At 41.6% G+C, this 288,358-nt stretch overlaps 2 protein-coding genes across 7 annotated transcripts; one reads left to right on the top strand and one right to left on the bottom strand.

Moving 5' to 3' along the window:
- The first annotated feature begins 49,254 nt into the window (after positions 1-49,254).
- Positions 49,255-208,558, top strand: PHACTR3 (phosphatase and actin regulator 3). 6 transcript variants are annotated; one of them, XM_037877108.2, is made up of 14 exons: positions 49,753-49,833; positions 56,523-56,584; positions 135,014-135,175; positions 138,350-138,427; positions 143,074-143,253; positions 149,465-149,665; positions 155,190-155,457; positions 156,978-157,225; positions 165,925-166,078; positions 192,355-192,410; positions 196,965-197,026; positions 198,312-198,452; positions 201,454-201,530; positions 206,773-207,446. In XM_037877108.2, exons 3-14 carry the CDS (start codon positions 135,019-135,021, stop codon positions 206,786-206,788), a joined length of 1,638 nt encoding a protein of 545 aa, XP_037733036.1. In that variant the 5' UTR covers positions 49,753-49,833; positions 56,523-56,584; positions 135,014-135,018; the 3' UTR covers positions 206,789-207,446. The 6 variants fall into 6 exon arrangements, with proteins under 6 accessions (XP_037733035.1, XP_037733033.1, XP_043382663.1 ...); XM_037877107.2 differs by lacking the exon at positions 56,523-56,584 and having other exon boundaries at positions 49,255-49,833; positions 155,283-155,457; positions 206,773-208,558; XM_037877105.2 differs by lacking the exon at positions 56,523-56,584 and having other exon boundaries at positions 49,255-49,833; positions 206,773-207,447.
- Positions 208,559-217,591: 9,033 nt separating this feature from the next.
- On the bottom strand, positions 217,592-283,718 carry SYCP2 (synaptonemal complex protein 2). The gene is made up of 44 exons (XM_043527293.1): positions 283,582-283,718; positions 282,267-282,312; positions 280,153-280,293; positions 276,932-277,060; positions 275,783-275,887; positions 274,132-274,156; positions 271,544-271,629; positions 270,523-270,611; positions 269,279-269,313; positions 268,422-268,564; positions 268,291-268,343; positions 266,154-266,199; positions 265,811-265,906; positions 262,938-262,998; positions 261,753-261,901; positions 260,177-260,251; positions 258,747-258,902; positions 257,018-257,117; positions 255,503-255,678; positions 253,807-253,902; positions 253,619-253,697; positions 253,444-253,501; positions 253,041-253,177; positions 252,549-252,925; positions 251,725-251,849; positions 245,045-245,102; positions 244,154-244,209; positions 243,582-243,630; positions 243,045-243,219; positions 237,851-237,918; positions 236,258-236,440; positions 232,788-232,989; positions 231,529-231,782; positions 228,660-228,845; positions 227,902-227,992; positions 226,785-226,937; positions 225,427-225,507; positions 224,087-224,214; positions 221,636-221,730; positions 221,453-221,552; positions 220,355-220,413; positions 219,916-219,994; positions 218,483-218,539; positions 217,592-218,107 (listed from the first exon to the last, which is right to left on the bottom strand). Exons 2-44 carry the CDS (start codon positions 282,288-282,290, stop codon positions 218,036-218,038), a joined length of 4,707 nt encoding a protein of 1,568 aa, XP_043383228.1. The 5' UTR covers positions 282,291-282,312; positions 283,582-283,718; the 3' UTR covers positions 217,592-218,035.
- Between the last annotated feature and the right edge of the window lie 4,640 nt (positions 283,719-288,358).

Genomic DNA, 288,358 nt, shown 5'->3' with positions numbered 1-288,358 from the left:
TATTTCAAGAATCCTTGTCATCACACTGGAGACCATTTAGCCATTATGTCATCTGGCAGAGTTACTGCAGTCTCATTAAAGTGACACGTCTCTCTCCCCGACTTTATCTCCCTCCCACCCCCAGCTTTGTCAGTAGGTTGTAAAGCGACAGGGAGGTCAGCCTGTTAGCATGATTTAACAGGGTTTTTTGCATGATTTAACAGGGTTCATGTATATTTGACCGTGTGTATGTGTGTATTTAATACATAAATCTTAATCCTGGCAGGACAAAAACAACATCAGAAATCAAGTAAAACCTAGTGTTCAGTCTATGAACATTAATCATTCAAAAACAATTGCAGCCCTGAGATAACCCTCTCTCCTGCCCTCTCCCGCCAAGAATGACATGCACAAAAGTAAGTTGGAGTTCAGTCACTGTAGAGGATGCTTGAAAGTCTCTTGCAAGAATTCTCAAGTAAGGAAAGGCATGGCAACCCTGATTTTCCCTTTACACGTGGGAAGACAAATTGAAGTGAGAGCAAAAGATACACAATGGAATGACCAACAGCACAGACGTGCAGATAACAGAACAGCTGTCCTTAGTTAACATTTCTTCTGAATTGCCAATGTGCTAAATATCTGCAAAAATTTGGTATCAGATCTTTCCCATCTGTATTATCTTGTTTTCTGCCAAATAAAAGGCTTTTAAGCAGGGTCTTCATAAAAAGGAAATAATTGGGAAGATACCAGAAAAGCAGAAATTTTTGTATTTGATCTCCTCTCCAAAAGTTGAATGGAATGGAGAAAAAACGGTTACTAACCTTTCATAATTGTTGTTCTTCGAGATGCGTTGTTCATGTCCATGTGTCACATGCACGGGTGCCAGAAGTTTTTCCTTCAGTGGTATCCGTAGGGGAACGGCTCTGGCACCCTCTGGAGTGGTGCGCATATGCATCGGTATAAGGGGCGCTGCTAGCCCCCTCCCTCCCTCAGTTCTTTCTTGCCAGAACTCCAACAGTGGGGAAGGAGGGTGGATCATGGAATGGACATGAGCAACACATCTCGAAGAACAACAGTTACGAAAGGTTAGTAACCGTTTTTTCTTCTTTGAATGATTGCTCATGTCCATTACATGTTAGGTGACTCCCAAGCAGTATCTCCGGAGGTGGGTAGGAGTTCATGGATGTGTTGATTGCAACACAGCTCTGCCAAAGCCAGAGTCATCTCTAACCTGCTGGGTGATGCCATGGTGAGTCATAAAGGTATGCACCAACAACCATGTTGCGGCCTTGCAGATATCCTGGATAGGGACTTTCACCAGGAAGGCTGCCGACGATGCCTGAGCTCTGGTCAAATGGACCTTCACTATCTGAGGAGGTACAACCTGCGCCAGCTCATAACAAGTGTGAATTCAGGTGGTAATCTAAGACGAAAGCCTTTGAGAAGATACTGGGAGGCCTTTCATTCTGTCAGCCACCATGATGAACAATTGAGTTGATTGACAGAAGGGCTTAGTATGCTCTAAATAAAAGGCCAGAGCTTGTCTGACGTTCAGGGTGTACATACGCCTCTCCTCATTCGACACATGAGGCTTTGGGCAGAAAACCGGGAGAAGTGTGTCCTGGTTAACATGGAAAGTCGACGCCACCTTCGGCAGGAAAGCCGGATGGGGATGCAACTGAACTATGTCCTTGTAGAACATGGCATACGGGGGCGCCAACATAAGGGCTTTAATCTCGGAGACCCGTCTCGCTGAAGTGATAGCCACAAGGAAGGTGACTTTCCACTATAGCCTCCTTCTCTCTTTCACATCTAACAGCTCAAAGAGAGGGCCAGTGAGCCTAGAAAGGACTAGATTGAGGTCCCATTGGGGTACTGGGTTCTGGATCAGCGGGAAGTGCCTATCTAGGCCCTTAAGGAACCTGATCGTCATCTCATGTGAGAACACTGATCTGCCCTGGACATAGGGGTGGAGTGCTGAAATGGCTGCCAGGTGAAACTTGATTGAGGAGAAGGGTAGGCCCTGATGCTTTAAATGAAGCAGGTAGTCTAGAATGGACTGCAGAGACGACTGGGTAAGTAAAAAGAAAAGGAGTACTTGTGGCACCTTAGAGACTAACCAATTTATTTGAGCATAAGCTTTCGTGAGCTACAGCTCACTTCATCGGATGCATACTGTGGAAAATACAGAAGATGTTCTTATACATACAAACCATGAAAAAATGGGTGTTTACCACTACAAAAGGTTTTCTCTCCCCACACCCCACTCTCCTGCTGGTAATAGCTTATCTAAAGTGATCACTCTCCTTACAATGTGTATGATAATCAAGTTGGGCCATTTCCAGCACAAATCCAGGTTTTCTCCCCACCCCTCCACAAACCCACTCTCCTGTTGGTAATAGCTTATCTAAAGTGATCACTCTCCTTACAATGTGTATGATAATCAAGTTGGGCCATTTCCAGCACAAATCCAGGTTTTCTCCCCACCCCTCCACAAACCCACTCTCCTGTTGGTAATAGCTTATCTAAAGTGATCACTCTCCTTACAATGTGTATGATAATCAAGGTGGGCCATTTCCAGCACAAATCCAGGGTTTAACAAGAATGTCTGAGGAACGGGGGGGGGAGGGGTAGGAAAAAACAAGGGGAAATAGGTTACCTTGCATAATGACTTAGCCACTCCCAGTCTCTATTCAAGCCTAAAGTTAATTGTATCCAATTTGCAAATTAATTCCAATTCAGCAGTCTCTCGCTGGAGTCTGGTTTTGAAGTTTTTCTGTTGTAATATCGCAACTTTCATGTCTGTAATCGCGTGACCAGAGAGATTGAAGTGTTCTCTGACCGGTTTATGAATGTTATAATTCTTGACATCTGATTTGTATCCATTTATTCTTTTACGTAGAGACTGTCCAGTTTGACCAATGTACCTTGCAGAGGGGCATTGCTGGCACATGATGGCATATATCACATTGGTATGTGCAGGTGAACGAGCCTCTGATAGTGTGGCTGATGTGATTAGGCCCTGTGATGGTGTCCCCTGAATAGATATGTGGGCACAGTTGGCAACAGGCTTTGTTGCAAGGATAGGTTCCTGGGTTAGTGGTTCTGTTGTGTGGTATGTGGTTGCTGGTGAGTATTCGCTTCAGGTTGGGGGGCTGTCTGTAGGCAAGGACTGGCCTGTCTCCCAAGATTTGTGAGAGCGATGGGTCGTCCTTCAGGAGAGGTTGTAGATCCTTGATGATGCGTTGGAGGCTTTAGTTGGGGGCTGAAGGTGACGGCTAGTGGTGTTCTGTTATTTTCTTTGTTGGGCCTGTCCTGTAGTAGGTGACTTCTGGGAACTCTTCTGGCTCTATCAATCTGTTTCTTCACTTCCGCAGGTGGGTATTGTAGTTGTAAGAATGCTTGATAGAGATCTTGTAGGTGTTTGTCTCTGTCTGAGGGAGCAAATACGGTTGTACCGCAGAGCTTGGCTGTAGACAATGGATCGTGTGGTGTGGTCAGGGTGAAAGCTGGAGGCATGTAGGTAGGAATAGCGGTCAGTAGGTTTCCGGTATAGGGTGGGGTTTATGTGACCATCCTTTATTAGCACTGTAGTGTCCAGGAAGTGGATCTCTTGTGTGGATTGGACCAGGCTGAGGTTGATGGTGGGATGGAAATTGTTGAAATCATGGTGGAATTCCTCAAGGGCTTCTTTTCCATGGGTCCAGATGATGAAGCGCATCAATATAGTGCAAGTAGAGTAGGGGCGTTAGGGGACGAGAGCTGAGGAAGCGTTGTTCTAAGTCAGCCATAAAAATGTTGGCATACTGTGGGGCCATGCGGGTACCCATAGCAGTGCCGCTGATTTGAAGGTATACATTGTCCCCAAATGTAAAATAGTTATGGGTAAGGACAAAGTCACAAAGTTCAGCCACCAGGTTAGCCGTGACATTATCGGGGATAGTGTTCTTGACGGCTTGTAGTCCATCTTTGTGTGGAATGTTGGTGTAGAGGGCTTCTACATCCATAGTGGCCAGGATGGTGTTTTCAGGAAGATCACCGATGGATTGTAGTTTCCTCAGGATGTCAGTGGTGTCTCGAAGGTAGCCGGGAGTGCTGGTAGCGTAGGGCCTGAGGAGGGAGTCTATATAGCCAGACAATCCTGCTGTCAGGGTGCCAGTGCCTGAGATGATGGGGCGTCCAGGATTTCCAGGTTTATGGATCTTGGGTAGTAGATAGAATATCCCAGATCGAGGTTCCAGGAGTGTGTCTGTGCGGATTTGATCTTTTTTCTTTACACACAGAGTAAGTAGTCTGGATTTTTTTCTTCAACAGCAAACATAATATTTTAACAAAAAAGCATAGGTCCCTCACTTCTCACATGTATCTCCAGACTTCTTCTCCTTGGCCAGATCTATTCTGCCCCCAACAATCTTCTATTCATTGAACTTTCTGAAACTTTTCACTTTTAAAGAGAGGTAAGGGGTTGACCCTGTGTACACAAATTTGCAGAGGGACAATAGATTTGAGGTCTGTTATTTCTCACCTCTATACATTATTTATTTATTTAAAAACATTTTTGCTGTTAACAAGCATGTTACCTCTGGAGACACAAATCCACAGTTTGAGAACTGCAAAACTAAGCATCTCCAATGGTATCTTCTAGACTGAGCACTGAGTCCCATTGGGTAGATAGAAAAATTAACCTAAATAATCTATACAGAAGCCTGTGGAACCCCATCACATTGGGTCCCTAATCCATGAACTATTAGAACTCATTTACAAAACTTTTCTTAAACATTACATGAATATATTGTCTCACACTATAGAATTAGAATTTATAATCCCTATTCCATGATATAATGTATCTTAGGTTTTTTTCCCCTCAAAAATCCAATTTAAATTAAAAAAATCCATTTTTTTAAAAGTCATTGATTTTTATTCACCCTGATAGCTGGGCATGGTGGGGGGGAAGGATTGGTCCCCAGCTGGAGCGAGGCAGGGGGCCAGGGGCAAGATGAGCACAGTGGGTCATGGGGGGAGGATTAGTCCCTGCTGATTGGAGCAAGGCAGGGGCTGGGGGCAAAAGCACAGCAGGGCGGGAGCTAGGGTTGGTCCTTGGAGCAAGGGAGGGCCACGAGTAAACTGCAAGCGCAGCAGGGCTGCGGAGGGGATAAACAGGATCCCCCCCTCACCCCTGCCCACACAGAGCGGGTACCTACCTTCTCCCTGGTTCTAGCCCATTCTCTTCGTCTCTCTCTGCACCAAGGTGAGGGTGGGGGTGCAGGGTCTGGGAGTTAGGGTGCAAGAGCAGACTGGGGGTTGGGGTGCAGGGTCTGGCCAGGAGCTAGAGTGAGGGAGGGGGCTCAGGGTTGGGGCAGGAGGTTTGGGTGTGGAGTGCTTGCCTGGGGCAGCTCCCCTTCAGTGCGAGGGGTGCAGGTGGGTATGTGGGGGGGCTACAGGAGCTCCCATTTCGTGCTCAGGGTGGCGGTGGGGATGTGCAGGAGTCAGGGCATGAGGTGGGGGGGGCTGGGTATATGTGGGGGTGCAGGAGTCAGGACTGGGGGCTGGGTGTGTGTGAGGGGGGTTCAGGAGTCAGGGCATGGGGGGGCTGGGTATTTGTGGGGGGTGCAGGAGTCAGGGCTGGGGTCATGGGTGTGTGAGGGAGTGCAGGAGTCAGGTCTGGGAGGTGTGGGGGGTGCAGGAGTCAGGGCAGAGGCCTGGGGGGGGTGCAGGAGTCAGGGCAGAGGGCTGGGGAGGTGTGAGGGGGGTGCAGGAATCAGGGCAGAGGCCTGGGGGGTGGAGGAGTCAGGGCAGAGGGCTGGGGGTGTGGGCTAGGGTCGTGGGGATGCTCCCAGCCCCCTGCCCTGAGCGGCTCAGGGAGGGAGAGGGAGTGAGGGGGGAGGCGGGAACCCAGCCCGCTGGGGGAAGAGGCGGGGGAGGGGGGAGCTTGTCTGCCGGCATGGCCTGCCCTTAGAGCTGCAGCACTAAGCTTCTGCCCCCGCAGGGGAGAGCAGGGGATGGAGAAGAGCAGCCGCTGGGGCCCCTTCAGAGTGTGGGCCCGGCGCTATAGCTGGCGCCATGGTAAATCTGCCCGCCGCAGTGAAAGCTGAGCCCGAGCCGGGACCCGCCCCACCAGTCCGTCCCCCGGCTCCGTGCACTGCACGGCAGCCAGGCAGCACCCGTGCTCGTTGAAGAGAAGACAAGTTAAAATGTAAAAAAAATTTGGCACCGCTTTTTGGCACCCCCAAATCTTGGCGCCCTAGGCGATCGCCTAGTTCGCCTAATGGTTGCACCGGCCCTGCTTATTTCCCGAGAAAGCAGAAATCTTCTCAAATATCACAACTGTGGCATGCTAAGAGGCTGGCTTTGGAATGATTTCCTAAAATGCAGCAACAGTGTGGCATGCCATATGAATCAAACGTATATCTAGAAATCTCTCATACATAGAGAGTGCTGTGTTTGGCTACCATGCAAATATAAACTAGGGATCCCTCAACAAGATGTTTTACTTCTATTTATTGCTAGATTGTCTGGATATAATTTGCTTCTAGCTCTTGAAATTTACTGCTTATAGCTGAAGCTGTGTTTTTCATTTGAATTGTTAACCTGTCCTAACGCTTATTTCATTTCTGAATAAAGCCCTGCATTGGTAGTCATAAAAGAAAAGGCTGCCAGAGCAGTCACTTTTTTCACCTAGTAAAACATCTGTACACTCTGATCTGCCAGCAAAAGACCATGAAGAGCCAAAAAACTGGAATGTTGAGATTTTTAGTAACATGCTTCCACTGTCTCTTTCCAGGAGAGAATATTGCAGTCAGGGACAGATGCTCTCCATGAAACTAAGAATTCATTCTTTGGTTACAGCTGGGAGCTCCTAGTGGTGTGAATACAGCTCTGAGAGCCATGAAGTCTTGAGTTCTAATTCCAGCTATACCACTGACTTCTGTGTTCTTACCCATACCAATCAGCCTCTTTGCCTTTGTTTTCTTAACTAAACTACAGGATAACAACCTACTCCTATTATTATTATTTGTTATTGTTAATGCAGTTGCACCTAGGAGTCCCAGTCTTGGACTAGGGCCCCATGGCGCTAGGTGCTGTACACACAGAGACCAAAATGACAGCCCCGGCCCCAGAGAGAGGCTTTGTGAAAACTACTCAATGTCAGTACGACACTTCGAAAATGAAAAGTGCTAGATATTTTTACTGGGTGAGCAACGTTGTAACAACAGATACTGCAAAGATGATGACAAGTACAGTATAAAAACCTGAATAGAGTAGGTGAATTGTTAAAGTAATAAAAGGAAAATGATTCACACTGACTATTGTCGGATATAGTACGTGAGTTTGTTAGAACATGCTTGTAGTTGAGGTGTAACACCTCTTAAACCTGGAATATTTCAGTGATAGGAAGAAAATGGACCTTCTGATAAAAAAATTTCACTGAAAAACTGAAATTCAAAAAAGCTTTCTATAATTGGTTGCATTCCGCCCCCCCACACACAGTTTTTCCTGTTTTCATTAACGACATGGACAATGGGAGTGGGGAGTATGCTTATAAAATTTGCCAAAGATGGGTTGCAAGCACTTTAGAGGACAGGATTAGAATTCAAAATGACCTTGACAAATTGGAGAACTGGTCTGAATCCAACAAGATGACATTTAATACAGAGAAGTGCAAAGTACTTCACTTTGGACAGAAAAATCAAATACACAACCATGAAGTGCGGAATAACTGGCTAGGTAGCAGGACTGCTGAAAAGGATCTGGGGGTTATAGTGGATTGCAAATTGAATATGAGTCAACAATGTGATGCACCTGCAAAAAAGGCTAATATTCTGGGGTGTATTAACAGGCGTGTCATACATAAGACATGGGAGGTAATTGTCCTGGTCTACTTGGCTCTGGTGAGGCCTCAGTTGGAGTACTGTGTTCAATTCTGGGCGGACACACTCAAGAGAGTCCAGAGGAGAACAACAAAAATGATAAAAAGTTTAGAAAACCTGGACTGTGAGGAAAGGTTAAAAAAACGGGGCATCTTTAGTCTTGAGGAAAGGGGGACCTGGTAACAGTCTTCAAATATGTTAAGGGCTGTTAAAAAGAGGACAGTGGTCAATTATTCTCCATGTCCACTGCAGGAAGTAATGGGCTTAATCTGCAGCAGGGGGGAGATTTAGGTTAGATATTAGGAAAATCTTTTAACTATACATGGAGCTAAACTCTGGAACAAGGCTCCAAAGGAATGTGTGGAATCCCTGTCATTGGAGGTTTTTAAAAACAGGTTGGACAAAAAACTGTCAGCGATGGTCTAGTTCACTTGGTCCTGCCGCAGTGCAGGGGATGGACTTGATGACTTCTCAAAGTTCCTTAGAGCTCTACATTTCTATGATTTTAATGTCCCCCATTGTGGGACTATTCATGTGCTTAAAGTTAGAGATCTTTAAATGTCTTGCTGAATGCAGGATCTGAGAGATATTTGTTCTGCCATGTACTTGGCCAGAAGAGAGAACATGAGTGAAGAAATGAACTCAGCTCTCACAACTCCGCTACACTGTTAAGAAATTTATACAGAGAGTTCCTCTCAAACAATCTATGGCCATGTTGGTTTTTCCTTTGATAAGACAGGAGTCAGACTATCACCATCAAATAGATAAAATAACACAAGAAGAACAAAGCCAGTAGGGAAGAAAATATTGCCAAAATTGTAAGAATTAATACCTGGAAGTATTAAAGTTTTGCACTACACCTTTAAATATTCCATACCAAAACTGGCTAGAGGAATATCCAGTCTCCGCTTTGATTCTTTCCTGACAATATACTGGTAAGCCCTTCTCCAACCCTTCTCTTACAACTGAACACCCCTTCCTGAGCACTTTAGCTTAGCCTGCAGATTTTTAGACATCTTGAAGGTCATGACCAAAGAGTTCATGCATAGTGGCAAATGCTTTATCTAAAAACTTCATTTCTAGTTCTTTACAAGGTGTTCTATGACTACAGTAATTACAAGAGAAAAGATCAGATAATAAAAACAAGAACAAGAACTTAAACGTTTTATAAAGTAACTGTATTAAGCTTCATCTACTCAAACATCAGCAGAAGGTTTGGTGAGGTGAAGTACCTGCTGCCGATTTCAAATGTGGGATGCAGTAGCCATGGGTGCTTGTCTCATAAAAAGGTGTCTAGTCTACACTATTATCTACACCAGAGGTTCTCAAACTTCATTGCACTGCGACCCCCCTTCTGACAATAAAGTTACTACATGACCTCTGGGGGGGGGGGCAGAGTGTCAGAGCCTGAGCCCTGCCTCTCTGGGTGGGGGGAAAGGGGCCACAGGTCAAGCCCAGCTGCCCCAAAGAGGGGGGAAAGGAGGCTGTAGCCCGAGCCCCACTGCCTCAGGTGGAGGTGGAGCTCAGGCTTCAGCTTCAGCCCTGGGTCCCAGCAAGTCTAATGGTGGCCTGGCGACCCCATTAAAATGGCGTCCCAACCCACAGTTTGAGAACCACTGGTCTACACTACTGTGCTACATAAGTCCAGCTGTGGCACTGTAGCACATCTGGTGAAGACCTGCTACGCCGATGGGAGGGTGCTCTCTCATCGACATAATTACTTCATCCCAATGAGAGGCAGAAGCCATGTTGGCAGGATGATGTGGACACCACTTTAAGCCTGTGTAATGTACATCACTCAGGGGGTGGCTTTTTCACACCCGTCAGTGATGGTAACTTACATCGAATTAAGCGGTAGTGTAGACAAGCCCTATATAAATAAAATTTCTGAGGTTGAGAAAATATATTACTTCCTCATGTCTTGTCTCAACGGCTGCTTTTCTTCCAGTAAAGATGCTATTTTAAGATTATAATTGGACCAGGCTCCAAAGAAGTCAAGTAAAAAAACCTAGATGATCATCTGACCAAATAAACCACAGTTCTTATTAATGAAGGTAGCCAGAGTCTGAGTTGAATCATTTATGAGGATGTTAAGAAGGCTACACAGCATGACAAAGCGATGTCCTTTAATTTGTCACTTCTAACTGTGGCCATTTCCTTGACATAGTACATACTAATGTAACATTATAGCAAGAAGTGCCAAAGGTCTGCTTTTCCCTCTGATCTGCTGTGTCAGTTGTGGAAATTCAGGTTCTTCTTTGCAATGGCGATTGTTGACTGCTGTCATTAAATACTGACGGTGAACGGTGCAAGCTACATCAGACAGAAGAAGCTTCACACTTGTTGCCAACGGTGCTTAGTGGAAAGTGGGTGTACTCATTGCACAGTGCTTCAGTGACTGGTTCGCCTGCTGAAGAGAGCTTCTAGGGGTCAATGAGAAGAATGAGCTACACTTAGCTGGAAGCGAGGAAACTCGGCGCTGATAAAAAGATCCGACCAAAGAGATGCAAAGCCAGAAAGGCAAAAAGTTGGCCTTACCCTAAAATCATGACAGCATGAAGGTCTGTCTACTGAAATATAAAGACTGCTCCCACCAACAAACATTTTAAAGTGCAGTCCTCTGGAAACTGTGTAGGGAGAGAGTTAATGAAGAGAGTGGAACCCTGCAGCGCTTGTGTAACCCGGGTTACACTTGCCCTGAAATCCTACAGATCGGAGCTCCAACAGACCATCCTCTCCTGATGTGGGATAGCTCCCCACTGTATTTTTTCTAGTGCTTTGCCTAGGCCCTTTTTAATTGACCCTAATGAAAGAGCTTCTACCCCTTCCTTGCAAGACGATTCTTTAGCCTAATATGTCTCACTGTCGGGACTTTTCTTCCTGATATTCATTTTAACAGTAGGGCACGTGCACCCTGGAAAGATTTATTTGGATATGTTGAAAACAGCTAGTTGGTTTTAGAACATCTGTTTACTATATAGTCCCAATCCCTGTAAAACTTGTCTGTATGAATCTGTACCATGATGGTGCTAACAGCAGCAGTTATTGATATCCTACTCAGCAAGACGCCCTATGACCTACCCATGTTTCCTCTGAAGACTGAGAAGTGAAACAAGCTGATGGTTTAATACTAAACTGCTCTGTCTAGTGGAAGAAAAGGCAGCTTGTCTCAACGGACGATCTGCCCGTAGGTTGATAACTTCAGAGTCAGTAAGGACATCAAGCATATTTGTTAAGCATCATGCTAAAAACATAGGACCCAATCTTGCAAGGGAGCTAGGCACCATCAGGGCCCTATTATGTACATGTGACAGCCACAAACTTGGATAACTCTGGTGACTGACCTGGAGATCACCTACGCTAAAAACATGAGTGTCTACAGCTTGAATTAAATTGCCAGGCTCTGTGACCAAACTGTAACAGACTCATATCCCCTGTACATCACATAACACACACTGACCAGTCAGGGGCAGATTAAAGTCTCCTGGGGCCCTGGGCCAGAGCAAGTTGGAGGACCCCGGTGCCAAAACTGTGGCCCAACCCCACGGCTTCTGCCTGCAGCCCTGCCCCCATTCTGCCTCTTCCCACGCGGCTCTACCCCCATTCCACCGAAGGCCCCAACCTGTTCTGCCCCTTCTCCCACAGCCACACCCCCATTCTGCCCTCGGCCCTGCTCCATTCCACCTCTTCCCCTGCGGCCCCGCCCCTGCTGGCTCCTTTCTGCTCCTCCCCTCCGCCCCCATGGCCCTGAGACTGCAGAAGCTCTGTGCCCCTGCCTCGGCCCTGGGTTACACATCCGAGTGGCTCAAAAAAATTGAAACATTTTGCAAAAATGTTCATAACAATTTTCCATTTTTTTTTAAATCACAAGGCAGTTTAGATGATAAACATTCAACTAGCTCCGTACACAGCCCATTCACCAGGCAATCCCATGCCATCCTTATGCTCTGCGTGCTGCTCTTATGACAGGCCAGCCCATGCTGCCCTTGAACTTGCAATGCCCTCCCCAAACCTGATCATCAAGCACCTCTCCCTCCTCCAACAACTCACTCCTAAAAACCTCATTTTTGCGGGCTCACCTGGGAAAAGCAATGGTGGTGGGAGGAAATGTTACAATTGCAAGGAGCAGACATATCACAACCGTCACTGACCTGGATAAGAGCTCAGTTCCGCAAGGTGCTCAGAACACTGGCCAAACCCTTGCGCCTATGTATGTGCTTCAGTCCAAGCATGTGCTTATACGCTCTGATGGGCCACCGTGACGAGCACCTTCTGTACTGAGCCATAAACGTGATTCATTATCACTGTGCCTATGTCCCCCTTTCCCATACAATTAGGGCCTCACTTCTTGTGTCGAATCAATGGCTGGGAGGCAGGGAACTTGTCTGTACTTGTATCTGTGTGGTCCTAGCACCTCATAAAAATAAATAATGGATGATGATGATAATAATAATTAAAAGAAAACTTTCTATCTGAGGTTGCCCTTAAATTTTTCGGCTCTCTGGTAGCTGTGCGAACGCAGTGGGAATCAATTAGGATTTATTTTGTCTACTTTTTTAAAGTTTAGAAATCTGAATTAAATTTAGCCCCTAAAACTGGTTTGTTTTGCTCTTATATAGTCTTTCCAGGTGAGAATCTGCTGAGCTGTCCAGGATTTATCATCCCCTTCAGCTTTTACAGGCTCCTGGAGCATGTCTTGCCAAGGCACTTCATTTCAGGTCAAGACTTCCCTTGGAGATCTTACTTAACACTGCAGCGCAAACTCCTATTTCCTAATCTTGCTGGTCTTGGGCACACTGTTTTTCCTTCATGTCAAATCATTGCTACTTCTGCCACAGAATGGTCAGAGAGCCCACAGCAAAGCCTCAGCACAAACTCACAGGTCCTGTACCCTGGCTGTGAATCTTTCTCAATCAACAGACCCCAAGAACTAGTTAAGTATGAAGAAGAATAGGCTTGAGGGTCACACAAGCTTCAAGACAGCTTTAGTGGTCTAAAGGGAAATGTATAAACACTATTTATCAAGTCCAATTAAGATTCTGGCTCCATAGGATTGGCAGAGGGAAAACAGAAAATATTTTATGACTTGCCAGAGCATGCATTGTATTATATTCTGGAGTTTATAAACAGAATTACATTAACTCTTTAAGTTCATGGGAGTCAGTTCCTCTCAGCTGAGTTTGCATTCTTACTCTTTGCAAGCAATTTCCAACACTGACGCCAGTATTCTGAATTGCTGCACAAAAAAATCACAAAAATACTTCTCAGCGGTTAGGATTTAACATAGTATCAGCAGAGCTCTGCTGAGATCGCGCTTCCCTTCCCCCCAGTACCCAGCCCACTATCCTTAGGATCCAGTCACACACCAGAACTGGGCTCCCAGGCAATACACAGCAAGGTGATCATATACTTACTGTTAGAAAGGATCTCACTTTGAACAGCCTATTTGAAGGATGCCACCTCTACCCACTGCTCAAGTGAGAGTTAAAGCTCCCGTGGACTTTTCAAAAAGAGTAGGGAATAACTCTGCAATTGCCTAGCCAACATTCCCTCTTGCAATAATGCAGGTAGTATGCACGTACACAAGACCAGTTTTGGCCATACATCTAGACAATTCTTCAGTTTGCGCACAAAACACAGCAAGTGAGCACAGCTGCATTCCCCTTTATTCTAAAAGAAACTGAAACATTTAGCACACTGTATTTATGCATGTATGTGCACCCACACACACACGTAACAGACTTCAGAAAAACTCCTCTAAGTGGGGCACTGGAAACCATCTCTCACGATTTTGCTCCAAGTCTTGTGATAAACTAGGAAAATACAATAGAACCTCAGAGTTATGAACACCAGAATTATGAACTGACCAGTCAACCAAACACCTCATCTGGAACTAGAAATATGCAATCAGGCAGCAGCAGCAGAGAGAGAGAGAGAGAGAGAGAGAGAAAAGCAAATACAGTACAATACTGTGTTAAATGTAAACTACCAAAAAAAAAAATAAAGAGAAAGTTCAAAAAAGATTTGACAAGGTAAGGAAACTGTTTCTGTGCGTCTTTCATTTAAATTAAGATAGTTAAAAGCAGCATTTTTCTTCTGCACAGTAAAATTTCAAAGCTGTATTACAGGGGCAGGCAAACTTTTTGGCCTGAGGGCCGCATTGGATTTCAGAAATTGTACGGAGGGCTGGTTAGGGGAGACGCTGCCTCCCCAAACAGCCAAGCGTGGCCCGGCCCTCACCCCTATCCGACCCCCCCTGCTTCTCGCTCCCGGGACTCCAGCCCCATCCAAGCCCCCCTCCCCCCCATTGCCTGGGACCCCTGCCCCTTCAACCCCCCCCCCGCTCTCTGTCCTCTGCCCACCCCTAAACCCCCCGCATCCAACCCTCCCTCTCCTTCCTGCCCCCCTGCCCCATCCAACCACCCCTTCTCCCTGTCCGCCCCCGGACCCCCTGCTCCTAACTGCTCCACCCTGCCCCATCCAACTCCCCCTCTCCTTCCTGACTGCCCCCCTGGGACCCCTGCCCCATCCAACCACCCCTTCTCCCAGTCCCCTGACCTCCCCCAGAACCCCCACCCCTGCCTGCCCCCTGCCGCCCCAGCCAACCCCTCCTCTCATTCCTGACTGATCCTCCCGCCCCCGGGACCCCTGCCTCATCCAACCACCCCTTCTCCCATACCACCGCCGGAACCCCTGCCCCCATTCAACCGACCTGTTCCCCGCCCTCTGACCACCCCGAACCCTAACCACACCCCCAGCCCTCTATCCAACCCCCCTCCCCGCCCCCTTACAGCGCTGCCTGGAGCACCAGTGACTGGAGGCGCAGCTGCACCAGCAGAGGCAGCTGCACCGCCCGGCTAGAGCCAGCCTTGCACCGTGCAGCACAGAGCACTGGGTCAGGCCAGGCTCTGCAGCTGCGGTGCTCCAGGAGCCAGCGGCACAGTGAGCTGAGGCTGCGGGGGAGGGACGACAGCTGAGGAGGGGCCGGGGGCTAGGCTCCTGGGTTAGGAGCTCAGGGGCCGGGCAGAACGGTCCGTAGTTTGCCAACCTCTGCTGTATTAAGTTGTAACCTTTTGAAAGAACAAGCATAACATTTTGTTCAGAGTTATGAACAACCTCCATTCCTGAGGTGTTCGTAACTCTGAAGTTCTACTGTACAACCTAGATGGAGCTACTATAAAGTGGGTGCATAAGTGTTTCGAAAACAATTCACAGAGAGCATTTATCAGTGGTTCACAGTCAAGGTGGAAGAGCATATCAAGTGAAGTCCTGCAGGGACAAGGTCTGGGTCTGGTTCTGTTCAATATCTTCATCAATGATTTAGATAATGGCATAGAGAGAGTACACTTATAAAGTTTGTGGACAATACCATGCTAGGAGGGGTTGTAAGTGCTCCGGAGGATAGGATTATAATTCAAAATGATCTGGACAAACTGGAGAAACGGTCTGAAGTAAATAGGATGAAATTCTATAAGGACAAATGCAAAGTACTCCACTTAGGAAGAAACAATCAGTTGCGCACACATACAAAATGGGAACATGCTGCCTAGGAAGGAGTACTGCAGAAAGGGATCTGAGGGTCATAGTGGATCACAAGCTAAATATGAGTCAACAGTGTAATGCTGTTGCAAAAAAAGCAAACATCGTTCTGGGATGTATTAGCAGGACTATTGTAAGCAAGACACAAGAAGTAGTTCTTCTGCTCTACTCTGCACTGATTAGGCCTCAGCTGGGGCACCGTGTTCAGTTCTGGGCACCACATTTCAGGAAAGAGCTGGACAAATTGGAGACAGTCCAGAGAAGAGCAACAAAAATAATTAAAGGTCTAGAAAACATGACCTATGAAAAATTGGTTTTATGTAGCCTGGAAAAGAGAAGACTGAGAGGGGACATGATAACAGTTTTCAAGTATGTAAAAGGTTGTTACAAGGAGGAGGAAGAAAAATTGTTTTTCTTAATCTCTGAGGATAGGACAAGCAGCAATGGACTTAAATTGCAGCAAGGGAGGTTTAGGTTGGACATTAGGAAAAACTTGCTTACTGTGAGGGTGGTTAAGTACTGGAATAAATTGCCTACAGAGGTCGTGGAATCTCTGTCATTGGAGATTTTTAAGAGCAGGTTGGACAAACACCCATCAGGGATGGTCTAGGTAACACGTAGTTCTTCCTTGAGTGCAGGGGACTAAACTAGAGAGCTCTCGAGGTCTCTTCCAGTCCTACGATTTATGATATTTTTGGTGTTTTTCTTAAAGTCCCCAATCCTGGAGTCAGGGGATTATGTCAGAATCACAGCTTTCTTTTTTTTTTTTTAAAGGAAGTTTCTAGACCTCAGCGTTGTGGAGAAAAACTCCAATGCCCCCAAAACCAGAAGACAAATTTAAAAAAGAAGCCAAATTGTATTATTTTTAAAATATGATTTTGGGGGTCTGGCTCATTATTATTGAAGGTTTGGGGTTGGAAGTTCTGCTTCCCCATTTTGGATAGCAACAGTCTGAGGTAGATTCTTTTTCAGTAACAGGCTATGCATTCCTTACAATGTGAAAAAATAATATTCCCAGGCAACAGAAATTTTCTGAGCAAGTAACTTGCAAAAAGAAAAAAAAACTGGCTGCAGTTTCTGAAGATAATAAAGTTGTCAGGGGCAGGTGTTCTATTTTTGCTGTTTTAACTTTGTAGAGTTAATTGAGCTTCCCACCCACATTCCCCCCAGGTGTCTCCCTGTACTACACACTCCACACGTTTTTGCTGTTATACAACACAGCCATCTTCCCCTAAATGTGAGGTAGAGAGCTCGTAAAAAAACCAAACCAAAAAAAAAAAAAAAAAAAAAAAACCCCAACCAACAAACCCCGGAAGTTTATGTTCTCAGAAATAGCTCAAATAGTTTTTGAGAGAGTAACTGGGAACTGTGGCACAATAATGTTTGAAATGCTGTAGCAGCAAGTCTATACTCTGAAATCAAAGCCAACACTCTAACCCCCATTCCTACTAGGACCTTATTGTCCTCTCTACCTCAGGGGACGATTATTCTCATGACATGGATGAGGAGGGTAGAATTCCACAGCAGCATGCCCTCTTGCCCCAGGCCCTGTGGAGGTTCTCTGTGGGTGCTCTACTGAGTTTAGGTTGGCCAAGGACAGAGCATCATCTCCTGCCAAACCCATGGGACTCTAGTGGTGAAGTTAATGCTGATTGTCAGTGTTGCAAGGAAGCCCATTTACACATCTTCCTGTAAGAGAAAGATGAGAAAAAGAATGTACGGCTTTTCTATTTCAGAGTGGTAGCTGTTAGGATATAGATATTCAGGCCTGTCTATAAAGGCCTATACTTTAAGAATGTAGGTATATGTTTATCATTTAGCTGGTTATAGAGGTATAAAAGAAAGAATCAAAATCACTGTCTGCTTGCGTAAGGGCCTTCTCTCACTGTGACAGTTTGAGGCCCTGTTCTTAGGCTAAGGCCTTTGGCTAAGCAGCAGAGGCAGCCATAAGCTGGGAAGCGTATGGTCACATCCTCGCATTCCAAACTAATCACATTGAAATAAGGAGCTATTGGGCTGTTAGGAATACAGTCCTGTCCTGATAATGCCTATCACCTCCAGAGAAAGGGAAGAGCCTAGAAGATGTAAAAGGAAACTTAGTTTGATAGCATCCTGTCTGGCAAGAACTCACTTACCAATAGCTGGGATGTGAAAGCCTCATTTCTTTGTTGTTCTATCACTGTAGTCCCCAGTTCCCTATTGTTTGTCTGTATAATCTCTGTCTGGTTCCCTGATTGTTTCTGTCTGCTGTATAATTAATTTTGCTGGATGTAAACTAATTAAGGTGGTAGGATATAACTGGTTAAATAATCATATTACAATATGTTAGGATTGGTTAAGGTATAGCTAAGCAGAGCTCAAGTTTTACTATATAGTCTGCAAAAAGAAAAGGAGTACTTGTGGCACCTTAGAGACTAACAAATTTATTTGAGCATAAGCTTTCATGGGCTAAAACTCACTTCATCGGATGCATGCAGTGGAAAATACAGTAGGAAGTTTATATATATATTATATATATATGTACACACACAGAGAACATGAAAAAATGGGTGTTGCCATATCCACTATAACAAGAGCGATCAGTTAAGGTGGGCTATTATCAGCAGGAGAAAAAAAACCTTTTGTCGTGATAATCAGGATGGCCCCTTTCCAACAGCTGACAAGACGGTGTGAGTAACAGTAGGGGGAAAAATAAGCATGGGGAAATACTTTTACTTTGTGTAATGACCCATCCACTCCCAGTCTTTATTCAATCCTAATTTAATGATGTCCAGTTTGCAAATTAATTCCAATTCAACAGTTTCTCGTTGGAGTCTGTTTTTGAGGTTTTTTGGTTGAAGAATTGCGTCAAGTGCTGTCTCTGCATTGCACAGCTCACAGGAACCTCACCCCCTTTGGGAATATTTTGCATGTTCCATGCTCTCATGCTCAAAGTTAGGCCCATGGGCAGGTACCTTTCGAAATCGCTGCCCAAATGCAACTGTGACCAGTTTGCGCCCAGCGGCTGTGTGTGGCTACGTTTCTGGAAAATCAAGGTCAGATCATTTTACCTTCCTCGGTGAACATAGGAATAGAATGTATTTATATACATGGGGAAGGTCTGTGGTCTGGGTTAACACAGGAGGTCAGACTAGGTGGTCAGAATTGTCTCTTCTGGCCTTAGAATCTATTAATCTATATATGAACCTCATTTATAAAGGAAAGCAAGTATAGCTCATTGGATTTCAGTCTCGGGGCTCTAGTGTGTCTTAAGATTCATAAGACTCAGGAATCACAAATACTGATATAAACTCCACTTGTAGTACTTTTCGACATTTCTGTCCTTTGTTCTGTTTAAGATACTGACATTTCAATGCAAGGTCTTTAAAGGGGATCCTGTCGCACTAATGATAATGAGAGTTGCGCCTCTGGCTTCAGTGGAGGTAGGATCTGGCCTCAATTCATGCTTTGCTAGCCTGCATGCCAATTAATGCGCCCAGGCAACGCCTCACAGCCAGGGCTGCATGTGAGCCAGGCGTGTGCAAAAGTGCCTTTTGAAGACTTGGCCTCAATGCTTTTGCATTTCTTAGCTACTGTGGGAGGACATGGACTTTATTCAACTGCCCAGGCTTTGTCAATCATTAGCCGCTAACCTGAATGGTGTTTATTTTAAGGAGCTTAAATAAATTGTTCTGGGCCTTAATTTTTTTAACTTTTTGTCACTTGGTTTAAACACAAGTAACACTCTCCACATGGTAAATGCCTTTCTGACTTTGGCCTTTTGGCACTGGAAAAGCAAATTTAACTGTAAACTCCCGTCAGAACATGTGCTGTAATGCAGTTTCAGCTGTCACTTTACCCTATTATACTCTTGATGCTCTGAGTTTATTCAAAGGCCATAAATAAATAGCCAGTTTCTTTAAAGTGTGAGAGATAGGGTGCTTGGAGGGCTGGGCAGCCTAGTGGTTATTGCACCTTACCTTCTGCCCCTCCCGATCCCTTGCCTTTCTGTCAGGGAAGTAGAGGTGCCCGCTTCCTGACCCTAAGCCAGGGATCTTCTGACCTCTACTTGCATCTGGGCTTCGACCCTCAAGGAGATGTGATTGGGGGACCCAGGCCCTCCCTGTGGGAAGCCACACTGGCAGGGTCCTTCTTGCAAAGAATGTAAGTCCACTCCCCTGGGCTACTAGTTCCAACCTATATATCCCTTCGTTTAGGATGTGGCCCCTATAGTCCAAACAGTCAATCGCTCAACAAGAGTCCAAGCGAGCAGGGTCCTGCAGGACCTGCTGGTTCTCAAAGGTGGGGGTGGTGTTGGTTACAGGCCCTACCTGCACTGTGGGTCCCCTTCTCAGGCTCAACCTTCTGTCTGGGTTCCCTGAAAAGGATTCATCTCTCCTACTGCCCCCTCCACCACTCTTTGCCTGTGGTTCCAAACTCCTTCTAACCCACTGCTCCAGTCAGAGCATGCTCAGCAGGCACTGGGGGTGGGGTGGCGGGGCAGGCTACCTGGGCCCAGTATTGCTTTGTAATCCCTTCAGGCCCAGCACGGGGTTTGTAAAACGCACCACAGTGTGGGTCTATTCAGAGAGGCGACTACAAAAGCGGCATTGTGGGGTTCCATGCTTCCCTCTCAGCAATTTCAGGTCAAATTTGCTGAGTTCGCATGGTTTATCTAACTTCCAGACTTGCAACCTCAGTTTGGGACCTAGAAGTCAAGCTAGGTTCTTTTTATTCTGTTCTTTCTGGTTCTTATGCCATGCATGCCACCAGGGGTTCTGCTTCCAACAACACCAGCATTTTTTTTAAACAGCTAATAAAATCATCCCAAGCACAGAACTTGGTGGTGATGGGGGGACTTCAGCTACCCAGACATCTGTTGGGAAAATAACACAGGAGGGCACAGATTATCCAATAAGTTATTGGAACGTATTGGAGACCATTTTTTATTTCAGAAGGTGGAGACTATGGGAGAGGCTGTTCTAGATTTGATTTTGACAAATAGGGAGGAACTGGCTGAGAATTTGAAAGTGGAAGGCAGCTTGGGTGAAAGTGATCACGAAATGATAGAGGTCATGATTCTAAGGAATGGTAGGAGGGAGAACAGCAAAATAAAGACAATGGATTTCAAGAAGGCAGATGTTCGCAAACTCAGGGAGTTGGTAGGTAAGATCCCATGGGAAGCAAGTCTAAGGGGAAAAACAGTAGAAGACAGTTGGCAGTTTTTCCAGAGACATTATTAAGGGCACAAGAGCAAACTATCCCACTGCGTAGGAAAGATAGGCAGTATGGCAAGAGACCACCCTGGCTTAACCAGATCTTCAATGATCTAAAAATCAAAAAAGAGTCCTACAAAAAGTGGAAACTAGGTCAAATTACAAAGGATGAATATAAACAAATAACACAAGTATGTAGGGACAAAATTAGAAAGGCCAAGGCACAAAACGAGATGAGACTAGCTAGAGACATAAAGGGTAACAAGAAAACATTCTACAAATATTTTAGAAGTAAGAGGAAGATCAAGGTCAGGGTAGGCCCGTTACTCAATGAGGTGGAAAAAATAATAACAGAAAATTGGAAATGACAGAGGTGCTTAATGAGTCTTTGTTTTGGTTTTTACCAAGAAGGTTGGTGGTGATTGCACGTCTAACGTAGTGAATGCCAGTGAAAATGAGGTAGGATCAGAATAGTAGGTTGTGGAGTATCTGTCATTGGAGATTTTTAAGAGCAGGTTAGACAAACACCAGTCAGAGATGGTCTAGATCAGGGGTGAGCAAACTTTTTGGCCCGAGGGCCACATTGGGGCTGCAAAACTGTATGGAGGGCCAGGTAGGGAAGGCTGTGCCTTTGCAAACAGCCTGGCCCCTGCCCCCTATCCAACCCCTCACATTTCCCACCCCTGACTGCCCCCCTCAGAGTCCCCGAACCATCCAACCCCCCCATGCTCCTTGTCCCCTGACCACACCCTCCTGGGACCCCCCAGCCCCAAACCGACCCCCAGGCCTCCACCCCCTACCCAACCCCCCCTACTCCCCGTCCCCTGACCGCCCCCCCCGAGAACCTCTGCACCAACCACCCCCTGCTCCTTGCCTGCCCCGACCCCTATCCAAATCCCCGCCCCCTGACAGGCCCCTGGGACTCCCACGTTTATCCACCCCCCCCCATTCCCCGTCCCCTGACCACCCCCTCAAACCTCCATCCCATCCAACCGCCCCCGCTCCCTGTCCCATGACTGCTCCCCCCAGGACTCCCTGCCCCTTATCCAACCCCTCAGCCACAGCCCCCTTATCATGTCACTCAGAGCAGCACGCCTGGCCACCCGGCCGGAGCCAGACACGCTGCCGCGCTGCTCTGCAGAAGCATGCAGCCCCGCCGCCCAGAGCACTGCTCGCGCAGCGACATAGCTGTGGGAGGAGAGGGGGAGAGTGGGGGAGGGACCAGGAGCAAGCCTCCTCAGCCGGGAGCTCAGGGGCCGGGCAGGACAGTCCCGCGGGCCGGATATGGCCTGCGGGTTGTAGTTTGCCCACCTCTGGTCTAGATAATACTTAATCCTGCCACGAGTGCAGGGGACTGGACTAGATGACCTCCCGAGGTCCCTTCCAGTTCTATGATTCTATGAATAGTGACATTTCTACAACTGGACCTCGGTTAAGAATTCTAGGCTGGAAGAGAACCCAGTGTATCCTCCTATGGTTGCAGTACTGACAGAACTAGCAAAACCTTAGTTGAGTATAGTGCCTCTGACTACACACTGGGAGTGGAGTTACGTAAGCAGGTACCATTCTGCCATAGGCACTTTTCTGACAGTACCCACACTGAAGGTCTGCTGTGGCAGAGACATGTTTTAACTGCAGGTCTGATGCTGAAAAGTTTGAACTCTGTAGCTGCTCCTTATCCTTAGGAGACAGGCAACTTATGCTAACCATTGCAGGATAGCACACTGAATGCTACAGCCTGTCCTTGATGATTTGGCATATGGAACAGTGCTGGGAGACTCTACTACACATCGTCAGCAAGTCCTCCTGATCATTCCCACAGCAGGGAATGATTTTTGCCCCCTGACAAGCAGGGAACAATTTTAAAGGGATAGGACATAAAGGTATCAAGCTCTCACTGTCTGACAGCTCCATTTCAGAAATCTGCCAGGGAAAGACAAAATAAAAAGCCACAGATTCCTCTACCAGCAACGAGAGGAGGGGAAAAAGACTCTTTTGGGTGATGGTGGAAAAAAGAGATGGACCCAAACTAGGATTCTCCAAGAGCTCCCCAAACCCACAATGGAAACAAGTGGGAAGAGCCCCAAAGTGCTTAGACCATGGAGTGTAGGAAGGTCTGGATCTATTCAGATAGTATTTTCTTTTTTCCTTTACCACCTCAGAGCTATCTCATGTCTTTTAAACACATCCACAGTGAATCTGTCCCTGCTCTTGCTGAATCCTTCAGATGGTTTGCCATTGACTCCAATACCAGAAGGACTCGGCTTTCCATGAATTACGTTATGTAGGATGGGCAGCAAGTTGGAATCCATTGAATTTACACAAAATTTCACCTCCAAATGAGAAAACACTGTAGGTTTCATGACCCCTTCCTGTGAAGTGCAGCCCAAAGAATATTTCCCATCGCTCAGTCTTTTTGTGGAAAAGGCCTGTGTACACTTACAAAAGAGCAGCAAAGAAAACATTCGTCATTACAATGAGCTCTTTTTCTGGCTATGATACAGTTTCTTGTGAAACCCTTAGAATCAGCAAGGACAAAAATGTTGATATGCAAAGTCTTCTTCAAGGGTAACACATTTTGGTATTCATAATAAAATACCTTAATCACTTGGGCTAATTTACTACATCTTGGGCAAAATGATTCTTTCGAAATGATGTGAAGAGATCTTCCTTATTTAATTTCAAGCCTGTACCGTTAACACGCCCCTGTTTGGGAAAGATACAATCAAATAGTGCCCTCTAGTGGTTTACAGTAGTATTACCCTAAAGAGTTTCCCAAGCTGTAGAAGACTGGCTAAAAAAACCAACACAAGCGGATCAAAACATTGAACCATAAGTGACTGAAACACTTGTTGGCTCAAAAATGCAAAACCACTACCACAACTGGCAATTCCTGTTAAAAGCACCTGAATATCAACTCACTCTTCAAGACAGTCCCACCAGCTCAGAGCTGAGGCTCGTTGCCAAGGCACAGCAAGGAGTTCTGGCTTTTGAATATCTGCTCTGTGCACGTGAACCAAATAGAGGGCTCCAATCTCTAGGCTTGTTGACCCTACAGCTTTCATAACCATGAACAGGATGGTCATCAAAACAGAAAGGGTTTACACTCTCTCTGAATGGAAGGAAAACAAAGATCGCGACTGAACTCTCAACAGCTACGTTGAACTTTTCGGAAAGGAAAAGAAAAATGAAGAACCTTTAATAGACGCAGTCTTATGGCTTTGTACAGAGTTCTTTAGGTGAACGGCAACTGTGCCATCTTAATGAGAAATGCTCATTAGCTCAGGCCATTGCAGTTTAGGACCTGAGCTAAGGTGCTTTTATGCCCTTACGCCCGTGGTATCTGAGTGCCTCACAATTATTAATGTATTTAACCTCACAACACTTCTGTGAGGTAGGGAAGTGCTATCATCCCCATTTTGCGGATGGGGAATCGAGGCACAGAGAGACAAGGGCACGTCTACGCTACAATAAAAGCCCTGTGGCACAGCTTCAGCTGGCCTGGGTCAGCTGACTTGCACTTCAGGGGTTCGAGCTGCAAGGATATCAAATTGCAGTGTAGATATTTGGGCTTGGGCTGGAGCCTGGGCTGTGAGATCCATTGAGACAGGAGGGTCTCAAACCCCGGGCTCCAGTCCATGCCTGAACATCTACACTTCTATTTTTAGCCCTGCAGCCTGAGCCCGAGTCAGCTGACCTGGGTTCTGAGACTTGGCAAAGAGTGTTTTTTATTGCAGCGTAGCCGTAAAGTAAGTGACTTGCCCAATGGTCACATGGGATGTCATTGGAAGAGCAGGGAACTGAATGAATATAGGTTTCTAGAGTCCCAGTCTGAATCCTTAATCACATAACCCAAAGACCACTGGAGTCAAGGGCAGGGCTTAATTTGCACCAGGGCTTGCCAGGGCTCAGCTCCGGCACCTCTGGGCTTGGCAGTTCATAGCCCCGGCACCTCTGGGCTGGGCAGTTCATAGCCCCGGCACCTCTGGGCTTGCCACATCAGTTATGAAAGTAAAAAAAAAAAATTACTTAAGCCCCGGCACCTCTTTCATTACAAATTAAGCACCGGTCAAAGGCAGCCTTTCCACTGACTTCAGGACTTTGGATCAGGCCCACAGTACACAGTCTATACAGACAGAGTGTACAGACTGGAGAACTAGGAGTCTATGTATCCCCCTCACTTACACTGGCATAAACCTGGTGTGAGAGGGGAATCAGAGAATCCCTAAGAGAATCAGAGCTTTACTGTTCTACAAACCCAAACACTTCTTCGAAAAACAAACATGGATTGTCACTAAAGGCTCTCCAGACCCTCTAAAACATCACTCCACCTCACTCTCAAATCTGAGGTGCTCTGCTGAGAGACACCCCCAGCAGACAACTGGTTCTCTGATCAGATCCAGGCCCTTTTTTCCTCTCACCTGGTCTTCCTCCCAAATGAGGCAGCCCAGGCAGCTACCTTGTCTCTGACTCAGAGCTCTCCCCAGCAGCCGCCTCTGGAGCTGTGAGAGACACATCCCAGGGGTCCAGATCTAGTCCAAACTGCTGACAAGGCTATACTGCAGGCTAAATTTGCCTCTCCAGCTGCCAGCTTATGGAGGGTGAAGTGACTGCTCAAGAGAACCCTGCCCCTTTGAAGGCATTTGTCTAATGCCCATTTCAACCTTGTGCAGCCGTGGACACCAGGCTCATTCCTAGGGACCCAGTCAGGGGGCTAATGTGAACGAGGCTGGGAATTGCGCAGACCATGGTCAGTGTGTCCCTTATGCATTAATACAGCAGGCTCCTGGCTCATGGAAGGTCCTTAACAGTCTTCTAGTCAGGCCTGAAGATTAAGCGAGCAGAATGGCCCATGTGCCTGGAAATCCTGAGACCACTAAAGCTCCAGTTACATTCTAGTGCATTCAATGCATAGACAGTCGTATCATGTTAACATCCAAATGCTACTGATGAACCTCCTCACTTCTGCTACGTCTGGGACAACCTCTCTGTACCTTTATGTTGGGTATCCATGGGGGACTATTTGGGAATATGGGGGACTCTCAAGGAAAGTTCAGACAACACATGCAGCTGACAGGGACCTACACCCCCTCCCCCGCCCACCTCAAAGGTTGAATACATTGGGATCTAAAAATAGCAATGTTAAAAGTTCAGCTAAGTCCTTTTGTTTATTTAAAAGGGTGGTTTTGTAAAAACTTTTGTATGCAGTGATCTACTTGGCCGTATTTTGAACGCTAAACTAAATTCAACTCCCAAGATATTTGTCTCCCTGTCAGTATTTCACAGTACATCCCGCTCCACCAACACAGACAGCCAAGACGAGGAAAAGACAAATTCTGGGTAAATCCAAGACAACCTTGTTTCTAAGAGTGTTCCAGAGCGATTCTTCATTTTCACTGACTAGCCCACATTCTATTATGCTGCCAAGCCAGAATAAGAGTTTAGGGAAATGTACTCTCTGAAAAAAACTCCCTCCATTATTTTTAGAGTAATGCAACACTACAACACAAAGAAACAGGGCTTCTGCAGCCACCAACGTTACACTGCCCTTAAGCCTGTGACGATAAAAGTAAAGGAACAGTGAAGTGTACGCTTTTTTATATGGACTTTTTTACATTGTTTTATCTTTTTAAAAGCTTGAAAATAAACTCTCTTTTCCTACAGTTTGCCCTTCATTATTTTTCCTCCCTTTGTTTCTACTCCCCAGCCTAGTCTTCAGGCTTTGTAAAATAAACAAATGCTTTGGAACACCTAATATGAAGAGATTTCCTTCAAAATATTTTTAAAAGTTTCAGCGAAAACTGGTGTTTGTTTGCGCCCCAAACCTCTCCAGTAGTGGAAACCCAAACTCCAGAGCATCCTGCTTAGACCATGATTCCCACAATGTGAAACTGACTAGGAACCTCCCCCAGCCCCCAAAATCTGAAACCAATCAAACTAATTTCATTGTTCTAGGTGAGTGAAATAAAAAGGGAACAAACAGTATATATCGGGGGGGGGCACCATTTTAAAAAGACTCTTTTCATTTTAATAAAGAAGGTGCTTTTAGTAACAGAAATAAGTCTTTATGTTTGGAATATGATTTTTAACTCGACTGTGTTCCATTAGAAAAAGAATTCCACAACATGTGATGCTTTCCGCTTTGTAAGTTCTTAGGTGTTGGCCCGCATTTTGGGCCTTTGAAACGCATGCCGAGAGCATTTGAACATTTGGTTCCTATAGGACTGGGAGTTAAGTTTCTTCATGTGATTTATTTGGGCTGGAGAGGCTGAGGGGAGCCGAACAAAGTTCTCACAGCTAGAGGTTAACAAAGTCATCATAACATATTTAGCAAATGAAACTGAAAACTACAGTCATATAGAGCGTGGTGGGAAGAAATACAATCCTGAGCTGGAATGTCATGAAGGTGCCTTCCTGAAAAGACTTGTGCTTCATGTTACGCATTATGAGAAGTCCCACTCAACACAACAGGACAGCTCACAGACTCACACTGCATGAGGTTAAGTGTATGTGTGAGTCTTCACAGGATCAGGGCTTAAATACTTACAGCCAGATAATGGATAGCTTTGGGAGGTAGTGTGGTCCCGTGGGTAACACAAAGGGGTTAAAACCAAGAGACAGAGTTTATTCCATGCACTAACAGTGTGATCTAGGCTAAACCAGTTCATCTCTAGGCCCCTTTGTTTCCCTCTCTGTAAAATGGGGATAATACAGAGGTGGGCAAACTGTGGCCCACGGGCCACATCCGGCCCGTGGGACCCTCCTGCCTGGCCCCTGAGCTCCTGGCTGGTGAGGCTAGACCCCGGCCCCTCCCCTGCTGTTCCCCGTCCCCCGCAGCCTCACTTCGCCGTGACACCGGCGCAATGCTCTGTGTGGTGGGGCTGCGAGCTCCTGGGGCAACACAGTTGCAGAGCCTGGCCTGACCCGGTGCTCTGTGCTGCACGGTGCGTGGCTGGCTCCAGCCCGGCAGCATGGCTGTAGCATTGCCAGCCACCAGTGCTCCAGGCAGCGCAGTAAGGGGGCAGGGAGCGGGGGGGAGGGGGGGATGGTTGTTGGATAGAGGGCAGGGTAGTTTGGCAGAGTGGTCAGGGGTGGATAGGGGTCAGGGTGGTCAGAAGGGGGGGAACAGGGGGGTTGAATGGGGGCAGGGGTCCCGGGGGGGCAGTCAGGAACGAGAGGAGGGGTTGGATGGGGCGGCAGGGGGCAGTCAGGGGCGGAGGTTCTGGGGGTGGTCAGGGGATGGGGTGGGGTGGATGGGGCAGGGGTCCGGGGGGGGCACCAGGGAGCGAGAAGCAGTGGGGGATGAATGGGGGTGGGGGCTGGGCCACGTCCCCCTCCCCTAATCGGCCCTCCATACAATTTCCAAAACCCGACGCGGCCCTCCGGCCAAAAAGTTTGCCCGCCCCTAGGATAATACATACCGCTTGTGGTGAAACACTGACGTATGCATAAATAAACCTCATGTGTTACACATCTAAATCATAAATAAGTGCCAAGTATTGTTATTATGTAGTCTTGGGGACAGAAAAGTAGGAGATTTCATTAAGTCTCACTAAAAGGGAAAACGGACAAGGGGAGACCCAGAAGATGGTGATAATTTAGAGTGCGTGTGTGTAAAAGTGGTGGGCTGTGGTGAGGTGAAGTGAGGTTTCAGGAGGAATTGGAATGAAGAGAACATGGATGCCTAGGATAAGGGCGCAGGAAGGTTGTCCAAGATGCAGCAGGGGTGGGGTGGGGAGGTTCATCAGCATTTGGATGTCAGAACGTTAGGCGCGTCCATGTATCGAATGCATTAGGATACAAGCCGAGCAACAGCTTCTAGGGTTTATAGGCACCTGGGTCATTCTGCTCTCTTGATAAACAACCTGCATCCTTTAACCTGACTGCCCACTGATATCTATGTTAATCTGCTGGCGCCTCTCATTGCCACCCTCCAGAGAGAAAGAGTTTATGTTTAATTCCACCCATAACTATTTATTGTTATTGGCACTGTTCATTTCACTGTGTTCCAGAAGCCAGGCCCGTTGCACTTAAGGAAGTGTTTTCAGTGTTTCAGGCAAATTAATACAATCTAACATCAGAAAACTGGAAGAAAAGAAAATCAGGACAAATGGAAGTGACCAAAATCAATGAGGGCCCTCAACATATCACAGGATTGGGCCCCATAATTTAAACTGAAAAGGCATTAGTAATACCTGTCAGGATGTGGTTTGAATCAAATAATCCCTTGAATTGTTTCCATGCTACATTTTATTTTCAGGTATTAGGCAAGAAGATGGGAAAATATTGTTGTGGCATCAGACACCACCGGGAAAGGTGTGATGTAATAAACTAAGAGAGAGAATACTGTACATTTGCATAGTACATTCCTGCCAAGAACCTCAAAGAGATTCACATACATTCGTTATTTAAGCCTTACAATATTCTGGGAAGGTTTCAGAGTAACAGCCGTGTTAGTCTGTATTCGCAAAAAGAAAAGGAGTACTTGTGGCACCTTAGAGACTAACCAATTTATTTGAGCATAAGCTTTCGTGAGCTACAGCTCACTTCATCGGATGCAATATTCTGAGAAGAATTTTACAGATTGGTGATGGACGCACTGGGAGGCTAAGCCAGCCAAGAATTGATCCCAAGAGTCTTGAACCTCTGCATGACTTGCTGCCAGGGGTTAAAGAAAGAGAGAGTGGTGGGGAATTGCATTTCCCATCCTCAAAGGCTCTTCTGGTGCGAAGTAGCAGCATTCCCCCCTATATCTAGCCCTCCCTCCTCCTTGTCTGCTGCAGCAAAAATTTCCCCTCCTCTTTCAGCCTACTATAACCACAGCCTGTTTCTTTCCTTCCCCTCCCTCAAACACATGCTTACAACCAGAATATTTGACAACATGATTACACTGTCCAGCACAGTTACAAGCAATCTGGTGCCAGACTCTCAGCTGGTGTCAAAGGAACTTAAGCACATGCTTACTTGCTTTATGGAATAGGGCTCTCAAGGGAAATGCTGCATCTCTTTAGCCATATGCAACATGGGCTTGGAAGATGTGCATGCACTGGAGCAGAATGAGCCCAAAGCACATGTACAAATCCTTTGGACTTTAATAGAGAATGAGAAACTTGCTATAGACGTTTTAAAACAACCTATAGAATTTCTATTGCAAGGCTGTAATCTTTTAAATTTTACACAGTAGTTTAAAATGTATAGAAAGGATCTCATCTTCTATTAACTCCAGCAGGTTTTTAAGAGTAATATCCGTGGAACTCTATTATCTTCATCCCTCTTAAATCAGACATGAATTTTCCATTGGGAAATTTATTACAGGCATAATTCAGATGCACAATTGTGACGACGTAACCATAAAACAATAAATTTGGGCCCTGATTCTGCAAACACACATGCTTGGCATTTCTGGAAATCCCACCAGATATCTGCATCTTTAGGCACCTAAATACATTGCAAAATCTGGCCCGTCCTCTCTCTGGGCATCAGTTCTCCCTCTCTAATGTGGGAATAATTGCACCTCCCTGCCTCGCAGTGGTGTTGTGAGGATAGATACCTAAAAAATCATGAGATATTCAGCTACTACAGTAATGATAGACAGACAGGTTGGTGATCTTCTTAAGGCACAGTATGGGCGCTTGTGTGCCAGGTTAACATAATTAGTCTAAATGAAATTAATATCCCCTACTAGCAGAGCCTGACATGGTTCCACAACTACTGGTGCATTAATGTTTCTATTTTAAAATATCCAAGCTAAGGAAAATTAGGGTTGAATATTCACTACTTTAGATGTCTGAGATAGATAAAGGTTAGATGGCAAAATTACCTTTAGATCAATCAAACAGTTTCCCAGGGCTCCCTGATAGCCATTTCACTCATTTCCTGTGTACAAAAATGCTTCATAAATGTATGCTCATAGTTCCATCTGATACCCTGTACAAGGAAATAAAGCACAAATTGCTGTGAAGGAACCCATTACAGAGCACTTGCAGTATCATCCATTAGCCCCACAATTTTCTTGACAGCACAAAGGACCATATTGTGTCGCTGATATTTAAGCAGAGCTTCCCATTGATTTTAAGTGGAGAGTCCCATTGATTCAAATAGTGAGCTCTGCTTTAAAAAAAAAAAAAATCTATGCTACAATATGGCCCCAAGTAATTCCGTTGCACGGAATTTTGTGAAAAAATTGCCATACAAAACCTGAAAAGCTCTATGAGGTGTTTGTATTTTGAAGTACTTACAGGCTGTCAAATTCACAGAAACTGACAGCAGGCTCCTCTATTCAAAAAGTCCAGTAGGGGGTCGCTATCAAAATTTATGAAGTAAATTCTGTATCATTCAGATGTTCAGTACATAACCTCTTTTCAAATGTAGAGAGAGATTCATTTTAACAAGTTCAGTTCATAATGCATCAATAAACAGAATTTTTACAATAGCTACAAAGCCAACGGTGGGGAGTGGAGAGAAAGGATAAAATGTAAAAATAATTCATTTCTTCTGATTCTTGAACAAACAAGAATAACTCCATTCATCCATCTAGTGGTTTCCTCTGTGCATGACATGATTAGACTTGCAGTTTTCCAAACCTGATAACATATTTAAATTATTTTTTTCTTGTAAAAAATAAGTTTGGCAATTAATTGGGGGGGAGTATAGGGGCCTGATTTTAAAAAACAAGGGGCATGCAATCACATGTGCAGTGTGGGCATTCAGTCACAATAAATGTGCCCACAAATCACCGGTAAGATTTACAAGAGTCAATTTCTGTGCAGAATAGCATGCACAAGTTAGACATGCAAATTATCCCAGGTCCCTAAATCCCAGATCAAGTTATGTGAAAATGTTACATTTTAAACCAGATGATAAAGAATTAAGACCCTGATTCTGCAACAGGACCCATGCTGCCAATTTTCAACACTGGGGCCTAAAATATTTATATCACCAAACTTATTAATTTGATTTTGATAATACTTTCCCAGTGTGTGGCACTTAGGTACTGTGGCAATAGGCAGACAGACCGAATTCCAATCAGATCTGTCAAATAGCACAGAATTCATGCAGAGTCATGGCAATTGTTCTTACAAATTAGCTTAACAGTTTTTCCATGTGCAATACTAAATTGGGCCGAAAAGTGTAAACCTGTAGAACACCCCAAGGGCAAACATCAAAGGGCCTGATTCACAGCCCATTAAAATCAGTAGGACTCTTTCTATGGACTTCAAAGAGCTTTAGATCTGGGGTAAGTGGGATCTCTTTTTTTCCTTGTGTAGCCAGGTCCTTTGGTTTTAACCACATTTTTGTAATCTTCCGTGTGTGGTTGCTAATGTAAATTAGCATTTCTTCTTAACCTAATACAGCCTTAATTTTGTACAGTGTCGTTCACACAATAAATGAGTTGGGTACGACTGAAATACTAAGACTTTACAATGCATGTTTTACCTGACATACTCCACTGGGACAAGTTGGGAACTATACCCCTATGTCCCTTCTTGTTCAGGCTTTGCACGAGATTATGCAATGACCACAGAATGCTGGTCACAATTGGAGCTTTCTGCATGGTAGGCTGAGAGCTCCAAGTCACATGCAATGACCTGCAGACAGATGGTTATGGATCCTCTTATTTTTATGTCTACATTTATTTTCATAAATATGTTCCTCGCTAGTATATTTCTAGGGAATTATAGCACTTCTGAAATAGGTAAAGCTGTTTATTCTCATGTTGCAAACGTAGTGAGGAAAAGGCTTTTGCAGTTTTTACCCATGTTAGCTAGACAAGGTACACCTGAGCAGGGAGATTAAGGTTTACCTCAACCAGCTAACATGGGTAAAAACTAGAACTGCCTTGTCTTTAGGGTTGCCAAGGGTCTGGTTTTCGACCAGAATGCCCAGTCAAAAAGGGATCTTGGCGGCTCCGGTCAGCACCGCTGACCAGGCCATTAAAAGTCTGGTCTGCACAGCGGGGCTAAGGCAGGCTCCCTGCCAGCCATGGCTCCACATGGCTCCTGGGAGCAGTGGCTTGTTCCCCCTCTGGCTCCTATGCATAGGGGCAGCCAGGGGGCTCTGCATGCTGCCCCCACCCAAAGCGCTGGTTCCACAGCTCCCATTGGCTGGGAACCATGGGCAACTGGAGCTGCGTGGGCGGCGCCTGCGGATGGGGCAGTGCGCAGAGCCGCCTGGCCACACCTCCGTGTAGGAGCTGGAGTGGGGACATGTAATCACGATTGGGAATTGGATATTTGACAAGCAGATTGGAAATCAAACTCCCAGTATCATAACTTGCATCTTTATTCTGACATGGTTATCTTTAGTGCAGGAAGGGGCTTTGTATTGACCACATGAGTTTAGCTCTCAGTTCCCAAAACAATAGGGGTCTGTCAGGCAAGAAATGCTTCTTGTCCTTACATAATACATACAGGTCTCTTGACACCATCAGCAGCATTAGATCACAGCATCTAGAAACATCACTTCTCCAGCACCCTCCACCAAAGCACTTTACAGACATTAATGCACTAAGGACCACAACCTCACCCCATGAGCAATGTGTCTCTCTTTACCAACAGAAGTTGGTCCAATAAAAGATATTACCGCACCCACCTTGTCTCTCCAATACCCTGGGACCGACACAGTTACAACAGCAGCACTGTATATCATCCTCACTTAGCAGCAGTGGAATTGAGACACAAAAAGAGATAAAGTTACTTGCCAAAGGAAACATTGGCAAAGCTAAGAGCAGAACTTGAGTCTCTTGTGTTTTTAGGTATAAAACCAAATCCTGAAGAACACTGTGTTTCTGCTACTTTTCAGCACATGAGAATCAAAATTTTACCTCTTTTTCTGAAGCAATGGAAGTCTTTCCCTGAAAGGTTTTTGCACCATGGCATCTTGCAGACCTCACCAGAGGCAGCTCCTACCACTCTCACTGGGGACAAATAGCCCCTTGAATAGCCCCAATAGCTGCACTGACAAGGTCACTAGAGAGCTGCATCTAGTCATCCTGAGCTAAAGGGAGAGATATGTTAACACACAAGGGGAGAGATTTAGAAGTGGGGATTGCCAGAGTTTCAAAAGGCTTCACATGTACCAGAATGGAATTTCAGACAATCATCATCATGATTTATGCTTTGGGGGGCTGGAAATCACTTCACCCATAAAATGCTGCCAATTGGAATGCTTAGCATATTCTGTGCTGTGTGACCTCCCTGAATCTTCCTTGTCTGCAGCTTCTTCCATCGCTAAGGCTATTCTTTTTCTGAGTACATTACGTACCATGCAAGACAGCATGAAAGAATTACTGTATGCATTTCCCCTGCAGCCACTTAAAGGACACCCCGATATGTCAAAGTATTGAAATGGCTTTAAAAAAACATACCAACGGTTGGCTCAGTGACAGATATTGGCCAGTTGTGTGTCATATTTCATTTAATTTCTTCCTGTCCCTCTGCAGAAGTAAGTTACATAATATTATATTTTTATTAATTATTAATTATTATTATTATTATAGCATTCTAGACTTCCCTAAGAAGGAGAACAAAAGAGAGGAGTCAGCAAACAGAAGCTTTGGGGGTGTTTATCTCCCATAGCATAGGCACAAATAGACTGACGCAGTGTGTTACCTATATCAAATACAAATTATGATTACCATAGCTCTGTTAAAAAACAGAAGCCAGCACCTTTATTGGTTTACTAGCCACATTGGGCTTTGGGAAACTTATGCATTTGCTGACGGGATTAAGACATTTTGGCTGTGTGTGTGCGCGCGTGTGTGCATGCATGTGTGTGTGTGTCTCTCTCTCTCTCTCTCTCTCTCATGTAATCATGATTGGGAATTGGATATTTGACAAGCAGATTGGAAATCAAACTCCCAGTATAACAACTTGCATCTTTATTCTGACATAGTTATCTTCAGTGCGAGAAGGGGCTTTGTATTGACCACTTGAGTTTAGCTCACAGTTCCCAAAACAATAGGGGTCTGTCAGGCAAGAAATGCCTCTTGTCCTTGCTGCTGATGGTGTCAAGAGACCTGTATGTTTTATGCATGAAATTACAGCATCTAGAAATACAACAATGTAACCTGAAAGTGTTTGCCTAACTGATTAGAGTCAGGTCTGTTGTCACAAAGCCTTCTCTGACACAGGGGTGTGTCTAACAACAGAACTGCTGTATGGATGATTTCAAGATGATTGAACTATTATGACTCCCCTTTCAGTCATGCTACAGTCCCCAGCTTTGGAGCTGTTGACTGGGGGACTCCGCTGATTCCATTTTGAACCAACCCAAACCTTTGTAGGTTTGAAATTTACTCTTGGAGGAAAAGCTGTTCCACAAACATGTTTCCTTTAACCTGCAGATGAAGCCCAGCTTTCCAAGTAATATGGCCGTATGGCCTCAGCACCACCAAAAAACCAAGCACATTTAACTGAAACACACTAGACTAGCAGAATTCTCTTTTTAAAGGAAGTATGTTGTCGTGGCAACATACATATCAACTGTCCTTACGCTATTAGCAAAAATGGTACCTTTAAAAAATAATTGAGTTCAGTCCAAATTAAGTCCAAAAAACCAAGCACATTTAACTGAAACACACTAGACTAGCAGAATTCTCTTTTTAAAGGAAGTATGTTGTCGTGGCAACATACACATCAACTGTCCTTACACTATTAGCAAAAATGGTACCTTTAAAAAATAATTGAGTTCAGTCCAAATTAAGTCCAAAAGCATGCTTGTTTCCAAATGAGAAGTAACTATGAATTGTAAAGGGCCAGCAATACTTACTTTTACTCACTGTCCCAATCCTCCTGTGCATGCTCCTTATGTGGTTATGTTCCACTAAAGGAGACTTTATCAGCTTTATGACTCTGGAGAGTAGTGGCTATTAGTAGGTGCGGAATTCAGTCCCTACCTGCTTTAAAACTAAACTGGAAACGTTTAAAAGTTATTGTTAACTACTCCCCTTCCACCATCAGCTGTTGCACGAGGGATGGGGAGTGGGAGCTGCAGCTGGTTAACTAGTGGGAACCAATTTGAGGTCTGTCCCCTCTCCACAGGTCTGCAAAGGTAGATCAGGAGCAGAAACCACCAGACAGAGAAGAGGCAGGAATGGCAATGCTAGTGCTGAGATTTAGTGTTAAAGACCCTCCCTGTTATAACAGACACAGTAGGCACCATTCTTCTCTTACAACAGATTTGTACAAGATTATCTCCATTAATTCCACTGTTTTACCATTCAACTGAGTGGAGAATCAGATCAGGTCCTTCTAGGAAGTCATTTTAAAAACATACTAGTAAATTGATGGCAGACAGGCTGCTGGTTTAATCCTTGTTAAGAATTCTGCTCTGTTCCTATACTTTTGGTCACCAGTGAGCTGTAGAGATTTCCCACCTTTGCTTCCATGAATTTAGACCTCACTAAGAACCCAGTCCTGTAAGGTACTGAGTGCCTCTTTCCTGTGAGGTGCTGAGAAACTCCCACTCCCATAGTCTTAATGGGATGTGAGTCTGCTTAGCATCTTGCAGGATCAGGGTCCCAGAAGCCCCAACGTCAGATCCTGCTCCCACTGAGATCAAAGGAAACGTTGCTATTGAGTTCCCTAGGCACTAGATCAGGTTCCCAGGGAGGTCTGACTCTTAAGAACTTCTAAGTTACTGGGCTCAATGCAGGAATAGCAAGGTGGAGTTCTGTGGTCTCTGTTAAAATATATGGGTGAAATCCTGACTGACCCTACTGAAGTGGGGAGCAAAACTCCTACTAACTTCAATGGTGCCAGGATTTCATCCTATGAATCTATGAATGTTGTATCGTAAATTCTACAGCATCCCTCTAAGTAGCACAGAGCACCAAGTTTTTCCTCCCCACATGTGATGACAATCAACTGACCTTCTCTGGATTTAATCTGAAAGAGATATAGGTTAGAATTAAACCAGACTGGATGGCAATGAGATGTCAATCCGCAAGCATTGTAAAACATTACAAATAATAAAAAGAGAGCAAAAAAGAACAAATCTGATCAGGGTATAAATTCCCACTTATCAAAACTGTGTCCTACGAAAATGTGAAATATGTTATTTCTGCAAAAATATAAACACTTCTAACATAAAGCATCAGCAAAACAAAGTTCATTTTAGTCCTTTTGTGTGTATGTTGTATTTCCAAATCAAAGTTACATGCTCAAAAATAGTTACTCAAAAAACCGGAACGTCTCTTTTATAAGTCAACTTACCACTTGCAACCGGAAATCAAACATCCCTGCCATAATTACAATATGTTTCTGTCTCTCTGTCTTACACCAGGTGCACATAGCAGATGGAATGTCAGACCTGCTGTCGTACGTGTGTGTGTGTGAGAGAGAGAGTGGATGTGTCACCACCTAGTGACAGCAGCTTGCATACGACAAACTAATATTACTGCACAAATACAGCTGTTTGAACTATGGTGAAAATCTCTTGTGCTAATGTTAACATTTCAAATTTTCAGAAACAAAAAGTCAACCAGCTCTACATACCAGCAGGAGTGTTTGATTGGTTATCACTAGTTAAAATGTATTTTTATGTATCTGATTTCCTGAGCTACTCACCATTCTGCATTATAAGATACCCTCTTTGTTCCACAGTACACAGAGTAAAATGGAGAGGGTCAAAATAATAAAGGGTTAGATCGCATCCATGAGTATTCTAGATGATGAAAAAGTATGTTTTCCATTTCAGCTAGCTCAGCAGAATGATCTTAATACGATTGAAAAGCTCCTTAACACCCACATAAATATAGTAACACATTCACAATCATGTTTAGCTGGTCATGTTGTAGCCTAGAAAGGAGCTCTCCTCCTCTTCTTTTCCAAGTCACAAATGTTTTCCAGTACAGAGCATTCACACATCAGCGTACCCTGGGATAGAACATTCACGCACCAACCCTTAAGCTAGTGCAAAATAAATAACAAACCAAACAAGATTTATTTCAGTGATACAAGACTCATATTTTTCTTTAACCAGTGGGGATATCTGATCATTCCACATTGCAGACATTCAACAAATCACTTTAATTTCTCCTTGATTGGAATGTTTAAAAGACCAAATTACAATGTGTAGGAATTAACTCTCTAATGAACATAATGAACAGGGCTACATTCAAAAATTGTCAGATGAAATTTGTGCTTAAATTCCAAGGATGATTATTAAAACTGGGCAGACTAATATATTTCTTTGATACATCAAGCAATATGTATAACTCGTAAATGACAAGACCACATCATGTCAGTGTTCCTTAATCATATTGAAGAATGTAGGCATATATTATCATAGTAGCTTTTGTAAGAATAGTAGAGAGATGAATTCTTTGCAAGGTATTCAGTATGCCTGCCTGATAAGTTCCAGGCTCTAGATTTTCATCTGCACATAAATAGGATATATTTGAAAATGTCAAGTATTTTTTAAATCAAATTTCCATGTAAAGCAATATAAGATTTTGACCAAAACAGCCACATTTATCGGTGGATAAAAGCAGGAGAAAGTTCATCCTTAAATATTATACAAAACTTGATCTTCTTTCTGCAGCTCTTAGTGCAGAGGTCTATTGATGTTTTAAATTGATTTACTAACTACCACCAATGTCATTTCAGCTGCCTACATGAAAATGTTTGCTGAGTTGCAACAACTCAGAAGATTGCCAAGAGTTATAAAAAACAAAGGCCTAATAAGGAACCCAATATAAGCATCAGTCAAATGACTTTGGGAGGGGGGAAAATCAACTGCTTTCAGTTTTCTTAACATTGCTTACTTACAAACTTGCGAGTACTTCGTTGATTTCCATTTCCTAGATGGAAAGTACCTGAGTGATGGTAACAAAAGCGTAAAGGCAATGACACCACGAGTTGATGCTTAGAAGAAGATAAGTACAAGAGGCTTCAAGAACCTAAGAAATTAAGAGCAGGTGGTAGTTTAAAACCAATAGTCATTGGCATTATTGATATCCTGTGATGACCATTCCAGAATCTTTGGCCCTGTGACATTGGAATGACTCTGTACCTCCATTTTACCATGAAAAATTTAAAGTAAGGCCCCCTCCCAAAACATTTATTACTAGTTATTCGCAGCACTGTCTTGTTCCCATTGAAGCTAATGGGACTGTTGCCAACAACTTCAAGAGGAGCAGAAACAGACCTGTTTGCAGTTAACTACTTGAACGTTTGAGAAGTGAGCATCACATAAATGACGGTGGTTCAGATTATCAAGAGTAACATTTTGTACGTGCCTTGCACATGTGAGAGTCGGTCACATACAAAATGGCACCTTGGAAAATCTGAGCCAAAATCATGTGGAAAAGAAACATTTATGTAAAGGCTAATGTAGTATCTGGGATGAATGTCCCCTAGGATGCAGGGCCACAACCTATCCCCCGTCCCCAGGCCTGTATCTATCACTCTGGCCCTCACTCTTTAATAGGCTACTCATTTGTTTAGTGGAGCACTCAAGTGCATTACAAATTGAAAGCTTTAAACTGAACTGGTCTTCTTATTACTAGCAAGGTTCATATAGACCCTCTTTTTCTAATTCCAACATAATTAGCTACTGTAGTCAAAAACTCCCATGGGACTTGAATTATATCCTCTCCGCTTCACAGGGATGCAGTGCAGGTAGGGGAACTGTAAAAAAAAAAAATGGAAGACCAGGGAGGTGGTTCACAGGAAACCTTGAGAAACGTTCCCCCTGGGAGCTCCACTCAGCAGAGACAGCTGGAATGTTATGCTGCCCATGGCTACTTGGCTGTTTTTGAGCTCCTAAAAGCCTCCGCTGACTGGGAGAAGGTTCCGTTTACTGTACTGTAAGGATCTTTAACTATCCCAGGGTTTTACCCAGACATCAGTCCTTGCAGGACAGGGAAAACAGCTGCCTTTCTGTGCATGCGGAAAACTAAAGTGCCTACAGGCTGCACTATTAGCATGCCTATGAACAGAACTTTATGATTTTTCCATGCCATGTGCTGGATAGCTTGTGTTTGGAACAAAGGAAGCACAAGCTACATGGCAAAAGGACTATAAAAGGCAGCTGCATCATCTCCATTTTGTCTTCAGTTCTGCTTCTTACCTCTGGAGGAACTTTGCTACACTGAAGCTCTGAACAAAGGACTGAATGACCCATCCAAGCTGTGGATGTACTTCAGAGACGTAACTTAAGCCAGCAGTTTATTCCATCCCTGCTACAAGCCTGAACCAAGACTCGTCCCCTAACGCCCCTACTCTACTTGCGCTATATTGATGACATCTTCATCATCTGGACCCATGGAAAAGAAACCCTTGAGGAATTCCACCATGATTTCAACAATTTCCATCCCAACATCAACCTCAGCCTGAACCAGTCCACACAAGAGATCCACTTCCTGGACACTACGGTGCTAATAAGCGATGGTCACATAAACACCACCCTATACCAGAAACCTACTGACTGCTATTCCTACCTACATGCCTCCAGCTTTCACCCAGACCAGACCACACCACACGATCCATCGTCTACAGCTCTACGATACAACCGCATTTGCTCCAACCCCTCAGACAGAGACAAACACCTGCAAGATCTCTATCAAGCATTCTTACAGTCCTTGCCTACAGACAGCCCCCCAACTTGAAGCAAATACTCACCAGCAACCACATACCACACAACAGAACAACTACCCCAGGAACCTATCCTTGCAACAAAGCCCGTTGCCAACTGTGTCCACATATCTATTCAGGGGACACCATCAAAGGGCCTAATCACATCAGCCACACTATCAGAGGCTCGTTCACCTGCACATCTACCAATGTGATATATGCCACCATGTGCCAGCAATGCCCCTCTGCCATGTACATTGGTCAAACTGGACAGTCTCTATGTAAAAGAATAAATGGACACAAGTCAGACGTCAAGAATTATAACATTCATAAACCAGTCAGAGAACACTTCAATCTCTCTGGTCACTCGATTACGGACCTAAAGGTCTCAATATTACAACAAAAAGACTTCAAAAACAGACTCCAACGAGAGACTGCTGAATTGGAATTAATTTGCAAATTGGATACAATTAACTTAGGCTTGAATAGAGACTGGGAGTGGATGGGTCATTACACAAAGTAAAACTATTTCCCCATGTTTATTCCCCCTCCCCACCCCTCAGACGTTCCTCAGACGTTCCTGTTAACTGCTGGAAATGCACCTTGATTATCACTACAAAAGGTTTTCTCCCCCCCGCTCTCCTGCTGGTAATAGCTCATCTTAAGTGATCACTCTCCTTACAGTGTGTATGATAACACCCATTTTTTCATGTTCTGTGTGTATATAAATCTCCTCACTGTATTTTCCACTGAATGCATCCGATGAAGTGAGCTGTAGCTCACGAAAGCTTATGCTCAAATAAATTGGTTAGTCTCTAAAGTGCCACTAGCACTCCTTTTCTTTTTGCGAATACAGACTAACACGGCTGCTACTCTGAAATTTGCCATTACTGTATGCAATTGATTCCATTTAACCAATTTTAACTCTCATCTATATTTCTTTCTCTTTATGAATAAACCTTTATATTTTTTATTCTAAAGGATTGGCAACAGCATGATTTATGGGTAAGATCTGACTTGTATATTGACCTGGGTCTGGGGCTTGGTCCTTTGGGATCAGGAGAACCTTTTTTACTTTTACTGGGGTATTGGTTTTCATAACCACTCATCCCCATAAGGAGTAGTGCTAGTGGTGATACTGGGAAACTGGAGTGTCTGAGGGAATTGCTTGTATGACTTCTGGTTAGCCAGTGGAGTAAAATCGAAGTCCTCTCTGTTTGGCTGGTTTGGTGTGCAAAGGACCCCCAGCCTTGGGCTGTAACTTCCCTGTTCTAAGCAATTTATCCTGAATTGATACTCTCAGTAGTGTCCCGCCAAAGGCCGCTTCGTTACAGAAGGTAAAAAAAGAGAATGTGACTAAAGGAGGACGGGATAAAGAGAGTTTGGCTGGAATATACACATGGGCCAAATCTGGCAACCTTTACTCAGGTAAAACTTCCAGTGGCATCAATCCTGCACCTTTCTCGTAACTCTCATTGAATTCAATGGGAGCAAGACGACAACCTTCACATGGTGCTCCTGTTAAATGTTGGTGCTTTTTGTACTTTGTGCAAATTCACTAACATACCAATGTCGTCAAGTGGCCCTGGGACTTCGCATTGCTGACCTCCCAGCGCAAGTAGCATCGAGTTCAGTGGGAGTTTTCCTGACTAAAAACTGCAGGATTTAGTCCACATGCGACAAAAGGACAATGAATTAATTTTAATTACTGATAGAGCCTGCTCATATTTGCTTGATGTAGCTAATATTAGAAATTATTTTACTTTATCCAGGTTCTTATATCTCAATGGTGCTATGGGAATTGAAAATCACTGGTGGCCTGATACAGAGCCCACTGAAATCAGTAGGAATCTTTCTGTTGTTTTCAATGGGTTTAGATCAGGCCCTAATCCTTGAGTACTGTGCAAATATTTGTGGTGGGATTTTCATAGAATCATAGAATATCAGGGTTGGAAGGGACCTCAGGAGGTCAGCTAGTCCAACCCCCTGCTCAAAGCAGGACCAATCCCCAACTAAATCATCCCAGCCGGGGCTTTGTCAAGCCTGACCTTAAAAATATCTAAGGAAGGATATTCCACCACCTCCCTACGTAATGCATTCCAGTGTTTCACCACCCTCCTAGTGAAAAAGTTTTTCCTAATATCCAAACTAAACCTCCCCCACTGCAACTTGAGACCATTACTCCTTGTTCTGTCATCAGCTAGAACAGTCTAGATCCATCCTCTTTGGAACCCCCTTTCAGGTAGTTGAAAGCAGCTATCAAATCCCCCCTCATTCTTCTCTTCCGCAGACTAAACAATCCCAGTTCCCTCAGCCTCTCCTCATAAGTCATGTGTTCCAGTCCCCTAATCATTTTTGTTGCCCTCCGCTAGACTCTTTCCAATTTTTCCACATCCTTCTTGTAGTGTGGGGCCCAAAACTGGACACAGTACTTCAGATGAGGCCTCACCAACGTTGAATAGAGTGGAACGATCACATCCCTCGATCTGCTGGCAGTGCCCCTACGTATACATCCCAAAATGCCATTGGCCTTCTTGGCAACAAGTGTGCACTGTTGACTCATATCCAGCTTCTCGTCCACTGTAACCCCTAGGTCCTTTTCTGCAGAACTGCTGCCGAGCCATTCGACCCCTAGTCTGTAGCGGTGCATGGGGTTCTTCGGTCCTAAGTGCAGGACTCTGCACTTGTCCTTGTTGAACCTCATCAGATTTCTTTTGGCCCAATCCTCTAATTTGTCTAGGTCCCTCTGTATCCTATCCCTACCCTCCAGCGTATCTACCTCTCCTCCCAGTTTAGTGTCATCTGCAAAGTTTAGTGTCATCTGCATTTATTATTATTTATGCAGTTAATCTCTGCACATCCATGTGTCTTCCCTATAGTAACAGAAAAAGTTATTTACAGTGTTTAATGTAAAATATTTGTTCCATTAAAAGATTTTTCTTTGTGCAACTCCATGCTGTGTATCTACAGATAAGCCCAGTTCTTTTTATCTATGGTCTGTTCTCAAAAGTCATGCATTCGGTGCAGCAGAACACAGAGTTTGTTACAATGAAGGAGACACCTTGGATACATACACGGAATTCCTACTGATTGTAATAGGAGTTGTGTGCATGTATCGGAGGGAGTTTGACCTAGAGAGTTTATAATAACCTAATTAATTAATGTTCCCACAGTGTTTTGAAGATGAAATATGCGATTTAAATCCTATTATTATTGCTTCAGCAGAATGATGAATTACATTGCAGTAGCCTGATCAAGATAAAGCTTATGAAGAAGGAATGTTGTATTGCAGTAATGGCTATAGGGCTTGGAATAATTTCTGGGTATGTTCTTGCCCTGGGGCTGAAGCTGTTTTTGCCTGAGCCCTGAAGCCAAAGTTCTCTCTGAATGTCTGAACTTGCTTCCTGCTTGAAGTCAGCTTTCCTCTGAAGCCTGAATCATGCCTCGGATCTGAACCTTTGAGCTGTATCATCTGCAGCAGACACCAGGACTTCAAAATATTTTGTTGGCCCACTGCCAGGTTTCCAGGGCAGTACACACACTGGACTGGTTGGGCTGGTTGAGAATTGTTTAACTCTGATTTCAAATGAAATGGGCTTTGGGGGGCGGGGGTGGGGGCGACAATTTTTGTCAGAAAACTTTAAACCTCAGAGCTTAAACCTGAAAATATTTCTATAAAAATGTTGATCAAATTGTTTTAATGGGGTGGGGGAAAAATACACATACATAGAAAAAGGAACGAAATTGGGGCAGGGGACCAGAACAAAGAGGACTGATTGGCTAAAACACATACTGGATGGAGCCAAGGGATTAGAGATCTGGAGTGGAATCCTGACCCCAGTGAAGTTAATGGCAGCTCCCATTGGTTTCAGTGGAGCCAGAATTTCATCCCTGGTGTCTAGCTCTAGGAGCTTAGGGCTGGTTAGACCTCAGTTTAGGGCTTTCAGCTAAAAACTTTGTCTTATCCTGAAAAATGGGTTTCATGAAGCGCTGATTATTTCACATGGATGTTGGAACATGAAGTCCATGTATTTTTTAATTGGATCTTAAACTAAAAGTCCCTTATGTTTGATATTTACAATGGACTGGTGCTTTCTTTGCGGAAGGATGGTCCAGTGGTTAGGGAACTAGCCTAGAAGATGCAGGTTCAATTCCCAGGTCTGCTACAGACTTTCTATGTGACCTTGGGTAAGTCACTTTGGCCCAGATCCTTGCAGGGACCCAGATACCACTGTGATCCACAAAACTCCTGCTTGGCTGCTGCCTAATCCTGTAGGCACCTAAACTTACTTGGCACCTCACTTGCTAATGTAAAAGTCCCTTAGGTGTCTAAGTTTTTGCCTCTGGGGATACATGCTGCTGCCTCATTCTAGGCACCCAGACACTTATTTCCTGCCTATTCCCCAGTGCAATCCCAGCAAAAATAAGTGTTTGCCCCCCGATGAGGGGCCCAATCTAGTAGATGTGCTCTGAGAACAAATACCATGTCAGGCCCCGTTCAAAAATCCAGCCAGTGTTAGAGGTGCACACACTATACATTTTAGCTTTGTGGTTAGAGCACTCATCTGTGATGTAGGAGTCTCAGGTTAAATTCCCTCCTCCGCCTGAGGGAGAAAAAAAATGAATCCACATCTCCCACAAGAGGGCCCTAACCACTGAGTTCTGGGATATACTGATGCAGGCCTCCCTCAGTCTCTCCTATTGAAGCTGTTCCACTCTGTGCCATTCAGTCTCAGGCAGAGAATTGAACGTAGGTCTCCCGGTGGCTGCTGTAACCATTGGGATAAAAGTTATAAGGTGAGCGGTGGCAGCACCTCCCCTTTCAGCTGCTTTGCATGGAGTGCGGCAGGCACCTAATTAATTCACACAGGAATAATTTAGACATGTAAGATGCTGACTCCTGGAGTAGGCTGCCGGCTGCACAAGCAGAGATAGGCGCCTCCTTGCAGCCCAGTTTACATGCCTACCTCTGAGAGAGGGGTGGGGCTTAGGACACACCCCTCTCATTAGCATCTCCTATTGGGTAGCCTAGGCAGCTCCTGCCCAGCATGTCGGCTTTTGTGGATCCGCTCTCTCCCCATTCATTGTATAGGAAGTCTAGGCACGTAACCCAGGCTTTGCATATCCCGTTGTAGTTTCAGTGGTTTTCTAGGCACCTGAAAGTTAGGCGTTGTAATGCCTAAGTCCCTTAGCCTTTCTGTGCCTCAGTTCCCCATCTGTAAAGTGGGGATAATAGTATTTGCCTACCTCACAGGCGTGTTGTGAGGATAAGTACATTAAAGATTGTGAAGTGCTTTGAAATCTGTTGAGGAAAAGTACTATGTATTACTATTTGCTTTTCCCCTCATTACTTTCTCCTTGAGTCTAGAACCCCTATCTCCTACACTACAACTGTAACGTGCAATCATTTCACCAGCTTTTGCAGCATTAATTATTATTCTGTTACAGAGAGGGTTGAACTATGTGGTTTGATGTCACTGTGAGTCCTCTTTTGGCTATATGGCTTTCAGGTCCCTAAATCATCACTGATGTACCCCAATCTATCTCAGATTATGAAATATTTTGGAGCTAAAAGTGGACACAACAGGTGTCTTTCAATCCAGTTATTTAAAATTGATCGTCCTTCTAGAGTTTATGCTTTGGCAAATAATATGACTGGGCCATGTAAGGGATGCCCATGCTCAAAAGAGAATGGGACAAGAAAGAAGACACAGCCCCAAAACAACAAGTGCTCCTTTCTCCCCAAATATTTTAAAAGCTTGGAGTAAATTGGGTGTGGAAGCCAGACAAGACTTACCTCCAGGACCTTCAACTCGCACAAATCAATATTTACTCGGCATGTCACCTCAGATCTGATTTTACAACATTGCAGAAGTCATATGTGTTTTCCTCAGGGGGAGGAAATCTCGGAGATCCCCACACACCAGTCCATTTGGGCTTAAACCCACCATAAAGACTGCAGAACCCTCATAAAATAATCTCATGAAAGGTGCAATTGGATTCATTATTAATTATTGTTATGAGGATAACATATAGATGTTTCATGCAAACCTGCATCGTTTGCAAAATATGAAATGTGTTGTGCTACATGGTCAATGTTTAAATAATTGAACACAATTATTATTCCTAGCCTCCCCACCACAGATGATGCCAGTGCACTGAAAAATAACAAAGTGGCCTAAGGGCAGCTGTGGCACAAAATACCTTTGACTGATTCCCAGCCTGTTTCTTGCTGCTTGGATTGGCAGGGACCAAAGCAAATATAGAGTCAATTGACTCAGCCATAAGAAAGGAAGGGATCCAAGCACTGCTTTCCTCAAACAACTCCAGAAGAAACTCTACAACTTCAACTCCCACAAACCCACCCTAGACCTTGTACATGCTTCTCACAATACACAGACAAAGAACACATCATATCTAGCCATTGCACTCTTACGGAAGGAACATCAGAACTCTGAAACCAACCTCAAACCACCGACCACACAAAGGGCCAGTTTCCTCCAGGACAGAACCATCTTCCTCCAGAAACTCTACATTAACGACCTCCCTCAGGATGCCATCCTTGTCACTGTGAATGACACTTCCCTATACACCAACATAGCATCACTGCCTGCCTCAAATATCTACAAGGCAATAAAATACTCAGATATCCACACCAAACACACTGCCAAACTCAGTCGTTTCATCCTCACCGAGAGCAATTTTACATTCATCAAGCACTTTGTCCAAACCATGGGAACAGTCATGGGTACGGGGATGGCTCCCCAGTATGCCAATCTCTTCATGAACCACCTTAAGAAAGAATTTCTGGACAAACGCACCATGAAACCACTGATAAACCTGAGATACATCAATGATCTTTTCATCCTGTGGACAGATGACAAACTCCCTCACAGATGTCCACCACAACTTCAGTAACCGTCACCCATGCATCATACTCTCTCTAGAACACTCCCACACCAGCATCAACTTCATGAATGCCATGATCAGCTTCAACAATGGAACCCTATGACAACTATGTACAAGAAATTCATGGATCACCACACTTACTTCAACAGGTCCAGTAACCAACCTAGACACACTAAGAAAATATTATCTACAGCCAGGCATTCGGATATCAGAGAATATGCTCCAAGGAGAAAGTCTGGGATACACACTTTAACCCACTTAAAACCACCTTCGCCAAACAAGGACACTCCACCAGAGAAGTAGATCACATCATGGAACAGCCCACCCAAATCCCCCCCCCCCCCCCCATCTGCTTCTATACAGAAAAAATACCCACAGACTGCATGCCCCTCATAGTCACCTATCACCCCATGGTGGAACTCATGAGGGGTATCATTAAACAATTACAACCCATACTTGATGAGGACCACAGCCTCAAAGAAATCTTTCCTGAACCTCCTTTTCTGGCCTTTAAACAACATATTTGCTGGAATTAAAAAAAAAAATCATCCTGGAGCAGACACCTATGATGGACAATTTCAGCCCAAATGGTTTGTTTCACAAAGTTATAAGCAACTGAACACAGTCTTATAAGAGAACGTGTCCAGCAACCTTAAGTATAGGTGTTGCTAACAGCTATGCCTGTAGCATGTACACGTGTGTGTGCAAACCCCCAGCCCTTACACCTTACTTCTGTGTCAAGGGTGTATTACACACAATCCCAACAGCAGCTGCACCACTGGGGAGTCCTCTGTACAGATAAATGTGTGGGACCGAGACCACCCTGTACTCTGTGCAAGGCCTGCATGGACAAATTCAATGCTACTCCACTAGCAGAGCGGTGCCCACAAAGGGTCCCTGCTTCTCTAACTGAGACATCCATCGGTTAAAGTTTTAACAGGGAAGAAATCAAACAGAGCATTGGCGCATATGCTGCCAAGCAATCCACCCTGGTCATAGTTCTGGACAGAATCTGGTTTTTTTTTTTTATTCCTGGGAAATGCCACATATTTGGGGGGAAAAAAATCCATTCAAGAAGAGAATGAAAACAAAAAAAAACTTTTGAAATTTCCTCTAAAAGTGAAATTCCAAAGAAAACCATCATTTGGGGTCAATTTAAATGTTTTGTACCAGTTTTGACTTTTTATTATTCTTTTGTTTTAATGTACAATAGAAAAGAAATTAAAAAAAAATCCTTTGGAAAATTCCTAACCAGCTCTACCCGACAGCCATAGAAAAGCAGCCTGCTCAGATTGTTCCAGTCCAAGGTGAAGCCACCTTGTCCCTGAAAGCAGGCTGTTAAGGAAAGCACGGACAGCACCACTGATTCACACACGCACTCATACCCCACCAGGGTCAGGGCAGCTAGTGCCTGGCAAACTGGAAGCTGCCCACAGCTTTTAGAGGGCTGAGTTTTAGGCAGATGGTCAGCTGACATGGGCAGCAGCAGCTCGCTGGGTTTGTCCCGTCACCTGTTCTTTCTCCGCTTCTCGGGGAACGGAGTCAGGAGAGGCTGGGCCGGGAAGCAAAGCGGGGGCTAAGGCCAACGAAAGGGAGCCACACTGCACCCGCTAACACGCCCGCTGCGCCCACACAGCGCACAGGCCAGGCGCCCACGCCCAATGCAACACGCTTGACCCGCGCTCTACGCACACAGTGCACACGCGGACACACTGTGCACACACTCCCCACGTGCAGGCTGGCACACTAGCCTACTGCCCACACGCGGCGCGCTTTGCGGACTCTGAGCTGGCCGGAGCCAGGCGAGTCCAGCAGCTGCTCCCGCCACGGGCAGGGGGGAAGAAGGGGCCAGGCTCGCTGGGATCCCCCCCATTCACACGCACCCGGATAGACCCTGCTGGGCGGATCTGATTGGTCACATGACAGCAGCCCAACCCCCCCCTCCCCAGCTAGGGGCTGCTCCTGACTCGCAGCCGAGGGGTGGGGGGAGCTGTGTCGGTGGGGGGGAGGGGAGATGGGGAGTTGAAATGCAAACAGCGGCAGATTAACAGTAGGACCCCCAGCTTCCTTCACCTCCCCCCCTCACAGGGTCCCCCTAGCCACGCGCACCTGCTGCTGCCGCCCCCTCTTTGTGCAGTGCAGGTGTCCCCTCTCCCAGGCCCCCACCCCACTGTGATGTCACACTCCCTCTCGCGGGGCATGATGGGAGAATCCCAATGTTTTCCAACAGATGCTCTAAGAAGAGCAGCAGATTAAAGCAATTGCAGGAGCGAAGATTTTGTTATTGGGTGGCAGGGGCAGGGAGGGGGAGGGCAAGAGGGAGGGGAGAGCCCAGCCCCAGCTCCTGCCAGCCCCCCACGGAGCAGCCTGAAAGCAGCCCCCCTGAGCTGCACCGAGAGAAAGTTCGCCCATGAGTGGCCATAGGAGCCCAGGGCATTAGGGGCATCTCTGCGGCTGCTGGATGGTGCAGGTGGGGAGCACTGCCGGGAGCTGGCGGAACGAGGCCGGGAAAGATGCTGCCCCGGCTGGGGCTGCCTGGCTGAAGCTGCTGGCGCTCGGGACTCCAGCCCCCGCTTCCCCATTGTGACCTTGGCTGCCTCCCCTTCCATGAGCGCCTCGTCCTCCCCTCGCCTCTGAGCCCCCCACCCATGGCTGCGGCGGAAGACGGGACTGGCTGTTTTCTCCCCAGAGGCAGGTCTCAGAGTGACCCCAGCATCCTCACGGACTGCGCTGCCCGCGCTGCCCCTGCAGCCGGAGAGAACCCAGGTAACACCCCCCACCCCACCCCCTACAGCAGGGCCGGGGGAAGAGGGGAGGGGAAAGAGACTGGGGGGGGGGGCGGCGCAGAGGGGTCCCCTCTGCCATCTGCTGCAACCCCGCCCGCCCAGGCACGGCAGGAAATTAGGGGCATAATGCCCGCCGTAAATCCCGACAGGGGCTTTACAGCTGCAAACAGGATTGCCTCCGAGAGCCTCCCTGGTGCCCGGCGAGACCGCGACTGCCTGCCTGCAAACTCAGCGCGCACCGGGGAGGGGAGGAGCGGGGCTGAGATCAGAGCTCCCACCCCCCGCCTGGAGCCCAGCCTCGGCTGCGGGCGGGCAGGCGTTTCTCAGCCCCACAACGGCCCTGGTGGGGACCAACGCAGGCGGCAGCCTTGCGGGGAGCTGCTTTAGCACGGGGGGGGCTGGACAGTCTCCCCCCCCCCCCCCACCAGCCCGTCTTCTCGCCCCGGGGCGAGCAGGGCAGGGATCCAGGCGAGACTCAAGTTCGTGCACCCAGGGAGAGGCCCTGGAGGGAGGAAGGCAGAGTGGCTGGATTTAGAAGCTACAGTACTAAATGCTGTGGGCACTGCTCCTACCTAGGCCAGTGATTAATACTGTGATTCAGGGTTATGCAGAGCTGATTTATTACCGGGGGGGGGGGGGGTCCAATACAACAGAAGGGAACAGGCTGTTTGGGGGGGGATCACCATGGAGACAGGAAGAAGCAGAGTAATAATTAAATCCCCCCCCCCCCCAGGTAATTTTCACTTCATAAAGAGAAGTATAATCTTCTTATGAAGCATAGTGGCAGAGGGGACTGAGGCACTCCTATCCAATCACACTATTCTATTTATAATGAAAATGAATTATTTCATCAGCACCACTAACAAATATTTTCAGCTTAGCTTCACTTCAAAGAATAATTCTTCCATTAAATAGCGATGTCTTTAGTGGTGACTGTATAATTTCAAATTGCCAATATCAAAATAATGATGATCCTTTGGAATAAAGAAAAGGTTGGCTTTGTTGGGTGAAGATTTCCTCTAGTCAGCTCAAAACCTCCACATAGCTTGAATGTGATGTGACTGCAAGGAAAGGCCTAGGCCATGCTCCAGATTACCCTGGCTTTATATAAACAATGGATCATTTATGAGCTGTAAGGTTTCTTTGTGAGGGTTATTGACACACGGAATGATTAAACAAAACAGGGTAAGCTGTGTGGTTTCTACCATCATGAGACAATGAAAGATGTGTAAATCCTAGCGGCCCAATATATTGAATTCTAAACATAGAACTCAAAGCTAAAGGAAGCCAGTGGAGAGGTGCCTCTTGAATTAAATGGGTTTTAGATCAGACCTTAGTTCCTCTTTTGCAGATTGCGATTAAACACTCCTAGCCTTCTTTGATTGGTCTGCTTGCCAAAATCATTCCCAGAGAAGCAGAATATACATTAATAATTATGGCAAAGAGTCCTGTGGCACCTTATAGACTAACAGATGTATTGGAACATAAGCTTTTGTGGGTGAATACCCACCATACATGCATCCAACAAAGTGGATATTCACCCACGAAAGCTTATGCTCCAATACATCTATTAGTCTATAAGGTGCCACAGGACTCTTTGCCGCTTTTACAGATCCAGACTAACACAGCTACTCCTCTGATAGTTAATTATGACAATTTTAAGTCTGATTAGTTTTCTTTATCAAATGATTCTGAACATCTTTGTAGCTCTCAACTAGATAAAACAATGAAATTAATGGACATGATAGAGGATTTCTCGGATGCCCAATTGTGATTGTACCCCATGTAAAGGGAACAAAGGAAGCCTCTAACATGAAGTGCTAGACTTTCTGCTTAAGGGACAATACTGACTGAAAGAGAGGAATGTATGCTTCTGCTATTTGATTTCTGAATGAAAAATTATATGCATACTATCTAATTTCAGCCGCTTCTTGTATATTTCAAAACAAATCAATCAATATGGGAAACAGCAAATGCAACAATCTAATTTTTAAAATCTTTTTGATATAAGGGAAAATAAACACACTTTTTTGAAAAGAGGTACTGTTAGAGCACATTTTCTTCAATGAAAATTCCATAATTTAAGACCAAACACCCCAGTGGCATGGCAGCTGCTGCACAAGTATGCAAAAAACCTCCCCCCTCCAAAAAATATACTGCAACAGCATTATAAAAGCAAACAAAAGGCAACAATACCTACAGCTTGTGTATAGTGTTGCATTATGTAGATTAAGGAAACCCTACATAAATTTGTTTTACTTTTCCATGTAATTTACAGGTATGGATTTTGTTACAAACAGTTACATTGTTTGGTAAACATCTGATGTTTTCAGTATTAGTATTACTTTACCTGCAAAATTACATTTTTTTGCCATCTAATTTGTGGACAAATTGTTTTGGTCTCTGTATTTCAAAGATTTAAGCATAATTTATGCCAGGCTATGAATTAGCTGTCATCCTACATAGTTACGTTTTCATCTTACTTCCTTACTAATAGAAAGAATAATAATTTGATTTTATGTTTAGTTCTCAAATCAAACACACATCTATGGACACAGTCAAAATAACGTTTAGACCTGATCATTCTACAGTGTAATGCTCACATTTACATCCCAGTCCTGCTTCCATTTAAGCCTTGCTTTAGACATTTTAACTTTTAGGTTTCTGAACTGTATTTAAAAGTAGTTTCCTAGTTCCTAGTTTAAAAGTAGTGGCCTAGTTAAAAACTCAGGCCAAAAGAGACATTATTTATACTTCAAGTTATACAGACAAATGTGCCAATAGCAAGGTAAAATTCTACAAAATGATTTACAATGTTTACATAAATATGATTTTTAAGATATACATGGAAAACTTTAGCATCACAACATAAATCATGTACACAAAAAGTAATTAGCATGGGTGTGAAGTACTCTTGAATGAATTAGGGGGGTTGTGATCTAATAAGAGTTAGAGGATGATGCTTAAAAAGAGCATTTATCCATGTAATTGGGCAGTTAACCTAACCAAATGGCTTTTATAAAGGAAGATAACCCCTATCACATCACTGACCTTGGCAAAAGCACAAGGGTAACATTTATTCAAGGATGAATTGTGGAAAAAAAAAATCCAATATGTTAGGCACAGACAGGCTTTCCATCAGCATCTGGCATACAAATTTGTTCTTGGATCAAACCCTGACTGAGGTCAGTACTGAAACACTGTCACCCTGACCTTGTGCTCATGTTCCAGTTTTTTCCTTGGTGGGGGGGAACAGCGAGTATTCAAATTTTTTAATTTTTTTTTTTTTTTGGCCACAAAGACTTGGATTTAATTGAACAACTGGAGGACTGAGCGGCCTTCTGCTCCAACGTTTACTTGACTGTGCCTACGCTGGGAAAATGTATCATGATAGAAAATGTGGCAACAGATATTAGTTAACGTGTTTTCTAGAGTTTCATTTCCCCCGTGTAGCCATGGCGTTTGTTTAAACAAGTTGCATATCCCTCCTCTTGATCTATGAAGTCCCAGTATGAGTGCTTTTGGCCCCATCATTAGCCACGAGTATGTGCAGTGACACTGACATCAGAAGATGCAGAGGCAAACTCTTTAATTTTCCGTCTATCCATCCATCCATCCATCCATCCATCCATCCATCCAGGAGAGCTCAGTTCTGGGGCACTATCAGATTTTCAGTGAGCTCCTGCTTTTTACCCAATTTTACAGCCAAGTTGAATGAGGCACAGCAAGATTATATACTTGCCCAAGTCATATAGCAAATCAGTGACTCAGCTGGGACGAGAGCCCAGAATGCTTCAGGTAATCACTAGACTAGATCTCCTTCTGGCTGATTTGGACAAGTCAAATAGCAGATTCAGGGACTTTCCTACGAACAGATTGTGCTGAAAGTCTTTTGCCCTATGTTAGGAAACCATCTAGTTGGAACTGAAGTCTGTCTTTTTGGGCTGGGATACTACTTGGAGCCAAATCCTCCAAAAGATTTCCCCAGGTCTGGGATGAGTTATCCTTTTTTTCTTTATGTGGTTAAAAAACAAGCTCCTTCTTCCTGTGTGAGGAAGGGACGTCTAAAGTACCTACCTGGCCAGACTCAGTGCAGATACTAGGAGAACCTGTTTGTGCAAATAGTTTCAGGGCTTGATTTTCAGAAGTGCTGAGCACCCACAATTCTGGCTGATGCCATTCGGAGCTGCAATTGCTCATTATCTCTGACAAAAATCAGGCCCATATTTATAGTGTGTTTTTTTTTTTTAAATACAGTGTTCTCTGTATAAATGAAAAGTTATTACCTTGATTTACTACAAAATTACAGCAAATGCACAGGCCAGTGCTAAATTCCATTCCAAAATCTGCTTTGTAAAATTGTTTTTAAAATATGTTAACAACATATTGTAAAATGTTCCTACAGCAAACAAAATACATGATCAGTACATGTAGACAACAGATTTAACAGTAACATATGTTATTAAATAACAGGCCTACAAATCTGCTGATAATTAGACCCTTCACATGAATTTAATTAATAACAGCTCCTTGCAGTGATCTTTTAGCATATGGCAGCCGTGGTCTGAGAATGAAATGTAGGTTTTGTCTGCAATGGGCATCATTACCAAGTGGACATTTCCCAGCTATAGTAGTTCGTATAACAAGTTTAAATGTAAGGAGTGCTGCAAGTAGTGTTGGTAAAGTGATAGATTGGTTTTTTTTTAAGTGGAGCCATCTGTATTTGAATTTCCTTTTTCATGATAAAATACGTGCATTTTGGGTTGAGATTCCGTGAACTCTTGTACCACCAGTGAGCTCACGTGACTAGGTTCTTGAAAGCTGGTGAGTTTTCTGCCCTGGTGAGAATGAATACAATATTGCAACTGTAGGGCCTCATCTGTCAATCTTCACTCAGCCATGTCTGGGGCACGGGTCACTTGCTGGTTTGTACTAGAGTAACTGGTGGATTCTTTGCAACTTGAAGTCTTTTGGTCAAGATTGGAGGACTTCAGTAACTCAGCCAGACCTTATGAGCCTATTGCATGTGTGGGTGGGTGGGGTTCTGTGGCCTGCAACATGCAGGTGGTCAGACTGATAGACTTTAAGGCCAGAAGGGACCACCATGGTTATAAGTCTATGTTGTCCCATTAAGATAGGTGGGACTTTTTTGCTGAGTAAGGAGTGAAAGGGCCCAGGTGCTTAGGAGCACATTCTAAACTTGAGAGGCCCATAGAAATTCCTCTAACTACACATGGAGCTTCCTTACACTAAGATGCTTGGGGTCCAGTCCAGCCCATTAATCTTATGTACGGAACACATCTGCACCATGATCTCATTCAGAAAGAGAATTTTGTTTGTTAGTGCAGCATGCTCAGTGCTGGAGCAGTGCATCAGATAGAGGAGGACTACCCCCACCAACATTACCCATTAGGTGAGGATCTGAAAACCTGACAGGTGCTTTTAAACATAGGACCAGTAGATGTTTAAATAGGGCACAATTCTACAAAAGTGTTTAGGACATCAAGCAAAAACTACATATCCTATTGCAACTTCAGGGGCATTTAAGTAGATAGCATTTAATTATAACCTAAGTTGAAAGCTGGCAAGAACACTATGGTTAAACACCCTGGCTCAAGAGAAGATAAATGGTAAGGGAAATTTGATTCGAGTCACAGAAGACAGAATCACACAGGGAAAGATGGTGACAACAGAGACTCTGAAGCAATCCTATAAGTCATTTTATGTGGCTTACACCCATCTCCCACCACCCCCCAAAAAAATGTTTGGAAGAAAGAGGCCATAGAAGAAGAAGTCTGGAATTTAAGAGACAAACCAGATCTTAAGATCCTGCAACTGTCTCTCAAACAGATGGTGAAGCTGAAATAGCTCCTTCATTGTACATTTCCAGCAATCAAAGGGAATAGGAGAGACTGGTAGCCTCATTTGGGTCTTAGATCATTAAAAAATGGAACTTCACAGAAAAAGAGAGCAAATTAATGACAGAGCTTAACTAGCGAAGAAAGACAGACAACTATAATAAAATGAGAGTCTACCCTCCCAACAATTTAGATGCTGGAACTACGGGTCCTAGAGAATGAAAGAAACCTAATTTGTAGAAGGGCACTATTATGCCAGGCGCCACTTACAAAACTACCAAGCTAAAGAATTTTTTTTCAGAATAGACACAATGTTCTTCTTCAGTAACAGATACTCTTGATCCACCCTACTAACGGCCCATTGCACCTTACCCTTCCTCCAGTGGAAAACCAAGGAGCTATTGTGGAACTAACCATTGTGTTGGATCTCTCAGCTTCTGTATCAGCTGAGCGCATCAGATTCCTAAGTTCTAGGTGTAGAAGACAGATATGCCTCATACATGTCAAAATAAAACAGTGCCGTAAGCTCAAGCACTCAGCCTGTTGAAGACCCTTAGTCAGTACACATGGTGAATTCTTTCAGTTGCACAATAACTCATGCTGATGTGCCCAAAATCTCACTATATATGGAACATCTGTGTTCCAGATACGCACAAATGTGTGCATGCCAAAAGTTGATCCAGCCACATAAATAAAAGCAACTAATGTGATGAACATTAAGGCTGGGATTAGAGGGAAAGCCATTAGAAAGTCTACAATACAACCTCTTGTACCCCTCATTGTTTTTCCTTTATCACCTGTCATCATTCAGAAGATGCTGTGACAAGAGACCTTCGTGAAGTTAGGCAGTCACTTTGCCAGACTGCTCAAAAGGTGAGAGAAACTAGATTTTTTGCTCCTTTTATGTTATCTCTTTTGGAAGAGGGAGGCATTTATTATTGCTCAGTACAGCACAATGCAAAAAACATTAGGACACCAGCTATAACTCAACCAAACTCTTTAGGGAAAGTCATGAGGAAATAACAGCCAGTACAGAAATACTCTTCATCCGTCTCTCTGTTTTTATAGGCATAACATACACTGGATATGCCGTTGCACTTCCTTTGACAACCCTACTGTGGATTCCTCTGGCCTCTTCTGGGTTGATGTAGAGTGCTCAGGTTTTAGGTTAACGTTCATTGCTGTTCTGATTTGTTCCTCCAAATTCATTTTGATGAGTCTGGTAGCATTGGAGAACATTTTAGGTAAACGTTAAACATGTGCTGAAGACCTATCAAAATCTATGGGAGGGTGAGTGTGTCAGGGATGGGAAATTAGTGCATGGTGCTGTGCCAGATCTGTGGCTGGCACGACAGTCCCTTACACCAGGGACCATTTAGGTCTAATTCTGATCTGTCCAATACATCAAGTAGATTTTCAAATAGATTAAAATGGTCATGAATCTCAGCTAATTTAGAGTTTAAATCCTTCAGTTGCCTTCTCCCCAAGCCGAATGATCCCTGTTTCATTAGGTCTCCATGAGCCAGTGCATTCTATTACTTCTGTTTCTTTGCCCTGTGTTGTACTCCTTTCACCTTGTCTATATTTTTCATCAATTAAGTTGGCACAAACTGGGCCCTTTACTCCAAATGTGGACAAACCAGAGGCCTGTAAAGATAGTTTCTTTGGAAAGCAACATGCCCTTCAATATAGGCCAGCATTTTAGCCTTCTTCATTGTCACTGTCCACTGAACTGAAAATGCCCCCGTCAACAGATGTAGATCCTTTCCCTCGAGTTACTAACTAATTAATTCCCATCTAAATGAAACTGCTTGGGCAGCATCTTTACTTCAGTTTATTGGCACACAATTAATTCTTAGATGTGTGAAATGTCATGATTCAACTCAGAGTTCTTTCACCTAAACTATGAATGTTCTTCTGGAACTCACCCACAGGCCCATGTGTTTTAACCATACCACTGAGTTTAGGGACCACTCCTACAAAGATTTTCTACTGCACCTCTCTTATTTCTGCATTTGAAGCTAGTGGAACTATGTCCAGAAGTACAAACCTTCATGGGGTTTTCACATGAGTAAAAATATGCATGATAGTAATTTATCTGCATATTTAATAATCACATATTCCCTCTGCATCTAGCGCATTAATACAACAGTTTTAAAATCCAGCTCCCACTAGAGAACCCTGAAGAGCTCCTCCTTGCTGGTTTGCATGAATAGATGCCCTTAACTCAAGACCTCTGCTTTCTTCCCACTATCCAGTTTTTATCATCCTCACCTAACCCATACTTAATTCAGAACGTGGTGGAAGCTGTAGACTTTGAAGTCTTAATGCTGCTTTTACAGCAGTTGAATGAGATTCATGAATATATATATTATTCATGGGGTTTGTTATTTTAAAACTTATCCATGCCGGGACGGTTTCCGGAGTTGGGACATTAGGCAGCTAGCCAGATATTAGAGAAGTCTAGTGTTCTGTAAGTGAAATATAGAACTGCATGTAAGAAATGTGTTTTACATTTCTCTTTTATTCTAATCCCAAATTCACCAGTAGTTTGAATGTTACAGAGTAGCTATTTAATACATTTAAAACTGGGTATCCAAGATGTGGAAATACTGTATCATATCATTGCTGGTAATCAGAGTTTCACACGTTAGCTCAGCACACACAATAGCCTCATGAAAATAGCTGTAATATTGTTTTAGGATTTGTTTGCTTCTGTGGAGCTTCTGCATCCGTAGTGACCCATGAGGACCCTCTATTTTCATTCACCCCCCAACCCCCCTCCTTTGCTTTATATCACAACCACATTTTTCGTAACAGAAGGAAGACTGGACAGAATTCCTCTTTGGAGCCTGGCAGCGTTTCTCTTAAATTGACACAGGGTGCTGCTGAAAGCATGCATTCCCTCCCTCCCATCCCACGCAGGCGCTGAGCATGCTGTTTCTTGGCTCAGGTACCTCCACTTTGACCATCCTCTTGCAAGTAAAGCACATGGAGCACAGGATTGGGTCCAAATGCAGGTGTCTAAGGTTAGACTAGATAGCTCAATCCAGGCCTATCACATAGGGGTGAAAAAACATTGTTTCTAGGCAACTGGGCTAGCACTTTGAGCTCTAACATCATTTGTTTCCTTTGTTGGTTCAGATTTGATTTTGGCAAATAACTAGTGCGAGTGCCTTTTGAATATTTCATCTCTCCTTGTTCCAATTGCTGCCTTCTCCATGCACCATAAGAATGAACTCAGTCATGGGCATACAAGTGGCTTTCTTTTCCTTTACCTCTCAGCTGCAGCTTCAATATTATGGCATTGATGCCAAAGGCAGCACGGATGGCATTACACACTGTGAAAACAATGCATGGTGTTTTCAAAGGCAGTCAGCGATGACAAAGAGAAACAGAGGATGTCTAGCTACTACATTTACATGTTTCAATGAAAATAAGTTCTTAACCCAAATCTTAACAGACAAGCTTCAAAATGAATATCAAATAAAAGCCGCTTTTCTTTCAAAGCTGCAATAATCACATACACCACACAAGGAATTACAGGCCTCTCCTGTGTAGTCCTCTACAAAGAGCATTTCTGTCTGTTCCCCTACTTGAACACTTCAAAGGTTTCCATGCATCATAACAGGGAATGGACAGAGCTGCAAAAATCAGGTGATTTGGGGCCACATCCCGCAGACACAATTACTCTCATTGGTGGTGTTAATTATATTACTCTAGTGCCTCAATTGAGAGAAGACTGATTGTGCCAGGCACTGTACAAACACATAATAAGAGAGAGTCCCTGCCGTAAGTAGTTTGCAATCTAAAGACTGCCCAAAGGGTGGAATAAAGAAAGCCATTCCCCCATTTTACAGATGGGGAACTGAGTTCCAGAGAGATTAAGCCATTTGCCCAAAGTCTCACAGGCAGTCTGTAGTAGAGCTGGGAAAGGAAGCCTGGTTTTCCGAGTCCTAGTACAGTGCCTGAACCCCGAGATCATCCTCACACCGAATGGGATACTCATACGAGGAAAGTTAATGACTTGCTTAGGTGTCTGATGACTGGTCTATGTTTGTAACTCACAAATACATAACTTGTAAGAGAGAAATGGTGCCGAGGGGGAGGAGTGAGGAGGAGAAAAGAAAAACACCCAAGATTGAAATAAATATATATTATTACACACACACACACACTCAACATTTTCTGGTTCTGTGATTTCCTGCATGATTGATAAAAGGTCTAGAAGTTTTGATTAGTTAGGAAAGAAGAATTTATGGTATTCTGCTCCCAAGAGTCTGATTCAGCATCAGAGAAGTCTATCAATATTCATGGGCAGGTATGTTTGTGAACAAGTCACTGATCCCACACCACAAGTAAAGTTAGAGCTGGAAAAAGCCAACTGCAAACTTTTCTATTTGTTAAAACTCTTGATCTACAGATTCAGCCTCTGCTCAATAGTATTGCATCTGCTTGAAAACAAGGAACCAGCAAGCACTATTGATAACATAGTAAGAGCTGCCATTCAAAGGGCATTGGATCAGTCCCATGCAAAGTATCTCAGGATCAGATCCAATGTGAGAGAACATAACAGAATGGAAGTTTCACCCTGAGCTGCAAGGGAGCTGTATCAGTTTGTTAAATGTGTTTGTATTAAAAGAAAACAAAACACAACAACATTCCCTAAAGCTGCTCTTTACATTGCATTTTTAACCCCTTAAAATACCTGACTCCATGATATTTTAAATAGATTTTTTTTGAAGTTATACATTTTAATCCTGATTTTCATTTGATGACATATATAGGGCATATAAGTCAAAAATAAAAGTTAGAATAAATTGAGTTTTGAAGGGCAGATGATTAGAAACAGGAATTTTAAATGGCCAATGGGGAAAAATAGCTTTAATAAGTGTCTAAAATTCCAAGTACCATGTTTCCGTAAATGTGTGTGTATATATGTTTGTACAGCACCTAGCACAATGGGATCCTGATCCATAACTGGGGCTACTACACACTACTACAATACAATAATATATTATATACAGGACCAAGTTTTCCCCAGGGGACTCCATCATCTAATGTTGTTGCTGATGTTTTTGTTTCCCCCTCTCAGAACCACCTTTGCAAATTCCATTTTGTAAACTACTCGAGCATTTCTTACACCTGGAGGGTAAGAAGGGTAGAACTGACCATTTGCTGAGACATGGTGCCTGAAATTTAAGCATTTTTTCATCTTCATATCTGTATTCTGTTAAACACCTGCTAACTTAAACAAGGATACATTTTATTGCTGTAAAGAGGAGTTCTGCTAAGTAATTTAAATTCCTCTCAATATAATTACCAATTGTGTTCTCATGACCATATATTGGGCATAATCCATGTGAGGTTCAACCACTGATTAAGGCAGATACATGGCTCATTAACAAGACACGGCCAGAATCTGGCCCTACATCTTGGGTTTGGCATCACTTATTAGATTTAAGTGTATGACAAGATTTTGTATTTCAGTTTCAGAGATCTGATCCAACAGTGGTTTAATACAACTATGTACAAACACCAGTTGATTAATTCGAACACTTTTGCAATTAGAAACTCATTTTAACAGAGCCTCTTCTGCACAACAATCCAGCTCCAGTTTTCAATCACAGGCCACCTAATGGTGGTAAAAAATTGCCACGAATCATTTAGGATGCAGACATATATATAGCATACTTGAACCTATATGGAAAGTATTACAAAACATGTAATTAAAGTGAAACACCTGCTGGAGTGTAGGATGCTGCTGAACTTGACTTTAGTAGCAAAGGAGACTGAGTGATCAGCATTGATCTCACATACGGATATTAACTGGGTTAGACTGTAGAGGGCTTGAGGATTCATTTGTCTTTTCTGGAATTTTACTATTTGAAATCTTTATATAGGAACAAGTTATAGAAAAATTAAACATCAGGAGCCTGGCTTTTAAACAAGTTAGGCACAAAGCTTGTTGCACAAGCGGTGCACAAACCCACACTTAAATTGCAAAGGCACAGTCGTTTGATTTCATATACAAAGTAGATTCATCACATGCCTAATATTTAAAAATCAGGCTCTAAATATAAATGAAGATGTTTTAGGATTAGTGGGTCAATTATTATTTGTGTAGTACTTTGAGCATGTAATGAGTTATATAAGATTTTTTCTAGGAGTTACTAACTGTTTACTTTTGTCATTAGTTAAGTGACTATAATAAATTTTCCACAACCTTTAGCTTTGAGAGCTTGTTCTAGATTGGTCTATTAATGCTGCAGTTAATGGGTTACACGATTTATTTATTTAGAGCATTCAGTCAGTTGTTCCTTGCCAGATTGTGGTGTTTCAAAGTGCAAGGTAATATCTAGAATTAATAACCCTGCCTTCTCTAATCACGTCCGCCTTATAAATACCAAGTAAGTAAGTAAAGTAAAATGTGAGGGCCTCATATTGCTTCTTATCTAGCTAGAGGTTAAATAATAATGCAGTGGATCCTATGTGCCCATTAAATCCAGAGACGTGGTCTCTGAAATCCACAATGATTTATTGTCTGTAATGTATACACAATTTACACATGCCCTAGGGAGCACGTAGACTAACCACAGGAAGCAGGTCAATAGCTTGATGCTTAAGTCTACATAAATATTTCAATGAGATCTTAATCAAAGAGTATCTGATCTTGCTTTTTGGAGTGCACTGTTATTAATTTAACAGATGTAGCTCAAACGTGTAACCATAGAAACATATATAAGCAATACAGGTCCCCATGCAGAAAGGGCTGCATGGTGATTACATTTAAAGAAGATATGCTACATAGCTAGGTTGGTCTGCAAAGGCGGATTAGATAACCCTTCCCCTGTTCCATTCATTTGAGCACCCTCAATCCGTTCTGCTGCTGTATAACCAGCAACTGGACTAGCTTGCAGTGGTGCAGTGCCCTGGGCCAGGCCTGTTCCTCCATTTCTCTCTTCCCTCCCCACCCCCGACATCAGATCCCTCTGGTCATCCGGGCTCCACCTCTGCCTTGCCCCCATTTATTTATTGTGAATGTGTCTGGTTTCATCCTGCTTCCCACTGTGACCAGGCCTCCTACTTTCAGCCTGCACTGAACCTTGTCCTTGTTGCTGTGACACAACTTGAAAGCAGAGCAAAGGCAGCCCTGAGCTACAACCACTGAAAGCAAACACTCAATCTCACATCTCAACACTCCCCTCCCTGTACAAGTTCATTCACCCACAGGACCAGCCCTGCTAACTCAGAGGCATGCAGACCAATGTCAGGCGAAGCCATTGCTTCGAGAAAGTTTCCTGGCTCGTGCAAGTGATTTAGTTTTAATCAAATGAAGAGAACCTTTATGGGATAGTTAAGAACTTTGGGCCAGACTCTCAATCAGAAAGGGACAGTTCAGGCAGAGAAAAACTGCCCTAACGAGGACAGCTAGGTAATCTCCTGATGTAGGGGAATTCCTACAGGGCATAAAGCCAGCCTGGCTAGCTCTGTCACACAATCTTTCCTTCAACCAAAGTCTGCAGTCAGGGCCAGATTTAGGGGTAGGTGACCACCTAGGATGCTGGGCTTGGGGTGCTCTTTTTATTGTTAGCCACCAAAGGGAAAATAGAATGTTTGAAGTAAAAGGTTTCAGGTATTTCATATGTGGATTCATTTTTCACTAACCTCCTAGAACGTTCTGGACCTTTGTAGAATCTCATGGAACCTTCCAGACTTTGAGAAGTACATTTTCCTTGAACCTCCTAGAATGTTGTCAGCCATGACCTCGTGGGTACATAAGGGGCAGGACATCGCCAGACAGTCAGTGAGATATAAGAACAAATTGAAATGAAGTGAGAGCCCAGCTGCGATATTGTGAACCTTGTGTTATTGTTCAATTGTGAAAGTGTACTTGTGTTTTAAGACTTGAAGAGTGTAAGCAGCAACTAATAAAGGACATATTTAATGAGATGCCAGAGATAGCTATCGAAACCCTATCTACGCAACAATATAAAAATACTGCTACTTCTTTTGCCATGCTTAACACGTGATGTTTGATGACTTTCTAAGACTGCGGAACATAGACTTTTGCTCTCCCTATTACTGCCACGCCCCCTCACCCCCTAGAAAATAAAAGATGTACCTGAAGAAGCCTTCTGGAGCTCAGTATAGGAAACGAAAAGCTCAATTGCAATCTAGTTTGCAGCAAAAGGGGCAAATTTGAAGTACAGGACAGGGTTAACATTCTAAGATAGTCACCTACTGTCACACTATTTAGTGCTGGTCTACCCAATGTTGGTGCACAGTTCAATTTCTTGATGTTAGTACATTGCAGTTACTCTTAAAATTCAAAAGTCTCTTAGAGGAAAATAATTTTTGTATTTGCTTATATATGGCATGAATACATACAGATTTACAGATCCTAGCATGAAAATGTAGCCTTATAGGACAGGGATAAATCATACATGTAAATTGTGCATCGAAGTCGTGAAATGGGCTGCAAATGCAATAAAAAATAAGGTATTCAAAAAAGTTTAACAAATGGGGAGGGGCACCAAAGATGCTCTTTGCCTGGGATGCCATTTGGTCTAGGGCCAGCCCTGCTTGTAGCATAGGGGCTGTGCTGGGGTTGGTCCACAGTAGCAGTTGCCATGGCCAGAATACTTTATGCTTTAGCAAGCCTCGGCTACCAGAACAGTCCCTAGGAACTCTTGGGATGTTTTGAGTTATGCTGGGGGAACTGGCTGCCAACTGGCCCCAGGATCGGAGGAACAGAAAGGTAGCAAAGAGGCACCTTGTCATCCCAACCCCCAGGGTCCTGCTGGGTACAGTTTGGCTGGACTTGAAGAGCTGGCCTGTTAGGAATGTGCAGGGGTTGGGATCTAGAACAGCTTCCCTTCAAGTAGTTCAACTGCACATTATGGGCAGCTGGATCGCAGTCCCTGCCATCCACTCAAGGGGCTGCCATATTATTCTACATCTTGTAACTACAGCTTTTGTGTTTTAAAACTCAGTGAACTGAGTGGTTGAAAAATTGCTAGGTGGACAGTCCCCGAGTCAGACAGCCCCAGTTTGTCCACCACGCAGTGCAAGGGACTCATCACCCCAGCATTGTGCATCAGCCACCTCCAAGGATGAGAAAGTAGCTCAGACACTCAGTGGGATCTTCAGATGTGCCTAGGCGACTTTCAGTGGCACGTGAGCACTTGGAAATTCCACCCATCAGCAAACACACTGGCTTTGGCCAAAATTTATCAAACCTGGGTGCCAAGAGTGAGGCATCACTTGTGGGATTTCCAGAGAAACCCATGGGAGTTAGGCACTCAGTATCCATTGAAAATCAAATGGAACAACACCCTTGGATGCTTTTGAAAATCCCACTTCAGTTAAGTGGTCCAATTTTCACAGCTGTCAGAGCAAACATACACGTGTACGCTTGGCAAGTCACATACTGAGGAGGTTAGTGTTCCATAGGAGGGGGTGTTACAATTCCACACACTCCTAAACAGTGAATGCAGAGTCTCACTCTGCATGCTGCATTTCTAGGCTTCGTGACAAGGACTATCCTTTAGCCCAACATGTAAAATGTGGCATTTTAGAGCTCCTGCACTGTGTGTCATAAGACAGTTATTTACATGAGTGTCAAAGTGCAATACAGCTCTGCTTTTGAGAGCTTCCTGACATGACATGGAGCTGTAGAACTGAGATACCACCACACACACCCCCAGGATGCTCTAGGACTTGTAGCATATTTCTAGTTGGGGGGTTATATTTTTCTGTCATTTTCTGGGTATTTTCCAGTTATTTTCTTAGGGTCTGATCCAGCAATCACTGAGATCAATAGGGATCTTTTCTTCACAGCCTAAACCTGCGGGAGATTCAGTGTGGGCTGACACCTGCGCCAGAGCAGAACCTATTGAAGACAGTGGGTCTCCATGTGGTATAGAACTCTGCATACATGAAGTCCATTGCAGTATCGGGCCTGAAAGAGTCTAATACCAGGACCTGGGTCTTTGTGTGTGTATGTGTTCAGTGTCTAACATAATAGGATCTTGACTGGGGCCTCTGGGAGCTTAGATCATAATTTCTTTCCTATCCTCTGCTCCATATTCAGTAGCTACCAGGTCTAGCATTATACCCTGTAGCTAGCAGAGTTAAGAGAAATTCTAGTAGCATGGCTAGCAATAGCTCTCCCTGCTGAATGCCACTGTTTCTCTGTATTGCTGACTCTCCCTATTAATGTACAATCCAGGCTTGATAACAGCTGTTTTAGCTTAATTGGATTTCTCTGAAGTTTATATTTTTCAGATTGTCCTTTTTGACTTGTATGAAGTTTGCATTTATAATGGTGAAAGACACATTCACTTGACTTCAATTTGATTTTGGTATAACAGCTATGCAGATTTGGGGTACTAGCTTCCCAGGATTACAGAGGTTTTAAGGAGAGAATGAAATATGTAGAATAGATTTTCAGACTGGAAACTCAGAACAGATTTGCTAGGAATGGTCTTTCTGTCACAATTGCTCGTTTGATTTTGCTGTGGCCATTCAACCATGCCTGAACACTGGGAACTTAATTTCCAGCACTGACTAATACTAGAGTATCTGCTCTGCAGAGGATCCCCAGGCAAGAGACAAGGTGGCCTGATTCTTCATTCATACCAATTCTCCATTCACTTAGAACGGTCTTCACTGGAGTTACTTGTGATTTACAGTGGTGCAAAGGAATGGAGAGTAAGACCCAAAGTCACCTCTCTGGATGACTTTAAAGCCACTGGACTCACGTGAAAAGTATAGCTGTAGGGAATCTAGCATCTTGTTGCTAGTGCACCTGCAAGTAGTGAATGAAAGCAAGAGTATCACCATCCGGGATTCCCCTAGCATTAACACATGCTGCACTGGTCCTGGAGAATGAACTATTTTACTGTGAATGACTGAGAATAGTCCAAAGCTGAATGGGCTAAGCTCTTGCAGGATACACAAAAATTTAAATCTCAGCTGAAAATAGTGACACTGCTACATCTCTGACAGCATACAAAAATCAACCACTGCCTAAGGCTAGTTTGCTTGAACCCTCAAACTAGCTGTTAATGTAGCAGATGCTGAAATGTAAGAAATGCTTATTTTCTTAAGGCAAACACAGGGTATGTGAGCTGCAGCTGTCAGGACTCATAACAAACACGTACATTCTTCATTGGTGCCGTGGTACACGTCTCCTATCACGTTCCAACCAGAAGCATCAGCTACAATGAAGCCCAGTGAAAGAATACATACCAGCAAGCCAATGCATGCAGCAAAGGAGGCCTTAGAAATCCTGAATACTGTCCCTGAATGGGTTATTTAAAAAAAAAAAATGCCATTCACTGAAATCTAGCCCAATTTTACCTTCCGGATCCCAGGAAGGTATCTACTTAAATATCAATATTTGATGTAACCTACTGTTAAGAATAATCCATACAGATATTGCTGCAGTATTCATTCAGCAATGGAGGCCGCCTATACTCCAGTAGCTGTACTGTGATAACCCAGTGGTGTCCATCTCAAGTCCCCTTGAGGTGGAAGAGTGGATATAGCCACTGGTCCCATTCTCTTGTGCAGTAGCCTAGCGTGGCTGCACCTTTTCACCTATTTTCAGTTCATTTTCTTGCCATTCCCCCTCCCATCTTTTCTCTCCCACTCTCTACCTCCTTAGTTTTTCTCCTCTTTTTGCTACTGGCTTTGCATTCCACTCACTCTCCCACAGCACTGTTCCCTGTAGGCTGACTTCTGCTATATAGGACAGCAGACAATTTCAGCAGGGAGCTGTGGAACGAATGAGAGGCTGGTGGTAGCAGCCCAGCTGCTCCCCATGACCAGGGAGATGGGCAACACAACCCTATTGGAGAGTTTGGCACTGCTCCAAAGAGTGTCACCTCACAGGTTAGAAATCAGGTAGTAAGCTACAACCGTAGGGTCCAGTAGTGCAGAATATGAAAGCATAAAAATGAAGGCAAGCACCAGGCTTGCTGTTAGCCAGATGGGAAGAGCCTGTGCCCATGCAGGATCATAGCCTGCTCCCATTTCCGTACATCGAGTCACATGGTAGATCAGATCTAGGCCACAGCAATTACTACTATTACAAAAACAAAACACATTGCTGGACTCATGACCGAGGGAGGTATGCAGCTGTCATGGCAGGTCAGTATATAGGTTTTAAATATGTCCCTTGAACAATATATCAAGTCAGCACTTAGCCTGCTGACAAACACAGCTGAAAGAAGGGGTTATATATAGTGTGCATGGCTGTGGACATTGAGATTTCTTGGTATCTCTGAGGTGCTATCTGTACTAGGCAAAAGGCAGAAACTCTTCAGAGTCAGAGGGCCAAATGCTACACTCAGCTATACCCCTTTTACCATACTGTTGGCAGAGGTGTGGCAGAGGGCAGAATATGAGCCCTAATCCAGACGGTTGGAAAGGCCCAGGGAATCACAACTCCTGGGCTCTGTTCCTTCTCAGCCACTAACCGTGTGTCCTTAGGCAAGCCACTAACCTCCATTCTCCAGGTTTTTTCATCTGTAAATTAGGACAAAAGCCTTGTCTGGGTGTTGATAAGCTGGATACATTGATAAAGGAGAGCTTGAAGACCCTCAGATGAAGAACTGAAGAGGGACAAAAACATCTAATTTTATGATGTGGAAAATCATGGACATAGGGAGGAAAAAGAAAATCTAAGGCAGGGGTTGGTTCACAGTGCCGGTATGTAGACCGAGCACATAGCATGGACTGGGAAGCCATCCTCAGCCCCACTTTGCAGCAGCAGCAACTGTGGCTACCCCTGCTGGGAGTACAGGCAGAGAGAAAGGTCTGAGAAAAGATGGTTCTTGGAGGCACGTTCGGTTCCCTAACAACAGCGATGCCCATAACAAAGCGGCTTTGGGATGGGCTAGTGAGGCAGGTGCTGGAAAGTTTGATGGCGTGTATTTCTCTGAAAGCTCTAAATAATACTTAGTCCTGCCATGAGTGCAGGGGACTGGACTAGATGACCTCTCAGGGCCCCTTCCAGTCCTATGAGTCTATGAAGTACAGAGCTTAGAGGAGATCTCTGCACCTGGCAGCTGGCAAGGAGTCTAGAGGCACTTTGACACCATTAGAACGTAAGGCTCCTGTACTTGGGCAGGGCTGGGTCAAATAATGTAAGTTTCCTTGCAGAGTTATGGGCCCATATTCAGTGTGACCTGCCTCCAGCTGCCCCAAACTCCTCTGCCATGCAACCTTCAGCGGGTTGTGCCTTTTAGGGGCTGAGAGGAGACGAGAATGAAACAATGACGTGCCCAGAATTGGTGCATGTGTTTGTGGAGAGTATCAATGGAGTAGCAGAAGGAGATTTCCTGTTAAACAGTGGGGAGTCTCTGATGTGACCCCCCATGTCTGTGAGATTTCCACAGGGGCTCAAATCACTGTCCCTATAGAGCGGTCAGCAAGCATGAAGCAGCTCGCACCCAGTACCATATAGCACTGTAGCACCAGGAGCAATGATCCCACCAACATCTGTTGAGCACCCTCATGAGTGGCAGCTGCATTTTCCTTCCTCCACTCCCTCATCTCCCTTCTCTCTTCTCCTCTGATGGTTTTCCCCCTGCCAATGACACTTGCTCCTTTTCTGCTTCTCTATTTTCCTCCACTTCTCCATCACACTCTGACACCTGCGGAGAACAAAGTCTATAAAGGGGATAGGTAGGCCAGTACCTTCAACAACTGTGAAGGGCTGTTATTGCCGGGCTCCAGTCACATGACAACCGTCAGGGTTCCAAAAGATTATATCTGTCAGGTGTCTGGGGCCAGTTTGGGCTCCAGTAGTTACGATGACGATACCTTAGTCAGAGTTGGTAACTCTAGAGCCTTGTTTCCACCTCACATTAAAGACTCCCCTGACCAAGACTCAAGTGGCAATGAGAAAGCTCCAGAGAGCTGTGATCAGATCTGACCCACAACCAAATACAACATGAACCTGGCTTGGTGTCTAGGGTGTGTTTGGGTGGGGACTATGAGTAGAGCTGAGAAAAATCACACACACGCACCCCCTGTGTAGTTTTCATTGTCTTGGTGCGCCACGTATATTTTTTCACTCTTGCTGTTTCACCACTATTATTAGTAGTGGTTTGGTCTCGATTCTTATTAATGTGATTTTTAGACTGATGATGTCTCTTTAAATTGTAAGAAACAGCCTCAGGACCTACTTTTATGGCAGAAAGAGGCAAATCTAAGCACATTTGGGCTGACAGGAATGCATGCAGTTTGGGGATTTTGTTGTTATAGATTATAATATTTTCATTTTTTCAAGAAAGATTACGGAAGCGTGGGGTAGGTTTATTTTGTCTGACATTGTAAAGAAAGACAGACTTAAAGGATTAGCCTTGATAACTTAGCTGTTCCCTTGCAACATATTGTGATGTAATATGAAGTAATGCAATGTGCATCCTGAACATAAAGAAATAGCCTCTGGCAAGGGCCTTGCAAATGCCAAAAATGATTTAAAATGGTCCCAGGAATGGCAACACAAGATGACACCTCTGGTTCCTATATTGTGTAAGGACCTATTATGTGTGCAATTAATAGACCACAACTCAACTAATTCCTAAAGATTAATTTCCCTTTTCATCATTACAAATCTGAGGACAGTGTAAAAGAGCCGGATTAGGTCTTGGAAGAAAGCCACTGTTTTTGTAGGGAGTGAAACCATTGTAATGATTTAATTAGCATTGGTGCTGGGAAAAGGGGAAGCCACATGATGGATAGCACATGTTTTCTTTGAACTGGTTTTTATTCAAGGTACGCTAACAAGTAATTGCATGCCTAAATTGCAAATTTAATGGGCCTATGCAGTCATAGTCATCGCATAACTTTGCCCACAAATTACCGAAATGAATCATTTGCACACACACAGTTGCCGGACTTACCTAATCACCACAACTGCTTGTGTGTGTAATTGATTATAAAAATTGTTTAACAATCAGCCCCCTCGCCCCCTTCAAGGTCAATATCGCTATAGTAAGGGACCCTTCTTTCTAAAAACTGCTCTGTTTGACATGGTTATTGCAAGTTGTCTCGCCACTTTGATCCTGCCTTTCCAGTATACAATACTCAAGGACTAGGGCATTCCGTTGAGATTAGATGAAACTGGTGGGCACTTGAACTCAACAGTTCTGGAGCAAATGTTCAAGAGTTAAGGTAATGTAGAGGAAATCAGGTGAATTCAGAGCCTGACCATCTTTAGGCAAAGTTGCAAAACCTTCCTCTTAGAGAAAATCTTTCCACTGTAAGTGAGGCTCACAATACAAACCCGTTCTAGTCTCAAATCCCTACCAGGCTCCTAATCCCTCCCCAAATTTAAAGCCCCCAAACCAAGCAGACCCCAAAAAGGGAAAGTGCTAGAGACTCCATGAAGTCTTCTAGGACTTTGCTACTGCTATTGATTTTGCCTGAAAGGGCTCAGATGCCGTGCTGATATGTGTCTCTGTCAAACCCCTCAAACAGTCTCAGAGCACCCAAGAATTTGGCATGGAGAAGGCCCTTTATGTCAGGGATGAAGCACATCAACAGGAGAAAACAAGGGGCTTTAATAGCTTCTACAGATGAAATACCTGTGGATAAAGGACTTCAGTCTCTGAGACTGTCGTTTAGGAATCTTCTGTGAACATTACATTCACTTTGCATTTTATTAATTTATACTGTGCACTTTAGTGCTTTTATAAAGCAAGTGAAATGGCCTGGAAATTAAAGCACAATTTTTCAAAGGCATGCAAAACTTGGTAGCTAATTTACATGTCCTCCCTCCCCGCTGTAGCCCCAGGGCAGCCTGCACCCCAAACCCCTCATCCCCAGCCCCACCCCAGAGCCTGCACCCCCAGCCAGAGCTCTCACCCCAACCCTCTGCCCCAACCCTGAGTCCCCTCCCACACTCTGAACCCCTCAGCCCCAGCCCCACCACATAAATTTTATGTGCACCATCAACTCCACATTGGTACACATAACAAAATTCATTCCGCACATGTGAGAGAAAAATTAGAGGGAACACTGCTCTCTTACCATCTCCATCAACTGATCTAATTCTTTTGAACCTAGTTATACTTTTGGTCTTCACAGCATCCCCTGGGCAAAGAGTTCCATAGGTTGACTGTATGTGTAAAGAACTACTTCCTTTTGTATGTTTTAACCCTGTTGCCTATTAATTTCATTGGTTCTTCTGTCATGTGAAGAGGTAAATAATTCTTTATGCACTTTCTCCTCACCATTCATGGTTTTATAGACCTCTATCATATTTAACCCCCCCCCCCCCCACCGTTGTCTCTTTTCTAAGCTGAACAGTCCCAGTGGTTTTTACTCTCTCCTCAAATGGAAGATCTTTCATACCGTAATCATTTTTGTTCCCATTCTCTGTACTGTTTCCAATTCTAATATATCGTTTTTGAGATGGGGCAACCAGAACTGTGTTCAGCATTCAAGGTTTGGGCATACCATGGATTTATGCAGTAAGTGGCATTATATTTTTGATCTTATTATCTGTCCCTTTGCTAATGGTTCCAACATTGCTTGCTTTTTTGACTGCTGCTGCACACTGAGCAGATGTTTTCAGAAAACTTTATAGAATGACCCCAAGATCTCTTTCTTGAGTGGTAACAACTAATTTATGTATTGTTGAGATTATGTTTTCTAATGTGTTTCAACATTGAATTTTCTCTGCCGTTTTGTTGCTCAGTCACCCAGTTTTGTGAGATCCCTTTGTAACTCTTCATAGTCTTCTTTGGACTTAACTAACTTGAGTAATTTTGCATCATCTGCAAATTTTATCACCTCACTGTTTACCCCTTTTTCCAGATCATTTATGTTGAACAGAACTGGGCCCAGTACAGATCCTTAGGGGATCCTACTATTTTCCTCTCTCCACTGTGAAAACTGACTATTTATTCTTACCCTTTGTTTCCCATCTTTTAACCAGTTACTAATCCCTAAGAGGGCCTTCCCTCTTATCCCATGACTACCTATTTTGTTTAAGCGTCTTTGGTGAGGGACCTTGTCAAAGGACCTTGTCTGAAAGTCCAGATACACTATATCCACTGAATCAGCCTTGTCCACACATTTGTTGGCACCATCAAAGAAGTCTCATAGATTAGTGAGGCATGATTTCTCTTTACAAAAGGTACGTTGATTCTTTCCCAACAAATCGTGTTCATCTAGGTGTCTGATAATTTTGTTCTTTACTATAGTTTCAACCAGTTTGCCTGGTACTGAAGTTAGTCTCACTGGCCTGTAATTGTTAGGATCACCTCTGGAGCCTTTTTCAAAAAAATCAGCATCACATTAGCTATCTGCCAGTCACATGGTACCGAGACTGATTTAAGTGATAGGTTACATATTGCAGTCAGTAGTTCTGCAATTTCATAATTTGTCAAATCCTGGGTCAAGAGTACAGAATGACCCTGGTGTGCGACTCCTATTGACAGCAGCAGAAATTGAGTCAATAGGTGGAGAGTGTGACATTGCTCTTATAATTCAGATGAAAGGTGATGAAGTTGTATCCTTGGATGCAGATTCTCAAACAGATTGTCCTCTTCCTGGTTCTCAAACTGCTAGAAAATCCTGCAAGGGAGTTCTGAACCCCAGACAACCTGTCAGGAAGGATACTATTACTTTTCGTAATGCAATATTTATGTGGGTTACCACTCCCACCCCTTATGCACAGCAATGAGACAGATGGCCAATCTCGTAATGGAGAGGAAAACCTGTGCAAACTGTAGATATGAGTTTGTCCTCTACTTGCTTCTTACTGTATCTATATTGCAAATATTTGATATATTCACCTTAAAGTGGTAGCAGAAAACAGCAACTTTTTGCTTGTGTTATTACATTGTGGCTCTCGATAGGATCACTCACGAGGTATTGCAATAAGTGATACCCACATTAGCCTACATCTGTAACAAATGCTGTTAGAAAGACAACCAAGCATCATTTTTAGCCAGTTAATATTTAGCACCATGTAGGATAAATCTAGAAAGCCATGAGAATTAATTTCCAGCCAAGAATCTCAGAGTGTATATTTTTGGTACTATGTGCACCGCTGATGGCTCCCATCGCATTACAAATCCTTCTATTATGCCTTTAGAAAATTCAGATGACACTGCCTACAGTATATGCTGCATATGAAGGTCAATACTGAATAATACATTTACACTTAAAATGGGAACAGTTCATTTATTCATTTATTAAATCATGGGCAAATCTCCTAAATTCGGAGAACCAGCTTATTTAGCAGGAGAACATAAGAAAGTTTATAGCGATAATTGATTACATGGTTCTGCAGTTTCCTACTGCAGCTGGGCTTTTTTGGTTAGAGAAATGACTCACTGCAGGAAAGACAAGGACTGTCAATGGCCAGAGAGATCTAGATGCCTTGTAGTGTACAAAGTATCAATCCATTATATTCTGCTCTCATTTTATTAAAGTCCTTCATTCGCCCAGGCACAATCAATTAAACCTCTGTAGAAATTCTTACTGTGTCCCTAATTCCCTTTGCTGACCATAAAGGTATCTATCCCTGATTAAAACCACTGTAATAATTCAGTCCTTTTAAGGATCCAAAACAGATTGTCCTCTACAAGCATCACCTAAGGCTTTGATGCTATCATTAAAATGTTCTCCAGCGGACAATGAGCGACCTCCTACAGTACTCACTCCTTAGTCCTCTGTGATCCTATTCCAAATTAATAATTGCTACCAGCCAATCCAGATCAATCCTCCAAATTGTCTCACTTCTCACTATGCACTCAAAACTGAACATACTGAGTCAGACTGAGCTGGAGTTAAGTGAATATTAAAAATTGGTATTGACCCATGATTATCTGAATCACAAGACTATTTTTCTTAAGAAAGTGGTAGGTTAAAATTTCAGAGCATTATATGGTGATATAGCAGGGCAAGTGTCATCAATACCAATGACCATCTTGGTTTAGGAATGCATCCCAGCACACTGCTGAAGATGTATCCCCATATTTCCACTCCAGCTACTGGATCAACTTCTCCTCTTAGTTACACTGCTGCAATCCCATAGAACCAATATTGTGAAATACCCATGGAAAGCAAGTTTTGAATGTGTAAACATGAATCTTGCACTGGAAACCTGATCTAAAGGAGTTGTACTCAGCCCTTGAGGAAAACAAAACCCCACTTGACGCATGTATTAAATCAGAGCTACATTCAAACTGTGTTGGCTGGCTATTGAAGTCACTTACGCAATCTAGAGATCAAACATTTGTGGCAGAAATAATCTGAAAAATGCTTTTGAACATAAATTCAAGAAAACTAAGCCATTCATGGCATGGAACAACTTGCAAACAGAAAATAAGGCAAAATTCCGTCAAATAAATTATTCATTAGGAACTATTTGCCCAGTTGTAATGAAGAGCAGTGTGTCCATTACATAAAACTATGAATGCTTTAAAAATCCATGTACTATATATCAGTGCTTCTCAAGCTATCTGATGTGGGGGACCGGCAATTTTTTCCCCAATGGCTCGTGGACCACCACTTTGAGTAGCACTGCTATATATAAATGTTAACAAATCAATTTTAAATACAGAAGTCACAGTAATAACTACTAATTGGCATTAAAACTGCCAATATTCATTTACCTCCTGACCACGCAAACAAAGACCACATTCATGGAGCGGCCCCACTGAATTGTATAGCCGTCAGAGAAGACTGCATTAAAACATTTCAAGGCAGCATCAGTAATCGGAACAAATTCTATTTCTCTCAAAAAGAGATGCAAAAAACAGATAACCAAAAAGTGAGATCCCAGAAAGAAAACACTCTCTTTATGACTTTCATAATCCCAGGTTGACAGTCATGCGCAGCAGCAGATCTCAGGTACTATCTATTAGATCATTTTTAGCTCTACCTATTATCTGAGCTGGGTTGGGGGAGGAAAAAGCTAGTGGGTATTTTAAGATAAAAGCAAAACATGAAAACAGCATTTGGAATGTGTGCCAACATCTGCATCAGTGACATTATGGGCCAACAACATTCACAGCCTACCAACACAGAGCCTGTATTCACAGCCTGATCCATTACGGCAGGAAGTGCCAGATTTAATGTATGCAGCTGTTGTTTAGTCTCAGTGGTAGGGTTGGAAGATTGGCAGTGGTGCATCCAAGCCTCCAGTGATTCATTCTGCTGTCCAAATTACACTAGTTTCCACCAATCACAACAGTCCAGTGGTATATTTTTATGTTTGAAACAGTAAAGTGTCCTGTTGTGACAGCATTGCCAGTATTCAAACATTAAATGTCTGCCATCTGTGGACTCTAATGGGCCAGATCCTCAGCTGATGGAAATCAGTGGAACTGTACTGAAGTTAGTGAGGTTATGTTGATTTACATAGGCTGAGGATCTGGCTAGAACATGAGGAACATTTATTTTTTCAAATCTATTTTAACTGCTTACATCTGGGGAGAGAGAAAGGAGGAGAGAAGTCAGCATCTTGTAAAATTAATTGTTTCATGTTATATTTAAACTGAGCTGAAAGGCCTATCTACCTCCATATTTAGAAATCAAATCTTGGTTCTGTTACTAAAAGATGACGAGTTGGAAAATCATGTACCATAATCACGCACTGTCAACCTCTGGAACTCCTTGCCAGAAGATATTGTGAAGGCCAATACTATTTTGGGGTTCAAAAGGGAGCTAGATAGATTCATGGAAGATAGGTCCATCAATGGCTATCAGCAAGGATGGGCAGGAATGGTGTTCCTAGCCTCTGTTTGCCAGAAGCTGGGATTGGGTGAAAGGGCATGGATCACTTGATGATAACCTGTCTGTTCATTCCCTTTGGGGCACCTGCCATTGGCTACAGTCAGAGGAGAGGATACTGGGCTTGATGGACCTTTGGTCTGACTCAGTATGGCCATTCTTATGTTCTTATAAATACAAATGAAACAGAAATGGAGTGGTATGCAGGAAGGCTGCTAGCCTGTTACCTTTACAGAGGGCCATTAATTGTGTTCTAAAAATAAGCAGAATTACATTCATATCTAGGTTTGTTGGTGCAAACATTATCTGCTACAACTCCTGCTGCATTGTGGGATATGAAGGTGGTCTTCTGCAGTTAGCGCTTGTTAGTACAAGCTCCTGGGCAGCAGGGAGTGCCCACATCGAAAGCAAAACACTAATTACAATTAATTGGGCCAGATGCTCAGCTGCTGTAAATCAGAGCTGACATCAATAGCATGATGCCAATACACACTATATAAGGATCTGGCCCATTAGTCCCAAAGTCAAGACTTATTTATGGTGGGACTACTTCAGTTGTTTAGGTGTTATAGAAACAGTACCTGATGTACTAAAACCACAAGTTGTGCCAGAGAAAAATCCAGTTTTCCTTCTTGAGCTATAGGCTGTTTTGCTGAGGAACATATTAAAGCATTTATTTTTACTTTGAATTTAAAGTGAATGTGGATTGTTCAAAAGCATTATGTAAAGCTTCCTTTGCACACCTTAATCAGTGGCATTTGCGTTTCCCTAAACTTTAAGGCCTAAAGGGATATGTTAAGGACTGACAAAAATCAAAGGCTGCATGAAGAATTCTCTTGAAGAATGATGAAAATATGATTTTGATTTAGAATAAATCACTAATACGGGCTCATCATTGTTATTAGCTAATTAGTCTTTAATGGAGAGTTACAGAAAATATCATATGCATTTAGAATGCGTCACTCTGAACAAATACATGAAACCTTGACAAAATATTTTTTTTATAAAAAATAAGTTACCCCATCAAACACAAACTTTAATAATTTACTTTGGCATTTTAATTTTCTGCTTGTTAAAGGGAGCAACTGACAACCCGGGCTAGAGCCAGGCACAGTGAAGAGTCTTCCAAAAGCCCGATTAATCCACTCATCAGAACTACATCCTGGGGTGTCTCCAAATTGAGGTTACTAGTTGTACCAGATTATGGAGTGGTTTTGTGCAGTGGACAAATGTCCACTCAGGTCTAGAGTAGAGATCACACTCACTGTCATGTTTGATTTATCAGACTTCAAACCTCCAAGAAGTAGAAACCTAGCAACATCAGTCGCTTAACTCCTTGTGCTACCTATCCCCTTCTGGAAGCCAGATGACACCACAGCATATATTTGTGTGGTCTTTCTAGAGCACCAGTGTCCATAAGGAGCGCCTGAAGCAGTGTCAGACATTATTGCTGGTGTGTCAGTGAAGGCTGCATACTCCCCACAGTCAGGTGTGTAGGAGTTAGAGAGAGACAGACAGACACACTAATGGGGAAGGTTCAACCAGAGCCCTACACCTTGTGGTAATTGGGTTGCTCTGCTGACTCCATGTTTGTGATTGTTTGGGTCCTGAACAGAAGAGACATGTGGGGTGGGGGGCATGCAGCAGGAGACATGGGGGTCATGTGCCCCCGCCCCCCCCCCCCCAGATTTGCTGCTTGGCTTATACTGAGCAAGCTCACATGAACTTAGCATGCTCAGTAACACTGCTGAAGCCGGCTGCCCTCACTCTGCCCCTCCCCCAACATCGGCAGGCATGGGTCGTTTCTGGTCCTGGACCACACCTTTTAGAATAGAATCATAGGACTGGAAGGGACCTTGAGAGGTCATCTAGTCCAGTCCCCTGCACTCATGGCAGGACTAAGTATTCAGACCATTCCTGACAGGTGTTTGTCTAACCTGCTCTTAAAAACCACCAATGTTGGAGATTCCACAACCTCCTTAGGCAATTTATTCCAGTGCTTAACCACCCTGACAGTTAGGAATTTTTTCCTAATGTCCAGCCTAAACCTCATTTTGAATTTTAATCCTATCCTCCAGAGCACTTACAACCCCCCTGCAGCTTGGTATCATCCACAAACTTTATAAGTGTACTCTCTATGCCATTATCTAACTCATTGATGAAGATATTGAAGAGAAGCTTACCCAGAACTGATCCCTGTGGGACCCCACTCATGTTCTTCCAGCATGACTGTGAACCACTGATAACTACTCTCTGGGAACAGTTTTCCAACTAGTTTTGCACCTACCTTAGAGTAGCTCCATCTAGGTTGCATTTCCTTTGGCCACTAGTCCTCCATCTTTTCTAATGGTGGGAAGCCTATTTCATATGGGCTGGACAGTGTTAATTAAACCACATGCAGAATTAAGCCACAATGATAGGATCAGGCCCAGAATCAGATTTCTGGTTTTAAAACATTTTAGAATAGAAAGATTCAGGGGACAGTATAATCTACAACCTGTTTTCATATCACAGCCCCAAAGAGCCACATACATGCAGTGTTTTGCATATAGCATCAAAGAATTCAAAGGGCCAGATTATCAGCTCATGCAAATTGGCGTCTGACATCATCGGAGCTGCACCTGTTTACACCAACTGAGGATCTGGCCCCAAACTTCCAAGGAAAGGTTATATAACCGGTTTATATAGTTGAGAGTAAGAATTTTTGAAGAGAGCAGAGACAGTTTGAGCATCCCCCATGCCTAAAAGTGAACCAAAATAGAATGCTCTTGAAATAGCAATGTAATAGCAAGCTTATGCTCTCACGGTGAAAGACTCCCAGGCTGAAACTCCTCCGTGTGAAGCGCTACGTCAGTTTGATCATTTAGGGAATAAGTATGTTTTACTTTTCTAACTGCTGGATGGAACACTCTATTTTTGCAACACTTTTAGAAAACCTTAGGTCATGCGAGTTTCACATCTGAAGCTGCACATTAAGAGCCACCTGCACCTAAATGAGAAGCTATTCAGGGCACAAGCTAACCTCACTGTAGCGATCGCACTTCTCCTAGAGTCCTCTACCAACCCAACGCTATTATTTTACGGTCTGCAGAGAAGCCGTGCATTGGGCTGATGGTGTAAGGTTTTATGCTGTGGCTTCCAAAGCTTTCTTAGCCAGTGGCTGCCACAGCATAAAACCTTACACAAGGTTTGAATTCTGTCAATGTTCCCCCTTTGCCTCAAGATACCACTCCTGTACAAACACAGCACTATTTGGCATGACATTTAATAGGTCATATTGGACCTCATGTGTCACTTTTCAGATATGGAAAATGCATAAAGACTTGGGTCCCTTGTATATTGCACTTCACTCCAATTGAGATGGATTGACTTGAGCCAAAAAAAGTAACACACTTACTAGTTCTTCCCCCAGAATGGGTAGCTAGGGAGTAGGCAAAGGGAAGTGGAAACAAGCCAAGGTTCTGCCCCCCACAACACACTGTTCTGTGCATCTGTGCAATCACAGGCATGTTGTAATTTGCTGCCATAGTAGGCCAGCCACAAATTACTATCCCCAATCCCACAAAGCAAGGAGGAGCAAAGAGGGAGTTGTGCTTTGGAGGGATGTTTAACACCTCTTCTGGGATGGTGCAGCTGAGACTCCAGCCCTTGTACCTCTAGGCGTGACGCTGAGCAATCTAGCCTAAAGTTTGTATATGTTCATATTCCAAGGAATAATTCAAAGAGTCATTAAGGGTCCAATTCTGCCACCCTTTCTCCTGCCAAGTATTACCTTTACTAGGCACACTCCTGTTGTGCAGTGAGGCATTGCTAGTGTCATTATAGCTGAATGTAGCTCAAAGCAAGTACATCTTGTATTGCATTGCACTGAAGTATTGTATTCCCTTCCAAAGGGGGGTATGATGTGTGTACACAATTTAGGCTATTATCTAATATCTGTAAAGTCACCCACAATAGAATTGTTTTGTTCCACCCATAGTTACCCACTTCCAAATTATGAAAAACATTGCCTTTTAATCGATTTAGATTCTGTTAAAGACAGTATGATTCTGAGCTGGCCTTGGTGCTGAATATAGGGCCGTTCTTTTATTAAAGGGTAGCATAAAACACTGTCAAGCCCTCTCAGTATGAACTGAAGGAGACCCCCATGTTAGTGCTCATATTATATTGATACATTTCAATCTTATTACCCAATACGTTCAACTCCACACTCCAACATCTCGCTTGGATTTTTGTGTAAGGGCTCCAAGAAGCGCCATTATGCAACTAATTATAAAAGCCCGATAGTGGGAAAACTGGACGATTTCTGTCAACCAGGCTTGGATGTATCTGTACACTTATTTTAGAATCAGTCAATCATGCATAATTGCAATAATTCTCACAGCTTTTAATTTTCATAGCAATTGAAATGTTTCACAGACTACATTCCATGAAACAAAATAATTTCCTGTGCACAGTGATCTATGTTGAGGCCCAGATTTTCACAACTGCATGAATATGATTTCAAGCACCAACTGATTTCTAACTGGTTGTTTTCTTGCTATCTCACTGCAGTTCCATGTGAAAAATGCAGTAAATACACATGTGAATTATGCACACACACGAGGGCCAATTTTTACATATGTACATATAAAAAACCCTCCTCCTGCTGAAGTCAAAGGCAGTTGTATAAAGCCCTGTGCTGGACAGGTAAAGTGAGCCTCAAGGATGTTGTTGGTTACACTAGCTGTAGTGAAGGCTATTAGAAATAAGGAGCTTCTTGTATGATTTTGAAGGATAGAGGAGAAACACAGCATTATAACAGTTAAACCCTAACCTTTCAGGTATAGCCTAACAATGATACAAATCTACCCCAAGAACCTGGTTAAAGCATATTGTTGGTCACCAGGCACTGAAAATCATTACTGTTCTGTATGTGCTCTTATTATTCCTGGCATTCAGCCAAAATGGATCTGGTTTTGCTATTTCTTGGTTTACATAAGTCATTCTACCAGCCTTAAATGCATAGTCGATAATTCATGGACTTAACCTTTTCAAACTTAGGTCAAGTGGGATTTCTTTGTGTGCTTGAAGGTTTCTGCTTGAAGGTCAAAAGCATACATTTGGGACATCTGTCAAAATATAGATGAATAATTGATGGATGAGGATATATATTTTATTTGTGTGGGTTACATAAAGAGATGCAAAGGTTCCTAGTAAGGGAATTGAGATTTTGATTTTTGCTTTTGTTGAAGTCGATGATAGTAATATAAAGCCTTGAGTGTTATATCTTTGCCTTATTACAGAACATAAGAATTACTTGCATATAGTTAATTTAGGGCCAGATTGTTCCACCCTCTCTCAAATTAAGTAGTACCTTATTCTGTAATCCCACTAAATCAGTGGAACTATATGCAGAGCAAGATACAACTCAATGTAAGCAAGGCTGGCAGAATCTGACCCTTCTATTAATTACAGCCCCCACTCCAAAAATACCTGTGTTAGAAAAACATTAAGGTTGCAAACTCAACTTCTCAAAAGTGAAGAAATAACACAAGGCTGCCTGTGCAATCTTAATTTGCCCCTTTGTATGTATGCATTATGAGAGTCTGATTATATGATCACATATTTCCTCTCACCCCCCAAACTTCTAAATTTTGGGGCAATCTGTGAACTGTAGCATTCACAGCGTGTAGCTATTGCTAATACCTTACTTCCTGCCCATTGTATTCATTTTGGATTACAGAAGTGACTGATTGCAAACAATGATTTGATTTGATTGGGGATTGGTCCTGCTTTGAGCAGGGGGTTGGACTAGATGACCTCCTGAGGTCCCTTCCAACCCTGATATTCTATGATTCTATGTCACAGATTTGATTTCCTGACAAGATTACTGGGCCTTATTGTCTCTCACTTACACCAGATAAGAGTTGGGTGCGACTCTACTTAACAGCTCAACATAATGGCAAATGGCCTGACAGAGTGGTTGCATTATGAAGCACAAGCCAGTGAATGGAATGGACAATAGGCTATTATTTAATCAGGTACTTTAGAAATGTCAGACAGACAGACGAAGAATGTTGTGCCTTAGAATCTGAGCATACTGTCGAGCTTTGAGGACTTGGAGTGACATTTAAGCACCAACCTCTTCCCCCTTGCCTCCAAAGATAAAATGAAAAGGTTCTCACATCCACTTTTGGGTTTAATTATTTTAATGGGAGTTTTGCATGAGTGCAGAATGCAGGGTTTGGAATTATAAAGCATGCTAACACTATAAACAATTTTTGAGTGCCATGTTGGATGATCCACATGAAAGCTAATGTGGGGCTTTTGGTCTACCTTGCTATGAACAGCATCTGCATGGGCTTCATTGACCCTTTGGTTCCAGACCTATGTAAGGGATGTTGCATACTTGTGGCATGTTAGCGAAGGAGCATGACCCCCTGCTTCTCTACTCTTGTTGTTGGAGTAATATATTACTGCCCCCAACTATGGGCTGTTTACAACACCTTCCAGGCTGGCTCAGCTATGCTGGTGAGCATGGTTGGAGCGTAGCCAAGATTCCACCTGCACAGGATGCATCAGCCAAACAACCCTTCCTTTTCTCCTAGTCCCAAGAGGCCACTCACGTACCCCAGCTCAATTGTTACTTTAGATATTATACCAAGACAACACTGGTAGCCAATTCTAGAGTAAACTAAAGATTTATTAGCTAAGAAAAAGAAATGAGAATTATTGAGATGTTAAAGCAAGTAAACTATATGTACAGATGTAATTCCAAATGGTGGCAGTAATAAACTGCCAGCTTCCCAAAAGTCATTTCAGGGTCCCCAGATTGTCTCTGGGGATCTCTGCTTTGCATCTGGTACTCTTCCCTGTCTAAACAGTCCCGAGATGAAGGATCTTTCCCTGAATCCATATTTATAGCTTCTTCTGACAGAAACCAAGCAGACAATGTCTCTGCCCATGTGGGCTTTTCCTTCCACTTCCAGTGAGGAATGCACTTTGAGTCTTTGACCTTTGGCCATCACATACAATGGCCACTTGCTTTGAAATTAGCACTTTTCTATTAAAGCCCTTAAGTCCTTCATTAGCATTTCACAAGGTTTCTTTGATGGGTTTAGTTAGTTATGGGGTATACACAATGTAAATGTTTGCTGCCGCATTAAACAGGATACAGATAAGGGGAAACGATGCAAGTAATGGCCCATTAGTTTTATGAAGGCTAAACACCAAATACACTCTTCCACGTTCAACAATCACTTTGATCTATACTAATACACAAGTGAATTGGCTTGAATACACTCTGGCATGACCTCGTCTGCCAGCGTCGCATGCCCCACACTGCCAGTGGCGATAGGAGGAGGCTGCATAGTGGTCTACTTTTTCCTCATGTTCCTGCACAGCCATATCTGGCCAGATGTTGGCATGGCCTAAGTCAGAGTCCACCAAGAACTTTCACACCGTATAACAGGCAATAGCAAGGGACAGGGTAGAAGGCAGGTGGTTATATTCGGTGCGACTTTTTTTATGAGTAAGTACTGTGTGCAGTGCCCACTATATAAACTCATGCAATTTTTTAACACTATTTGCATATCTGAAAACTTTAATTCTCTCCTTCTTATGGTGATTGTTAAGCCTGGAGAAGAGTCTTCATGATTAAGTTGCCTAATGACCATGTTAGTGATCCACGGCAATTGCCTAAAAGTATAGCAAATTTGTAAGACATATCAGAAAATAAAAGATCCAAGAAGAAACAAGCATTATTGAAAAAGTGAGGCTATAGGGGGTGGAGCCATATGATTTGTGTACAGTATGGAGTCCTTTAAGATGTTTTCAGGAATACATTGGTGGAATATCAGAATTACATCTGATCCCTTTTTCCACTAACTACTACGTACATTTTTCTAATTTGGAATGAATAAGTGTTCATTACTGAAGTAGCTAACGTAACAGTCCAAGCACTATCAGTGCACCCAAATGAAAAAGCTTTTGGAAAACAGAAATGTCTCTTCAGGTTGGTGACAATCAGAGAACAAAGCTTTTTTTATTCTTCAGTCTAAGAGTAATCTCATAGATAACTACCAATTTTATGGGCTAAAGGAGTAATTATTCCAGTCTTCATTAATATGCCTCTTTATGCAGGTATTCATTGAACCAACAGAAGAAAAAAGTCAAAATTAAATCCAAAAACCATTTAGAAGTAAAGTAGTTAAGAAATGCTGAATAAGTTAGATATTTCTTTGTCATTTTTGAGGGATTTCTCAAATGCCAAATTTTCCTCAGCCTTAATATGTTTTTTTAAAGAAGTGTCCTGCTTTCTATTTTGGGCATTCTAAAGGTGTGTTTTATTGTAAAAAGATGGTACTCAAACAGTGTACACACACATCTGATGGCACATGCACCATTTTGCTTCTAAACAATCTGTATTGACAGATGCCAGTCAGGCAGTTGGGAACCTCTCAAAAAAACCAACAACCCCAAAATCCAAACACAGTCCTGCAAATCAGGCCTCTGAACATCTAAATTGGGTGCATACACACAACAAGCTGTTTGTGCAAAAGAGTGTAAGATCTGAGACTGAGGCGGATTTTATATCTCTAGAATGTGGTATGTGACTGCAAATTAACTAGAGTAGTTAACTTTTGCAACCTGACTTTCCTTTTTAAGGGCCTTTTTTCTATTGCCTGATAAGTGTTCTTTGGTGTAGTTGTGAGGAACACTGCTTGACTTCAATGGAGGCTCAGACATTTGCACCAGCAACAGTTTTGACTGCTTATACCTTAGATACAATCCAAAGAAACATCCACTATCTGCCAAAAGATTTGCCTCAGGTGTCCAACCCAGAAATCCTTTAGCAGATTAGGTGCCCATCCCCAAGTGAAAAGTTTACATGAAGGATATTTGTTTCCTGGCACTTTAGTAAACTCACTCAAAATATATTTTCACAGAACATCTAAGCAAAAACTTTATTCCCCAGTACTGTAAAGTTCCTTAGTAAGAAAGAAAAGCCATAACATATCATGGAATTTCAGTTTAAGACCTTTTAGGGTATGAACTTAGGAATGATTTATCCCATTTAATGCATGTAAAATTGCCAGAGGTACTGTAAAGATGGAAACGCATACAGTACACAGTTCTAAATCTCCTGCAAAACCCAAAACTAAAAAGCCTGGTTTCGGTTAATGGTGGAAAGTTCTCTTTTATTTAATTTGCTATCATGGAAAACCTAACACTAAACTAGTCCAAATCATTTTGGAGTTTTGCTCATCATCATCAGCAGGTACTCAAAAAATATGGATTTAGGCCCCAGATCAGCAAAGCACTTGAGCACATGAGGAGTCCTACTGATTTTAATTAGACTACTGACGTGATTAAAAATAAGCATATGCTTAAGCACTTTGCTGTGTCGGGGTCTTCATTGCCCAAATACAGATAGGGGTGCTTAAACTTCAGGCAACTACATTTGAAAACTGGGCCTTCACATTCCATATGATTTCTCAAGACAGATCAGTACAAGAGAAAGCTATGAGCATATTACACATAGGAGGGACAAACAGAGATATATACTACATTTTAATAAGACCATTTAAAAATATTTTGGAAGATGGCCAATATCTTAACTCTATTAACAGAACACATGCTTTTAACTTGCACATCCCGGGAGTAGCAGCACTCTCGCTTCCACCTGTCTTTCCACTATCCCCTGCCTTAGTGAATCACCCACTATTATGACCTAAGGCTCAACCACTAGGCCAGTTGCAGCCTCCCTCCATTCAGGAATTATCGATTTGGCAGCCAGCTCTGCAAAGAGAGGAGCCTTGTAAAATGGCTCTCCAGCCTTCTTTCCCTGAGATCCATAACAGACCGGGAAGCCCTAAACTCAGCAGTATGTGCTTGGGAGATTATAACAGTACAGTATTTACTGAGTAGCAGGTTAGATCAGTGGCCTGAAAGAAGTGGCAATTGATAACCTGAACAACAAGATTATCTCATCACACGAACAAGCTGTGAAATAAGGGAGAAGGATCACATTCAAAAGCACACACCTTCTTTGAAATTGCCTGAAAAAAAATAATCTGTCATTGCATTTATTCCTCAAGGCACTTTATTTCTTCTATTGGAGAGTGGTAAAGTTGTATTAACAAAAAACAAAAACAAAAAAACCCGTGACCATACTAAAAATGACACTCCCAAGTTTCAGTGTAAACTACACCTATATGGGGGGGGGAAATTAGGTGTGTAAAGATGCAAAGATCATACCTGAAAAATACAAGTGTCATCAACTGGGCATCACCTTTGTGTAACGTTCACTTAAGGCATGGTCCAAAGCCCATTGAAGTCAATGGAAACTCTCCAATGGACTTCAAAGGGCTTTGTACCATGCTGCTCCTTAGTGGCACTCCCAGTGAGTAAGAAGCAGGCTGTTCATTAATGGATTTGTTCAAGTAGTTGGGGTTTATGGTTCTGAAAAGGATAGAATCCATGATTGCCACTGATCGGAGGTGTCTGTAGCTATTTGGCTGTGGCTTGTTATGCGTGCATGTTCCTCGCACACCCCAAAAATGTAGTTAAGCAATATTTGCATCATCGATGTGATCCTTGCAGTTTTATCAAAATGGGCGATTTGTCAGTATCAACACAGTCAACCAGCCTGTACACAGTCACTGCCCAATGGGACAGTTTTCATTGTCACTAAGTTACTATGGACAACAAAAGGAGGAAGTTTTAGAAAAGGCACCAAGGACTCTGAAGAACCTTGGGAAAATTTACATGTTCAGCTAGAGAAGGCCTATGCACACCTATCTCAGAGTGAGCATAATGACGGTGGTTTATTTTAGGCCTGGGATAAAATTTTCCAAGAGCACTCAAGGAACTGAGACACTTAGCAAATTTTATCCTTAGACTTTGGAAATGTATTTATATTAATAGTTCCAGTGTGCTAATCTGCTTGAGTTGTCTTGCAATTTCTTGTTGCTCTAAATTGCAGATCTTTTCCAGAACTGTTTGAAGTACTACATTTTGATTATTGCATATAATCGGTGAAATATGTTCACAGTCTATTGAACTTGATGCTAAAATATTTAGGCATCTTCCTTTATATAAAGTTAAAAAATCAAAATCAAAGAAACGTACAGATTGTGGTTTAGAAAACAGATACTTTCCTCTGTCATTTTGACAGATGCCAGTAGCGGAGGATACTGAATAGAGCTGGTCAGAAAGTGTGCCTGCTCCCCCCACCCCCCACCAAAGACAAATTTCTACAAAAAAAAAATGGTTTTCAAAGCTTTCCATGGAAATTTCAACTTTTATTTGAAAAGAATCTAGCTCACAGATTGTAAAGGCTCTTAGAAGAATGTAAAGGAACTCAGTCCAGATGTGGGGAGGAAGAATTATGAAAAATGTCTAGCTTGTGCTTTTTCAGCCTGTATTGATAGTGTTTTTGTTGATCTGGTTAACAAAATTTACCCAAGATATTTTTATCCCATTTTCCCCACCATAATTTATTCTCTTCCAAGTGTCCCACCTTGTATATAGGGGATTTTAAAGTGAAAAAAATGTCATCTTGAACACATGGAGCAAGTATCCAATATTTCCTCTCCACTAACACATTCAAGAGAAAGGTGCTCATTAATAGGAATACGGTCTTTTGTGGACAGTCTGTAGGGAGCTGGAGCAGCTGGCAGAATTAGATGTCAGCAGAGAAAAATGAATATTGATTAATCCCATAAAGTGCACAAGAATTCCTGTAGCTCTCTCTTTGGCTGATTCTGTATCGACACCTTGCAAGCACATACATCGTCCAACCAGAAGGTTGTGGGTTTACTCATTTGTACTTATTTTCTGTGTTGGAGCAGTAGAAAGAACAGAGCAGGTCAATGGTTGTGGTTTCAGTCTGCATTTGCCCTAGTGCAGGGATGAAGCAGTGATTTTAAATTTAGATGGTAATACATCCCCAGTGACAAAACAATGTACAAAACTGTTCTGGTATATTGCTTGCTTGAAGCACAGAGCTGTGCAGCTGTTCACAGGGCGTCTTCCTTTTTTTTTGCTTCTTTGCTCTAATGCTGTAGCATGTGCCTTTCCAAAACATTTTAATGTCGAGTCTCCCTAATGAAGGCATTTAAGATTGGAAGAGGAAAGCAAAGCTTTGTTTGCGTACATTGCAGGGAGCTTGGTGAACGTCGCATGGGGAGTATGATCAAATTTAAGTATTCTAGGGGGGAAAACAAGCAGGATGCCTTGAGCAGGCTTTCACTACTGTAATTTAGGCTGGAATCCTTTCAAACAGTGGCTGCAGCAGTTTGCTGACAGTGCTATAAAACTAAATTGCCTAGGGAGAAGGGAATCATGGGTTTAACGTGGGAGCTGAGTAACAGCTACTGTGGGGTTGACAGAGGCACCTTAGTGAGCTGTAATATATGTAGGGGGTATGGTTTCAGCACTAAGATGGTTCTGGGCCTTTCAATACCCTCCTTTTCTTCTTCAGCGTCTCCAGTTAAAAAGCTTTGTGGAATAAACAGTGACTTTCAGCTTCTTCTACAGGATGAAGACAAGTTGACTTGCAGATATTCATCAGGTCCTCCATTTAGAAAAGCAAGCTTGATTTTGAACACTGCATAGGATTTTACAGTCACACAGTATACTATACATGATCCAGGCAGCTGTCAGCAAGGATGTGATTTTCCTGGTTAAAATAGGAAATGCATTCATTCTTTGTACATAATGTAAACAGAATCCGTCTAGACCCTGAAGGGGTCTGCCTTTATATTTTTATGTGACTTGAAAAGAAGAGGTGAAGAAATTTCAAATGATAACAATAAGAAAGGCTGAAAGAAAACTAATCATTTTCCTCCTTGGATCAAGCTGCTGCATTCAATGTGCTCTGAGCCAGAGGCAGCACTCAGGGGTGAGTAACAAGGAATATAAGAAATGAAAGGAAGGTCACTAAATGTTTACTCCATGTTATTGGTGCCATTTCTTTTAAAGATACCATAGATTATTTTGTAAATATGCTAGCCTAGGTTAATCAGCAGTTTTAATGGAGGTGGACATTGTAGAAATGCTCAAGATTTTAGATTAGATATTTTATCCTTGTGTTTATACTTTTGTTTACATGTTCAGTATAAACTGTCAGACAATGTACTGTACCTGGGGTGTGGAGCTGGCTTTTAGTGATTTTTTTAAAAAGCATCCATAAGAAATTTGGAATATTTACTTGATGTGTAACTTGTTCTGATATTTTCCTTACCAGTAGAGATCATAGGAGATAGAAGAGACCTATTAGGTTATTCTGCCCATCCCCCTGTTAATAATTCAGGATTGTTTTTCTCAGCTTGTGCTGCACAAGTAAAGAAAGGTTTTTTTAGTTAAAGAACATTTCTCTCCAAAACTGCAAATATCTAACATGTTAGATTCATTGTGGAACTGTTTGTTGCGTGTGTTTAGCTTCACTGTTATTGGCCAGACAGCAAAAACAGTGTATATTTAAAGTTACAGTGCAGACCACCTCAGGACAACAAGGAACATTGATTTACTGATATTTGGGATATCAAGTTCTTTCAGATATAAGTGTTGCAGGGCTTTTCAGTTCAGTGTTGTGTCACTGTAGCATTGGGCAGCAAGTTTCTCGATTTGGAGCATTGATGGGGAAGTGGTTGCCTGATTTCCAGCATCAGTCCTCTTATTTCTAGAAAAACCTTTTAATGTATTTAGCGTAATGTAGCAGTTGTCCATCATTTGCGTGAATGCATTTTGCATAATGTTGTAAGGATGAAGCATGAAAATGATGACATTCAGTAACAAAGATGAGAAACACCTGTTCAATCCAAACCTAAAATCAATTAGAAAAACAAAGGAATTTCCTATACTGTACATGCAGACCTTTTCAATTGCATATGATGAAATGTTAAGACATTCAGTAGGAGTGTTCCTTTCATTTATAATTTGGACACACATTGCCGAAATCAAACACAAATAAAATGAAATGCACACACTAAAAAAAGAAATTGATTCTTTCCCATCCCTACTCCTCCGAGATATTATTCATCTGGTATATGAAAAGCTGTTCTGAAATCTGTCTGTGGCTTCCACACAGAGGCAGAGCAAAAGAGAAACTGAAGATGTTTTAGTTAAATAGCTATTCTTTCTGACCTTTTCTAAAGAACACTTAGTGCTGTATTTTGAGAATACATCACATAGTCTTACATAAGTATGTATTACACACAAATGTACAGGCAACCTTAATTCTGACATTTCTTAACTTTTGGGTCCTTGATTTTGAAACCTTAATGAACTTTTAACATAGTATTTTTGTGTTTAAATTCCTTGGTTTATAAAAAGCAAACTAAAATTCACATTTCGCCATGTGGTATCTCATTGACACCCACATGAGTTGTCAGCATGGTTGGACACTTTAGCCTCGCCTCGCAGGCCTCTGTTATTTGAGCTAACGGAGTAACCAATAGCAGTAGAAAGTTGTCATTCTATATGCGAGCCAGCACCAGAGGTGGGATGGGACGGGACACATTTTGCTGGTCAGTTTCACGGCATTTGCTTACAGCAGAGAAATGGTGAAACTCTGGAATCTTGAGTTCCATTCCTGACTCTGGAGAGGGGGGTGTGCTCCAGTTGGTACAGACTCTTGTTCTCCCCAAGCTCGACCCCTTTTGCCCCATCCCCTCCAACTTGTCTGCCCCAGTCCTGTCTCTTCCCCACTCCTGGGTCCATGTCTCCCTGTCCCACCCTTCTTACCTTCCCAGTTTCCACTCTTCAGGCTTCTCATCCCAGTCCCCTTGCCTAGCCCAATGCTCAACTCCTCTTCTGGGATCACTGTCTGAGAAGCAATCTTCTCCCCTCCCCACACTCAGTCCCAATCTCCTTGCCTAGATTACCCCATGCCATACCCCAGATCTTTGTAGGATCCATCACTCCTCCCCCTCCCCATTTCCCCCAAAATGGTATGCAGTCTCTGTCTTTCCCTTCCCCCCAGCACCTCATCCTGACAAGCCAACTGGCTCCCAGTCCCTGCCCCCGATTTCCCTCACCAGCTCCCAGTCTCCCCCTTCTACAGATTCTAGTACCAGGCTGTTTGCTCAGCAAGTCCCCCCCTCCAACTCCCGGTCAGTTCCCTCCCCCAATACCAGTCTCCCCAGACTCCTTGATCCAGTCTACTCCTTTCCATCCCTCAGCCCCCAACGCAGCTTTGTGTCTTCTCTGCGTTAGAATCAGATGGCTTCCTCCTCTATGCTGCCTGGGTGCCAGCTTAGGGGCCAGTAAGAGCACAGGAGAGACAGGCTCCTTACTCTCAGTTCCAATGCCAGCCCCATCCTGGCCAGGAGCCGTTGGGAGCAGTCATTATAAGGAAAGTCCTTCTGAGCCCTTGTAGCCTTGGGCTGAAGCATGCATCAGTTGCTTTCTGGGGATGGTGGACTATAGAAGCTGTAAGGGGTTGGAATGTGCATAGTCACTCTGGGAGGATGGTGCATGTGCTGTCTGGTCAGCATTAGAAGCTGTGAGAGGCTCGAACATGCTCAGTGAAGGCACAATCTTCAGAGATTTTAGCTGCTAAAATGGAGCAGTCTGGGCATGTGCAAACTGCCGTTCTCCAAAGACTTAGAACTTGGCCAGATTTGGGCAGATTTTCACAGGGATGGCAAAAGGACACCCTCCTAGCAAACTGTGGGTCCCTGCTCCAGAGCACAGGGGTGCTAGAGCATTTCAAAGAAAAAGGTTTCCAGAGTGCATGTTTATTTTCACATGTGCACAACGTATTTTCCCTAGTCTCATTTTCAGATGGCTGATCCATTTTGTCTTTTTCTGGGGGTGGGAATTTCAGCCAAACACCAGTCTGAGACAGATACCTGGTATGGAAAATTTCAGCCCAAATTGTTAAAGTTTGCTAAAATTATAAGCAACTGAAAATAGGATCTTATCAGGGGAAGTGTCAGGCAACCTTAATAGGTGATGCTACCAGCCCCACCTGTAGTATACATTCTGTGCAGTCAGAAGTGTACGTTTGCACGCCAAAGGGTAAAGTATGGTTTCAGTGGTTCTGGTGGAGAGCTTCTTGGTTACAAGGGTAAATATAGATAAAATAGTGCAGGCCTCATTAACAAGCGATTGAAGGTTTCAAAGTTAGAGTTTTAGTGCATAGTCAATATGCATAACAAATACAGCTGGTAGTCATGTTAATCCACATCGCATCATACATTCTAATAACTCTGCTGCAATCATTATGGTTCATGCTAGGAATGTATATTAAGAATAATATAGCAGAGGCCAATACATCAAAATCAATTAATCTATTTGTTCTCAACTCTGAAGAAATCTTACGCCTCACAGGATCAGAAGGAAATTTCTCTCCCCTTATGTAAATTGTTTCATGATACACACAAAGCTATGTTCAAGTAACATACATGGTCTTCCTTAACAAAAGGTCAGAGTTTCAGTTGGGTCTCTTCACCTTCACCTGCCTTGTTGTGAGTGAGGAAGCAGTGATTTGACGCATATCTTAGCGTGGGTAAGATGGATTTTCAGCTTTGCCTTAGAATTTTCTTGCCTTGTGGCTTTGAGCCAGGCACTTAACATAGATTTTTGTGGTTTATAGAGTTAGTGACGGTGAATAGCTGGTTGGAGAAGGAAGAGATCTGCTAACCTGAAGGATATAAATGCCTCTCTTAATGAATGGGCACTGTGAAATCTAACTAACAGACTGTGCAGTGTTTCATGGAAATCCCAGAGGCCCCGGTGGTAAATTGGGTTAGTTCATTATTTAATTTGTTCCTAGAATCAGTTCACATTTTGTTATTTTGATTTACTTTTTATCTTTGAATTCTAAGGACAATTTTGTGTGTGTCTGTGTGCAGGTGGGAAAGCACTGGCAGGGGGAGGGGACTGGGCAGTGGGAATGAGCGTCTCCTGCCCTCACTTTTTGTTGTAGGAAAGAGTCTTCTGCCTTCCTCTGAAGCAGCTGGTACCCACAGCTGGAGAAAAGAGACTACATGGACCACTAGTCTGATCCAGTCTGGCAAGTCTTACGTATGCCTGAGGTTTTTCAGAAGGAGCAAGGTAGAATGAAAGAATCTGTCCTCAGAGTAAAACATTCAGTATGGAACTTGGCGTTTGAGTTAGAGAGCTAGGCTTCCTACCGCCTTTTTGCCCAACTTCAGATTCCTTGAGAACACAAATCCTGTAAGTGAAGGCTTAGTGGATGCCTAGATCTTATGCGAGGCCTCCACAACTTCTTCTGCAGTGCACAAGGATTGCTGTCACACACACACCTGTCATGAAGGGTTTTAGAAGGTTCAGGATACCAAGTCAATGCATCACCATCTGAGCTGAAAGCACAAGAGTGAAGTGAATACCTTCGCTCCTAGATTCCCCCTTCTCTTCTGCCCATAGCACAAAGCTTGGATTCATTTTATACAGAAAGCTCAGGAGTAACATCTCAACATTGATTGTAATAATACAATCATGAAACATGCAAATACACCAGACATGTGTACTGTACTGTATTTTCTTACAGTACTTCCCCCTTGCTTCCCAACTTCAGTCGATGTTAATACTCTCTGGAGTAGATAAGCCATGGAGTAAGTGTTGGGTAGTGATGTTTTTAAAAGCCCCTATTTCTTTGATTCCTGATGATGATGCATCTCTTTGAGGCATGGAAAATACTATAAGATTAGCTTAGGACCTTCCCCATAAAGATTGCTCTTTGAAGTACTTAATTCTCTGACAGGGACAATGTCTTGTAGTTAAAACACTGGACTGGGATGCAGAAGATCTGGGTTCAATACCTGGCTCGGCAAAACTTCTTGTAACACCTTGGACAAGTCATGAAGTCTGTGCCTCATTTTCCCCTACTAATAAAATGGCGATACTAGGCTTTCTGCCACCCTTTTATTTGACTGGCCTATTTAGATTGTAATTACTTGAGGGCAGAGACTCACTTACTGCGTGTCTGTGCAGCACCAATACAAGGGGGCCCCAATCTCAGCTATAGCTTCTGGCACTACTGCAATACAAATAGGGTGGTTTCAGAGTAGCAGCCGTGTTAGTCTGTATTCGCAAAAAGAAAAGGAGTACTAGTGGTAAATTGGTTAGTCTCTAAGGTGCCACTAGTACTCCTTTTCTTTTTACAAATAGGGTGGTATTTTCATAAGCACGTAAGGAAATTGGGTGGATAACTCCCTCAGCTACCTATAAAAATCCCTTGCATAAACAATACTAACAATGACAGCAATTTCACCCTTTGAAATATTACTGCTAAATAAATTTCACCGACAGAGATGTCCTCTATTCTCCCCCTTGTCCTAACTTTATTTAGCAAACATTTTTTTGGCTACTTTTCTAGTCTGTCCTTAAGAAGCTGTTTACTAGCTAGCCATACTGTTAGTGATCTCATTTTTTATTTTTTTTTAAAAGAAAGATTTTGAAACACTAAGGCATGTGGAAAATCCAAAAGCGGCGGCTGCAGACAATACCACTTTCTGTTTGAAAGGTACATGTCCCCACAAACATACCAAAGATAAAAGCTGTACCGTATGTAAATGGGCTTTCTGCTTTGCTGTGAAGGTAGATTGCAACAATATTGTCATCCACTCAAAACTAAAACTAGAATGAAGATGTCAGAGCTATCCAATACCACATGTAAATTTGATCCTAAAACAGAGTATATTTGGTATGGTTTTTAGTGGTTTATTCCCACAGATGCTAATTAGAAAGCAATATTATACAAAGTTTGTGGGTAAATGAGTTGTTGGTTTTTGTTGGCCTTGGGGGCTATAAGGCAAGACTGAGGGGTAGTTTCTTTATGTACTCTTTGTAGCCATGTATAAATGCATTATTAATATTTGCAAAATTATCGGAATGAGTAAAAGAAAAATTTACTTAGATGCCCCATGGACCTCTTCTCTCTTCACAAAGGAATCTGAGAATCCACAGTATTGTCAGCCCCAAGCATTGAACAATCATGAATCTAGGCCCCCAAAATTAGGAGAATGGTTTAAAATTTATGAGACTTTAAAAAAATAATCTTGTTCTTTGCCTGCCTTCTGGTTATTGAGTCTTTAGAATTCATGTTAAACTCTCTCTGTAAAGAGGAGGGGTAGATCTTTTTTTTAAAATGAAAGCTGAGATTCTCACATGACTCCAGGAGCTGGGGTTTTAAGGAAAAATACCAAATATCATGAGACTCAAAATGTCAAGTTGCCAAAACTGGGTATTTCACACAGATAATGTCTGAATATTACATGGAGTCAGGTGAATGACTGTTCAAGAGACCTGTTCTAGCGAAAGCTCAGGCCACATAGATTATGTTTTCAGTTTCTGCTAGGGAGCTACAGACTTCAGTACTGTCAGGTCATGTTGCCAGTCCTTAGTGGCTGAGGAAAAATCATCAGAGATAGTGGTCCAGGTAGGCAATTATCTAGTACTTTATGCAGCACACACCCTACAGTCATGAACCTCCTCTCCATGTGGAACAGCATCCTACAGAGCCATTCTCCTGCTCAATAGCTCTTGGTCAAGAGTACACTCAGAAATTAACTTCTACCTACAAAAGTTTTAAAATGTCAAGAACACAGCATACAAGGTTTGCTTCAGAATATTCTTCAGACACCCACTACTGGGAAAGTGCTGGCCACGCATCAAAGTTATTGTAACACAAATGGGGAAACTGAGGCCCAGAAGGCACCAGAATTTGCTCAAGGTGATAGAGAAAGTCTGCGACAGAACCATGTTGAGAATTCAGGAGTTTCACACTTTTTAAGTGTGAATGGGGTATAGAAGTGTTACAGCCTGTGTCTAATAGTCATTGGTCTGCAGAACACTCTTGGATCAATGCAGAGCAGGCCATCATCCCATAATGGCATAAACAGAGCAGCCTCCAAACAACAGTGCATTAGCTTGGGAAGATGAATAACTGACAAATTTCAGTTCAGGACCTGGATTTCAAAGGATGCTGTTTATGTGGTGCCTAGCCTCTTGTGATCCATACTCAGTAAGGATCTGATCAAGTGCTTCTTAGTAGCTAACGAGCCTGTTTTTGGGCAACAACTGTGCAAAGGATCATGCACCATGATACAAATATGATTTTAGCCCAGGTGGAGCAGCTGCTATTGTTATAGAAGGGTGATTGGTGTAGCGGAAGTTCAAAGAGTCGCCCTTCACATAGCACTCCATGCAGGTCTCTGATGATCTGAGCAGAGAGCTGCCTGCTGTAGCTGAGACCAGCTTTTGGTTTGTGTGCTGGTAGGTGGAAATTCTAACAAAGTGACTCATTTTATCACAAGCTCTCCTTGCCTTAGTATGGCTAATACACCATGGATGAAACATTGTGAGGTGCTGTTCCATTAAAATTAGACTGTCTAGGGCTGGCTGAAATTTTTCATCAGGAGTCTGATGGAAAATTTGGTTTGACAGAATTGTGTGTGAAAAGTGACTGTTTTCTGTCAAAAATGTTTCCTTTTAATTGAAAATCAAAATATTTCAATTTTATTTGATGCACCCTGGTCAGGGACACCTATGATGCATCACAGTGGCTCAGTAAGACTGTGGTGAATTAGGGGAGATGTAGACTGTCTTAGGAACCCGAGCCATATAACAGGGGCAAGAGGCTCCTGAACAATAAGCCCAATAAGGCACCACAGTGGCATTTCAGAATCGAATTTTAAGCTTACAGCTGTAAGATTTTTGGCTGAAAGTTTTTGGTTTTTCCACCAAACCCTCCTAAGTTTTGGGGAGGAACAAAAATATTTTCTAACCAATTGTGTCCGTCCCCTATTTCATAGATGCCGAGGCCATAAGTGACCATTGTGATTGTCTAGTCTGACCTGTATAACAGGCCACAGGACGTTCCCAAAATAATTCCCAGAGCAGATCTTTTAGAAAAATAACCAAGCTTGATTTAAAATTGTTAGTGATGGAGAATCCACCACAGACTTTAGTAAATTGTTCTAATGTTATATTATGTTAAAAAATTACACCCTATTTCCAGTCTGAATTTGTCTAGCTTGAACTTCCAGCCATTAGATCATGTTACACCTTCCTCTGATAGAGGGAAAAGCCCATTATTAAATAATACTTTTTCTCCTTGCGGGTACTTAGACTAATCAAGTCACTCCTTAACCTGCTCTTTGTAATGCTAGATAGATTGAGCTCTTTGAGTCTCTCACTATAAAGCAAGTTTTCTAATCATTTAATCATTCTTGAGGCTCGTCTCTTAATCCACTCTAGTTTTTCAACATCCTTCTTGTATTGTGGACACCAGAACTGGACACAGAATTCCCACAGTGGTTGCTCTGGTGCCAAATGCAGAGGTTAAATAACCCTTCTACTCCTATTAAGATTCCCCTGTTTATGCATCCGGGATTGCATTAGTCCCTTTGGGCTCAGTGTCACACTGGGAGCTCGTGTTCAGATTATCCACCACAAACCCCAAATCTTTTTTCAGAGTTACTGCTTCTCCGGACAGAGTCCCCCATCTTGTAAGCATGGCCTCCAGTCTTTGTTGCTAAATGTATGCATTTACATTTAGCCGTATTAAAAAACATTATTGTTAGTGTGCGCCCAGCAAACCAAATGATCCTGATCACTCTGGATCAGTGACCTGTCCTCTGCATTATTTACCATTCCCCCAATTTTGGGGTCAGCTGCAAACTTTCAGTGATGATTTTATGTTTTTTTCCCATGTCATTAATAAAAAATGTTAAATAGCATAAGGCCAAGAACCGATCCCTGCAAGAACCCAGTAGAAATATACCCTCTCAATGATCATTCCCGGTTTACAATTACGTTTTGAAACCTATCAGTTAGCCAGCTTCTAATCCATTTAATGAATGCTATATTAATTTTATATCTTCCTAGTTTTTTAAACAAAATGTCATTGTATATTACATCAGCACTATTATCTTTATCAACCAAATCTGTAAGCTCACCAAAGAGATCGTTAGTTTGACAGCATCTATTTTCCATAAGCCCATGTTGATTGGCATTAATTATATTACCCTCCTTTAATTCTTTATTAAAAGAGTCCCATATCAGCTGCTCCATTGTCTTGCCCAGTGTTGATGTCAGGGTGACCGGCGTTTCATTATCTGGATCATCCCATTTACCCCTTTTAAATATTGGCACAACATTAGCTTTCTTCAAGCCCTCTGGAACTTCCCCAGTGTTCCAAGACTTATTGAAAATCAACATTAATGGTCCAAAGAGCTCCTCAACCAGCTCTTTTAAAACTCTTGGATGCAAGCTGTCTGGACCTGCTGATTTAAACATGTCTGGCTTCAGCAGCTGCTGTTTAAGATCCTCCTGTAATACTAGTGGAAAGTAAAAGGTAATAGGATATGACTACATTTGTTTTTATTCCTAAATACAAAACAGAAATATTTACTGAACACTTCTGCCTTTTCTACATGATTATTGATAATTCTACCCATTTCCATCTAGGAATGGACCAGCACCACTGTCAGGATTCCTTGTGTTGCTAATATACTTAGAAAACTCTCTCTCAGTGTCCTTACCTCTGCTGGTCATAAGTTTCTCCTTGTGCCCCTTTGCTTCCCAAATCACTTTTCTACAGTTCTTAGCTTCTGATTTAAATTCGTTACGATCAACTTCCCCTTTCTTCCATTTGTTATACATTTTTTTATAGCAACCTTCACTTCCCCTCTAAACCAGTTCCGCGTTTTTAACCAATACTGTCTTATTCCTCAGTTGTGGCTTTCAGGTATCTAGTAAAGTATTCTTAAACAATGCCCAACCATCATTCACATTTTTCGGATTAAATTGTTCCTCCCAGTTGATCTGGCTCATACATAGACAGCGTACAGATAGATGCAGGTCCATACTGTATTCTATATATGAAACCAGCAGTGCAAGTAGGGCAGTACGGTATGGTACGTCATACCAGCAAGATATTTATAGCTAGTACAGCGTACCGGAAAGAGGAGCAGCAGAACGTACCGCTCCCAGCCCTTCCATGCAAGGTCTCCTCCGTCTGTACAGCAGCCAGCCCTGAGGGAGGACAGGGCTGGGTGTGGGGCTGGGGGCAGTACAGCTGCGCTAGAGGAGCTGCGGGCGTGGGGCAGCCCGGTAGCCCCATGTTTTGCTCCTTTTCCTGCTGCGGTTCCCGGGATTGCCCTGTGGTTCAGAACGCCCCGCCCCGCCCCCTGCCCTTCCACAGAGCTGTCTCCCCTCTGGCTCCTAGCAGCAGCCCTGCCAGAGGACCTGGATGGGGGCAGAGCGGGGGGCGGTACAGGCACCGGAGGAGCTGCCGGCGTTCTGCTCCTTTCCTAGGGATGGGGGGGCTCTGTCCTCCTCCTGCTGTGCCTTCAGAACATGGGGAGGGGCTGGGGAGGGGCTGGGGAGAACATGGGGGGCCCAGCCCCTGGTGGGGAGGAGTCATGTGGAGGGTCATGTGAGGAAGTCACGCGCCCCCTAACCAGTAAGAAATGGATTTCACTTGCACCTCTGTATGACAAGCCACAAAGAGTTGGGTTCCAATCTCTGGATACCCAGAGCCAGATGTTCGAAAAAGCTAGGCCCCACTTGCACATTTCCAATTTGTACATACAGCTGTGTGCCTAACATGTGGACACAATTCTGACAGTTATGTATACAAATTAGATCACTGAAACAGTAAAAGTATCTCATTAGACACTTGTATTTGCAGTTTTGCATGTAAAATTAGTGTATATATTGAATATATACTCTCCCCTTTCTAAACATTATTACTGCACATGCAGGATGTATTGTGGTACACAATTAGTGTTGCGAGACCTCTGAAAAGTTACACAAATTCATAGCATGGAAATAGCAGAAGTCAAACAGTGGAGAAAATCAAATACAGACGACCGCCATTGAAGTCAACATTACATTTCTATTATCACCATATTGGATTTTTGATCTGTAGAGGATTGCAAGTGTGCGATCTCCCACCAGTTAAGAACATTAGCTCAAGCCCTTCTCCAGCCGTTATTGGTTTGCTATCCACTGCCCTCCAAGTGCATTTAAATTTTAAAAAAGTTTATCTGGGCTTCTTTAAATTATTATTATTAAGTATGAGCTGGAAAAAATGTTGATTTATTTAGATTCTGAAGCTTTATTTTGGACATCTCTGCCTCTAGTTAGCTCTTAAATGTTTTAAGAGAGCAGCTTTATTTCTCGTGGCCTCTGGGAAGTGGGATTTTAATTTATTTGGATGTGGTGCTTTTTCCCCACCTCTGTTGCCATTAAGTGTCACCAGCCCCTTCTTCTTTTCAAGAAAAGACTGGCTTTTACCTAGAATATGCACATCAAGAACATAGGGAAAGATTCACTGGCCCTCACATCTTCACAGTGTGATCCAGGCTTCTAGTACCGTAGGGACTTACCTAACAAATACCTGTTAGAGGAATTAATTTGTCATGCTCCATACCAATCAGGAGCTTATTTCATGGAATACATGGCCACATGGTGCACATTTATCAGGGTCAATTTCCAGTATAGCCAAAAGGTAAAATTCATCGAGTCAGCTTTCTGCTGTAAGTATGGATCTTTCAAACACCCCCTCAGCTAATTATAAAGCACTTAAATGCTCAACCACATACTATCTTCCCTAGCTCTTCAGCCTGCTGAATGTATGTGTGTAGTGTGATATCTAGCATGTAATATATTTAACATAACAGTCCATTCCCAACTCTCTGCGTAATCTGTTTATTTGGTAGAAAACTCTCTTTTTAAAAAAATATTACGTAGAGTCAATTCAAGGTTTAAGTCACAGCCTGGAGTATCTTTTGAGTGCGCCATATTAATCATGGCACCCAGTTTCTGTCCTCCTCGACTGTCAATGCTGGCATTCTCCCAGTTTTTGCCAGAAAATAGCCATTTTATTTTACTTTCCCAGTTCTTCCCCAGTCTTAAATTTGTCACGACAGCCTTGCTGACACCGTTCCCCAAGCATTCCAGAATCATGAGTCAGGCCCCCAAATCTCAAGTTTTATAAAAATGAGCCATGTTTTTTTTTTCCCTTTCTGTTTTTGGGAGCCTTTAGGGCCGCAGTTCCCAACCTATTTGCCATTGTGGGCTGCATATGCATCCTACAATGTGTTACGTGGGCCACATCCAATACTACCTGCGTAGCTCTGAGGAGGTCACAGGGGCCGCAGCTCTGTGCTGATTGGGCCACAGGTTGAGAACCACAGCTTTAGGGATTCCCGTTTTCAAGCTCTTCGCTGCAACCTTGAGGGCTAGAACTTTATTTTGGTTTTTTTGATTTTTTAAACGAAAGCTGAGATTCTCACATTCATATGACTGCAGAAGTTAGAGCTTTCACAAGAAATACCAAATAGCACAACACTGCAAATGACACCTCATAGTAGATGTTCCACACACTTGTTAACAAATACAAGCTACCTTAAACTTCATTATTTGGTGAATACTTTCAATTTTTCACTAGAAAAACTCTCTATAAACAGAATTCACTATACTGTTGTTAGCAACTCCCACAATTTTATCATGAGTCTCAATATTTGGTGTTTTTCCTCAGAGCCACAGGTGTAATGGACCAGTTACGTGAGAATTTCAATTTTTTTTTCCTTCTCCAAAAAAGTAAAGGATAAGTTTCTAGCCCTCACTGTTGTGGAGAAAAAAGTTTGACCCAAGTGCATCCTAAAGGCTTAAATAACCAGAGAGAAGAGAATAAGAACCTTAGATTTTTATTTATATATATTTAGAGAGTCTCATGATAATTTTGTGTAACAATGAACCTTGAGTTTAAATTGTAACACCATGGACCTTTGTTTGCCTGGTTACACCCAGCACTGCCAATTCTTTTAATTTTATCACCAGTCTTACAGTATCTGGCATTTCTCTTAAAATCATATGATTAGATAAGAATTTGAACTTTCACTTGAAGTTTCTAGCCCTCAAATTACAGAGAAAAGCTTGAAAATGAAAACCCTAATGACAGAAAGCAAATACCCCTCCCCCTACATGTATTATTTTTTAAATCTCATGATTTTTGGGAAAGGGATGACTCATGATTTAAAACTTGGGGTTGACAATACCCATAACCTGCCAAATAGGTAGAAATGTATGGACTATTTCACAACCTTAACGTCTAAAGCAAGTACAGCCATGGCTGCTATATATTCAATTTGCATGAGGAAGTGAATATTATGTGACAAATAGCTACATTACATTTATTATGCACCTTTGACCATTTCACCAGATATATAGTCACCGCTTTCCTTGTTCATATTCACGGTTTGCACTACACAGCTCCACTACTTTCTGGCCACCAATTGCGTTGACTTAACTGCTCGCATTGAAATCAATGGGAGTTTTACCAAACACTAAGGGTACGTCTACCTGGCGCACAGAACCCTGCAGCAGCGAGTCTCAGAGCCTGGGTCTACAAAAGCTAGTTTGTGCTACGGTGCTAAAAACAGCTGGGTCGAATTTTGGGCTTGGGCTGGCACTCGGGCTCTGAAACCCAGGGTAGGCTCCAGAGCCTGAGACCGAATGTGTACACAGCTATTTTTAAAGCAGTGGTGCAGGCCCAAGTCGGTAGACCTAGGCTCTGAGACTTGCGGCTGCAGATTTGTGCTTGCCATGTAGATGTACCTTAAATGTTTTAGCAAATCTCTCCCTTAATAACCCCACCTTTTCAGCAGGAAAAGAGAACTGATTTTCTCATTAAACAAAAATTAATTGTCATTCAATGGAATTCGTTTTGTAGGGCAGCAAAACCTTGCAGGACATATGGATTTGTAAGGGTTCAGGTCTGAATATAAATACAGCGGCACCGACAGAATGAATCCACAACCTGATTACATTCTGGCCTATGTTGTTCTCACATTCTTCCCCTTAAATTAATGTTCATTTTTACTAACCCTCCCTATTTAGCTGGGAATAAAGTAGGGCCATAAGAAAGCGAAGGAACAACCTTCCTCCCTTCCCCTGAAAACTAAAGCCCAGTTTATTTAAAGAGGAAATTTAATTGCATTCCTTTCCACAGTGTACTTGAACATTTCAACAGCAGTTGTCTGACTGAAATACTGAAAGTGGGTCTAAAATGAACTCTGGTTATTTGAAAGGAATAATGAATAAAGAAAATTAGCATTATTGTAAATGGCAAAGGGGACCATTAATTTATCATGTCTATGCTCGTTAAGAGTGTGACTAAATGGGAGCAGGCAAGATGACAGGGACCATATGTCATATTTCCACTCAAGACATATAGCAATATCAAATCGCTTCAAAATGGATTCCCCAGAATCTGTAAGTGGACGGATGTTATTGCATAACTAAAGGGGCTGTCCTATCTGTGCCTTGACACCCCCTCCCCCCCCACTATCTCCTGCATCTCCAAAAAAATTAACGCTTTTAGAAAAAACAAGGCCAGGGAAAGTATGCTTGTACATAATGTAAAACATCACAAACCTGAAAAAGGCATTTACCCACCAGCCCTTGCCTGTGTAATTAGATGTTTATACACGCATGGTCAGAACTGGCCATTTGTACAGGCAGTTATCAGATTCGTACGTACAGCTTCAGCAACGGTGAATGCAGATTAGACCCACAATTATGCATATACTTGTTGTGCAGCTGCATGCTAAACTCTGAAAATATGTTTCTCTGTAACTAACTACCTGGCTGCAAACACAGTTGCCATATGCATATGATTTGCACAGCTTACATCTGGCCCAAGTCATGGTGACAAGACTGCGCTACGGAATTCTTCGTGCGTTGTCACAAGACGATATATCTTGTCCCACCAGAGAGGAACTCCATCACACTGACATGTTACTGCAGTTAGAATTCCCAGGATTAAGGGTCTGGCCTAATGTAGCTACTGAAAGATATACAAGATACTGAGATGTTTTCATGAGTTAGGTCAGGAAGTGGGTTCTTGTCACCACTATGTGCACATTATAGTTTACAGAAGAAATTGGCCAGGATTCTTTACCATAATGCTTTATAGATCTTTGGCTGGCTTAAAAAAAAAAAAAAAAGAAAAGCTACCTCAATGATGGGTTCTTTGGTAAAGTTTGTTTTTTCCGGAATACCAGAGGGCTCAGCTGAGTATTATTTCCCTTCTTAAGTGGCTGAAACATACGTTAAAGCTGCCTTCAGGCAGGCTCAGTGCACCCTGCGGCCTTGCTGGAATGCTTTCAACGAATAAGCAAAGTTTGCACATTTGAAACAGGAAGATTTGTTTTTCAGCTGACTTCACCAGTTCTTTGGCTCCGGGAGTCACACAGGCTACAGTTAGGTTTTCGCATTCAGAGGAAAGGAAGTTGACTCAATACCAAAAAAATATTGCCCTGTTCCCACAGCCCCTGTGCCAACTCCACGAGAAACCTGCATAGAACTAGGGAAAACAGTGGGTAAAAAGGTAGAGACTATTTAAATATGAATTTTCAGTTCAACTTCGCTCACAACCCTTTCCCCCTGGGTTTGAGCAGTTGAGCGTTAGGAACAGCAACAGTCACAGAGCAGTGCTTTAATTGTTGCCAAAATTTGATTTCTAATTTTTATCTTTGATTGTACTATTTGAAAACTCAGGATGTGCACTGATGGGACGAGTTAAATCCATAATCCAATAAAGGGCAGGAAGCAGTGTGGCTGAGCTTTTCAGTGTCTTGTAGACACACAGTCAGAATGCGCACCCAAATACCTGTGTCATTGGGCACTACAGGTGGGACATGAAGGGACTTAGGCATTGCAGTGCTGAGCGTTTAGGTGCCTAAACGTTAGGCACCACGAAAAATCACAGGAACATCACTCCGAGCCACAAAGCCTGAGTTAGGCACTGCCCCCCCGCTCCCACTGGCTATGGTTCCCGGCCAATGGGAGTGTGGAGCTGGTGCTCAGGGCGGGTGGCCCCCCTGCCTAGGAGCCAGACCTGCAGGCCGCTTCCGGGGTGCAGCACAGTGCCAGGACAGGTAGGGACTAGCCTGCCTTAGACCCTCAGCACCACCAACTGGACTTAACGGCCCGGTCGGTGGTGCTGACCAGAGCCACCAGGGTCCCTTTTCGACCGGGGATTCTAGTTGAAAACTGGATGCCTGGCAACCCTAGATGGGCACTTAAATCCAGGCAGCAAAGAAGCACCTGGTTCTGCTTGGGATCCACAAACTGGGCAGAAAGTAGGCATTTTGACACCTAAGGTGCTTGCAGGTCCTGAAACAAAATTGATTGGGGGAGGGGAAGGGGGGGGAGAGGAAGAGAAAGCCCTCCCTTATAATCTTTAGCCTAGTGGATGGGATACTCACCCAAGGCGTGGGAGACTCCGCCCCCGGTTTAAATAACAGAGAAGGGATTTGAATGGGGATCAGCCATCTCAGGTGAATGCCTGAGCCCCTGGGCTATGGAATCAGTCTAATTTTCTCACTGGCCTAATTTAATTAATTATTCAATTGTTTAACTAAAGCGGAACAACTTTAATAGGAGTGTGAGGGAGCCCAACATCAGAATACTCCATAGCCCATGGCAGTTTTGTGTGAACTCCCCTGAGGGGCCTGATTCGGTAGGCATGCTCAGAGACCTCTGACCAAATCAGGCCCCGGCACGTGACTTGAGTGGCCGAATGCTTATCTTTCCTGGTTTGCGAATTGCTCTGGGGCTTAGGCAGGAGCTGGGCACCTTGCATACTCAAGCAGGAAATAGGTGCCTCGAGTAAGGCTGCAATATGCATGCCCAGATGAAAAAATTTTAGGCACCAGCTGAGATTAGGCACCTCTAGGGTTAGGTGGCAGCCAAGCAGGAGTTCTGTGGATTGCAGAGGTGCCTAAAAACTGGACTCACGAACCCAAGTACTTTTGTGGATCACAGGCATGCACAGAAGCATGCATTTGAAAATGTGGTCCCATGTCTATCAGGTGTTTTGGATATGGGTGAATCAGGAAGAACCTGCAGTACTGAACTGAAACCAAATAACTAGCTTAATTGTGACCTCCTGTCTTCATATGAATAATGGGAGATCAGGGACCTGTTTCATATTTAATTCCATTTAAAAATTATCACTATCACTAACATAAGTTTGTATGTTTCTGAGAGGCAATAACAGCCTTGCATAAAAGCACAGATCCATCCCTTTAGCTTGAGCTACTGTAGCTTGTCCACATTGTGGAAGGTTTTCTGAATGGTTTTTAAGAATAGTTTCCAAAGATGAAAACACTTTGTACAACTCAGTTGAATCTGGTTGGGTACTAGCTTAAGTTTTCAAAGCAGCTGCATTCTCTCCTTCGCAGGCTAGGATCCTGGTCCCATAGAAGTCAATAGGAATTTTGCAAGAAAGACACCTTGCCCCCAGAAAGTTATAAAAAAAAAATACTTTCAACCCTGTAACCTACATGAAAGAGAAAAGAAAGAAAGGCCAGAGGAAGGTATAGGGACATATGTATGTCTCATGGTTGAAGCAAATCCCCCCTGAGAGCCTTTTACACTGCCCACTGACAGAACACACGTAATTTAAAAAACACTCCAGACCTTTATAACTGGATCAATACGCTGACCTCCTTGAACTCTGTGCAGCAGTCTCCTCTGCCTCCCAGAAAGCAGCCCTTTATCAAGGGACTAGGACTCTCACTCTAGCCAAGACCCTGTGTGATCTTCGATACGTCATTTCACCAGCCTGTGCCTCAGTTAATACACCTTCAAATCAAGTATAAGAATACTGACCTACCTCACAGCGAAGTCTGCAGCACACCTTGCAATCCTTGACTGAAAGGCGGAATATTTGTGGCAGGGCAGCTAATCTCATCCCAGCAGAAAGTTGCAGGGATTCCTTAATTTCCCTCAATGGCCCACAGTCTTCTGCTGGCAGTTATGAAGTTTATTGGGGTTTTCAGGCAATTTGTGTACTGTGATTTGACCCTCCAGCCAAAGCAAGCTCCTCTCCTTTCAGGGTAACAAGGAGTCCAAACAAGACAGACATTTTGCCCTCTTCAGGCTGAACAGTTCAAGGGTCATTTCCCCGAGGTCCACGCAAGTCTCCCTTAGTGCAGGGGAGGGATAGCAGGCTGCCCCCAGTTCTCTCTGGAAGACACAGCCTAAGGCTCCTAAACAAGTGTAAGCACTGGGGTGCACCATTACAGGGTCTGCCATTATGTGTAGCCTTTTCCTTTCACTTGCTCCTGTAACCAGCCGCCGCCGCCAAGGTACTTCCTTGGGACTCCAATAACCTCTCCCCCCCAGAATCACACCCACACTGCTGACTGGCACTGCTTTTATAGCCTAAACCCCCTACTCCCAAGAGGCTCTGCTGTAGCTACAATCACATGATCCCACAAGGAAACTACAAATCCCAGAATGCTTGTTCTTAAAGGGCTAGCACTTGGCGCTTGGGTGGGCTTGGCTGGACCCTTTGACAGAGTTTTTCTGATTCCTGCCTATGGACAGGCATAAACCCCAAGTCTGTAGCAAATAGTTCAGGTTTGGGGTTGTTTCAATAGATGGCAGAGACCAAATTAGTTGAACTGCTTGGCCAACACTTAACACGTTTAAATAATCAGGAGTTTGAATAAGCCAGGAGGAGTCAATAGACCAATAGACTGGTAATCAGTAGAACAGGACAGTTCTTGAGAATGGGAGACTGAGATAGAGGAAAGTCTGAATAATTGGGAATGTATTTTTTGTCTCTGTTCATTGTTTAAATTCACCACATATAGACCCTGTAAAGGAGATGTGTTCTCCCTGGCATAATGTTAATGTTTTCATTGCGTTGGAAAATTCTCTGAAGATGATGTTTCCTTTAAATGAACATTCTAAGCCAAGGGTATAGTGTATTGCCAACCCCATGTTTTTAAAAATTATGATGCTGGCCCCCAAAATCATGAGACTAGCTTAAAAATCATGGGATTTTAGAAATAAATACATCTGAAATTCTTTTTATTTGCCTTCTGAGTTTTGATCCTTTAAGCTTCACATTCTCCAGGCCTCTGTACAATAATAAAGGCTTTTTATTATTATTATTAATAATAATAAAAACAGACTTTTTGTTTTAAATGAAAGTTATGTAATAACAGGATTCCAGCAGCTGGGGCTTTTTTAAAAAAAGCTAGATATCATGATACTCACAATAAAATCATGAGAGTTGGCAACACTGGTAAAAATCCAGAGAAATTCTGTTGACTAAATTGAAGCTACTCTTGAATTATACTTACATATAATTGAGAACAGAATAGCACCTACTTCTCTGTTTCTCTCTCTAAAATATTCTGGAATAGAATCAGGGTAAACACAAAGCCAAAACATATTAATATTGTTTGAGGTCAAGATTTTCAAACTGAGGTGCCCAAAGTTCCTAAATCCCTATGTACAAACATAAATAGGGATGACCTTATACCGCACATGTTGACAGTGTTTTGGAGTAGGGCAGGAATATCACTTGCTCAGAGATAGCATAATATGTCACGCAAGGTGACTTTCATAACTGCTTAGAATGTCTCTAAACTGACATCTAGGAGACTGAAAATACAGCCTTAGAAAGAAAACAACCTGTCAGAGTATCAGCTGACCCTAGATGTTCCCTCTCATTTATTACAGACCTGAAGGACTTCTGGAACACCAGCAAGCTACGTGTGACTAAGCAGGCAGAAATGAGATAGTCTAACAGATGTACTGAGCCGCACTCACTGGAATCTGGTAGACATGAGACTAGTGTTATCCAATACATATCCATCTATCTTCTTATATGGCCAATCACCATGGCATTGGGGTACCTCCCAAGTGCATAAAAAAACAAATAAATTCTTCCTGTCTTCCTTCCCAGCCTGTAGGAGAAAAAGCTTGATTTATTCATAGACATTTGTTTACTGATGTGTGTGCGCACACACGAAAAGAAACTGAAGAATGTGAACATGAAGAAATGAGTTTCACATTGTGTTATGAAAGTGGGCCGTTCTGTGGTCACCCTTACATCTTGCAGCCTGGACTTGCATAGCTTAGGTTCAGCTCCTGCAACCATTGTCTCCGGTGTTCTTGAACCTCTCCCAGCTGGCAAATAGCTTTATGTTCCAGTGGAAAGTAATTGTTATTGAATGTCTTGGTCATGGAGGGGAGATGATCTCTGAGGTAGCTACAGTCAAAACACCATCACGCTCCTTTCCAGCCCCATTATGCCCTCTAGGCCAGGAGCTGTGATTACAGCCATTCCTGTAATCCTGTACATTATGCAGAGAAGACCCTCCTTCCCCTTATGACAATGGGTTTCTACAATGGTATGGAGGGGTCGCAGAGTGAGGCAGAATCTGTCCCTTTGTGGCTTTCTAATTTGTTTGTATTTGTAACTTCCAAGTGACATTTCCCTTAGTAAATAAAACAAAGCATCAAATAACCAGACCATGACACACAGCTGGGTTTGAGCTATGAGAGTCCGATCTAAGTTGCTGTAGGAATTATCTGATTTTATTGTGAATCAGATGTTTTTGTGATTTACACATTTTTAAAAAAACATGATCTACAAAAAACTTCCATCAGGAATACATGTGCCATATGAATTACACAGGTGAAATACACATGGAACATATGGTCAACGTGTACAATCATTGACTTTGAGCCCACGTCAATTGAATATGGCATGATAGCTCAGGTGACTGGTATCCTATTTAAACTGATGTCTGGTGTGACATTGTTCATCTTAGTCTAGTGTCCATAAAATATAATCATAGCTACTACTAATTTCATACCCCTTAGGAACCTCTGCGTGAAGACCAAAGACTGAATGGGCCCATGGAGACTGAATAACACTGTCACCACTAAGCATGGTGGCTTTAGGTCAGGATCAAGGACCAGTGACAAGCAGCATGGGGAAGCTTGCACTACGATGTCATTAGTGGAGGAAGGTGTCCATGTCTGCAGCTAAATGAACACGAGTGTTATCAATGCTGCCAATCTGGCATTTTTTATTATCACTTGTTGGTTTAAAAGGGAAACTATAAAAAAGGGGAGGGAGGAAATTGGGTGAACCTATTATTTCCTCCAACTCAAGTTGGGTTACACATACCCACAAACAAAGTTGTGGCAGAAGAAAAACGGACACCTGCTTCTTCCACTAATAATGCAGCAGTGCAAGCTTCCCCATGCTTCTTGTCGGAGGTCCTTGACCCTGACCTAAAATGACCCTGATTAGTGGTGACAGTGTTATTCAGTATCCATGGTCTCATTCGGTCTTCCTGCAGAGGTTCCTAAGAGGTGTGAAATTGGTAGACCAAGATAAACAATGTATATCACACAGGACATCAGCCAGTAACTCCTCTCAATCCCCATCAGTTTAAATAGGACATCAGTGATTAGAAAACTTGGGAGAACTGCACTGAAGTTGACTTCTTGCAGCCCTGTAATCTCTTTTTTCCTTAGTGCCCTATAAGGTTCCCTTATGTTTTATTTATTCTTCAGCTGCTTTTCCCTTCTTGAATGAGAACAATGTGGAATCCCTCATAAACTTGCTTGTTTGCAGCATTTCCTAAGACTTAGCAACACCTTTTCCCATTTTCCTGCTGAGAATCACTGCCAGAAGCACACTTCCTTGTGCTGTGAATCACCTGGCATTGCTGCATGTTCAGGGCTATCCATTTATTGAGATCATTTGCTACTAAAATAAACACATTTATTTTAGTCCTACTGAATAATATAGTAATTCAAAAGGCAATTCAAATAGGCAAATATCAGGCTCATATTTTTTATTTTTTCAATCCATCCTATTGTAAACTGCTTTAAACAGAAGAAAAGATCACCAGAAGAGGAGCTTTTCCATAGAGACAGGCCCTGCTATTAATAAAATTACAAGATGGTTTCAGCACATGAAAAGAATGAGAAATTACATCTATTTTTGTCTCCCTTGAATATTCCATATTACTTTATTGCCAAGGGGATAGAGCCTGCCTTCAGAGTTGCATGTAACATTGAATTATTAGGGACAATTCTCTCTTTCTTCCCTTCTGTGTGAGATACAAAAAGCAAGTACCATACACAAAACTATATGAAATGACCTAAAATAAATGTTGTTTTCAAACAGTCTGGACATACATGTCAGTTCCTCTCTTGTGCTTTGGAGCAAGCTCTGTTTAGTTGTGACAGATTTATATAGATCACATGGGAGGCTTGATGGTGGTTGGGAGGCATTTGCATTATCCAGTTCAGTCAACTGGAAACACTGGGCCAAATTTTGAGATCAGGTACAAAGGTGAAACCCTAATAGCCCTCCTCATTATATGGCAATAACAGAGAACAGAGCAGAATTTGACCAACTGCATTTCCCTTGAACCACTGGGTCTTGATCTTATCTGTCTAATATTTAACTGCACTCTGGGTTCAGGGAAAAAAAGGGATGCCTCAAGCATCCCTGCATTTTCCAAATAAACTTTGTTATCCTCTTATGTAAAACACTAAGAGGATCCTCCAAGTGGTAAAGAGCTTTATATGCTGCTTCACTTTAAAAGCAGAGATGTAAAACATTGTTTTGTTCTGTGGTCACAGACAATTCAGTCATTTGTTGCAATGAATGGGCAATGTCAAGGCAGCATATGGTATTTTTAGCTTTGCTTCATTACCCAATGTGATAAACCAATTCTGAGCACTTGTAACATCTAAATGCTTCCTTTAAAGAAAGGACTTTCCTCCACAGTCTTGATTAAAGTCGGCTTTCATGGCCCAGAGGCTCAATAAGTGGTCCTGAGCAGGCAGAAGTAGGAGTTGGATATTCAGATCTGTAAGCGTAGTGAAGTATGGGAGGTAGCAAAGGTTGTAATAGGAGTGAAAACCTGCATACTTACATAGGAGAAGGATGGACTCATGGATAGGGCACTAGCCTGGATTTGGGAGGCTCTGGATTCAGTTGTCTGTTGTACTATAGACTTTCTGTGTGACCTTATCTATATGCACTTAGGGCAGAAACTTCATGCTAGAAGGAGGTAAGCTTGAGACGACAAGAAAAATCTAGTTTCCTTAAACTGTGATTAATACAGAACAAGGTGAGGCATAGCAATGCGTGCCTGTGGGTACAGTGTAGCCATCAGACAAACATGAGTGATACTTGATATATTTTCCTTCTTGGTTATGTCTCACTACATTTTTTTTATTCCTATATTTGCCATATGTATCTATTTGACCTGTCTGTGAACTCAGCTTATCTCACGTTTGACTAAATTGACCTTGTTTTTATTCCTACCATTGTTGCAAGAAACCCTTGACCTGGATTCATACTCTCTTCAGTCTAGACTTAAACTGAAATGCTAGGGGCTTGGTTTGTAGTGAACAAAGCCAGGACACTGAGAACAAAGGATGGGATTCTGCCCTGAACCTGCCCTGCCATCCCTACATACTGTACTGTAGGCAGCTCCAAACAGCAGGTGATTTTACATACCATTTATGCTGCAAGAATAAATCATTGGGGTTGAATTAGTGACAGCATTTAAACCTTAACATGAAATACCATCTATTAACCTCAGGCACAGTCTCGCAAGGCACTAAAGGTTTCATAATTTGAGGTCACTCAGCACCTCATAAGATCAGGTCCAAATGATGCCTAAGACAAATAAGCACATATGCCATGATACATAAAATCAGTACAATTCTGAAGTCTCTACAAATGCCTAGATGCAATGGAATGAAGCTAAGGACACAGTGGCAGTATAATTCCTGACTATTTTAGCTTTAGTTATTTTAGTAAGTAATCAGTTGTTACCTGTCCAATATTATCATTTTAATAGCACACCCTCTCCTAGTGCTCATTTCAGGTTACTGGTACTGAGTAGCTTCTTACTGTTTTATGCTATGGGCACATCATTGGAGGGGTGGGGGAAGGGTTATTATCTTTTTTTATGTACAGAACATTCCCAGTGTTCCTCATGAGAAAGCATCTCTTATGGATATTGTGGGGGTCTTTTGTTTCCAGCTTTTAATGACTCATGCAAAGAGCAAGAGCACAGCTAAAATCTGACAGTCTAAAGGAAAATGAGAGCAAGAGAGAATGGGGGGGAAGCAGTTTTTCTGCTTCACCTTCTTTTAAAAGAATTTAAAATTACATCCTTTGGGTCAGTCATGCTCAAAGTATTCCACACCCATTTCCCTCCCTGCCCCGCTCCCGCCCCCACCCCCGCCCGGCCCCCCTTACAGGAGACACTGAGAGACTTCTCAATGGAGTCGTGGTAGGACTGAAATGGACAAGAATCTACTTGCCTTCACACCTGTTTGATAAAACACCTTCCTATTGGGATAGAAATTCAATGTGTGTTGTCTGGCCTCTTAAAATGTAAGTGTTGTCAGAGATCTAGTCATCTCTTTTGCAGTCAAAGAAAAAGCCTAAGAGAAGGAAAAAACAGAAAAAGCCCCAATATTCCTGCTGATGAAAGTGAAATGCCATAGAAAAAATTATGAGATGCTTCCTTCCCCAAACCTGACCTTTTGGATGAAAACCATGAGCTATTTAGAACTAACAAACCAACTGTCCTGGATGGGGAGTGTTTGCTTTTTTAACACCTTTGAGTTTCTTCTCACCTAACACAGACACACAGCTGTCACTAATGTTAATGGAAGTTATATATGCATAGAAAGGATAATAGAACCCTTCTCTTAACATAATATTAAAGTCAAAAGGACATATTGTTCTTTTTCTTTTTCTTGATCTTTCAATCCTTTTCTACAGCCACTGTCACCAGCAAACTGCAAACACATAGAATAGAACCTTCAGTATTGCTGAAGCTCCCTGAATTTTACATACTATTGCATTATAGATTAAAGCCCACAACTCTGGGACTGGCATATTCTTACCAGCTGAACCATAATATACATAGCAGGATTTTAATGGGCAAGAGAATTCCAAAACCTCACAGTGTCTGTACTTATTGTGTTTCAAATGCAACAAGGGCCTGATTCTCCCAAATGCTTTATAGTGCTCCACCACCACCACAAAGCTGCCTTAAAGCTACTGGATGATTCCCCCAGCAACTGGAAATCCTTGGATGGCACACAGCTGCCATAGCATCTCCTACACCAGCCATAGGCTGATCTGTGGGTGCTGGAGCGGCCCATTGGGACACTAGGCAGCTGGTGTAAATTACAGCAAACTCCATGTTGCTCCAGCTCAGTCCTGGGGACTGGACTGCCATCAGAACAGCCCCTCAGCTTCAGCTTAGCATACAGGCTGGGGATTTTGGGTCTGATCCTTTCCTTTGTCAAATATTGGTGTAAATCAGAAGTAAGTAGAGCTACACTCTTCTAAAACTGGTGAATAAGGAGAATCAGGCCTAAGCTCTTATTTTTTTGCTAAATTACCTATGTGTATTGACCAGAATCTAAGAAAAGGGACAATTTAATGTTATTGCATGGTCAATAAAATTGACTCAATCAAATATGAGTCACTACAATACAACTATTGTGTTCCCTGTGAGTCCACCCTGAATGGTGTAACTATAGAAAAACAGATCAGTTAAATATTACAGAGGGAAGTGTGAGGTACAGGAGGATGTTAACAGAACAATGCATTGTGTGCATTCACTGGGGAGAACAACAGAATACTTTTTATGAGCTGGTATTATGAAAGTCGTGGGGCTTCTATCAGCGGTGGCAGTGAACCTCTGAGGTTGCCTTCAGGGAGTCTCACAGATGGAGCGCCAATTTGTTCCTTCTCACTGCTTCGATGCTGGATGTTGTTGACTTGTGCTCTCAATGCTGCCAATTGTGTTAGCAGCCAGACATGATAGGAAGAAAGCATGTTAGGCTGGACAGGAGATCTTCTGTAGCAAGAGATTTTTACATGTAAAAGTCAATCAAACTCCATGGAAGCTCCTGACCAGATTACTACTTCAACAGTGTATGTAGGTGCTGTATTTAGAGAAATATTTTGTCTGGGACTTTTTTTATTTTTGCGCTTTCCTGCTGAATTCTTTTCTTTTTATTAATTTGCGTTACTTTTCTGGAAATATTTGAGCTGCACTTTGTTGCTTGCCTTTTGTTTTTCAGCTGTAATCCTAAGTTAATTAACCTTTACTGTTGCTGGTAATTAGCAGGCATTTGGAATATAAAGGAAGACATTTCTCAGCATTCATAATTTCCATTTTAATCCATTTAATTCTAGAGATGCTGTGCATACTTTGAATACTTTTATTTGCTATCTCCTTTTACCTCTGGTAACCCTGTACTTGTACTTTAGTTTAAGGCCAAATTACCAAAGGAGATGGCAGCACATGCCCAAGTATCCACCATAGTAATAAAAATCCATATTTGTGTACACTATTAGTTTTTTGTACACAGTTAGTCTAATCAAATCACTGTCTGCACACACAACTGCAGAGTTCCCAGGTATTACAGGTGCATGTGAATTTTTGCAGGTGCACCCATTCACTGCACTATCCCTTGAAAATCCAGTCCCAATCATTGTTTTGGAAAACTGAGTGTCTTAGTAGAAATAGTATAAATAAACTTTTCAAACACTTTAGGTACACAATTGCATGTGCAATTTTATTTGTAATTTCCAGTGTAAACTCTGTGATTGAAAGCAAACATTTTCATGCAAATTGTGCATGCTTTACAGTTACAATCATGATAATCGTCTGTGCCAATTAGATACACAATTGGGTATGTTTCAGAGTAGCAGCCGTGTTAGTCTGTATTCGCAAAAAGAAAAAGGAGTACTTGTGGCACCTTAGAGACTAACCGATTTATTTGAGCATAAGCTTTCGTGAGCTACAGCTCACTTGCACCTAACCTACTGGATAAGTCCTAGGATACTAAAATTTCCACTATCATGGAGGGCTGCACAACCAAACTTCAAACAATAATTCAGATGTAAATGGCTGTCTAAAAATGATATAATAATTACTACTTTGAGATTCTATAACACCTTTTCGCAAAGGGTCTGAAAACTCTGTATGCACCTCAGCAATTTAAAACTTGCAGCACTGCTGTGAAGTAGGCTAAGTATTATCAACAATTCAAATGAGGATATAAACCACCTGTAGGTTCAAGAGACATGCCCAATATCCGATTAAATCGATGCCAGTCCTGACTCCTCAATCATATAATTTGACAATGCTTTCTCCCCTTGCCCTTCACCCCCCACCTCCAACTTGGAATTAGAACCTACAGGTCCCAAAGAAGTTATTGCTCATTATGAGGGCAAAAATTCAGAAGACCTCTTAAAACAGGCTCACTCCTGAACACTGAGACTTGCCAATATAAATATATGCATCCACAAATAATATAGGCATCTTATTGGAGCCCAGATGATCATTTGGCTTTCTGAGTATGAGAGAGAGAGAGAGAGAGAGAGAGAATGAACGTGTGTGTGTGTGTGTTTGTATTGCAATCTTATACATTTAAAATTATTAAAATAAATTAATAATTTTGAAAAAGGATACATTCAAAATTAAATTCAACTCCCTGCTTGAGGTTTCAACTTATAGCATTTTTTTAAAAAATGGTTCATTTAAAGGCCTCTAAAAATATGCTTATGTCAGGATAAGCTTAACATACAGAAGTAGCAGAGGACACTGGGACAAGAACATATCAATTTCTATGAAATTTTAATGTGTATGTACAGTAGAATGAGGGGTTTTTAAAAATTGAATTAGGATGCAATGCTTTGTAGCACCAGGCTAATAAATTAATAATACCGTATCCCCAGTGGTCTGCCTGCTTGGCTCAGGGCCTACTCAGTGGAAATTAATGTTTCTATTACTTGTAATCATCATTATAGGGAAATACCTGCATTTCAGATTTGACTTCTCAGGCATCTCTGTTGCTAATGGGCATGCAAAATAGCTTGTTAAGACACACAGAGCTGACTTTGTTATTACAAGATGTCGTAAGGATACGTCTAGTGTTCTGGAAGTGAGAAGTCATTGCTAGAGGCATGTGAATCTGAAATATTCAATCTAATTTTGGTGGGGGAGGGGTGGAGAGGGTTGATTTTAATATGAACTCCCCTTCCCTCCACCAGAGTTCAACCTTTGAAATAGATTTTACTTGAACAAAATTAACAAATAGAGTACTTTCTCTTGTGGGATTATCATTTAAAGAACATTATTATTTAATATGCAGCCTTTCATGTTGTCCATTACTCCGTTTGAATCCTGAAATGGAACACAGAATGTGCTGCGATGCTTGGTTTTAGAACACTGCAAGACCCCAGCATAAAACCCTATATGTCTGGTTAGCTTTATCAAAGTACATTGTTTGTTCCATATTTCCTTTGATGTGCAGCTTCCTTAAGGCTTTTGAAAATAATTATACCTCTTCAAAGCCCTTTGGAAAAAAAACAGCTGCGAAGTACCCACAAAGTGGTCTGCTTTCATGAGCATGAGCCAGCCACTACGCCCGTCCCATGGAGCTCTTTGTGTGTTTCTGATGGAGGGAGATCACGATTTATTTCCGTTTGTCTCCTTTCCCCTGTTTTCCATAAAGTCACTGAGGATTGCATGTATTTATTACTGTTTCTGTGTTTGCTCCCAAATCAATGCACAGCTGGTATTCTCGTCGCTGTCATTTTATTATTATTATAATTACTCATTGTTTCTTAAGTGTTGACAGTGTGCTTGTATCAGTACAAAAACATAACCAAAGTCATTATCCCTGCTCTATGGATATTCTTAATTGGCACACAAGGACAGTCAGAGAAATGTCCTCAGAATGCTCTAGCTAATTTAACTTAAGACTCTATTTACAATAGTTCTAAAAGGTTATTTTAAGGTGTATGTAACAGAACGTCTGATGTATCTGTTGTCCTATGTTAGTGTCAACTCAGATTACATTCATCTAGTACAACCATCTACCTAGTTACCTGTCTGACTCTCAGCACAGGGCAGTGTCTCAGGGTCTGAGCTCGCAACACGTAAGTTAATAGGAGTTTTGCCATTGACTTAAATGGGAGAAAGACTGCGTCCTGAGACCTCTACGTACCTTCTTTCTGAGGTATGCTTTGCTGGCTGACGCTAATGTGTACGTCCTTTGTTTTGCATAGCACTGGGGTAGCTTTTATTTTACAGCTGTAAGCTACCTGGGGCAGCTCCCATATTTTTCTTAAACATTTGTACAATGCTAACACAGTGAGGCTGAGGTCCTGAGGGCTACTGCAGTACAAATAGCACATAACAGTAGCAACCATCGTTTGAATACTAGCCCTGTTTACTGACACATGGAAGCCATAAGTTCAATTCCTAATACTGGCCTTTCACACCCCAGAGGGGCAAGTGGTTCAGAGACACGGGGACCAAATTCTACTTTCATGTCCAGGTGCCCTATTATGCTGCTTCAAAGCAATCTGAAAAAATCAACTGTAACATACCAACATCAGGGTTTGTTTTCATGGGTTTCTCTGTGTTTCTGATGGAGGACAATCAAGATTTACTGCCAGGTTTAGAGTCTATGTGCTTTGGTAGAACCCTCACTGACGATTACGTACGTGTATTACTGTCTCCCTATAATGAATGTAACTGACAGCAGAATTTGGCCGAGAGCATTCAGGTGCCAGCTGGGGTTAACAGAACTTTTTGCATTGCTCTTAGTGACCCCACACTGAGACCTTAAGCACTGGCACTGAGGCGCTCTGAAGGGAGTCTCAGCTACCCTCACTTACCCTCGAGGATGGTAGGGAGGATTTAAGACCTCAGTGGTAGCACCAAGTTGAAGCATGAATACATTTATTAAGGGATCTTCTTGGTTTGTCTAAGAAGCAGAGGACCCTGGGTAGGAAAAAAAAGAGACAAGGTTACAATTCCCATGTAAGAAAGCCTCAGACATATGCAAACAAGGGTTGGTAAATGCTACAAAAAGCCACTGTACTGAAGTTGCTCGAACACAGGCTCATCAGGAGAAGCTGCATAGTGATGATCCCGCACCATTACAGCCAATGGACTCTGTGCCGCGTGCCATCCGGGTACACATTTGGAGCCTTCACAAAAGCAGAGAGCTCGTCGTTAGTCTCATTCCCTTAGTGGACAGGAAAGGAGATGATGTTTGTGCCTGGGAGCAAAGAGCTCCCCAGAGGCACTTTGCTTTGTTGCTGTATTTAACTCTCCTTCCATAAATTCATCTGCTTGGTTGTGCAGCAAAATTGAAATTTGTTTATGCTCATTCCAAGCAATGATGAAAACCATATAAAATTACACAAAGGAGATTGGACTGAAAGCTTTTATTGGTTAGACATGCTCTCTCCTCCTGAGAGTTTCATGTGATATAACTACAGTAGCGACACTGGTGACTTGTCAAAACTCAACAGTTGCTTTCGATAACAGAATAAGTATTTGCAGTTATAATAACCTCACCCTGAATACTGCAGGTTCTGTTTCCCATTGCAAACACAGGGGAACACGAGGGAATGTCACCAATACTTGGACTCTTTATTTAAGGTTAGTTAACTGGCACCTTGTTATGGCTATGCCTGAAGACTTATGTCATACACATCAGCATTTGTAATACTGTCAACATAACAATTTACAATCAAGTGGTTAAGTAACTGCTACAGTTTTTACTCGGTCACAAACATCTACAAAATAAAGGATGCTGGTTTGGGCCAGTTCCTAACCAGCATTCTACATTGAATTTAGAACTATTCATTACAGGATTCTTGAAATATGATGTGATCTTTGCAGCAGTTCACATATTGCTAGGCATCAAACACATAACTAGCCCCAAAAGAGGATTTTCCCTAAAAAAGTAACGTGAATATTAAATGTTTTTAAAAAAACTTTTTTCCATTTATTTTAAACATAAACTTTTAAAAATACAGAGGACCACAGTAATAGTCACTGATGAGTTTGCTGATTTGCCTTAAATTGTGGATAACTGTTGAACAAGAAACTCTGATGATGTTTTATGAAGCGAGAAATTAATAACAACTAAGGCCCTGATCCTGCAACAAACTCCTTAAGGGAAGACACCAAATAAAAGCCAATAGGGCTTTGTTTAGGTGCAGACCTCCATTCTCACAGAGCTCAATGCAGATCAAAGCCAAAAAGAGAAGAAGATAAATGCATTTTGTCAGACTCCCCCTCACTCCCCCGCCATTCCACAGAAACAACAATACTTAATACAAGGCATTACATTGGCTTGTAAATAAAGTGCTAAATGGCAATCTATTTAATCGCCATGTGTTGACAAGTAAGTCATTTCGCACTTTTGTTTTCCAGTTAGATGATCTGGAATGGCAAAATTTAGAAGCCAATAATATTTTAGCAAACTTAACTATGGGAAGTCCTAAGGAGTCGTTAATGGCATTTTGAATGATCCTTTTCAGTAGACTTGCTACATTCTATTCTCATGTGGCCTTCAAATTGTGATAGAACTATAGACAGATGAAGGTCCCTTATTCTGGAAAGCATCCCTGTTCAGCAAGAGGGCTTAAGCAGGTCATGGGGACTTAAGCACATATTTAAAAGTTAAGCATGGGTTTAAGTGCTTTTCTGAATTGAGGCCTATGTGGAGAAAGGCATTCAGTAAGGAAAATCTGCCTGTAACATACAGCTATTGGGCTTCCTTTTCTAAAACACTGCATCATCATTCCCTGCTGATGTTAAAACTCGTCTGTTATCCATCATGCGGATGGTACATGTTCCCCCCAGCACAACAAAATGACAATGTTCAAAATATTGGACCGGAAAAGGCTCTGTAATTTAAGGCTTTTTACTCTTCTGCTTCATAAATCGCTGTTATTTTCTGCTAGTTAAATAAGTGTAATTCAAGATATACTCTTTTCTCTAGCTGAGCAAAAATGACAGGGATTCTTCGTTTACTTTTTGGAAAAAGGTTCCGTCTTTCTCCCCCTCCCCCACCATGATGATAATCTTTTTTCCTTGGCTTTCAGAAAAGAAACAAACTATTCAGTGTCAGGTTAGACTCAGCTGCCATCAGAGCAGTAATCATGCTGGCCTAGAAAGAGACTGCTTATATGCATTTCCTGGTATGGTACTGTGTGCCGCACATAGGCATCTAAGGGAAGCATTGGTTAAATACGTTTGACATCCAGGGATGAAACTCTTTCCTGGGGCTGGGACTGGAGAAGTGGAATTGTGTACAGGCCATTTGAGTAAAAGTTCCCTTGATAGACAGAATCAGCCTGTATTACTGTCTCTTTTTCTGCTTCCTAGTCTGTTCAGGTAAGAGCTGTTCAGAGGCTGGAAAATTAGCCACCAGCCCTTCATCTTTCTCAACATCTTTCTCAAGAGCAGTTACTTTCTTGGCTGTTCTCTCTGCTTGGCTGATGGGTGACATAGAAGTTAAGGATTACGGAACTTTGCCATTCTCCTCTTGTTAATTTATCATTTCCTTGTATGGCGAGTAGCACTTTATCTCCACTTCAGGACCACGATTATATCTATGTAGTTGTTTCTTCCCACTAATTGTAAAAGAAACGCAAGCACCCTCTTGTGTAGTGGTTGTGAGACCTGCATGAGAAACATTTTACATAGCTTAATATTTTCTGTTTTCATTCTTTGTGTTTGAGGGGTCCCTACCATTCCCATAAGAAACATACTGTGCATTTTTGATCAAAAAGCAATCATTAGCACAATAAACTGATATGCACTTGCAAGTTGTTCTAACCTCAGTCATCAGTGGTTGAAATGTTCAAAAGCACCTAAGTGCCTTAGGATCTATGAAAACATTGCACAAACATGCATGGATTTCGGCAACAGCAGCCAAAAGATTGGTCTTGGAATCTCCATTTTCGGAATACAGGCCACTAGGAATTTTCATTCATATTTGAACACAGTCAGGTCAGTGTTTAAGCTTAGGGATATTACAGTTCAATTAGACTAGTGCTTTCAAGCTGATCTGAGCCTCAAGATACTGCCAAGCTAAAGTGTAGAAACTGTGAACTTTACATTAGATGTGACAGCTGAGTATTTCCACAGCCCCTTTGGAACTGTGCACTGTCAGAGAAACTCTATTCTCTCTCTCTCTCTTTTTTTTTTTGAGGGGGTGGGGGGGGAGGATAGGGGAAAAGGAGGGCTAGGAGGAGAGCAGTGGGTCATCCTGACTGTTTACTGAGTCCTGAAGAGCATTTCTGAAGATTATTGTAATTGCTGCTTCAGAAAACAAACACTCTCAGACTTGAAGTAATAGGGCAACCTGACAAATCAACCATTTTTAAATTGCCTCACTTCTGGAAGTATTTTCCATGCATGCCCATCTTATTCCGTACACACAGCATTATACAACCTATTTACGGCAGGCCCTCTAGTAAGGGTCTTTATTCAAGTGGAAGAATTGGTCCTAGCAGAAAGGATTTCAGCAGGGTTTACATACAACCAAATGCAGGAGTATCAGAGGGCCCCTGTGAAGGGATCAGCCACCTCCTAAGCATTCCTTTGTGACCTAAGATTACTGCAGGTGGTCTGCCTCAGTTCTCCACTTCTCAGGGCTCTCTCAATGAAGCCCTTCCTCTTTGGGGCTGGATTTATTTAAATAATAAACTCATTCCCAAAAGAACGTTCTCAAATCTCCATCAAGTCCATACTCCCTGTCTTTCTTGCTAAGGGCTCACAGGCTTTCCCTCTCTGGAACTTTTTCTCTCATACCTACAGGTTCTCTGCTGGAGTCCACTTTCTCCCAGCAGCCATTCCCTGCCTTGGCAAGGCTCCACTAAACTCTTTCACTCTAGCTTCACCCTGGTTCTCTTCCCCCATACCCCAGCTACTCTTTACAGGGGAATCAGCGCCTCCATCCCCAGCTGGATCTACTGATTAAACCCCACACCCATCCCAGGTGTGGCAGCCAGGGCTAATTGGAACAGGGCTCACTGGCTCTGGCCCTTGAAGGGGCCCAGCACCTCATTACACCCACAAAGGGTCACATTCTATTCTAGATTAGATGGGTGCATTCCCACTAGAAGGAGAGTCTAATTGGTCTATGATATCCATTTTCATGCACCTTTTTCAATCATTGCTCTATTTTATCGTGTGTCTTATTTTTGCACTCAAATATTTCCACTATCTCCAAGGCCTGGTGTCCTCTAAGAAGACATGAGATCTAAAATATGCACCAACGATGCTTGATTTATGCCCATTTATGGATATAAATTGGCAACAGAGGCAGGGGAGTTGTGGCACAGGAGCGCCCAGTAGAGCAGAGAATAAGGATGGTCAATTTTGACGTCCGGCAGGCAGGCACATTTTTATAGCAGGTGCAGCAACAGCGTAGTGGTGAAGTGGTGCAGCACAAATAGGGAACTGAGAAAAGAAGGGAATTGTGCCGTAAAGTGCATGGGCACAAAATTGCACAGAAGAAAGGTCCTTGGTTATCGCTCTGATTTACAGGTTTGGATTGAATATAAAATTGAGAGCTGACCATATGTCTGGCAGACATTGGTTCCCATTGGCAGAATGAGAAAGGCAACACTAGACAGATGGGTTTCTGGGTGATGAATTTTGTTCCCTTTTTCAAGGAAAATAAGACAAAAATCATTTTAATAACAACTCCACTCCCAATTTGCTATTGAGCGTGGGACTTTTAGATTAAAGGTCACCCTCTTCTGTAAGATGCACGTGGTATCATGAATAAACATCTCTGCAGTAGTTTGGAGAGACCCTTTATGAAGGTAACACAGGATATGTACATACTGCAGTTACAATCCCATGGCTGGCCCATGCCAGCTGGCTGTGGCTCACAGGGCTCGGGCTATGGGGCTGTTTAATTCCAGGGTAGACATCCGGGTTCAGGCAGGAGGGGAGAGATCCCAGCGCTCGGGCTGCAGCCTGAGCCAGAATGCGTACACCTCAATTAAACACCCCCGCAGCCTGAGCCCCGTGAGCCCGAGCCCGGTGGCACAGGCCAGCCGTGGGTATCTAATTGCAGCGTAGACATACCCACAGTAAGAAAGGAATGCTGCTTAGGGGCTGCAGATTCCCTTATGGGGCCACACATGCACCATTGCAGCAGCAGTGGTCCCTGACTACTGCTGGCTCTCCCAGTGCAGCTATTACAATACCCAGTCTCCCATAGCACCCAGTTATCTGCTCCACTTTCTTCATCACTAGGAAGGCAGGGAACTGAACCACCCAGTGTAGGCCCTGGCATTAAGAAAGCTTCTCTGGCAACACTCCTCCCACCTCTCTTTTTTTTTTTTTTAATTTATTTTTGTAATAAAGGTATCCATGTAATGGTTTCTGGTACAAACAGGGTGATAGTGCATTATAGGAATTAATGCTAACCTCAAGTCCTTAGTCATGGAGTGCCAGGAGGACAGGTTTTTGAGGGGAAGCTGCATACGGAGTCTGTAATGCCTGTGTGGCATGGAGTCCTCTTTGGGGAAACCCCATAGGGCAGGGGGGCGGAGCTGGCAGTGGTTGTCCTACAGTGTAGTCTCCAGTCCTCTATTCCACAAGGTGGGTATGAGGGGAGCAGCAAGCCATGTCAGTCTGTTAAGCTATTTGTTTTTTCTCCTGGGAACCACAGCTCTGGCTGGCCAGATTCTTGCTGGGTGGTGCAGTATATGTAAATGCTTCACCTGTCAAAACAAGGCATTGCACATGTGGAGATAACTGAATTAGCCTTGATTATATAATGATCCTTCAGCGGTTTCATTTTCTTACTGTCAGTAGGTTTCCTTCTTCTCCAGGTAAAGGAGAGGAAACCAAATTTTGGATTCCTTTACACCAGAGGTAATCAATTATTTTTTGTCAAAAATTTCTTGGTCAAGGTATAGTCAGGGTCCAGACTCCACAGAAAATTCTAAAAAAATAATGACAATAAGTAAATAAAAAGATTTCGGAGTCCTTTCAAAAGCATCTGACGATCCGGATTTGGCCCACAGTCTGCCTATCGAGTATCCCTGCTTTACGCAAACATTGTAAAACTTACTTTGTTAATGAACCACTAGTGTCAGAGCATGCATTATAAATGATAAGAAGTGTTACCGGGACTTGAAGCGCTGATTCAAAAGGCATGAAAGGTTCCCGATTAATTTCTTTGCACCTCTGCGCCTACTAAAGTAATGCTGTTAAGTGATATGTCAACTTCCTGAAGGAATGTTTTCTGAAAGAAATCACAAGCCTCAAATATATATAGTATATTTATATCACTGAGATTTAGCTCGAGTTGCCACTCACATATTCTCTTTTCTTTGATGAGAGTAATCTGTTCCTTCGTTATTTCAGCTAAAGCCATTTTTGAAATTCAAATACTTTGAAGGGAAGCTCAGCATGACAGAATGGAAATAAACTTTCCTGACAAGAGCAGCCCCCTGCCATCAGCCCCAGGTTTTTTCCCCTCTCCTTCAGTTCAAAAATAAGAATAAGGAGGAAATCCTTAATTTAGTACAGTAAAGATGGGTGGAAATTTTCAAATAGGGAAAGGTGGAAAAATTAGATTTTGGTCCAAGGTAGCTTTGGTAGCCCCACCTCAGAGGTAGAGCTGGGAAAATAAAAAAGAAAATGCGGTTGTTTGGTGGTTTTGGGGTTTTTTTCTCTCTCTCTGGGAGTTCAAGGGGCGGGGGAGAAATATTCCATGAGAACCAAAACTGAAAATTCCAATTTTTTTTTTGGCAAATCTTAAAAAGTTGACAAAAACATCCTTTTGGTTTAAACAAAATGTTTTATTCAATCTGAAACGACCCATTTCATTTTTAGTTCTAGGCAATTTTAAAATAAAAGCAAAGGAAATGGCTGCAGGAGGAGGAGCTGCTGCTGGAGTCACCTCCCTTATAACTTTCAGCCCGTTGGTTAGGACATTTACTTGACATGGGGAGACCCAGGTTTAATGGGAGAGATTGAGAGCGCCCTGCGCTAGACTGCCCCATAGTGCCGTGGGTTAGGGCACTCTCCTACTACATCAGGCAGAGGAGCAATTGAACTTGGGTCTCCGATACCCCAGATGGGTGCCCTAACCACTGGGCTAAAAGTCAAGGGCAGTAGCTCCTGTCCCAGTCATTTTCAGAAAGGTGCCCCAGCCCCAAGAAATGTTTTGGGTCAGAATGATTTGGCAAATGAATATCAAATGTGCAAATAGTTTCAGGTCAGCCAAACCTGGTAAATCAACTATTTGTTGAAAATATTTCACCCAGGTTTACTCAGGAGACTTGCTAACAAGTAGCAAGGCAAGGAGTCCTGGTAACTCCTAGCACTTACCTCAAGGGAGGTGTGGAATGCTAGACTGATCAGCAGCCAGGCAGCAAGGCTGGGAATCGGGTGGTGTGGCCAGAGATAAAGCTTGTTCTGAGTGGGGGCTGAGGGCTATTTTGTGCATGATGTTCATGGAAGCATCAGTTCTCCTCTGTCATTCAGCTACTCTTCTTGGGCTTTTCCCCCACCTTCATGTACCTTCATGAAATTGAAGGGTGCACAGCTTTGCGAGGCCAGACTCATCTCTCAGGTAACTCCATGAATGGAGAGTTTACCCCAGGGATGAATTTGGCCCATAGTTTGTCTGTTTTTATTATTATTATTTTAAAGAGGCTGAGCTCTGGGGTAAGAGAGAGTCTGAGATGGGAAATCTTGAACAGAGGATACGCTAAATGGAAGCAGCAACAGAATAGGAGAAGTAACAGCACTTACACCTACCTGCCAGCCAACACATATACCCTGCCCACTGACATGACAAAATTTAAGATGTAGTTGATACCTGAATTTGGATCTTGATGCAGCTATCTGCTGTTCCCTAGTTTGAATATTTTTCTGATGTGCCAAATGGGGTCTGTCAGAGCATCAGCCTACCTCATCCCAGCATCTGATTATCCAGGCCTCAGTTTACCATCTTGCTCAACAACGTCTTATACACACCACATGCTGCAAATAAGCACAGTTGGGCAGGAACTGGATTTTCTCCTTCATGGAAAATTTCTGCCCTTTTGAAACATGGTTCCCATTCTGAAACAAAACAGAAAACAAAACAAAACTGAAATTGTCTACCAAACAAAATCCAAAAATAATTCCCGGTTTTGGGTCAATCAAAATGGTTCATTTTGATAAAATCAAACTGTTTAATTCCAATTTTGACCTTTTAAATGTTATATAATAAAAATTTTTTGAAACAAAAGGTCATTTCGAAAAACACCACAAACATTCCATTCCAAAAAGGGCAAAACAGATTATTTACCATAACATTCTGTTCCATTTTTTTCCCCCTAAACAAAAAGTCATCAAAACTAACATTTCTGCACAACATTTTGCTTTTGACCAATCAGAATTTTCTGACCATTTACAATTTCTGGAAAATTTACAATCAGACCTTCAAATAAGCTTTCCTGATTTGGGGGCTGGTTAATTGGAACATAAAACAAATAGTTTACCTGGCTGTCCCAGGCACAAATATTTCCTCCCCGATCAGCAGGGTTCAAAATCTGTGCAACCTTTCAGGCCTACCGACTTACTCCTTCCTGTTTCTGGGACACCAAGTTCAGTTCATAGGTTCCTTCTCTCATCTCTACCACCAGCTGGCTCTCCCCCAGCCGAGCACAGTCCTCACCCCACACCCAGACCACTTCCCAGCATTCCCTGCCCCCTACAGGTCATTCCCGCTGGTTGGGAAGCAACGCCTCTTATAACTGTACTACTGCTGTCACATGACTCTTGAACACCCAATAATGCACCATTCCTAGTCAGCTGTGGACATTAACCCTTTACAGGCCCAGTTTGCCCTGAGACGGGATCCTCCCTAGCATTATTTTTAGTTCGACACTGAGACTTCAGTGCTGATAAAGAGGACCCTACCAGTAACAATGGAAAGCTATGTCTGTATCAGAAGCCTAGGGTCATTCAAATTCTTCCCACAGTGTCTTTGGCCCAAGGGTCAGCTCATTTCAGAGGGAACCTCCTCTTCCATTTTTAACTCTGTGGCTGAGGTGCAAACACAGATGCAACGACAATAAAGGAGAGAGACCCCAGAGCTGCATTACAAAACGATTCATCAGAAAGCAGAGCATGCCTTGCCTCACAAATTTGCCTGCAGTTTTTGTCTGTTGCGGTATTTTTCAACTGGTTTCAGGTTGCAGATTTTCAGGGGTTCCTCTTGCAGTGATGCAGAGATTTGTTCAGGAATGACTCCGCTTATCATTAATGGAAATTACCTAAATGCCCAACAAGTTGACAGACTCTAGACCCCTGGGCAATTGCATAAACTCCACAGGGTGACTTCCCTGTGGCCACTTTGAATATTCACAACAAGTACTTTCAAGGGCTCTTACAGCTCCTCTCTGCAGCAAGGCTGGCATATCTCAGCTCTGGTTCCTGATGTGCCTACCGGCCATACAGATTCCACACTGCGAATTACAGCAGTTGCTGTAATCAGCAGTCTGGGCATCAAACTATAATCTCTTTGGCTCAGTAGGAAAAATCCAAAAATGTAAGAGCCAACCTGCAGAACCCAGACACTCTCACAACTTAGTTAACACCTGAGACAATAAAAATCTGCAGGATGTCTACGTTGAGAAATAGCCAGTCCTCACCCTCTCTAAGTGGAGATGTCTCCCAAGCAGAGCAGCTGGATATCTCACCAGGAAATCCCACAGGATTGTGGATGGGCAGGAATAAGAGTTTAAATGACAAAGGAATAAGACAAGGGGGGACCTACTCTATTGGATCTGATTTGCAGAGGTGCTGAGCACCTCCAACACCAGCTAAAGTCAAGCGGAACTGCAGGCACTTAGCACCTCTGGAATATCAGGCCCCAGCGAAAACAAGGAGGAGTCCTTGTGGCACCTTAGAGACTAACAAATGTATTTGGGCATAAGCTTTCGTGGGCTAGAACCCACTTCATCGGATGCATGGACTCCTTGTAGTTTTTGCTGATACAGACTAACACAGCTATCACTCTGAAACCAGACCCCAGTAGTTCTCTCTTAATTCAACTAACGTAATTGTTCTGATCTGATCTCCCATTAGAAGCTTTTTTCTTCAAAATGGCTTTCTCCCCTCTTGCCTGGTTTATTCTGTGACACCACTGGTCACAGAATCCCTTCCATGGCTTTGAGTTGACATATCCTGGATCTTGGACTGCTGCCACTGACGACTGAACACGTAGGAAGGGCAGGCTGATTAACAAAGCCCCAATCTCTACTGTACTTAACAAAGCACCAATCGCCATTGCACCTTCCTCTGAAGTATTTGGAACAGACCACTTGCCGTGACAGGATACTGGCCTGAGATGACCATTGGCCTGATCTAGTCTGAAAATGTCTATTTTCCTCACAAGCACACTCACTATGTACCACACATATATAAAGGATAAATGACAGTGAAAGGTGTGAAAGTCTACTGATGGGATAACCACCGAACAGTCCAAGCAGCAACTGTGTTCATTTTAAACCATTCTGGGTTGTGGTACCTTCATTAACAGAGTTCTGGAAATCAAATCGTAACAGCCTTCTCCAGTCCATGTTTCTGGTGCAAGTGTATCATTTCCAGAATCCAGAAGCACCACTGTTGGGACCATTACTTCTGGGAGTGGTGTCAAAGGGCCATGTGCTGGCCACAGAGAAGCTGCCAGGTGTCTCTAGGTGGAGGGTTGCACTTTTGACTGTCTTGCCTAGTTGTGACTTGCAGACCAGCAACCAGCCCCACCTGTGTTAAGTCCCTGCTATGGGCTAAGCTTGTGCTTACATGCCCTTGTGTAAAGGTTCTCTCATGTCCTTCCACGCTGGAATGCTCTTCAAGCTGTTGCTCATAGTCACCTTTCCTGATGATGAGAATCTGATCTGGCTTCCAGTTGTTTACATGTCCTGTGCATCTTTTACATAATCATGCAGACCAGCCCCAGGCAATCAGACTCAAAAAAAGAGAAATAACCACATTATATTTAACATAATTAAAATATTAACTGCAGATCCAAAAATGTGCTGAATGCTTCAGAAAATGGTTGGAGAGTTGGCAAGCCCGGGCAGCTTGCTGGCTGCAGGATCTGGCTGATATTTAGATGTGCGTGCCACTTCAGTAGTCACTGCAGCATGTGGGAACTGCTTACATTCTGTGCAGTAGCCTTCTTATCTCCCAAATAGCCAACCCACAAAAAAGGATTTGAGTAAAGATGAAGAACCCTGAGGGGTTTCACATGGTTCTTATTGCCAGGAAGACCATTCCCTTGATATGACGTCAGGACATCTGTCTTACATTGTTTCCATTTTTGTTTTTCTCCTTCTCAGTCGGACGGTGCAAAACCTGAGAACTGCATACAGTAAGAAAATATTAGGCAATTAAATCAGTTTCCTTAGAACTGTATGTGCCTTGTTACAAATATTTATATCAATAAAGTTAGAAGACATACCAAAGTCTGCAGTGGAGGATTGGTCTTACCCGCCCTAAAATTAGTCTTCCCTTTCCAGCCTTCATCCTCTGTGTCCATATTTCAGGGAGTTTTAACTTAAATTTAAAGGACTAAATCTTGAGTCTGGATAAGCGGTGCCCAGTACAGGACCTGAGGGAAGATGCCACCTTTATACCCCCCATTCCTGGTGGACAGGCAGGCTCCAGTGCAACCCCAGCATAATTTTGAGCAGTCTCAAGGCTGCTGGAATGGCCTCCTAGGGGCTGCTACATTTTCCCATAAAAGAAAATAAACAATGGAGTTAACTCTCTGCCCTCCCTGCATTGTCAAAGTTTCCTCAAATCCAAGGCAAAGGCAAGCTCACAGTACAGACTTCCCTGTCTCAGTTTGTTCTTCGCTTGTTCCTGTTGCTCATCAGTCCTCATCTCCTGCCCTTTTTTGGACCAGACTCTCCAATTCCATTTCACTACTGCACCTTTGCCTTTCCCAGTGCCAGCTGTTTTTTGACAGCAGCCCTCTATATAACTCTTGTCTATAACTTTGCTTTTACTTCCCTCCACTAAGCATACTTATTTCTTCTAATTATTCTTCAAAATTAAAATGAACTGAAACTCACCCCATGTGCTGAGCTAAGAACCAGACAATAAGACATAGTTATCCAGTTAACTCAATTCAATACCCTTTGGAGACCTCAAGGTGGTAGAGTGGATGCCTCATTACCCCATCCAAGCTTAACACTTTGTCAAACATAGAACACCTCTTCTTTTCCTTCCTTGCTAGACCCACCTCCTGCTTCTTCATTAGAGAAATATAAGTGGGGTCTGAACACTGGAACTGTTCCTTCTGGCTACCATTAATTAAAACGCCCAAGAGTAACAGGCAAGAGTAAATAGGGACATTGCAAACAACTTTGGAGGAACACCATCAACTGCACAACTCCTAATAGCTACTGGTGCCACTTTCTGACAGTCTTTGTAAACTCCTCTACTGTCGGCTTTGAAGACAATCCCAGGGGAGTAAGTAAACTTTGCTAGAGATGCACCGAATTTGGGATGAGGTTTATTTCCTAGGCATGCCTTGATTTCCTGGTTTCAGACAAAGATGCTACAGTGATGTTAAGCTAGAGGTGGTCAATGAAACATGTGAGCGATGCTTAAACTACTTTGCAGATGTCTAAATCCTGAACGAAATGTAGTGGGGTGAGCAACCTGTCAAGACACCCTCTAAAATCAGCTGGTTCATCTAATCTCCACTTACATGTTTGAAAAACTCCCAGGACAATGGGAATTGCTTAAGCAGCGGTGCATAAGAATGTAGGCAAACACAGGGATAGCTTGTTGGAGGTTGCCCTGACCCCCACAGTAGCTTCCATTCTACCAGTGGGGATCTGATTTGCAGCCTTAGGAATGAGAGAGGCTAATTTCATAAATGTTCACGTTCCCATTACAATGGCTGTCACGAGGAAGGGCAAAATGCCATTTTCTGCTGCATCTGTTACAGCTTTAAAATCATCATAATAGCAGATCCACGGTGTGTCATTTTCTGTTATCATTGCTGTCTCAATAATAAGGAAAAGTTGCAATGCCTCACAGTTTCATTTTCAGCATACTTCTTATTTTCAAATATATAACTGGGAAAAAAAAAACACAGCCCAGGAGATTCCTGCATTCTAGTGGCAGTTAAAGGTTGCCATTCTGCAGTTCCCCTCAGGTGCTATGCCCCATTGCTGTTTCCTGGTCTTCATTCAGCATATACTTCAAGACTGAAATTCACAAAGTCTGTCTTTTCTAGACAACATAAGAATGGCCATACTGGGTCAGACCAAAGGTCCATCCAGCCCAGTATCCTGTCTTCCGACAGTGGCCAGTGCCACGTGCCCCAGAAGGAATGAATAGAACACATAATCATCAAGTGATCCATTCCCTGTTGCATCCATTGTTCAGTTCTGCTAACTAATGTGACAAAGTATTTAACTTTTCTCTGTTTAATAGTTCATCAGTAATATCGATATTTAATACCAATATTTTCTAAATTAAATGAAAGGAGAATGAGTTCTTCCCCCCACTGTGTTTAATATTTTTTTCAAAATTATTTCCTGTTTTCTTGGAAATCCCCACCTTTACACTGAGATTTATGTATTTGCACCCTGTCAATTGTAAAAAAACCAACCTATTAAAATACCATATTTAGTTTTCTTCTCCACTATTCACAATACAAATTATTGTCATTTTAGTTTCCAGAGGCCAATGGCTCAGAAATGTTCATATACTCATTGCTCCACACTGCTCATTTAAATTGTAATGGATTGTTGAAAAAGATATGCAAATCGTTTTATAATTTTCACTCTCATGACATGGGTGGGTGACGGATAGAAGCATCACTCTTGGGAATTAGTGTATGGGTGTCCAAAAACACATCTCAACAGTGTCATCAATATCCTTGTTTATGGAGCTGTGCTATCTTTCATGGTAATGGCTGGCAGAAGCCTGTCATTATTCAGTCTTTATTGTTCCATGCGAAGCTTGGCTATAAACAAAATGAACAGTCATGTGAAGACAAAATATTGAAAATGTCTGAACCAGTTGTCCACCTGAAGCATTACCTGTGTGCTTCTGTGGTTTTGCTGGATGAAACGCCTTCGAATTTTCCCATCTCCCCCAATTTCCTTAAGGAACATATCAGTGTAAGCTGTTTGTGGTTTTGTTTAAGTACTACATACCAAACAATCTATCCTCATACATAAATTTTGAGCCAGTTCATAGAAATAGATGTGTTCTATAGTAGTTATGTGATGACAGTTCATTTTCAGGAGAGTATTTTATTAATTAATTATTACTATTATTATTAATTTGCATTAGCATTGCACCTAGGAGCCCCACCCATTGTGCTAGGCGCTGTACAAACGCAGAGCACAAAGACAGTCCCTTCCTGTGGTTTGAGCACAGAATCGGGAACCAGGAAGTCCCCTCCTGGGAGCTCATCCTAGCTATGTCACTAACTTCCTCTCTGACTTTCAGCAAGCCTCTTAGACCTAAATATTCCAAAATGGCCAATAGTTTTAGGTTCTTAACTTGAGACCACGTGGGCCTGATTCACACAAAAGTGCTGCATATCTAGCATGCCTGCTGAAGTCATTAGGGACTGCAGCTGCTCAGCACCTGTGAAAGTCAGTCCCAAGGTGTCTCACATTGGGCACCCAAAAATCAGTGGTCACTTGTACAAATATCTCTTTTCACCTTTCTGTGCCTCGATTTCCATACTGGTAGAATGGAACTAATACTCACCTACCACACAGGTATGGCTTAAATTAATCAGTTTTTATAAACCACTTTAAAGCTGGAAAGAGCTGTGTAAGTGTCAGGTGTTGTTACAGCAGTTATTATTACTGTCTACCGGCCTCAAGTACATATGTGGTCTTCATTACACTAGCATTTGAGCACTTACTCCACACAATACCCCACGTGAGGTAGAGAAGTGCAATCATCTCCAGAGATAACAAGCACAAAGAGACAGTGACTTGCCCAATGTCATACTGGAAACGTGACAGAGCAGGGAACTGAACCTCTGTCTCGTATGTTACGGGCTAGTGACCCCACCCCTGGGCCATCCTTACTAACTCAGCCTGTGACTAACAATTCTTGTGGGTTGTTAGCACAAGGCTCCTTCCTTTCATTTCACTTCCAATTTGATCCCTTCATAGGCCAAGGCAGAAAGTGAGCTCCCAAGTCCAACATTACATTTAAAGCTACAACGTCCCCCTCTCTCACACAGGGCCACATTCATCCAGTGCTTTTGTTGGAGTAAGAGTCTGGCAGAGGATTCTCTCATTGAGGAAGCATGAGATAGTCTGTTGTGGAGGGAATGGGAGTTACAAAGCCAACACCTCCCTTGGGCTGGGGGAGGGCTATAGGGAATCATGCCAAAAAGTGAGCATGAATGGCCAAGATGGGAGCATGGTCAGGGCAGACTGGGAATGCACAAATTCTCCTCCACCGGAGCGCAAACTCCATGGACCTAGCCCCCAATGGACTCCTTGAGGGAGGCTGCTATAGAGTCACTCAGATACCAGGTGCTTGGAGTCAGCAGTGATGAGTGAGATACAAAGCCAAGAAAGATCTCCCCGGCAGTACAAAAAGCCTTGCCGGCACATACCTCCCTGCTCAGCATCCATGGATCTGGTCCCCCTACTTTAAGGGCTCCAATGACTTCATTTCCCTGTCTTGCACTACATTGCTTGGTGACTAAACCGAACGCTCTTTTAGCTGGAATAACCACCATACTGCCCCCCCGCCCCCCGGCCGCCTTACTAAGCCTCTTCTGAAATACTTGGTCTTATTTTCTTTTAACCAGCAGCTTTGTTCTGTTTTTGCCTCTCAGATGAGATGGAGCAGTCCCCTGCAATGCATTCTGAATATCTGGTCTCAGGGATTAGAACGCCGCCTGTGAGAAGGAACAGCAAGCTGGCAACATTGGGCAGGATCTTCAAACCATGGAAGTGGAGGAAAAAGAAAAACGAGAAACTAAAGCAAACGTCAGCAGGTATGGGAAGAGCAACAGCTTGATTCAGTGCAAGGCAAAGTCCACCCTGTGAAGAAAAATGAGCAGAGTTTGCTGAAGTAGGGAAGGTTATTGATGAGCTGTTTCTAAATGGAAGTGTAAGAATCTGGCCTGTCATAGATTTCAGACATTTTAAGGTCAGAAGGAACCATTATGATTTGACCTCTTGGCCACAGAATTTCAAAGACCAGGATTTCTACCAATCCAGTCAGCAAAGAGCAAAATCTAAAGCTCGATTTATCAGGTTGTCCGCCGTCTCACCTCCCCATTTCTGCCCTTCACTGCTCTTTGTAAGGGATGAAGATGCCGCAGCATTATCTGGGGCTGCTAATTTAAAGGCCAGACTGTGATACTTTATGTTGAATAGTACCTTAGATATGAATAGTGCCATTGAAGTCAGAGGACCACTCGTGGAGTAAGGTGCTACTGAAAATGAGGGAGGGTATCAAAGTCTAGCCCTTCTGGTAAAGCCGAGTGTAGGAGGGATTTCATTACTATTCCTTCCAATCTACTTAAAATCCCAAGAAAGGCTAAAAGAACATTCCATGACTACTTGGAATTAGCTCCTCATCCATGTGTCTCAGAGTAATTACCAGCTGATGGGCTCTTAGTGGCCTTTGTGAAATAAGTCAATGGTATCAATCCAGGTCTTAGTGGGGACCTTAGGATGGGTGTCTACACTGCCAAAAAAAAAAAAAAAGAAAAAGAAAAAGAAAAAGAACAAAAAGAAGCCACAACTTCATAACTGATCCCTGTGTTGGCACTTAGCAGAGAGGTGATGGACTGACATGAATTCAAGTATTTCCAAAAGATACATTCTCCAGGTCAGGGTTAATGCACATCAGAGGGACAGCGTAAGGCAGCTTGCACTGTGATAGCTCTGTGGCTATACGGTGGTGCTAATCTGGCCCCTTGCATTCAGAATTAAGTAATAAAAACAAGAATACTAGGTCAAATACTGAGAAAAATGGATTAATCAGATAAATTACTTAACAAAAATATTAAAATGCATTAAATAATGACTCTGAGTAATAGTATATGACCAGCTCTACTTCCTATAGCTTAGTGACATCTCCCAAAGCTTCCCATCTAAATAGTAGCCGTACACCACATAATTGAGGTTTCTGGTTGCTGGTGGTGATTTTTTCAATTTTCTAAACATGTATTTTTGTACATATATATTGTATTTAATCTTATTTTTAAATTCTTGTTTTTGGGCAGGGAATTTATCAGGAACTCTAAACATAGCATATTATTCAACTGTATTAGTCACCAGTGACAGATATAATGGAAAATGAATGTTATGATCAGAAAGAGAAAACACAGTTATCCTGTTTCAGCCAAAGCAAAACACCCAGAGCATCTTTTGACCCAGACACCCTTAGTTTATTACCAGCAGGGCATAGAAATTAATCCTAGCAATTCTTGATACAACTAATTCAGTAAATTCAGTGGCAGTCAAACTACTACAGGGTGTCTTCTCTGTACCGTGCAAACTTAAATGAAGTTTGCAGTGATCATTTCACTCCTCAGGGACTTTCTCTGCATGAGAACAGTTGCTAGAAACATGACTCCATGTATTGTTCTGACTTTCTGGGGAGGTCACGCTAACATTATGGAAAACGACAAGAGGGAGCTACTCTGACTGGTAGGGCTGGACTCTTAACCAGAACACTCCACAGAATGTAGACATTCCTTCCTGAAAGTGTCAGCCACTGTGTTAAAGATGTGCCCAGCAGCCCACAGTGCGAGGGAGAGCGTGTGCTCTCTCGAATCTCTGAAGACACCCCCAGAGTACAGCACTCAGAAACAAGAGTCACTTGTCTTTTCCTGAGATTCTAAGGAGTGACTCCTTGTACCTGTGCATGGGCTGATGCAAACTGACTGGGCACATGGGTGCTCTGTGGGGATCATGTAAGAAGGAACACACTCTGCAAGGCTGCTCCCTTCGTGCTACTGCACCATCGAGAGTATAGTATCTACCACATGTTGTACATCCCTGCTCCTTGGTAGCAATGACTGCTGCATCTTGGTAGCCTTGAATCCACCTGCCAGCCTTTGACTCATCCTCTGGCATACCTTTCTACTCTAAGGCATGGGGAGCCTCTTCTCTGTGGACTCGGGAGCATGAATCCCTGGTGTGAAATGTTGCACACTCCCCGTGTGCGCTCCCAGCATCTCTCTTCCCACACTGTGCATAGCAGAACCATTCCAGTTCCATTGCATGAGGGCTCTACTTCTTCTTGCCCCTGACCATGGAAGCTAGAGTGCTATCAGGAGAGAGAACACAGTGATATTGCCACCATTCTCAACACCATGCAGCTGCATTTCTCTGGTGGTTTGATAACTCACAGTGTTTCCTTTTCTAGATTTAAATCAGATTCACTCTTCTCTTAAACTTGGCAAATTCCTCTGATACACAGAAGGGGTTCATTCACAGAATGGAAGGTAGTTAGAGATGTAAGAAAAAGGGAGAGAGAGATTGGAAACCCCCTTTTTTCATTCTGTGAATGGAATTAGCTGGTGATTTACTAGACAAATTCCTACGCAAGGAGGGCACATAAAGGCCTCAGCCTTGTGGATGAAGATCAAGCAGGTGCAATAATATATTCAACAAATAATACAAAATACATGGTTTAAGAGAGACACACATTGGTTAGTGGGCAAGAAAGCTTGGTGGGGATGGTTTCATTGTCTTCCCCCTGCAAATCAGTCACACACATTAACTTTTTTTTTCTACTGCCTTGTACAGAGAGGTCTGAACCCAAACCAGGACCTGAACATCTCCTGAACTTGGGGAAAGTTTAGACTGAAAACCAGATAGCTGGGACCTGTGTGTAATGGGTCCAATCAAAGACCCAGTCTGCAACACCCTTGAACTTTGGATCTGGATATGAACATGATTGTTCAGACCCCTTTTGGAAACTTTGATCTTTTCAGTATCCTACACCTTGGCTAGCATTACTACCACTGCTCTAGCAATGAAAACACACTGAACTTGCCCCTAAAACTCCAACTGCGTAGTCCTCCTCTGGCCAGCTCACTACGTGTGGGACTAGAGAACCCACCTGTTGCAGCTTTCATATTGAGTTGTCTTATGTGTCTACTTCCATCCATTATTTGCTGATTTTCTATGTTATACTATCATTTTTGCAGTGTTAGAGAAGAAGATTACTGCAAGGCCAGGTCGGGATGAACTCATTAAGAAAGGTCTTCTGGAGATGATGGAACAAGGCAAGTAAAACCTGTCTTTGTTTTTTATTGTTGTCCTTCACATGAGGGCTGGAAACATGTGACAGCAAGAAATGATAAGAACCCACAGTCGGGAAAAAAAACAAAAAAACAGTGACTAGTTTGAACAATCATTGGATCAGTTTCATACCTGAAGTCACTCAACATATCCAGTGTGGTTTATGGTGTAACTCCATCTTGGGTGCCATTCCACTGTCAGGAGATTTACACACGACATGAATTCAACCATATTTTTTGCAACTGCCATAAACTCTTCTACTCAGATTGCCAAGAAACTCAGTAAAGCTTATATGAATGTGAACTCAGCTATACAGAAGTATTCAGTAATGAAGCTAGCAAGTACAATCCATGAATTCAGATCTCATAGAATGATATTAATCCGTATTTTCTGCTGTCTTTCTGGTAAACCAAGTTTAGTACAAGGTGTCTTCTAATTACATGAGTTCTTCATTCCTACAGATGAGAGAGGCATTTAGTACTGTTATTTTTAAAAGCTTACCTGAATACATAACAAGTGTGAAGCAATGACTGAATGCAAGATTATAACTTGCCATACATATGCAGGAAGGTTTGTGATTCTGTATGTTACTCGTCTAAGGCCCCCAAATAGATGCTTCTAAATGAACAAAAGACCTGTTCCTGAAAGAGTTTAGCATTCTTCCAGGTTTGGTGTGTTCCCAGCATCACAGACCCAACTTCTGACAGCCATTTTTTTTCTAAAGATAGCTTTAAAAAAAAAAAAAAGCCTTTCCCCCTTGAGGCTGAGAACTTTGTAACAGATGGTGTTATGAGGGAAGAGGGGCCGGCTGAGTCAGTCCAATTGGAGAGGTGGAATATTTTATTGAAACTAATAGGAGCAATAATTATATTGCCTCATTTAAAACAAAATTCCAAATCTATAAATAACCCTCATAATGACACTTGATGAGGCTGTGATGGAGAGTAACTGAACAGAAAGTGAGCATTTTAAACAGAGAAGCCTGTCATAACTGCAGAAAAGCTATATGTATGTATCTTGAGTACAAGCTATAAACCTACATGGCCAACTTATTTTAAAATAGAAGTTTTTCATATTTTTGGCTGTTAAATATGATGAGTTTTTCATTGAACTCTTTTGCTCTTTATTCTAGACCAATATTTGGTCTGGTAGCATATTGGTACTACAAGGGAGATAAATCTAAGTCTGAGAGCTTCTCTACATGGTGCTTTATGGGACTCTGATTTCTAAAGCACACTAACATATTGCGCATTAATTGTTCCATGTAGACTCCACAGGTGTGCACGAAAGATTCCCTAGCGCGCTTTCATGTAGTACTGAGCACTTTCATAGAGTATGTTAAAGTGCAGCAGCACAACTGACCAATTAACGTGCAACACGTTAGTGCACTTTCAAAATTACACTCCTGTGCAGCGCATTACCCCACCGCATAACCAAGCCCTGAGCAATGTATGTGTATACACACACACACACACACACACACACACACACATATGTAGTGTGTGTGTGTCTATCTAGTAGACTTCTCAGGACTTGTCTCCATGGTTTTCAGTGATCTCTGAATTTGAAGACATGGGTAGTTATGGGTTTTTACGAGCGCAGTACAGACAAGTGATATAGAGCACATCAAAGCCAATTTTAGCAGTAGGGTTGGATCAGCTTTTCACTTGTCACTGAGACCTGGTTGAACAGGGGCTATGTATTAAAACAATTTTAGCAAAAAGCAGATAAGCCTAGTTTAATAAACAGCGACCAATGGGAATAGGGTTTTTAAAAGGTCAGTTGGAAATGGACTGGCTGGGTATTTCCCCCCCATACACTCCTCCTTTTTTTAAAAAAAAACTTCTCTATGTTACAGTTACATGGAGTCTATAAAACCATCAGGCAAATTTACAATGCCACACAGGTGTCTAGACAGGAGTGTGTGAGTTATGGGCAACCAAAGGACAATATAATATGCTCCATGTTATTTCCTTCCAAAGACAATGGATGTTTTGAATCTCAGAGGCTATTTTATGACTTTATTAACATATGCAGTTTATTAACTGCTGTTAAAAATTGACCAGAATCTCTTTTAATAACTGATGAGAAGCCTACTCAGATGACGATAATGCTGTGGCAGCGGCATTCTAATCTTTTCAGATTCAGTCCTTTTTTTAATGGACACTCACAGCAATAAACTGCAATTGTCAGAGCAGCAGCATTGTGCTGAGCACACCACAGTAAATGTCTAAATCCCTTGTTTCTCTTTTGGACTCTGCTCTCCTGCTGTGCATCTGGGGAGGGATTCATGAAGGTATTTAGGTGCCTACCCACGCACCCCGGTACCTGCTGACATTGGTAAAATAATCCAACAGCGAGAGATGGAGATCAAGTCTGAGAAACCTGCTAACCCGCCATCACCGCTTTACAGCACCAGGGACACACGCCATCCGTACAGGGTGCCCCTCTGCTAACTCACATACTGCACTACACCAGGCTGCAGAAACTGAGCAGCATCCCTAACAGGGCCATTCGGGCCAGCTCCGGGTAAGGTCTGGCGCAGGAGCTGCTTCAATTCAAGAGCAGCCCAGGGAGGAACTATCCATCAGAGCCTCTGCCTGCCTTGCTCTGCAGACAGGTGGTAAGTTACCACCTGCCTTCTCAAAGTGAAGTTTACTGTCGTCCTACTTCTGGCCACGGCCAAGGCCCACTTACGCTTAGCGGGGAATAGCCAGCCAGCATCCCCTGCTCACCCCTGTCCCATGGCTGGTGCCACCATGTGAGCAGTCTCACTCCCCTTTCCTCCCCGGCGTGGCTGAGTCCAGGCTAGGGACAATGTAGCCCAATGGGCACGACTGGAAATGATGCAGCAGCTTTCATTAACCATGGGTTGCTGTCTCCTGTTAACTCTGCCCGACCTGTGCCACTTCTGAGGATTTCCTTCATCACTGGGGGACGCACATCACCCCAGGGCTTCTAGAGTGGCAGGAGCAAGTTAATGATAAGGTTTGTTCCTTGACTGCATTGCACAGTAATGGGCTGATTATTCCAGCATGGAAGAGCATTGCTTCTTCCCGAGATCACTTTCCGTGGCATTCTGGTGGTGTAGATTCTCTCATGTTTTCCTCATCCATGAGTATAAAGTTACCCTCTTTCCCCCCACCCTTGCTCAAAAATCTATGGGGTCAGTATCACCCCTGCAAATCAATGCACTTGCTTCCAGCTCCAGCCACATCTCTACAGTGCTCCGAGGATGTGGTGTCCACCTCCAACCAGGGATCTCATAGTTCTCAGTCTTAGACACTCCTCATTAGAAGGTCATCGACAGGGCTGTCTTACTTCATGAGTCATTACAGTTTCCTTAGGCAATGATTTGAAGGAGCTAACATTCTGTCTCGGTATCTTTATTGTTGTGGTGCAGCCTTTGGTGGCTTGCCAAAGCAGCAGCTATCTCTTGGAGAACACAGGGCACTTACAAAGCAGAGCCACCCATTCTGCTCCTGGGAAACATTCATGGAGTTTTTCCCTTTTCGCTGTGAAGTGTAGATTTGATCCAATGTAAAATGTTTTATAGCACATGGAAGAAAAGCTCTGTCTTACAAATAGTGCAGACAGCTGTTAATGTGCCAGTGATTATGTATAGGCTGGCTTCACGATCAGCTGAAACATAGGCAATGAACTCCCCCCCCCCCCCCTTTCCTTGTATCATAGCAACTGTGCTACTGCAGGGGCTATTTTAAGAACAGTAACTTTTCACCAAAAGTGATTATGAGGCAGATTGGATGAGATCAGCCTGTAAAAATATTGCATTAGCTCTGCAGCATTTGTAGGCTGACTTCTGATACCCTCACTCAAATGAGCAGAAACGTACTCTGCAAATGGTCTCGATATTAAAAAATAAAAAGCTGTCTATGACTGTTAACGCCTTTAAATCTCTGTTTAAGAAACTTGTAATGAAATCATTCCAAGGAGAAGACAGCCTTGTCATGAACGTCTAATGAGGTGCGTCTAGGACTGAGAAATATAAGTTATCTGGCGAGAGGTGGACAGTGTACACACACATCATTGGAGAGAGCTGGCCCAAGCTGGAAGTAATTGCTTGATTTGCAATGGTGGTGTTGAGCCTGTACTTGCTGAGAGAGGATCAGGGAAGCGAGAGACAGCATAGTTTGTATTCCCACTAGGAATGTTCCCTGCATTGGAAAATACTTAGGAAGCTAAAAAGGTGTCAGAGTGCTTACAGCTGTTGGGATTATTGGCAGAGGACCTCACTCCTCAGTGGGAGAGTATCAGAATCTGACCCTATGTCAAGAGAGGTTTGGATTTCAGTTGTGCCCAAATATTTAATCCAACATTTTGAAAGGTGGGTGTCTAAAATGGAGCCCCTGCATGCACACTGAGGCACCCAGATATCAGTGGCCTGATCTTCAGAGGTGCAGAGCACCTACAAGGCCTGCTGGATGTCATTGGGAGCTGTAGGCACCCAGCACCTCTGAAAATGACAGATGCTGCCAAAATGAGCTCTTGCAAGGAATGCTGCAGGATAAGTGATAGGCTCTCTGTGCGTACGCTAATGAAAGAGAATGGCAAGATGTTTTCACTTTTGCAGCTGGTGACTTAATTAAGATTAAGTGATGTGGTGTTTTAGATGCTGGAGGCAAAGCAGGCGCTGCTGATGGTGCCACCAGATCAATGCAGAGTGACCCTTCATCCCCCGTATGCCAGGCACTTACCTCAGAAGAGATGCAGCAGGAAAGTACAGCAGTAACAACAAATGCAACCTCACTTGGAGAGGATCTGCACTCAGAGGAGCTAAAAGAGGATGCAGGTATTGGATATAACATGCTAAAGTGCTTCTATTGAGCTGCCATGCAATGAGTCCAATGAATTGGTGCATCAGAGAGCCAGAGCTCTGTGTTCAGTTCAGTCCCCTCCAGACCAGGTTAGCAATCAATCAGTCCTGTAAGAATAGTGATTTTTGAGATGTCCATTTTACTGAGGGACACACAAAGCCAGGAGTATTGGGATGAGTTGTGCACACAAACCATGACACCATGCCATGCTGGTATTAGGAGAGTTCTTCCCTATACCAAGAATCTGACGGCATGTCAGGGGATGGGTAGCAGTAAAATGGCATGCGGACTGTAAGAGGCACCAGACCATCTTCCTTTAGATGCATGTCTGTGCATGAGCAGGCACACACATGTATATTGTCACCCCAGCTGGAATTAGGGGACAATATTTACAAGGTATTTCAATTACTACAACGAACAGGCCTGTATCAATAGTACAGATAAACACAAACCGAGTTCCCTCCATCTAAACACCGATATATTTTGACCCAGCTCAGAATATAAACCTGGATTTGGACCTGGTTAAGTCTGCTTTGCATTGTTCTAGCAGTGTAGGTTGAATGTTGTTCCAGCACTGAAAAGCTGATGTAAAGCTTCCCTAAGTGGCTGGCTGAGGATATCTTTTGGGTTAGGGGAATCTTTCATTGGCATAATTCTGCCTGAATTCTGACATTTCTTAAATGTCAAGTGTGTGACTTTGCCAACATAATGTTCTTTTTAACATAGTGTTTTATATATCATTTCCTAGGTTTTTATAAAAAACAAAATGAAAAAAAAACAAACAAACCAGAAATTTCATCCTGCAGAACCATAACAACTAGGGTGTCCAGATGTCCCGATTTTATAGGGACAGTCTCGATTTTTGGGACTTTTTCTTGTATAGGCTCCTATTACCTCCACTTCCTGTCCTGATTTTTCACACTTGCTGCCTGGTCACCCTAATGACGACTCAGCAGGGTTAAAACCTTTAGAGCCACCACACAGACCTTGGCCACTTGAGCTAACAGAGTAAGTGGTAGCAGTAGGTTGTCATCTCTATGTGGGTCAACCACCAGAAGGAGACGAGGTGCACATTTTGCCAGTGGATTGCACAGTTAGTTGCTGACAGGAGAAGAATGTTGATATTCAGGAATCCTGTGTTCTATTCCCGATCCTGAGGGGAGTGGTTATAGACCCTTCTGCCTTTGTCTCTTCCAGGCTGCCCCATTCCCAGTCTCCTGCCAAATCCTAGGCTCCTCAGCCCACTTCCCATACCAGGCCTCTCATTCCAGACCCTCACCCACCGCTTTCCTTGGCTCCTTGTCCCAGTCCCACCACTGCCCCCTTCCCCCAGCCCCTCTCCTTTACCCCACTGCAGCTCTAAATACAACTCCATCCCCCTTACATCTCCCTGTTGATTTGATCAGAATTTGATTTATTTTTGTTGTCTAAGCATTGCTCTGAAGGGTTTTCCATTTCTGTCTTTTATACATTCCCAGCTCTCTCTTCCTCTCTGGTCTATTCTCCAGGATCACTGTTTTGTGTTTTTCATGACTATCAGATTGTTCCTCTGGTACTTGTGGTAACTCCACTCCCCCACGAATTGTTTCCCCTCAGGTATTTCATCCCTTCTCCTACTTGGCCACAGCAGACAACAGATGACTTTTCTGCTATTGTATCAACCCATTTCTTTAAACCTAGCTTATCTTCTCTATTTCAACACGGTGTCTTATTTCATCATGAATGGTCCCAAAACAGATTTGTTATTCATGGGGCATCTAATATTTGTGCTTTCCCCCTTCTGTGTATCTTACAACGAAAACTAAACAAACAAAGACTCAAAACACTCTAGCCCTGCATATAGTCGGCTTTCATTAACTCACGCTCTTATTGCTGTTTCCCCCCCCTCCTGTGGCCATTCCTACTGTGTATTTTATCCACTGATGTGTCTTCTCTTGAATGAGAATGCACGCTTGGTAGGGTAGGGACTGTCCATTTCTCTGTGTTTGCACAGTGCCTAGTACAAAGGAGTCTCAGTCCTAATTGGGGTCCTCCAGGCACTACTGTGATTAATAATAAACTTCCTCTGTTAGACTATGGCGTGTCTATTCATCTGTTTCTCATCACTGTTTCCTTCACAATTGAAATCCCATTTGCAGAGTCCTAGTTTCTTGAATCGTTTCCATCTCATTTCTGAGTTGTGGATGTCACTATTAATTTCTTCCCAGATCTTCCCTATTTCCAGTGACCCTTACTAATGCCAGTTCTGTTCACCATCTCTCTGGCCTAACCTTTACTGTCGTCTGAATTTCTTTTTCTTCCCTTGGGGTATGTATCAGTTCTCCAGCCTCAACACACTGAAAGGTGGGATTTAATTTTCCCAAACAGCATACTTCCTATGCAGCAATACCCACTCCTGTTTGTTCTATGTCCTATTAGCTCCTCTTTACCAACCACTGGCAAATCCTCCATTCTAGACCCTATCCTGTTTCCACTGAAGTTATTGAAGTTAGCGTATTGGAGAAAGCCTCCTGCATTGGCTTGAATTGGAGTGTTGGAAATTCAAGAAATAATATGGTCCATACCTGTCCATGTATATATATTTCACCATTGTGTGTATTCAATTTTATGTTATTTAGATAAAGGTCTACTGTGTATATATATATATATATATATATATATATATCGCCTGTTGCTCGCCTGTTCTCCTTTATATATATATATATGTATATACATGTATATATGTAAAGGAGAACAGGCGAGCAACACAGGATTCCATTTAAAATTTTAAACTTGTCTAATTTGCTGGAGTTCAGATGAAAAGTTAAACTCAAACAAACAAACAAACCAAAAAAAAAAAGAAACCCAGACACACACCCAAATAGCAAAACTTGGAATTTCCATGGTGTATTCTGAATGTTTCTGCGTTTCTAGACATGTGGTATTCAGACAGAAATGTGTTCTTCTGGTTTATCAGCTGACAGTTTTTCATGGCAGTATCACCCAAAGGTTCCCAGCCCAGTGGAAAACGGAAAAACTTTGGTTTTGAAAATTATATTCTGGGAATTTTGTCATGGTCTCAAGGCCAGAGCCCAGAATGAGGAATCTGGAGTTCTAGATTCTAGTCCCTCCTCTGCCACTGCCTTGCTTTACAACATCATAGAATCAGAGAATTCAAGGTTGGAAGGGACCTTAGGAGGTCATCTAGTCCAGCCCCCTGCTCAAAGCAGGACCAATACCCAACTAAATCATCCCAGCCAGGGCTTTGTCAAGCCTGACCTTAAAAACTTCTAAGGAAGAAGATTCTACCACCTGCCTAGGTAACACATTCCAGTGCTTCACCACCCTCCTAGTGAAAAAGTTTTTCCTAATATCCAACCTAAACCTCCCCCACTGCAACTTGAGACCATTACTCCTTGTTCTGTCATCTGCTAACACTGAGAACAGCCTAGATCCATACTCTTTTGAACCCCCTTTCAGGTAGTTGAAAGCAGCTATCAAATCCCCCCTCATTCTTCTCTTCCACACACTAAACAATCCCAGTTCCCTCAGCCTCTCCTCATAAGTCATGTGTTCCAGTCCCCTAATCAGTTTCGTTGCCTTCTGCTGGACGTTTTCCAATTTTTCCACATCCTTCTTGTAGTGTGGGGCCCAAACTGGACACAGTACTCCAGATGAGGCCTCACCAATGCCAAATAGAGGGGAATGATCATGTCCCTCGATCTGCTGGCAATGCTCCTACTTATACAGCTCAAAATGCCGTTAGCCTTCTTGGCAACAAGGGCACACTGTTGACTCATATCCAGCTTCTCATCCACTGTAACCCGTAGGTCCTTTTCTGAGGAACTGCTGCCTAGCCATTCGGTCCCTAGTCTGTAGCAGTGCATGGGATTTTTCCATCCTAAGTGCAGGACTCTGCACTTGTCCTTGCTGAACCTCATCAGATTTCTTTTGGCCCAGTCCTCTAATGTGTCTAGGTCCCTCTGTATCCTATCCCTACCCTCCAGCATATCTACCTCTCCTCCCAGCTTAGTGTCATCTGCAAACTTGCTGAGGGTGCAGTCCATGCCATCCTCCAGATCATTAATGAAGATATTGAACAAAACAGTTATGGACAGGACAGTTACGTCCTGCTATTGCTAAGCTGCTTGGTGCATAACTCACACCTAAGCCCTGGCAGGATCCTTGCACTAAGAATTCCCCTGGTTATCTCATCCGCTGGGCCTCATCTGGAAGGTGTGCTCAGAGCACACCTAACCCACACAAAACATTGTACCCAATAGCTCAGTGGTTAGAACGCTCACTCAGGATGCCGGAGGCCCCAGTTCAAGTCACTGCTTCAAATAAGGCAGAGCGGGAATTTGAACCTACATCTTCCACATCTCAGAGGAATACTCTAACCATTAGTCTGTTGGCTATAAGGGGTGGGAGAGGGAATGACCACCACTGCTGTTTTTTGCAAAAAAATGTTGGACTTGTCTTAGGCACCTAACTCCAGGAGCGGGTTCACGACTGTGAATCCCGAGTGGAGTTTGGTGGTAACTACTTTTGGAAGGTGGGGCTAGTTTCAGCGGCTCCTTGCTCACCTTGCTGGCTTTCTGGGTCTCCCATAGTAGCACCTAACTCTCCCCATTTATTGTAGAGGGAGCATGGACACGTAACTTGGGACTGAGGATTCCACTAGGTGGCAGGGCGCCTGGAGTTAAGTCTTGCACTTCTGAGCCTCAGTCTTCTTTGTGGATCTAGCCCAATTGACTAGCGACACCCTCCCTGTTCTCCCTCTCACAGCTGCAGCATTCCTGGGTCCCCAGAATTGAAACTCTATTGTCTTGATCCATTGCATTTCCTGATTCTTGAATAATACTCAGATTTTCACCCCTTCAGGGATACCTAACATCACTCATGAGTGGCTTCCTTTTGCTCTACTCCAGGTGGCTTAAGTGGTCATCAAATAAAGGATTGTTCTGCTTTTCACCTTAGCATTTGGCCCCTGCTGTATAAATAGCAAATGATCTTTGAAGGCAACCATCACAAAATATCAATTTAAAAAAAAGCAAACAAAAAAAAAATAGAGTGATTGCAATGACTTCCTTGAAAACCGAGGTGATTATTTCCCAAGTGAGGCAAGTTTTCTTTCTATCCAGCAAAATTTTGCAAGAGGATCTCTGACTAACACTGCATATTTACTTTACTCCCCCGACTTTCCCAAACGATAAATACTCATTACTACACTTCTAGACACGTACATTAATCTGTTTGTCAACAAATTAAACGCTATTATCTTGCCAAGGCTATAGTGTCCGACTGCCTCACTGCTTTGGAGCCTTCTGGTTCCGTTCTAAAAGCAAGGATGCAAATTGTTTGGACAGAGGCTGTGTGCTTCAGCACTTATTGACTTCCTTGGAATGGAGTGCACTCAACACCATTCAGGAGGCATTCCGCAGCTTGTAGCGTCAGCCCCTTCGAGATGGCGAAGCTCATCCCATGTGCCCTACGTCCCAATGTCTATTCCCCGTTCTAGCATTGTTATTGTTATCCAAGGGAAGGTCTTCTTATATCAGGTTGTTTCAATCTTGGTTCCTAACATCATCCCCAAGAAAGACTGAGCCCCCCTGGCATCAGATGGAATAGAGAGGAACCGGGCTGCAAGTTGAAGTCACATTTTAATAGGATTAAAAAAAAAATTGCCAGGAAATCCTGCAGAGAGCAATCATAGAAAGATCTTTGAGGCTAAATTAAAAGTTAATCATTCCTTACCCTTCATTTGTGTTCCTAGCAAGGAGAAGTGCTCACATGGTAACTCTAAATCATTGCAGCTGGATTCTACAAGTTAATCAACTGCAGTTCTCAAAAGCCACTATACCCTGCTGTCCTCATTATAGAAAAGAACATAAGACATTTTTTTGAGGAGGGGGGGAGGAAATGAGTAAAGGCCATTTGGCCCTTCAAGGCTCATCAGTTTCCTTATGAACATAGTATCTAACTGTTTCTTCAGTTACCCCAGTGTGTTTTATTTTTACCTCAACACCCGTGGCTGGTAGGCTACTGCACACGTTCGTTATTTTCACCGTGGGAAAAACGTGCTGCTAGCTGTATGCCACGAATTCCATTTTCCTGCATCTTCCTGGGATGGCCCCTTGGTTTATCATCATCGTCATCATTAATCTCATGTCTCATTAATTCTACTGCTTCTGATCCTTTTCCTAGCCAAGAAACCTTCCGTGTCCACTGAAGAACTAGAAGATGCCCGCCTGCCAGTAACCGAAGAGACTCCACAAGCCTTACTTATTTCTGAATCCACAGATTCCCCACAGAAACCAATGGAAAGAAACCTAGCACAGCTCCCCAGCCCCCCTTCACTTCCAATTCCACCACCTAAGGCAATCTCCAAAATCAAGAGTGTAACAGGTTAGTCGTGTTGGTCAATAAAGTCTCTTTCATCCCATCGACATTGTCCTCTCCTTGTATATCATTTTTCTCCTATATATATATTTTGGGTCAGTTACTTAGTTGGTGTAAATCAATGTCATACCATTGATGTGAATGGTGCGTTAATGATTTACACCAGCTGAGGACCTTGACCCTGATCTAGAAGCACTAAGTCTTTGCATGTTGCACATATATCTTACCTGTCCTGATTTGTTTATTGCAGGAGGCACCAGTAAGTCCACCTGCACTAATCCATGTAAAGCAGATGACACTGACAGCAACCATTTACCAGATCAGCAGCTTGTGTATGACTTGCCACAAGTCGCTAGGAAATACAAGGAATGTTTAAGTGCTTTTTGCTATACAGAATCACAGTGTGATAACAGTACAGAAGCAGTGAACGCAGCTGTCAACTGCAGAGCTCAAGTCAATAGGTCCTTCAAAGCTTTCTGCCTGAAGGATTTGCTCATTAGGGTAGGTCTAAATTAGAGCTGTGCAAGCTCCTCTAATGACATATGAACAGTTCACCCAAACTTTCACAACCTACTCCTGCATCTCAGGTTTCACTCTGAATTTCAGGTTCAAACACACTCAGCCTGGTTATCTAATGTGCAACCACAGTGATCTTACACTTTTCACCACTTCCAGCAGTGCAAAGGAGTTTAAAGTGAGTATAACAGTGATTTATTCCCACTGAAAGGCTCCTTTACACTGCCGGAGTACACCCATAATCAGGCATTTTAAACTGCTAACTGACAACCATTGTTCCTACAATCATTTGCATTCCCAACTTACTGGTACAAAAAAAGAGGCCCCGTTTGCAAGGTCACCATGAAGCAGAAGATCGTAGGGTGCTGCTCTAATGACTAAGACTGGTTGAAAGTTTTCTGTCTCAGCTGTTTTTCAATGGAAAATTGGGCTTTCACCAACATTATTTTTCTTGCTAAAAGTGTCTGCTTTTCATGGAAAACTTTTTTAAAAACAAAATATAATGGCCAAAACCAAAAAATTGTGAGTTTTCAGCTGAAAACTGAAATATTTCAATTCAAAATGGTGCTTCATGAGAGTTGCAGTTTGGATGCCTTTTGTTTCCATTCTTCTCTATGGGCCAGGCTCTCTGGTCAGACTACAGCTCCCATGATGCACCATGACCCAGGACTACTATGACTCATTATCCTCTTCCCCTCATCACATGGGAGATATAGTCCTTCCTGAGAGCTCAACTCATACAGAAAAATGGGAGCATATGGGCACCCAAAGTACAACTCCCATGAGGCACTTTGCAACACCATTTTGAATAGAAATGTTGTTTGCCAAAAAATATTTCATTTTTAGGTGAAATATTTCCATTTTGATATTTCATTTTTGTCTAAATTTTCTTCGGGGAAAAGCTATTTTTCAACCAGCTCTAATAATGGCATACCTTCTTCAGTTCTCCTTCTGCGAGTGGGTGGAATTGAAAGCCCACATTGAACAAGTACCGTCAGTGGGGTGGAGGTGGGGAGAGGGGGAAGAGAGTGACATGAGAGAAAAAATAGAGGGGGTTGGAAAGCCCTTTATTTTATTTTTTCCGCTAACAGCGTTGGAGGTGCTGATGGTGGGGGGATGAGAGGGGAATAAGCAAAGCACTAATTCATCGCAAAAGGGGGTGGGGAATGGCAAGATACAAGATACCATTTTGTAAGATTATTCCCTGAACAGCTCTCATTAGGACAAACGAAGTGCAATTAACAAAAAAAGTGCTCAACATTAACCTCAGCGGCATCCAGGCTGAACTGGCCCCAGTGGGGCTCCAGGATCAAGGTAGCATAAAGGTGACAGTACAGTCCACCAACCCCTCAGCAGCTTGGCTAGACCAGAGTATCCTTCCCTATTGCACAGAGATAGAGTATGAATTAGGAGGTGTTGTGTGGCCCTTCGAGCTGTGATTCAGTGGAGAGTGGAATGATCATAAATATCCATTGTGTGTTTCCACGGTGGCACATAATCAAAATCTCCTTGAGCTCAGATATATGTCTCCTGGTAGCTGAGGCTCTCTGCCCTCTGGGTATGGAGAGAGCATGCTGATCAGTTAACAGGGAAGGAATTTAGATGCTACTGCTCTGGTACATAGCCTTATTGCCACTGCTCTGTGGCAGTGTACTTTGCCTACTAGACAATCCAGTAGATGCTCCTATGCTTTAAAGTGTTCCAGGTTTGAGGAAGTAGATCACCTATGTGGATTTGATTCACTCTTTCAGCTGTAAGTATACATGCATACAGAGAGAAGAAGGATTGCCCTGTTGTTAGGGCATTGGCATGGGAGACATGGGTTTGATTCCCTGCTCTAACACAGACTTTGTGTGACCCTTCCCAAGTCACTTAGCCTCTTTGTGCCTCCATTTCCCATCTGTAAAATGTAGCACTGTCTTCCCTCAGCATGGGGAGGGAAGTGTTATGAGGATAAATACAATAAAGATTGTAAGGTGCTCATATATCAGTGCTAGAGATAGTATACATTTTGTCTCGTTAAATTACACACCCGGGGCCTGATTTACAATGTGAGGTTTCCACTTGTGTGCACACACACACAAGCAAATATCTCTGTGAGCACTAGACCAACGCTAACAGCTGCACATGCACAAGTGTTGTGTTTTGAAGGTGCAACACGCATTTCCTGGGTGCAAATGCTTGCACATGCCGGTATTGGAGTTTTAAAAGTGCACCCCATAATTTTTGTGCCTGCAAAGGGCAGGCCCATGAACATCCTTTCCCACATATGGACTCTGGGTAGAAACCCAACTCAAAATTTAGCTCAAAATGCCATAGAATTTCACCAGGTATCAGAGTTTTTGTATATTGTTATGTTGCATGTTAGTAACTAACCACATATTTCAAACAATCAGTTTCCACTAACTTATTCAGGATTTCATTTTACACTCTTGATTTTCTATCTAATACACCAGACCCTCACTAGAACGCGCATCTATATAGCACGAATTCGCATATAACGCGGTCGCGGCCATGGATCCCAAATTTAATTACTTTAATTGCAATTCATTTTAATGTGGTACCACACATGGATCCCAAATCCCGCGTTCTAGCGAGGGTCCAGTGTAATTTGTACTATAATTCGATACTTTAGTAATTTTGTTTATTATTTTTAATTTGAAACTTGAAAAATATTTGATCTTTAAAAAAAAAAATCTACTCAAATATATGCCCACTGGACAAAATCCTGCCCTGGGTTACATCGTTGACTTTGTGGGTTGTGCCAGATTTTCACCAGTGTCCTTGAGAGCAGGCTTTGGGTACCTGTAAGGAGACCTACAGCACAATTGTCCTGGAAGGAAATATCTTGATAGCCTATGTTTATTATTATCCTTAAAGTGCTAGACCTCATTTTGAACATCTCCTGTTTTCTCTTGCAAGTTACTGGGCTAACCAAGAGCCAACTCTTGAAATCCTTGCACAGAAAAGTCAGGATACCACTGATAGCAGTGGGAGTTTTGGCTGGATAAGGGCAACAGAATTTACCTCACAGAAAATTAGAATGGTAAGGAGGGCCTGTAGAAAGACAAGGTGGGGAGGTAATATCTATTATTGGATCAGCTTCTGTTGGTGAAGGAGACAAGCTTTCAAGCTACACAGGTCATACCTGAAGAAGAGCTCTGTGCAGTTTGGAGGGTCTCTCTTTCACCAGCAGAAGTTGGTCCAATAAAAGATATTACCTCACCCAGCTTGTGTCTCTAATATCCTGGAACCAGCATAGCTACCACTGCAATGAAAAAGGGTATGTGTCAGTTTAAATTCTTATTATCAACACTAGGTGGCAACGAGAGAAAAGGAATAGCCTTCTACACAATCCAACCAAAAAGATCTCCTGCACTGGTGTGTCTCCAGTGTAGAAAGTACCACAACCCCGTACAGATATGTGGCCAGCAAAGTGCAATGAAAAGAATAAGAGAACTGCAGAAGAGAACAAGTGAAGCAACATCTCTCTCAAACAAGGCTATTACCCCAGCACCCCTCATGCAGTCTTAACCGCGGGGGGGGGGAGGGAATATCAGAGGCACAGCAATAGAAGAGGCAGGTGTTTGTTGCACTGGGGCGATAGATATGAGTGATGGGATGGAATTGGAGAGGAGAACGTCAGGGCCGGGCTGTTCAGAAAAGAGAACAATCACCTCAGCCCAGAATTTAAAAGGAGACCAGCTAGAAAGATTTTAGTGTAAGATTTCCAAGCTGCATTAGGGGTTTGGATGCCCTATTCCCACTAAAAATCAATCCAAATCCCCTAGGTGGCTTCAAAAAAAGTTATCTCAGTTTTGGGTACAAAAAGCATCAGTTAAACATCCCCCCCACTCCTCTTCCCACTCCTTGGTGCTCAACCCCACTTTGTTCTTACCTGAAATGCTTTTGGAACACATCAGCTCTGGCAAGTTTGGCTGAACTAGCTAATATCACCATATCTCACAAGCTCTGGTGTTCCCCTATATGGGGTGAGAGGCTGGGGTCCATTATGGGGTAGGGGGAGAAGGGCAAAGAATGGATACTGGCACATTTTGACCTCAGCGAAGACCAGATTGTGTAAATTTAAGTCAATCATCTAGAGCTCAGCAGAGAAAGTGCAAGATTGGAAAGCCTGGCTGGTAACCATCAGGGTTTATTAGGGATCAGGGAGAGGGGGTTTGGGAGTAGTGTTCCCTCTAATTTTTATGTCCAAGAGTGGAATGAATTTTGTTATGTGCACCAATATGGAGGTGGTGTGTGGCAGGGGTGGGACCAAGGGGTTCTGGGTGCGGGAGGGGGCTCAGGGCTGGAGCAGAGGGTTGGGTGCGGGAGGTGAGGGCTCCAGCTGGGAGTGAAGGCTCTGGGGTGGTGCCAGAGATAAGGGGTTCGGGTTGCAGAAGGGGGCTCAGGGCTGGGGCAGAGGGTTGGGGTGTGAGGACTCCGGCTGGGGATGCGGGCTCTGGGGTGGGGCCAGGAATGCAGGCTGCCCCGGGGCTGCGGCGGGGAGAGACGACTCTCCCCAACCCTCTTTTGCTGCAGCAGCTCGGGGCCGAGGGAGAGGCTCCTGGCCACGGCAGCTCCGGCTGTGGGAGGGGTGCCTCTCCGCCACCATGGCAGCTCCTGTGGGGTTGGGCTGGGCCAGGCTGGACAAGGGGAGGGGCACTTCTCCCCGCCTGCGTGGCCCTTTATAGCCTACTGCATGGCCACACAGCTTCGAGGGAACTTAGGTTGGGAGTCAGGCATGGATTGGTGAGTTTGGGCAGAAAGAAAGAAGAATCCAATTGGGAGAGGGGAGATTATTCATTTTTCCAGGCTAAATCTTTGCAGCATCCGTCCTTTGGCTTCAGATTATTTGAGTATATAAGTCTCACCACACAAGCCACATTCCCACTTTGCAATGGCACAACAACGACACCATTTTTACCTGTCCAGCATGTAGAATCAACCGCAACCGAGGCTCCGTGTGCCACAATGAAAGGCTCAGTGTGACTTTTTATCACTTTATTTTCAGCAGCAGGATGTGAAGTAGATGAGCCAGCAGGGAAATCCCCTCCTTCCACTATCCTGAAGAATTATGTCATTGTTGGTTCCTCCCAAATCTCAGGACAAGCTGCCCTCTTCCATCCACCAGGCCAGAAAGGTTCCGATCCCCATGTCAGAGGCCAGCTACCAACGCCGACTGGTTCCCCTCATCCAGCTGCTGTCCACCTGCCTTTACCTCCCAGCAGAGTCATTGAGGAGCTCCACAGGGCTCTGGCCACTAAACATCGGCAGGATAGGTAAGTATAGCACATAGAGGCACAGTGAATACCAGGAAACAGTATCCTTTCAATGAAAGTATTTTTCATAATACAAATTCCCGGTCAGAAAATATTTTTGCCTGTCGTTAACACTCCACCCGTTTTGTCTGATTAAAATCAGGTTGGTTCTGTCCGCACACTGCTTGGTGGCTCTAGTTCGGGCAGCGATCCCTGGTTAAAATGGACGTGTCAGCTGTTACTTTATAATACGCTACTTTTATGACAGGGAAGCTACTGCAACATGGAAATAAGAGATCAAAGAGGTGGAATCATTTGCTAATCCTCAGCCCCAGTGTAAGAGGTGGCTCACCACAGAAGCAGGATATCAAAATTTAGTAATTTAGATAGTGAAGTCCTCCTGAAAGAACTGCACCCTTTCAGACCACACACACACACCCCACTTTCATCCTGTTGGAGAGGAACTGATGTGAGGTCAAATGTTCAAAACTGCACAACGACGCATGACTACTCTGCAGGCAAAATCCCAAGGTTGCATGCACAAACCAGGCAATTGCACCCGCAAATGGCCAGTTCTGATCACTGGTGTGCAAAATTACCTGATCTGAAAAATTACCTGATTTTGCTGGAAATAGCCATGGCCTTCTCTAGCCTCCTGAAGCTTTCCAGATCATAGCTTTGCTGTCAGCCCATGGCTTCTCTGAATTGTTCCTCCGCTGTGCTCCCCCCAAGTCCTCCTGATCTCTTCTGTCTGTCCCCTTTATTAATTGATGCTATAACTTCATAAGCATAAACAGATCTACCAATGAGATGATCCTCTTCCCAATTAAAGACCTGAACCAACACAAGGAAAGGGGTCGGTTTCCCCATCTGCAAAGTGAATTGAAGAATAACCTACCCCAGAAGATTAACTGGTTACTGCTTACTGTAGCCCTGTGAAGATGCTATACAAGTGCTCAGTATTATTACTTTAGTGTGTGACTCTTGGCTTCTACATGAGCATATACGGTACCTTGTTTTGCAATACACATGGCTACATAGGAGTGTGTTGGGTACATTGTCTGGTTTTCATTAGAAACCCTCCACTGCAGCAGTAGAGAAAGACAAAAGTAATTCCAAAGCTATATGGTTGGTAACATTTCTCAATGCCACAACAATCTTTCTCACAGGAAATGGCCCTTTCCAGGCCCTGTTAAATCCTTGTCAGGATCACAGACTTTTAGAAGGGCAATTCTTCATACAATGCATGTTTTACATTAGAAGCACATGCTGTGTTCTTTCAAAAGGTCAGCATGGTACAGCACACAACTATAATAAAAAAACACATTAATTATTCCCCTCCTGTACCGTATTCTTGTGACACCGATCGAATAGTGGAATAGCCCCAGACATTCTCATGGCGATTCTGAGAATGCAGTCCAATGATGTCCCTTGTACATCACACTGAGGACATGATGCCTGTGTTCATCTAATGCTAGGTATTTACTATGGCTTTAAAATGGACCTGTCTGACAACCCAATTGTGTGCCTTCCATCCACAGCTTTCATGGCAGAGAAAGCAAAGGGTCTCCCAAAAAAAGAGTGGATGTCCGTCCATCCAGAACATCTAGCATCGAGGGCAACAAAGAAAAGGAGAATGCACTGAGCCACAGTAATGAGCCGGAGCACAAGCGGAACTCAGTCAAAGAGTCAGATGAAAACAAAGAAAACCTGATCATGAACTCAGAACTCAAGGACAACTTGGTTTTCTATCAGGATGAAGAGGTGTTGAATGACTCCATCATTTCTGGTAAGGAAAGTTAATTTAATATTCTTTTGAAAATATACCACTTCAGTAGACAAGAATGGTCATGAAGTGGGCTGTAGCCCACGAAAGCTTATGCTCTGATAAAGTTGTTAGTCTCTAAGGTGCCACAAGTCCTCCTGTCCTTTTTGCGGATACAGACTAACACGTATGCTACTCTGAAACCTGTCAAAATACATAAGTGTACGAGTGTGAAAATGCACTGTTATGGCACATTTTTTGTGCTTGGATTCTCAGTGAATAGATAGTGCTAAAGTTATGCCTGAACGATGCGGTTTGTGCTCATGTCTGTCTTGGTAACTACAGCACACCAAAAATGGCATTTAGAGATACATAGATAATTAAAAAAAAAAAAAGAAAAGGAGGACTTGTGGCACCTTAGAGACTCACAAATTTATTTGAGCATAAGCTTTCGTGAGCTACAGCTCACTTCATCAGATGCATTCCGTGGAAAATACAGTGGGGAGATTTATATACATAGAGAACAAGAAACAATGGGTGTTACCATACACACTGTAACGAGAGTGATCAGGTAAGGAGAGCAGGGGGAAAAAGACCTTTTGTAGTGATAATCAAGGTGGGCCATTTCCAGCAGTTGACAAGAACGTCTGAGGAACAGTGGGGGGGTGGGGGGAGGGGGGAGAAATAAACATGGGGAAATAGTTTTACTTTGTGTAATGACCCATCCACTCCCAGTCTTTATTCAAGCCTAAATTAATTGCAAATTAATTCCAATTCAGCAGTCTCTCGTTGGAAATAACAGACTGGACTTCTACAGAGTGCTTCTGCCGACGTGCACGGGCTGAAATTGTGGAAAAGCAGCATCACTTGCCCCATAACCTCAGCCGTGTAGAACACAATGCCATCCACAGCCTCAGAAACAACGCTGACATCATAATCAAAAAGGCTGACAAAGGAGGTGCTGTCGTCATCATGAATAGGTCGGAATATGAACAAGAGGCTGCTAGGCAGCTCTCCAACACCACTTTCTACAAGCCATTACCCTCTGATCCCACTGAGGGTTACCAAAAGAAACTACAGCATTTGCTCAAGAAACTCCCTGAAAAAACACAAGAACAAATCCACACAGACACACCCCTGGAACTCCGACCAGGGGTATTCTATCTGCTACCCAAGATCCATAAACCTGGAAATCCTGGACGCCCCATCATCTCAGGCACCCTGACAGCAGGATTGTTTGGCTATGTAGACTCCCTCCTCAGGCCCTATGCTACCAGCACTCCCAGCTATCTTCGAGACACCACTGACTTCCTGAGGAAAGTACAATCCATCGGTGATCTTCCAGAAAACACCATCCTAGCCACCATGGATGTAGAATCCCTCTACACCAACATTCCACACAAAGATGGACTACAAGCCGTCAGGAACAGTATCCCCGATAATGTCACGGCAAACCTGGTGGCTGAACTTTGTGACTTTGTCCTCACCCATAACTATTTCACATTTGGGGACAATGTATACCTTCAAATCAGCGGCACTGCTATGGTTACCCACATGGCCCCACAATATGCCAACATTTTTATGGCTGACTTGGAACAACGCTTCCTCAGCTCTCGTCCCCTAAAGCCCCTACTCTACTTGCACTACATTGATGACATCTTTATCATCTGGACCCATGGAAAAGAAGCCCTTGAGGAATTCCACCATGATTTCAACAATTTCCATCCCACCATCAACCTCGGCCTGGACCAGTCCACACAAGAGATCCACTTCCTGGACACTACGGTGCTAGTAAGCGATGGTCACATAAACACCACCCTATACCGGAAACCTACTGACCGCTATGCCTACCTACATGCCTCCAGCTTTCACCCTGACCACACCACACGATCCATTCTCTACAGGCAAGCTCTACGATACAACTGCATTTGCTCCAACCCCTCAGACAGAGACAAACACCTACAAGATCTCTGTCAAGCCTTCTTACAACTACAATACCCACCTGCTGAAGTGAAGAAACAGATTGACAGAGCCAGAAGAGTACCCAGAAGTTACCTACTACAGGACAGGCCCAACAAAGAAAATAACAGAACGCCACTAGCCATCACCTTCAGCCCCCAATTAAAACCCTCCAACGCATCATCAAGGATCTACAACCTATCCTGAAGGACAACCCATCACTCTCACAGATCTTGGGAGACAGGCCAGTCCTTGCTTACAGACAGCCCCCAAACTTAAGCAAATACTCACCAGCAACCACACACCACAGAGCAGAACCACTAACCCAGGAACCTATCCTTGCAACAAAGCCCGTTGCCAACTGTGCCCACATATCTATTCAGGGGACACCATCATAGGGCCTAATCACATCAGCCACACTATCAGAGGCTCGTTCACCTGCACATCTACCAATGTGATATATGCCATCATGTGCCAGCAATGCCCCTCTGCCATTTACATTGGCCAAACTGGACAGTCTCTACGTAAAAGAATAAATGGACACAAATCAGATGTCAAGAATTATAACATTCATAAACCAGTCAGAGAACACTTCACTCTCTTTGGTCACTCGATTACAGACCTAAAAGTGGCAATTCTTCAACAAAAAAAAACTTCAAAAACAGACTCCAATGAGAGACTGCTGAATTGGAATTAATTTGCAAACTGGATACAATTAACGTAGGCTTGAATAAAGACTGGAAGTGGATGGGTCATTACACAAAGTAAAACTATTCCACCCCCACCCCACCCCCGCTGTTCCTCAGACGTTCTTGTCAACTGCTGGAAATGACCCACCTTGATTATCACTACAAAAGGTCTTTTTCCCCCTGCTCTCCTTACCTGATCACTCTCGTTACAGTGTGTATGGTAACACGCATTGTTTCATGTTCTCTGTGTATATAAATCTCCCCACTGTATTTTCCACTGAATGCATCTGATGAAGTGAGCTGTAGCTCACGAAAGCTTATGCTCAAATAAATTTGTTCGTCTCTAGGGTGCCACAAGTCCTCCTTTTCTTTTTGCGAATACAGACTAACACGGCTGCTACTCTGAAACCTGTCATAGATAATTCAATAGGCTCTGTCCTTTCAGTTCTGCCCACACCACTTTGTACCATCTCACCTGAATGGCAGAGCTTCCAGAAGGGGCATCTCATCAGCAGTGAATGAGGATTTCAGAGAGACTGGTGCTGACATATCACTTATGGAAATGCCCCATTCTGGAAAAAATGCAGTGATGGAGTATACAGTATAGGAGGCTATTTGGCAATGAGTAGCTGACCTATCTTGCAGGGACATGTGTCCATAGGCTGGGATCTGAAGAACTGAACCCCAGCTCCCCTGAAGATGTATTAGCGAATCTCTGACAGCTCAGTGAATTCATTCTACCCATCTTCCAAGTTGTGTCTGTACTGTATTACATTGTTGAACTCTCTAGAGCTCTGGTATGCCTACAGCACACAAAAATGTGTCTCCCTTTGGGAGGTTTTGGAAGGGGTAATTTATTTACTCCTTCATTTATGAAGTTAGGTCATAGATTAAATTTTCTCTTGGAAGCACTGCTCTGTGCTTATCTGAACCATATGACCTCTTAGCAAAATATATGGGAACAATTATTATTATCCAGGCCAATTGTTTTATTGAGCTGAGCCACTGGGGCTCTCTGATGTTTGGAGAAATCATATTTCAATCAAGTTTGTATAGTATTGGCCAGTTCAGCAGGACCACATTCTATTTTAAATGAGTTTCAGTAGATTGGAACAGGACAGGCTTAGAGAGAGCCCACTGCAAAAGTAACTAGTGTAGCAGTGTAGTGTAGCAGATTGAGAAGGAATTTAAAAAGGAAATGTATCTAATGATAAGTATAGAACTCAGAGTCAGGATTATTGGGTTCTGATCCTAGCTCTGCTGCTGACTCTGGTATCTTATTGAAGTATTATTGTAGCCATGTTGGTCCCAGGATTTTAGAGACAAGATTGGTGAGGTAATATCTTTTGTTTTTTGATCTAATCAAAGATGTTACCTCACCCACCTTGTCTCTGCTGTATCTTATGTTAGCAAGTAATAAAACACAAAGAGATAAGGTAGAAGAGAAAATAAAAGATAAATCTTTTGCAGGATTTCCCTGCATTTAAGTTAAAATTCTCTTTTTAAAAAAACAAACAAACAAATCTCCAGATAACATTTTTCCACATCTCCCAGGGAATATCTATTGTCCCTGATTATAAGAAGTCCACTGAGTTTGGTGTAAATTCTTGTACATTAATTTGTCTAACACAGATCATGCAGTCCTCCTGTAACACAAATAAAAGTGTTTATTCTACCATTGAAGAGGTGTGTCATATATTTATTTAATTAGACATTGCTAGTGTGTTCTATTGCATCTTAGAATACAGGGCTTTGGGCCAGATCCTCAGCTGGTGTGAAATGATGCAATCCGATTGACCTTAAAGCCTGACTCTTTACAAAGGGATCCAAGCCTTTAACTGTATAGAGAGAGATTTCAGCTAGTACTGAATGACCTCAAGAGATGGGGGAAAAGCACCAAAAGAGCCCTGATCCCACCTGTAAGGGAACAGCATAAGGACGGTGGGAGTTACAGCACTGCCCACAGTTGTACACACCCCAAAGATCATGGGAAGGGGTTATTGTTCTACTTTCTGCACCAGCTACCACTTCAGCCACTGGTCGGGGGGAATGATACTGCACCTGCAGAATGGGTGTTAGATCTGCTCCCACTGCTGCCGGATGTCATTCTGCCTGCACGCCTGGTGTGTAGATAGAATACTCCACGTGGTGCCGTGGCCCTCTGCATCCACCCGCACCGTGGCTGTGCTCAAAAAGCCATGACAGGGCCCAAAGGGTTTGGTTTAGTAATCAGAGCACGTCATGCAGGAGGCATGTTTCCAGTTTGGACACTTACTTGTGTGACTTCAGGTAACTGACTTTGCCACTTTGGGCCTTATTTTACCAGGTTTAAAACAGTTAAACAAATACTTAACATTGCACATGTGTGCTGTGAGGATTCATTAATTTATATTTGCAAAGCACTTTGAGATTACTTTGAGTGAAAGAGTCAGCGTATTATTATAGTGTGTCTGCAGTCAGATTCCGGTTGGGGAGGGTTGGTTTGATCACAGTTTCAGAAAGCTCTAATTTTGCAGCTGTCAGGGACTCATGGTGTGATCTTAGGCAAGTCACTCACCTGCTCTCTGCCTCAGTTTCCCTACCTGTATGCCAGGGATAATGCTGTTGACCCTCCTTTATAAAGCACTTGGAGATCAGCAAGTGAGTAGTGTCCTAAAAGAGACATCCTAAAGGTGAACCTGTTATTTACAGGTAGCAGATTTACTGGGGCATGCCAATCTGTACAGCACCCTTTTACTAAACAGCCTTTATTCACACCTCAAATGCCAGACAAAAACGACCTAAAAATCTAACTTCAGTCTTCTTTAAAAATTGGATGACTTTTTGTTAAAGGAGAGATCAAGTTTTAAAATAAACAGGCTCCCTTATGATTTTTACCGCACACTATAAATTCAGCAGAATACTCCAAGACAAGTAGATACACAAATTTATCTGTACTTCTTGTGTAGCCAGACAGCAGTTCACCTTCTGTCTTAAGGGGACTATTCCACACTGATTGGGCACTCAAAACTCCCATCCAACTTAAGTTCTGGGTAGGACATTAACTATACTTAATGAGTGTATTAACAAGCATGTCAAATGGAAGACACGGAAGGTAATTGTCCTGCTCTGCTGAGCATTGGTAAGACTTCAGCAGAAGTTTTCTGTCCAGTTTTGGGCACTGCACTTTAAGAAAACTATGGATAAAATGGAGAAAGTCCAGAAAAGAGCAATAAAAATGATAAAAGGTTTAGAAAATCTGACAGATGAGGAAAGATTACAGAAACAGGGCATGTTTAGTCTTGAGAAAAGAAGACTGAGGGAAGACCTGATAACAGTCTTCAAATATGTTAAGGGCTATTATAAATAGGATGGTGATCAATTGTTCTCCATGTTCACTAAAAGTAGGACAAAATGTACTGGCCTAAATCTACAGCAAGGGAGATTTAGGTTAGATATTGGGAAAACCTCTTTCACTGTATGAATTGTCCAGTCTGAGTCTGGTTGATGATCTAAAAACCTGACATAAACTTGATAACAAGGGGGCAAACCCAATTGTGAGTTTGAAAAACTGACACCTACCAATGCTCTAGGTTGGAGTTGGTGTGTGTGTGTGGTGGTGGGGGGTATCACATCTGTTAAGCTTTTCACTTGTGGGTAGGTTCTTTTATTGGTATTTTTAAAATAGGTTTTATCTGTAATGCTTTTACCTTAAGAATAAATGTGCTTGCTTAGAAACAGCTGTGTAGAAACTTGTACACTGCGGGCAATGGTCTGTGCATAGCCCTTGGAGAGAAAGCACAGCACAGGTACAGGCCTTTAGGCAGATTGATTGGCTGGAGATATTATAGCGTAAGGCAGGGAGCAGACTTAAAACCCCCAGTCAGAAAAGTGTGGGACAAGGGCTCCTACCCAGAGACAGGTGATGGCAGAAGACCTGAGACCTGACTGGGAACTCCTGGAGTGGACCCTGGAGAGGGGGTTACAGATCAGTTACCCTGAAACTGCAACACCTGTCACTAGAGGTTTTTAGGAATGGGTTGACAAACACCTGCCAGGGATGGTCTAGGTTTACTTGGTACTGCCTCAGCTCAGGGGGATGGACTATATGACCTCTCGAGGTCCCTTCCAGTCCTACATTTCTATGACTTTATATAAGGAAGGTATGCGGTATAACGGCCACATGTTACAGTAAACTTGTTACAGGATTGCTCATTATAGAAAGAGATTCAGAAAAGAGAAGCTCTAACTCAAACCAATGAAACGGGTGAGCCAGACAGAGACTGCTGTGCTTTTCTTCTAGCAACTCAACCTCAAGCAACCTGGGGATTTCCCATCTATGACTCTCATTCTACATTTTACTGTCGGTTAAAAAAAAAAAAAAGTACAGTGAAAGATGTTGGGTTTTCCACTCTGTAAGCCATTTAAATTTAGAAACCTTATTACCATATACCTTCCAGTTAGCATTGCAAAATGGCTTAATCACTCAAGGAGCCAATTTCAGCCCTTCACTGAGCCCACTGAAGTCATGGAGTTACTCCAAAGATGCATTTGACCCCATGGCGTTCTCTCAGAGGGAAAGGTTATTTCAAATGCCGTTGGAGAGGACGGCCTCAGAAGAGAGTACAGCCAATACACTCAAGAGCAGTGAAATACTACTCAGAACAGTTGCTGCACTTTTCCTTATGGGAATTCCTCTTGTAAACATCACCAACAATATTTCAGGCCAGATTTTCCTGCATTTGCATGTTTTGCAGTTACCACAGTAGATCATGCGATTGTGAGAAATATGCATACCTCCCACTGCCAAAATATCTTAGCAAATTACCACCATTGCACACATCATTCTGAAAATCTGACCCTTTATTTCATTCCTTGAAGTCTCTCCATAGGGGAAACCCTGAATACAGGGTTGCAACTGTACGTACACCATGCCAAACAAAATTTTACCGTGGCACTAAGACAACTTAATGGGGTAGATTTGTCAATAATGGCTCATATCTTGTGACCCATATGTACTCTACAGGCTGCCTATTCCTGGTTCTCCATCTTTTGACTTGTGTTTGTTCAAAATGGAGGGCAATGTTCAAAAAAGTTTAATGTGCATATTCAGAAGCCTGCAAATTTGGGCCAACGGCATCTCACAAATAATAACCACACTTAACTTGGAACTATTGCATGTGTGAGAGGCTAACTTAAAGTTATCCGTGCTGGACTGTCAGTCCTGGACATTAAAAAGCGTTCAGCATCAGTCTGATTCTCTTTACACTGAACCAAAGGGTAAAACTCCCATTGATTTCAAGGGGGAACAAAAGCTCAGCATTTTTCCAAATTCCTCTGCTGTCCACAGAATGGCATAGGAATCATCAGCAAATGTGTCCCACAACTCCTCACCAGCTGCACCTTAAAACCCTGTTGTGGAGATATCATACAAGGGTAAGACTAAAGTGCAGTCTGCAAAGCCGATTCATTCCTTGGCTTCTTTGCTAAGACTGTTCGCAAGGGTGCCAATGAGTGCTATTGTTTGTTATACTCTGTCAGCTAACCGCTGGGTTGAGACCATCTGTAGTACACCTTTCAGCAACCGGCCTGGATTTGAGCTGGTAACCCAGAGGGGAAAGGATCTCCATCCCAGCCATTCCCCTGAACTGCCTAGTTCTACTACGAAGTGCTCCAGGATGTAGCTTTGCTTTGGGACCTGAGATGGCTCAGAGGACTGCTGATGTGCACCCCCTTTGACTCCTAGATTAGTGGTTTGAACCTTGCCTCAGCTGATAGTTACCAAGAGTCATAGCTCTCTGAGAGCATTATCCTGGTCTACAATAGTACAAATGAGATGATAATTTCAAGCATTTCCGAATGGGCCATTATCCACAGCTGTGTGGGCGATCTCAGCCCTAGCACCACTTTTATTAATAAGTACAAAGCTGCCTGTCCCATACATGTGCAGATTTCACAGCCAGACCTTAGGTTTGATCCTCCGGTGCCCACTCCTTCCTAGCTCATTTCTGATCTTATAAATAAAAATAAATAAATAAATAGGCAGGAATTCCAAGCTCTCCTTCTGACATTTTTTCATTTCAATGCGTGTCCCAGGTACCTTGCCAAGAAAATGCAAGAAAGAGCTGCTGGCAGTAAAGCTACGGAACAGGCCAAGCAAGCAGGAACTGGAAGACAGGAACATTTTCCCAAGGAGGACGGATGAGGAACGACAGGAAATCCGGCAGCAAATTGAAATGAAACTCTCAAAGTAAGTCAGTTTAAGAGACGGAACGGGACAATCTTTATAGTGAAGTCTCTTCTGTACCTCACCTCACTATACACATGTCCCTTAGCCCATTTCCCATGGAGAGTCATGCAGAAAAGGACATCATCAACAGCAGCCTTGGCTTCAGGGCCATGCTTTGCTTTTGATCTCTGAGCTCATACACTTCATGTTGTGGGCTGGTCACTTGATCTCCTCCTTGAATCAAGCTTTCCAGCCTAAAATAAAAAGCAAAACTCAGTGCAGTGATTTAGATCCTAGGCCTGGAATTTATGCTTGCACCTCTCATTGAAGTCAATTGATTGTTCTAGTTCCTATCTTTCAATTAACCACCAAACTTTTCAGCTTTGTCCATACTTGCCTTTATCCTTGATTGCAGCCATCAGTGTATCTGCAAACCCCCATTATAGGCAGTGAAAGCTGCAATGTGCACTGGTGGGGGTTAACTGACCCTGTTTCAAGTAAGGGTCAGCTTCAGCAGGGCTTTCTTTGCCAGGGCTAGAGATTTTCAGAGGTGCAGCTCCACAGATGGCTGAAATCTGGGCTAATTGCAAGGGTAGGAAAGTCCTGTTTTTTTTGTTTTTTTTTAGTAAATGGCTTACAAACACTTAACCAGGCAGGGCATGAGGGCTCAGCTGTATAGGAGAAATTTGTATTGCAGTTAGACAGTGTAAGCAAAGATTTACAGAAACCATTAGATTCAAATTGCATTGGTTTAAAAAAAAATAGCTAAATGTAGATAATTTGCAAACCTGAATGTTTTAGTTGTGACAAATTGGATTGTTAAATAATCTGTGCTGTGCACTCCCACGCTAGAATAGGCTGTTCTGAATGGCTGCCAAAATGGTTGAAATCCAACTGTGAAAGCGGAACAGGAGTTCATGCTGGAGGCTTTTTAAATATTAATAACTGGAATCTGCTTTTTCAAGAAACAGCTGCTGTTATTCCAGCAAGAACTGGGCCAGCTCTTCAGTCTGTACCTTTAATAAACTTTTGTTTTAGAGGGTTGGGAATGAGGTTGATAGATCAGAGTGCAATTCCTAATGGACCGGTGTCTACACTATAAAACACACCATCATGTTTGGCCCCTCTGCTGGCAATCTCAGCTAAAAAAAGACCAGTGTTTGAACATTAAGAATAAAATATCTCAAACTACTTTACAAATGTTAGTTAAGCTTCATAGTACCCCGGGATGCTGATAATGGATAGAGAGGATTCATTTTACTTTGTCTTTGTTTATTATCTTTGTCTAATATTTGTATTATGGTAGCGCTTAGAAGCCAACAGATAATGGGACCATATTGTACTGGGCACTGCACAAACACAGAGTGAAACACAGACAATGGATTTAACATGCAGGTAGAATGAACAATGTGATGGTTGACAATCACCACGTTCAGGGCTTTGGAGCTGTGCTCCGGCTCCAGGCAAAAACCTGCAGCTCCAGTGCTCTGGAGCTGCTCCGCGCTCCAGCTCTGGGCTCTGCTCCAAAGCCCTGACCACGTTAGCGCCAAGATGTGAAGCCATCTTTGGGAGTGGATCATGGGGGACGTTCCACCATATATAACTGTCCTGACAACAGCTTAGGACAGAAAGTGAAGAATACATGGGCCTGATCCTGTAAGCCCTGCACATGTGAAACGTCCATTTGCCTTCCTGAGCTTTTGGAAGCGTAGGTGCATTTTAGGCAGGCAGAAGTCCCTGAGTTGCAATTTGGCCAAGCTACTGGGCTTAACAGTCTTATAGGCTTCTGCAAAACTACGATGTGATCTGTAGTAGGAGGTCAGGAGCCTGATTTTACAACTCATCTGAAACACTTGGAAAAGTGCCTTCCGATGCTAGACTGGGACATTTGTACAGTCTTCACCTCAGCGTGAAGGGTGTCATCTAGTGAATCTCCAATATCTCTTCCTGCTGCAACAGTTGGGTGCTCCTTGGAGGTCTCCTGTCTAACTACCAGCTCAGCCTAACCCTAGTTTGCTTGGGAGAGCTAGCGGAATCTCAGCACAACATAGGATGGCTACAGGCCCTTCCCCTTTCTTTGTGGGTACCATTTAGCCACTTTGTGGTGGAAAAGGAAAATAAGGTTAAGAAATTATGCCTGAAATTTAGTGTCAATATAAGGACTTACAACATAAGTGCCTACCAGAGGAGCATAATGCATGATCATGACTGGAAGTTGTGGAAGGCAAGGTTTGGTGTACAGATATAAAGAAGACAGACAGCTGATGAGGAGCAGTCTATGATGTAAGTTATTAATCTGGTAGGTAATGTCTACAGATGGCTGAAAGGGCATGCTCATTTAGTGTAACTGAAGACATGCTTTCATTTACCTCCTCCTTATTCCCAGAACTCAGCAGGCTGAGTGCCACTCATGAAACAGAAGGTGCAGAGATTGCTAGAATAGTCTGCCATGCAAAACAGATCGGAGCTAGTCCCCTGCATAATTTCTGAGCAGATATGAGCACTGGGACAGCTTGCTCTTTGTTCATCAACCAGAATAGAGCATGATGATGCAAACAACCTTGGCCAGCAGATAAATCATGGGAAGATATTTTCATGATGAAAGCCGCGCACATGTCAAAGATAAGCCCATTTTGCAAATACAGAAATAAGTAGTGTCCTGGGGATATCCCCTCTGAATGTCTGACTCATTTTGGGGAGAGCCACAGAAAAAACTGACTTCTCCCCAAAAGTCCATGCCATGTTTTACACTAAACTCAGTGCATACTTGGACAGGAGTTTGTAAGTTTAGTTAAGGTGGTGGAGATGCCTATGCAGTACAAACCCCAGCTGAGATTTTCAAATATCCTTAAATCCATTTCAATGGGACAGTGTGGCTAAATCCCTTAGTTGGCTTTGAAAATCTCAATGGTGATCAATGAAGCTTATACAGGGCTTAAATTCTTATAGAATATTTCCCGGATCTGCCCCCTCCCCGCCATGCTATAAAAACTACAGAGGGTTGGAAAATATTTACCTGACCTCTGCTCTGGACAACTCCGGCTGAATTTAAGCCCTCAGTTTATAGATGTGGAACCCACTAGTGAGTTCTCAGATTTAAGGAACTCTCTTTGTTTTAGGATCCAGCATCTGGTTCCAGTGGAAATTGCTAATCTCTGTGTGATCTGACCACCATGTAGATGGATTTCAGCACATGGCAGCCACTGTTCCAAAGATAGCATTAGATGATAATTCTGAGTGGGACTTACTCAACTACGAATCCAAATGTACAATCCAATTACAAACCTGTCCTCTACACGCTAAGGCTGTGTCTAGAGATGTGATTCCCAGCTTGCACAGACATACCTGTGCTAGCTCTCACTGAGCGAGTGCGCTAAAAATAGTAGTTTAGCCACAGTAGCACAGGCAATTGGCACAGGTTAGCTGCCCCAAGTACATACCATGGGGTCCAGGCAGGTTTGCATTCAGGCCGGCTTGCCCATGCGATGGCTTGCTGCTGCCTGTGTTACCATGGCTACACTGTTATTTTTAGCACTCTAGCATGATGAGAGCTAGTGTGAGTATGTCTACACTCCCAGCTCTAGCTGAAGACATAGCCTAGGAGATGAGATAGAACCGGGAGACTCGCTGTTCAATAGCTGACTGATTCTTGATAAACTAGCCAGTAGACAGGCAGCCATGTTCCAGATTTGTTGTTTGCCAGCTGTATCCTCATGGATTTGAAGGAGTTCTAGGGTAGCTAGCAAAGTCCTTCTGTAACACCGACAGACCACGGTTGTCGCAGGCGGGATCAAACCTGGGACCTATGGAGCTTGGTGCCATGAGCCTCTCCCGCATGAGCTAAAGGCCAACTGGCTGTTAGCTAAGGCTGTAAAGCAAACTCATTAATCTCTCTCTCTAAGTGGTCTCGGTGCCACTAGATGGGACAGAACACCACACCCAAGCGGTGTGTGGGTTACACTTCCATCCCATCTTTAAATCACTAGTTTTACGTGACACAATGTTCTGCCAGATGGAAGAAGAGCCATACTTAAATATTTTATGAACATAATGAAATCATTATTGTACAGTTAGTCAAAAAATGGGAAAACTTTTCATGAAAAATGGGTCCCGTTGCTTCACCAAAAAAAATGTCAACATTTAAAGATTCTGGATCAATTCTAACCGATAGATATAATAGCTGGAGAGAAAGTGGACGCTCAACTTTTGCACTGATAAATAGTTACACAGCCAGACCCACAGCACCCCTTCCTCACTCCAACTTATCAGGCGGCCTCCTCACTCCCCATCAGTACCGAATCCTGAAAACTCCTTAAGCAGATTCTGCTCTTATTCCAGTATAAATCCATTGACTTCAGTGAAGTTGCTCCTGTCTGACATCAGTGTAAGTGGGGGCAGGATCCACCACTTGCTTTCTTTGTGTTATTTACTAGATTTATTTTATCTCTCTCCTTTCTCCCTATTTCTAATCAAATAAGTCAGGGGTTCTCAAACTGGGGGTCGGGCCCCTCAGGGGTGTGTGTGATTATTACACGGGGGGTCGTGAGCTGTCAGCCTTCACCCCAAACCCCACTTTGCCTCCAGCATTTATAATGGTGTTAAATATATTAAAAAGTGTTTTTAATTTATAAGTGGGGGGTCGCACTCAGAGGCTTGCTATGTGAAAGGGGTCACCAGCACAAAAGTTTGAGAATCACTGAAACAAGTCAACCACTTGTTGCTATGGAAATGTGCCCCTCCCCAAATGGCAGTATTCCATATTTCCCCAGATTGTCTCATTCAGTAGTATTCATCTCTTACTAATTTATCTGTCCCTGATGCTTCAGGCCATGATAGACACTGGTAATAATCTATTGTGTGCTAGACCACTGCGGTTCTGATGAGCCAGGCTCCTGACATTCCTTGTTCGCCTTCACTATGTGTTCTGAGTGCAGATAATAAGACCTCAGTGGCATTAAATGAATTGAGCCCATTATGTCAAGAGGTTAAAAAAAATTTGCAAATATGATTATTTGCAATAACTGCTCTCTGTATGACGGACTTTCTTCATTCTATAAGGGATTTAAGCGGAAACCCAGAGGAACAAAATGATCTTTAGAACGAAGAGCAATGCGTAGAAAGGCTGTTTAATTAATTTAGGACATTATTGAGACTCTTTTGAAAGTTAATATCCGAACTGCCAGGGTGGCTGTTACTTCCATAGTACGCCTTGTACAGGCACACTCAGAAACACTCCTTTATTGCTTAATGTCTCAATGAAAACATGAATTCCTAGAACAAATTATACTTGTAATTTTCACTTCGTGTTCCGCTTTGCTTCCTCGGGTGTTTGCATAAGTAGACATGATGCATTAAGCAGTATTCAGTAGAGATGTGCAGAAACAGGAGCTCAGCTGGTATGGTGCTGAGGGCTATATAAGGCCTTATTAAAACAGACAGCCATGGATATTCACTGGCCCCAAAAATTCCATATGTGGGTGCTTAGCACTAAGCAGCCCCAATCTGGAAGTTCTGGCGGTGGTACACTGCGGCATGCTGAGAGCATTTCTCATCAATGCAAACTCTGGAAGGCAGTTTTCCTTATGCATTACTGTGTGGTGCCAGGAACTTTGTAGTTCCAGGGCTGTCCTGTGGTTCCTGGAAGTGCGCCTCTGAGTGGGGGTGGCACAAAATATCCCTCATCCAGCCATGAGGTGACAGCTCTCACAAACTGCTCACCCTTGCCACCAGTTGGTTTGTACCACTGTATCCTTCATGGCACTACACAATAGTGAAAAGATGACAAACCAGTAACAACAGCTTGGAGTCTAAAGACAAAGAGCAAGCACAGAGGGCCAAATTCTCCTCATGTTTACACCATGCCATGGGCAGTAAAAATAGCAGTAGCTTACACTGAGAATCAAGCCCACAGTGCCTAATTTATCTGATCTTAACTGTATTGTGACAGGGGCTAGGATGAAATCAGGGAATTGGGCCAGAGGAGATTTCCCTGGCAAATTGTGCTTATCCACCAAACAAAGGCTGTGATTGCTTTCCCAAAACTGCACACACCTCCTGAGGAGACACTTGAGAGAGGAAACCACAACACCGCCTGGCACAAAGACATGGGTCTTTTGAGGAGACAAACTTTGGGAAACATGGATTCCATTTTCCCCTCAGTGTGCATACAAGAAGTTTTTATCATGTACCTGGGGCATCATGCTCCATGCTGCGAGAGAATTGAGAAACCCCATCACATTAGACCTCCACACTGCCACTTGCCTATTTTCATGGCTGATAACTTTTTGTTTGTTTGGAAACGTTGAAAATAACATTCAAAGTCTTCCAGGGTCTATAAAGTTACATCCCATCTTGAATGTGAAACAGCAGAGAAGGTGGGGCCACAGCATCAGTGTTCCAGCTTCTCCCTGGCAGAAGCATCAGATTTGATTTGGGAGGTGTGTAGCTACGTGGGTTTGATCAAGGCTTCAGGTGGCTGTTTTCTTTGGTTTCAATCAGACAAGGGTCTGAGTTACTACAGCTCTGATGTCAGACTGAACTTACCCACATGCTTAGCTTTAAACATGTGCTTTAAGCCTCCTTGGGATACTTTCTTGAACTGGGCACTCTGTTTGGAAATCGGCCCAGGTTCAAATGGATTTTAGTGAGCCTTTTGAGAAGCCTCATCCGATTCCCAGGCTTGCTGCAAAGAGAACTGGGTGGATGGATTCCCTCTGCCCCCGCCTGCACAGAATTTCACTGATTTCAAACCACACAAGTATTCAGGTGGTTTGTGATTTTGTTGGGAACATTTAGCATTGAGCTTTGCTCTTGAGAGAGAGAGAGAGAGAGGCATAAACACTGAGATTTACTGTCACAGCTCATTATCTATGTACAATGGGACAAAGGGTGTCCTTATTTGGTAGAAGTTATCTTCAGGTAAGCGTGTCACTGATGCTAAAAATAATCAGTCAGAGAATGCAGCGTGGGTGTCTGTGCAAGCTCATGCTTTTCACCCAGGCAGCAAGAGCTATATATAGGGCTGCAATTGAACTCCGTAGGAGTGCATGTAAATTAATAGAGGCTCCCCTTCTTGTTCCGCGCTGACTCAGGCGTTTCTAATGAAGATATTTATTTGCGGTTGCTTTATTTATTGCACAATGTTTTGGTTGGTTGCTATATTTTATTAAGGGTTTGTGCAGTATCTCAAGTGCTTTGGCAGGCTGGTGCTTTATACACAACCTTTATTATTCATGTATTATTCTAAAACCTGTCAACCTTTATTATTATTATTTATGTTTTACTGTCGCTCTTTCATGATGGAGAACTGAGCCTGAAAAGGAGATGAGGAGAGGGAAGTTAGGACTGAGATTTTTCAAAGCTACCTGAAGGATTTAGATATAAATGTCCTGTAAATGTTAACGTTCTACCTGTGTTCTGCTTGATGGTGGTAGACTACCAGGCAGTAGCATATTCCATCCATAGGTGTGGGGGCTGCTGCACCCCCTGGCTTGAAGTGGTTTCCATCATATACAAGGTTTACAGGTTGGTTCAATGGCTCTCAGCACCCCCACTCTACAAATTGTTCCAGCACCCCTGATTCCATCCAGCAGTGTCCAGAATCCCTTTCAGGAAGAAAGCTGCACGCATGTCTAAGTTCATGGAGACTTGCTTGTCCTCAGAGGCTGTCTCACTAGAACACGGGAGGGTAGTGTTGAAACTGGTACTGCTGGTGCTGCTTCTCTGGATAAATGGAAGTGTGTTCTCCAGGGCTGTCAATCTCATAATTCTGCAAGCTCTAAACTCCCTTAGCTCTTGTATTTAGTACAGTAAAAGGAGGGACAAGGCACACTTTCAAACCAGCATTTTAATTTATGGCCAATGAATTAGCACATGAACCCATTTGCACATGCAAACAGGTGCACAAGCAATTTTGAGAAGGCATAATTCAAGCGGCTACTTTGTAAATATGGCCCAGTGTATACTAGTGTTATAATTAATAGAACACAATCACCATACCAAGAGCACAAGTTTACATAAGTAAACAGAGTTACGAAGTTAACCCTGAAACTTAGGAGATTCCTACAGTAAAAGTGAACACGTCGGAGGTTGTGCAAATAAAGCAGATCGTGAAGGCTGGGATGTTGGTTCTCACCCTGATAAACTGAATCCAAAATGCACTTTTGCATGTTTCAGTGATTTACCAGCAGTTCTATAGACATGTCAGGCCTGATTTTCAAAATATAAGAAGCCCAGGACCCCATGGAAAATTGCACATGCCCGGATGTGCCTAATTTGCTCATAGTTTGTTATGTAGATAAGATAGTTGTAGATGCAAAATAGCCCATGATATTCCTAACTTCCTAGGACTCAAGCCAGGTGAGATCTTTTCCAGCTCCAGCATAGGCTTCCTGAGCGACTTTGAGGAAGTCACCTACTCTGTGCCACTATTCCCCCATCTGTTAAATGGGGATAAAAATACTTCTGGATCAAAAGAGAGAAGGCTCAACTGTGTTTCATGGCTATGTAACTGACACGTCACCTTAGCCCCCAGTTTGTGGCTCCTCTCAGATCTGATGAAGCTACAAATGAATTAGAAAAGAATATACTGTACGTTGCTCTTCTGGCTCCACGTATACATGACACACATGGACCAGCTTCTCTCTTTTTTAAGAGGCAGAGAACCTTTTGTGAGGAGCAGATCTTACTCCCTTTAGTTCAATCAGAATGCTATTCTATTACCCAAACCATCTCTGACTGTATAATGATGATCTCCTGTGAACATAAATTGTCCTTTGGGCTCTCCAGACGCTAGTAATCTGCAAGCAGAAGTGCATGCGTACGTCCCTAATGGACTACACTTCATATGTTAATTAATTAATTTTGAAGCATACTGGCAGCTCTAGGTGAGAACTGTGATCTCAGATTCCACAGAGGGTCTGCTCCATTGCTCCGCTAAAAGAGCGGTTCACCAGCTCAGGCCAGCCTGCGGAGCATCTGATAGCCTGAACTCAAACCTCCTTCCACATACACCAGTACATTTATAGGCTGCACCCATCTGAAAGGGTGAAAGATGGGGAGAGCCTAACCTTGTGAATTTCCTATTGGAGCATATGGCTCCAGTCTGCTTCCACAGCATGCCTGCGGCTGTAGAAATTTTGAGATGTAGATACAGTATATACACCTGTGGTACCACAACCATACAGTGAGAGGCAGCCATGAATTATGTATTACTCCCGCAGTGGGTGTATGTTATTACTGATTTACTGGGCAAGCTATCATGGAGTGAATCACCCACCCCTTTGGCTGCAGAAATATGGTGTTTCCTTGGTGTTCTCCTCTCTAAGAACTGGCCAAGACTAACTGTTCATCTCATGAGATCCGATTAGATCCCAGCCTGAGCTGGTAGGACTGGTAGCCATCAATAAATATTGTAAGTACTACAATCTCCTCCTTCCGCAACACAGATCATGACTCTACCATTGCATTTCATGCAGACTCAAAGACAGAATCTTATTTCCCCAAGGCTCTGGCTTCCCTGCTTTCATGCTGCAAAACTGGGTCAATGCAAAAAAGCACAGTTTCTACTATACGGAAGTTACCTTAGGGATGCTGGGGAATGAAAGAAGAAAATAAATATTTAGGAAGAAGAATTTGGAGAGAAAAAGAACAGAAAAAAAAATACAAGGCACTTCTTGCTTTAAATAGAACAATATTTAATACATGTTCGTATGGGCTTGCAAATCATTGATGTAGTTCTAGCTAAATCTGCTTTATTCCATTCCCTTTTCCATCCTGGCAAATTGTATTGGGTATAATCATGCCTTCTTGTTTTCTTTACTTAAAAGCAGCTTAGGTCAAATACAGGGCACAGCTATTTTCTATTGATTGTTCACCTTTCAGTGACCTCTCTCTTGACCCCTTGGTGCTAGGTAGAAGTTAGGTTTGGTGTCTCTTGGGAGGTATGTTTGCTGATGCATATTATGTATCAAGAGGTCAAAAGGAATCCCTGGATTTATAAATACACTGTGAAGGATTTATTTAGTGAAATGAAAAAAAAATACCAAGTGAACTGTAATGTTGAAATCTGACAGGGAAGCACCTGTATTAAACAGCAAGTAGGTGGTTTAATGTAAATTGTGCCATATTAAAAGGACTACAGGATGGTTTAATTTTTCAAAAGACAGTTATAGTCAGGCTGTATGATGGAATTGCCCAGAGGAGAAAGAGTCATTGCCTTCCGAGGCTGGAGCCAATACTCCATGCAAAAACCCAGCTTTTCAGCCGACTGTATCCAGGCAACCAGAAAACATGTCAGCTTGCAAAATCAGCATGCTGGTAAAATCTGAGTCTTAAATTGCATTGCAATGAGGTTCATCCGTTCTAGCTCAACTGATATGCTGCAAAGAGGTGAGATTTGCTCTTTGTCCTTAAACAAAATGAAGAAAATCATTCTGCCAAGATGCAAACTGCAAAAGACAAGCTAGTGACTCAGTCTAGAAACCATTCTCTGTAAGAGCTAACAGATCTTGAGCTGCCCTGGGTTTGCTTGGTATGGTTTTATTAATTAAAAAAAAAAAATGAAATTTTAGAATGGTTAATATTTTGTTTTACAGCAGTCATGTACCGAGGAAAAACCTACTCTGTATAAATAGCCAGCAGTGCGTTGCAAAGAGAAAAGGCTAATCCATTAGCAACCTGTGAATGCCTTATATCAGACAGGATATCTCTCGAATAAGAATGCTCCTGTATATCATATAAAGTGGCCAGACTTCTTCAAAATAACAGCCATTAAAGGAAGAGAAGAATTATCTTCTTTCTGAAAAAAAAATTAAAGTGAAACACCCCATACCGCTGCAAGGAAAAATGACATTTTTTACCCACCATTTAGTTAACTGCACTTTAAAAAAGTGTTGGCAGCCTGTTTCCAATCCAAAGAATATAATGTAGAGTGTGATTAATGTACCCAGGGTTTTTAGTGTACTCTTGATTAGAACTGGACTAGGTGGGTGAGGTTCTGTGGCCTGCAATGTGCAGGTGATCATGATGGTCCCCTCTGGCCTTAACGTCTATGAGTCTGGAGGCCAGGACTCCTGGCTTCCAGTCTCATTTTTACTAATGAGACCTTAAGCACATTGCTTAGCTTCACTGCACCACATTTTACTCATGGCTGCTCCTGTACCCAGAGTGGGGTGGGGGATGGGGGGGGGTGTCACATCCTAATAGATAGAGCAAATTGGTGCCCACAGTGCACCAGCCCCTCTCCGCAGACTGGGTGGGAGCAGAAGGAGTAGGGTAAGGGAAGGGCTGTAGCCTCTGTTCTTCCCAACCCCCATTCTGGCAATTTGTTCACCGTTAGGAGGAGGAGCGGATATCCACATTGATGGGCTGCTCTTGTGCTCTGCCCTACTGTCAGCCACATAAAGTGTGTCGCAGGAGAGGCTCTGGGTGTGTTCCCACTCACCAAGCACATGCACACTTATGCATGGGCTGATCACAGCCTAGCACAGTATGTGTGTTACAGGAACATACCCCCGAGAGGCCACATCTGCAGCACTGGGACTAGCATGGGGCTTAAACTTGCAGCTGCTTGATGGAGTGACAGATCACGGGAGGATGTGCTTTAAAGAAATGACATAGCATTGCTTTTTCTAGCTTTGCTGAGGAACTACCGGGGGCGGTGAGGTGGTTGGGGTTAGTCAGGCTTTCACTGCTCTGCTTAGCTCTTCCGTGGGGTTTGGTTGTGTGTGTCATAGGAGCGGGCCTGAATACTGATGAAACTGAAACACATTTGGTCCAATCAGGCAGTTGTACTATAGGCTATATCTTTGCATACCAAAAACGTGGCCAGATCCTCAGCTGGCGCTAATCAGCATAGCCTCACTGACTTCAGTGGAGCCATGCCAATTTACACCACCTGAGATTATGCCCCCCCCCCCCGACCTTTCCTGGAAAGGCAATGGACCAGGTGAACCAAAGGGCATTCTGGTACACATGAAGTTTCTGAGCACAGTAGATATTCTTCACCATGCATACATCTCCATTTGGAACCCCTTGGATCCTAAAAGGCCAAGGACTTTTCCTGGATGTTGATCTTTGAGCCAATCTTCAAGATATCAGTGCAGCTGTCAATTATTCAGAAGGCAAAGAGCCTAGCTAAAGGGACAGTTATTCTTTTTGATGGAAGTGACATGAAGGAGGACACGTTGCTTTGCAAAGGTTCAGTTAAGCTCCCACGTGGTATTCCTGTGGTGAGACATATGACCTATAACAAAATACATTTGACAGTTTGTTAGGCTGGTGTTGGGGGAACAAGCATTAAACGGTTTGTCCTGTCTCAGTTGTAAGACCTGGGTTTGTCACAATTGCAAGAGCTTTAAAACAGGACAGACAACTAAGAACAAAGCTGGATTCTAGCTAAAGCAATGGAGGTTTTAAGCAAAGTACTTTCACAGCCTCATATGGGAACAAAAAAGGGGCAATAAGGCTGATTTTGAAAGAGCACAAAGGTTACAAACAGGTTTTCAAGAAAGTCTCTCCCTATGTTGAAAATATAAAGGTCAGATTCTGATCATAGCTATAAATCTAGAACACCACCATTGAAGTCATTGGCTGAATTCTCATTGTGCAGCTATAGCATCAAGGGCCCCTAGTGTCAAAAAGTGATCTTAAAGGGAGTGTAAATTACATTTATGTATGCTATACACTGCCCAAGTGATGTAGAGGGGAGATGACAGTGAGGCCCAGTTACTCCAGACTAGTGCTGGTCAAGACTTTTCTGCTGGAACAGTTCTCCATCAGAAAATATTGATTCAACGACATTGAAACATTTCAACCTTATTGAAATGATCCATATTGACAAAGTCTTGTCAAAAACTTCGGTGAACTTGATACGTTCTCAGGAAATGTTTCATTGAGACTCTCTCATTTCGTAATTTTCTAATGAGTCAAGGTGATTCAGTCAAAACTGAGCGTTCAGATAAGGTCAAACAAAATATTTTGGTACATTTGTGCTGTGAAAATTCGAGGTTTCAACTTTTCAATCTGACTCAGGGTGAAACCAAGTTTCAAAAAGACTGGAATGCCCCACAAGACAGAAATTCCATTCTTTTACCTGCTCTATTTTAGACTTACACCACCATAACTGAGCTCAGACTCTGGCCCAAAAATGTGGATCCAAGAGATGATGTGTACTGAACAGCACGGGGTGAATAGCTCACATTTAAATTCAGATCCATTTAGAGGGGACCTAGTCATAATGATCTAAATTCTGATACGCTGGGTGGTGCATCATGTGGTGAGTAACAGTCTCATTTACTTAATGGAACTATCTGAGTACAACAATACTAAACAGGAGTAAGGGTGGCAGAATCTTAAATTCTGGCCACGTCACAACCTTGAGTTCTCTGTGGAACTCCTTAGGGAGCTCTATGCAGAGTCCCACATGCACACTGATGGCAGGGTGTACTCAAAATACACTGTAATAAGAGAGTGTTACATTAAGAGACAGGTCTTTCTAAGCGCAGGCCACATAACAGATCGGAGTGCAGTGCCAGTTTTAAAGAGAGCCACAATGCACTGTCAGAACCTGTTATATGGGGGGATGGGGTGGAGTGGATGGCTCAGGTCTGCTTTGCATCCTGCTGATACTAATTGAGCTGTGAGCTAGCATTGCCCAGGAGGAAAACCGTGTCTGTGAGAGAAGGAGAAAGCAGTGCAGCGTAAGCATGTCACCAGCTGGGTGGCAAGAGCAATCTGCAAGCAGGGATACCCCATCCTTTGGGAATGCTGTGTGGGTGGATGAAGGGAGAGGCCTGGGAGGGTTTTGGTTACAAAGAAGAATTTGCCCAGAAGGATCTTTGCAGTTCTAACCAGTGTGTGATTGTACGTATGGCAGGAAGTGGGGCTATTTGTTCCAAAAGCGTCTGCAGTTTTAGGTATCACGTCTCGTTTCGTGCTTTGCTTTAGGGATTATACAAAAACATAATAGCATCATGTTTTCATAGACTTACTTCTGACTGAGAAAGTTTGTATTTGGCAGAGAAACTGACACCCCAGCCAGCATGCAGTGTATAGGCACATGCTGTCTGCAGCTAGGATTTGAGATGGCTGGGTTAGCTGGATCATTTGTGTAGAGACCATAGGTTGGCTGTTCCTTCAAGCCACCAGTGCTGTAGCTTCTCACTGGCTATAACTACAGAGATGCTTCTAAAACTTCAAAGGCTTTGCAGATTGCCAAGGGCTCCCTTTATAAATAGTTCAACTCACTGGGGGAAGACAATACTTCTCTTGAGAGCTTGCATCACGCAGGGAAATTCTCAGCATTTTGCATCAGTGAAAAGAATGGTCATCCTCAAAGATTTTTGCATTAATTGAAAAGAACAGGGGAAGGAGATTTTTGCAGATGCTTGTTGACACAGCTTGGTGAGCAGTGCTTCTCAGCATCTTCTTCAACTGACCAATCAAGCCGTGGTTTCTTGCTGTCTCTCAAATCTCACTCCAGGGGCACCTGGACCACTGTTTGTGGGTTAAGTGTGCAGAATTTCAGGATCTCAAAACTAGCCGTAGTGCTAGCCGTGCATCCTAGCTGAATTTGAACAGACTTTAGTGTTCATGCAAGCCAGGACAGTGGCTGCTGAGTTTTCTCCGTGAATGAGGAATCAATTCCACAGCCTGTTTACACAGGCAAAATTCACCCTTGTACAACACATTAAACCTAGAAGGCCCTCCTGTGGCATAGGCCCTTAAAGAGACATTGACAGTCAGTAACCCACAAATACATTCAGAATCCCTCTTGCCTAATTGCAAGATAACCCTATGGGGCTTTGCTGGAAAGCCCAACCACTGCAGCCACTTGCTACCACTCTGCTCATGCTACGTGTGCTGGATTTGAACCCAAGGAGCAGAGTTTCCAAAGTGGTTAACAGAGAGGCTGCTCCTAGCAGTCTGCTGCACTCTAGAGGCAGAGGCCTCCAAGGGATGTAGAGCACATTGGCCAGAGCATTTGAAAGCTCTTGTTAAATACCAAGGAGAGAGAAAAAATGGAGAAAAAATGGAGTTTGCTCCCCTCTCTGTACCCTCCAATTCCCTCCTGTTTGGGAATAAATTCTATGTTATGCTTTTTGCTTTCTCACTCATTACTGTGCACATTGCCTGGTGTGTTTAATGGTTTTTCTCTCGGTTGTTTTTCCTGCTGTTTCAGTGACAGATGTCTCTATGTTAAAATCCAACGTATTCTACAGTAAGAATTAATCCCTGGGATTTACATCGCAGGCGTTTGTTTGCTCAGAAGCACCAACCTGCTTACATTTTAGACATGCTGGTAACCGGTCTGAAACATTGGTTCGTTCTCCTCTTCTTGGGCATGCTGGGCTTCCAGTTTTTCCGCAGCTTCAAAGCGAGGACTAGCGTTTCATGGCTAAGCAAGTTGCCCTCTTTTGTCCGCCTGCAAGCAGAGGACAGACTCAGAGAGGAGCTCCTGATATGCGTGTACTGTACAGAGCTCAGCATGGTGCTATCTTAAGTCATTCACTGGTTCACTTTCTTCCCACAGGCTGATCAGACGTTTTAATGAAAATCCTGGGCCTCATGCTAGGAGGTGCTGAATGCCTTCAGTGTTCGCTGGGGGTTCAACCTGTGTCTATAGTTGAATGTTTGTTCAGTTGTGGTTTAACTTGTGAATTAACACGACTGTAAATTCCAGACTGAAAACAAACATTATTTGCTAGTTGTGTTTAAGCCTAGGCTGGGAGCAGAGATGTGTGTCCTGAAAAAGATTTTTATATTGACTATAGCGGAATTTATAGTCATGTTAGCCAACATGTAATCATTAAAACACAATTAACAATTAAAGCATAGTCATAACCTAGGGGCCTTTGAAAACTGGGCCTGATCTTGGGGAGATCCTGCAACCCTCATTGAATTCAGTGCTCAGAACCTCTTAACAACAGGCCATTGGTGCCAGCCAGGACTTTTTGCCCTAAAAATCATGCAAACTGTTTCCTTTTCATGATGGCAAACTAGCAATTATGTGGCTACAAAGTGCCAAACTCAGGTTTGCTAAAGTAAAAAGGCATTATTAGCCTCTAGGTTTAAAGTAGAGCATCATCCCAGTACAAGCTCCAAGAGGAATCTATGGCTAGTCAGAAAAAAAAAAATATACTCAGAGTGGTTAAAATTCAGATGAGTCAGTCACTCCCTTTCTGGAAACTCTTACCCATGGATGCCATATACAACCCTCCTTAGAACTGCTTCATGCTTCTGCTTTGCAGATGAAAATATCCCACTAACTGCACAACAATAGGGATGAGAGCAAGACTGGATCAGACAAATCAGGTCACAGCTGCCTCGGCATCCTAGCTGCAGAATGTTATTGCACCACGCAGGGGACTTTGGATTCTCTCCTCCCGAGGCTGGCAAAGACTGAACATTTGGGGGACTACACATGTGGAGGCATGAGCCAAGCCCAATCAAGTCAATGGGAAGATTTCCACGGGCTTTGGACTGGGGCCTTGGAGTGCAGAGGTAGAGAGAGAGCTGTTGCTCAGCTGCTCTGAGCAGCCTTCCCTTCTGACAGATCTAGGGAACTTCTGATCTCAATGGTCAAGTACTCTAGGGTTTTCACATGGGAGAAAACCGTGATTAGCTTGTAGCATTCTCCATCTGAATCCTCCCACCTAATTAGACAGTGGTGCTCTGACTCTGTATTTCAGCCCCCACACAGCAGATCTTTATATAATACTGTGCAACAACAGACCAGCCTAAGGACTCTATCAGTCATTCAGGGAGGATGGGTTGCAGTGTGTGGATGGCAGATATCTAGCTAGGGTTTTTATTCTGCACTCATCTGTAGTATCCGAGCACCATCCTGTGGTGCTTCTATGTGATTGGGATCATAGTGGTGGTGAACTGTAACTCAGCGGTGGGGGGAGTGGGATGGGCACATAATCAAACACATACATTGGGCCAAACACCACACTGATTTACAGCCTTGGGGAGTCAGGACAGAATTTGGGATGGTGTCCTAAATTGGACAAAAAGATCTATAATTTATGTTAGTCATATGGTATTTGTATAAGGGTTTGATGGATTGGATTTATGAGATATAGATTGGTAACACCACAATGGCTCCTTCGCTCTGGGAATAGTAGGTATACTGTATCATGGCCCATGTCATAATGTACAGTTTGAAACCTACCATGTGTTACAGCCCTACATTATGTAAGAGTTGCATAGTGCTGTTAGCATGACGTATTTTGAAAATACTTTTATTTAGTAAAGTAGCCAAAGGCTAGATTTTTTTTTTTTTGAGTTAGGCATGTAGGGCTTATGGCTCAGTTACACCAACCTCATCTTCAGCACAACTGCAGCTGGGGAGGCAAAGGTGGCTCTGAGCTACTTTCCTGGCTCCCCTTATCCTGGTGCTGGGCCATAATGTTGTTCTAGTTTAGGATAGTGTAACAATTCACTGGCTATTGCTCCTCCATTTCAGGATCATTGTAGCACAATGCATTCACGGCAAAACCCCTCTAGGGAATGTCCCCTGTGCGGAACTGGGGTATAGTAGGTGGTATAAGATTGGTGTCTCTAAAGTTCTCTCATTAGGGCAATGAGAAGTTCTGGTACACTGCTGGAGCAGCACAAAAAAGAGGATCCTAGGCTGAGGTTCTGGCCCATAGTCACCATGATTGCAACACCAATCAGAAATTGCACATCAGGTGACTAATTAGGTTTATCTGTGCACACATGTCTAAATTGCACTACAAGTGCAAATTAGGCTCAGGTTTTGCATGAACAGTTGCATACTTTAAAAAACAAACACCCCCCCTCCCAATTCTTTCAAAATCAAAATGCATTTAATCTGCCTGTGGAATTTTTCTAGTCCCTTTACTCATTTTGTTATACATGGACTGTTATTCAAGAGCCACTTTTAAGCATAGGCATAGCGTGACTTCTATATTGGGGGGCAGCATCAGTCAGGCCAGTGGGGCCACATGTGGGGTGGGGGCAAATTCCGCGCCTGCTGGAGGCTTGCAGTTCGAGGCAGCAACGCCCTCCCCCCCAACCACGCCCGTGCTTTTAAGCCATTTGCATAACTTAGTCTATTTGCTTGTCAAACAGAGTAGCCGTGGCCACATTTAAAATCTTCTGTTTCCAAATACCCTGCCTTACATGTTTCATGTTTCTGCCAGGATCCACACCCACCACATAGCCTCAGTATGCCATGTGCTTTAAAACTATAGCCCAGTTAATTCAATCTGCAGTCACAACTGTTAGATGACTAAGGCTACATGGCAGAACATACAGTAACATTCACCCTCTTTTAGCCTACTGTGTTGTCACAGAACAGCAGTAGTTGCTCTTCTAGCTTTTTCAATAACAAGATATGTTACCCACACACCACTTTATACATGCTCCTAGATTACCCAGGGAAAAACAAGCTCATGTCTTTGGTGCCCACCTTCTGATTTTGCATACAAGCTTCTACTAACAGGCAAGCAACTCCCACCAAACATTTACTACTACCCATAATTGTACATTGAAAACAGTACTTCAGCGCCTGTCGCAGTGAAATACATGGATGACTCAAAGGCCTGGCATGCACCCTCTTTACAGCTACTAATAGAAAGGATGAAAATAAACTCCTTGTTGAGTTGTGCTTGATGTTCCGATAATAGAGATGCCCATTTAAGATTCAGGCATTTCCTCCTGATGTTCAGCGTTGGCACATGTCTCACAGGAGCAACAGCCCTCTTCTGCTTTGTGTTGACATACTGAACTCACACTTCACTTTTCTGTACATTCTAGCACACAGGTTTTTTTCCCTAGCACAAAATAAGAATTTTACACAAGGGTGGAATCATGGACACACCCAAATGAGCCCCTCTTAACCCCACCGAGAAAGCCACTTTACAACACTTATCACACCACCAAAAAATACATGATTGTTTGACACAGGTCGCTCATGCAAAGCCAGAGTCATCTCTCATTGTCAATCTAGAGTAAGTGTAATGAAATCAGTGGCCTTCACTCTCAGTTTACACTGGTGTAAAACGAATGCAGAATTTGGCTCCAGGGTCTTTATGGAAGCACAGATATTAGGGTAACTTTTAAAATCTTCAGAAAATCCTTGCAAGAGCAATTATTGTTAGATCCTTGTATTTAAGAAATACTGATTTCCTGTTTGCCTCATGCAGGTGAGGAAGACCTACCCCTGGTGAAACAGCTGACATGGGTGTCATGATGCCCAATGTGTTTCCTGCAAAGGGTATCCCAACTTTGCTAGCTTCCCTTAAACTCTAGCGCCTACTCCTGGATGACATTTGCACATGCACCCCCCCCCCCCCACAGCTGTGCAAATGTCTCTTTCTTTCAGATTCCCAGCTACAGGGGCATATTTGTAAGAAACGGGGTGGGGGGGGGATTCAAAATTGTATTTTCCACAATTCAGTAAAAACCAGACGTCAATCCATTTCTAGGAAAAATCTGGCTATATCATGCAAATTTCTCAACTGAAATGTTGCAAAAACAAACTCAGAGTGCAGGTGAGAAATCAGATGACATGGAACAGCAGATGTTTTTACACTAAACTTTTACACCAAAACCAAAAATGTGGGGGGCCGCCAGGCTCTGTGTTCTGGCTCTGCCCATCTCCAACACCTGCAGCAGCAGCTTTCAACAGCTCCGTTTGCTACAGTGACTTAGGAACAGAAGGCCAGCTCCTCAGCTGGTGTAAATCACTGTTGCACCATTGGTTTCAACTGAGCTCTGCCTATTTATGCCAGATGAGGATCTGGCCCACACTTTAACATGCCTTCTGTGCATGCAGCTGCTATGCCCCAGATCATGTCATAATCAAGTGTCCAAAGATCCTAGCCAGGATACATATCCTGCAGATGGATGGTGCAGATCCATTGAGGGAGCACAAAGGAAAGTGCACAAGGCAATTTCCACCCAGGTCTGAAACACGCTGGCTCCAGTCTCTCATAACTCCTGCCTGAAAGTAGATTCAAAATAACCAGCAAATCCCTGGAGTGCTCTGGATGTTTATCACTCTGTCTGATTGATCTGTAGCAGCACAAGGTCATTCACTTTGATAGAGAACTAGTCCTCAGGTTAATTCCCTGAAATGTGAAGAGACAATCGGTGTGTGTGAAGTAAGTATTGACCTATTGATTGAGACACACATGCACTTACGTGTGTACTGCTGAACCGACCAACATGTGACCTGGCACTAGAGGAGACAGTCAATTAGTGATTTCCCCTGCAAGCTGGATCCAGGGATTGTACATGTGTGTTTGTCCTGTGACTCCTGCACATTACCTTAGCTGGGACTCAAACTGGGAATCTCGTGGTAAAAGGCAGTGACAGCTCTACCAGGTCAGCTCTCACTGGCCGAGCCAGTAGGAGCTATGGTAATTGTCTGCAGAGGCAGCCTGGTCTTGCATGGCTGATGCCTTCACCCGTGCATCAAGAGAAACAGAGCAGACAAGAGAGAATCAGTGTTTCCCTCTCACTGTCAGCAAGGGGCTTCTAGGAACCTCACAGGATTCACATGTGCACATTAAGGGGAGAACAGCCCAGAGCTACCTCCAAATTCTCATAACTTAGCTCAAGAGCTGTATGATTGACTGATTTGTTTAGTTCACTGGCTGCTCAAAAAAAAAAGAAGAAAAGAAAAGAAAAGCAAACATTTTTTTCAACTAAATGAACAGTGGAAAAAAAATTCTTTTGGGTCAAACTAAACATTTGTTTCATTTGAATTTCTAATTAAAAAAATAAAACTGAAGTAAATTTCAAGACAAAGTTGTTTTGAATTAAAAATATCAAAAACATTTTGGTTTTGAAAATGTGAATTTTTTCCCCCTTTGAGTTTTTAAGGCTCCTATTGCCAACCAAAACAATTTGGTGAAGTCAACACAAATTCATAAAATGTTGCAAGTCTGCATTTTTCAGTGAAAAGAATTTCAGCTGGGAAGTCTCACCATCTCTATTTAGCACCTGAATTACACAATTGCACAGTGCTAGTGCGCATTGGCCCACACAGAGTGGGTCGTTGTGCAGGCCAATTTGTAATGACATGTTTGGCACCAATCATGGTCCCCTTACTCACATGCACAGCCCCACTGGCTTCAGTGGAAATACGTCTGAGAGTAAGCAAAGGACTTGGCCACGGGCGGGCACAAACATTTGCCTATGCAATTAACTTACTGTTGGCTAGTGCAATTTTGCTTCGTTTTTATGAAAATGTGGCCCTCAGCATTAAAATTGGATTTTGGTAAATAGAAGAACATCTGGGTTTTGATGGTTCACATTAATCTGGCATGGGGCAAAGTGAGTTTTATAACCTATTCTGAGCTTCGGAAAAAAATCATAGTTTTTTCATAATGGGGGGGGGGGTGAAAGAATAACGTGAGGTGCTTGCATTTTGGATCAGATTATTTGGTCTTTATTAAATGGGAGTTAATTACCTACAGTTGCCCAGCCAGATTTGCTATGGTGTTCACGTATGATTTACAAGGAAATACCACCAGAGCCTTGCACGTTCTGCTCAGTGTTTCATATGCTAGCTGCATTTTGCTAAAATAAACTACATGGGCTGAACGCTGCCTCACTCACACTGGTGACAGCCCTTGAGATGCTCCTTGGTGAATGTCAGGAAAGAATTTGACTCTCTGAGCTAGATCCTCAGCTGGTGTGAATCACCATAAGCACTTCAATGAGACTACACCACTTTACACCAGCTGAGGATGAAGCTCAATAGAGGTTACTTGCCTGCAAGTTTATGACAGCTTTCATGAAAGCTAACTGTACATCAGAAATGGCTTGCTACATACGGTACCTAGAGCAAAGAGAGGCGCCAGTCCCTGCATAATTCAAAATACTGACACTAAGATTTCAGTACATTTACAGTATATGATGGGCCTAGATTGGATGCTCATTCTGGTGGCCAGAGATAGGTAGGTGTCTAAACTTAACTAATCAATGTGAAAAATTGTATTAACAAGGACAGCAGTTCTTCCATCCTTTACAAATCAATTGAGCTCTTAAAATGTGGCTTTTTACCCTTTCAGGGAGAGCTTGCGGAGACAGTACAGTTAGTCTGGCTGAGTCCACTAGCTGCTCAGTTTCAGCCTCTTTGTAGGTTTCGACTTAGTTGCCATCCATCTTGTCCTCCAAAATTACAAAGCAAGGGCTCCCCAGCTGTGGCCTGAAATCTGCTTTTAGCCTTTAAACTGCTGGAGATGTTAAAGCATACAGAGGATTTTACTGTTTCCTGTAACAAATCCTCATCTTTGACAGCACCTGCTCCACAACCTGCTCCCTCTAAGAATGGGTGAAAAAAAACAACCCAAATCCCCAAGAGAAGTCATTTCTCTTGCCAAGTTACACTTGACTACCTTGCACAGAGAGGAGAGTCTAAGGCAGTAATGCTGCCGTCCTGAGGCTCGAGCTGATCTCTTTTCGGGGAGGCTCACAGAGCTCAGGGAAAATGGGAAGGTTTTTTTTTTTGTTTGTTTTTTTAAAAGGCTGAGGGGAAAATCCAGAGAGTGCTATTGAGTTCTCAGCATGGACTACCAAGTAGGGAAGGGATGGCTCCTTGGTACAGAGCCTGAAGTGGAATTCTCCCCAGCAGAGATGTTAACAGGTTCAAAACACAGATCTAGGGTTGCCAACTTTGGTTGGACAAATTCCTGGAGATTTCATCACAGGACAATCTTTAATTCAAGATTAATCTTTAATTCCTAGCGACTCCAGGACAATCCTGGATGGTTGGCAACCCTACAGACAGCTAAAATACACCATTAAAATAGAAACACACTGCTCTGACCAAGGCGCATCCTCAGCTCTCTGCACACCATGCCAAGTCACTGACAGTGGAGGTGCCGGGAGTTCAGAGTCACAGTTGTGCCTTGTTTAGTCTTAGTCCCACTGAGGTGAAACAAGGCAGAAGGCCTCAGGCAGGGGCAGTCTTGCCAAGGGGAGGCCACAGTGGTGAAAGATAGCTGCAACCTCTCCTTTGGAGAAATAGGGTACTGCTGGCTGGGTTGGGGGCATGGCCATCATGGCTGAAAGATTAGCTGATTTGGTAGGGGCCTACAGAGTACCCAGGGGAAACTTCTGGGGGTCCCCTTGGGACCGGGCAGGCTGTACTTACACAGCTAAGGTGAATGTAGTCCTCACTACTGAGAAAGCTACTGCAGTTTCTTGGCACTGGGAATGGCCAAGTGCTGTGCAGGAGGCCCAGGACGTAGGCCGAGTCAGGAAGTTCTCTGCTCAGCCCCAACTTTGTGTTTCAAAGCAGAAAAGTCCCCTCCTGCAGAAGACCTAGTGAAACATTTCAGTAAAGAGAAAAGGGACCACGCCCTAGTACTCACAGATACAGACTGCTCCAGAGCAGCCCGCAACACACATCAGGAAGCAGTTCAGCCCTTTGAAAACTTCTCAGCTAGGAAAGCCTCTCTCTCTCTCTCTCCAATCACTCCACCTTTCTGAAGAGGGCTTCTATATTTGGAGATACAAAGATGCCCTTTTCTCCCTGACTGGGCTACCAGCAGCTGCCTTCCCTTCTTTCCAATCAGAGTAAAGGGAGGGAAGCAGCTGGACCCATTAACCTTTGCTGGCTGATTGTGCTTCTCCCATATGTGTGTGAGTGCAGCTGTAGTGAAAGAGGCCTTTACATTCCACTGTATGGTCAGAAACCATGAAAGTGCTCACATACCACAGTGAGGGAGGACAAATAAAGATACATAGCCCACCTGAGCAATACATATAACAGTTGCATGGAATTACACCAGGGTACTCATACATCAATAATGTTAACATCTCTCACAATGTTATTATAAGGGTCTGGATATATGGTTTTTTTCTTAAGGCTCCAGCTTCTGAAATCATGTCATTTTGTGAGACTTTCACCTTTTGTTTTAAGAACAAGTGAGTTTGTAGCACTCATGGCTGTGGAGAAAAGCTTGCAAATTTGTCCAAGTGCACCCTAAAGGCTCAAAAACAAGAAGGCAAATAAAAATATTTTTAAAAGGCATATTTTAAGCCAATTTCATGTTTTTTTTGTGTGTGGGGGGGGGGAGAGGGCCTGACTGAATATTTGAGGTTGTCAATACTGTATAAAGGGCTTGTTAGCTGCCTCTCTGGTTATGTCCATGTGTATTTACCATGTGCAGTTTCTGTAATTACATATGCAGCTATGGTATGTGTGCACACAGCTGTGAAAATCTGGTCCTGCATCATGTGCTAGTGACTTTAGGCACTAGTGTTTTGAAGAAAACTGGTTTCAGTTGTCTGATTGTCAATGGAGACTTGACTCTTTCACCAACAAATTTTTTTTCAGTGAGAGAGTTACAGGTTTTATTTGTGGGTGCAGAAAAACGGAGGGTGGATTTTAAAACATCAGGGATTACCATAATACATAAATATACAAAGCATCAATATTCATAAGCACTCAGAACACTGCTTTAATTACTTTGATATTCTTGGTTAGATTTTTTTAATCCTCTAGTTTAAAGGTCCTTCAGAATCTAATGTACAGTTCCTAGGAGAATCTATAAACATCACATGGACGTGGTGTAATTAAAAATGGTTTGATAGAGAGGCATGTGAACAGCAGGTCTGGTGGCCCTTTGATTTACGGATAAACTCACAGAGTAAGTCACTCTTCCCTGATCTGGATTGTGAAGAGCATATTAATCGCTTTGAAACAAAACATCCTCAGGGAAGTGTATCAGTGCTGAGATATACTGTGATGGGATGCGGGGGAGGGAGGCGAGGAGGGACAATATGAATTAAAAACACATGGCCACATTCACAAGTGGTGCATTTCTGCATAGCTCCATTCACTTCAGTAGAATTAGGCTGAGGTATAGAACATGCTCCATTAAGTCTAAGGAGAAATCCAGACACCCACAAAAAATCCTTGGGGGAGACAGGCAGGTGGTAGAAAGAAGAATGGCTGGAGCTGGGTACAGGGGTTGTACTAAAGCTCAGGGGGCCATATCTTGCTACCATTTACATTGGTGTAAATCAGGAGTAGCTATACCGAGCTCAGTGGAGTTGCTCCACATTTACACCAGTGATACTGAGAGTAGATTTGGCCCTGTGATTGGTTTTAGGGGGATTAATAAACAAAAAGGAAAGGAGGTGCATTCATGAAGGTGGCCAGGGTTCATTTTGTGATTGAATCTTGATGCTGCCAGGCAAATCCAAGGAACTGATTTCTGTAGTGAATTTGATCAGGTGACAAATGCTGGAGGGAAACCTAGCATCAGAGATGTTAATTTGTCATTTTAGCGTCTGTTCTCTTTTGTATTTGACACAGTGCAATGTTATAAGATCATTTTAGAATTCTGCTCTTTATTTACAGTGATACTAGAATCACTCTCATGGTACCTGTGAGTCTCCGGGTTAGCCCGTTGCTGTCAATCACATTGTCTTTGGAACCTCCAGACTCCAACTGTTTAACATCTATTTCAGGCAGGAAGCGAGGATCCTTAATATTGCCAGAAATCAGTAGAAACCCTTTTATATCTCTGCTGGCTGGATTATTGTTTGAAAACTAGCAACTGCAGGAACTATAAATGCTTGTGTGTGGGTGTTCAATTACCTGAGATTCTCTGCAGATATTAGCAGCATCTCTTGGGGAAGTCTCATTGGGTATGCAAGATAAAATCGCTCTGGCACTGATCATATGATTTGAAGACTCAAGCCCGAGGCAGCACTACTGAAAGGGGAGGTGAAGCTGCATAAGACACTTGCTTGGTTCAGACAGCAGGAAGCTGTGAGCAGCACATGAATTTTATTCACCGGGGACTAGTAAAGCTAGTGGACTGCTCTGTCGTATCTGTAACCAGGAAACCACCCTGCATAGAGAGGCTTTATTTCTAGCAAGGCTATGTTTTTTCAGGGTGTATCATTGTTGATGCTAGAAAAAGGGCATCCATTGCTACATGAGTGGAGGCAGTAATTGCTGCAGAAGATTTCTAAGAACCTCATTTGATTCTCAGGGTACATGCCTCCTCGAGAATGAATTTAACTGTAGTGGGGCACTATTTTCAGCTGACTTGGTTTGGGATATAGGATGAAAAGAATGTATATGTCAGGGAAGGATTACACTGATCGCAGAGCAAACTAGAGGAAAACTTCCACCTGCACTGCTGGCATCTGGGAAGAATAAAAGGACTAAATATCCTTCCTTCACTGACCGGAGATGGTTTTCTGAGGAAAACCCCAACACTTGCACTCAGCCCAGTACAGACTTTTGCAAGAACAGACATGGTACAAAATATGATTTTGGTGTTTTTCCGCAGGCGCCTGAGCCAAAGACCTGCTGTCGAGGAGCTCGAAAGAAGGAATATACTTAAACGTGAGTACTTAAAAAAAATTATAGCATATTGTATGTGTGTTTTGAAACTACTGAATACATTTCTGAGAGCCATTTCTCCGCTGTAGACAAGTTCATGCCCACCCTCTGGGAATGGATTTGTAACCAGTGGAATTTTCACTGGGGTGTGTGCTGGTGTCTAATATGTGTACTTGTCTGAAGGCATACCACTTAATGCAGAAAAAAGGAATAATACAAATCTAGATTTTCAAATAATTCCTGCTGTTATGGCTGCATGAGGAAGGAAGCATGGTCTTGGTTTGACTCAGTTTAGCAATCACCTCAATTATCATTTTACATAGAGAGTCAGGACACACTGTCAATTAAAATCCATCAATGCCAAAATGAAGCACACAGGCATCCTTGGAGAACAGTGACTTTTCTAGCAAATAAATTGCATCAGATCCATTCCTGACCTTTCTAATTTAAAAGGAAAATGAATTAAAGACAGCAAGCTGAGACAGTGCAAGGGTATCAAAATCCTTGCCTTTTACTGTTGTCTGAGCTGCTGGAGACATTTGCTGAACTTCCTTTAGATGGCTGGGGAAATCCCCAAAATGATGAGAACAGGGGAATCCTGAAAATTGTTTCTGTTGTCACATGGGTAATCTGGATGGAACAGGTGGAGTTCCATTGCTTTAAGGAAAAGTATAATACACTCTGCTGCATTCATGGTGTATCTTAGCACCAATCATGTAAAAGACATTATTATGTGAAAAATAACCAATTACTTGTTCAAACAAGCTTGAACAACTTAATGGAATACGTGTTTGCATTCTATGAAAGCAATGCTGTCTTTGGCTTTTAAATCAGATCTAAGCATTTAGAGGGTTGTATTTCACTAGTACAGAAAATTGCCTAAATAATTTGCCTGCTTTAGTCACAATTTCATGTCGCAAGGCTGAGCCTGATGTTCTAATCTGATGATTTGTTCAGGTGTTTGACAGATTCATTTTCTTGCTTAAACTGAAGAAAGAAGTCTCTGTGAGCGTGGGGGACATTAGTTTTCCAGAATGGTTTAGATTTAGGTAGTTTCTTCTTTACAAAGTTAAATTGTGCATCCCAATTTTTCTCCTGAAGGAGAAAACTAGAAATGTCTAGGAAAATTATACTAACAAAGAGGAAACCAGCAGCATGGCCGCACAGATCACAGTGTCACCTTAATTTGGGAGGGTTTGGATTGCATGCTGCTTTTTCTTTCTTATCAGTTTATATAAGAGGGCCTGATGCTGCTCTCATTGAAGGCAATAGGATTTGGAGACAGAGGGAACTGAAGGGGACTCCTTGGTCATCTTTGGTTGGTTCAGCTATTCAAGTACATCAAACCATTTACTTTGTAAATAGTTCTTGTGACATGTAAATGAATTACCCGCTCAACGCATACACAGATTCATTTACAAATATTCAAATTACAAACAACACATAACACAAATTCTTGTGACCTGTATACATATTAACCCAGTTTAACCTCAAACCTCAGCCATCAAAAGGAAAATCAATTGAGCTAAAATTTCTATATCAGATGGGGCCAGATTTGCAAAAGAGTGGAACACTCTGCATCTCCCATTGAAAACCAGCTCCCCTCCTTCTCTGGTCTAAATCCAAGATGAGCTCCTCTGAGAATCTGGTCCTTCATGTTTGTTACTTTCTGGGGTACACTGGCTACATCCTTAATCTAGATTAAACTGACCAGCTTTAATATTAAAAAAAACATTGTTACATTCATATAATGAGCTTACAGAGGGAGCTAAAGCAGAACAGAAGATGAAGCAGAATTAAAGATATGTCCTCCATGCCAGCTAAACATACTGGGTTAGATTTACTGCGCATAAATCTGGAGTAACTGTCAGCTTCAGTGCAGTTACTTTGGATTTGCACAGGCTTCATCTTGGATCAGAAGCTGCACAATTCTACTTACGTTACCTTTTTCATTACATATAAATGTCAGCTACATTGCAAAGAACCCAGGTCATCACTGAGCCAGCAGGGACCTTAGAACGTGTGAAAAAGAAGGGTAAATAATTTGACAGCAGCTGTTAAAAAGTCAGTGTTCAAGTTAGTGACAGAGATACGGACACTTTTCCCAATGACTTTAACGAGAGCATGATTGGATCTGATCTTGCCAAACCATGATTATGTTAGTACCCCTACTGAAATCAATGTGACCTCATGAGTTGTAAGTGCTATTATGAGGTTATTTTTTTAAAGTATTCATGAGATGAAGAGAAATATTTTTTTTATTTACTCTCCCTCATGGAGGCGACTCTGGGATAAGAGAGGTACTTAAAAAAACCCCAACACTTACGTATAATCTTATTGATTTTATTCATTCCTATATCTTTAAATATAGAAAAACACCGCTTGTTCAGTACAGGGCATGACTGCCACAGTAACTGTGTGTTCAAACCAAAAAATCAGCCCCAGGAGTTCAGATGGGTTTTCTATTATATTCTGAGAGCAAGCCATTGATATTCATATTCAAAGAGGCAGCTCCTCTTACACGGATTGTACAATCCCTGCTTCGTTCTTAACGCGGGTGATTGCTCCTGCGTCATGCATAGTTTAGAATTCCCTGCATAACTCACACAGAGCAAGGGTGTGAGTTATACAGAGTCACATGCAGTAGTGGAACGGGAGTATTACTCCACTGAGATGTGTAGTGTTAAAGTCAGCCATTTAATAATGAATGGATCCAGATATAGGCAATGTGAGGTTGCTGTGAAAACCTCTCTAGTTCTTCTCTGTAGTAATGTTTGCATTCTGTAATGTCCCTGCTGACATTTCCTTCCACCAGTCAGGGAAAGTTTACCAAGATCTTGCATTTGCTTCCTGATGAATTGCTTTTCATACTCCCACAACTGTTAAGCAAAACAAGTTTAACTTTACCTAAATCTAGATGTGCCATTATCGATACGGACCATGATGTGCGCTTAGCATTTCAAAACGACAAAAAGCAATCTTCTGACCACATAGGCATATTCGTGTTTCCATCTTAGAAAACCACCCAGTGCCCACGTGGAATGCATCATGACTATATTCCAATGGACATTTAGATAGATGTAGATGAGCCTTTTTTAAAAAGTGAAAATACAACCATAAAGGTCTAGTCAAAAAGGGGTTAATAAATAGTGAATGAGTTAATAAATAGTGAATGAGGCATATTAGTTACTTTCTGGGGGCATCTTGCCATTGCATAGCGTGTCCAACTTTTTTTAAAGCTATTTTTCCCAATTTTTTCATATTTCCTCCTCAGGTACTGCAGACAATTGCTACCTAAATCTTTGGTCATCTCACTGATGCTTCTGAAACACGGCCATATCATCAGTCTCATGTACTCTACTTTAAAGTTATATGCAACACCACTATAGCGTACTGGGTGATTTTAGGTTCTTTGATTTACATTTTCTGTTTATCTAGCTGCACATATATTGCTACAGTGCTTCTTTAAATAGATCCACGTGTCTGTATTTCAATGTAAACTAAAGAATACAGAAAAAGGGGAGGGGCAAGAAAAAGGCTCATTTCCAAAAATAGCTTTTGCTTGACTGACAGACGATGAGAACACTGCTACCTACAGCCGTGGTTTTCAACCTGTGGTCCACGGAGCTCTGGGGGTCTGCAGACCATGTGCAAGATTTCCAAAGGAGTCTGCATCTCCATACAGATTTTCTTAGCAAATGAAAAAAGGTTGAAAACCACTGATCTCTAGGCTCACTGAATGGTTAAACATCTTTCCCTTAGGTCTCTAGCATTGTTTAGGTCATGGACTTGAGTCTAAATTTAGTAACAGATAGCACTAGAAATAGAAAATCCATTAAATGGTATCCTAAGGCAAAGGATATATTTCACACAACGGTACAGGACTCAAGTCTATTTTTAGATCCAGTGTGTAGGAGTTACTGCGGCTTGAATGTTAATAGAATACACAAAAGCAAACTGGCTTAGCACAGAATATCACATAAGAAAACCTGTGAGTATAAAGAGCCTCTAACACAATTGGCATATCTTGAATAGTAAAGGGAAAAGGATAGCGTGTAAGTCAAGGCTGAATATTGTAGCAACGTGACCAACTAAATATGAAGCCTGAGAGCATAAGCTCACGAGGTACATGGTTTCCCTGAAGTACGTACAGGAAAATGTTTCAGCATCTTAATTCAAGTATGACAGGACTCTAACAAAGACATGGCATAACAAACTATCATTCATAATTTTAAAGGTATTGCTTTTCCCTCCAAAAGTTTATCTAGCTGAAGAATTGGACTGGCTGCTTTAAGTTTATGAAAGCTTATTGTAACTGGAGGTTATGTCACAGGAAAAACTGACATTGGCATACGTGCTTCTGTGTCCTCATTGAAAGGTAGCTGTGTATTCTGGCAATGCCCCACACAGGCATAGTAAGGACTGAGCTAGCAATTCAGAAGGACTAAGGAACTGCACCACACTTCTTCATATTTTAACTTTTATTGCCTGGATGTATTGGAAACAACTGATCTTCCTACATGAGGAAAGTCATCTCTTTTTTTATATTTTCTGCAGAAAGAAATGATCAAACAGAGCAGGAGGAAAGAAGGGAAATCAAGCAGAGGCTGACGAGAAAGGTAAAATCTTGAAATGTTTTCAGTGACTTTTAAAGAGCTTAGTGCAAACTAATAACAAAGAGCCCAGAGTAAAAACAGTATCTAATTTTTTAAAATCATATAAAAGACAAACGGCCATGGTGGTCACCAGTAAAAAATCAACATGTATACACAATGATATGTGAGATAGTTGTATTTAATAACTAGAACAGAAAATAACTACAATATCTCAGGTAATTATCCACAGATGTTGGCTCTTTAAATGGCACTCACTGTATCTGAGAGGCTAATGGAAAATTTACACAAGAACCTAAAATCAGCTCATTTGAGATCATTTGCCTCATACTGCATATTTTGCAACTATATTGCGAGGAAAGCAGTTCCTTTCCACTGTTCGTAGCTGTGAGAATCCCAGAGTAAGCTGACTCCTTGCTGAGCACCAGGTGCATTCCTGCCTGAAATATCTCTTTGCAGACCTTTTCATTTTAAGGTCTATCAGATTCTCGGCCTGATCCTGTCATTGCTCTGTTTGCAGAAGTCCCTGTGGGAGTCAATGGTAACACAGTGCAATATTCAAAGGCACATTGTGATGACAGTTTGCTAAGCCTTGGGTCTGTAGTTCTTACACTGGGCCCAATCCTGAAGCCCTTACTCAGACAAAGTTATGGGAATTTTGCAAGATTGAGCACTTACATTGTAATTCATTGTGGTTATTTGAAATATATTGCAAGTTCAGCTTTATAAAGCTGTGTGACAAGATATTCCATTATAAAGCCACTGTACACTAGCCCTCAGCTCCATTTATCCGATTATTACTGTTATAACAATAATACTCAGAAGTGTTTCAGTAGCTCCTTGAGATAAAGGCACATGGAGAGAGAAGCCTTCTAGTTAATAGAAAAATGCCTTTATAGAAAGACTAAAGATAGCATAATATTAAAATTATTTTCCTTTACAAAAACTATCCTAATGTTTCTAATGATAGAAAAGTTTCACTCACTGACTGTAGTACAGATTCTGAATCCAGTTATAACACTGTGAATCTGGAATGATGGCATTACCCATGTAAATGAGATCTGAATCTGGCTCTATATCTCAATGTTTCTGTGCATTTAAGACAAATTAATCAATTTCAAATCTTTTCAGTTTAAATAGATATATATTTTATATACATAAATATACAATACACAAAATAAAGATGGGGAATAAAAATGCATGTGATTCCATTTTCGTGCCGTTGAATGTATGTCTCAGTTTTATTTCCTATTCATATTGATATACTTCTTCACAAAACTTATTGATACAGCTCAATCAGAGACCTACAGTCGATGAACTAAGAGACAGAAAAATTTTAATTCGATTCAGCGATTATGTAGAGGTGGCAAAAGCACAGGACTATGACAGACGAGCAGACAAACCATGGACAAGACTATCAGCAGCCGATAAGGTACAGACATACTTAAAAATATAATTAAGATGACTACTGTCTTTTTGTTTGCTTTGCTTGTAAGTAGTACATCAGGTCATGTAAACAGTGGTATTACTAAACAAGTCTCGATATTCTAAGGAAATACATCTTGGAGTAAGTGGCTGCTCTTGGTGAAAGTGACACTCAGTACTCCCCATGAGCCAAATTTTGTACTCTGAGGTCACACACACACACACACACGCACGCACCAGAATAGGCTCTAAAGACAGTTGACAATGTCAGGTTTCAGAGTAACAGCCGTGTTAGTCTATATTCGCAAAAAGAAAAGGAGTACTTGTGGCACCTTAGAGACTAACCAAAGGTGCCACAAGTACTCCTTTTCAGTTGACAATGAGGTACTAATAGCTGATGCAGATTTAAGTACTTTAAACGTTCCTGCATTTTCAGCAAACAGAAGCCACACCGACCACAGGATGTAAAACATACCTTTAAATAGTGAAAAGGCTTCTTAAATAAACAAACTTATTAGAAAAAGTATGGAGTGCAGTACACTACACAATCTATCATAGATCTTTGTCACCCATTTCTGTAGTGTATGAGAAATCTAGGACCAAACTTTATACCAAAAAGTTACTCAGTACAAAATCTTTGTTACAAATATGTACACATCACTACTTTATTCTCTACTGATGAACTCCCAAAGAAAGCACTTTTTCACTAGCCCTGAGAGTGGCCAATCTAAAGTACACATATTTTCACTTTAGTACATGATTACCATATATTTGATTTTTTTGCTGTGTTGCTGTGGCCCTGTTGGTCCCAGGATATGAGAGAAAAGGTGGGTGAGGTAATATCTTTTATTGGCCCAACTTCTGTTGGTGGAAAGGACAAGCTCTGTGAAGCTCAAAAGCTTGTCCCTTCCACCAGAAGAAGTTGGGCCAATAAAAGATATTACCTCACCCACCTTGTTTCTCTCATATATTTGATTTACAGTATTAAATGATCCTAGACTTTATACTTAAGTGGCTGGGTAGGAAGGAAATGGCTTACAATGAATCAGGCTAGAATGCTTGTTGAATAAGGTTTTAGAGCATGTCTACACTTACCTCCAGAGCGATTGATCCAGCAGGGGTCGATTTATCGCATCTAGTGAAAACGCGATAAATCGTCTGCCGAGTGCTCTCCCGTCGACTCTGGTACTCCACCGGAGCGAGAAGTGCAGGCAGAGTTGACAGGGGAGCATCAGCAATCTATCTACTGCAGCAAAGACACAGTGGTGAGTAGATCTAAGTACATCAACCTCAGCTACGTTATTCACGTAGCTGAAGTTGCGTAACTTAGATCGATCCCCCCCCAGTGCAGACCAGGCCTTAAAGTTTTGGCTCAAGATTGCAGGAGGCTGGGAGAACAACTGAGGACGTTGAGCTAATTATTGGATACAAGGGCAAATATAGGACTGGATTGCTCACTGCTTGATGCTGGGCTATGGAAATCAGACATGCCTTTCTCATTCTCACATGTGCTGAAGAGTTTCCCAACGAGAAGGTAGAAAATATATGAATAGTGTAATAAATGGTATTAGAGAACCATTTGTTTGCCATCTTTGTCTTAGTTGTCTTCCTGAATTCATTTAAAAGTGCTTATAGGGAGTATTATTTTGCAAGGTATTATGTGATAATCAATGCTGTAAAGCAGAAGTTTTATTGGTAGTTTGGGATAATCAACATTCAGGTCTAGGAGTTTGCTAGTCGTACAGATTTGAGGCTGAAGGGATCTCATACCAGAGTGTATGTGTGTGTAGCGTTTTTAAAGTGGGAGCAGACCCAAAGGCTATTGTGTTTTGTTGTGCTTTTGCTAAAGACACTTATCAAAATATATATGACATATTTGCTTTCTAACAGAACTCCCGCTCATTGGGTTACATCCCCTGCACACACAATTATTCTACAAGGTACTAACTGAAATTGGAGCTGAGAGTAATAAGAATTTAAGCTGGATTTCACCCTTAGATGTATACTGCAGCCCATTGAATCCAAGAGTGGATTTTGTGTCAATCATTAAGCCAAACTGAATCATGGTGTAAATGCTGCATCTCCATAGAAATGAGTAATGTTGCACCCACTCACACTAGTTCTTAATCTGGTGTGAAACATGAGAGTCATTGTCTGACCCTTTCAAGCAACCCTTTGTCCTGTCCTGTGAGCTATTAATTTTAAAGTAAGCATACAATTAAACTTTTAGCTCTCTCATTCACTTGACAAACTTGCACTCACATCTCAGGGGCTGAAAAAATCCGTTTATTTCTGGGCAAAAATTATATTACTTTCCCCCACATTTTTATTTCTTCCAATAAACCACATCTCTGATTTGACACATGCCTGTGTATTAGAGCTTCACAAGTTTAAGTAGCTAAATTACATAGTAGTAGTAGTAGTATGTACGAATTTACAAAAGCACTCCAGTCTGATCCAGGCCAGTAACAGTAGTCATTTGGGGAAAGGGAACAAATCAGTTTACACCTGCTTTGGATTTTATGGTGTGTAATGTATCAAGAGGGAAAATTTTCCCCTCACATATGATTGTGCAACACCACACACGTAAATGACTAACATCTGGTCCATTATTTGCATATTGTGACAATGCGAAATTCTCCACATTTCAACTGTCCAGTTGCTGGAGGAGGAACCTCTGCTTCTGCTCACTAACTTAACCAGAATGTCATTAAGTGTTGGGGAGTAAGCATTATGATTTTATGTTCCTCTCAGGACTGCTTCTAATGATTGACATAAATACTATGTCTTTAAAAGACAATGATCAGTATACATGGAGAGAAGCTAAATATTGGCTCTCCTCAATATTGGCTGGTCACATGTCCTTTGTTTGTAGCCTCCCACACTCTTTACATGGAATTTGCTGTTTTGATTATTTTTTAAGGGCTCTTATTTGCTTATTTAAAAAAAAAAAAGGTTTACAAATGCAAAATGATTTTTTTAACCTTGCTTCCATTTTCAATTCCTAGGCAGCAATTCGTAAAGAGCTAAATGAATACAAAAGTAATGAAATGGAGGTACATGCATCAAGCAAGCATTTGACAAGGTCAGTCATCCAGATATTTGTTCATTTTTCCTTTACCTGCAGTATCCATTTTTTTGAGCCCTGAATCTGCAGAATATATTGTTCCTGCCCGGCTCTGAAATCTGCAGGAAAAGCTTTACCTTGGGGGGGGGGGCGGGGGGGGAAGAGAGGGGGGAATAAAAGTGCTCCTGCTTCATCTCAGAGTATATGTGCTGTGAGATTACCATCTGTTGACCAGCAACTCCCTCCCCAAACCCCCGCCCTCAAAATGCATCGTTTGTACTTGTGATTTAAAAGGCCATCCCTGAAGAAGGACCACAGGATGTATTGCACGGAGAACGTGACCTGTGATTTAAGGCAGATGAATAGGCAAAGTATTTAAGTTTGCAGTCTCATCATTCAGCTGTAACACCAATGCTGAACAATAAGAAGACAAAGTGTTTGTATTATAGAACATAATAAAGAACACACAAAGGATTCACTCTGCTGGATTTTAAAAGAAAAAGCTCTGCTTAAAAGGTTTCAGTATTATTCACGCACTAAGGGTCTTGCCAGCTTTTTCAATAGAAAGTAGAAGTTTCAGTGACCTGTGTAAAATATTTAGTGGGTCTCAGTCCAATTACTAGTGGAAGGGAGTCAGCATCATAAAACACACCATCACAATAATCCTGAACTGGCAACCCTGTGGCAACTCAGCAGAGAAGCCAAGGATCAGATAATATGGGCACAGGCCCCAAATTATTGTTTCACTCCTAGAGAGAGAGGATAGAAGCAGAATGGTGAGGCAGTGTGAAGATGCTTGCACTGCCAATGCCTGTAAGCACATATACTCTGCTGACAAAGAGTCCTCACTCGCCAGCACTGTTAATCTAGCACCATTCACAATTACTATATTCACATGAAGAAAAGGAGGACTTGTGGCACCTTAGGGACTAACAAATTTATTTGAGCATAAGCTTTCGTGAGCTACAGCTCACTTCATCGGATGCATTCAGTGGAAAATACAGTGGGGAGATTTATATACATAGAGAACATGAAACAATGGGTGTTACCATACACACTGTAATGAGAGTGATCACTTAAGGTGAGCTATTACCAGCAGGAGAGCGGGGGGGATACTGTTCCTGATGGCTTGTAGTCCATCTTTGTATGGAATGTTGATGTAGAAGGCTTCTACATCCATAGTGGCGAGGATGGTGTTTTCAGGAAGATCACCGATGGACTGTACTTTCCTTAGGAAGTCAGTGGTGTCTCAAAGATACCTGGGAGTGCTGGTAGCGTAGGGCCTGAGGAGAGAGTCTACATAGCCAGACAATCCTGCTGTCAGGGTGCCAATGCCTGAGATGATGGGGCGTCCAGGTTTATGGATCTTGGGTAGCAGATAGAATACCCCTGGTCGGAGTTCCAGGGGTGTGTCTGTGCGGATTTGTTCTTGTGCTTTTTCAGGGAGTTTCTTGAGCAAATGCAGTAGTTTCTTTTTGGTAAACCTCAGTGGGATCAGAGGGTAATGGCTTGTAGAAAGTGATGTTGGAGAGCTGCCTAGCAGCCTCTTGTTCATATTCCGACCTATTCATGATGACGACAGCACCTCTTTTGTCAGCCTTTTTGATTATGATATCAGCGTTGTTTCTGAGGCTGTGGATGGCATTGTGTTCTGCACGGCTGAGGTTATGGGGCAAGTGATGCTGCTTTTCCATTCTTACAACTACAATATCCACCTGGTGAAGTGAAGAAACAGATTGACAGAGCCAGAAGAGTACCCAGAAGTTACCTACTACAGGACAGGCCCAAGAAAGAAAATAACAGAACGCCACTAGCAATCACCTTCAGCCTCCAACTAAAACTTCTCCAACGCATCATCAGGGATCTACAACCTATCTTGAAGGACGACCCATCACTCTCACAGATCTTGGGAGACAGGCCAGCCCTCGCTTACAGACAGCCCCCCAACCTGAAGCAAATACTCACCAGCAACCACACACCACAGAGCAGAACCACTAACCCAGGAACCTATCCTTGCAACAAAGCCCGTTGCCAACTGTGCCCACATATCTATTCAGGGGACACCATCATGGGGCCTAATCACATCAGACACACTATCAGAGGCTCGTTCAACTGCACATCTACCAATGTGATATATGCCATCATGTGCCAGCAATGCCCCTCTGCCATGTACATTGGTCAAACTAGACAGTCTCTATGTAAAAGAATAAATGGACACAAATTAGACGTCAAGAATTATAACAGTCAAAAACCAGTCGGAGAACACTTCAATCTCTTCAGTCACTCGATTACAGACCTAAAAGTGGCAATTCTTCAACAAAAAAACTTCGAAAACAGACTCCAACGAGAGACTGCTGAATTGGAATTAATTTGCAAACTGGATACAATTAACGTAGGCTTGAATAAAGAGTGGGAGTGGATGGGTCATTACACAAAGTAAAACTATTTCCCCATGTTTATTCCCTCCCCCACCCCCCGCACTTTTCCTCAGACGTTCTTATCAACTGCTGGAAATGACCCACCTTGATTATCATTGCAAAAGGTCCCCCCCGCCCTCCCCGCTCTGCTGCTGGTAATAGCTCACCTTAAGTGATCACTCTCGTTACAGTGTGTATGGTAACACCCATTGTTTCATGTTCTCTATGTATAGAAATCTCCCCACTGTATTTTCCACTGAATGCATCTGATGAAGTGAGCTGTAGCTCACGAAAGCTTATGCTCAAATAAATGTGTTAGTCTCTAAGGTGCTACAAGTACTCCTTTTCTTTTTGCGGATACAGACTAATATGGTTGCTACTCTGAAATATATTCACATGGAAATTTAAATGCATGTGCAGCTCTATATCAATTAGAAAGTAAAAATTAAAAGACAAGGCACTTGCTGATAGGTGTTACTGAAATCTACTCCTCACCATCTGGTTAAAAACGAGATTTACAGGTACGGAAAGTGGCAAGAGGTAGTGGTCCAGTAGGTGAGAAGGAAGAGGCAGAATGTTACCTGCAATGACGATATTGGAGGAAAGTCACTTTAATGAATAACAACAGTAATGGCCAAATTCTGCCCTTTGATTTCTATTAGCATCTCATTGGCTCTCAAATGGGACACATCCAAGGGATGATAGTGACCCAGTTTTATATTAACATTAGATAATTCCAGACTGCATGTACAGAGCTGGGAATTTGTCACAGTTTTTGTGACATTACAGAACCTGAGCTTCAGCCATGTGGTTTATGTCACTGGTTTCTGGCAAAATAATATCTACAATAATGGGAAGGCTGTAGCTTAGGTCTGGCAGCAAAGCATAGTTTATTTAATTGAAGCTACTTGGTGAGTTTAATTAGGCAGATTAAAATGATGCATTTTGAAATGTGGCCAGGACACCAGGGTTAAATACTCCTAACTATTTTCAGCTAATGCCGTCAGGCCACTAGTGTTTAGGACTTTATTTTTACATCTCATCCAAGAGAAGAACTGTCCAGTGCCTCAGGGTATTTCTTCTGTACAGATTCAAAAGAAAAAGAGTGCCACCTACTATATCAACAATACCTCTACTGGCAGTACCTGGTTGTTTGGGGTTTTTTTTGTTTTTTTTTAAAGGTGCCCATCAAAATACCAACTCAATGTTGCTTATTTTGTGAAAGCTGACAGGATCACAGCATATCATGGTATATTACTAGCAACAAACAAAATTATGGCCCATATCTTTAAAAAGATTCATGCACAATTGTGTTTGCATGCTCAAATAATTATACACGCAAATGATTTTTCAGATAGCTAATTGATGACTTTTGCATGCAGTTACTGTGTCTGGCCATGCAACCATGGCAGATGCATAGACAATGTGCACATATTTTCAAAAACACACACACTTTTCTGAAAATGTAGGCTATCAACAGAGGGATCAGCCTGACCACTATTCTAGCTTGTTCACATTTTGAGGAAGCATATGCCATTATTGTAGGAGTTAAAACAGCAAACAGGTGTGGTAAAACAATCATGTATAACATCCATTATACTTTTGAGGTACACAAGTCAAAGGGTATCAGAACATATGAAGATATATAAATTTCACTACCACACCTCCTAAAAAGGCCTTAATAAAAAGGTTTTAAATAACCTCCTCCTGATAGATTTTAAAATAATTCTATGCATTTTAACAAGTATTGCTTGCTGTGGAATTACTGTCGCCATCACATCCCCTTGCTATGTATATTCAGGTATATGGCATTTACCAATTATGATTTGAACAGTTAAACCTGGAAGATTATGTGTCTATTAGCATAATTTTCATATGTAATGGGTAGGCCCAAAATGATATTCTAATTAACTCATAATCATGCTGAAAACATCAAGTCTGATACTGTAAACTGCTTGTTACCCTCATTAAAACCCTTTTAAAGATGCCACTTCAGTTCTACAACCACAATAATGTACTACAAACATGCTGGAATGAGTCAGGTGTTTTGCTACTATTGTCATGTGAAAATTACATTCTGCCTATCTATTATTACTATTTAAATAATGGTAGCAGCCAAACTGTGGCATGCACTTTGCAAAGCCACTAGAAGACTGGCTCACAGCCTCAGAAGTATTTAGCTAACTGGTATTTAAGTCAATCAGTCAGATGCCTAAATATCTTTGAAGATCTGCATCACAGTCATTGTTTCAGAGGGTACATTCTAAAAAAGGCAGACAGACAAAGAATGAAGTAAAGAGAAGCAATTAACATACAAGCAAAGTGGTCAGGGGGATGATAGGCACATCCTATGAGTTTTCTTTTCAAAGTTAAACCACTGAAGAATCCCTTTCTTCACAGCTCAGCCCCCTAGTCTTTCCCCCACACCAATTCCCAGCCTCACTTCCATCCTCCTTATTGCAAATACGTGATGGGGAGATTTGGAAGTGGGAGTCAATGAGGAATGAAAAGAACATAACAGAACTCAAGGAAGGGAGAATTTGTAGTTGAGGAAGCCCGTATGCAGAGAGAACTTTCGCCGGAGGCACTCAGTGGCACAGGACCAAAACCAAAGGGATAAAATGCTATGAACCTTGGCATATTTTTAGTCATATTGGCCTTATATGTAGAACATGTTGGGGATCTTTCATGAAAAAGATGCTCTAGAAATGTGATTCAATGGTATTAAACAGAATGGACACAATTTTAAATAGTATTATTTCTTATTGCAATAATATATTTAATTTTTAAAAATGCTGTTATAAAGTGATTTTTAAAGTGTCTCTTTTTTTATAACCTTCTAGATTTCACAGGCCATAGAGATTTTCTTCTGAGAAGAATTTGTCTTTACTTTTGATACTGCTGCTGAACACACATCAGGGAATGTATAAAGGTCTTTCCCTGAAGTTCAGTTCAGAATACCCTGACGTTTGTGTGAGAGGAGGACTGTGCAGGTGAAATCTCTGCAGCACGTACACACAGGAGCTACCAGAGGACGTACTTCACTCTTTGATGCCGGAAGAGTGATAGCCTGTCGGGTGGGAGGATCAGTTGAAAATGAATGAAGTAAAGCTACTGGAAGGAACTTACTGCTCTCCTTTAACACTTGTTTTAAACTGTTTTGCAGCATATCTTGGAAAAGGAGATGTTGTGCATGTACAGGCTTTACCATTCCAGGGCCTCTGACATAATGGACATGACGCACTGTCATTCAGTATTATGTTGACAAGACATTTTGAACTAATCACAGTTAGTTTGTAAAACACTTACGTTCATGTTATACAAAATGATTTAATGTATTATAATTTCTTTCTTTTTTATATAATGTCTAACGAAAACACAGCTGCAACATTTTTGATTCCTGTTAATTTTGTTCTTTAATTAAATGACTACTTATTGCAGGAAATGAGCGCACTTCTTTTAAATTGCTTTTTTTCCAGGTGAGGTTGAAGGGGAGGAGATTTGTAATTATGGGCCAGATTTCCTGCACCACAAAAGTCAGTACACAGTCTGGGAGACCATGAACAGTGGAATTTAGATAATGGGCTTCCCACCTTGTGGATGAAAGATATTGGACGAGATCCTTACAACTGGAGTAATTCTACAACAGCTGAGGATCTGGCCCTTTGTAAGAAATGTAGTCTGTCACTACAGTAAAAAATTACTAAGGTTTGGCAAATTTAAACATGACATAGGTAAACTGTTAAATACCCTTTATTGACTATCAAACTATTATAGTTGTATTCTTTTTCTAGTAAAATGTACGTGAGATTTGATAACTTCCTGATGAGGAAAAAAGATACTTCTACTAATAAATAATTACTAAAAACAAACCTAACAGAAATGATTATGAAAAACTATAAGCAAGATAGGCCACAATGTTTAACAAAATCCAGAAACAATGAGAAGATTTGCCTAAGTAAGAAATACAGGATTTGTCTAAAAATCATAAATATGTAAGCGATAATGTTAACAGTAGGTAATATTGATGAAAACGTGAGTGATAGTTGCATAAGATATTCTGTTTCTTTATATCAGAGAGGTAGCTGTGTTTGTTTTTCTGTTTCTTCAGTGACTATAACAGAAGTGGCGCATATGCATACAAGGCAAAATTTTGTCCATAGATGTTTCAAGTTCTACCCTTTGTAAAAGTTTTAAAAGAGTAAAAAATTTAGGGTAGGACATGTCAACCCCAAGCCAGCAGAAAGAAGCCCAACGAAGACATGAAAACAAAAAAGCAAACAGATAAAAGGTAAAGGGAATTATGGATATAGACTCCTGATAAATGACTGCAGGATGGCGTGCAGAATTAATGCATTTAATGGATGGACTAATAGCTGTTGGTTCTCCGGTTATCAGCACTGGAGTGAAATGTCTCATTTAAATAGAATGATATATTGTACTCCCTCCACAATAATAAGAGTTATGAATGTACAGAACATACTGATAATATATTTAGTTGCAGCCACTGCTAGAAGCCATTTGTGGATCTTTGCAGGGCATGTGTCCAAGGCATGACTAAGCACGTGCTGAACAATTCAGCTTAATGTCTAGCTAGATTTAATTTTGTATAACCTTATAAATATTGGTCACACAGATCTAAGTCTAAGTGCCTGAGTAACCATCATGATTTAATCCAATGATTTGTCTCTTTAATTACCTGATTTTAGAACTTGGTAGCTTCATCATGGAAATCTATATCATCATGCTAACTGGTATTTTAACATTTTTATTAGAATAATCCAAACACAAGTTCTGATATTTGACGGTCATAATATAATGAATGAAAATTCAGGAGTGATACAGGGAAAGAGTAAAAACACCAACTTAAGAAACACCTCTCAGTAAGAAATACTTTTTCTAATTTGACAGGGAACATAGATGAGCCTTGCAGTATAAACAAGCATCATGGGTTGTACACTTTTATTATTATTAGTAGTAGTATTATCATCATACCTCAGAGCCCTAGTCAGGGACCATGACTTCATTGTGCTAGGTTCTGTACAAACAGAGCAAAAAGACAATCTCTGCCCCAAATTGCTTGCAATCTAGGTATCAGTTTGGAGTTGAGCAAAACATTTTAGTTTAGCAGTGATTTACCTTCCAACAAAGCCCTCATTAATAAATACTACTTTGATAAGAAAATGGTTCTGAAAAATATAATATTATAAGCTCAAAGGAATATTAACGATACATTAGTAAGAGCAGCTTTTTTAAAAAAATGCACCTACGTTTGTATTATTTTTTACAACATACAGATGCAAAGTAAAAAAAGCATTTGTATTTTATACATTCTTCAAAACCTTGCAGATTCATCAAAGAAAATATTCATTAGTTTCACGTATTCTTGAATAATTCAATGATGCTGGTAAGAAATCTTTGACTCATATCAGGAGGTCCATCTAGTGGAAATGACAAGTAGTCACATATTAGATCAGAGAGAATTTACCAGTTGATTTATGACTTACTCGTAACTTCTATAATCAATGGAGATAGATATCAATCAAAATTTGTTAAGCTACACTGACAACCATGAACTAAGTTTCAAGATCAATCAGATAACCTGCAAAGAATTTTCAAAAAATTTGGCTTCTGCATTTTTTTCTTCTTCTTTATTATACTTAAAGAACTACTGAAAAGATGACATCACAAGAGCTAAGAAAGTGAAAGCTGAGTATCTAAGAGGGAAAGGAATTTTTAATTGGACTGTTTACAGCTTTTTTTTATTAATTCTCAGTTAACTTTAATAACTAATATTTTGGATAAAATAATCCTTTGCAAAATACTTGATATTTTGACTTAATTCTTTAGCTCACAGTAGACTTCCCTGAGACATCCCCAAATTCCTCTAGCTAAAAGGGAGGACCATACTTGCAACTCCTGATATACTTATGTCAAAACACAAGCAATTGCCTCCCTCAAATTTTTCGTCTTTTTATATACATACTAAAGACGCAAATACCAGCACAATCCCATTTTTTAATAAATACTCGATTGGTCACCTTTTAAGAACTACTCTGGTTCCCCACAAGGATGTATCAGACAAAACAAGCTTCCTAAAAGTATTAAACCTGTGCATGTGCTGAGAGAGGCAGAATGATTAGGGACAAGTAAGGGGATAACAGAATTTTTCACTTCTAGGTCACTGGTGAAAATCCAGGCCTGGGTCTTCCAGGACTAACAGTTATCATTTGATCATTGTTTGGTGGCCCATGTGATGCAGAGACTGGGTGGCTTCAGTCCAGTTCCTTTTAGAGAGGTATCCATGTTAACACCTCTACACAGTCTAGAACCCTTTCTAACAGATTCAACAAAATAGCCCAGTACTGAATAGGCATGAGAACCAAAGTGCCTTGGCCCTGCAGGTCAGGATTGAAATATATTGTGTTGGTTGGGGAGAGGAACAGAGTGTATGGGGAAACTTACATTGCCCGTGTCCATGATATACATGTTCTGTGGACAAACAAACATTAAAAAACAACAACCCCAAACTCTTGAATAGATATTTCTAGACATGGTTGATTGGGGGGCCAAATCACACTCCGAACATCAAGAAAACCAAGACGTATTTTAACACAGTTTAGTTTACTGTGCTCTTCACAACAATCATGTGATTTAACAACTTTAAGAGAGAGACACGGAGTTAGAAATACATGCACAGTGAAATTGTATAAGTAAGACTTTACTCAACAAAGTAAAAAATAGATGAGCCAAATCCTTCATTCCACGTTGAAGTCAGAGATTTGCATGAATAAAGACTGCAGGATTTGAGAAAACCTACACAGATAGATGATAGATGATAAACAATAAAACTATATTTTAAAAGTTAAATTATTTGATGAATAATTGCACACTGCTGCATGTAATCTAATAAAAACCAATGAACAGTCCTAATTTTTTCTGTTTGTCTGTAAAATCCCTACTCTAATCACATGCCTTGCATTTGGATCCTGGTGAGAAAATGCCCTGAGTCAAACTGCTACTATAGAAAGAACATATCTGTTGTTAACAGAGTGTAACACCACCACCAAGTATATTCAAAGCTTAAAGATTAAATATTACAAGTGAATAGCCATATCTTGTGAACTGCTGAGCACTCAACTCTCATGAACTTCTGTGGGAGACAACAGCTCAGCACCTTAAAGGATCAGACCTATAATCAATTTATTCATATATCTATTCAAAATAAAGAAGCAAACATAACACCAAGTAACTAATACAAAATTAGTAGCAGCTAGTGGAAGGCACAGCACCTTAATGAAGTTGGTATTTATTGATGTGACCGCCAATGCAAAATTTACTGAAACTGAATGAGTTAACAAATATAAAGAATGGAATCAGTACTGATTTTGGAACAGAAAGCAGCTTCACATAAGTGTAACCAAGCACCATAAATCAATAAACACAGTACATGCTGTGAAAGTTCAACAAAACCAGAGTGGAACAATAATACAGAAGTGTAGATTACAGGAAAGGTAATAGTTATTCAGGAATTATCTGATTGGGATGATCTCAATAATTGTGAATTGAAATAAACAAACCAAATTATTTGCTGGGGTAACTAAAATTTAGTAAATGGAGTTATGCTAGCAGAAGAAAGTGTAACTCACCATGTGTAGTAACAGTAGTTCTTCAATATGTGTCATCTTATGGGTGCTCTACTGCAGGTGCACATGCACTTTTGAGAAGAGATTTTAGGTAGCAGTGCTTGTTCAGTACACACACGAACCCTACACAACCCCATGCGCCACACCAAGGCTATTTTGAGCTGCATGGGCAAACCACCCCCAGCTGCTTCTCTACTGCAAAGTTCCATAGCAGAAACTCCATAGCAGAGGGGAAGGAGGGCAGGTAGTGAGCACCCATAGGGACACACATCTCAAAGAACTACAGTTACTGCACTTCTCCTTCTTTGAGTAGTGTCCTCCTGGGTACTCCACTTCAGGTGACTACTGAGCAACACCCTCTAGCAGAATGGGAATAGACTTTGGAATAGAGTCCAAAAGTGAAGATAGTATAGTACAGCCAAACACAGCATCTGAAGCTGAGTATGAGTTACTGCCCAATGCTTAGAAAAAGTGCATATGGAGGTCCAAGTTGCAGCTCTACAGAGCTCAGTAATGAGGACATTAAGAAAGGCTGCTGAAGCAGAAAGAGATCTAGTACTTTAGGAGGAGGTTGGAGACCATTAGAATGATAACAAAAGATAAGGCAACCAGATATTCATCCAGAGAGTTTTTGATTGGAAACTGGGGATTCCTTGGACCTGTCAGCAACAGACAAACAATGTGGGAGATTTTCTAAATGTTTCAGTCCTGTCCAGGTAAAAAGCTAATGTCCTCTTGACAAGATGTATAGTCTGGTTAATGTGGAAGTCAGATGACACATTTGGTAAGAATCTGGGGTGTGCTGATAGCGTAACCTTGTCCTTGAAGAATACTGTGAATGGGGGGATATTCCATCAGAACCCTGATCACTCCAATTCTTTGAGTAGAAGTAATGGCTACCAGGAAGGCTATTTTAAATTGATAAATTAAGTAGAGAATAGCTCACCATTGGCTCAAAATGAGGTCTTGTAAGGCATCTAAGCACGAAGTTAAGGTCCCAGATGTAGCATGTTCAAATTCCCAAAGCCCTTGAGAAATCTCACCATCACTGGATGTGTGAACACTGAAAAGTGTTCTACTGGAATGGAAGGTTGTAATGGCTGCCAAATGTAACCTAATAGAGTTCAAAGACAATCCAGTCTTTTTCAATTCTAAAATGTAATCTAGGATACCTAACAGTGACAAGGATGCAGGTGAAAAATGCCTTAGCCCACACCAGTGGCTGAATCCATTTATATAGATAAGTATTATGAGTAGACTGCTTTCTACTACATAACAATACTTACTTCACTTCCTCAGAACAGGTTGTTTCTAATCCTGCAAACCATCAACAAGCCATGAACTCTGAAGCTGGGGTGAAGAATTTGACCAGCATTCTGAGAAAGAAGCTAAAGGACAGTTTGGAGGGTGATTAGTTGACAAACTGCCAACTGGATGAGGTAAGGAAACCATGTTTGTATCGGCCATGTCAGACCCACCAGTATAAGTCTTCATCTTGTATTTCCTTATCTTTATCAACATCTTTGATAACAGAGGTGCTGGAGGAATGCATACAACAGACCCAACGTCTAATGAAAGAGAAGGGCATCTCCCAGGGAGAGACAACCCAGTCCCTGTCTTGAGTAGGACTGGCAACATTTCCTGTTCTTAGCAGTGGCAATGAGGTCTACCTGTAGAACACCCCAGCACTGAGAAACATTTGCTGAGGGTGTATGCAGTTGTGGAAGATGTGCTGCCAAGATGTGGGTTTGATTGCATACACCACAATACAAAAGTCTCACTGCTTTGACACAGAGGGAGGGTGACCTTGCTCCCACTTGCAGGTTGATTCATGTCATATTGTCCATCATCTTTGCATATTTTCCCATGATCAATGGCATAAAATGGAGGCAGGCATAATTGATTGTCCTGACTTCCAATAAATTGATGTGTAGAATGGTGTCATGAGGGCGTGTGTGTGGGCCAAACGGACACTGCTATCTAAAATCTCCGATTAGAGGCACAGAGGCGCAGATACACCTAAAGTGGAGCACCCATAGGGATGCTACTTGAAGAAGAACTTTCGGTTTAGTGGCATTACTAGTATGTAAAGAACCTGCAGCTTCATTGGTACCGACTCGGCAACCAGTGGTGCATCAATGTAGATGTCTCCATTGGCAACTTAAGTTTCTTTGAAGCAGATTCCCATCCTGGGGAACCTGAACTCTTTTTCTGAGAGTCCTTCTGAGAGGATTCTTGAGTTTTCCTTTTAAAAGATCTGGGAGAGTGCTGCGCTCGATTTGCATGGAGACCGGTGTGCACTTTTGGGGGATGTGTGATTCCCCAAGGCAACAGGCACACCTGGAGTGCCCATTGCTCACTGGAATAGCCTCTGGCAAGAAAGGAAATGTTTAAATCCCAGAGCTGGGCATACCCGACTAGTGAAGGGAAGCAATGGAAAGAACAATGGTCCTTACAAACTATTTTTTAAACTATCTAGTACTAACAACTACTAACTATTACTATATCTAACTCAAGTAAGTAAACTATGCAAAGAAATAAGTTGAGGTAAGCTCAGCTCTGGCACTGCTGAGGCTCTGTCTCAGGTCAAGGTCATGGAAAAAGAACTGAGGGCAGTTTGCCTGCACAGCTCTACAAAGCCTCGGTGTGGTGAGTGAAGGTGTGAGATACACACGTATGAGCTGAATGGGCACTCCTACGTAAAATCTCCACTCAAAGGTCAATGGGGCGCACACACATCTTAAGTTGAGAACCCAGTTCTCCACAATAGCTCATTCCTCACCAATGAAGAATAAGAAAAGTAATTATTATAGGTCCAATCCTGCATCTCAGTTGTAGTACTCACATACTCCCAACTCCTATTGAATCAATGGAAGTTCTGCATGCTGAAGGTTTGAAGGCTTGAGCCATCTGACCTCAGTTTCTGAATGTAAGAGGCTCCTTTCTGGAAATGGGATTTTGAGACAAAGCATCATGTAGTGTGCTCTTCTTTATATGACAGGTTTCAGAGTAACAGCCATGTTAGTCTGTATTCGCAAAAAGAAAAGGAGTACTTGTGGCACCTTAGAGACTAACCAATTTATTTGAGCATAAGCTTTCGTGAGCTACAGCTCACTTCATCGGATGCATACTGTGGAAAGTGTAGAAGATCTTTTTATATACACACAAAGCATGAAAAAATACCTCCTCCCACCCCACTCTCCTGCTGGTAATAGCTTATCTAAAGTGATCACTCTCCTTACAATGTGTATGATAATCAAGTTGGGCCATTTCCAGCACAAATCCAGGTTTTCTCACCACCCCGCCCCCCAAACCCACTCTCCTGCTGGTAATAGCTTATCTAAAGTGATCACTCTCCTTACAATGTGTATGATAATCAAGGTGGGCCATTTCCAGCACAAATCCAGGGTTTAACAAGAACGTCTTGCGGGGGGGGGGGGGGGGGGTTAGAAAAAACAAGGGGAAATAGGCTTGAATAGAGACTGGGAATGGCTAAGTCATTATGCAAGGTAACCTAAGTTAATTGTATCCAATTTGCAAATGAATTCCAATTCAACAGTTTCTTGCTGGAGTCTGGATTTGAGGTTTTTTTGTTGTGAGATAGCGACCTTCATGTCTCTGATTGCGTGACCAGAGAGATTGAAGTGTTCTCCGACTGGTTTATGAATGTTATAATTCTTGACATCTGATTTGTGTCCATTTATTCTTTTACATAGAGACTGTCCAGTTTGACCAATGTACATGGCAGAGGGGCATTGCTGGCACATGATGGCATATATCACATTGGTGGATGTGCAGGTGAACGAGCCTCTGATGGTGTGGCTGATGTTATTAGGACCTGTGATGGTGTCCCCTGAATAGATATGTGGGCACAGTTGGCAACGGGCTTTGTTGCAAGGATAGGTTCCTGGGTTAGTGGTTCTGTTGTGTGGTATGTGGTTGCTGGTGAGTATTTGCTTCAGGTTGGGGGGCTGTCTGTAGGCAAGGACTGGCCTGTCTCCCAAGATTTGAGAGAGTGTTGGGTCGTCCTTCAGGATAGGTTGTAGATCCTTAATAATGTGTTGGAGGGGTTTTAGTTGGGGGCTGAAGGTGACGGCTAGTGGCGTTCTGTTATTTTCTTTGTTAGGCCTGTCCTGTAGTAGGTGACTTCTGGGAACTCTTCTGGCTCTATCAATCTGTTTCTTCACTTCAGCAGGTGGGTATTGTAGTTGTAAGAATGCTTGATAGAGATCTTGTAGGTGTTTGTCTCTGTCTGAGGGGTTGGAGCAAATGCAGTTGTATCGCAGAGCTTGGCTGTAGACGATGGATCGTGTGGTGTGGTCAGGGTGAAAGCTGGATTACAGATTTTCCCATTCCCTGAATTTAAAGGCACATTTCTACTTTAGTAATTGTTATTTAATGTAGCTCAAACCAGAAAGATACAATAACAGTACTTTCTAGAAAGGTAGTAGAAGTTTCCCTCTACTTCAAGGAACTCTATCAAGGATGTTAAGCCTTAAAATTGCAGGAAGTTTTCCATATTGTAAGCCTTGTCTTAGAGAGCAGTTTTACTTTGGAAAGAGAGACTATAAAATAGCATCATGAGATTCCATGTTTGTTGTCATGAATAATGGTGGGGACGTTGAGGATTTAGAAGTGGGTAGGGGAGTTGGAGACCCTGGAGAGTTATGTCAAAGAAGAGAAAATGGAATTTGATAAACATTAAGGAAGACACAGAGGATGGTGAGATTCAGCAGGGAACGTCTATTGTTAAGTGGCAAAATTGGTTTTGAAAAAAAATGACAACGTCCTGTGCAGAAGAGTCTGCAGGGTTTGGATGCGTAAGAATCCTATCAATGCAAAGCAAAACCAAGACAACTCCTAAAAATGAGGAAATCAATGTATTCAGACTTTCACCAATAATGCTGCTTAATAAAAATAAATTATAATAATAATAGCAGCATAACACAATAGTATGGGGCAGGAATGGGGGTAGTGGAAATGAGGGAAAGAAAATGTTGTGGTTAAGATTGGAAAAAGTGGTATGAGAAGCAAATGTAAGAGACAAGTGGAGCTGAAAGTAAAGGCCATGGTGTCACCAGGGAACAAATCTAGGGAGGAAGAGAGGTATCTGAGGGCAACAGAAAAAAAAAATCAAAGGCTGACAGGGTAATGAAATAAGTGACAGTGAAGAGAATGTGTGATGCTGCAGACAGCAAATGGAGATCAGCGTGTTAATTTTGAGACAGAATATGATAAAAATAGTTTGGAAAATACCAGATTTACAGAATAACTAAAATGGTGAAAGGGAAAGTTAGTTCTAAGTTGGACAACATATTAACAATCTTCAGAGAGAGGTTTGGGCCCTCTAAGGTATGTAGAATTTATGAATTATTTTCCATATCCATCACTTCTTTTTGGCAATCTGGTGATATGCTTAACTTCAGTATCCTTCAAGAGCTACTGACGAAATGGGAAATACTATAGTTGCAAATCCATTCTTCTCAAAAAGTTTACAATCTAAACTGAGCATGACATGAGAAAATCCTGGGAGCGATCACAGAGGCAAGGATGTTGGTAGAAGGAACTCAAAGAGCCCTATAAATGTTATAGGTTTACTTAAGTAATATGCCTGTTAGTTACTGTTTTTTGTTAAATTTAAAAGGAAAGCATTGGTTGAAAGATTGTGGAAAAAAGAGAGGGTGGCTATGAGCATCTGAAGGAGAAGAGAGGTTGGATGGCATATAAATTCAGGGAGAATATTGTAGACACTGAATAGCAGCATGGGGGAAAAGTCAATTATAATCCATCATGATACATAGATGATATCATGATAAAGGGCAGGCCATCCTGGATGATCTGTTTTAGAGAGCTTTACCAACCATAGATTTACAAAGACTCCGAGTTCAAAATGGCCTAAAATATGCACCCGTTTGCATAGGCCTTGTGATAATGCCGCAAATTTGTAAATATGAAAAAAGACTCAAAGTATATTTTTTCTGAAATGTTTAATACACATTTTCAATATGGTTAAAACATATATATATTTTTACAAAACATTTTTAGTCAATGACTAATTCCAACTGAAAGCTAATACCATAAGTAAATAGGATACAACTTTCAAAAATGCCATTTGATCTCCTTTTCATGTGCTAAAGAATGTATGGTCAAATTCTGTGTCTGGTTGTGTACAACACAGCTCCTATTAATTGCAATAGAAGTCCTATGTACACATACAAATCCAAAACATGACGCTTACTTCAGTTTTAATTGAAAATTACTCCTTTTTTCTATGTCAATTAAATAAACCTTTTAAAATGACCCCTTGTTAATAAATATTCCTAATTTATTATGTGACGATCCTTTTAAAATAGCACTTCTTTAAAAAGCTGTCCGTAAATATGCAATTGTCAAAACTTCCCATTAGTGAAAAGTAATCTAAATATAAACAAAAGTTTTCAAAATATATGACTTTACAATATTAGAATTTTCTCCCTTCTGACAGAAAGAGTGTCTGCAATCCTCTGCGAACATTAAACAGCTCCTCTTCATGCTATGGTAGAACAGTATCACATTTATTATACACTTTAAAACAAACTTTTTAAAACTATCACAGAATTCAGGCAGATATTGCAACATTAGAATGGTCTTTTTCCTTCTCGTGCCAATATTAATTCTATTAAAACACAAATGAGGCACTACATAAGCATAAAACTAAAAGAGTATATACATATATATCACTTTTTATGTATTAAAAATTAAGCATTGTTTTAATGATATTATTTATTATAATTTCCTTTTTGCTTCAAATGACAGCGTACTAGAAATTGCATCTTGAAAGGAACTTTTTAAAAAGTGAATGTGCAGATAATTATGTTCTTTTAGGAAAACATACAAAAACAAATTGAGACAAAATAACTTTATTTACCATTTCTTTAAGAAGCTTCTCTTGAAGCCCTTTCATGTCTTCTTTCATTAGATGCATCTATAAAAATTGACAACATATGTCATATACATACGTTTTCTTTTCACAATTGACAATACATTTTAATGAAGACAATTATGCCCTCAAATTAAATGTAAAATCAGATTGTACTAATGCTCAGTCTTCCCATCATTCAAAATAAGGCTGTCCAGGAAACTGGTGGGAAATATTAATCTTTTTAGGGCAGAACCAACTAAGTACTATGGCATCTACTCCAAGTTCTGACATTAGCATCAACTTGGGTGCCACAAGTATGCAAACATGAAATTTTACATCTTCTCTCTATTGCACTCAGACAATTTTTCCCCTCAGATTGGCTGAGACAGGGGTTTAGGAATTGATCCTGCAAGGAGCAGGCATTTATGCAACAAAGTACTTAAGCAACTACTTAATTTTAAATATGTAAGTAGTTCCACTTACTTCAATGGGATTACATACATGAGTAAAGATAAGCTCATGCTTAAGAGTTTTCAAGATCAGGGCCCTAGATATGACAGAATTGGTTGAGACTCAATCTACATATAGCAAAGATGTTGGATAAAGGGAAACATCTAGAGATCCTCCTTGATTGAGGAAGCATAGCGGCCCTTTGTCAAAGGAGTTAACAACTTAAAGGTAACTGTGGATCTTTCATTATTTCGGAGACCTTGTGTGACCTTTGTAGCCACAAGTGACATTTTTTCATCTGTTTGTGAGTACCCATTTCTCTCTGATATGGACATTGTCGTTTATGATTTTCATATTAGATTATTGTAATGGTCTCTATACAGACTTCAAGATTAGCCCCACTCAGGAGATACACCTAGTGCACAATGCAGTGTCCTGTTCACTGAGCAGTGCTGGTTACAAGGAACATATTATACCAGTACTCCAAAGACTGCAACTACTTCCTGCTCACTCACTCCCTGGTGAAATTCAAGATATTAATAATATTCCCCAAAGAACTACAAGTTTGGGTGCCTGAAAGATAGCACTTAAGCTAGAGATGCTTGATGTTTTCTTAATTGCGAGGCAGGAAAAAACTTGAGGAAGAGAGAAAAACTGAGAGGACAGTTGCCATACTGCTTGTTTCTAATTGGCTCTTTCCTGCATAACTGAAACACTGGTGAGTAAAGCTGCAGAATATAATATAAACTATGCTGCATGGCCATGAAATTTCTGCCATGATTATCAAATCAGGTGTTCATCTCTTCTAAAAGGGAAATATTAAGTCCTTAACGTTGCACAAGTTATGGTCAAATTAAGGAAAAACGTTATTAAAAAGTATCTAGAGGATATTAGTATAATGCTGGCGGTAAAGACTTGGCCTATAAAGAAGTAATCAGGTGACATAATGTAAGAAATAAAAACAAAACTAAAGAGAACAAATGTCATACCTCAGAAGTAAAAATATTTTCCTCATAGTTAACACTGTGGGAGATGTGCTTTTCAAATGAAGTTTTAAGAATCTGAATCCTAACAACAAAAATGCAAATTAATGATCTTTGCCATATATGAAAATACCACAAAGATCTTGAATAGGGCAATTCAATTTTTAGTCTAACATACTATTGAAAAACATTGATGACCATTATTATCCGTATTAATGTAATATTCCACTAGACTCTGGCAGAAATTTATGTGGATAACAACATTATTTATTAATGTTTTCATATACAGTGCTTTTCATCCATAGATTTCAATATGTTTTACATACAGATGATGAAACGAAGGTGTAGAGCATTAAGTTACTTGGCTCAAAGTCATATATTGAGTCAACTGCAGAGAAATGAATGGAATCCAGGTCTCATAACAACATTAACAAACCCCACTAACCTCCGCTGTTCATTTTTCTTGCATGCACTAAACGTAAGTGCATGTTTTTTCCAAAAGTTCTAAAAAGAAATAAAATAATTAACTGAACCAGTAAGAAGTTAATCCACGGAATGTAGGACTTTTTAAAAAAAAATAGGTTTCAGAGTAGCAGCCATGTTAGTCTGTATCCGCAAAAAGAAAAGGAGCACTTGTGGCTCCTTAGAGACTAACAAATTTATCCGATGAAATGGGCTGTAGCTCACGAAAGCTTATGCTCAAATAAATTTGTTAGTCTCTAAGGTGCCACAAGTACTCCGTTTCTTTTTTTAAAAAGATAGGTTTCTCTTGTTCCCAAATAACCTATAATGACAGATTAAGAACAGAATGATTAGGCATTCTACAAGAGTCCATCATATCCTCAGGTGTTTTAAAAAATTAAAGGCTCAGTGGGGCAGGATCAAACTGTAAAGCACTCACCTTTAACTCAACCAGCAATTTCAGCCCATATTTCCCAAAATCTATTGTGAATGGCTGTTTCCCCTACTGGCAAACAGAAAGCCCAAGACACTTTGATCAGACAATCCAAACAGGGTTCAATGTGGTTAAAATTAGACTAAATTTGTTCTAATGCGTGATTTACGTTTTATTTTAAGCTCTTTCCAGAGTAAAAACCTAGTGTACTAATCCACTGTCTTCACCTTAATATTAATATTCTTATTGTTAATTTTACATTAAAGCCAGCAGCAGACTCACCAAAGTCCAAGGTGAGCCATTTGGATACTAAATTGAAGTTTCCATCTGAGTTAACTAAGGCCTATGGAGGCTAGGAGTCTTATTTAGAATACACAATAAATCAATTTCAAAGGCTGGATTTGTTTGCCTGAAACATCCTAACCACTTAGTAGTTTCTCTGAAAATAAAAATAAAGCCAAATGCCAGGAAGATGGTAAATTTTTGACTTTACGCAAAATGTGTAGCTCTTTTTTTATAGCAAGTTACAAAACACATCTTCTCAGAGCCAGTAGTAATGGTCCACAGATAAATGCCATACTAAAAAAAGAGAAAAATCCAATATTTTTAGAAAACAGATTTTTTCCATTAAATAATTTAAATACAAACCAATAATTCTTTCTCCATATTTTTCAAAGATTGGGAATCTTTTTCAAAACTCTCAAGCTCCTCTGCGATGGTGAAATGAAATTTGTCCAGTTGCTTTATCCTACCAAAACAGAAATAAACTAAAAATAAAAAAGCATTTATGTCATTCAAATTAAGTTTTTGAATAAGTATTCTGCTACAGACCTGCATTCATGCAACTGACAATTCATTGTTGTCAAATGCTGCTGAGCTGTTTTCAAGGATTGCTTGGTAAAGTGGTCCATTCTTCTTGAGCGGCTCTAGAAAGATAATTGTTTAATTGACTGAGAAAAGAATGATAAAATACTGTATTATAAAACATAACCACAGTAGTTACTTATAAAAGATCACAGGTTACAGTGGACAAAAGTCAACATTAACCCTCAGATCAGGGACATTCCTTTTGCTTTCCCTTGAAAATCCACCAAAATATAGTTGAATTATGCACAGCTACAGACTAGGGACCGAATGGCTAGGCAGCAGTTCTGCGGAAAAGGACCTAGGAGTTACAGTGGATGAGAAGCTGGATATGAGTCAGCAGTGTGCCCTTGTTGCCAAGAAGGCCAATGGCATTTTGGGATGTATAAGTAGGGGCATAGCGAGCAGATCGAGGGACGTGATCGTTCCCCTCTATTCGACATTGGTGAGGCCTCATCTGGATTACTGTGTCCAGTTTTGGGCCCCACACTACAAGAAGGACATGGATAAATTGGAGAGAGTCCAGCGAAGGGCAACAAAAATGATTAGGGGTCTGGAACACATGACTTATGAGGAGAGGCTGAGGGAACTGGGACTGTTTAGTCTGCAGAAGAGAAGAATGAGGGGGGGATTTGATAGCTGCTTTCAACTACCTGAGAGGTGGTTCCAGAGAGGATGGTTCTAGACTATTCTCAGTGGTAGAAGAGGACAGGACAAGGAGTAATGGTCTCAAGTTGCAGTGGGGGAGGTTTAGGTTGGATATTAGGAAAAACTTTTTCACTAGGAGGGTGGTGAAACACTGGAATGCGTTACCTAGGGAGGTGGTAGAATCTCCTTCCTTGGAAGTTTTTAAGGTCAGGCTTGAAAAAGCCTTGGCTGGGATGATTTGATTGGGGATTGGTCCTGCTTTGAGCAGGGGGTTGGACTAGATGACCTCCTGAGGTCCCTTCCAACCCTGATATTCTATGATTCTATAAGTCTCTGAAAAAATCACTGTTTGCATATACTTACTAGAAGTTAGTTAGAGATGGATAGCAAAATTCTACAAGCATCCTGTCTTCACTGAGCATGCTCCACCTCCAGAGAGCTCACTGAGCATGCTGTAGCCTAGACTGAACAGGTCTTTTTTTCTGTTTGTTCATGTCAGGGGCTGCTGCGTACCAGACTTGAGAGCAGGGAGACTACCTCTCCTGTGCTCTCAGCGTTCCCCTGCAGTGCCCAAGTGAGTGGAAAAGGAGGAAGTAGCAGAACTTGAATGCAGAGAAGGCGCTACAGGGCAGGAGAAGGTTGGAATTGGAGAAGGAGAAAGGAGGACAGGCTGGGAAGGGACAAGAGCAGAGAGGGACAGACACATGGGACACAAGCTGCAGGAAGACATACTAGAGGACACAGGGACAAAAGGGTCTAACCACTGGAACATACCCCCTCTACAACCCAGAATGGAAGTCAGGATTCAGTCTTAACATTCCTCTGTTGTCAGCAAACACTGTGAAACTCACTGGCAAAGTGTCTCTCATTTCCCTCAAGTAACTACCAACTACTCCATAACTCACAGAGGTCTTTGCTGTGGATTTAATGGTTCCAAATCTGTTGATGGACCCATATGTAGGGTAAACACAGTTCTGCATAATGGAATTTGTTTTATCTTTTTGTGTTTTTGAAAACTAGCAAATTACATCGAAAAAAATCACTATGTAACTTGAACAATGTTTTATCGAAGTCAAGTCATGCCAGAATTGAGATTTCCTGACCAACCCTAATTTGTCTGTCCTATGCGTATATATTATGATTATAGTCTTTATTACATGATCACATACAATTTTTTCCACAGGACCCATGCTTCATTCAATGCACAGGATGAACAGAACTCAGGCAGTGAAACAAGGTTGTTGTCTATATGGACAACTATCCATCAATCTCCCTTCAGCATATTGGGGATAACAACATTACCTCAGCCAGGTATGTTGTGAAGATAAATGCATAAATGTTTCTGAGGCACTCAGATGCAACAGTGATGAGTGCCCCCCCCCGCCCCCCAAAAAAAAAGAAGAAGAAAAAAACAGATCCTGAGGAAATTAATAATTCTGTATGCTGGGCAGGGTTTGACTGGTATGTAGTAAATGTAACATGGGGCCACCACCGAAGGATAAAAAGAAATACTGAAGAATTGCCTCAATCCTTGAGCAGAGTCCGACCTGTGCACTGAATGAGGCAGAGGTCCTGAGGAATGATCACGTAATTAAAAGAATGCATCATAATGCATATGCAAAAAGGGTGTCATATAAAGGTTGCGCAGACAACCTTTATTCTGGAATTAGTTACTAACTTCTCAGTCTTTGACATGGCAACCTTATATGAGAATGAATGAATGAATGAAAGAAACACAGTATTTTTTCTGCACACACATATATAGCTTACCTGAATTTTCCTAGTAAATTCCTTATGGAGCTTCTGACCTATCCCTACACTTGAACAACCAGGGTCCCAGACCTCTCCATCCAAAACAGACAACTCATTTACAGACACAGTAGATATGCTCTCGGACACTGAAAATTTGTAAAAGATCATATGTAACGTTAGAGAATTAGGAACATACTAATGTATCATCTGTGCAGTATAAGTTATTTCAGTTCTGAGGCCTGGGTTTATAAATCCCAAGACTAGGGCTCATGTCAACTTCAATTGCATCCAGTTTAATTTCAGAAATTAAACTTTTCACCTTCTTCTATACTATTCCTATACTATTACTATACATTGATTTTCAAATGTGCAGAGATTTCCCAGCAATATAGACTGAATAGGCTGAACGGGAACAATATGGGGCTGACTGTGCCACCCTTACTCAAGTTAGTGGGGACTTACTCAGGGGAGTCGTTTCAGTGACTTAGTGGGACTATTCCCCCTAAGTAAGTGCTCCGCAGGCTGAGTAAGAGTCATACAATCTGACCCCTTGCATATAATTTTGGTATAAAAACAGGGTAAGTCCGTTGAGGAAAGCGTAATGTAATCCTTATTGGGTTAGTGTAATGTAATATGTATACTAACCCCTTTCCGGCTTTAACAGATTTCATTTGTATATGGTTGATTTGTTTCTTTCTAATTTTTTTTAAACATGTCAAATGTTTTGCATGAGACATTTATCAGGGATTTGAAATCTATAATTGTTAAATATAGTATACTATCTAGAAATTCGGTAAAAAGCCTATTATCCACCCAGTCACTAAAACATCTCCAGAGATTTATCAAGTACACATGTATTACACACATACTCTCTCTCCCTTACCTCTTCAGTTTACAGGGGCAACACCACTCTAAATACATAAATGACATTATATCAGAGCTTTAAAAAGTTGAGCATGAAAAAAGCAGGCCAATATTAGACCTTTTGAAAATCTGCCCCAAAACATTGCACACACAAATTTGGCATGTCATTGCATACTTAATGTTTGAAAATTAGGACTCAAATGGGTAGATCTCTCAGAAGGTAAAATGTTATGTCTAAAGGAGATATCCTGAAGTCCTTACGCAGGCTATGACCCAACCATACCTTGAATTTGCATACCATCCTTACTACTAAAGGATTTCAAAATGCTTAAAAAATTTAAACATATACCAATACAAAGATAAAACAGACATTGTTATTTCCACCAAAGAGATTGCAACGACTTCTTGAATGAAATTTAGCTACTATTATATCGCACACAACAATTTAACATATAGCAATTTAGTAAAGAAAGTGATGACAGACGATTTCTTACCAGTTATTTCGTTTGTTGCAGCCCACTTCTTCCCTTTTCTGGAAAATGAATGAGTCCTTGCACACTGCGTTATGGATTTCCCTAGCAGGAAGCAAGGACACAACAAATTCTATGAGCCAGCCGAGGTTTAAAAGTGCCCTCCCCAAGTCTAAGACTTCTTTGCCTTCACTCTTATTGCAAGCATTGAATCCATGCTTCAGCTAACTCCCCTAATTTCGCTTCTTCTTCTTCAGGTCTGATGAAAGATGGTAAGGAGGAGGAAAGAAGAAAAGACAAGAAAAAGCAAGAAAGGAGAACAAGCAGAAAAAAAGGACAGAGGAGCTAGAGGGTCATCCAGCTCTAGTTCCCAGAATTCAGGACTTTCAGTTGTGTGTCTCTACAGCCCTTTGGGGTGGGAGTGAGACCTATTGGGAATGAGGTCTTCTACGAGAGTATCTTATGTCCATGGGCTTGACCCCTAAGTATTCTCAAAGTTAACTCCTCTTCTTCTAGGAGCCCTAGGTGAAGCTCATGATCAGCCCTGCTGTCCCAGGCCACCAGTTTCACTGTTGTACTGCTGAGCATGATGGGACCTTTCATCTTCTACTACATGTTTCTCCTTCCAGTCAGTGCTCCTCTCCCTATCCCCAGCGAGTCTCAGGCCAAGGAACCGGTTGAGGGAAGTACATATCAGAGTAGGGGGCACTCGTTTATCTGATATACCTGCAGTGACTCCAAATTATTTGCCTCCTTACTTCCTAATAGATAGAGACATAACAGTCTATGGAGAATGTATTCCTGTTTCAGTAAGAGAAAGAAGTGATCTCAGACAACCCCTTATCCAACTGGTAAACTATTGCAAATTTAGGTAGGCAAAATATAAATATTCAGATTCCAATTTGGAGAGAATACTGGGATGCATCTCTTGTGAAACATGCAGTTAGCTCTTTACTGACCATAAGTGATCAAACTTCTGTTTGTTTATTCATCTGAATGATAAGAAGTCGATTGCTGTGTTTCTTGAACATTTATGTTATTAGTTAAGGAAAGAAAATTTTCCACAACATTCTGTATCAACGTCTTAGAGAAGAGCAGGTAATTCTCTTTTCTTAAATGTCTGCAATAAAAATGGAGCTTATTAAGAGGTCCTAAAGTAGGGTGACCAGATAGCAAGTATGAAAAATCAGGACAAGGGGTGGTGGGTAGCAGGCGCCTATTTAAGAAAAAGCTCCAAATATCAGGACTGTTCATATAAAATCGGAACATCTGGTCACCCTATCCTAAGGGTTTTAATTAGAATTCCAATATTATTGTTCATAGTTAATACTTCAAGCAGTTTTCTGGTTTACATTTATTGTATGACTATAGCTCCAGCTAACCTTTATACACAGTATCATCATCTGCTTTAAATAATTTTCTAGGGAGCAGCTTTGTTTTTCTCTCTTCTTCTTCCTTCCTCATTTCTGCTTCATCAGAATCACTTTCTGCATCATTGTGGTACATTCGTTTGAGATTCACTTGTACTGTAGGACCTTTAAAGTATGACAAACATATTTAATTTCAGAGCTATAGAGAAATCAATGAATGTTGCATTTGCAAGAGGACTTGTGCACAGCCCTGACTGTTTGGTGCATGTCAATATAAGGGGCTGCTGCCCCAATCACCTTCAGTGTCCTTAGGCCATATACCATGCAAGGACTCCACTGAAGCAGAAAAGGATGGATGATACGATTAGTGTGGGTCTGCTGACATAATATACTTACAGAACATCTGGTAAAATAAATATGCTTCCTTTTTCCACTGGGAATTGCTTCTGCAGATCCCTTACTCCTGAAAGACTCATGGGCAGAAAAACCCTCTGGAGAAAAGTTGGGTACTTAATTAAATCAAGATGAAGGGACTATTCTTACAAAAAGCACTTAATTTGGCTCCTAAATTAAGTGTGGCAATGGGGCTCCAAGGGATGTAATAGCCTCCATGGCCCTTGCAGAATTGTGGATCCATAGCTATAACCACGCATCTCTATCGAACCACATTCTCCAAACAGGCCAATTTAGCGTCTTACCTGTAAATTTGTCCTCTCACATACCCAGTCTAGCAATCCTGGGAGTGCTAAAAAGTTCCACTTACCATTATTTTCATGAAGGCAGACCTCTAGAGGCTTTTTCGAGTTAAATTCTCAGTTTATATAGGCAGGGGTGCCTAAACAGACTCCCAATTGATGCTTCTAAGCTTAAGTGAAAAACATTCACATCTAACAGTAGCTTCCTATCAATAACAACAAAGATTAACACTAACTTTAGGAACAGAATAAACTGAGTATATATGAAAAGACAAATATACTGGTAAAAAATACTAAATTAAGTTTATAGGAGTTCCATTTCCACGTGTAGGGCTTGAAGAATCAGGCCATATTTTTGTATCTTAGACATGCTTTTCATTAACTATTTACAGATATTCAAAGAAAGTGCTTTTTCATAAGAGACACTTACATACCAGATTCATGTATAGTGCCACAGGGATCTTCACACCATGACTGTTCTCTGCTTCCACTAGAAGTGCATAATTGAGATGGAGGTACAGATTCCTAAAAAAAAATATAAAAAAATTATATATTAACCTTGAGGACAATGAACCAATTTAGATAGTCTTCATCATAAATGAACATTTACGTGTTTATTTAAAAACTAGAAATATAAATATCAAAATACTAAGGTACAGTTACAGCAAACAAATCAGTCTGCACATACTAGTTTTGTCAAAGTATTTTGGTTTGGTGGCAAAATTTTTAATAATTATTAATTCTCCAGGACTTCTATTAATAGCCTAAGGCTAAAAGTAGAAGAAACTACCTAATTTTATTTTGTAAGTTTCTGTATGCAGAAGTGACAAGTCATTTTTTTCTTGAAATTTTTTTTCCATTTTAAAAAAATTCAAGGCAAAAGCAAAGATATGTTTTGTGTTCTTTGTTAAAATACAAATTATCAGTGCTATTGCTGGGATGAGAGATTATTTCCTTACAGTCATAACACAGGCAAAGTCTGAATTAAGATAGTTTCTAACAATGACATCCAAGACAACAATGTTTTTATACTAAACTGAAATATGCAGGCAATATTACAAGAAAACGTTTGAAAACAATGTTAAAAATGTAAAGCAATAAACATACATTTTCCCCTAATGCCACCAATTGTAAAATAAACAAACATACAACGCTGCAGCTTTTCAAATGGGATAGATGGTCTGTATCATACCTCTCCTCTGTTTTTCATATTTTTAGTGAGATTTTTCAGTTCTGTGTCAATGGAGAGTTTGTCTGAAAGGTAATTTGTAACATTCACTGCCTCACTAATATCACATATTTCCACCTCAGGTTCAGTAACCTCTATGTCTTTTCCACTCAAGACAGCTTTGTCCATAGTTACTGGAGTCAGACTAGGCTACACAAAAGAAAATAATAAAACTATTGTTAAAAATGGATATTCAAATGTACTAATTTTATAGCCCTTGTGTACTCTGTAGCTGAATACTGTGCATTGGTATGGACCAGAAGTAGCCATACTTGACTTGTTGATGTCCAACTAAACACTGCAATGTGGTGCATCACTGGAACCCTCACATTGACCCCAACACCTTGGCTGCCAGTGCTGTTGCACATTGCTCCCCCGTACGTTTGCTGTGATGCCACAACCCTTTGGGAATTCCAGCGGATCATGGAAAATGAATATCTTCCCTACACCAGGACCTTAACAACATCCCTTGAAGTGGTGTAAGCCCTTTTGGACCCATGCATTTAACCTTCAACAATGCAACTTCAACCCTGATGAAGCATGGAAAGCTGAATGGAGTTCACAAGAAGTCACAAACACCTCATGAAAGACCCGATGCAGAAGATCCCTGGCTTCAATCTCCCACGAAGCTCATGGACAACCCTAAACTGTATCCACACAAACCATGGCAGATGCGGATACTTGTTGTACAAATGGAAAATTAAAGACTCTCCAGTGTGTGACTGGTCACCCAGAACAGACCGTGGAACAACTCAATGCCCGGTTCACAGATACAAAGGAGGCATCACAGCAATACACTCTGCTACTCCAGATGCAATTATCTGGCTTAACCATCTAAATGTAAAATTATAGTTGTTGCTCTACATTTACATCAGTCATATCATAAGAAGAAGATTTTATCAGTTTATAGAAAATCTAAACAGAAGTTTAAAAAAAAAATCTCAGCACATACCAGGATGCATAATTAAAATAAAAGTGACTGTAAACATGTTCATAATCCTATGAAAGTGTAAGATAAAGATGAACTAGTTGTCTTTACTTTTCTAATAATTAAGGGACAGATCATAACCTAACTGTCTACAAATGAAGAGGACAGAGATCCAAGAAGTCAGAGACTCAGACTTGAGGTGGGGACATAGAAGAAGAAAGTGTATACTCTGTGATATTCCCATCTCCCCATCTTAACACCCCTCTCAGAGAGTGTACTCCAGGGACTGAAATCTATGACAAGGGAACACTTTCCACAGAGTTCACCCCTTCAACCATGCAGGAATCCTCTGACTGAGTTAATGCTGACCTAAGCTCTTCTGAAAATCCCACCATAAGTGATTTAGAAACACAGGTGTCATTGAAAGTCATTGGGATTTGTGTTTCTAAGTCAGCATTTTTGAAAATTCCACCTATAGTCTATTAATTTAAATGTGTTCCCCTTCATGATCTGAAATCTCTAAAGCAGGACTTGGAGAAAGTGGCTAGTGTGGGGTACCCCTGGAAACATGGAACTCTGAGCTTTGCTGCCATGAGGATGAGAGGACAGCCAAGAAGTGGGAGGCAGTTTGAAGGCACTTTAAGATAGTCCTGGCCTCCACCGATCTAACATCTACATGGAATTTAATGGATTCATGAGTTATGTGGGCCCAACCTACTGCCAAGTAAACAGGACTTCCAAAAGCTGCATGAGTGAAAATGTAGAGTTGTCATGCTCCCACATGAGTATAATACATACTTGTGAGAATCTAGACTGAGCAATTTGGAATGTGTTTGTGGGTTAGGGAAAACCTCAAATTCATGTCCCCAGCTGGAGATACAGAAAAGTATACATACAGGAGGATATTTTCATTGGCACCTCTCTGCTGAAATGGACATGTGCAACTGAATGATAACTCTGATTAATACAAATATATAAATACATTGTGCTGGAAGATATTCAGTTTTATTTCTCTTGGGGAAATCAGTGTTTGTTTCTTCTGACCAATGAATAAACAGAGATGTGAGGGAGAAGAAAGGATGGTCTGGTGGGTAAGACACTGGCCAGGGTCTCAGGAGTTCTGAGTGCAGGTCCCAACTCTGCCACAGACTTCCTGTGTGACCTTGAGCAACTCACTTAATTTCTTGCTGCCTCAGTTCCTCATCTGTAAAATGGGAATAATATTTCTTTTCTCCCATCCTTTGTCTCGTCTATTTAGAAGGCAAATTTCTTTGAAGTTGGGGCTATTTCTTACTATGTATACATAAAGCAGCTAAAAGAAGGGGGCTGGCCCCAATCTTGGTTGGGACCTCTTAGCAATATTACTTTTTGCATTGTTGTAAATTTTGATATATACTGTAGTTAATGCCTCCCATGATTATTACACTAGTATTCCTGATTACAACAGCCTATTTCACTACTTGATTTTCTTGATTATGCATCTGTCCTAATCATGACACCAAGTAAAAAAGAGACAATACAACAAATCTTAAAGTTAAATACTTGAACTGCATAAATATAAAATAATATAAATTATATTTATCATATCTGTGCTTTAATGTTCCATCTTTTAAACCTCTTTTTGGATACTTCTGTTTTGAAAAAGAGCATGGAATTTTGCACTTACAAAAGCACCTGGTTGAATACAATTTAAACACCTTCTACAGGCCTGATTTTTTGTTAGAATGGTCTACTAATTCTATTCCTATTAAACAGAAGTAATTCTCATTTACTATAAATAGACATCAGTTCCCCCGAAAACACCCAAATGAAGAAACTGTTCCAATTAATTAATGAATACTGTATACTTTACTTAAGATAATGCAGACGTTGATAGAATTGTAAAGAGTAACTTTAAATTCTTACCAAAGAAAGTGGACTTAAAACTGGTGATAAACTTTCATTTCCAAATACCAACTTTCTGACATTTTCAGGGGATTGCTTTGGATGTATACTTTGATTATTCTTTTTTGTTGTATAAAGCTTGTTAGCTGAAATTCCTTTCACAATGCTTAAGGATTCTCTCTTTTCTGGTGTTGAGTCCTGAAGATAGGATGATGTTGATCTTTTCAAGGAAACATGTTCCTGGGTAAATGCTTCCTCTGGTACTTTTTCAGCACCTAGTAAGTATAAACACTTAATTGAGGATATTAGGCCATAACACCTTCTTTTTCTTTTATACCTCGTATCACAAGTCTTCTCTGTGTACAGAACTTCCACTGATGTCATTGTGACTTCCATGGAAGGATGGACACAAAGTCATGTTGCGGGTTTTCAAGGGGTTGTCTTGCATGTCTTTGAGCATCTGCAACTCCAGTTATCTTGAACAGGAGTTGTGGGTGCTCAATGGTCCAGATTTAACCTAAGAACTATAATACTGTTTAGAAAATACAGTCCATAGTGTTAGAAAAAAAACAGAATTGCAAACTGAATGGACTGGGATTTCCCCATGAAAATCCTATCCTTTAATAAGACGTACTTCATATTAAAAACTGCCTTTGAAACTGAATAAGCAGTCAAGTAAAATACATACTGGAACTTCCTTGTTGACCGTATAAAGAAAAAACATGTATTTGCCCATGACCATAAAATATTTGGGTTTTGTAATAAAATGCTATACCTTTCATATGGAACAGCTGGATATTTAGAAATATATTTTCATATCACAACTGAGTTACTCACATGCAAGTGCTTTGTCCTTAAAGTCTACACAACAAGAAATAAATTGCTTTTACTTAGCATTGCTCATCATTATAGTATATTTTAATAGCAAGTAAATTACCAACTGTTCTTTTCACTGATATATTGTATTTCTATTACACTCTGGTATGAAATATCAACCATAATATCTATCAGGTTTCAGAGTGGTAGCTGCGTTAGTCTGTATCAGCAAAAATAACGAGGAGTCCATTGTTATATATCTATAACAATGATGACAGCACACCTATGTATTTTCTGCATTTTAACATATAATGTTGTACATTAATTGGATGTAAAGAGGATATAGTATATATATTTTAAAGCAATTATTTGGAATGAATTGATATTAGAGAGAGACATTAATTAATTCATATCCAAAACTGGAGCTGACAACTTTAAAAATGAAAATACAAAATAATACACACATCTCATCGTCTCAACAGATGCTGGGCTTTCAGGTGAGGCTACTGGTGACATTTCTAATTTTCTCTGTTTCATAGGATCTTTTGATTTAGTAAACATTTTCTGTTGATTTCTTGATATTCCCTTTTTTGGCTCTGTAGAAACATTGTTCTGTAGTTCCTTGTGTTGATTCACAGCTTTGTTTTGGCCATTTTTGTGTTCTTGCTAGAGGTACACAAATCTACATAAGCATTACATTTAAACACACTAAATATTACACACGTGTATATATAGATAAGTATATAGTACAATATATCTAAAGTTTCTCCTTTAGTTCTAAGGACCAGATTTATAAAGGTATTTAGGTGCCTAAAGATCCAGATAGGCACCTAATGGGATTTTCAAACACGCCTAGGTGTCTTCAACTCCCATGGACTTCACTGGGATTTGAGCATATTTGTCATGTTGCAGAAATTGTTTAATCCAGTATATAAATTTTACTTGAGGTAATATTAAAATTATTAAAAAAAATGAAATCTCTTTTAGTTTGTCAGTACTTTATTAAAACATACCATTGCTTAATTGATCCTGAACTGGTTTAGGCATTCAACAAATATATTAATATATGCTTCTTTTTAGGGCTGTCAAGCGATTACAAAAATTAACCGTGATTAATCGCACTGTTAAACAATAATAGAATACCATTTATTTGAATATTTATGGATGTTTTCTACATTTTCAAATATATTGATTTCAATTACAACACAGAATACAAAGTGTACAGTGCTTACTTTATATTTATTTTTGATTACAAGTATTTGCACTGTAAAAATACAAAAGAAATAGCATTTTTCAATTCACCTAATACAAGTACTGTAGTGCAATTCCTTTATCATGAAAGTTGAACTTACAAATGTAGAATTATGTACAAAAACCCTGCATTCTAAAATAAAACAATGTAAGATTTTAGAGCCTGCAAGTCCACACAGTCCTACGTGTTCAGCCAGTCGCTCAGACAAACAAGCTTGTTTACATTTGCAGGAGATAATGCTGCCCACTTCTTGTTTACAATGTCACCTGAAAGTGAGAACAGGTGTTCACATGGCACTGTTGGAGCCGGTGTTGCAGGATATTTACGTGCCAGATGCACTAAAGATTCATATGTCCCTTCATGCTTCAACCACCATTCCAGAGGCCATGCGTCGATGCTGATGACAGGTTCTGCTCGATAACAATCCAAAGCAGCAGATGCCAACAGCAGAAGATTGATTTTCTTTTTTGGTGGTTCAGGTTCTGTAGTTTCTGCATCGAAATGTTGCTGTTTTAAGACTTCTGAAAGCATGTTCCACACCTCGTCCTTGTCAGATTTTGGAAGGCACTCTTAAACCTTGGGTCGAGTGCTGTAGCTATCTTTAGAAATCTCACATTAGTACCTTCTTTGCGTTTTGTCAAATCTGCAGTGAAAGTGTTCTTAAAATGAAGAACATGTTCTGGGTCACCATCCAAGACTGCTATAACATGAAATATATGGTAGAATGCTGGTAAAACAGAGCAGAGGACATACAATTCTCCCTCAAGGGGTTCAGTGACAAATTTAATTAATGCATTATTTTTTTAACAAGCGTCATAAGCATGGAAGAATGTCCTCTGGAATGGTGGCTGAAGCATGAAGGAGCATACCAATGTTTAGCATATCTGGCACGTAAATACCTTGTAATGATGGCTACAAAAGTGCCATGCAAATGCCTGTTCTCACTTTTTGGTAGGGTGACCAGATAGCAACTGAAAAAATGGGAGAGGGGGCGTGGGGTATTAGGCGCCTATATAACAAAAAGTCCCAAAAAATGGGACTGTCCCAATAAAAACGGGACATCTGGTCACCCTACTTTCTGGTGACATTGTAAATAAGAAGAGGGCAGCATTATCTCCTGTAAATGTAAACAAACTTATTTATCTCAGTAATTGGCTGAACAAGAAGTAGGGCTGAGTGGAAGGACTTATAGGCTCTGAAGTTTTACATTGTTTTGTTTTTGAGTGCAATTATGTAACAAAAAAAATCTACATTTGTAAATTGCACTTTCAGACAAAGAGACTGCACTACAGTACTTGTATGAGGTGAATTGAAAAATACAATTTCTTTTATCATTTTTACGGAGTAAATATTTATAATAAAAAATAATATACACTTTGATTTAAATTACAACACAGAATACAATAGATATGAAAATGTAGAAAAACATCCAAAATATTTAATAAATTTCATTTGGTATTCTATTGTTTAACAGGGCAATTAAAACTGCGATTAATCGTGACAAATTTTTTTTTAGTTAATCGCATGAGTTAACTGTGATTAATCGACAGCCCTACCTCTTTTATGAGGTCAACATATTTTCTGTTTTAAAGAGACTAATGTTAAAATTTCAAAAGTGTCTAAGTCATTTAAAAGAGCCTACTCAGGGACTTAGGTGCTTTTAAATCTTAGGTGCTTTTAAAAGAAAAAAAACACTAAAACATGTTTTTGGAGTATAGAAGGTTCTCTCTATATAAATCTATGTACTACTTTAGAGTAGGGAAAAAAGAAATAGGGAATAATTTCCAGAGGGTCTGAGCACACACAATTCCAGCTGAAGTCAATGGAAAGTACAGGTGCTTCAGAAAATCAAGCTCAAGCATGGGCGGCGGGTGAACTCCTGCTTTCGGGAAGCTAGCTCGCTGGCCCCACCCCTTGTGCCCAAGGCCCCGCTCCCTGCATGCCAGAGCCCTGAAACCCCCCTCCCACCCCATAAAAGGAGAAGCTCTGACTCTGAGGAACCTCTGCGACTGGGGGAACCCTGGCCCACCCACCTCGGGCTGAGCTGCAGCCATGGCCCCCCTACCCCGCCCAAGTGCCACGTTGAACCGCTGCCCCTCCCCCCCGCTGCTGACACCTCCCCACCTGCCAGAGTCGGGCTGGCCCCAACACTGGGCTGAGCAGCCGGCTTCCCCCAGCACGAGGTAGACCCACTGGCCTCCCAGAGCGCCAGGTCAAGTCGCCGTCCCCCTGGCCTCCAAGTGCCTGCCGGGCCGCCGTCCTCCCCACCAGAGTCGGGCCAGGCCGAACTGCCATCACCCTAGTGCCAGCTCCTTGGGCCCCTGAAGACCCCACCCCATGCCAAGCTGCCAGCCCCAGCCTCCTTAGTCTGCCGGCTGCTGGCTCTCCACGTCCCTCCTCCCTCCCCTGTCCAGAGGAGGAGGAATGCGGCAAGCAGTGAGGACCTGGTGGGTGGGTGGAGTGGAGGAGGCAGTTGGAGGTCTCAGGGAAGGGCCAGGTTCACCATGGCCCAGGTGTCCGGCAGCGGGTCGCCAGAAGTGCCTATTACACCCGCCGCCCAGGAGCTCAAGGTTCTCCAACTTGGGCAATCAAAATTTGAGGCACCTATAATCAGTGGCCACTTTTGAAAATTAGGGCCCTAGTTTCATAAAGATGCTGCAGAAGATCAATAATACAGTTTACCTGTACTCTTAATTTTTCTTTCCTACATAAGCACTGTGACGATTCCTGTTCACTCTCGGACTCTGAATTTGAGTAATCCTTATAACTTTTTTTTGCTAATGCTGCTCTTCGAGGCCATTTTGGTCTGGTTGTCTGTTTTATTCTTTCATCAGCCTTTGCATTTTGTTTTTTACTAACAGGTACCTTTGGAAGAAATAATGTTGATGTAAGTTGAAGATTCTAATGACAAGAACTATGCAAAAGAACAAATTGCACTGCACCATGGTGTATGTACCAGGAACTAGCTACAGTACTTTGGAAAAAGGAAGCACATATTAGCCTTAGCATTTTACATGTTTATTCTATAGAACATAGAGCCAATAATACTGCTGATGTAGCTCCACTGACTTCAGTAGACTCATATTAGAGATGAATTTAGCAAGTAATCTTTAATGGTAGTTTAGCACTGGCCAAGACAAAACCTGAAAGGTTGACAAGCTAAAGGATAATTACTCATTGAAAAGGTTTCCTCTTCCCCATTCTCCTGGGTAGAAAAGGATCAAAATATACTTATTGAACTGGACAACCTAGAAGTTCCATGGACTTGTAAATGGAACAGAGGAAATGATCTTCTGCTAGGTGTCATGAGTAAAAAGAAGAGCCTAGAAAAGCAAGAGAAGACTTCAGGATGGGGGTAGAGTGAATGTTTCCTCCATCCTCCTTTTTAGTTATGATATGGGATATAGTTTCTATAGGCCTGATACTCCTGTCCTGATCTATATCAAAAGGACTGAAGCTTATGACTGACATAAAATAGCCATAAAAATACAAACCCTCCATTTAATTTTGTATTATTAAATGCACACACAGAGCTATCACATTATTTTTTATTTGTCTCACTTTATATTAAGTGTATGCTTATAAATTTTATGAAGGCTTAGTAATTAATGGAGGCTTTAATAACCAGTTTAATCAATTGTTATAAAGTCTAGCAGGTCAATAGATTGCTTTGAACCATGACTTACAAACATCTGTATGTTGTCCACTAATATGGTTATAACCATCTATACTCATGTCTAACATATTTATAACATCTTGTAATAATTTATTAATGATTATAAACTCTTTATAAATGTAACTTCAAGTGTGACTTTTCCAGTTTATAGCTTTTATACTTAGTTAGGTTTATCATTTTTCTAAATAATCTTACAAACAATTCAGAGGTATTATATATAATGCAGTAAATAATTCAGAGGCAAAAAGCTATCTTAACTAAACCAATCACTGAAAAAGTGAATAATTTGAATACAATGGTTTGTCTTGCCATTAACCAGTAACTAGTTATTGCGAAAAAAATTATACATCATCTTAGAAAACAAAACGCAAGAAATGCCATAATCATTCCAACTCTCAGCTAGTGTTATTAGGGAATAGGAATTGTAACTGGCTCTGTTGTATTATCAGAGCAGTCAGAACCATTTTTAGTGGCTGTGAATTTGAAAGGATTCTGTTGAAAGTTAACAGTGCATTAATACAAATATTTAAAAAAAATCTTATGGTCAGTTAAAATAGATTAAAAATAGCGATTAAAATTAAGTTGCAATTTTACTTTACCTTTTTATTTTTTGTTTTTTTCCCTTCAGATATATCCATCAGACATGCAGGGTCTGGGAAAGTATCTGCTGTTAAAATCAATAACATTTAGAAAACTAGCTTAATATCCAAAAAATGTTGACCATCTACAATTTTAATTGTCAGTACAAGGTATGACAAGATAACTAGCTCTGTGGATGAGGCGAAAGCAGTGGACTTGTTGTTCCTGGACTTCAGCTTTTCCAGATCTTTATCAATGCATTAAACTGCCTTCAGATTACTATTTGGACAGTAGTAGTTTTGTTAAAAAGAATTCTTTTTGTCCTAAATAAACACTTTTTTACAAAATTCACCTTCAAATACTGAGGATAAGCACATTTCAAAGTCCATAGGTTATGGAAGGTAGCAGAACAAAAACATACTATACATTGTGTGACAGATATGGCAATTTCCTGCCATATCTTCAGGAGATCGTATTTAATTAAATTTAAATATCTTTGAAGTCTATTGTATTTCATGTATAATTGTGGGCTAGGACTATATGTAACCTCTCAAGTGGGGAGAGAGGACAGATGTGAAGATTTCCTGGACAGATGTCAGGATATGCTTCTATGGGCACAATGTTCTGAAGACTCAGAGCAGGCCGCGCAGTGGGGACAGGAGGATGGTGAAGAAATTTGGAAGCATGTGACCTCCAGAAGAAGAAAGGGGAGAGTCCATGTACCAGCAGCGCAGATACAGGTAAGCAACCATTTTCATGTTCTCTCCACAGGTACTAATGCGGAGAGTGGAATAGATGATACATCTGAGGGAAGGGAACAGAAGGAGACTCCGCTGATTGGAAGGCATGAGATGCACTGTCGTAGGGATGGGGGTTCTATGACCACCGCTCCGAAGAGGAGGCGGCGGGTGGTGGTGGTCGGGGACTCTCTCCTCAGGGGGACTGAGTCATCTATCTGCCGCCCTGACCGGGAAAACCGAGAAGTCTGCTGCTTGCCAGGAGCTAGGATTCATGATGTGACTGAGAGACTGCCGAGACTCATCAAGCCCTCGAATTGCTACCCCTTCCTGCTTCTCCACGTGGGCACCAATGATACTGCCAAAAATGACCCTGAGCGGATCACTGCGGACTATGTGGCTCTGGGAAAAAAGGATAAAGGAGTTTGAGGCGCAAGTGGTGTTTTCATCCATCCTCCCCGTAAAAGGAAAAGGCCCGGGAAGAGACTGTCGAATCGTGGAAGTCAACGAATGGCTATGCAGGTGGTGTCGGAGAGAAGGCTTTGGATTCTTTGATCATGGGACGGTGTTCCAAGAAGGAGGAATGCTAGGCAGAGACGGGCTCCACCTAATGAAGAGAGGGAAGAGCATCTTCGGAAGTAGGCTGGCTAACCTAGTGAGGAGGGCTTTAAACTAGGTTTATCAGGGGAAGGAGACCAAAGCCCTGAGGTAAGTGGGGACGTGGCATACTGGGAGGAAGCACGAGCAGGAGAACGCAAAAGGGGAGGGCTCCTGCCTCATACTAAGAAAGCAGGACAAACAGCAAGTTATCTCAAGTGTCTATACACAAATGCAAAAAGCCTGGGAAACAAGCAGGGAGAACTGGAAGTCCTGGCACAGTCAAGGAATTATGATGTGATTGGAATAACAGAGACTTGGTGGGATAACTCACATGACTGGAGTACTGTCATGGATGGATATAAACTGTTCAGGAAGGACAGGCAGGGCAGAAAAGGTGGGGGAGTTGCATTATTTGTAAGAGAGCGGTATGACTGCTCAGAGCTCCAGTATGAAACTGCAGAAAAACCTGAGTGTCTCTGGATTAAGTTTAGAAGTGTGAGCAACAAGGGTGATGTCGTGGTGGGAGTCTGCCATAGACCACCGGATCAGGGGGATGAGGTGGACGAGGCTTTATTCCGGCAACTAACGGAAGTTACTAGATCGCAGGCCCTGGTTCTCATGGGAGACTTCAATCACCCTGATATCTGCTGGGAGAGCAATACAGCGGTGCACAGACAATCCAGGAAGTTTTTGGAAAGTGTAGGGGACAATTTCCTGGTGCAAGTGCTGGAGGAACCAATTAGGGGCAGAGCTCTTCTTGACCTGCTGCTCACAAACCAGGAAGAATTAGTAGGGGAAGCAAAAATGGATGGGAACCTGGGAGGCAGTGACCATGAGATGGTCGAGTTCAGGATCCTGACACAGGGAAGAAAGGAGAGCAGCAGAATACAGACCCTGAACTTCAGAAAAGCAGACTTTGACAACCTCAGGGAACTGATGGGCAGGATCTCCTGGGAGAATAACATGAGGGGGAAAGGAGTCCAGGAGAGCTGGGTGTATTTTAAAGAATCCTTGTTGAGGTTACAGGGACAAACCATCCTGACGTTTAGAAAGAATAGTAAATATGGCAGGCGACCAGCTTGGCTTAACAGTGAAATCCTTGCTGATCTTAAACACAAAAAAGAAGCTTACAAGAAGTGAAAGATTGGACCAGGGAAGAGTATAAAAATATTGCTCAAGCATGCAGGAGTGAAATCAGGAAGGCCAAATCACATCTGGAGGTGCAGCTAGCAAGAGATGTTAAGAGTAACAAGAAGGGTTTCTTCAGGTACGTTAGCAACAAGAAGAAAGTCAAGGAAAGTGTGGGCCCCTTACTGAATGAGGGAGGCAACCTAGTGACAGAGGATGCGGAAAAAGCTAATGTACTCAATGCTTTTTTTGCCTCTGTCTTCACGAATAAGGTCAGCTCTCAGACTGCTGCACTGGGCAGCACCGCATGGGGAGGAGGTGACTAGCCCTCTCTGAAGAAAGAAGTGGTTTGGGACTATTTAGAAAAGCTGGACGAGTACAAGTCCATGGGGCCGGATGCACTGCATCTGAGAGTGCTAAAGGAGTTGGCAGATGTGATTGCAGAGCCATTGGCCATTATCTTTGAAAACTCATGGCGATCGGGGGAGGTCCCAGACGACTGGAAAAAGGCTAATGTAGTGCCCATCTTTAAAAAAGGGAAGGAGGAGGATCCTGGGAACTACAGGCCAGTCAGCCTCACCTCAGTCCCTGAAAAATCATGGAGCAGGTCCTCAAGGAATCAATTCTGAAGCACTTAGAGGAGAGGAAAGTGATCAAGAACAGTCAGCATGGATTCATCAAGGGAGTCATGCCTGACTAATCTAATTGCCTTGTATGACAAGATAGCTAGCTCTGTGGATGAGGGGAAAGCAGTGGACGTGTTGTTCCTGGACTTTAGCAAAGCTTTTGACACGGTCTCCCACAGTATTCTTGCCAGCAAGTTAAAGAAGTATGGGTTGGATGAATGGACGATAAGGTGGATAGAAAGCTGGCTAGATTGTCGGGCTCAACGGGTAGTGATCAATGGCTCCATGTCTAGTTGGCAGCCGGTATCAAATGGAGTGCCCCAAGGGTCCGTCCTCGGGCCGGTTTTGTTCAATATCTTCATTAATGATCTGGAGGATGGTGTGGATAGCACCCTCAGCAAGTTTGCAGATGACACTAAACTGGGAGGAGAGGTAGATATGCTGGAGGGTAGGGATAGGATAGAGGGCCCTAGACAAATTAGAGGATTGGGCCGAAAGAAATCTGATGAGGTTCAACAAGGACAAGTGCAGAGTCCTGCACTTAGGACGGAAGAATCCCATGCACTGCTACAGACTAGGGACTGAAAGGCTAGGCAGCAGTTCTGCAGAAAAGGACCTAGGGGTTATAGTGGATGAGAAGCTGGATATGAGTCAACAGTGTGCCTTTGTTGCCAAGAAGGCCAATAGCATTTTGGGATGTATAAGTAGGGGCATTGCCAGCAGATTGAGGGACGTGATCGTTCCCCTCTATTCGACATTAGTGAGGCCTCATCTGGAGTACTGCGTCCAGTTTTGGACCCCACACTACAAGAAGGATGTGGAAAAATTGGAAAACGTCCAGTGGAGGGCAACAAAAATGATTAGGGGACTGGAACACATGACTTATGAGGAGAGGCTGAGGGAACTGGGATTGTTTAGTCTGCGGAAGAGAAGAATGAGGGGGGATTTGATAGCTGCTTTCAACTACCTGAAAGGGGGTTCCAAAGAGGATGGATCTAGACTGTTCTCAGTGGTAGCGGATCACAGAACAAGGAGTAATGGTTTCAAGTTGCAGTGGGGGAGGTTTAGGCTGGATATTAGGAAAAACTTTTCACTAGGAGGGTGGTGAAACACTGGAATGTGTTACCTAGGGAGGTGGTGGAATCTCCTTCCTTAGAAGTTTTTAAGGTCAGGCTTGAGAAAGCCCTGGCTGGGATAATTTAGTTGGGGATTGGTCCCGCTTTGAGCAGGGGGTTGGACTAGATGACTTCCTGAGGTCCCTTCCAACCCTGATATTCTATAATTCTATTCTATGTGAGACCTGGGGGTTCAAAGGATTATTTGAAACAAAGTACCAGACAAGAATGGACTTCTTGAACAAAAAATATTAAGTGGTTTTCTTGGAGGATATCTAAGGGGAGGTGAATGCAAATTATCCACTTCCAGTTATGCAAAAACACAGCGTTTTGAAGCTACACCCTGAGGAGAGAGCCATTGTCTGCTGATCCCTTTACATGAGGCCAACATCAAAAGCCCAAGCTGTACAAAGGAATGACTGAACTATTCATGATTGTTCTGGTTCTGAATCTGAGACAAATTATGTATTTGTAACCTCAGGAAAACCCAGTTGTGGATTTTAAGGACTGGCACCTACCAGAACCCAAGGTTGGAGTTGGGTAACCTCTAGTAAACTTTTGAGCATGTGTATATTTCTTTTATTGTTTTTAGTATGTTTTTTCTGTAATGCTTTCACCTGATGAATGAATGTGCTTGCTTATAAAGAGCTGTGTGGTAACTTATAACTACGGGCAATACACTGGGCAGAGACTGTGAAGAGAAAGCATAGTGCAGACGGTGGTCTTTTAGGCAGTCTGGACTGCTGGGAATATCATAGCGTAGGCAGGGAATGTGCAGTCTTTAAAGATCCCTTGGTCAGGAAGGAGAAACTGTCGGTCTCTGCTGAGGAGAGGCAGCGGCTGAGGAGCTGGGAGCCTAGAGTGGTTGCCCTCAAGGGACAGTTACCATGAACTGTGACACACTGCACACAACATACGTTATGCATGGCAAATATAATTAAATAATTTAAAAACTATTTACAGGCAAGTGAAACACAGTCCCTAAATGTTCAACAATTAGTTTCTTACTTGCTTCTATACTTTTAGATTTCTTCAGATTTTTAGTTCTGCTGTAGTCTACTAGTTGGGGTTTAGGTTTTCTGTTAGACTCTCGTAGCCAACTGATATCTGTCTTGCTGTCATCACCTCTGCACTCTGTGTCAGTGTCACTAAAGAGATGCTTCATGTTTTTATTAGTTCTATTCTACAAAACAAACAAACAAAAATGCTTACGGGTCATTTATTTTTGTTTCGATTTAAATACAGTTTTTACCTGAAAGTATGTGGTATTTCTAGAGATAAGAAGCATTTGAGCTACAAAACCCAAGTCTAAAGGCCTATCCTTACAAAAGTGTTCACAGTATTAAATTCAGTAACTTCAGGCTGCTTTAAGTTACGTCAAGGGGCAGTTCCACCTCCATTCAAATAAAGGACCATGTGAGTGGAAAGATGGATTAGAGTTTTTTATAATTCTTTGTATCATTTTAAGGGGAAAAAAAATGGTTATTTTCCATATTGAAATTTTGGTCTTTTTAATATCAGTTTCCCTGAATTTAAGAAACTTACTTTATTATCTACTTTTTTCTGGAGGATACTTTTGCTTTCATCAGGATTCCTTAAACAAAGAGATATTTACATTAATAAATACATCCAAAGCGGAAGACATCTGCTGGGGTTATTGTCATCTTTCGGCTATTGGTATGTATGTGTGTGGGAGGGGAATTATGATGCACTTGATCTCTTTTTGGCAAGTTTGGAAACCACAGTTCACTTTCAAACACTAAACTAGTAATCTGATGAAAATGAAAGGATTAGGAAGAAATTTGCCAAAAGGAAAACAGTAAAACAATCAAACAAACAAAAAACAACAACGAAATGCAGCTGAGGAAGCCATTGCAGCTGCCTTTACCTGTTGAAGAAAGGAAAATAAATGATGAAGTTACGCCAGCCCACTTTACAGGGAAAGTGAGACAACAAGAGGGTTTTCTTCCTGTTTATATCTTTAGAAGGACTTGCACCTGCTATCTTGATTGGCATTGGGGGATGTTGGAGAATGCAAACAAAGCTATTCATTATTACCATCCTTAAGAAAAAAAATATTTTTTTTACATTAGTATAATACAATGTAACATTCTTACATTTTTTCTGTGAGATTTATAGTAGCTTTCAGGTTGGTAACATGTAATTCTTGGACCTAAAATGTAAGTACAAATAAATGAAAAATAATTGCAAATGTATCTTCATGATATATATAAAATATATTAGTTATTCATGCAAAGAGTAACACTAAGCCTTTTTTACTCCAAAATTTCTTGTTTGCAATAATTTACAACGATCACTTTACACATTAGAGAATATTTCACATCTTCTCTTTGAATATTTTAGTGCAAACTTCCCAGATTTCACGTAAATAATGTTACTCTTTTTAGATGCATATTTTAAGCTTTTTCTTAAGAGTTATAAATTGGCCCATATTCTCCAATTTGTACTTAGAAAAGTTTCAGATATGTGGCTCGTATGCTTCTACATCATAGTTTATGCTAAAGAGAGAGCTGGTAGCAGAGTGGAAAAGCTAGAGGATGGATCTGTCAGATTTCATGGAACTGAGAACTAGTTTCCATGAATTTCCACTCTTCTCCCTTTCAAAAGGCTTAGAGCATGTCTAAACCCATAAAATATATAGAGAGGAGGAGGTGGTGCTCCCCCTTATAACTTTCAGCCCATTGTTTAAAAAGCATTCACCCGGGATGTGGAAGACCTAGATTCAATTTCCTACATTTGCCTAATGTGCAGCAAAGGCTTGAACCCATATCTTCCACCTTCTATGTGAGTGCCCTAACCACTGTGCTATTAGGTATTTTGGGTTGAGTCTTTCTCAGGACTTGTCTACATTGCCCTACAATTCGGACTACAAGGATGTGAACAGCAGTGCACACCACTGTGCTATGCTGTAACTCCTGTATGTGGATGCTGTGGGCACAAACTAAAAGGTTCCCAGTTTACATTAATGTAGACTACTGGAATCTTACTCCAAGCTTTATCGTAGGTTCATCAAATCCACTTAAGTTAAAATTGTAGACATCATCCCTGTCAAAACAGATACAAATAAAGTTTTAGTTCTTGAATCAAGGAATATTCTTAACATAATTGGATAATTAAAACATTTTGAAACAAAATTACTAGATACTTACACAATATGTCCTGTAGTCATATTAAGCACAGCTGTAGTTTTTATGTTTCTACAGCTTCTATTCTGAACTTTTCCCTACATATTCACAAGAAGAGTTACACAGGTCTAATATTCAAAACATGGTCATCTATAGTCTTCAATACATCAGCAAGTTCTTTAACAGAAGCATGGGTGATAAATTAGTTGCTTTTGAATCTAAACCTCACTTAACTTACAATATTCAAATATGGTATTAGGGATCAGGGGCTGCTGGAAGAGAAATATTTTGAGATGTAAAATACAAGTCCTCATCATCTGTGGCCCTTAAAAATCTCATGGTACTTATTCCAAAAATAACAGTGCTGGTTTCTGTACCACGCTCAAATTCCATTTGAGCAATGTGTGTTCCTACCTACTCTCATATATTTAGATCTGGATTAAGTATTCCTAACTGTATCTTTTAAATTGCTGTATAATGTTGCTATGCATATCATGGAACAATGAACTTCACTCATAAATTAAATGATCCCATTATATGCTATATGGTAAGGGCTTGTCTACATGAACATTTAGTTCATGTCGAGAAGGGTATGAATCTAACCCGCACTAGCCTGCTGCATACTAACTGTCCATGAAGACCCTACTAGTGCACACTAATCATTCCTTAGTGAGCTTTGATCACCCCCTTTTCAAAACAAGGTAGATCAAAGCACACTAAGGAAAAAATTACAACCAGGTGTGCGTGCACACGCATGTGCACGGTAGCCAGAAGATTTTCCCCATAGCCACATCTGTTGCATCGGTCTGGGCACCCCGAGTCACACCTTCATGGTGCTCAATATAGAGCCCCGCCGACCCACCACCCCCTCAGTTCCTGCTTGCCGGCTACTCTGAGAGAGGGGAAGGAGGGTGAGTATTGGAATGGACATGAACACCACATCTCGAAGAACAATAGTTATGAGAAGGCGAGTAACCATTTTTTCTTCTTCGAGTGCTTGTTCATGTCGATTCCAACCAGGTGAATCACAAGCCCAAGTTTAGGTGGTGGAGTCTTCCACTGATTGAAGCGCTGCTCGTCCGAAGGCCCCATCGTCTCTGGCCTCCTGGGTAATTGCATAGTTCCTGACGAAAGTATAGATGGAGGACCACATCGCCATCCTGCAGATTTCCTGAGTGGGAACCTGAGCCAGGAGTGCTCTTGATGAAGCCTGCGCCCTGGTGGAGTGTACAGTGATTGGAGGTGCAGGAACACCTGCCAGGTTGTAGCACTCACGAATATAGGATGCGCTCCATCACAAGATGCATTGTGACGACACAGGCTGACCTTTCATTCTGTCTGCCACGGACACGAATAACTGGACCAATTTTATGAAAGGTTTGGTTCTCTGGATGTAAAAGGTTAGCACCCTGCAGACATCCAGAGAGTGGAGCTTCTGCTCCCTGCTGCTGGAATGAGGCTTAGGGTAGAATGCTGGGAGAAAGATGTCCTGGTTGATGTGAAATGCAACACAACCTTCGGGAGGAAAGCAGGATGAGGCCTGAGCTGAACCTTGTCCTTATGTAGGGAGGCTCTGATGTTAGGGCTCTGAGCTCATACACCCTCTTGGCCAAGGTTATTGCTACTCGGAATGCCATCTTGTAAGAGAGGTAGAAAAGGGAGCATGTTGCTAATGGTTCAAAGGGAGGTCCCCATGAACCTAGAAAGGACCAGGTTGAGGTCCCAGGCAGGGACAGGCTGATGGATGTTAGGGTATAGCAGGGGTTCTCAAACTGGGGGTCGGGACACCTCAGGGGGTTGTGAGGTTATTATATGGGGGGGGTCACGAGCAGTCAGCCTCCACCACACTTTGCCTCCAGCATTTATAATGGTGCTAAATATATAAAAAAGTGTTTTTAATTTATTGGGGGGGGGGGGGTCACACTCAGAGGCTTGCTATGTGAAAGGGGTCACCAGTACAGAAGTTCAAGAAGTAGCCTGTCAAGCCCTTTTAAGAACCGGCTGACCATAGGGTTAGTAGGTGTTATAAGAGTACCTGCTGACGATAGCCTGCTGGTTTGAAATACAGAGCTGAAGACACCCTGTAGAGTAGACCTTTCCCCCAACAAAGTCAAGTCACTTCGCCTCCCTGTTTTTAAGGGAGGGCCCCTGGAAACCCAGTTGCTCATGCTGATTAGCAGCATCCACAACAAGAGAGTCGGGAGGCGGAAGGAGAAAATGGTTCGTACCTCTTGGAGGGCATGAAATAACGCCTCTCGTTGCGCTTGGCAGTGGGTGGTAAGGAAGCCGGGGTCTGCCGCAGGGTCTTGGTGATATCCACAATAGTTTTAATAAGTGGTAGGGCAATACGAGAAGGACCTGAGGGGGTGAGGATATCCACCATAGGACCAGCCTCGTCGACCACCTCCTCAGCCTTAATGCCCAAACCTTAAGCAGCCCTTCACAGCAACTGACATAGCATCCTATTGTCCTCAAGTGCCAGGGCTATGGCTGTGCCTGCCAATGCCTTGTCCGGAGATGACAAGGAGGAAGCCCCTACAAGCAGCGGATGCTCCCTGCCATCCTGCGACTCTTGGGGGTCTCGAGGGAACGTTAGTGCTGATGGAGCTCCTGTTGGTGCCTGGACTGTCAATGATGAACTTGGCATTGGAACGGGCACTGGAGACACTGATGATACCGCCGGTGGAGCTGGGGCCAAACCAGCTGCCTCAGCTGACGAAGGTGGCCAGGCCGTCGTCTGTGCTGCTGTCGGTGCCGAGGTCATCATCAGTGCCAAAAGTGCTGTTGGCGCCAGCGCAGCAGTCGGTGCCGAGACTGCTGTCAGCACCGAGGTCGAAAGAGTTGCCGGTGCCCATGATGGTGCCACAGCCGATGGCATTGGTGTGTGGGTAGGTGCCGAGGTGAGCTGCGTGGTTGGCAGCGGGACAGATGTGGCTGAGGCCACCGAAGATGCTGCAGAGCAGTGCCCTTAGATCGCTCCCTGGCTTTGGTGAAAGACTCAGGGTGTCCAGAATGGCCACTGCGGTGGCCAGGCCTGGGGCTCTGGTCTGTCTTGCCTTGACTTTGATCGTTGGCTCCAGTCCTCCGAGAGTGGCGGGAGTCAGACTCTGACTCCAAGGTCTCCGAGACCGAAGACCATGGAGGAGCCAAGCTTTGGTGCCTCGAGCGTCAAGAGCTTTGGGAGCGACTAGGCTTTCTGTCTGAGTGGGCTAGTGCCGAAGGACATGGAGAGGGGGAATGCTGGACATCATTGCCAGCTTCCCTCTTGACTGCACCTGGGGACGGAGTGGGATCGCCAGCGCTGGAGGTTCCTCCCTTCTAGGGGGCGAGAACGGCACCGTAAGGTGCAGCAGCTCCTGAGCAGCTTCAAAAACTTCTGGAGTCTAAGGAAGTGGCATCTGATGGCCCACAGGTACTGGTGAACGTGGGGGCCTCGGACTCAACTGCCTCGCCTGGGCAGGAGTTGACGCGACCCATACGGGGGATCTTGAGCTGTGGCCCATCTGGGCTTTCCCTTCCTTAGATTTAGCCAGAGGTGACCGACTGTCCAGTTTCTTTTTCTCCTGAGGCGCCAGCGAGTTAGACCGGTGCCTGCTTGCTGCTGGACCTCGGGAGGTGCCATGTGTCCCGGGATGAGTCCTTTTTAGGCACCAAACTTTATGACAGAGCCGGGAACAAGGAAGTGTTAGGAGCTGGGTCCCCTGAGCCCGGGTCCAAATGGGGGCGTAGAGCTGCCTCCAGGAGGATCAGTTTAAGCCACTGCTCCCTTTCTTTAAGAATTCTAGGGTGGAACTCGCGGCAGATCTTACAGCGATCCTTTTGGTGACCCTCCCCTAGGCACCATAAACATGAGGAGTGTGGATTGCTCTTTGGCATGCACTTCGTGCAGACCACAGTTTTTAAACCCCAGGGACTATGGCATACCACGGCACAGGGGAGTCGGAAGAGGGGTAAAGACCCCCAACAACTCTAATCACTAACTACTAAGATAAACTAACTATATGCAAACAACTGGAGTTGAACTCACTTGCTAAAGCAAGGGCTACTGGGAGTTCCAGTCTACTGTCACTGGCAGTAAGAGGAACTGAGGGGGTGGCAGGTCAGCAGGGCTCTAAATTGAGCACCATGAAGGTGCAACTCCAGGGGGTGCCCGGACCGACCCAAAGGATGCAGCTATGGGAAAAATCTTCCGGCTACCGTGCACATGCATGCGCGCACACACCTGAATGGAATCAACATGAACAAGCACTTGAAGAACTTTCAGTGCACGTTTGCAGGGACACAGACAATTAGTGTACAGCAGACTACCGTGGGGTGGATTCACACCTCAGTTTGCCACAAACTGAATGTTCATGTACACAAGGCCTTAGAAATTAGTTTGTAAAATTTGTCATGAGTTTTGAGAATTCTATCTGATAGGTGTTATATAAGTATCAGTCACTATTATTATAGGTGGTACTATTAAGGAATCATATTAAACATTATTGAATAGCTATAAAAACACACCAACACATGAGCTGACACTGCTGTGAAGAAATAAGGTGGGTAGGTGCTGCAATGTACCAGTTTTGGATGTGATATTAAAATTATGGTCCCATATGCCTGTCACTCTTGGATATCCAGATGGAGATGCAAATTAAATAGTCCATGATCATTTTAAAAATGACTGGGAATAAATCCTGTGACTTGGCTAACAGTCATTTTTAAAGGAGAGAGATTTCATATTCAGGAATGCTAGTCAACTATTGTGGAGCATCTACCAACTGCCATATTTTTATATAATTTTATACCTCATTGCTTTCTAAAGTACATTGGGATATTTCAAGTATGAAAAGTGCTATAATGAACAAGATTTTGTCTTAGATTCTAGTAGATATCAATTTTCTATGTTAAAAAAACCAAAAAACAGTAAACGTACCTTATTGACTTTGAAACCAGACTTATTTAAACGTGACCTAAAAATTTTTTATCAAATACCATCAAATGCATACCAAAAATGTGTTCAATATATTACTAATATAAATGAAAACCTTAACAAGATAAGAAAATATTTGCTTGTATAATGTATCACAGAGTTCTTCAATAACAGATTCTAAGATAACATATGACTTTATATAGTAAAAATAGGTCTTAAAATTCTAGTAACTTAGAACTTAGTCTACAAAAAAACTGCACAATTATAAGCCAAATCCAGACAACTTCATTTTTTTCCCCAATAGGCTCAAATTCTCATTACTGCACAAAGCTCAAAAGGTAAAATTATAAAAAGAGCCTAAGCGACTTAAGCCTCAGTCTCATTTTCAAAAGTGAATTAGACCATAAGGGTCAAAGTCCCATTGACTTCCAATACTTAGGAAAAAATTTTTAAATTAAGTGATTTAGGAGCTTAAGAGTAAAATTTTCATGGTGCTTAAGTGTCAGATTTTTAAAGGTATTTAAGTGCCTAGATATACATAGGGGCCTAGAGGGATTTTCAGACACAGCTAGGTGCCAAACTCCCATTGATTTCAGTGTGTTAGGTTCTTTTAAAATTTTTACCCCAAGTCGCTGTTCTTTGTGTAGGTTTGCTGCACTAGAAACAAAGGGCCCGATTCTCTGCCAGTGTAAGCTGATACAGTAGCAGGGAGCTACACCCATTTAAACTGGCAAAAAAATTGTCCCAGAATCCTTCATCCCCAGGCAGCAACATCTGCACCCCTAACATACTGGGATAGGTAGTGCTGAAAATCTGTGTAGTCACAGAACCAATAACTATACATCCCAGCCTCCAAAATTCCTTCCACTATTATTGGAGCTCCTAGCATTCTCCATTTCTGCATAGCAGAAGAGAACCAATTCCAGGGAGAGCTGGGCAGGAACTGCCTGCAAACAAATAGTAGTTAGAGTGAACTAAGTTACAAACCCGTAACTGCCAAATATCATGAGTTACGCTGCAAACATAAACTCAAGTTATTTTGTGTTACTGTTTTCATTTTTCAAAATAATTTTCATAACCAATTTTACAACATATATTGATGCATTTGTTCACAATTAGATAAATATAAAAATTATTTAAATTGTGATTGATGACCTGATTTTCAAAGGTGCTGAGAAACAACTGCTCCCACTAAGTCAATTGAAGACGCAGGTGTTAAGCATCACTAAAGATCACACCTTTATGTGATTAAGTTTACATACAACCAAATTATTGTAGCCTTTAACGGAACTTTGAGCGTCACAGTTCCTCTGCTAGTGCTCTAAAAATAGCAGTACAGGCAGCACTTTAAAGTTGTAGCTCGTGCTCTGTCTATACAGCTATTTTCAGAGCCCTAAAGCAAGCCCAAGTCTATCAACCTGGGCTGGGAGGCTTGCTTCAAAATCCTTACTCACAAACTGGGCTTAGCTGAGCTTGTCCTCCACCCTTTCACAAAGATTTATGATCTGGATAAACCAAACTAGGCTGCATAGGGGCTTTATGTGCTCTTTCTTCTTTGCAAGTGCACAAGGAAGTAAGTCACAATCAAGCTGTTCAAACTATTATAAGAAAACAATTTATACCATACCTGTTATTAGCTAAAAATTCTCTTGCTTTTCTTGTATGTTCGATATCATCCTTTTGTTTATATCTGTCACTGATTTTACTTATTATTGATTCTATTGTTTCAGCCATTTCTTTAGATTTTGCTTTCTGTAACAACAGACTTTGTAAATAACCTGTTAACTCTGACAGTAAACTTTGTACAATAAAAGGGTAGAGTGGCAGTTTGGGTACAAAGACTCCATGTAGTTGGCTCTCGACACCCATGGATCCCTCAGGATCACCAGGCTTGAGGGCAGCTTTTCCACAGGAAGAAAATCACACCCCTCTACTTGAACAATGTAAGGAAGCCTTCACAGAAATTTCCCCACAAAATTACCACAGCTTTCGATGCAAGTGGCAACAATCTGGACATTTTTATCAGTAAACCAGCTCCATTTAATGGACAGTTTAAAATCCTGTCTCTGACCCAATATTTAAATACGGTTGGGCTTGCATTGGGATTTTTCATCAGGGATCTTGATTTAAATTGTAACAGTCACAGGTGCCACCAGAACAAAGGACTGGTTCATATTTTTAAACAAAAGGAACCCCCTGAAATCAAAATAGATAAATATTTTAAATTTTCAGCACAAAACATATATAAAAATGAGTTACATTTGAAAATATGGTGGACCCCTTATTCTTCTGCATTAGTGTAAACTAAATGATGAACAAATTTAGAAATAAGCAGAATTAAAAATATGCTATTGAGGCTATATTGAAATATTGAAAATATGGTGGAAAGAACACAAACTACATCATTCCCTTTATTGCTAAGTCAGAGAAACCAAGATGAAAATCTATCACCTTCTCAGATTTTTTATGATTTGTAGTCCCTTTTCTAAAAGAAACATCAACTTCCTCCATAGAATTTCTGGCCAACACTAATTTTGTTGAAGATCCCAGAGATTTTTCAGTCATTTTACTTGGATGAACTGATTTAAAAGATGTTTCAGATGTGCTGGGAACTTCTTTTGCCTCTGTACTTAGTATTTTCTGTTCTAAATGCTTAGAACTGTTTAGTGTTTGTCCTCTGTGTCTTACGCAGTTTTCTTCTGGTTTTTTGGTTTCATTTTGTTGCTTCTTTGATATTTTTCTACTCTGAGCTTGTTGTTTTGGAGAAGTACTTTCAAATATTGAATAGAAAGCTTTTTGTTTGGCAGCTCTTTCACTGAGAACAGGAACTAATGCAAACAAAAAAATAAAATCTTTAAGATAAAAATTTATTAAAAAGTTTGAACATAAAAAATATAATTTGCCATTCACAAATACTTATTACTAACAGGGCATAAACTTAACCTTTTTGGAATGTATGTCCTGATGATGTACTTCTCTTCTGCTTGTCACACTTCGTTATAAGCTTCTCAGGTACAGAGCATGCATGTTTTTTCCAGATTTTATTTTTATCAGCAGAACTTTCCAAAAGACCAGGCAATCTACAAAAATAATCCTATTTTATTTACACTAAATTGCAGAAATTTGGTCATTATTGCTAAATGTAACAGGTTTACAAATAAAAACACTGCTGGTTAATTAAAATTAATATCATGGAAATGCAGGGCTGAAAGATCTCTGGAGATCATTATCAAAATCTCAGAAGCACTGTCTTTGGCAATACTTGCACATATAGCTTTCAAAAGGTTTTTTTTTTTTTTTTTAAGATAAAACAAACAGTTATTTAGGGTGGTTTTCTAATACTTACAAAGGTTTGTTATTTCTGCCTACTGGCTGAGAATCAGGAACAATATCTAATAGTTCATCTAAATGAAACATATTAAATTTGATATTAAACATTAAATTTTCTCAGTTTCTTTTGTAAAAATATGAAAACAGAATGATTTTAAAAGAGTATTGTCAAAATTTGCAAAAGTGCTCACGTAGTGTTTCTTTTTGGCTGGTCTCACTGCCTGCCTCATTTTGTATCATTTCCAAAACTTTTTCAGCTGACATATGCTGCTGAAAAATTACAAAAAATATATTGGAGTGGAGATATACATTGTTACATACAAAAATACATTTAGAATAGAAGTTTTTTTTAATGTTAGAAAATAATGGCTCCCAAAACCTTTTCAGATAGTTTTGCCTCATTTCTGATTCTTGTTTTGCTGGTATTCTGCTGAGTCTCACAAAATACATTGTCCAGTACAGAGCCATCTCTACCCTAAAAAGCAAAAGTCAGTAATGTTAAGTAAGGAAGTAATTTTACTATTAAAGAATAAATTTTGGAAAACTATTTTTGTGATTCTTACAAAATGTTCTTCAGACAGTGTGGTTCTACCCTGAAAAATTGGTTTGGAATCCCAAAATATCATTTTTACATATTCATTGTGTCTCAATAATTTCTAATGACATTTGTTCAAATTGAAGTAAAAAGATGTTTTTCCACCTCCAAGCCCCACAAACTCAACATGGTTCTGACAGTCAAACTGAGATCTTTTCATCTCACACCAGTAAGAGAGATTCTTCAGGGTAAATTATACCCTCAGCTATACCAGTGCAAAACCAGTGTCTTCAGGTTAAATACTCAAGTGACATCTGTGCAACCCCATTAACCTTTAGTCTGAGGGTCTGATCTGAAGCACAATGAAGTAAACAGGAGTACTTCCATTGACTTCAATGGGCTTTGGGTCAGGCTACCAGTTTGCAGAAATGTCAGTAATACCATAATTTGGACACAATGGCATTTCACAGATGTAGATGATGGTATTGTTTGTTCCTTAACATATTTCATAATGACAGTGGAATTTTAATAAAGTTGAGCAGTTCAAGAGATTTAGGTGCACAATTAAATTACATGCACAAAATATGCTCATTCAAACTCAGGGATTGTGTATAGAAACAAGCTTAATACATTTGATCATGCAACTATCTGATTTGCCCAAACATCTGTAGTAATTGTGTTCACAAAGTAGAAACACAATCGGACAATTAAACTGTCTAAAATTTGGCACTAAAAATCTTTGGTTGTTGTGTTTTGATAGCATTTCAGAGGTAGAGGCTGGATATAAATAGGCCACACCTTTATCTTCTCCATTTCTTTAGATTCGCATTGTCCTTGAAACTTTGCAGTAAAAATGTGATCACTTCAAAAAAAGTCTGTTTTGCAATTTAAAAATTAATGCATGTAAATGTTTTCTGTATTAAATGTCAGTAACGTAAAACTATCCTATTAGTCAAAAAAAGCTCATTAACCCTTGAACACTATAGCATATGGGGACTATTATGCTGAGTGAACTGGAGATTCCAATGGATAAAAAATTGACAGATTGTATATGAGGATGGGAAAGGAATAAGCAAGTTTGCCAGAGGGTGAGAGTAGGTATGGTCAGCCTTGAGGGATAAAATGCAGATCTTAGAATAATTTTACAGATGGAAGGTGGGTGAGGTATTCCCTCACGCATCTTGTCTCTCTAATATCCAGGGACCAATACAGATATAATTGCAAATATAATTTTATAGGTATCCTTGTTTGCCAGTAGGAGTCCTGTTCAGTTTTATCCAGCTGAAAGCTTGAATCTGAAACAAGGCAGGATTTAGAAAAAAAAAGGATTTAGAGGGGAAAAAATAGAGATCTGCAAGACCACTTTTGTATCAGCACAAAACCTGATAAGACCAGTAAGTATTATGAAGAAAATAAAAGATGAAAATGGATTATTCTTTTCTAAAAAGTGAAGTATTGATTACAAACACAATGAGATCACAAACACAAGCTTGCTAAAGTATGAATTAGGAAGAACAGATAGTATAAATATGTTAATTACTTTTTCTGCAGCAACATTACACCTTTTAAGAGAGTCAGCTATAGAAGATATATGTGGTCCAGTATGCTCTAGATCTAAATTCTTTGTTCCACTCTCAGTTATTCTGTTAATGTTATTTTTTTCAGAAGAGCTCATCATTTGCAAAGGCAGTTTAAAGCGGGCCTTGCGGGGAGTTGCTGAAAACAAACCAAAGACATTTTAATTTTACTTTTTCCCAATGGCATCACAACATTTAAAGGCTGTTTCTCATCACTACATTCATTTAATAAAGTTTTAAACAATTTTAACCTAATTCTGATATCACACAAGTGAAAATCAAAAATTATGCCAGTGAAATTACGGAAGCTACACTACTGGATAAGAAGATAAGGATTCTGTGTACTGAAAGAGGCATGAGTCTTGTGAAAAAGAGTATGTGATCATGAAATTAAAGTCTTTATCATAATGCATATGCAAAGAGAAGTCAACTAAAGGTAGCATAGGCAACCTTAATTCTGGCATTTCCTAACTTTAGAATGCTTGGCTTTGCAACTTTATTATGCTTTTAACTTAGCTTTTATGTTATACATAGTATGAGGATACTGTGCATTTGACGGGATTCTGTGAGAAAGCTACATCAATGAATGTTCCTCAATCACCCTCTCCTCTCACATTTCTCCTGTCACCCTCTCCTGTCCCTAACCCTCTCCTGTCATATTTGAGCTCTTACTGGCCTTTCTCCTAAGCAGCTTCTGTGTAAAGGGAAAGGAGCAAGTGATGGCAGCCTGCTAAAGTGGGTTTGCCAGTGAGAAGATGATGGTGGTGAGCCAGGAGTGACTGGGGAAAGGTTCTCCTGCACTTCCTCCTCTATCAGTGATTCTCTTCTGAAGAGAATGTAAGCAGTTCTAGACCTGGTTTCCTCTGCCCAGACCTGCAGTTCTCCCGCACCTCCTCAGTCAGCAAGATAGTCAGATTGTTCTTGGAGACAAACAAAAAGTGCGAGGGAAAAGGTGCTACTGAATGACTCTCACAAAGCTGGTGATGTGCCTTGTCAAGAAGACAAGAGTAAAGTTTGGTTGATTGGTGTACAAATGGGGAAGAACAGAAGTTTCACTGTGATTGCTGTAGATATTGTAAACACTGTGATTCCTGAGAATGCTGCCCAATATTATTTATGAAATGCCACTTATTTATATTTGAGTTTCCTGAAAATGATACTTAATATGCCAATGAAGGTGGAAGAGTTCCTTACAATTTTCACTTCAGAATCTCTTCAGGGCTTTGAGTAGTATGGCATAGAAATTTAAGGATTATGCATTTGCTGGGGAGATCCCATGAATAACATTTTAGCCTTGTTTCCATCTCCACAAACATATAGTTCATGCCTGATTGTGGTAACATAATGCAAGTTTTTCTATAGGAAGTGTTAAATACCAGTACATAATGCCTCAGGTAAAGAAATTAGTTTAAATTACAAGTAAAGTACAAAAACTATTTTAAACTTATTTTTAACATTAAACATAAATATCAACTTACACGTATTGACAAATACCAATGGGCTCCTCAGAGGCAATCCACCAGTACCTGGGACAATCACTGATGCTTCAGACACTTTCCTTTTAATCGGTGTAGTAATCTTGAAATACATAAAAAAGGCAAACAATACATTTTAATACCACAGCTTAGGACACCATGGGTTTTTTTTTTTATATTTCTTGAAGTCAGTCAATATTTTAACTATCAGTGACTCAATTTTTGCACGCTGTGCTGATGGCAATGTGTAAAGTTTTACTTCTCAAATATTAAGAGAATAATGTGACATAAAATAATGAGTTTTAATTAGCATGTAATTTGTAACTGAGATCAGGAGTTGGGATTTTCTGAAGTAATTCAGCAAGGGTCAAATCCTCTTCTCAATACATAACACAAGCACATCCACAAGTAACTGGATGACTACAAGGAGTTCCACTGGTGTCAGAATCCATCAAGTAGGCTGTGATGCAGCAGTAGAGCCACTCAGTTGCTATATTTGTAACTTTAAGGTTGCAGAACCACTGTGTGGAATAATGACTAGTGAACCCATGTACTCACAAATTCACTGATTCTGTTCCTCCCATGGCCTAGCTTACAGTATCCCCTATGCACAGGAAGATACACACAGAGTTGTGCTCTGAGTACACAAGGGATGCAGATCCTCTTTACAGACTTCTCACATCCTCACCTAGAGTTGCATTCTGTGTGTGGGTGTATGCATGCACAAGTGTATGTGTGTGAGAGAGACCTGACTCTAGTGAGAAATGTTAATACTGAGGGTTTTTAACAGACCAGCAAGGGGTTAAAATATACTTAGACCTCCATCTACCACAGGAGACCCAAATATATAAAAAAAATTAAGAAAACATTCTAAAGATCCTTCTCAGAGTTGCAGGGGGCCTATTTAAAAATAACATTTTATATTTTATTAATTTTTAAACCAAAAAGTTAAAAATTCAGAAAGATAGTTAACCTTCAGTTATATAGCCTAGTGATAATTAGTATTAAGTTAAGTGCCAATGTTGGCATGAGAACAAATGAATATAAACTGACATCAACAAGTTTAGGCTTGAAATTAGATGAAGGTTTCTAACTGTCAGAGGAGTGAAGTTGTGGAACAGCCTTCAAAGGCTGTGAGGGCAAAAAACCTAAGTGGTTTCGAAACTTAGATTGATAACTTTATAAGTCACATGGCCATTTTGCAACTGCTAGTAGCAAATATCCCCAACAGCTGGAGATTGGACACTAGATGGGGAGGGTTCTGAGTTACTACAGTGAATTCCTTCCCAGGTGTCCAGCTGGTGGGTCTTGCCAACATGCTGAGGGTCTAACTGATTGTCTTATTTACGGTTGGGAAGGAATTTTCCCCCAGGTCAGATTGACAGAGACCCTGGGGTTTGGGTTTTTTTTGCTTTCCTCTACAGCATGGGTCACTTGCTGGTTTAAAGTTGAGTAAATGGTGGATTCTCTTTAAGTTGAATCCTTTAAATCATGATTTGAGGTTTTCAGTAACTCACCCAGAGGTTATGAGTCTATTACAGGAGTGGGTGGGTGAGGTTCTCTGACCTGCAAAGTGCAGGTCGTCAGACTAGATGATCATGACTGTTTTGTCTAACCTTGAAGTCTATGAACTGCAGTGTAACTACAATATATTAATCATGGCTCTATAACCGAGAATTTAATTTAATTTTTATTTATGCTAAACTATTTCTGTTTTGATAAACATACTTACCTTAGATTGAATATTTTTGCAGTTCTCTTTGTTAGTTTTTTTATTCTGATTCCTTTGTTGTACAGGAAGTTTTTGTTTTACAGACTTATTGGATTTCCCTTCCATTCCTGATTTTTCTTTCAAGCAAGGTGACAATTGACTTTCCGGTACAAGAACCTACTCAGTATTTTGGGAAAAATGACATCACATGTAATTTTAACATATTATTTTAAAATAAATAAAAAGCGCACAATTCCACAAAACCTTACTTAAATAGTAGCCCTGTTAATGTCTGTTAAACTTTTCACATGCAGTATGACTAGACAAGTGGGAGAGTTTGCAAGAACAGGCCCTAAATAATACTGCTGGGTTCATCACTGCTTACAATCTTTTGTATGTAACTCTGGTCCACCACTGTCTTCCTACTTGCAAGGCGAGTAGGGGTTTATGTGGAACATGGCACGAAAAGGTGATGGGAAAAATACAGAATGAATTGTAGGAAGGAAATGGGGCACTAAAAACTCTACTCAGATTGGTTTGCTTTCAAAGTTCCTGACTTAGAATGTTTTAATGATTTCCTCTGCAGCTCCCCGCCCCCCCCACATTCACTACATCCGTGTATTTTGGCCTTGTCTATTCTAAATTTTCCTCCTAAAATTTCCCAGTGATGTAGGTCCACTCATAGTAGCAGCAGCTACTACAAATAATGCACTGGTGTCTGCGAGTGGTACCCACCATATTTGAATAGACCTGCTATAAAAGTGTTAGACAACCTAGTTGTTAAAATGCCAGCCGCTTCTTGGAGCCCCGTCTATAGCATAACTCCCATCATTGCTGCCACTGGAGGGAAATTTAAGGAGTGTGGAAGACTAGTGGCTCCAATTCTGGAAAACACTTAAACATGTGTTTAAGTGCATTCCTATTCAGGAAAACGTCTAAATGCTATCCTGAATATGGTTATGTATAAAGTTTCCTGAATCATATTAATTGTTATCATAGCCACTCAGTGAGTTTTCTTTGCATAGATTTTGTCTAAATAGCTTTATGATTTGTATGTTGCTGGAGCTTTTTGAAAAAATAAATACAAGATTTCTATTTAAGAAAACAAAATAAAAGAAGTTTGTTATGTTAGTTATTTATCTATCTTCCAACCATTTACTATCTGCCTTAAAAGCCCATCTGTTCTTATGATTTATAACAACCAAACTGGCTCATAAGCAAGAGAATTGCTGGCTATTGGAGAACATCAACATAAGAGAAATACCATGTTAAATGTCTTTAGGTTTGATCATGATGACTACAACCAATAGAGAAATCCATCTAACAAAATGCATCATTTATGACAGCCTGTCTCTTCTCTCAATGGTGTAAGGCCCCTGAAAAGACACATGATTTGGGGCTGAAAATCCCCATGATTAAAATAATTTTCCAATCAGTACTGTGTAACGTACCTGTGATCCACTTTCATCAAAAATTATATGAACTGATGTTTTGGCAACTGATGTGGCTTGCTTCTTGGTAAATCCCTACAAAACACAAATAATTAATGTAAAATATACATTTGTTCTATCTTCTAATCTTTCTCATCTTTTTCTATATGAATCACAAATAAAACATTAAGTTCGTAGGGTTATATAGTCCTCAATTCAGGTTACTCCCACATAGGGGAAAATATTTCAACTTTGCACCAGATGAGTTTATTATGAATTCTTCCATAAGACGGAGTTTAGGGAAGAGCAGTTTGCTAATCCACACAAGTAACAGGGAGTTAAGTTCTTCAAACCAGCAAATCTTAGGATATCCAGAGGCACATGGTCATCTATGTGGAGTCCCACAATGGCTCTGGGTCACAGAAACTTCTGGCTTCCTGGGAGCAAATTCTCCTGCCGTAGTGCAGTCAGTGATTCCTCTGGAAGCCACTGGTACTACAATTCCCCTTATGGGATGTTCCACATCATGGAGGCGGGTGAGGTTTATTAATGTCCTACTAAAGAATGCACTATCATGTTCCCAGAAAGCCTGCTACTTTATGGGAGAGGTGATGTAGGCAACATCTGTCGTACCATTCTTTCTCTTTCCCAACTCAAGGAACCCAAATCCTACAGAGAGACTTTAGCAAGGTTGAGAGGGAGCCACCAAAGCAGCAGTGTTTCCTACCGAGGCTCCCCCCACCAGGATTTGACTGCTTTCATTCCCTCCATCTGCAGAGAAGGATGGGACAATATGGTCCATGATTTGTATGGCAAGGTTGTTGGTCCACATTCACTTGTAAGAAATGTGGTACACTGAAATACATGACAATGAAAAGAATGAGAATGAAATTCAGAAGGAATCTCTGGAATCTTTAGAAAGGCCTTTTCTTATCTAAGAAAGAATAAAACAAAAATGGACAAAAAATTTTCACCACAGGAATTCCAAATTCTTGTTTGTATTTAAATAGTCTGTACAGTCTATGAAGCCGATTAGGTAAGTTAGACAGGAGGCGACCCTGTTACATACTGACTTAAACTAATTCTTTGGTTTAACATTAATTCAGGCCCAGATTAATAGAATGGAAAAAGGTCCCTCCCTGTTCAAAAACCACACACATTTATTTACCGAGTTGCTAGTTTGCATGCACAATTACTGGGGTTGTGCTCATAACAGTGGTAAATGCATGGCAAATACACAGTTAAATGTCCATGTGCATGCATTCGCTGCCTTTGCGTGCATCCAATAATTGCACATACATCTTTTCAGACACATAATACTATAAATCTTCGTCTCAACCTCTATCATGTCCAATTAAACACAAATTATAAATAGCCCACTAAATTCAATTGCAGTATATTTTAAAAGCTGTTAACCCTTAACAGAAAAGCTTATAATAGAAATGCTGGAGCATCTATTGTGAAAACATTAGTAAGCATCTCAATACATAACAAGTATCAATAAAGAAACCATCTTAAAATAACAGATCCACAGCGAAATCATTTTTTTTTCAGTTGGACAGAAAATGCTGAAAAAGGAAGAAAATTTAAGTCTTACCTTACATTTATTTGCACCATAAACTTTTCGGACCACTTCCATGATTTTCAAGACAGGATCAAAATATAGGAACATTTGCTCCCCTTCTTGATTACCCACAGTTACTGGATTTTTTAGAATTATTGTTAGTAACTTCTTTGACTCTCTTTCTGCACAAAGATGAAGCATTCATTAGTCTTCAAACACTTCTTGTTTAGCACTTGAAAGAACATGAAACTCAGTTGAATTCTAGAGTTATCAATTTGCCTACCTGCTGCTCTCTAATCAAAACTAAATTGGATTATATTTAAATGAAACAATTCAAAGTTCAACTGTATGAAAAATAGTTATTTTTCTAAAAAATAAAGTACTTTAAAAGATATTTACTGTGTTTTCAGGCTAATTAATAAGTACTGTAGAAAGTATGGTTTAATTCTTTACATTTTTTATAATTTTCTGGAAAACGAACCAGATTCTTCACTGCCTTGCAGTTTGTGTAGTTGGTAACACCTGGGTAAAATGACAAGTGGGTGTAAAATACTGACAGTGTTGTACATGAGTACAGATTTCCAATCTGATAGCATTTTGCACCCATTTTGTAAAGGTTTTAGTGACTAAAAGGCACTGAAGAAATCAAGCCCAATAATATTTATATTCCCTGTCACAATAATTATAATAGCAGAACAAGTTAATTTTATTCTCCCAATAAAATCCTTGCAATACCATTATATTTTCCAAAATTTTGCAATAATTTCATAAATCAGGATTCGAAGAGTTTTATAATTTATAATGCATCACTCTTTCATGCTGTGGGCTTTTCCTTAATATATGCTTATAAATAATTTTATAACATTTTAAAATAAGTCAAAACTGTATATTTAATGTGCATGTCCAAATATAATTAATTACGCAAATCAGGTAGATGCAAAGAAATCATAATTAGCCACTTGTGAACAGTCACCCAAAATATGTACGCAGCTGTGGTAACTGCACAAGGAAATTAAGCAGAGCAACTGCGCAACTAACAACAAATCCATATAAATGCATAGGTTTGAAGTTCTTGAAAGCAATGAGAATTCTGCTCATTTAAGAACTGAGTAAGGACTTTAGGATTTCATCCAAAGTAACTCAGAATACCAAATTAATTTATAGTTAGGAAGACAGAATAATTTAGGAGTAAAAGAATACATTCATGTGTGTCAGTACCTTCAAGACTGTACATTTCTACCTCTTCTTCAGGTATGCTGACTGTTTCCCATTGTTGATCCTCAAACAAAAAACAAGATGTTTTGAAAATAAAAACTCATATTACATTTAATTGATTTATCATTTAAATATGCATTATTACAATTATTCTTTAACAATAATATCCTGAACCATCAAGACATTTGTGACACAAAATTTTTTATTGATATTTCAAATCCATCAATTCAGAACAAACTGGAATGGATGTAAAGAATGTATTCTGAATGAAGGAGCTGAAATGCAGAAACTAAAATTCTATAAAAGGAAAGGTATTTCTCACATCTGAACTCTCAGACTCACCAGTACAAAAACGTATGATATCTGGCAACAGTGTGAGATAGTATGGGGCAAAGGACAATAAAAGAATAAGTTCAGGAGAGTTCAAAGTCTCAACAGTAACACATCTAGTGGCTGCTGAAACAGAATAGCTAACCTCTAACAAAGATAAATGAACAAACGGAATTCTAAAAAGTACTCTTAGGATGGGCTCTCCCTTTTCTGTCCAGGAAGCCATCATAAGCCCTACTTGTGGAAAATAGCTTATCTCTTCAGTATGGTAGGCCTCTGAAATACAATACTCAGTCCTCCTAGCAATGAAGGATTCCCACATTTTCCAAAAATTCTAATACAAATATATGTGACCTGCCAACATTTTACAAACTCTTGCAATAAAATGGAAACATCTGTCTAATATGAAAAGAATGCCATACAGTGTAGAAAGCACTCGCCTCCATCTGTGCATAAGAACAAAGTAGAAGTATGCTAAGTGAACCAAAATGCATGCAGTATTCCTTAAAGATCACTCATCTGTCAGTATTAATCTCAGCCTATGCCTCATCAATAAAGCTAAAGTGCCCACCCCCGGGGTCCTACTTGGAGTACTGCAGATGTGCAGAAGAAGTGAATGACAAAATTCGTGAAGCGCATGGAAACTAAGGATTTGAGCGCAATCCTATTACTCTGGAAATTAGGGGCAATCCTATGAGGAACAACATCTTTATCTTGCAAATGAAGAACAGATCGCTTGTCCAACGACATATACCTTAATACTTCAGCTGTATCTTTCCCAGACAGATGATCACTTTAAATAGGCAAATAAATAAAACTAGTATTTCAAGGAAGGTCTGAACAAAACAAACACTTTTCTGGACACATTCACCATCATATGCCAAACTGCATGAACCCTATGTGGAATTGTCAGAAAAAAGAGGCATGTTGCAAAGACAGTGGGTATGTTTACACTGCAATGAAAAACCTGCAGCTGGCCTATGACAGCTGACTTAGGCTCCCGGGACTTGGGCAGTATAGACTTCCAGGCTCAGGCAAGAACCCAGGCTCCAGCGCCTTGTGAGGTGTGAGGGTCCCAGAGCTTGGGTGCCAGCCCAGGCCCGGGATCTGGTACCCTCCCACCTCACAGGGTCCTAGAGCCCAGGCTCCAGACTGAGCCCAGAAGTTTATGCTGCAATGAAACAGCCTTGCAGCCAGAGCCCTGCAAGCCCGAGTCAGTTGGCATTGGCCAGCCACGGCTGCCTAATTGCATCGTAGACATACCATGTGAGATTTGATCAGGATCATCTCAGTTCAGAAAAATAAAAACTGGCAGCTTAAACAGAGAAATTAAAATCTATGTTGAAAGTCCTATCATACTTCCATCAAGAGGTGCTAAACATATTGCCATACCAAAGGCAGAAATGACTTGGTTCGTGGGAAAAAGTTGCAATTACTGGGTCAACTTTAGGGTCAGACCACTATGGTGCTTTTGGGCAGTTATACAGTTTAGAAGGAAGTGGATAAAAAATAAATTGCTATTTTGAAATAGGAGTAAATCAAAGATAAATTCAACTCCTATCAGTAGATTTATCCATGTTTTCTTTCTTTTGAAATAAAGTTAGACTGTCATTCACCTTTTTTCAAGGAAAAAAGAAGAATAACTGAGTGTACTGGTCATATGCCTATTCACCTAGAGAAAATCTTGAACTTCCTAAATTCAGAAGCCCCATAATATAAAAAATGACTTCTGATGAAAACACTAACTTAAGCAGCAATTTGAGTTTTCCATCATATAAAGGGCTTCTTGTATACCTAAAGCAATAGCTGAGAGGATTAAAGCCATCAATGAAAGAATATGGTTGCTAATTTATTATCTCCAGGATATGCTGACTTTCATTTGAATGTTAGGAACCCTGTGGATCAGAACTTGAAGAGCAGAAGTGCCCACTCTGACTCCTTTGGTGTGAGTGATATTTCCAAAGATGAAATCAGAACATCTGATGCAGACCCACTCAGCAATGAACAGCTGCAAATTAGATTCAGAGGGAAATTCTTAGTTTTAAACAGCCTGTAATTTTTACTATGCTGAAGATGTACACATCTAATTTGAAAAAACATGTAAGGGATTTAGCAAATGAAAGAATCCCAACTGAAGTTGAACTGATGTGTTATGGCTGATCGATCAGTAATGCCACTGCCTATCTGAAGGAGGACACATAAAACAGATTGTCAAACAACTTAGGCATAGAACTGCACAGGAAATTGTGTGTATAAACATATTACAAAATGTGGGACACAATTTCCAAGTATGTAAAAACCTCATGGAATAATGCTGTAAATTGGTACTTGCAATCCATTTTCTCTTAATATTTATGTTTTAAGAATAAGCGACATACCATCTATGTATTTCCACTTAGCACTTATTTTAAAATGAACTGTACTGGTTTGCAATACACTCTCCAATTTCACAGTAGTGCTGAGAATGTCCCTTTCCGGGCGAATTGTTTTGTTTGAAAAAAAAAAATAAATTTTTTTTTCCATATGATCAGGGAAAGTGAGCTTACTTCATCATCTGCTGCAACATAGAAGGATATACTTCGGCTACCAACATTAAAATCAATCCAAAATTCTTCAAGATTTTCATCCAAAGGTATCTGTAGCTAAAATATATAAAAAATTAACTTAGAAGGAACAGGAGGTTCCCAAAACAATGTATTATAACACAAAAGTAGGTAATTTAAACAATTTAAACAAACCTTAAATACATACAAGATGTCTGTACAGCACTTTAAAATAATCTTTGTTTTACTCTCTGTGTATTCCAATTGTTCTCTACTTACAGACAGAACTATACATTAGTTGTATTAAGGGAAAATCTATACAATTCACAATAAAGTTGTAATTTACCTCATGTTTATCAAGGATTGCTGACAAACAAGGATATGTAAAAACCCTATAAGAAAAATACTTAGTAAATCTTTTTGCAAAATTATGTACATTACTTTATACCTAGACTAGAACAACATAAAAATAATGGGTTAGTTCCTCTCCCCGCTGCCAAAAAATTCTACTTCAGAGAAAAAGAGTTGAAAGCAATCAGTGTGACAGTCAAGGAAGGTGGACTATCCAAAACTTGCCCTCTAAAAAGTAAAAAAATTACACGTATGCATGTCACAGTCTCTGGGTTGGCTGCTGTTGCGGAGATCCTTTCTTTCCCTCTCCCCCAAGTGCATCTCTAGTGCCTCCACTTCTCTTTGGGATGGGGCCCCATGACCCAACCACTCTCTGACATTGTCTTTGGGTTACATCCTGCCCCTGGTTGCTAACCATATTACTTAGCTGGCCCAGTGGGCTTGGCATCTGGAAGGGTTTTCCTCTGGCAGCCTCTGGATAACAACACTATGTAGTGACACAGAAGCAGCTTCTCCAAAACAAAGTATGATTTATTTTGCCAAAAGGTACACAATGCTTAGAGAAGAGGACTAAAGTAACAAACGGTCCTGCTTTGAGCAGGAGGTTGGACTAGATGACTTCCTGAGGTCCCTTCCAACCCTGATATTCTATGATTCTATGAACAAAAAGACCTATATACATTGTCTTATCCATGCTTGCCATTCCGCTTGAGCCCCTAGGCAGACATGACTTAGCTTTGGTGTCTCCCATTCTCTTGGAGATCAGATTGTAGCCTGCTTTCTGTTTGGGGAAGGAGGGAGGTGGACTAGATGACCTCTTGAGGTCCCTTCCAGCCCTACATTTTTAAGGGTCTATGACCCTGGCTCGCAATCGGTCTCTGCCAGTCTGCAGAACAAACTCTCTGTGTCAACTTCATGGCATGCTGACCACTCCCCCAACCCTTGCAGTGGAACCTTTTCAAGTGGTCAGGCCTTTTGATCTTCCAGGGTCTTTGCCTTGGCAAACAGCCCAGTTGCCAGAATCGGATCTGAAGAGTCCCTCTTCACGGCTATAAATCTGGCTATTGCATTTGAGAAGCAGCTCCTCACTGAGGCCATTGTTTTATCTTTCCTGCCTGGTTTCCTTAACAACTCCTTTCATCTAACTATGCATTCAGGCAGGATACTATGACACAGATACACTGAAGGGCATATGATAGTTATAAAAATATAACTACTTTCCAGTTTTCCACAATGCACCCTCATAATTTAAGCAAAAACAGAATTGGGCTGCAATAATTTTAAAATAAGAACTGAATAGACCCTTGATGTGAGTGCATATCACATAATCACTGAACTATCCTGCCAACTCATAAGACTAAAATGACATGTGGAGTACCCTCAACATATATATATTTCTTCACCTCTGCTAGGTCCGACCTCTCCAACAGGTATCATCCTGGACTAGTACATTATCTCAGTCTAAAGATAGCCTAAATAAAAGGAATCATGGGATAAGTGATATATAGCCATAGCCATATTCTCAGTTGATGTAAGTTGGTGTAAGTCTATTGGAATCAATGATAATCTGACCCACAGTACTTAAGAGAGCCACCTTCTTCCAGGACTAGAAAGTCTAAGGATCTTGCAATAGAGACATAAAGAATGTGATTGCAGACAATGCATGTATGACCTTGTTTCCATTCATCTTGCGCCAAAGAGAGAGAACTGAACACTTCTGTTTCTTATTTCTTAGTTATTTTTAAAAACGGTAATACTCTTTGTATGTATTTCTTGTAATAGTTATTCCCTAACAATCCTAACTTTAAGTTATCTTTTTTTAAACACACACTTGGGAATTTTATAAACCCAGCATCTAGTTATAAAAGATAACAGATATATAAAAGAACATATACCAAACCTCTCAGTATTTCTCATTATATTTGCTATTTATTGACTCTAAAATGTTATAGTTGTGCATGGCACTTTGGCTTTTTTTGCAACAGAGTAGCATCCTGTTCTTCTGCTAATATTATTATAGCTCAGAATTCATTAACAAAAAAGAGGGGGGAGGGGGGGTTCAGACTTTTTCTTTCTGAATAGTCATTCGATTCCAAACAGAAAATTTCTTTCCTTTAGCAATACTCATTTACCTTCTTTTGTCTCCAAGCATTCCGTTCACCTGGTTAAGAAATTTTCTGCAGTCCTATTAAGAAGCAGAGCACCTTTAAGTAATGCAACATTTTCTCTCTCTGAAAATAATTAGTGCTTTTTTTTGACTTACTGTTTCAAACTCAGAGTCCTTAATTCCTTTAAATGCATTGGTCACAAACTCCATTGAAAACCACTGGCATGCCAGTTCTCCTCTTTGTTTTTCTGATGTCATTCTGCATAAAGCTTCAGTAATGGCTACTTGCAAGTCATAGTCTATAATACATTTTACAGGACAGCATTATTAAACAGAATGCCAAGCTTAAAAGTTTATATGTAGGAAACAGATACTAATATTGTTGAACATAAGGTCTTATATAAAAAAATCAAAGCTATTTCAACTTAAAAAGAAACTAAAGTACACTTTAGATGTTCTTACATTGATATTAAATAAAATGCCACCATATAATGCAGTGATGTCCTACAAAAAAGGGCTATAAAGCTGTTAAAGAAACTACGATTCAAAAATAAGTATTACAGGCTAGATCCCCAGGTGCACCAGAACAGCACTCAACACACATGGAAAGTGAGAGCATCATAGGTGGCTGTATACCAGCTTACTGTCCACCAGAAGTTGTTGGGAGACAAACTAACTCTCAAGGCTGCTCTAACCTGTGCTGGCAGATAATGGTCCTCAAAGGTCCACACTATATCAATTCATTTTGGAACTTCTATGGTATAGAAGGCCAGGAGGGACTGATGGAGCATTACATATATTCCTAAAATACTCCAAATGCTTTAAAATTTCTAAATGTATATTAATATTGCATATGTGCCATTTTAAACTGCCATTCTGAAAAATACATTTTTCAGATGACTGAATACTACTAGTCTTGTCTTTTTTTATTGCCAGGCTTTTTAATGGGTATATAACATCAAAATAATTAAACAGTTTAATAATGAACCTTTTAAGTGAGGTTCTGTGCTTACCTCCAGCATCTAAAATTCTCTTTCCCATATCATTCCTGTGAAATAAACAACGTAGAAGATTCAGTTTGACCCAAATAAAATGGCAATGTAAAAGTACATAAGAAAAGCTTATATTGGCATCAGAGAGTTTAACTTTCAAAATATGGAGTGAAATCCTGGTCCCACTGAACTTATTAGTAGTTTTGCTATTGACTTCAATGGGGCCAATATATATTCTGTGAAACAGCAGTGTTTTTGGCTCAGGATAAATTAGTAATTTTAAAATATAGGAATTTACTGGCCAAATGTTTAGTGAGCATCCTTAACTGTGTGTGAAAGACCTGTAGATGCACCTGTTTTGTTCTAAGTCTTTGGGGATGGTGATGGTGGTGAAGAACTGTAGAACTCTCCATGCCTCCCCCTTCCCACTCCACACATGGTGTTACTCCCTGTTCTGTTTGAGAACCTGGATTGTATAGAAGATTTAGATTTTCAATCCAAACCTCTTCCTCTGACATGCTGCTGGGGCTCTGCAAAAAAAACTTTAGAGCCACTGTAAATTTCCAACCCCATGTCCACCAGAGGAAACTGGGAGAAGCCCCACATGCTGGAGATTTTTTTAAAAACAGAAACAAGAAGAAAACCTGTAGTTGAGGGAAGAAATGAAAGGCAATTCATTTCAAATCCACTTGGGGGAAGTGTAGGGTGGGGGTGACCTAATATAGTAGTACCATCCCTCCCCATGGAGAGGGTCTTCTCATATGAAAAAGGTGCTAGTAACTTCCTTCTCTCTTCCTCATTCCACTCCTCTGAAATCACAATATTTTTTCCACCGACTCCATGCATCTTTCTTCAAGGATGACAGTTCCACTTCTGTTTCTGACCTGTCAGCCTGGAGATTTCTCTTTTGGCTATGCAGACCTTTCAAGACATTTCCCTGGATGAACAATCTACCCTCCAATCAGTGCATTCGTAAAGACTCCTAAGTGATTCCCAAGAACCAATTATTTTAGGACAATCAGGTGAGGTGGACCCTAACTATGACTGACAGAAGGGCAGATTTGAGCATCCAAGGAAGGATTACCTGCATAGACTAAAGTGCAATCTCCATCTGCTACGTAGTGATAAAGGCAATCATGGATTGAATAGAGCCTATATTTGTACAGTTATAAATGGCTCCAATAAAATAGTCAGGTGTAAAAAGTTTTCTTCACAACTATGTAAACAATATATTCATGTCAAAAAGTATATTAAAGATTAATTACATGACAAGCAACATTTCCTTCGTGGAAATAATTTTTTTTCTGGCTTCTCGAGGCATGGTATCAAGCATTGAATTAAGTTTTCTTACAGCCTAAAGATAGGGGAAAAAAGAATATGTTTACAAAGAAACACACTATTAAACTTTTTTAATAGGTTTTTAAATTATTCTCTCATTACATTGTGGGCTTACAGTGATGTAGGTTTATAACATATTAAGTAGAAAAGAACATGTTTAAATAACTAAAGTTGTGACACAACGCAAAATAAAAAAGTGACAGGTGCTGATCTTAGTTACACTAGTGTAAATTCAAAGTAACACAATTGGACTTCAATTAATTACATTAACACGGACACTAATAGAAGTACTTAAAAGGCCAACATCCTGACCTGTTGATGTAAATCAGGGTGCCTACAATTCATTGCTGGAGCAAAAATTACCTGCAATTTTTATGGATGCAACAAATGCAGGCAATTTGAATCCATAAAAAACGCTGGACTTTTGAAAATTTAGTCCTTAATGAAGAGTGTCTTTCTATAAAAGGTAATGATTTTATAATAGTTTCATACCCAAGGAATGAAATCCTGGCCCTATTAAATTCAGTGGGAAAACTCCCTTTGATTTCAATAGGGGCACGATTCACCCAAGATATTTTATTGACATGAACGCATACTATGTATAATACTGTATACTACAGACACAATTTATTAACCATTTTTCATTAACAGACTTTAAAAAAAGATACTTCTGGCAATTTCAATATAGCATATTATTTTATATGCTTATCACTATAGTATTTGTATAACAAATAGCATATACTTTGTACTTTATTACCTAAAATGGAAATTTTAGTCTAGGCAAGTAAACTTTCGTACATTCTTAGAGAGATGGCAGGATCATTAAATGTTTCTACAAATATTTTGTTCTTCCCCTTTTCACAATATATGTCTAGCTAAATTACTAAGGAAATTCACAACCTTCTGTTAAATGCCTACTAATAAAAATGTTGGTTAAATTTTTTTTACCTCTTGCTGAATATAAATATTGATTCTTACATCAGCAACAAGGGTACATATTCTCAGTATAAAGCTTTCTAATGTTTGTATTTTACCTAATCAATTAAGAAAAAAAAGTTAAAAAGCAGTTTATCCATGAACTGAGAGGTTTTGCACACATTAGTTTTTCAACAATATTCACAAGTCTAGCATTATTATATATCCAATAAAAATGTTTTTATTTACAAATGAAAAAATCCATATTAATCATTCCTTTCCAAAGTCACATAAGACCGCTGATATTTAGTGTACCGACATCCTAAATTCCATATATTGCAGTTAAAATGCAAAAAGAGTGGCTGCTTACCTTATAGATGAGGTTCTTTGAGATGTCATCTGTGTGGATTCAACTCTAGATATGCACGTGCCCCACAAACATGAGCTCAGAACCTTTTAAATAGTAGTGGGTCAGGCCTGCACTATGCATTACCTTGACCCATGGGCATAAATGGCAGAGTTACCACAACCCAGAATATTTTAAATGCAGAATAGAGTCCAGGGTCTTTGAAGTAAGGGCCTTCACCATGTCAAGATTGTATTGAGCTGTCCAGATTAAATATCTTTTGCATTTACAGGAATAAGTTTTCCTTGTGGAAACCGTCCTACTTTGCAGTAGGATCTTTTGTACTGGAAGTGGTATAGGAGGCTGAATAGACATGTGAAGAAAATAACTAGCATGGTCTCAGACAACATGGAGACATCAGGATTAGTATAATTACATCCTGCCTGATCTTGTACACCACTCTGGGAATCAAGGGGATTGGAAAGGTATACATGAGACCTTGATCTCATGGTATGAGGAAGGTTCTTTTGTTCAAGGGCTCATGCTTGCCCTAGAACGAAAGGCTGGACATTCTACATTGTCACTGCTACCAAACCGACTATTATTGAATGGCCTCACTGGTGAAATATTGGCTTGATGATGGAGCTCTTCAGATATCCTTTGCAGTTGGTCATGGATTGTCTATTAAGAAAGTCTCCTAGATTGTTGTTGACTCCTGGGAGATGAAGAGTTCTTGAGGGTATCCCATGTTGTTGACATCATATCCATAATCTGATAACCTGTTGACACAGAGGTGATGAGCAGCACCTCCTTGCTTGCTTACAGAGTACTCTGCAGATGTGTTGTCCGTGAGAATCTGCATTGTGGAATTCCACAGGACAGGATAGAATGCCATGCAAGCTACTCTGATTACTCTTAACTTCAGAACATGTATGTGAAGAGTCATATCCTTTTGAGAACAAGTTCCTGGTATTTAGAAGTGGCAAGATGCATGTCCCAACCTGTCCCCAATGCATCCATGATCAGTGTCTTTGTAGGAGAAAGACCCCTCTCTGAAATGTCTGGAGGTCAGAGAGAGGTCTTCAGTTCAGAGATGACAGACTGTGTGATAAAACAACAATCTGCATGCACATTTGATGTCTCACAGGGCAATACCCCAATCTTAGCCAAGCTTGTAATAGATGATGGTAAAGCCTGGCAAGCAACATCAAGTACAGGCCGACAGGTGACCTAAAGTCTGAGATAGTTCCGTACTATAGTTGCTGGATTTAATTTGATACTGGTGATTATCAACTAAAGAGATAAATCTGTCTTCAGAAACATATGACTTTGCCAGTTTGGAGTTGCATACAGCTCCCATGAATTCTATTGTCTGTGAGGGAATGAGAGATGATTTTTTATAGTTAGCTATGAGGCCCAGCTGAGTGAATGACGACGGACATAGTTCAAGGCTGCAGCATGGGATCTGCAGCAACGCTCCTGATGGGATCTGCCTTTGATCAGACAGGAGAAATTTAGAAAATCTGGGGGTGGAGGATTGGGGTTGTTTTGTTTTTTTCATCTGAATCAGAAAAACAAAACAATAAAGGAGAAGTATTTAGGGAAACTTAACTGTAAGTAGATAACTACTGGTAGAAGAGAAATCTTCTAAAGGGTAGCAGGCACACACCAGTAGTTCCCTTTCACTGCCATGGGCAGTAAGAGGAAACAAAAACAGTTGCAGCCACTCTGCCATGATCTTGGGTGGGGGGCACGAGGACCTGTGTGGCCCAATGGACACTTATTTGAAAGATTATGACTTCGCCTATATAGCGTGAGATCCTCATGGACACATACTTGAAAAAGAAAGTGCTTATTAGTTACTACAGCAATTTAACAAATGTCACACTTCTTTGGCAAAACACAATTCTGTATGCACATAGTTCAGTCATGACCACATAGGAGAAGTGCTTCAACATATTGTGGGAACACTTTCTGCTAGCTTCACACTGGCATCTGCAAGTGAGGAGCTTTAATTTCTCAAGGACTTAAAAGCTTATTTGTTTGAGCTCTTATGTTTCTAGGTAGCTCCACAAATGCTTGTTTGTTTGGGGGTTTCCATAGTAGATCAAATATCCAAGACTTTCCAGAATACACATGGTTCCAAAGGTCATTGATTTTGACTAGATCAGATCCTTTGCCAGTAATATAAAGAAGCTATTTCATTAGTGATCAATCAAAAAGTGGATAGGATTAGCAAACTAATAGTAACTTAAATACTGATTTTTGTACATACCTTCGCTGTTGGTATCATGTACAAGCTATAATAAAATGAAAATATGAATACATTTTAAACACTTTACATATTAAGATGCAGAATAATTTACTTTGTGTCCATATACCTAAAAATATTTGGTCAATGTTCAGATTTTACAGTTCTCTCCCACAACTAAAACATGTATATTATTTTAATATATCTGTCATAAGAACAACCATACTGGGTCAGACCAAAGGTCCATCTAGCCGGTATCCTGTCTTCCGACAGCGGCCAATGCCAGGTGCTTCATAGGGAATGAACAGAACAGGTAATCATCAAGTGATCCATCCCCTGTCACCCACTCCCAGCTTCTGGCACACAGAGGCTAGGTACACCATCCCTGTCCATCCTGGCTAACAGCCATAGGTGGACCTATCCTCCACAAATTTATCTAGTTCTTTTTTGAACCCTGTTATAGTCTTGGCCTTCACAACATCCTCTGGCAGAGTTCCACGGGTTGACTGTGCGTTGTGTGAAGAAATACTTTCTTTTGTTTATTTTATATCTGCTGCCTATTAATTTCATTTGGTGACCCCTAGTTCCTGTATTATGGAGGAGTAAATAACATTTCCTTATTTATTTTCTCCACACCAGTCATGATTTTACAGACCTCTATTGTATCCCCCCTTAGTTGTCTCTTTTCCAAGCTGAAACGTCCCAGTCTTATTAATCTCTCCTCATATGGAAGCTGTCCCATACCCCTAAGCATTTTTGTTGCCCTTTTCTGAACCTATCCTACTGCTGATGTCTACCCATCAAAGTGATGACTTCTGTAACTGCGTACCCTACTGCATTATTTCTGAACCTTTGCCAATTCCAATATAGAATATACATGTCAGTAATTAAATCCTTAATGGTGCAAACATTTATGCACACACTTAATTTTATGAACATTAGTGCCAATGACTGCATAAAGTTATATGGAGTGATGTAGCTATGTCAGTCCTACGAAATTAGAGACAAGATGCATAAGCTAATATCTTTTATTGAATCAACTTCTGTTGGTGAGACACAAGCTTTTGAGCTACAAAGAGCTTTTCTTTAGGTCTGGGAAAAGGTACTCAGTGTCACAGCTTGAATGTGCGCTAATTACTTATGCTAAACGATCTGTTTGATCTTGTATTTAGCTATGACATTCCTAGTACCTTTCCCTGACCAGAGGAAGAGCTCTGTATAGCTTGATAGCTTGTCTCGCTCACCAACAGAGGTTGGTCCAATAAAGATATTACCTCATCTACCTCGTCTCTCTGCATAAATTTAATCACGTACGTAAACTGTTTGCATGATCAGGGCCTCGGAGGCTTAACAGACATGCACTGCTACTACTTTTTGGATAAACTAATAGGATAAGGTAGGAAATTTTGTGCACTAAGCACTTGCATGGTCAGGTCTTTTATTAGTAGGCAGTATTTCCTGTACATATGGAATAATTAAGTCTGAATGCAAGTATAGTATTTTTTAACAAAATAAGCTTCTAATCTATTTTTGTAAAAAACTGCATCAGTGCAACATTAGGTGAAAAAGAAAATTAAGTAGGAAAAGAATGTTTGAAAATGTCTTTTGCTGTTAGATCACTGTTTTTATAAATACATGCTTAATATTTTATAAAATGGTTTATGAAATATTTTACCATCAAAACATCGAAGAAATCTTCAATTAGACTTGTAAGTGCTTCATTTTTTTCATTTCCTCTAAATATCAGAATTTCTTTTGCCTTTTCAAACCAACTAACCATGTAAAGGGAAAAACATTACTTTTATTATTAAACATGAAGCAAACTAGCAATATTTTGTAGTATACATTTCCAGATTATTCTATTTTAAAAAGTGTCCAGATTTCTTTGAGTAGATTACAACCGCAGCCTCCAATTTTGCACATATACCTAAGAAAATACAGCTGATTTCTACCCATCAAAGTGATCACTTCTGTAACTACATACTCTACTGCATGATTTGTACTCACAATAACTATGTGCTCAGTTTTGTGACTGCTATTGTTTACACAAAAAAGTGGGAGAGGGTACAAGGCTGGCTGAAAATTTGTCTATAGATGTGAATAGAGTCATGCAATTATCACCCATCTTGTCATTTTTCTATTTTTTCTGAAAGCAACTGAGAAACAAGCCAGCGGCAAACATTTTTCTAAGGCTACCACTGTTAATTCTATTCAGTGAAACAGATACTGAATGTAAGTTGGAAGTGGTCTATATAGTATCAGTATGAATATACAGGTTTGAGTCATGGATTGGTGCACATATTGTACAGGTTGATTTGGTAGTAATTAACTGAAATTGTATGTTAACCCCTTGAAGGTGCTAGATCTGAAGCTCCTATTGCTAGCTCTAATGCAAAATTTATTAACACATTGCACCAGGAAATTCCAGCTTTTGGCACTAATGCAGTATTTTATGAAAACCTAAAACAGAACTTCTTTTCTCTTCTCTCTCCTTTTTCAAAAATACAAAAGGTTCCTAATTTAGCCAGGAACAAAGCTCATATGAAATATCTATCATCATTGTTATTACAATAATTACTAGAATATCTTAATTCTTTACACCTTACATTATTTATGAAGACCTCACTGTGCTGTATCAGCATCTCTTTACAAGATATAATTTGTTGTATAATATTTAGAACTGATCAATCAGTTATTCTGGTCTTCAATTATTTCTGAATTAACAAAATTTCTGACAATCTTGAAAAAAATGTTTGCTTATTAAACTACCCATAGCATTATATATGCTTTATAGTGCAATACGTATGATTTTTGTTATACTTATCTTTTCAACAAGACCATATTTTATCATTGCTGGAAAACCGTCTCCACCTGGTATGATGATATTTTTACCATATTTCTGAAGAGAATTTAGCAACGTTGAAACATTCTTGACTTCTTGTTTGTCAAGTTCCTAAAATTGAAATACCAATAGAAGCTTCAGTGTACAATATAAAGCAATCTGTACTTCATTTAGCAAAATAAATGTTTTTGTGTTCTCATAAATTATTACATATGCTTGAATAATATTTCTCTTTCAAGCAGTTGGAGAGAGAGAGAGAGAGAGAGAGAGAGAGAGAGAATTGCTGTTAAATATTGGAGCGGTGCCTCAATGATTCAGTTGTAATCTAAAAGAAAAGGAGTACTTGTGGCACCTTAGAGACTAACCAATTTATTTGAGCATAACCGATGAAGTGAGCTGTAGCTCACGAAAGCTTATGCTCAAATAAATTGGTTAGTCTCTAAGGTGCCACAAGTACTCCTTTTCTTTTTGCGAATACAGACTACAACTTTCAGAGTAACAGCCGTGTTAATCTATACGCTTTCATTACAACTCTTTACCACTGGAGGTCACAAGAGATATCTAATTTTAGTGTCAGAGAAAGTAAAACCAAATAAAATCTAAGGCTTTCATTCAAAATTGCATATTTTCAAGCAGTATGTTGAGGTTTATTCTTGAAAAATTAGAGGTAACTAATCTTAATTTATGCATACATGAAAAAGTTTTTCTGCCTGGGGAGAGAATCACCTTACCTCAGGAACAAACGAACAATCTCAAGATGAACAAGTAAACAAGTAAAACTTTCAAAAATAAAAATGCATTTGTTTAAAAAAGAAAAAAAAACCTGTCACAATAATTGTTAAAACACCTCAAGACACTTAAAAAAAATTGTCTTTTCTGTAATTAGTTAGATAGATTCCTGACATTCTTCTAAATACCCTGTAACTCAATTAGAAGTTTAAATCACATTTAATTATGTTTAAATTTGTATAATTAACATATATTAAAATGAAATGTGTTTTTTTCAAGATTAGTGTTTCTAACACAGGACTACTGAATAACTGTACATGCTGAGTATTGATATTAAAGTGATACATACAAGTAAGCACTGCAATGCCACTGTAAACTCCTCTGAATGTAACACTAAAAGATATGACTGCTATGGAATTTATTTGGTGCTTTAGAAAGGTCAAGTAAGAAGTAGGTCACCATTACAGAGGAAAAGTAATATAATGTAGTGTGATTGATTCAAATATCCAAAAGTATACTGTGATCATAAAGGAAGATCTTTTTGAAGAAAAAACGCTAGTAGCATGACGAGAAGTGGACGAGAAGCTGGATATGAGTCAGCAGTGTGCCCTTGTGGCCAAGAAGGCCAATGGCATTTTGGGATGTATAAGTAGGGGCATAGCGAGCAGATCGAGGGACGTGATCGTTCCCCTCTATTCGACATTGGTGAGGCCTCATCTGGAGTACTGTGTTCAGTTTTGGGCCCCACACTACAAGAAGGACGTGGATAAATTGGAGAGAGTCCAGCGAAGGGCAACAAAAATGATTAGGGGTCTGGAACACATGACTTATGAGGAGAGGCTGAGGGAACTGGGATTGTTTAGTCTGCGGAAGAGAAGAATGAGGGGGGATTTGATAGCTGCTTTCAACTACCTGAGAGGTGGTTCCAGAGAGGATGGTTCTAGACTATTCTCAGTGGTAGAAGAGGACAGGACAAGGAGTAATGGTCTCAAGTTGCAGTGGGGGAGGTTTAGGTTGGATATTAGGAAAAAAACTTTTTCACTAAGAGGGTGGTGAAACACTGGAATGCGTTACCTAGGGAGGTGGTAGAATCTCCTTCCTTGGAAGTTTTTAAGGTCAGGCTTGACAAAGCCTTGGCTGGGATCATTTGATTGGGGATTGGTCCTGCTTTGAGCAGGGGGTTGGACTAGATGACCTCCTGAGGTCCCTTCCAACCCTGATATTCTATGATTCTATGAACAAGACTTTTTTTGCTAGGTTGCTGGCTATATACAAGCATAGCATTGCAGCTAAAAACTGCTATATTCTTGTAGCAATACAGATCGTACAGACAATCTAATTGTGAAATTTCTTCTCAATGGCTCAGACAAACATAAAACTTTTGTATAAATTACCTGAAAGATTAATTAGTAGCCTTAGAACCAGCAGACCTCTAGTGTTGTAATTAATCAGAGTTAAATTGTGGCATTAAGCCAGTCAAGTGTTGGGAACAATGTGGAATCATAGTGCCCTTGAGGGAGGTCAGGGAAATGCAATATCTCCTGGCACTCAGAGGAGGGCAGACACTGCATCATCCTTAAAGGTGAACCAAGTGTTGCTTTCTGCACCACACTCTGCCCCAAATTCCTCTCAGATATCTCTGTAGACTAGAGGCTGGAGCAAACAGAAGCACTAGCCCAGTAAGAGTGCAAGAACGTTCATTGTGGCTGGCCTCTGTATAGGGATTATGATGGACGAGAAGCTCTCAACAACCTCTCTTTGCATATACACACTGAGTTTTGGACGCAAAAGAAATGCATGACTGAGCCTTAAGTGGGCAGAGATCACATGAGTATAAGGGGCCAAATGTTTAAAAGAACTCACCAAACAACAGCTCCCGTTTAGGCACCTAAATAATTGGGTAGATTATTCAAAAATACTTCGCACCAAGCAGTTCCCTTGAATAAGATGAATAAGTATATTCTCAGTGAGAGCTTCTGGGTGCTGAGCTCTTTTGGAAGATGGTCCTACCTATGAAGGCAGAGGACTTTTGAAAATCTAACCCATGGTTCTTTGTTGAAAGGAAGTGAAAAGGGAACAGAATGATCTCTGTGGGAACTTGGGGTGGGCAAGGAGCACAGGAAGGTGCCCTTAGATAAATTGAGATGGTGGAAGAGTATTAAGAAAATTAGTACAGATAGAAAAGTGACACTTTACCAGCCAAATGTGAAAAATGACAAAGCATCGAAGGTCAGTGTATTGAAATAACAGAAATTTGAGCAGTAGATAATAGTAGATATTTAATAACGAATATTTCATTCTCTGAATGAAATACTAATTTAAGAACCCTATCAAACCCTGAGTTTTGATGTCTCTATTATTTTTCAGCTCTCAAGTGAATTGCTGATGTAATCCAGACCATCCCACATAATGTTTTTTGCAATATTCCACAAGCAATAATAGCCTGGAACTTTTTGAAATAAAAAGCGAATTACCCGACATATAAGTTTGTCAAATTTGTTGAAAAACTGTTTGCTGCACTTATGAGAGATAATGTCACAGTCTTCTGTTTGCAGAAATTGTTCTAATAACTGGAAGTTATTTTTTCTTGTGGCATCATCTATGCATTTTTCCAACTGCCAAAGAAAACAAAAAAATAACTACATTACTATATGTTGAGATTTTATATTACTTTAACAAGGTTTGATACAAAAAAATTTCAACACACTCCTCTTCAGGATCCTTAGCTAACAATGTGGTGCTTTTCCATATAAATGACAATATTGAAAATATGTGGAAAAGTGCATTATAGAACACTAGCACTTTGCAAGATCAGATGCCTAAGTGAAGAGAAAAAGACAGCAGTTGATAGACACTGGTTATTGTCACTTCTTATTAGCCTGGCATCAACTAAAATCAAGCAAAAAATATTATTATTTTTTAAATAAGCAATGGCCTGCTCCTTGTCCAACTGAAGTCAATAGCAAACTTCCACTGATTTCAATTGCAGCAAGACCGGGACCCACACTGTCCTACTTCCTTACAGTTATTCTTTGAAAATATAATCTAAAATTATAAGCGTTAAACACAGTTAGCCTTAACTGTTAGTAACATTCATACAGTACAATGTTAGCACTTCAACTACTTGGACAGTGCTAAAAAGCTACCTCTCAGCATTATGCCATAGAACTAATTATGCAGTATCTTTAATATCAAATATGGGGCCCAATCCTGCTAACACCAGAACACATGAGCAATTTTACACTTGTGAGTAATCTCACTGAGTTCTACCATACCATTGTTTAAAAGGAAAGCTGAACATGTAAAGAAAAATGCATTTTTCCAAGTATTCCAAAACTACATAGAATTCACTTTACTACTCACATGACTAAAGTTACTCATGTACTTACTGCAGGATCAGGCCTATAGAATCATTGGACTGTATAATTACTTACTTAGTACCATCAAAATTCTGTCTACTGTACAGTTATATATGACACGCCAAAACACATGATGGTTCTGAATTTAAAATAGTGATTTCACAAAAAATTGTTTCAAGCTGAAAATAAAATTCCCCAAAAGTTTGCAAAATTAATACAACTTTTTAAAACATTGTATACAATGTTATTGTAACTGTGTTGGTCCCAGTATATTAGAGAGACAAGGAGAGTGAGGTAATATTTTATTGGACCAACTTCTATTAGTGAGAGAAACAAGGCGGGTGCTTTTGAGCTACACAGAGCTCTTCCTCAGGAAACCTTGTCTCTCACCCACCTCATCTCTTTTTTAAACAGTAACATTACAGCACCTTATTCATTTCAAAGTGTATACCTGTCCTTTTAAAAAAAAAAGGTTTGGAAGAAATATATCTTATTTCTGTGGTATTTTCTTAATTTTCTAGTTTACCTAATAATTAGAGCCCTGCAAATTGCTGGATATCTGCTTTACAGCCACAGATATCCAAATCCGCGGACGATTTTTGCAGATCATGGATGGATGCAGATCCAAATTTTATATCTAAAGCCCTGCAAATCTGCAGATATCTGCTTTATATTCATGGATCATATTTCATGGATCCGATGCGCATACAAATTTTGTATCCATGCAGGGCTCTACTAATAATACAGGTTGGTACGCTTTGTCCCGTTCCTAGGGTCACTCAGAGATTGTGTAGTCTGTCCAGCATTGCATAGCTTTTTTATTAATATGACAAAAAGCTATCGTTTGAAAAGGAACAAGAACAATATATAGTGATGCAAGCTTCCTTCAACATCTCAGATGTCAATGAATACCTGATTTTCTTACTTCAATTCTCCAAACTGTCTAATTTGTCACATTGTAAAATCCTTGGGGAAAGGAACTAGAATTCTTGACCTAGTATTCCTATATTTTTCTACATCAATAAGCACACAATTCTGCTCAAATGTTAAATAATAAACCTATAGCAAAATATTTTTTAAAAATCTGTAGAATTTGGGAGTTAATGAGAGTTAAATACTTAAATCTTTACTTATAACTAAGGACTAGAAAAGGTAGTAAATTAATTAATTTACACCAACAACTAACCAATACACAGTAAACACCGTTTTCCTACCTTACAAATACATACCTGCACCTCACATCTAGCCGGCATTTTGACAACTTCACATAATCAGCTGTACAACAAAGGAGCAAAATGTCAAAAAAAAACCACAGATGACTAAAATGGGTTTTCCAGTACAGTTTACAATTGATTTGACAAGCATGGTTTAATTTTTAGTCAGTAAGAAAGTACATTAGAATTTCTAAAAATTTGAGTGGGGCACTACAAGAAGTATTATGTTTTGTTCAAAGAGACCAACCATGCACCCAATTAAGTCAATGGAAAAAACTCCTTTTGATGTCAATGGGTATAAGATCAAGCCCTAAGACTTCACCTAAAGCCTAGATTATTTTTAGTATTCAAGCAATTCTTTGCTTTATCTTAATGAATTTTCAACTAGTTTCAACAGTTCCATTTTACTTTTAGAAACCTTACACTCAATAAGAGGTCTTTATTAGCATCTGATAATTCTGTGCTTGTGAAAAAGAGCCAATGTATTTGACAGCTGGTATGGATCAGTAAAGCCCAGCAAAAAAACAAAAGATCCACCCCCCTTAAGTGGCAGAGGGGTCAGTAGCCCAGATATCAACAGATATGAGGAGACAAAACATTAAAAAAAAAAAAAAAAACAGGGGCAGATTTGTAGGTGAGAGGATCAAAACAAGTGATTCAGAGGAGACACCAAGCAGAGAACTCCACAACAATGTGCTAGGCTCCAAGGAATATTTTGGCAATTTAAGCCCTTCCTCTCTTTTTTTCCACCGGAACAGCAGACAGCACGAACGCAATCTTCCGTGTACTGCCCTGCTAATATGCCTCAAACATGCCCTCTCCGAGGTGTCAAACGCCTCCTGCAGGAGATGGGTTCTGCAACCATTGCTGTATGGTTTTGAAGCAATGGCACACCATTGCATTGAAATGATCCTGCTCATTCAATCCTTCAGCTCCCTGCTGAGATTGTCAAAAATGGTGGCAATTGGACGGCCACAGCAAATTTATTTTGCATAGGAACCACCTTCTTTGTTACCTCAGTGGTGAGCCTGAGGATCCACATATGCTAGAAGAGGGGTGGGAGAGTTCAAGCCCTCATGGATTCATGACACATATTTGATGCCTGCTGAGGCCTGTAGACTCTAAAAGCCATCGTCCCCTCCCCATACCTAGCTACTGAAAGGCCCTCCTGCCTCTAGTCACTGAGGGGCTACGTATATTCCCTAGAACCACCTCCAGACCCAGTTAGCCAGGAGCGGGACTTTGCCCCCCACCCCATTCACTGAGGTGAGAAATCTGATCCCTAGCCCCATGGACCACTCCTTAAGCGACCTTTCCTCCATACACCCACCATAGTGACCGAAAATCTGCCCCTCCTCGGTCACCTGGCCAGTCCCCAGCGTCGGGGAGGCCCCGAAGGGACGGACGGTGGGCGCAGCACTCTACTTGTCCTCTTACGGACTCACACACCCCGCCGCCACCAGAGCAAAAAGGGCGCCAGATCCTCTCAGCCAATCACCTTCACGTAATAAGGGGAAGGGCTCTTAGCCAATCACCGCCCACGCGCGCAGCGCTGCGTCTCGGCAGCCAATCACCTCCTGAACGCTGCGTTTGCGTGGTCGCGCCGCTCCTTGTCCTCCGGTGTACGGCTACTCCGCCTTTTAGCCAATCAGCGGCTGCCGAGAAGGCGGGTTTTCCTCTTTGACCGTTGGGCGCCCGCCGGGCGGGCGGTGAAAACCCCCTCAGACTACCCCGTTCTTGTGACCCCAGCCTGTCGCTGCACAGGCTTCCCCCGAGACTCCAGTGCTACCCCTCTTCGTCTGCTTCCGCCCTCGTAGACTCCTGTCCGTGAACCCATACTCTGCATGTCCTAAGCCTCCAACTGCCAGAAGCAGCCTCTTTAGATCCTTCCCTCTAAAGCATCTGGCACCACCCCACTAGGATGCTGGGCTAGACGAGTCATTGGTCTGACCCAGTATGGCCGTTCTTACGTTCTTCACCCTCCCCTCCTCACAAGCCTCTTCCCATTACATCCCTCTTTGTGTCTCCCCCTCCCTCCTTTTCCTTTGTGCCTCCATGATACCCCTTCTCGTGTGATACCCCACCATGAACCCCCTTTCCTCTTGTACCCCATGAACCTCCTCATATGCCATCCACCTACCATGACACCCTTTCCTCTGGTGACCCCACCAGGATTCCCCCTCCTTCACCTCCACATCACTGGTTTCTCCTTGTCATCTCTGAATTTAAAGGGCTTAATATGTTTTGCAGATGCCATTCCCCAAAATGCCAAAAATTATGCACCGATCTTGTTGCCCGTCCTAAAGACACTAGCAGGCACCTGTATGTAGAATACCAGCCTTCCCTCCCAGCATCCTGATACTGTCTGCCATTACAATGGACCCTTTACCTTACTGAAATATGTTTCTGCCTGCTGTGAGTGAAAAGTCAAATGAAGGTGGCGTTCTATGTAGCATGGATTAAGTGAGAGAATAAGTAGCATTAGAAGGCTATTTCAGCAGGACTCAAACTGGTTTGTAAGAAACTGGCTGGTCTCATGTTGCTGACTCATTTCCCTTGTTTTCAGGTGTTAATTAGCAATAAAGACTGCTAAGATATATTAAATATTTCCTTAGTGTTTTCTATAGAAACAGCTGCTGTAATTGCTTCAGCAATGTTATGTGATTGTGAATGGGAAAAGAGGTGATCTACATGATTGCAAAGGAGAGGGAAAGTGCTCCATGGGATGATTTTATTAATGTTGCAGCACATACAAAATTTTTTTTTTAAAATGTGACTACACTTTTAGGCCTGTAGATTGTATAAAAATTTGAAGGATAATGTTAAGACCAAAAAAATTGTGAACAAAGTTTGACTATTTGACAGTATAACAGAAAAGCCTTTGCAAAACAGATCCTTATGCAAGTGTTGAGTTCTGAGTATAATACCATGAAATAAGGATTTGTAGATTTTGTTCTTCCTACTCTAATACTTCATGATCTTAAATATTCTAATATTCTGACATCGAGGAGTCAGCTCTACTGATGTGGAAAGACCTTATGAAAGGGCAAAGGTGTTTATGCCAAAAAGCTCCAGTATCAGGTGTCATACTGAATTACCTTAACAGAAATAGTTGTGGGTCTGAGATCATAGGCAGAAGAGCTAATCAGGGAAGAAGCTGGTTCTAACATTAGACTTGTGTTGACAAGTTTAGCCTTGCCCTTTTTCATCTTTGTTTTTAACAAGTGAAGCTGGAAAGTATGTATAGTAAGATAAGAGACCTAAGACACTGATTATGCTCTAAAATAAGTATGGATATAACTGCCTCTTTATGAATTATTACTAAAAGCTAACAATTTTATTTCTCTTGTAAAGAAAAATAAAGGCAAATAAAGACAACAGGGTTGGTAATTCAACATAAAAGAATAACAGAAATATGTTTAAAACTATAAAACTACCACTGAAATAAAGCAGAAGGCTAGATTTTTACTTTATTGAAACATGAAGTCAGTGACTTAGAAAAACAGCTAATCTTAATGTTCTTGATACCTTTATAGCTCATTAACTGGAGCTATAAAACAGTGAGGCAACATAAATAGCATGGATTAATTTTTCAGTAAAAATAGAGCACTAAGGGCTGCAAAGGGATTACAGTTACACACAATTAGTGTTTACATTGATCTTTCAGAGCCAAAATACAGAAGTAAATAGCTTCTCTCTGCTTAGACAGATACTGTCATTTTATCAGCAAAGCTATGCTGCTATTTTATCACTCCTTAACCGTATGATGTCCTAAGCAACAAAATTGATTAAACTTGTGACTGATTTTACCATTGCTTATTATTTCTGCAAAGTACTAGAATACATGTGAAAAGTGCTATATGAAATCTATGGACAAAAATCTGTTGTCTGGAATCACTTCATGGACAGTTCGTGGACTTCAATAGCATTACTTTAGCTTTACATTAGTGTAACAGTGCAGAAATTGGCCATATGTATAAAAACTGTGGGTGATATATGTCTGTGCAACCACCACATCCAGTCCCATCTCATTTCATCCAATAGATTTGCAGTATGCACATAATTTAAAGGAGACCAGTAGAGGGAAAGGGGTAAAGTGCATTCTGGTTTCATGTGAGCACTAAATAATGAGCTGTTTTTAGGGTAGTAGCATAGGAAAAGGGGAAGAGGAGAGTCATACAGACAGCATTATAATACTATGTATTTCTAAAAGCACCCTACTTTACATCCCCCCACCTTCAATGCAAATTTTTATATGACAATTGCAAAGTAAAACTGACATTCTTAAACAAACTAGAATAATGTAAATACGATCATTTATTTAGTCTGTCATTTGTAATGTTTTCTTCTCCAAATAAATTTGACAATGCAATGTCAGAGTTATTAATGCTGATTAAAATGTAAATTGATGATATACATCACAATTAATTTCAGGTTGTTCTTTTGCATTGCAAGAAGCCCTGCAATTGATGGGTCAAATGTTTAATTATATCTACATACACACCTGACATATCTGAAATAAGTGTTTGCTCAGTGTTGAGGAAAAGGCATTTCAGATACAAGATGAATCTGAATTTGCATTTAATAATTACTACAGTTTTAAAGTAATCACTGTGCATATTAAGAGTATCTTAAAATACCCTAGGTGGACAGATATTGAAGAACCATGTGACAGAAAACAATATGCTATGAGATGAGGAATACTGTATTTTAACCAGGATAATGTTTTTAAGGGTTTCAGGCAAATTTGAACCCTCACGTGACCTTAAAAGATAAAAAAGCCAGTACACTAAGCCTCCCAAAAGATTTTTTTAAAAATATATAATATAACTTCATAAAACTGATGTAAAATGTATGCAATTTACATGGGCCAAATTCTGTCCTCATTAACGTCAGTTGCAAAACTCTCACTGGTTTCAATGGGACAGGGATTTAGCTCACTACATCTTGCTTCTATTATTTTACTGTTCTGCTTTATCACAGTGGGGGTAGTTCTGTTTATTAGTGTAGAAACAAGATTCCTCCATCTGTATAAGTTCTTATTCACAAACACTACATCAAATAATATTTAAGGCCTGGAATATAAACTAACATATCATGGAAATTGTTAACGGCAGAATATCCTCTGATAGTTAGGCACAAAGTATACCAAGAGATAAATATTACACAAAAAATAATTGACATGCCTTCCCTGTTGTGTATAGGTTTATGAGGATATTATTGTACAATTCTCCCATAATATAGTGCAATTTTTCCTTAACTGAAATTAATGTAATTAGTATGTGTAATACGAACAGAACTTGAGATGATGTCTATTAAGGTAAAGCAGTTTAAGAAATCATAGTGCCACATTGAAATAAAAAAGATGTAAGCATATCCCAGATATCCCCCAGCAGCTATTTATCTTTTTCTCATTGGCACCAATTGCCAACATAAACAGGCTGTACAAATGATGAAGAAGAGTGAGGTCGTGTCTACTTTCATAGACGTTAAGACTAGTCCTACAGCTGCTGTGTGTATGGAACTCTCAGTTGTTTTTTGTGAGAAAGGGCTGACCTGTCTCAGGCACCCAACTCCAAGAGAGGGTTCCTGGCTGTGAATCCCAAATGGAAATAGGTGCCTCCCTCCAGCCCACTTAGGACCCTAGCTCCCTTTGAGAGGTGGAGCTTAGACACCAACCCTCTCCTACTGGCTAGCTTAGGCAGCTCCTCACTCAGCTTGCTGGCTGCTCTGAATCCCATGGTTAGGAGCCTAACTCCCCTCATGCATTGAAAAGGGAACCTGGAAATCTAACTCAGAGCTGAAGATTCAGCAGGGTGCCTAAAATAAGACTCAACATAGCAATGCCTAAGTCCCCTTTGTGGATCTTGTTCACTGTCTGAAATTTCCATCTTTATTTGAATTAGTTGAATCAACTAACACCATCTTATTTATTTTCTAAGTAACCTGAGTCTCTCACTCTTTTAATAACAAAATAGTGCTAAACTGCATATTGAGGTTTCTAAACACTGTGTATTTGCATACAACAAAAGTATCATTGACCAACGACAACAAAGAACAGTGAAAAAGGAATGCTTTGGAACCACAATTTTTATAATAAAATTATA

This window comes from Chelonia mydas, chromosome 13 (assembly GCF_015237465.2).
Source record: "Chelonia mydas isolate rCheMyd1 chromosome 13, rCheMyd1.pri.v2, whole genome shotgun sequence".
NCBI classification, from domain to species: Eukaryota; Metazoa; Chordata; order Testudines; family Cheloniidae; genus Chelonia; species Chelonia mydas.
Note: the sequence above shows the minus strand (reverse complement) of the source record. Positions and strands in the feature narration are given on the sequence as shown.

What these genes read in the sequence shown, in the direction of transcription:
- PHACTR3 (XM_037877105.2), top strand. Translation starts at nt 49,716, where the DNA reads ATGGCTGCGGCGGAAGACGGGACTGGCTGTTTTCTCCCCAGAGGCAGG. An exon ending in TCTGGAGATGATGGAACAAG is followed by an intron (nt 138,428 to 143,073) that starts GCAAGTAAAACC and finishes GTGGTGTTTTAG; the next exon opens with ATGCTGGAGGCAAAGCAGGC. An exon ending in ACTAAACATCGGCAGGATAG is followed by an intron (nt 155,458 to 156,977) that starts GTAAGTATAGCA and finishes TTCCATCCACAG; the next exon opens with CTTTCATGGCAGAGAAAGCA.
- SYCP2 (XM_043527293.1), bottom strand. Translation starts at nt 282,290, where the DNA reads ATGCCGGCTAGATGTGAGGTGCAG. An exon ending in GAGAATTTTAGATGCTGGAG is followed by an intron (nt 268,565 to 269,278) that starts GTAAGCACAGAA and finishes AATGTATTATAG; the next exon opens with ACTATGACTTGCAAGTAGCC. An exon ending in GTAATGTTGCTGCAGAAAAA is followed by an intron (nt 253,903 to 255,502) that starts GTAATTAACATA and finishes TTTGCTTTTTAG; the next exon opens with GGTAGAGATGGCTCTGTACT.